The sequence below is a fragment of the Ammospiza caudacuta genome, chromosome 14 (assembly GCF_027887145.1).
Source record: "Ammospiza caudacuta isolate bAmmCau1 chromosome 14, bAmmCau1.pri, whole genome shotgun sequence".
Lineage (NCBI taxonomy): Eukaryota > Metazoa > Chordata > Aves > Passeriformes > Passerellidae > Ammospiza > Ammospiza caudacuta.
In genome coordinates, this window is record NC_080606.1 from 2,097,926 (window position 1) to 2,313,280 (window position 215,355).

Consider the following 215,355-nt stretch of genomic DNA (forward strand, 5'->3'; position numbering starts at 1 on the left):
AAGAGCCCAAACTGCTGAACACGGGGTGAAGGGGCCCAGAGAGCAGCTCCTGCAGGACACAGCCCGTCCTCAGGTGGTGTCTGTGGGACACAGCCCATCCTCAGGTGGTGTGTAAAGGAGAGAGCCCATCCCCAGGTGGTGTCTGAAGGACACAGCCCATCCCCAGGTGGTGTCTGAAGGACACAGCCCGTCCTCAGGTGGTGTCTGAAGGACACAGCCCATCCTCAGGTGGTGTGTAAAGGAGAGAGCCCAGCCCCAGGTGGTGTCTGCGGGACACAGCCCATGCTCAGGTGGTGTCTGTGGGACACAGCCCATCCTCGGGTTGTGTCTGTCGCCTCCCCGGTGTCCCACAGCCTGAGGGCTCTGTGGCCGGGCCATGCCACCTCTGTGCCCTGGGGGACGGCGGTGCCACCTGATCCCCCGAGCTCCGGCTTTGCAGGCACGGGCGGTGCCGGCAAGCAGCCGGAATTCCCTTCTCTGCCCCATCTCAGCAGGAAACCCAGGAGCTCTGTGAAATGACAGGGAGGGAGAGAGAGAGAGAGAGTGAAGTCCCCTCGCCTCGGCTGGTGACGTCTCTCCTTCCTCCTTTCTTTTTTTTTTTTTTTTTTTTTTTTTCCTGTCCCTATAAAGAATCTCGGGCTCGCATCAAACTTCCCTGCGAAAGGCTCGGCGAGGGGAGGGGGACAGCAGAGCCCGAGCCGGCCATGCCCCGGCCCCGCCGCCCCGGGCAGGTGCCCCCGGGCAGGTAGAGCCAGCCGGGCTCCTGTCCTGCCGGGCCGTCTGTCCTTCCATCGGCACCTGCACCTCCCTGCAGAGCCCAGCTCACAGCAGCCTCTGCCACCTTATTTATCCAAGCTCCGCCGCCGGCAGCAGCGAGTGCGGGAAAGTTTTTTGCCAAACTTTTTGTGGTGTTTTTGCTTCGCTTTTCTCACCCCTCTGCGCCAGCCGGGAGGCTCCTGAGGTTCCCCCCGGACACCGCCGGGATTGGAGAAACGGGGGAAAAGAAGGAATAAGGGGGTGAAGGTAAAAACCGAGAACCTCGGGAAGAAGAAGGGAAGGCGAACACAGCCCGCAGCCCCAGGATGAAGCGGTGAATGGCAAGAACGATTTAAGTGCGATCAACAAGTGGGAAACGCTGCGCGCCTCGTCCTGCCCGTGCCTTCCCCGAACTCCTCGCAGCGAAGGAAGGAAAACTCCTCCGAGGGGCTCGGCTGCCTCGGGACCGGCCCCGGGATGCTGCCCCGGGCCCTGCTGGCCGTGTGTGCCCTGCAGGGGCTGCTGCTGCTGCACGGTAAGAGCCGGGGCTGCGGGCAGCGGGGGCCCGAGCGGTGCCATCCCCGGGGGCAGCGCTCCGTGATGCTTTATTGCGCTTTTCCCTCTTTCTGTGCTCCTCCGGGAGGTGTCATCCCCCTGAGAGCCCCAGAGCGGGCAGGTGTCACCGCTCTGTCCCCAAAGCCTCAGGGTTCACATCTCTGTTAAATCTGGAAATAGAGGTAAAAAACTTAACTTTCTTGAAGGTGTCGCACACCAAGGTCATGTTTAATGGGTGTTCCCCCTGGTGCTATCCCCGGGGGCAGCGCTCCGTGATGCTTTATTGAGCTTTTCCCCGCTTTTTGTGCTCCTCCGCTTTGTGTCACCCGGCTGAGAGCCCCAGAGCGGGCAGGTGCCACCGCTCTGTACCCAATGCCGCGGGGTTCACACCTCCCTTAAATCTGATCTTTGGAAATAGAGGTAAAAAACCTAAACCTCCTTGAAAGTGTTGCACACCAAGGTCAGATTTAATGGGTGTTCCCCCTCGAGGTTTGGCCGCTTTGTTAGAAATAGCGACTTGTGAGTGTTCACCGATTTGTGGCTTTTTTCCCTCGGTGTGGGAGGGTTCCTGGTTGTGTTTGATCACTCGAGGCAGAGCTGAGGCTTTCAAAGGAGGAGCTGTCTGGGAGCACCTGGGCTATCCCGCTGTCCTGGGGCTCATGGGCACAGACATCATGGGCATTCCCTCTGACATTCCAGTTCTGATTCTTTGATATTTCAATTTTTGAACATTGGTTCTTTGATATTTCAGTTTTTGAATATTGGTTCTCTGATATTTCAATTTTTGTACACGTGGTGCTTCTTCACCGCCTTCCCTCCTCAGCCCAGGTGCCAGGTTAGATCCCCTGCTCTCCAAAACTCATTTTCCTTTGCAGCAAACTCCTGTCCCCCCGGATTTATTCCCAATTTTTGCTGCTATCAGAAAAGCCAAGAGGCAGGTTAATGAGATTTGGGAGAGCTTTTCCATCTGCCGTGTGACTTTTCATTATCTCATTAAGCATGAGGATTTTGCTGGATTACTGAGCTATTCATTCATGACGCTGCAAATTGTGTAAGGGAGATGGTCTCTTGTTTATTGGGGAATTCCCTTCTGACAGAAAGGACTTTTTCATTTTTTTGGGTAGTGGTTGTATTGCACAGCACGAGGCTGTTGTTCTTCAGCATATTATATTTTTATAGTTAAGTGGATAGCTTCTGGGAACACTGTGGAGCATCGCTGTCCTTGATTTTCTTGGATTCGTTCAAGGATTTAATGTATTCCTTCTGCAGAAAGAGACTGATTGGACTGATTCCCCACAGTTACCTGCAGAATAAATAACTGAGCCTGAGGTTGTGCTCCAAAGGGCTTGTCCAGGAAAAGCTGAAGCAGCAAACCTGGCAGGTGGCAAGGAGCAGGAATGCTCAGGATCTGTGATGTCCCCAGGGAATGTGTCCTGTGCCAGGTCAGGCAGCAGTGCCCACACCTTGGGCAGCACCTGGGGCAGCCCTGGGAGGGTTTCTGAGCTGTGTCCAGCTGGCTGGCACATGCAGCAGCAGCAGCTGTGTGCTTTGGGAGCCCCAACCTCTGCACAGGCTGGAAAAGCTGCCCATAATCCAGTGTGGATTTCAGAAGCATAAATCACCACAGGATTTGGGGGATCAGAGAGGGATAATAAAGAGGGATTGGGAGATGGGAGAAAATGTGGTGTGCCCAAGCATTCCTGAGGCTCAGGGTGAAGTGGAGCACAAGGAGTCCAGGGGGAAATCCTGGCTGGAGATGCTGCCCACATTTCAGGGCTGTTCAGGTCCTTCCTCACCCGGTTCCTTTCCTCATCATTTCTGCCCAATAACCTTGGAATTTGGTGCAGATTCTTTCTGCCATCAGTGCCAGGCACAGAGGAGGCCATGAGAAGGCAGAGTCTGTGTCCTGTGGCAGAGGGAGGGAGGCAGGAACACCCCTGTGCCCGGAGGTGCAGAGTGCTCAGGGATCTGGAGCAGCCCTGTGCATGTCAGGAGCTTGGCTCATCTTTAGGAAGAGCTAAAACACCAGCACAGCCTCTGGGTGCCCTCACTGGGCTGGAAGCCAGGGGGGACAGGGCCAGGAGGGCTGAGGATTTGGGATGGCACTGGTGTTACTGGGGAGCCAGCTCCTCACCACCTTGCCCTCAGGGTTCCTGAGCTCAGGGCAGCTCTGCTCCACCTCCCCAAGCCTGGATTTACCCCTCAGTGTAGTTAAACCTTCCCTGGGATCTCTGTGGCCAAAGTTAGGCAGGGCTGTGCTGAGGAGGCTGACTCTGATTCCAACCCAAACACTTCCACAGCAATGCAGAGAGAAGGAAAGCTCTACAAGTGTGAAAGCTGCTCTGCACCAAGGTATCGACTCCTCAGCCACTTTTCCCTCCATGTTCATCCCCAGCAATGAAACTGATGAAATTCTGGCCATTACATTTATCCAGGTCTCCTTTGGGGAATTCCTGACTGATTTGTTGCTTTCAGCAGGGGAAAGAGACCATACAAGCATCATCCCAGTGATTTCCCACTTTCCTCTAAATGCACCTTTAAATTGCCTCCTTTAGTTCCCTGAGTATCAATAAATTTCCACTTTCCTTTTGCTCATTGCTCAGCTTCTTCTCAGCTCCTCAGAGCTCTGGTTGGGGTCCTGCTGCTCAGAACTGACCACTGATTTAATGAAGGTGCAGATGCCAACAGCTGGCACAGGTCTGAGCTGTGGAGTGGGGTGGTGCATAACCAGCCCTGGCAAAAACAATCTGCAAAGAAATTCTTACACCTTAAATTGCGCATGAAGAATTCAGTGTCTTTTACCCACTGACATGATCCCCAGAAGGTTTTTAATACCTGAGCAATCCAAGGCACTTTTTGAGTACTGGAATAAACTCAGCCATTTCAGTGCTTTAACACTGGAAATTATTAAAGATTGAAGAATAAAAATCAGGTCCTGCCCGATGGCTTTGAAATGAAAGCACGTTTGAAATTGATTTTTTTTGTTGTTGTTTAATTTTGCCATGTCTTCTACAAATTGATTATACTGGATGGGCAATGAAGCTTGTTAACACAGAGATTTCAATTAAGCCATGGATCAGGAGATAAAAGCTCCAGGAGCTCAGATTCCTCCTGGTTTTCCAGCCAGGATGGTCACAGAGTGCAGCAGGATCAGTGTGGCTGTGCCAGGGCAGAGGCACTGAGGGTTGTTTTCCCAAAAAATGTGTGTCCTAACTGGTGTTATTCCCAAACATTTGCTTTACTGTGGGAAAATGTTATAAAAAGCAGGGGAGCCTTTTTTAGGCTGGTGATATATGAGCCTCCTGCTGAAGCTGCCACATTTGAAACCAACTGGAAATCTCTTTATACCAATTCAGCCATTTAAGGCAAGGAAAAAAAATGTCAAGTATTTCTGAATACTCCCTGAACTTCTAAAAAACTGTATTGTACCCAAAAGAACACCGAGAAAATGAACCAGATTGTTTGTTGAAGGTTTCTGCTGTAAGAACTTGCAGCATTTTCTTTAAAACTTGTACAAAATATTTATCTGTGGGCACTGGTCTGCTCTGTGTAAGAGCAACGGGGTCTGTTTGGGTCATTTCTGCCCTTTCACCCATTCCGTGGATTATTAATTTTATGATAAATTATTTATTTTATTTCTTTAAAGTATCATTTTATGATAAATTATTTGTACAAAATGAGAGCTCAATCTACTGCACTTTGAATTAATATCTCAGGTTGGGCTGAATACTTATTTTGTTAATAATATAATAGAATAGTAATATATATAATGTATAATATATAATATATAATATATAATATATAATATATAATATATAATATATATTACATGTTATTATATATAATTATATGTATATTATATTATTATATATTATATATATATTATGGTTATATATATTAGTATATATAATAGAATATATAACATAGAATATAGACTATATGATATATAATACAATATTATATATTATATATATATAATATATAATAGGTTATATATGTTATTATATTAATTAATGTAATAATAATAATAATAATAATAATAATAATAATAATAATAATAAGTTTATGCACACACGCAAAAGGTTTCCAAGCCCCACAGGAGATTCCTCAGGTACAGCAGGGGAAGGTGATCTGAGCTTTTTGGGGGTCTCTCCCAGATCAGCAGTGCAGTTTGGAGGAGGGTGCAAACCTGGTCTGTCCCTTATCTATTGAGGGATGATTCACATCTGGTCCTTCCAGAGACATCTGCAGGGTGTGATGCAGGAAGGGTCACTTGGGCACCAGAAAAGGGACAGGGGGCACATAGAAGATGCTCTCAGGAGAGTTTTGGGGGCAGCAGCAGCCACCTGGATTTTTTAAAGGTACCCAGGAATTTCCAGGAGGCAGTGTTGGATTTTCAGAGTGAGCACGAGGAGCACCCTGGAGCGCAGCCCCTCTGAGCTTCACCTGCTCACTCTGGAATTCCTCTGATCCACCTTTTCTTTTCCCTCCAAACCAGCCTGATGGCACTGGAATGGAAATTAGGAGTGGGAGTAATGAAGGGATATTGGAGTATCTAAACAACAGCTAGGATTGAAATAAATGTGTGCAGGAGCTTTCCTTCAGAAAGCAGCTCTGATGGCTGGCAGGACACGAGGGCTCTGAGTGCCCACCAGGACATTCCCATCCAACCATTCCCAGTCACAGCCCCCAGGACAACTGGCTGCCCAAAAAAACCTGGGTAAGATGTGAGTAACAGAGAACTGAGCTCCCCATTAGGCACCTTGTTAATTTTTCTTTTTAAGACCACAGAGAAAAGAGTAGAAGCTGCCAAAACCACCAGTCAAGGTTTTTATCTGGAAATGGCATTTGATAGAAGGCTTGCCCAGGGAGCAGAGCTGGCACTCATCTGGAGCAGGGCAGGATCAGCACAGATCACAGGAGCCAGGGTTTCTGCAGGAGCTGTGACCTCAGAGGCTCAGCCAGGAGCTGCTTCCTCCAGGGGAGGAGGAAGGACCAGGATCAGCCTGATCCCCTGAGGCTGTGAGGGGCAAACTGATGGGTGCCCATTTTGTGGAGATTGCTCCCTGGCACTGAGCTGCTGCCCTGTGCCACTGCTGACTTGTGTCCCCTTCCAACACTGGAGCACAGCTCTGCTCTCTGCTGGACAGGAGCACTCCAGGAACTGTTTTATGATGGAGAGTGAGTGAGTCTGTGGAAATCCTCATGAGTCACTCCAATACCCTGTCCCCAAGCCCCTGGATTAGTCTGACTTTGCAGCACATTCTTTTTGTCCCCACTACATCCTACACCCCTCTCCTGCTTGCCCCCCCCTTTCCTGGATGTCTCCTAAATTCCCCTCAGGGCTCAGGATTCCTTGAATTTTTACATTAGGAGAAGCCAAGAGGAATTTCCCAGCCCTTCCACACCAGGGCTCTGCACAGTCTCTCTCCTCTGTCCCAAAATGAATTTTGCCTTTACAATTCTTCCTGGAGCAGAGATTTCTGAACAAAACCAAGTGGGACTGCTTGAGTCCTGCAATTCAATCTCTTGTTTTCTGCCAGCTCTTTGTGTTCCTGCTGCACTGAATTTTTACAAGAAATCATTTTTGCAAGTCCCCCAAGTACCTGGAAAAGCAGGAGGGGTCACATCTCAAATATGAGGTGTGCGTGACCAGGGCTTTTGTTTTGGGTCTAAGCAGGAAAGATTTAGCACTGAGTTTGACTGAGTAACAAGGAAAGAACCTCATCTAACCCTGCAAATGCTGGAACTCTGAAAAAGTCACTTTTCCTTTGTGCCCTGCAGGGAATGGCACAAGCACGTGGCCCTCAAAGTTTCAAAATTCAGCCAAAACCCGAAGTGAGGCCCAGAATGTAAAGGAAATATATGGACCAGCCTTCTATTTTCAGATCACTTGCCTTTGTCTTCTTCATTTCCACATAGGTTTCCTTAGACCTTCCTGTGTTTTTCTGAACTGTGGGACCGTGATTGCCAAGGAAGTGGAGAGGGGAGGTTGCAGCCCTGCTGGGATTGTTCTTGATTTGAGGGTCAAGGAAGCCTGACCCTGTCATTACCTGTTCCATTTTTACAAAATCACCACGAACCCAAAGCACCTCAGCCAAAATGTTTGCTTCCTTAGAGCCCCCAGCTCAGGAATTGCTCACCTGGAATAATTCTTCCTCACGGATACAGCGGGGTCAGCTTGCAGGAAAAGCAGGAACCACCGCGGGGCTGCTTTGGCCATTCCCCCACAGCCCTGAGGAGAATGGGATTGCTCACAGGGGCACCCCACACACACACACACAAACAGCTGAGCTGGGAGCTGTTCATCCTGTTTGCTCCTCGTGCAGAGCTCATTAGCTGAAATCGGGGCTGAATAAACTCATTCAGGACTCTAAGCAATTTCCTCCCGCTGCCCAGAAGCTGCAGTGGGGATGGGAGTGTGGGGCTGCCCAGAATCTCCTCCTCAATCCCCTCACAGCTTCTGTAAAGGGTTCTGCAGCAATAGGGATCATCCTGAGCCTGCATTTCCCTGATTTTAGGACAGGGGTCGGCGTTTCAGACCTTTAATGTGCACATGCCTCCTACAGAGAGTCCCCAAAGAGCTGTAAATGTGATTTTCCCCTCTGTTCTCCTCTCCCTGATGCAGCTGGCAGGGGCAGCTCCCCCAGGAGCCACCACACGCATCCTACAGCAGCACTTGGAAGCCCTTGGTGCGGGCAATCCTGGTTCCAGGAGCAGGGAGAGCCTGGAGCAGTTTGCCCAGAGCCCTTTGGAGCAGGGAGGTGCTGGAAGGAGGGCAGTGAAGCTCTGGGCAGCTCCTGCTGCAGAGCTCCAGGTGTCTGTGCCTTTCCTTGCAGGATAATAAATGCCACAGGTGCCCACTGGGTCACTGGGACATCCCCTCCCCTGGGGAAGGGCACCCACTGCTCCTCACTGCTCAGTCAATAATCATTTACAGACAGAAGGGGAAGGATTTCTGAGCTTCCACTGCTTTGATTCCTCACCCTTCTGCATTATTCTTTCTCCTGATACTCCTGAGTATCAGGTGTGGGGAGAAATGCTTTTCCAAACTTCTTTCTGACCCAAGATCTCTTTCCCCAGCTCTGTTTCTGACCCAAGATCTCTTTCTCAGCTCTGTTCCTGACACAAGATCTCTTTTCCCACCTCTTTCTGACACGATCTCTTTCCTCAGCTCTTCCTGACCCAAGATCTCTTTCCTCAGCTGTTTTTGACCCAAAATCTCTTTTCCCAGCTCTTTTTGACCCAAGATCTCTTTCCCCAGCTCTTTCTGACCCAAGATCTCTATTCCCAGCTCTGTTTCTGACCCAAGATCCCCTTCCCCAGCTCTTTTTGACACAAAATCTCTTTTCCCAGCTCTGTCTGGATGTGGAGGAGGCAGGCAGTGGTGTCACCTCTCTCTCTCTGCATGACACAGCAGCGCTGAGCCTGCTTGGAAGGGGTTTGTTACAATTAAAGAATGATTCAAGTCAATGTAAACAATGATGTCAGCCCGAGGACCTTTAAAACACAATTTAAGCTGTTACACAGTGTAAAGCAGAGAGAATCAGGTAACCTTTTGGCCTGCAACATTTTTTTCTCTGGAAATGGATCATGTCTGAGTTATTTTCATGTTTACACACTCGGGACAAGCTTTGCCTCTCGCTCACACAGGTTTAAGGCTGTGCTTGGCTGAAGACAATAGCCTGTCTTTGAATTGTCCATTGTATGGCTCAGAACATTGATTTTCTTCTGGCTGTTTACACATTTTGTGGTGGAATCTGAGGGGAAAAAAAGGCAGACTGAAGGCTGCTCCCTCACTGCATGTTTTATAAAGGTAGAGATCTTACTGATCTTTCTGGAAAAGTCTTGATTTGCTTCACTGTGAGAAAGCAAAATAAGCTGCTTGTTTTCCAGTGGTGCAGGAAAAACAGAGTGTGCCTGAGCCTGCAGCAGCCCCCAGTTGCGTGAGGCAGCACAGGAACCCTTCCTGCTATTCCTCACATTTATTTTGGCTGCACAGATCATGGAGATTCCCATGCTTTAAACAACTTCCCTTTGGTCTGGGCAGATTTTCTGTGGAGTAAGGGCAGAGCAGGAGGGTTTGGCTCAATAGGAATTCCCAGAGAGAGGATGAATCCCTAAAATCCTGTGTCAGCATGAAGGGAGCAGAGTGTAGCAGGAGGGTTTGGCTCAATAGGAATCCCAGAGAGAGGATGAATCCCTAAAATCCTGTGTCAGCATGAAGGGAGCAGAGTGGGGCAGAGCCTGGCAGCTCCCTGCTCTTGGCCCATCTCATTTTAGGTTTGTCCCAGCTCATCCCACCCTTTTCCAAGGATCATGGCACCTCTGGGAAGGCAAGGCCAGGTGTTACCACGAAGGCACTGAGGATTCTGTGAGCAGTTTTAGTGCTTCATTCCCTGCTCCATCAGCAAGGAGATAAGCCAAGGCTGCAGAGTGATGGGTTTGCAGCTTTGGAATGGCTGTGGCGTTCTCACAATTGGAATGTTTTCCCCTGGCTCTCCCAAGCAGGCAAACAGCCATGAGCTCAGTTCTCTGGGTCAGCTTGGGCAACAACAGCCCTGCTCTGATGGGAGAAGTGCAGGGTGAAAGGAAAGACCTGGCTGGGACATTACTGGGATGGAGGCACTCCCTGGGAAGGGGAATTCAGGAAAACAGGAGCTGCTGAGCAGGGCTTGCCAAAGGTTCCCCCATCCAGCTCCAAACAGCTCCATCAGGAATTCTGCCATTGCTTACAAGGCTGATTTCTCTTAATATTCCTATGGGATTGTTCTGATCTATTTTATCTATTCTGATCTCTGGTATAAATCAGCCATTTTGCCTTTTTTACTGTTGTCTACTTTGTATTTGAAAAGTAATACTCAGACTCACTTGGTGAAATGCCATTATTAGTTTAATTTGATAAGTCATGAAGTCATGAAGCCTTCTTCTAGTGATGCCTCAGGTTTGAGCTTTTCTATTTTTCACATTCTGTGCTGCTTTGGTGTGAGGGTCTGGGCTTCATATGAGGGGATAGTGAGCTCTGTGCACAGAGTAGGGAGACAAAACAATTCCTGCTCCAGCTGGGCACCAAGGACAAATGATCCAAATCTCAGCCCAAGAGCACAAACACCGTGGGCTGAGAGAGAAAAACAAACAGGATGGGATTGCATGGGCTAAAGCTGGAATGGGACAATGAACTCCAATATGGAAATGGAGCAGAACTGATCACAGTGAGAGACCCCGTGACCAGTCAGGGATCTTTGTGACCATTTTGGTTCATCTTGGGTGCAGCCCTGGCTCTTGTGCTGCCCAAGGTCCATCCATTGAGCAGATTCTTTTAATAAATCCCTGCTTTATTCTTTAGCTCTGCCCAGCCTCTGTTCTAGGGCAGCCTCCACAAGGCATCACTGGTTACTGAGGTTGCTCTCTCTGGAACTTTGTGCACAACCATGGTGGTTAAATTGCTATTAAAAATAAACCACCAGCCTTATTTCCTAATGTTCTGTGTAGGTGTCAGAGCTGGAGCACAATATCAGCCAGGGCAGGCTCCCCAGACAGGCACCACAACATCCCACAGGTCTACAAGCACAGGCTGATGCTCCCTAGAGAAAGGTTTTCCTTCTCCCATCCCAGCAATATGTGCCCAATTTGCTTTAACTTCTCTTTGGTTTTCTGGTGGGTTTCTGGCAGAAGGACAAAAGAAGAGGACAGGAGTTTTGTCTGGGTATAAATCTCACTTTTCATTTGCCAAACCTGTCCAGCACTCAGGAGAAAATCAGGGCAGTAGAGATGAAAATTCTGTGCTCAGAGTGAGATTAGTGGAGAAGCTGAAGCTGAGCTGGTTTTGATTTCCATGGAGGATTCCTGGCACAGCTGCTGTTCAAGGCCATTTGCCCTTCCACTCTGCAATATCTTTGTACTTTAAAATTAATGTAGGCTTTGAAATACTACCTGGATTTGTGCTCTGGCACTGAGCAGTGCAACTTTGAGCTTCTCCCTCTCTGCCTACCTGTGCCAAGTGTAATCTGTAATCCAGGGTCCAGCACTGCATACTCTGCACGAGGCAAACACCAAAGCCTTTGTGCATGACTCTGGGATTGCTGTTGCAGGGTCTGGATGTTTGTGATAGGGGGTAAACTCTTTCATTTTGCATCCCTGGAATAGCAATGACAGATAATATTGATATATCATTTATGCCATCACTGTGTGGTTCAGGATAAACACCTGAATCACCTGAATCAATCATGAGGCCAAAGCCTTGCAGAGCCTTTTCTTTGGGCTGCTGATCCTTTAATTCCTGGCTGACCAATGCATCTGGTGTCACCAGAATTCTCCTTCAATTCACAGCTAAGCTAACCAGACTTAAAGAGAGAGAGGAGAGCCCAGAGCAGCCCAATTCAGTCATCTTTCCTGTTTTAAATTCTTTTGCTTATCTCAGTTGTGCCCTTGCCATCTGCTGGTAGTGAAAGCAGGGCAGTGACTCTTGGGCGTGGTGGGGTGTAGGGAGAGTATCTCAAACTCTGATCTTCTGCACTGGGGATGATAAAGGAATTCTCAGGATAAAGGAACTGAGAGGAATTCTCAGCATCCACAGGGCAAAGGTCCCCCTTGTGCTCTTCAGTTTAATGTTTGGTGTCCTATAGGGTGCATTGTGCTGCCAGCCTTTGAAAGGCTGCCTTGTTGTTTTGGTTCCATATTGTTCTGAGTTAAATGGTAGGAAAAGAGAAATTGCTGCCACCACAACATTCCCTTATAGGTCTATTCATTATTGATCCCCAGAGGAAGTGGAGAGTTCCCCTGGACAATGGGCAGATATACAAATGAGCATACATTAACTTTCTGTGCTTGCACAGCTCATTGGGGCTGCGCTTCCTCTGCATTCTCAGGAGCACAAATTCAGGCATCAATTGGGTTGATGTCTTCCTCTGCCTTGAGCTGCAGCCTCGTTAGACATTCTGGGTGACAGGCAGCCCCTCTGAACCACAGAACACACAGTCAGAGAATCACAGAATCACAGAACTGCAGAATCACAGAGCTGCAGAATCACAGAATCACAGAACTGCAGAATTACAGAGCTGCAGAATCACAGAACTGCAGAACTGCACAATCACAGTCACAGAATCACAGAATTGCAGAATTACAGAACTGCAGAATCACAGAGTCACAGAATCACAGAACTGTAGAATCAGAGTCACAGAACTGCAGAATGGCAGAATCACAGAACCAGTCACAGAACCACAGAATTACAGTCACAGAATTACAGTCACAGAATCACAGAACTGCAGAATCACAAAACCACAGTCACAGAATCACAGAACACATAATCACAGAATCAATAACAGAACCACAGAACTGCAGAATGAATGACAGAATTACAGAACTGCAGAATCACAGAACCACAGAGTCAATCACAGAATCTATGACAGAATCACAGAACTGCAGACCTGCAAAATCACAGAACCATAGAATCAACTACAGAATCACAGAACTGCAGAATCAGAGAATCACAGAGTCACAGAGTCACAGAATCACAGGATCAGTCACAGAGTCACAGAACCACAGAATATCCTGAGTTGGAAGGGACCCACAGGGATCACCCAGTGCAGCTCCTGTCCCTGCCCAGGACACCCCACCAATCCCAGCCTGTGCCTGAGGGCTTTGTCCAAGCACTTCTTGAGGAGAGAGGCAGAGGCCTGGTGCAGAAATGCTTTGGGCAGCTGTGATGGAGCACTGAGGATGCTCTGCACTGGGAGCAGAGGGAGCAGGCCAGGTCTGTGGTGTGGCTCTGTGCTGGGGTTGTGCTCCAGGGAGCTCAGGTGGGGCTGGAGTGCCTCAGCTCTGTCCCTGCCCCTTGGCAAACACCCAGGGCAGCAGTGACTGCAGCTCAGGGGCTGCAGCAGGGTGGGATGAGGAGCACCCAGAATCTCTGCAAGGAAAGGCTGGGGTGATTCCAGCCCTCCCTGCACTGTGGGTGCTTTGCTCAGGCCCTGCACTGGAGATGGCAGGTGCCCCCTCAGCCTCCAGCACATTTTGGCCTTGCATTCCTCCCTGCAGCACAGGTTTTTCCTGCCTTTGTGCCTCTGCCCTGCTGCAAATCATTAAATCAGGGAGGTTGGTCCTTCTCTTCCTCCCTGGAGGGATGGAGTGATCAATGTCTGGAACAGAAAAAGCAGCTCAGGAGCTGCAGGAGATTTGCTTCATGTGACGGTGTCCACAGGGGTTTTCAGGATGAGGGAAGAGATGAGGATCTGACTCCATGTTTCAGAAGGCTGATTTATTATTTTATGACATATATTACATTATAACTATACTAAGGAATAGAAGGAAAGGTTTCATCTCAGAAGGCTAGCTAAGAATAGAATAGAAAGGAAAAGAACAACAAAGGTCTGTATCTCAGACAGAGAGTCCAAGCTAACTGGGCTGTGGTTGGCCATTAATTGTAAACATCCAAGATGGGCCAATCCCAGATGCACCTGTTGCATTCTACAGCAGCAGATAACCATTGTTTACATTTTGTTCCTGAGGCCTCTCAGCTTCTCAGGAAGAAAAAAATGCTAAGGAAAGGATTTTCATAAAAAGATGTCTGCGACAGCTTCATCTTTCACTCCCACCACCAGAGAAAAGCCCACCAGAAGCTGCAGGGACAGGGAGGCTTTTCAGGCTGTGAGGATCAGGACTGGGGACTGGCTGGGCTTGGCCTGGACTGGCAGAAATCCCTGCCTTGCAAAGCTGCATTTTTTTTTCTGAAATTTCTTCTGCTGTGGAGCCTCCCTCAGCCTCCTGAATGGTGAAATATCCACAGCACCCACACCCACACCTGAATGGTGAAATATCCACAGCATTCCCACCCACACCTGCACTGCTGCAGAGCCACTCCAGCTGCAAACACATCCCAAGAAGCCTCTTGGTTCTCATTCTTCTGGCACGGAGGCGTTTGCAAAGCTAATTCCCAGCCCTGCTCTGATGGATTCCCCCATGGAGAGGCTCTCAGAGTGAGAGGGTTCCAGGCTGAGGGTTTGTTCTCATCCTCCCATGCTGGTGGTGCCTCCTGGAGAGCTCCTCAATGAGCCTGGAGAGCACCTGGGCTGGTCAGGAGCTCAGCAGGAACTTCCCCTTCTCCTTGGAGCCCTCAAACAGCCCCTTACTGCTTTCAGCAGCAGAAATAAGGTGATTACAGGCATCTGCTCAAGGGAATATTATATTGGGTTATTGGAGTTGAGAATCCAAAGGAGAAATCCCCCCTCTAGGAGCTCACTTGTTCTGGAATCTGAACTCTTTTGGGGAGAAGACAATTTCAGCTGAGCAGCATCCAGCCAGGGCTCAAAATCCAGCCTGAGGTCCCCTTTACCCCTTGCAGTCTGATTATTATTATTATTATTATTATTATTATTATTATTATTACTATTATTCCCATTTTGACACCCTCCTTTCAACCATGGATATCTCCCTACACAAGCTGCACCTGCCCAAACCCACAGCTAAGCCCTGAGTACCTTTAGCCTCAGCTCATTTTTGGGCCCAGCCCCTTGGATTTGAACCCTCAGAGGGTGGGCATTGCCATGCAGAAAACAAAAGATGAATAACAACACACAGATACAAACAAGACACCAATTTACAGATCCTCTCAAAGCTCAGTATCAAAGCTTTAGTGCTTATATCAATATTTGTTAATATTTTGTCGTGAGGAAGGGTGGGAAGAAAGAAAAAGAGACATTGTTCCTGCTTGGATGTGTTTTGTTTTTCCCAAGCAGCAGAACTTTAGGTATTTACTTTAAGAACACATTTCTGTGTCCAGTAGGTCTGGAATATCCTGGGAGGACAGGAGAAAGGGAGGCCAGGAGGGGTCAGTGCTGGAGCTGGGCTGAGGAGGGGCAGGGCTGGATGAGGGGCAGGCCAGGAGTAGATGGGTTTGGGTTTATCCACAGGGATGGGTGGATGGATGGATGGATGGATGGATGGATGGATGGATGGATGGATGGATGGATGGATGGATGGATGATGGATGGATGATGGATGGATGGATGATGGATGGATGGATGGATGGATGGATGGATGGATGGATGGATGATGGATGGATGGATGGATGGATGGATGGATGGATGGATGGATGATGGATGGATGGATGGATGGATGGATGGATGATGGATGGATGGATGGATGGATGGATGGATGATGGATGGATGATGGATGGATGGATGGATGGATGGATGGATGATGGATGGATGGATGGATGGATGGATGGATGATGGATGGATGGATGATGGATGGATGGATGGATGGATGGATGGATGGATGGATGATGGATGGATGGATGGATGGATGATGGATGGATGGATGATGGATGGATGGATGATGGATGATGGATGGATGGATGGATGGATGGATGGATGGATGGATGATGGATGGATGGATGATGGATGATGGATGGATGGATGGATGGATGGATGGATGGATGGATGGATGGATGATGGATGGGGTTATCCACAGGGGTGGATGGGGTTATCCGCAATGATTGTCAGAACTCCTCACCCACCCTGTAGCAACCAGCCCAGCAAAGCTCCTGAACCCTCAGCACCCCTTCAGCTTTGCTTATGCATGACCAACATTCTGTCTCTTTTCTCTTTCCATGTGAAAATAATCAAATTCATGCAGAATCCCAAAGGTTATCCTTTTTTTGTGCACCCGTTGATAGAATTGCAACTGTTTCATCTCCTACCAAGCAAATCCTCTCACTGAAAAGGGAACACCAAAAATGAGTGTTCACTGGAATATGCCACCCTGACCTTTTAATGAAGATGGAAATACACAGGAAAAGCAAAATTCCTGGGCATTATCAGCTTCCATGGCTGTTATTGTCTTTGCCACTGGGGCAATCCATGTGCTGGGTGGGCTGCAGTGCTGAGGGACAATATCTCTGTGCTCAGGAGCAGCATATTCCCAAGCATGTTGTCTTTGGCATGGCCAGTATTTTATCTGCCAGAGCCAATGTTAATGAAAAATTCCTGAAAAATTCCACATTTCAACACAGCCCCACTCTGCTGGGAATAACAATCTCTTGTGACCTGGTTCAAAAGCAGGTATCAGGCAGGATACAAAACAGGGAGGTGTTTCTGACCTCCCTGCCCCAAATTCGGGGATTTGGGGCTGAGTTTTGGATGCTTGCCTGCCTCAGGAGTGATCTCAGCACTGTCAGGTTGTGAGCTCCCTGTGGGATGCACACCCAAAATCGGGATTGTGCTGTCAGAGTGACACTGAGAGCTCCCTGTGTGGCACAGCAGTCTCAGCTCTCCAAAACACAGTGAATTTATGGCAATTTGCAGAGAAATGTCTGCACAGGAGGGGTGTCTCCTTCTGGGACAGCTCTGCCATTGTCCCTGCTGGGATCCCTTTGACACAGGGCAGGAAAATCTGTGACCCATCCCAGCAAACACCAGCCTGGATGGTTTGTCACACATGGCTTCATCTCCTTGTTCAGCAGACTGGAACACCAAGGTCAGGCAAATAAAAATGGGGGGAAAAGCTCCAGTTCTGAGTAAAGTGGCCTTAAATCACTGCCACCAACTGCAAAGTGACAGAGCAGGGAAATGGAAGGGACTAATCCACCTTGATTTGCATGAATTGGGTTCTCACAAGGTGGGTTGGGATTGCTGAGCCACCCCTGGCAGAAATCCTAATCCACCTGGCCCAGGTGGGCAGGACAGGGCTGTGGGACTGGGACACCCCTGCTCAGCACACAGAGCCCTGCTCAGCACACCCTGCAGCCCAGCCAGGGCCTGTGGGGTCTGTCCAGGGACTGTGGGTCACTCAGAAAGTGGAGAAAGAAACGAGTGAGCTTGTCCAGAAGCAAGGAGAACCCATGGATCCAGCCTTTCAATGCCCTGCCTGACCATGGGTCCTTTCTGCTCCACACACTCTTTGTGCCCCATAAATGCAGAGGGCAAAGGCAAATCAAGCCTTACAGCTGCCAGGCCTCCAAGTTCAGTGTATTCCACAGCATCCATCCTGCAGGAAGCCGAGGAGCAGTGGGATTGATGCCCTGCAGGCAGGGTGGGAGGTGTTTGCTGTGCCTGGCAGCACACAGGTAAGAGCAGCTGTAATTGCTGCTGTGCTCCAGCACACAGACACAGCCCTGGGTGAACACTCAGCTCCCAGCCCCTGCAAGGTCCCTCCTGCCAAAATCCCTCCTTGGGAGCTTCGTTTCAGTGGCAGCAGCTCAGTGAGAGCACAGGTTGTTCCTCCTGTGCAGAAAGCATCTGTGCCTGCCTGAGCTGCTGCCTGCACCTCTGCTGGGGAGGATGCTGAGGGAGGGACAGGTTCCTGCCAATCACAGCCTCACCCAAATATTTATCTCTGCTAAAAGCAGCCTGGATGCAGCCCAAGGCTGGTTCTGATGGGAGACATCAAACACAATGCACATGAGTCAGGGACAGCACATCTGGCACTGCCTGAGTGCTGCAGGAACGGCAATAAAGAGCCAGCAGACTCCAGCTGCTGAGTTATTTGTCCTGCAACAAGGCTGCAGCTTCCTGCCATCCCCACAGTGCCAGGAGGGTGCCAGGGATCACCTGGGGCTGCTCTGTGGTCCCTGATGGCACTTGCACTCCTTTCTGCATCAGGGGCTCCAGACTGAAGGATCACCTCTTTTTAGAGAAGGATTTTGGAGAGTGATGGGGCAAAGCAGGGCAGAGCTGCCAGCATTCAGAACATTTCTCTGATATTTTATTTCTGCAAGTATCTGATGCAAATGTCCTTTTCCTGGAAAGATTCCTCCCCTGCCTGCTCCCCCCTCCTCCCTCAGAACGCTGGTGCCAATATTTCTGCTGTGACTTCCTTGCTCCCAGGGCTTTCCTGCTGGAGATTCCCCTCCCCTCTGGCCTGGGCTGGGGGTCCCTGCACTGTTCTGTGCCAGGAGGAGGGAATGGCCCCAGCAGTGCCTGGGATGCCGGCAGGTATCCCTGAGGGATTCCAGCTGTCCTGCCAGCACAGAGGGGCTCTGGGAGCATGGCTCAGCCATTCCTGGGAGACTCTGATCCTCTTATCCCAAGTGTGAGCCTGGCAGGTGCAGGGAATGCCGGATCCATGCACAGGGAATGCCGGATCTATGCACAGGGAATGCTGGATCCATGTGCAGGGATTGCTGGATCCATGCACAGGGAATGCTGGATCCAGGTGCAGGGAAGGGCTGGATCCATGCACAGGGAATGCTGGATCCATGCACAGGGAATGCTGGATCCATGTGCACAGGGAATGGCTGGATCCATGTGCAGGGATTGCTGGATCCATGTGTAGGGAATGGCTGGATCCATGTGCAGGGAATGGCTGGATCCATGTGCAGGGAATGGCTGGATCCATGTGCACAGGGAATGCTGGATCCATGCACAGGGAATGCTGGATCCATGCACAGGGAATGCTGGATCCATGTGCAGGGAAGGGCTGGATCCATGTGCAGACAGACATTTCAGCACGTGCTGGATCCCACTCCTCCCCATCCTCTCAGGAAAGAGCCCTGCCCCAGGACTGTGTCCAGCAGCACCTCTCTCTCCATCCCTCTCACAAATGGCTTAGCACAACCTTCAGCCAGGCAGTTTGGAATGAAGCATGGACAGAACCTTGGAGCTGAGGGTACAGATCTGCAGTGCTCAAAGGGTCGTTTTGATAATTTCAGAAAACATCACCTTGCAGAGCAGCCCTGGAGAGAGGCTTATCACTTTAACTTCCCTGATAAGCCCAGGACACCAATTTTAGGCACTGTGAAAACAGTGGAGGTCAAATTTACTATGGAGGGCAAGGACCAGTGACTCAATTTTCCTTATTCTTTATAGTCACTTTTCACCTTGAAGAACAAAAGGTCCCAAAGTCAGAGAACGTTTGTTCTTGAGTCTTGCCAAAACCTTTTCTTTTTTAATAAACCATCATTAAAATCTGGGCCCTTTGCCTTGACAAAAGAAAAGAATATCTTTGTGTACACTTAAGTGACAGGAAAAAGCCTGTGAGGCAGGCCTGGTCACAGATAAAGGAATTCCGGACATTATTCCTTGTGCTCCGAGGGGTTGTGACATGGGATTTCCTCTCCAAGTGGTAAATAGCCCTGCAGTTGTGCAGCAGGGTGGGGCCAGCCCTGGCTTCTTTCAAACCAGGGGAGATGAAAGCAGTTCAGGAGAAGAAAGAGGGGCTGGACTGCATGTGCACAATGAATCCCTGGGAATGGCTCAGGGGGGATCCTCCTGCTCCAAGCTTTGCACCCAAAAACTTCCCGGGGGTTTGGGGTGCTGCCAGCTGGGCTCTGCTTTGGGATGAACAGCTCAGGGCACAGCAAAGCCAATTTAACTCCAAGGAGTGGCCCCAAATCTCTGGTGTGTTCTCCTGTCACAGACATCTTTTAATGAAAAACCCTTTCCTTAAGATTTTTCCTCCTGAGAAGCTGAGAGGCCTCAGGGACAAAATGTAATCAATGGTTATCTGCTGCTGTGGAATGCAGCAGGTGCATCTGGGATTGGTCTCATGTGGTTGTTTCTGATTAATGGCCAAGCACAGCCCAGCTAGCTTAGACACAGAGCCCAAGCCACAAACCTTTGTTATCATTCTTTTCTATTCTTAGCCAGCCTTCTGATGGAACCTTTTCTTCTATTCTTTTAGTATAGTTTTAATATAATATATATCATAAAATAATAAATCAGCCTTCTGAAACATGGAGTCAGATCCTCATCTCTTCCCTCATCCAAGAACCCCTGTGAACACCGTCACATTCTCCCTGGATTTGGGGGAGACAGGTGGAATCTGTGGGAAATGGGTTTGGTTTGGGATGACTCTGGATCCTTCCTGCCTTCTCTAAAAACTCCCCCTGCCTGTGTGGGACTCTGAGTGTCCATCCCGGGCTGGAATGGGATCAGAGAGGGCACTGAGGGTGGGATCCCACAGCTGGGAGCTCCTCCAGGAGCATCACTGGGATCTGGAACCTGAACGAGGGTTCTGTAACTGAGGGCTCCTTTCTGTCCTGTGCTGAGTCATGCCCAGGAGTGGGGTCAGCATTTTTGTCAGAAAACAGAAAAGCTGGAGCTGCAGATTTTATCCTCTTCTCATTTTAAATCAAAAAGCATTCAGCTTTGGATTAATCCTTTGCATGGAGGGCTCACCAAAGTGCCCTGAGTTGGGTGAGGACAGAGGGAGAGGAACATAACTCCTGTGCTGAGGGAGACAAGAACATTGAGCTGATTTTATATTTGGATTTCCTTTCCTCCCTATTCCTGTGGCTGGGGGGGTCAGCAGAGGCTGCAGATCCCAAACCTCCCAGCTACAGCCAGGCTTAGTGAGAAAGGGAAAGATTTGCACATTACAGTTCTCCAAATCCTCAGCATTCAGTTCTTCAACAACAAACATTCATTTAGGGATCAGCAGTGGAACAGAGAAATTAGCATTTTGCAGGAGTTTGTAAAGGGCAGGGTCCTACGTGAGCTTTGCATTGCCTTCTGCTTGAGTGTAGATATCTGAATTATTTTCCCTTTCATCTACAATGGGACCTCGTGTCAGCACAGGATCAGAGTGGGGAATCCCATCTGGAAAATGGGAATGTCAGTGAGATCACACTGCAGCTTCCAGCTCAAGATGCAGTTTGGATGAGCTGTGAGGATCTGGTTCCACTGGTGAATAAAACCCCAGGGAGGGCTGGAGAGGTTGAAATCCTGGCTGTGTTCTGCCCCCACTGCATCCCACTGGCTTGAGAGAGGGTGTCAAGGGGGTTGGAGTCCCTACAGAGCACAGGGAGAGCTCTATTCAAGCTCAGAACTGGAGAATTCCAAGGAAAAATGCCAAATTTTCCTTCTTTCTCTGTGCCTCCTTACCAACCACCCACACTCTCCTGGAAACCGGGGAAAAGAGAAAGTTGCCCTGTTGGCTGCAGGAATCAAATACCACAGCTAAAATTCCTCTATGGCTGCTCTGAGGAACAACAAAGACACAGAGAGAGATGAATCATGCAGAGAATTACTCATTTCCAAACAGTAAACAGGTCATGCTCAGCATTGTTAACTCAGGGCTGTCACTGCTGTGGGAGTTTGGGGAGGGCAGGGGAAAATCTGTCCTTGCTCAGGAGTGGAATGATGGGAACCAGGCTGGAATCTCACCCAAATATTGGCACTTCTGCCACTTCAGGATCACTACAAATTCCTGCTTTTCTGATATCCTGGTACAATCAATGAAATCTCACCAGATAAACTGTATTTTCATGGCCAAAGGATAAACAACACTGAAAAATGAACAAGCAGAACCGTTTTAATAAAGATTTGTAAGAAGCTAAATAGGTCTAATACTGAGGTTAGAGACTTGTAGTTTTAAAACAGCTCAACTGAATTAAGAATACAAAAAGTTATCTGCTGTCCTCCCTCCTGTGGTGATGAGAGCAGGGGAGAGTTTCTGTTTCATCACAGGGGAAATTGTTCTTGAACTTCAGTGCCATTATGGATGAAACATCCCCTAATTTCAGTGCCATTGTGGGGAAAACATCCCTTAATTTCAGTGCCATTGCAAGGGAAGCTTCCCTTAATTTTGGTGCCATTGTGGGGGAAACTTCCCTTAATTTCAGTGCCATTGCAAGGGAAACTTTCCTTAATTTTGGTGCCATTGTGGGGGAAACATCACGTAATTTCAGTGTCATTGTGGAGGAAACATCCTTTAATTTCAATGGCATTGCAAGGGAAACTTTCCTTAATTTTGGTGCCATTGTGGAGGAAACAACCCTTAATTTCAATGCCACTGTGAGGGAAACTTCCCTTAATTTCAGTGCCATTGCAAGCGAAACTTTCCTTAATTTTGGTGCCATTGTGGGGGAAACATCACTTAATTTCAGTGCCACCATGGAGCAAACTGTCCCTTAATTTCAGAGCCATTACAAGGGAAACATCCCTTAATTTCAGAGCCATTGCAAGGGAAACTTTTCTTAATTTCAATGCTATTGCAAGGGAAGCTTTTCTTAATTTCATTGCCACTGTGAGGGAAACTTCCCTTCATGTCAGTGCCACTGTGGGGGAAACTTTCCTTAATTTCAGTGCCATTGCAAGGGAAACTTTCCATAATTTGAGTACCACTGTGAGGGAAACTTCCCTTAATTTCAGTGCCATTGTGGTGGAAATTTCCCTTAATTTCAGAGCCATTTCCCCATGTCAGGATCTCTCCCTGCTGCCTCTGCCTGGCCTCAGAGGGCTCTCCCCCTGCTCAGATGTTCATGTCAGCACAGCAGCTCCTGTGAATAAGCTTTGTAGGACTGGGACTTAATCCACAGCTCTTTTTACTCTCCAGCAGTGTTTTTCTCCTCCCAAAGCTGCTTCCATGCTTTGACCTTGCTCTAGAGCCCAGAAGAAATGCCTCACAATTTTCCTGAAGGCTCTCTTTATTCTGATGGCTCCTGTTTGAGCCACTGCTATGCAGTTAATGCTGCACAGTCCTTTCTACCCTGAGACCTTCCAGCCAAGGGTTTTACAATTTGGCAGCTGAGGTTTCAGCCTGAAAATTCATCCCTGTTTTTTTACTCTCCCCCAAGAGCCTGTTTTCAATTGATATAAACATTTTGATAGCTTAAGAGTGCAACAAAATGCTGAGGCTCCCTTTCCAGCTGGAACCCAAGAGTTGTTCCTGCGGCTCCAAGTGTTGCTTGTTGTTGGCTGTGCCAGAGGCTGGGCTTGGCTTGGCCTGGCCATGCAGATCCAGGCACCTCTGGAACCTCCTGGCACACCCAGGGAAAATTCAAACCCATTTTTATGTGCTTTTCTAGCGATTCTGTCTGCCTGCAGGGTGATCTTCCCCCTCCTGCCCTGCCACACCTCACAAACACCCCTGTGATCAGCAAGGGGCACCAGGAACCTGCTGGTTCCTTCAGCACATGCAGAAACCCCTGAGAGGCACAGGTCACCTCTGCCAGGCCAAAATTCATGGGCAGCACCAAAAGTTTTAGTGATTAACCAAGACAAGAGGGAGCAGAACTCTGAAAGAGGAACCCCAGTCAAAGGCTGGCTCTAGCTTGATAAGCTGTTTGTTTATTCTGCAGGGTCTCAGATCTGGATTTAATTTCTGGGATTAGTTCTCTGAATTCTGAGTGCAGCAAATCAAGGCTGTATGCGTGGAATCAGGATGGAAGGAACCTTTTTAATTTAATTGCCTGCATGGATTTGCATTATTCTTTCATCTCTCACCTTGGTGCTTTTCTCCTCCTGAATTCAAATGGCGACATTTTTCTTTCTTGGTGACATCCAGTTTTCATTTTGCTTTCATTCAGTGCTCACTGAACTTTCATCATTCCCTTTTTTCTTAGTCATTTCCATATAGTTCTGTATTCCTTACCAGGCCTTTGGATCCTCTGCGAGAGACAGGCAGGACAGAGCTCCAAACCCTCCTCATTTAATTACTTTTAGAGTCATGTTTGTTGATTTTGTTAACTACCCAGCATCCAAATGAATTTTACTGTTCAAAGGGCAACTGTGAATTTTGTCTGTCTATAGGAACTGCAAGAAACTTTTGGGATGAAGAGGTAAGATTTTTAGGAAAAGCAAACAGTGGTGTGGTTGTTTCTGCTTTGAAATCAATATTAAAAACAGAACCAGTCTGAGGTTTCATAAGAACAAAAAGAAAAAAAAAGCTTTTAATTAGGAAATTACGCTGTGGCAAAATCCTGCATGGAAAGTGGCTGGATTAGAAGCAGTTTTCCAGGAAACCTTCTCCAGCCAGGAAGGTGTTTCTGGTCCCATCCCAGTGATGCCATGACCTTGTTGTTGGGATGGAAGTGTGGGATGCAGGGGACACCACGTTCCTTGGTGGAATCTGGGCTCTGCATCTGTCTCCCACTACCGGGGGCTGCCCTAAATACCCAGCTATTTTTAGACGAGTCTTTTTCTGTTGCTGCTTTCCATAATAAGAAAAACCTTTGAAGGATTTGTGTTTTTATCCCTATGCACAAGAGGAATTAAAATAAATAAATAGGCCTTAAATATTTAGACATGAAGAGAGAAGAATTTCCTGCCCAGCTCTGGCCGAGTGGCGTAGGTGGCTTTAATGTGACCCGGGGCTGCTCCCGGTACCTGGCAATGTTTGCTTTTCTTGGAAGCAGCTGCACTAAAGCACCTTTAAAATCAGGATCCCACAAAGCAAATCTGCTGTTTCCAGGTCACTGTGTAACCCCCCTCCCTGAGACACAGTTTTTCCAGATGAGGAACTCATGTGTTGCAACTCAACCAACCTGTTAGAGAGGGAATGGCTCCAGGCACGGCAGAGGAGTCCTGGAAGTGTCTGGGCACCCACAAATCCACCCAAAAGGCAGGATCTGGCACTAAAAACACAGCCTGGCTCTGGGCATCACACCTGGACTGTCACCCACCTGCTGCCCCTTCTCTGGGCTGCTCCCAGACACCAAAAATGCTTTAGCACCAAACCTTTGTGAGTGAAGTGAGCTCATGTGGGAACCTGCGGGGGACAGGAGAAGGGATTTTTGTCAACAGGCAGCCATACTATGCAGAGTTGATAAATATGAGCAGTGCTAATTCGAAGCAGATTCCTCCTTTGCCACGAGCAGAATTCCTCCAAAGGCTGCCATCAAAAACATTATGTCACAGCTGTGGAGAAGCCTCACAAACAGGGGAGAAGTTGGGGTCACGTCAGGGTAGGAGTGCGGCGGAGGCTGAGGAAGTGATTGAAGCCCTGCTCCACGGCCTGATGGAGTTTGTCATTAAGAAGGATTTCACCAAATGATTTGCAGCCAGTTCCCTGGGCCCAATTGGTACTTTCCAGCTTAATGCAAACCAGTGAGGAAACCAGACCTAGTTAGGCCCAGCTGGCCGGGGAGGCTGCAGGCACAGGGCAACAAAACCTCGCCTGGGGCTGTGGAAATGTAACTGAAACTGGGCTTGGTTTTAAGGAGATGGTTAGGTTCCCTCTCCCCATCTCAGCAAACAGCTTTTATCTTGTCTCCCAAAATAGCAACCTGCTATCCTTCAAAACAAACCAGAAAAAAAGGGAAAACCTCCTGGGACAGGCACACAAAGCCGACAGAAGTGGAACACGGAGCTGATCGAAAACAGATTCTGCATCAAGTCCAAAGTCAGCTTTAGCCCATTGCTTCTTAATGGGTAGAGCTCAGAAACTAAGAAAACAAAGTAATTACCCACCAAGCAGCTTTTACTGACACTGAGCACTCACATGTTCCTGACACGTCCAGCCCCTGTATTTGCTCAAATCCATCTCTGTTTAGTGTGGCACATCAACTGACTTGACCTCAGGAGGCTCTGCCTCATTTGCTTCTGGATTTATAGCTCAAGGAGAAATGGTCCAACAATGCTAACAGGGGTGGGCTTTTGTTCTGCTTCACCCTGCCCATCCACCTTCCCTGCTCTAATTTCAGCTCCATCCCTCTCGTGGCCTTCCCCTGGCCTGCTCCTTCTGCAGGTCAGTGATTCATCACACAGAAGGACACAGATGTTCTTTACAAAGAAGCCTTTCCATGCAGGCTCATTTTTTTTTTTCTTAGAAAAGAGGGCTGGGGATGAGGAAAGAGATGGAGAGCAGGAAAAAAGGCCTGAGAATGGGGATTGCCCAGGTTCCACCAGGGTTTGTGTGGTGCTGCCTATGGGACACAGCAGCATCTCCAGGGAGCAGAGATCACTGCTGGACTCACACCAGCAAGGCTCTAAGCAGGAAACCTTGGGGAATGTGGCCTGAGGAAAGCTGGTGTCTCTCTGAGCAGCTTTCCCATAATTATTTGGTGTTCCCTGGGCAGTCATGTTCCTTGAAGGCAAGTTGGATTTAGCCCTGGAGCACGGTCAGAGGTTGCTTTGCAATCCACCCTCTCGTCATCCAGCCAAACTTCACCCAAATTCCTCTGTCAGCTCTTGCCTTTCTTGGAAAACATCCCCAGTCCTCTCTGAGGTCTGCTCTGGGGACACTTCAGAGTCCAGAGTTGAGATTTCCACTCTGCCTTTGAGGGAGCACCAAAGAAGTTTGGAAAGGGAAGGGTCCTGTGCCTCGAGGCAGGCCCTGCTTGGCCGCTCAGCAGGACAGCAGAGAATCCCCAAATGTGGCAGCTGGGGCTCTCAGAGATTGTTCCATGTGGAGCACCAGTAAATGTTTCCTGAAGGACATCTCCCAGCACTTTATCTCCTCTAATTCTAAATATTCCTAAAGATAGAGCTGGCACCTCTGCTTCCTTTGGGAGGTGAGTTACACAAGCTGATGGAACAGCCTTGGGAAGGTTTCCTTTCCTCTCCCCAGACTCTTGCCAACAGAAGGAGCAGATAAATGATTGCCCTTGGTATCAGACCTGCCATGATTCCCCCCTCTCCTGATAACCACTCCCATTTCCAGCAGTTTTATTATTGTAGCACCTAAAGGCCCACTTATGAGCCATTCCTGATGATTCCCATCTGTTGGGCTTAAATTTTATTTTTCCAGGTCTTATAAAGCTCATTCAGTCCAGGGTTTGAGGATAAGGTACAGGGTTTCCAACACTCTCATGATGGAACAAGAAGAAAATTTGGGAATCACAGATTTAGTCTGTGATTTAGTCTGTTTAGTGCAGGAGGGATATGAGTGAGCATCCTTCTGATCTGATACATCCAGGCAGAGGCTGAGTGCTGGCAAAAAAGACCAAAAAATGCTTTCAAAGAAACACACACTTTGCTAAACCACGGTGTCAGGGATTTTGTAACTTCTCTCTCTTCTCCTCTGGCCATTTTAATGTCTCTCCAGGGGATCCATGTTACAGTTTCCCAAAGCCTTGGTCTTAGGATGAATTACCATCATATTTTATTATCAAAGGAGAAGTTGACACACAGGACAATGATTTAGTTGACTGGATATTTGGAAATACTGTTTCACTTGCTGCTATTGACTCATGTTACATGGAAAATTGCTCTGGAAATGAATGTCCTAAGAGCTAAAATAGCCAGGCCAGGTGAAGTTCAAAGTTAGCACCCCTCAAGTGGGACTTCATGTGGAGTTCATGCTGGGCAGGGCTTTAATTTGTGTGCTGTGGCCCAGTGAAACTTCATTTACCAACCTCTTTAACCTGAGAAAAGTTCATTTGCATCTGTTTGCTGTGAATTTATAGGAGTGTTACTTTTCAAGGTCCAAAGCTGTGTTCCTAAACCGAGTCTGAATGCCTTAAATTACTCTTGGAAGTTGTGTCCTGATTGAAGATGTCAGGGACTGGGTCAGCTCTCCACAACCAGGGCAGATTTTCCACACGTGGGAAACCAACTGTTGCATTGAACTCTGGCAAAAATTTCAGTTCCCCACTGACAGCAGCTTGCATGGAAACCTCAGGGAAATCCCTCCTTAACATTTTCTGGTGCCAGTTTCAATCCTGACCTCTGCTGGCAGCTGGGCTCAGTTAGGAGCTGATGCCTGCCTTGGTTATTGCATTGCCCCTGAACACTGAAATAAGGCAGTTTCTTATCCTCAGAGAGACAAAACCTGCCTCAAATCTCTCTGTGTCCCACCTGCAGTTCATCACTCCTGGTGCACCTTGTCCCCTTCTTTGGGAAGTGCCACCACAGTAAAGGAACCACCACAGAGATTTCCAGCCTGCCAATAACTGATTAATAAGGAAAAAATTAATATTAACTTATCACAGCCACACAGAAAAGGAAGGGTTGGTGTTTTTTTAAATCTGATTTCTTGTCACTTCAAAAAGAAATTATAAAGAAGGTATAAAAGTGTATAGAAAACCTGTTGAAAACTTCTCTACTACAGCTCTAACTTTTAAGAAGTCTACTCTCCTCAACAAAACATCCACCCTGGAGTGTAGGCATCTTACCAAAGTGTAGGCAAGCCCTTTATTCCAGGCTAAAAAGTCCAGTGTAAAGAGTGAAGCTGGGTAGGACCAGGAGGGAAATCACTGGTGAATCTATAGAGATTTACTGCTTGTTTTTGCATGGGAGGAGCTGGCTCATCTCAGGATGGATTTCAAGACTGACTGATCCTCTCTGTGTACATGAGTAGGTTGGGGAATAGTTCTTGGAACTGAGTCAGCCCAACAATTGCTTTCATTATTTGCAGCTGTACAAAACAAATAAGTTGGAGAGAAATTTCGAGAGGTGCCAAATCCAATCCCATTGATGTGAGTGAGCAGTGTTTAGTGCTGCACACATGAAGCCCATGAATTACAGCTGATGACTCCTCAGCTTCACCTGTCACCTTTGCTAAATGAGCAGATCTGATGATACTCCTCAAAATAACAAAGTAATTAAACTAGAAGTGTTTTAAAGTGCTCCTTCCTAAGCATCCACAGTAACTACTCACCACATACAAATTGCCTGCAGAGAGGGGTTCTGATTAGATTAAAGGCAGCTCAGTGCAGGGTTTGGACAAGCTGGAACCACAGCTTGTAATTGTGAGGAACAGTTGGGCTGACAAACCATAAAAGCCTCCAGCTCTCTCCATCCATACTCACGTAAACCACCAGGAGCTCACCTAGGGGGACAATGCTGAGATGGCACAGGGACACAGGGCAGCCTGGAAAGAGCCCAGAGGAGGCAGAGATAGATCACAGAATATCCTGAGATGGAAGGGACCCACAAGGATCATCCAGTTTGAGCTACAGACCCCCCAACAATCGCACCCTGATTGACCAAACTCTCCTGGAGCTCTGGCAGCCTCGGGGCTGTGCCCATTCCCTGGGCAGTGCCAGCACCCTCTGGGGGGAAGAATTTTCCTGATCTCAAACCTAAACCTGCCCTGGCACAGCTCCAGCCATTCCCTGGGTCCTGTCCCTGTCCCAGGGAGCAGAAATTGGTGCTGTCCTTCCACTCCCCCTTCTGAGCAATCCTTCCACCTTCCTGTTTTCCTACCCAGTGCTCTGGAGACAGGGAAGAAATCCTGGCTGTGTTCACTTCCAGAGAAATGCTGTAATGGCTCTGGAGTGCAGGAAGTGCTCCCTGAGCCCCATGGGAGGAGGGGAAGAGCTGGGGTGGGCAGGGGGAGCACAGAGAGCTGTGTCCAGCTCCGGCCAGGGCTGCTCCCCTTTCCTGAGGGCTCATCCCACAGCCCCTGGGTGCCCTCACTCCTCTGACCCCCAGCTTGGCCTGAGGAATGTGCCCTGTCCTGGAGATGGCCAGAGGAGGAAGGAAAGCTATGTCTGGAGCGCTGATGAAGTAATCCTGTCTGGGAATCATTGGAAACACTGATCTGCAGCCCTGCAGCTTTTCTCAGGAGACCACGCTGGGGGGAGAGGCAAAGACAGCTTCATACCTCACATTTTTGGATTTTTTTCGTTTCCCCCTAGAGTCTTTAGGGCTCCTTTTTTGTGCATCTTGTTCCCACTGGGTCTGCATATTTCCTAATCATGGAGATGTGCCAGGTCCTCTCTTTCCCAGAGGAATTGCCATAATTTGGATCAAGAAATAACATTCCCAGCCTTTTTTCCATCAACATGAGATTACCACATTTCCTAAATACTTCAAATTGTGCTTGAGTGCCTGGCAGATGATTGCAGATGTTGCCACCTCCTTTCCCAGATTTCATGTTTATTTTCCATGTAGGTCTGAGTTCCTGGCTTATCAGCCAGTCCCAAAGTGAGGACATGTCCCCTCAGTCCCCAGCTCAGCAGCAGCATGGGCTGGTGACATCCCTGGCACTCCTTGGGACTCTCTGTGGTGTCAGAGGGAAACAATGGCCCTGATTAATGAGCTGCCACTGCCCAAGACCAAACAATTTTGACCTGGAGCTGCTTTCTGTGACCCCTTCCCATAAATCTGCAGCTGATCCAGTGATCCAGGTCACAGCCAGCCAGGAAAGGCCATGGCATTGCAACTCCAGGGGCTGCCTTGCAGCAGGTGCAGGTGAGCCCCAAAGGTGATGTTTGGGTTGCAGAAAAGCCAAGGAGAGGTCACGGGGCTTGTGTGTCAGCACCCAGAGCAATCAGGTGGCCTTGCTGATTGCAGGAGGAAACCAGGGCGACCCTGTGCCACCTAAGCAGGAAATGCTGATGCATCTGTGGCTGAGGAAAAGCCTTGTAGGAACAAATCCCAAAAGCTGGGTCAAAGCCTTATCTTATCTGCAAACACTTTCTCCACTTAGCAGTTGTTTTTACTGCACTGTTGTTGACGTCTCCCCGCTCCAGAGTAATGATTTAATTTTTTGTTGTTGTCACTTTGGATCATTTACACCCCAACTGCTGCCTCTGGCTGAGCCACACTCAACTTCCAATTGCAGCAGGCACAGAGGAATGGCTGGGAACTGCTCCCCTCTCTCATGACTCAGCTGAGCAAATCCTGCCTTCCCTGGCTGGGAAAATCAATGGGAACAGGAATCCTGTTGCTTTGCCAGAGGTACTCTTGGGTTAACACTTGCATTTGAATATCCTGAAGGAACCTTTGCCATGTCTCCTGATGAGTTTGTGATTGCTAATTTAATTCTGGATGAACTTCTTCAGCTTCTGCAGGAAGGGAAGCTTTGGCTCTGGCCTGGAGCTTGTCAGCTCTGTGCCCACCCACAGCAGAGCCACCCTGGGGGACTCCTGGTTATTTTGACATGGAAAACCACAGGAAGAGAGGCTTCTAGTAACCATTCCCCTCAAACAAACAAAGGAAATAGAAAATCTTTAAAAGCTGATGAACCGTTTTCCTTATAAATAGTTCAGCTGGAATAGCAGGCAAGGGAGAGAGTCCTGGACAGAGGTGGTGAGAGGCTGAACCCCTCCTCACCTCCTCCTCCTCTAGGAAAAGTGGTTTAGCACAGTGGAGATGCACAGGAAAAGATGAAGGGTTTAAAACTTCACTGACAAATTATTATCCTCAAAAGACACATGGAGAATTGAGAGAGCAAATAACCTGACCCAAAGCAGCCCCCTGAGCACGGGAAATGGGAGAGGGGCACTCAAACCACAGTAGGTTTAGAGGGGAAGTTTTCCCCAAGCAGTCCTGACCCACACATTCCCCACCTGCAGCCCCTCATGGGGGCCTTTGCCCTCTGCATTGACTCAGTTCCCATCAGTGCCTCAGTACAGAACTCACCAGCCAGCAGAAAAGACAAAAATTGAGATTTTGTCTCTGACTTACAGCCAAGACCTTCCCCACAAGAGCCTCCCTTCCCTTCTGCTGGGAAAGTCAATGACAGCAATAACATTTCATTTAGAAGATCTTGCATTGTGCATAGAGAGCACAAAACATTTCATTAAAGTCGAGGAGAATCAAAAATCCTATGTTCAAATTCACAACAAAAAGAGGGGTGGAGATGAGTCTCTTTAGTTATTTGCTACTGTCTTTTTAAACCTTTAAAATAATAGAAAACCACTTGAGTGTAACAAATGAAAGCTGATTCCAGGAGCTGAAGACTTAATAAAAACACCAAATATTGCAAGGCTTGTGATCCAATAATGCTGGCAGTGCTGTGGTGCCTTCTCTTTTCATGGGGGTAACCTTGAAATAAATCCTAAGATGATTACAGGCCATTGGTTTAAACACACATGGCTTTTCAGTGAATCCCTGAGCTCTCCAATTCCAGCAAAAATAGATTTCCCTGGGGACAGAAGCATGAAAATGCCCTTTGGAAGGGACACCTGCTCATTTCCAGGTGTGCAGCTGGGAGGGGAGAGCATTGTCCTTTCCTGGGAGTCATTTCTGCAGCAGGGTTTGGAGGGTCTGCCCTGCCCAGGTTTTCCTGGGTGGAGGGCAGGGGACAGCTCTGCCTCTGCACCCCCCTGTCTCTGGTGGTCACCTCTCACTGGTCACAGGGCAGGGTGTGGTGTGTGGACAGCCCCAGTGTTCCTGAGGGTTCCTGGAGCTTCTGGTCCAGTCTCTGCCAGGCAAGCACAGCTCACAGGAGCATCCTCAGCAATGGCAAAACAGATTTTAAACGCTGAGGCAACGCAGAGGGCAAAGGCCCCCATGATGGGGAATGCAGCTGTGGGTCAGAAGTGCTTGGGGAAAACTTCCCCTCTAGACCTACTGTGGTTTGAGTGCCTCTCTCCCATTTCCCGTGCTCAGGGGGCTGCTTTGGGTCAGGTTGTTTGCTCTCTCAATTCCCCATGTGTCTTTTGAGGATAATAATTTGTCAGTGAAGTTTTAAACCCGTCATCTTTTTCTGTACTGTCACCCTCCTTCCCTGATTCAAATCAGCTCCAAACTCTGACTTCCAAGGGGCCCTGAGGTGCCCTGGGCCCAGCTCTCTGCACAGGAGTGCTTTCACATCATGAGGAGTCCATGGAGCTCACCCATGTGCACAAAGCTGTTTGTGTGCCCAAACCCTCATGCCATCCCTGCCCTAACCTGCCTCATTTTGCTGCCAGCACAGCCCTCTCTGTGATTTCCTTGCCATCTGAAGCAAAGGCTCTGTGGGCTCTGCTCCCCCAGCTCTCCCTGTGGCCAAAAGGGATCCCCAGATCCTTAATCAGGGACCACATTGAGCTGTCACTGAGCCCCACCCAGGCACAGCCAGGCTCACAACCATCTGTGAGGGCTGTGCCAGGCAGAGCTGCAGTGCCCAGAGGATGCCTGGAGGAAGGCTGTTACAATTAAGAACAGAGATTAAAAATACTTTTTATCCACTCTCACTGCTGGGCCCAGTATGGAGCATCAGGCTGTGCGTGGGAGGGATCTCCCTGTGCCAAGTGAGATAGAGTTGGAAACCATCTGACAGAGAGGTGAGGGAGGTCACCCATTACCCTCTGCCTGGGGAGCCTCCCATGTTTAATGTTGGCCGTGCTGCAAAATCAGATTATCCCAGGAAAAGCAGTTTTCAATATATTTTTCTCCCCTGGATAATGTATCAGTCAACCTTTCACATTTGGCTCCCGAGGATTTGTGGTTGTGCTGTGTTTGCGGTTTTCAGTGCCGAGAGCAGAATGTTAAAGCCTGAACTGGAGGTAGGAATGAACTCCCAGATCAGAAATGGTGCAGTGAGGCTCTGGGCAGAGGCTCTGTCCTCACCTGTGTTGGGATCTCTAGCTTGTCAGAGTGACCCCGAGAAGAGTTCCAAAGTCTCTTTTCCCAGCCTGGTGCTTGAAGAAGGAGTCAGGGCTCTTCATTTCTCGCTCTCAAGGTTGTTTATTGTTTCTTATCTGTAAAATTCTTTCTCCTGCCCTGCCGAGGTCCATCCAGCAGGACAGTTCCAGGCACTCTGCCTGCCCCCAGGGCAGTGTTATGTCTTTATACTAAAACCTACCTGTACAATGGTTACAGTTACTTTCCAATACCCATCACCTGTGTTAGACAGTGAGCTTCTACTCTAAACCAATCTGTGAGTGCCACCATCACAGCAGAAGATGGAGGCCAAGAAGAAGAAGGAGAAAGGCTGGACACACCCAGATCCCTCCATCTTGCCTCCTGAACCCCCATACCAAAAACCCCAAAATCTACTTTTTCACCTTGTGATAAATTTGCTATTATTCTACTTAAACTGTTGTGGCTTTGCTGATCTTCACCTAAGGTTGGTAACTTGCTCCATGGGTCATAATCAAACTCACAGGGGCATTTTGGGCTCTGTGCCTGGGTTTCTGAGCCCCCTGGCAGGGGTCTGGGCTGCTCAGGACAGCCAGAGGGATGTCCTGGGTCCTGACAACCTGGGCTCTTTCCAGGGGCATCTCCAGGCTGGAGTTGCTGCTCTTGTCTTGCTGGTGCCAATGTGTGCTGGCAGCAGCCAAGGCAGGTCAGGGAGTGAGGAGCCTGAGCAGAGGTGTCCCTCCCCTGAACAGCCTGTCCTTCCCCCTGGCTCACACAGGGGATGTGCTGCTGAGACCCCTTTTTGCTGCTGAGACCCCTTTGTGCTGCTGAGACCCCTTTGTGGCGCTGAAGGAGGCAGAGCCTCTGCCAGACCTGCAGGATTGTCACTCCAGCACCTCATCCCAAACCATGCCAGGGCATCTAGGAAAGGATGTGCACCAGGAGCACACCCAGAGCAGGGTCAGCTGCACAGGGGATGGCAGGGACAGCTGTGGCACCCAGGACTCTTGTGGCTCTCACAAGGAGTTTTGCCATGGTCATGACACAGTAATGATGGCTCGCTTTTAATTTTATGTCCCTTGTAGCCCTAGAGCAGGACCAAACTTATTTATCAGGGAGGAGAGGACAATGTTCTCTTAGCCTGGGCATTGGAATCTGAGCAGTGCAATCAGAGCACTTCAGCTGCAGCAGGACCCAGCCCAGCAGGTCTGCCTCCCCACCCTGGGCAGGCTGTGGGTCCTGGCTTTAGGGACAAAGGCTGGGGAGCAGGGCTGTGGAAAAGAGGGGTTGCACTGCCAGGAATGTGCTTGATTCTCCCTTGCAGCATCCTAACACCTGCATGAAGGCATGAATCTCCTCAGACAGAGAGAACAAATATGAAAGTGGAGCAGATCCATCCTCCTCATCCAACACACCCTGGGGCTTTGCCTCCTAAAAGTCAAGTCTAGCTCTAAAGGGGCCAGGGGATGTTAGGGATATTGTGAGGTCTCACTCTGTCAGTTTGGCATTAGGTGTTCTGCCCTAGCACAGCCTGACCTTGCCCTTACAACTCTCTCTGTTTTGCACTCAAAATGTTCTTTTCCCAGCCCACTCAGCAGTGGTGTGGCAGAAGGGGCACAGGCTGTGTTTATATAAACCCTCTGTCACCTGCCAGCAGAGACCAGATGTGTGTGGCACAGGAATTCTCCTCCTGTCCTCCGTGGAGTAGAAAAGCACTGAAATTCCACTTTGCTTATTCTGTTCTTCAGCTCCCGAAGCCAAAATAAACTTTGGGCAAGAAGTAACTCAGAAGCAAAACCAGAATAATTGAAAAATACTTTTCTTTCTCTTAGCAAGAATGGTGTCAAATGTTGTAAAAGCCTGAAGATTCTACAGTCAGAGCAGAGCTCAGGCTCTGACCCCAGACCCTCTGACAGTGCCACACTTGCTCATGAGAGCTCCAGAGGCACCAGCTGAGCCCCCCCTAAGCCCTAAGAAGGCACAAGAGGAGACAAACAATTTTGTTTGAAACCCCAGGATTTTCTAAGTCCTGGCTGAAGTCACAGCATCAACAGCCCAGAGCAGATCCTGGGAGGAGCAGTGTCCTGGGAGAGCTACAGGGACCCCAGCCCCCCTCAGCTGGCAAATTCATGGCATTTGACCGACAAATTGGAGGCTGTTGGCCATATCCTGGAGCATTTTTGCAAAGCTCAGCACAGTCAGTCTGAGGGAGCTGTGAAATGCCTCAGCACCATGAAAGAACCTGTGCCAAGCTCAGCCCATTCCCAGTGGGAATTGGCTCTGCCTGGAAACCAGAGGGGCCTTGGAGCCAAGAGCAAGGATGGGCTTGCCTGGCAGTGGCTCCTCCTGCAGAGTTTGGGGCTTTTTCTGTTGGTTCTCAGCTCAATGTGGTGCTGCTCCCTGTGTGTGCCATCCTGAGGGTGTTGAGGAATGGCAGTGCTTCCCAAATAAATGGGAACTGCAGGGCTGGAAGCCCCAGCTGCTCTGCTTGCCCAGCGTGCCATGCAATGGCAGCTTGGAGGTGCTAAATAATGTCCCACAGAGCCACTGGAGGGAGGTGGGGTTGGGCAGACTCCAAGGACCTTGGAGATGGAGCAGCAGTGGCAGAACAGGGGGAGTGGGCTGGATCTGTCTCTGGTGGCCAGCACTGGTTCTAAGTCTCAGCCAGGGTCTGTAGGGAGGGTCAGGGGCTCCAAGCGCAGTCCAGCACCGTGGTGTCCGGGCAGGATCCCCTCTGGAGGACTCTGTGGTGCCATGAGGTTATTTGGCACCTGCTGAGTTCCTGATAGGAGCTCCAAGAGCTCCTGGAAGAAGCCAGAGACTCCAAAGTGGGAGTGAGTCACTGCCCACGCTGATGCCAGGCAGAGAGCAATTTACTGAAATCAAGCAGCTCAGAGATGAGAGCAGAGAGGTGGGAGCAGGAAAATCACTGCTTTGTGCAGTTGAAAAGTTAAAGCCTAGTGTTTCTCTCTCTGCCAGATATGTTATCTCCCTGTCTGCTGCAAATAATGCCCGTGCTGGGAGCCCAGGGAGGATTTCAGGATTTCAAACTTGCCTTATCAAGTTTGAGGCACAGGAGAAGAGAGAAATCTGAAGAGCAGGAGGGGAAAGAAAACACAGCTTTAATGTCAGAGCTTTGGAAGTGGAGATCCTTATCAGAGCCTGGTTTCTCCACTCCTTGATTATGTTACTTTGAATTTGGACAAAGCAACCAGCCTGGCCAACCTGCACTTCTGGTTCTTCTCAGTATCACTTTTTGAACATTGTCTCATTGTAGATGAACACAGATTGTCCCTGGGGACAGTTCCACAGGCAGGAGACATTTCCTGGGCCAGGAGATGATGAGAGAGACCTTTGTCACTGCTGTCATTAATGCCCCTGGTCATCAGAGCCCTGACAAAATCACAGATTCCCCTGGGAGCATTATCCCAACCACAGTGCCCACAGAGCCTGGGGTTCAGCTCAGATCCAGGATTTGGGAATGGTCATTTGGGAAACATCAGGTCTTCAATTTGCCTTTAATATCACAGCTGCTGCACAGAGCTGTTCCCCAGAATTATTGTTTTCTCCCATTAATTAAAATGTAATGTATGAGCTCACCCATCAAATTACTTCCCAAGGACCTGACTCCTTCCATTTTTATATGTGTGCAAAATCCTTTTGACACAGATCTGTTCTCCTAAATCTGCAACAATTCAGTAATAAAGCTGGCTCAAAACACTACTGGCACAAATGCAGGTGCTTGGTGTCAGAAAAGAAAGAGAGGAATAAAGGAAACAAAAACAAACTGAGGGCATCTCCTGGCCAAGCATAAATGCAGCACTGTGTGGGCCCCCAAATTAGGAACTATTTACAAAACAAAGAGTTTGTCTCGAGTGCATTGTGCTGCTTTGACACCACAGAATAGCCCGTCTAAACTAATGATGGTTTCTTCCTTTTTTTGGGTCAGGTCTCGCTGAGGAAGAGCTTCTTCAAAAACCAAGGCTGAGCATTTCCAAGGACCAAATCGTCATCTCACCAGGAGACACCCTAAAAATAAAATGCTGGTAAGGATTGCTCCAATAAATGCTGGATTTTTGTCCTTGTATTGATTGGTTTGGCCCAGCAGAGCCCCAGGACAGAGCAGAGCCTGATGCTGGGCCAGCTGGGAGCTGGGGCTGTGTGGAGGGAGCTGGATGGGCTGTGACAGAGCAGGGAGCAGAGTCTGGGGTCAGCTTGGCCAAGTTCTTTGTGTTGTGTTGCTCAGGGGCCCAGGCAAAACCCTGAGTCAGCACAGGGGAGAGCTCGTGGGAGTGGGATGAGCTGTGCTTGAGGACATGGCTGGAAATCCTCTCTGAAATAGGGACAGATTCAGCTCCTCTGCAGGTAAAATCACTTCTTTGCTCCCTGTCCATTAGGAAACAACAGAGATCACCAGGAACTGCCACCTAGCCCATCACAGGCACTTAAATAAGCAGCAGTCACTGTGTGTACATTCAAAGCCCCAGCCAGTTTAAACATAACATGTTCTTTAAATCAAATTTAACCAGGATTTGTGAAAGACCAAAGTGTTGCTGCTGTAAATCACAGCAGTGCCTCAGTGATGGCCCAATGTGCGCCACCAGCCATGCAAGGACCAGCAGGATTTTGGTGCTGACAGGGAGAGGACGCTCTGGGAACAGGGACACAGCTGACACATGAGGAAGGAGCAAACCCAGAGCACTCTGCTGTGCCAGAACACGCAGCAGCTGCTGGGTCCCACAAAAGGCCTCAGACTGAGATGGATGGAGGTGTTACTTGTTCTGGGTGGGATTTTTACACTTCACTGCTGCCAGAGGACATTTCTCAGGTTTTTCTCTGAGAGTGTTGTAGGAAAAAAGCCCAAGGTAACACAAACTCTCACAATTTCATTCTCTCTCACACACACAAATGGATTTTACACCTTCTTGCAAGGTTCCCTTGGCTGGCGCCACTACCTGGATGGGAAGATGAATCTAAGCTTTAGGTTTCGCTGACACATCCCTTCTGATTTTTGTCCCAGACTATTTAATTCTTTGTTATAGTGAAAGGTGAATGGGCTCAGACTGTGTAAATTTGGGATGTTTTCTGGAGTGTGAGACAGCTTTTTTCCAAATCCCTCCAGCTTGCCATGTGGCTTACGAGGTCACAATAACCTTCCAGTGGTATTTTTAGCTTGGCAAACAGCAAACATGATGGCAATAAAGTCTGAGCAGTCTTTTAACATCTCAGTGGTGCTCTCCATAAAACCTGTATGGACTCAAAGTCCCTGGGGTGCCCCAGGCCAATTAAATCAACATTTCCCAGCAGTTCTCCATCCCCCACCTTTTTAATCTGGAGGACCACCCTACTTTTCTTGTATCACCAAATCAATAAATAATTGAAAGAGTTATGAGCACTTCAGTCTCACATTGCTTTATGGATGCAAAGCAAGAAATCCCCATGACAGGTCTGAGAAACACAAAAGGATGTGAGCATGGGGTGTAACATGGGACCAGGGCCTGGAGCACTTCAGCTCTTTGGTTCCCATGATTCAAAAGCTGGGAAGAGAAGGAAAGTGTGGTTTCTGAATGCAAGAGTCCCTGGATCAGCCCCTCTGGGGATGTCTGCCCTCCTGCCTCCTCTGCCGCGTTCATGGGTTAGCTCCTGGCCCAGGGAACTCTGGAATTCTTTGTGCTTCCACGGGCATTTGGGCTGTGTGGGGCACAGCACGGGGCACAGCCCCAGCAGGCCTGTGGCAATGTCCATCCTCCCTTCAACTCTAAGCTTTTGGGGTTCTTGGCCAAGATTTCCTGGTTTGTGATAGTGGAGCCAAAGCTGCTGCTGCCACTCCCTTCTGGCAGATGTGTGAAAATCCCAAAGCAACAGCCAAAGGCTTCACCTTCCACCAGGATAATGTATTTTGGGGGAGAAAGACTTAAGGAAGCCCAGGTGTGAACTCCCAGTGCTGCCCTGCAGAGCCACCAGAGCTTGGATGGACACCAGAGGGGTGTGGGTGACGAGGGGCAGGGACACGGTGACGTGCTGGGAGCTGTGTCCGTGTGAACTGGCTCTGTTCCCTACTCCAGACCAGCAATCCCAGTCCTGGAGTCACCAGTGACGTTGGTAGGGTGGGCCCGAGCTCTGGGTGCTCGGAAGGACAATGGGAAGCTGCTCTGACGTGGGGTGGGGCTGTCCAACCACCAGAACATCCAAGAACAAGGGCGAGGCTGCTCAGCAGAGAGGATATTCCCCCTTTTCCAGTGCTCCCGTCAGCCTGGTGCTGGGAATAACCTCAAGGGCTCCACGTCCGCCTCCTCTCCAGGAAGGCGACAGGGGGACGGGCAGGAACGAGGGCCAAGAGGATGTTTGTGGAAATGTCACTGGATGTCCTGGCAAACGGGCTCTGACTGTACCTATTGCACCCCTGCAGGCCACTGGAACTCTGAGTCCTTGGCTAACTGGGAATTTCACACTTTGGGCATTGCCATCTCAGTCGGGGTCAGCGTGTCTGGGCTGGATTTCTCCCTGGCAGCACCGAGCTGGAGAAGTCCGGGGGTCTCACTCCTTCCTCAGCCCAGCAAATGCCAGTGGGAATTCTCTGAGTGAGAAGGGAGAGCCAACCCCCTGTTCTCGGGAATAGTGCAAACACACACACAACTCCCAACTCTCTCTCTCCAGCACAACACACACAACTCCCTCTCTCCCACACCAACTTTTCCCCCAGGAAAATCCACAGGAGATTAACCCCCACCCCACCTGTTTCCACACTAAAAACCAGTTTGCTACAAAAAAGACCATCATCTTCATCTCCTAGGCCTGTGTGGTAGCTCTGGTCCATCCCCAGAGCCCTCAGAGGGAGCTCCAGGAGCTCCTGCTGCCATGCCCTGATGCTTCCAGCACATCCAGCTGTGACTCAGATCAGCTGGGAGCTCTGGGTCCCACAGCAGGTGACACCCAGGCCCTGCTTTTTGTCCTGAACTCCATGGAATTGCATTTTTCATGAGGTGTGCTCAGAGATCCAGCAACAGAAGGGTTCAGCTGGGGCGAATGTCTCATCCTCTGCCCTCCTGGCTTGATGGTCTGGCTGCTGCCACAAGGGGAATTGGAAAAAATGTGTCCTGAGCAGATATTCCCAGACTTGTAACCTGATTAGTTTCAGGCCCTTCACAAAAATCAAGACTGAGTCACTGCTGATTAAGCAAGAAAGGTGATGAAAAATTACATAAATATCCTCCTCTCTCCATGCAGCCTCAGTGCAAGAAAATATACATTAATTTAGCAGTTAAAATATGCAAAATCCTCCTTCTTGAACAAACATATAATTTTATCTGATGCTTTGTAATGTTTGAAGTGGCTAAAATACAGTGTTATAGAAACAAACTTGTGTTCAGGCGGTGTGTTAGAAGAGAAATTAAACTTTTCTCCAGGAGTTACTGCAGCTCCCATGGAGCATTTCAGGAATGTCTGGAGAACAGTGTGGGGTGATCCAGCTCAATTTCTGATGGGTGGAAGTGCAAATAGGAAGTATCATTCAGGTTTGGTGTGTGGAGGGGTGACTAGTGGGTTAGCTGGTGTAAAGTTTTCTGGGTCTCCTAGGAGGCTGGGGGAGAATTGGGCCAGGGAGATGAGTAGGGAAAGTATTAGTACAAATCCTAGAATGTCTTTCATAGTGTAGTATGGGTGGAAGGGGATTTTGTCGCAGATTTTACAATATTTTTGGGAATGACAGTGGTAGGAGCAGTGGGAAGGAGTGGCCAGGAAGGAGGCCCATTTTTGCCTGAATGCAGTGTGATTTGGATGTGCTGTGGTGGCAGGGGAGCCCCGTCGGTGAGCTGGCAGCTGAGGGAGGACAGCCCGCGGGTGCACGTGAGCGGCTGCCGCGACGCGCCCGGGCTGGGCTGCAGCCAGCTCGTCCTCAGGAGAGCCACGACCAACGACACCGGCTACCTCAGCTGTGCCCTCAGCAGCACCCCCGAGCACCAGCGGCTCGTGGCCAGCATCTATGTCTTTGTCCAAGGTAAGGATTCTGCTTCTCAAATGGTGGTGGGCTCTGGGAACTGCCTGAGGCAGAACCAGCAGTGCAGGGGCTTCCATCTCTCTGCTGGCCCAGGAGGGAGCAGCAGCTCTGACACTCTGAACAGACCAAATGCATCTGGGTGTTCATGGCAGCTGAATTCTCAGGGACATGGATGTGAGAACCAGATTACCCATCCTGTTCAGTTCCAGGACTTGAAAGCTGGATTGTCCCATCAGTTTAGTGTCCCAAATAACAGATACTTCTCAAACCTCCTTTCCTTTTAAGACTAAATTCTTCAATCCTAAAGGACTTTGCTGTCACATTGCTTTTCCAAAGATTCATCCTGAATGCCCAAACCCTCTCTCTTTCCCTTCCTCCCCAGGCATGGACCTTCCCAGCAGGATACTTTGTAATTCCTCCCCTCCTACACGTTTGTCCCTATATCTGTGAGACATTCCTAGCAGAGCTGGGTGACTGCATTGGACATATTTTACTGTAAAAAGTGTCCCATTGCTCATTTTTGTTCCCTTTGAGCTCCCTCTCCCCCATATTTCAGAATCATTGAGTTCAGATCCAGGAATTAATGGAAGCAGGAACTTCAGAGGAGCATGGTCCTCTGTGATTAAGTGAATGCAACCTATTGAACCACCATTCCAATAATAGGAATTTTTGTTAGAATATTCCCCCCAAATGCTGAGTTTTTTTCAAATCTACTTGACAAATGCATTACTAAACACTGAATCATCTTGGATCTTCCAAGCTGAGATTGTGACTCCTCAGATGAAGGAGATGACTTTTAGTGCCTTGAATAGGAGATGACATGAACTCCTCTGGTGCTGGATAGGCTCAGCCTTCGCTTTCCCACAAATAATCATGTGAATTAATTTCATTTTCCTGGTAAAAGCCAATTTGTGGTTCTTTGAATCCTCTTACACAAATGCTGCAGAGGCAGTGAGTTTGTCTGATGGTATTTGAAGAGAGCTGCAAACCTACACCTCCAGAAAACACAAATCTTTGCTCTCAGCTCTGACTCAGGGTCTCGGGGTGTTGCCAATGATGGTGAAGCAACACAAGAAGTGATTTCCATCTCCCATGGGTCTCTGATATGCCCACACAGCTAAATTCAGCTTTTGCACCTCCAGGTGAACACACCTGCTCCATTCATGTGGGTGACACTTTCCTGCCTGTTGAAAACAGCCCCATTTTACCCTTATCCTGCTTTCCCAGCAAGTTTTCCTCTAATTGGAAAGTGGTTTTTTGGCATTACTTCTTAGTTCCTGAAGTCATTTTTTTTCTCCCTTTCTATTTCCTCTCTCTGTTTTTTTCTTGGTGCTCTGGTTGCTTTATCCACCCTGGTTCTTGTGCTGAGCTGTTTCCTTTTCCCATTACACCCAGCTCAGATGCCCCAGGTCCAACATTGTTAACCCAGCTTGTCCCACGCTCCAGGAAACTCCATTCTCTGTCCAGATTCAGTGCCCTGGCTGCCTACCCAGCCCCTCATTACTCTGTGGCAGGAGCATGTGCAGGAAACGTTCTGGACCTTTTGGGACTGCCTGAGCACTTTCCTGAAGAAAATATCCCAAGTAATGAAATGCCTCGCCAGGGATGCTCTTGGAACAGAGCTGATCTAAAAAAAAAAAAGGCAGGATGTGCTCCTGCTTGCCAAGGTTCTCCTGACAAACAGCACAAAATCACCCTCTCAGGTGCACTTTAATTGTGTCCCACGTCCTCCCTGCTCTAAAAGCTCTTACTCAGACTCCTGTGCTTGAAAAGCCATGGAAGGAAAAGTGGGTGGAAAATCCTCTGGCTTGTCCTGTGCACCCCAAAGCACAGCTCTGCCCCAGGAGCTGCAGGTTCCTGCTGGGATCTGCCCTGCCAGGCTGAGGAAGCTGCTTGGCCCTGTGAAATGAAGCTATTTATACCTCAGCATGGATCTGTCCTCAGGGCATGCTCTTCCTGCAATTCAGTTCCTGTGGATATTTGTTAGAAGCCAGCAGGCTGTCCTGGGGACCAGGAAACTGCTCTGGACTTAAACAAGGAGTTCAGAGCACACCTATGGCTTTCTTCAATATCTAAACATGCCTTTTGAAGGAAATTGCTGTGGCAGTGTCTGGGCAGCACTGAGAATCCCATCAGCTGTCTCCAAGTGAGGGAACTCACAGATCCTGGCAGTGCCAGACAAGGGTGAGGCCCATAGCTCATCTCTGTGGATGTTTTGTGGAGAGAGAAAGTGCTCAGGGGGGTGTTTGTGAGGCTGAGCCAGGTGCAGGCAGAAAATGTGGAGCCAGCCCCTGAAGGCTGGAGATTCCTCTGAGGTTACAAGCCATTATTGCCAAAAAAGGAAGGGGAATGGTATTTTCCCTTCATTCCTGGCCGGCTGCTTGACACCGAGATGAGAACATGATTGTATCGGAAGCCCTGTTATTGGCCATTATTTCCTGTGCTGCTCCTGCTTTCTCAGCCTCCCTGGAGGGCTCTGGGAGCTCTGGCAGGACCTGGCACTCACAGAGATCCCTGTGGGGTGGTGGAGCTGTGACCCTGCTCGTCCCTGGGGTCAGGAGGGGCAGCTGCCACCCCTCAGCTGTGCTTGGGCGCTGAGGGAGGCACAGCTCAGGAGCTTCATCCTGAATTAATTGTTTCCGAAGCCTTTTCTTCCTCCTGCTGCAGCTGCAAGTCCCAAGGACCATCATTAAAAGGAAGACAACCCCTTCTCCCTGTTGGAAATACAGAGTAGCCCAGGGCTGGAACAGAAATAGTTGGGAGGTCTCAACTGAGTTAATTCCACCTCAGCTCTGAGGGATAATCTCTGCAGGGAAAGGCAGGGTCTGGTCCCACACTGCAGTGGCAGCTCCATGGGAAATGCTGCCACAGCCACCCAGACACAGCATCTGCTTCCCTCTGCCTTCTGCAGTTACCCCTTGAGACCAGGGAAACCTCCCTGTGAGGAATATCCCCACTTATTGCAGCCTTTGGGATCCCTGTGCCAAGGGACAGGGCAGGTGTGTGAAAATACAGACAGTCCTCTTGACAGTGTGTTATCCATTTTATTATTATATTGAATCAAAAACACAGGACTGCTCCAGCTAGGAAAAAAAATTATCCCAGACAAAACCAGGTCAGCATCCACCCCTTATTCCATATCTTTCCCACATCCCACATTTCCAACACCCCATTGCCTTTCCTGTCTCACATATACACACAGATATTCCCAGCACACAGAAAATGTAACATGGCTTAGAGAAGGAGGAAGAAAAGGGCACATCAAGCAAAAAAATTCATTCCACCTTCCCAAAGGGCTACCCCAGGCTCCAGTCTAGACAGGAGTCAGGACTTGCAGCTCTCAGCTATTTGAAATACTGTCAGTGTCAGCAAAGTCAGAGTCCTGGGGGGGTCAGCTGGAAGAGCTCCTGGCTCAAATCCTGCCTCAGCTCCATGTTCCCTCAGCAGCCCCTGGGTCACAGTCAAGGATCTGCTGCACATTTTGTACCCCTGAGTCAGTGATCAGAGCAAGGAATGAGCCCACCCAGTCCTGCTGCCTCCACCTTGTGTGAATTTAGTGCTGAGGTCACTGGAGCTGGGCACATCTTCACAAAGAGTGTCTGGAAAAGTTCCTCAGGTTTCCAGGTTGGGATTGCTGCCCACCCCCAATGGCATTTGCTGTGCCACAGCTGCAGGACAAAGAGAGGCACCTCCTCAGTGTATGGGGCCAGCAACATCCTTCATCTTTTATGCAAAGCAGGGCTGTTATTCTATTTCTTGAAATAATTATGGCCATGATAGAGCTGCTTCTCAAATAACTACTTCAGAAACACCAGTCCCACCTCCTCTGAGTGCAACAGGCCCAAAATGCTGTGTGTGAGCCCAGGGCTGGCTGCCCACTGGGGCTGAGCAGAACAGGGTGGATTCCCCAGTTCCTGCTCATTCCAGGGGGGTCACTTTGAACACACAAACATTTTAACAGTGGACAATTAAACACTGAACATTTGAGCAGTGTGTCCCCACCCAGAGCCGTCAGCTGCTGGTGTTTCACCACCTCAGTGGTAGTGAGAGAGGAACACAGGACTGAGGGTGATTTGCCTTCACCTCTTTGGTTCTCAGCACTGGTGTTCACAAGAGCACAGGAAATCCAGAGAATGCCCCCACAGAAAATTTGAGTTCTGGCTCCTTGTAAAGCTCATGTGGGAGCCATGAAGGCACCAGCCACAGTGCAGCCCTGCCAGGAGTCCAGAGCACAAGGACTGGAAATCAAATTTGAAGCAAGACAGACATTTTTATGGGAGCATGAATGGCTGAGGCCATTCCAGAGGGAATAGGGCAATGCATCCAAGCACAACTTGTCCTGCTGAAGCATCTCCCTGCTGGTCAGCCCCAGGGAAGGGCAGGAGTGAAGAGAGTGGTCCAAGAGAGTGAGGAGAGGTGGTCCAAGTGCTGCACCAGGGTGGAGTTCACATCAGCCTCAGCCCAGGGATGAGCAGCCCCTTGGCCTCATCCCTTTCCCACCATGAGATATCTAAAGAGGCTGGAAGTGCATAGAAGTGCCCCTCAGATGAGATCATATTTTGCTTCTGATGTTCTTTGAAGCTGATTCCTGCCTCCCTAATCCTCTTGACAGTTCACAGAGATAATCAGAAAGTGAGAAGCAGAACTGCAGGGCTGGGTATGACAGCTTTGGGCCTTGGCTCACTTTTCCCAAGATTTTACCAGTGGGAACAGAGCTGGAGCTGCATTTCTTCTTTCTTGAGGCTGCAGACTTGCTGCCAGACCTGGGCCAGCTGAGATAGGCAGCTGCTGAGCTGTGTGTCCTGCAGATAAAGTGGCTGTGCCTGCCCACAGCAGTGCTGGGAGGGTTGGCTGCACATCCCAGCTCGGTGTCAGAGCACACAGAACACAGGCTGTGCCCTGGGCAGGACCCTCCAGGATTGATGGCTGCATCCAAGGGAAAAGCAGGATGCTTTTAGCTCTGAATCAAGGCATTCAGTGTCTTCAAATCACATCCTGCAGGGTCTCACTTTAAAGCAGAGGAGACTTGAAGGATGCGACGAGTGAGCAGTGCCAGCTCCTGGCAGCTCAGCAGGGAGAGAGGATCCCTCCCCATGGATCAAGAATTTCTAAATGAAAGCCCAAAGGCCAGAATCACACACACTTCCTCCACTGCTTCCTTCCTGGTTTTTATCCACTCAGTAGCTGCTAATTGCTGAGCCTTCCCCCAGGTGGGAGACCTGTTCTTAATGGGACTTCAGGTAAAACTGGGGAGTATTTTCCAAAAAGTCAAACCTGCCTAAAATCCAATGGGGGTCAGAATTTATAAATTCTTCTGCTGCTTGAAACATAATTCCAGACAAAGCATGGAGGCTTCTTTTTCTGTGGTGTTTTGTTGGGATTTTTTAAATATAAATCTTTCCATTTTGCCTTTATTTGCTTGGCAGCAAGAAGCATTTTGCTTCTAGAATTTTTGAAGTTAACACTTTTTAGAGTAATATTTTTTTTCTCTACAAATATTCCTGTGTTCATAACAGTAATCTCCAGGGGAAGAATGCATTTATTTGACCAAAACAGAATGCTTCTTGTTGACTCAGAATGGCTTCTGGGGGTTTTGCAGTCACTTTTGTTTTGCCTAAAGAGAAAATATTCTGCTTTCTGTTTAATCTAAACATTCCACCACCAATTCTTTTCATTGGCCTGCCAAACTGAAAGGTCTTTTATTTTCAAAGATCCAGTTTCAAAACAAGTGCCTTTATAGGAGTTACTCCTGTACCTAGAGGCAGCTTTGATGGGTCACCAGGGGGAATTCAGCAGGCCAGGCTGTTTCCTTGTGAAGCTTTCCAAAATACTCTGCCCAAAGTGTCACCGCACTGCTAATGCTGCTATTACTGTGAAGAACAGGTTATAAACCTCCTCTCGATGCTTTTTGACCTTGATGAAGACAAACTTCATGGGGATTATGTCAAAACATGAACTTAAAGAACCTGTCAAACTCTGCGCAGGCTCCCCAGCTTAGGTATGGCTGAGTGAAGAAAATAAATGGCGAGGGCGAGGGAATTATCTTTATCTGGAACAAAGCGAGAGGCAAAATGAGAATGTTGAGGAATTTCACGGACATGAGCAGCAGTGAATAGCTGTCCTCAGAGGCCATTTCGTGCTCATCATCCTCGGAGCTGGCGGCACCTGAAGGGAGAGGCGATGTCAGCTCCGAGGCTCGGCTGTGAGACAAATACCACCAGACAAATCGCTGTCACGGTGCAGGAATGAAAAAAAAAAAAACAAACCAAATCTTGTATTAAATCCTCTGTGTGTGTGTGTGTCAGGAGGAGGTTTCAGAGGCACAGACACGGAAATAAAGAGCTGTAGGAGAGATTGAATGGACAACCTGCCGAGTGCAGCGCTGAGGGGTTTAAACCCCTCGGCTCCGGGCTAGGGAGGTGTGACAGCTGAGATTGCCCAGCTGAGCTGGAAACCCTCCCAAATCTCATCTCCAGCAGCAATTCATCTCCTCCTGGCCACTACGAGCATCTCAACATGAAGGGTTTCAGTGCCTGAAGGAAAACATTTGACCTTAGAGCTGCTTTTGTGCGCTCCGCGCTCGCCGTCTGTCTGTCCCCGGGGCCGGGCAGGCCCTTCCCGCCCCATCCCGCTGCCGCCGCTTCCTTGGCTGTGTTTGTGTTCCCTGCCGGGCCCTGCTGGGGAAACAGCAACACCCTGGCGTGCCTGGGCTTCCTGCAAACTTCCACTGACCTGAGCAGCCAGACATGCAGTCTGAGAGCCGTGCAAGGACCGTTCCCTCGGCTCCGAGCTGTGGCTGCTGCTGATAAGTCCCCACCGTGCTTCAGCTCTTGTCTTTCTTCATGAGTAACGAGCTCTGCAGCCCGCGGTAAATCATTCTTTTTAATTATCCTCTGGGAATTGCTGGGTGTTTCTTTCTGGGTGAGATTCATAGGGTATTTCACCTTCCCAGCTCGGGAGAAACAGATGTGCCAAGCTACAGGGAAATACTGTGTTTTCATAAAGGGTTTCTTTGCTGAGGAATTTCCCCTCAGAGTTCAGTGCCGGTGACTGTGGTGAGGACAACACCTGCATTTCCCATGCCACAGCTCTCCAGATTGCAACGCTTGAGTGCAATTGATTTACACCACCTGGACTGGAGATCTTCCTCCAGGCTGAGGTTATCATTTTTAAAGAAAAGTGACCCTGTCCCTTTTGTTTCAAGAAGTTCTGTCTCTGAGAGACTTTTTTACAAGGAGTTAACTGATTGCTGGTGGACTGGAGGTGGTGAGCGTGGTTGTAAAGCTGGCAGTGACACTCCTGATGTTCCAGCAGATCATTTTTCCACGCCACTGTCAGCCTGAACTACTGAGGGGTTTCGGTTTTTTGTCTGCACAAACCATAACAAAGGTATCAGCTGGCAGTTGATTAGCTCAGAATTTATCCTTTGCCATTCTGTTAAGCCCCAAAGCCGAGCCACTTCATATTTGCTTATCTGCTAAGTGAGCAGCCCAGCTGCCTGGAAAGTGCTGGAAAGCCTCTCCTTCCCAATGGCATTGCTTTGCTCCTGCTTAGGAGGGGGTTTGGAGCAGCTGGAGCAGGACACACAAGGTCTGAGCTCTTCTTTATGTCCTGGGGCTCTTTAGTGCTTGATGGCTGAGATAGTTGAGACTGTCCCATTCCTGGAAGTGTCCAAGGCCAGGCTGGATGGAGCTTGGAGCAAGCTGGGATGGTAGATGTCTCTGCCCATGGAACTGGATGGGCTTTAAGGTTCCAACTCAAACTATTCTGGGATTCTGTGACATTATTTTTTCCTTCTACACAGAGTCCCACAGTTAGGGAGGGAAACAAAGCCACCCTGGCCTCAGGGACAGACCCAGGTGCTTGACCTTCCCCTGCAGCTGCCTGGCCCTGTCACTGTCCCCTGATGGCCAAAGTGCAGCCCTCACCTCCTGCATGGGCTCTCATGTCAGAGCTGGAGCAGGGCAGCCCCACAAGCTGCTGCCACAGCAGAACCCCCACTCCAGGAGCTGAAATCACAGAATATTCCAGGTCAGAAGGGACCCCCAAGGATCATGGAGTCCTCTTAAGTGAATGGCCAAACAGGGCTCAAAACCACAACCTTGGCTTTATTAGCACCCTGCTCTGACCAACTGGGCCAATCCCAGTGGCTCCCACAGGTATCCATTCACAGGTATCCCCCCAACCTGTTCAGGAGCTCTGATATTGCAGATGGAAACAGAGAAGGGAAAGCTCTTTCATAGGCAGAGAACTCTCCAGGCTTGGGTATAAACTGGATAAAGCAATGAGATAACACAAGCCACTGAGATAACACAAATCACAGCCATCTGCTCTAGGACACCTCACTGGCTTAGCAAAGAGGAGAACCCATAAAATAAAAATCCTTTTCCTCTTTTTATTTTTTTAAAGACAGTGAGATTGATGCTCAGGGGACCTGACACCCACAGTGATTAACAATCACCACAGCTGAAGCCATCCTTTTCTTTTCCCAATCTTTATCACCCAGAAACTGCCTCTTGCTGCTGCTAAGTGCATGGTGATTTTAAGATACCATCAAGATTTCAAAAAGTGATGGTAGAAAGCCAGATTTATCTAGTTTGGCTTCCAATTCAGATTGTAGCTTATCTGGTATAGTTTATCTGCGGCCCCTGGTTGGACATGTGGCAAGTCAGGGGCAGGCTGCTATTAAAAATCAGTTAGGACTGAAATGCAGCTTCTGTCACATGCCCTGCAAATCCCTGCTTCCCTTCCCATCAGTAACACCATACCTGTCCTGTTGTCAGCTGGGAAAAGGTAGATTAATTTTAGATCCCTTGTGAATTGGAAAATTTGGTAGAGATGAGTCTTGGAGATTTGGAAAGATGGTGGAGAATGGGTTAAATAATTATATTTTTTCCTGAACAAAAAAGTATAATTATTTTTTGAAATATTTTTGAGACATTTTATTCTGTTTTAACTAAGATGCCTCAATCATTTCACAGTTCAATATTTTCCTGCCTTTTAGGATTATTTCATATTTGCTTCGCTGCCTTCTTTTGATTTATGTAACTTCTTAAACAAACAGTGCTATTCTGAAATTCTTTCTAAAAATACTGGCAGAAATAATTTTAAATTCAGTGCTACCATCTTTTCAGTCAAAATTTGATCCTGAATTGTGGATAGTTTGGTATCAGGAAGCTAATTTTTCCCCCAGCAAATTTCCTCTTGGCCCATATCTTTATCCTATTTCCATCCATTTTATACCCTTGTCCATCTCCTGTGACGTGGCACATTCCTTGACCTTCCTTTTCTCCACAGGACAAGAAATAATTGTGATTACATTTCCCCTGACACCTTTTTGCACTTTGTTGCCAGTAGACAAAAATCTACTTTCTCTGCTTTTTCCTATCACAAATAACCCAATGATCTCCTTTTAATTACCCAGTGTCTTCTTTTAAGTAGAATAAAAATATTGTCACATTTGATACCTCCCAGTGTGGCTCGACTGGAGAGCAAGACTGCAGAGGGATTAAACTGCAGGGATAAACACTAAACACATTTTCATAATGTGACTCAACAGGAGAATTTTGCATTTTTGGGAAAGTGCACGAGTCACTGGAATGAGAATAAATATTTCCTATTTATTTTGGGGCTTGGACCAAACTACAAAGTTATAGTTCAAAGATCAGGTTTCTCAGCTCCAGGCTTGATTAGAACCAGGGCCTGCCTGACCAGAAAGTTCAGATGTGTATCTGAAACTTCCTAAATGTGGGGAGATTAGAGATCTAATGTTTTAACTCCAATTAATCTCTCTCACATAACGTTTCCTGCAATGCCCTTACGCCAAAGTGCAGCCACAATAAACCAGTGGCGTGGAAGAAAAGCTGGCGTAAAAAAACAGCACTAGAAATTAGAGAAATCAGCCAGATTTTGGGTCTTTGTCTGCCTTGGGTCCAGTGCTCATGCTCAGCCCTTCGTCCCAGGTCCACACATGAATCCTACATCTCTTACACAGCGCCCCAAGTTTTGTAAAACACCATCACCACCTGAATGTGCCTGTCACACACACAGCTCCAGCCAACACTTGCTCTCCTCCTGATGCAGCCCATGGTTCCTTTTGTCTGCCAAGGACAAAATTCCCAGTTCTCAGAGCTAAAATGAACCTCCAAACCCCACAAAAGGCAGCATGGCCACTCTGCTGTGTCCATCCCTGCCTTGGTGTGGTTGGGAGTGAAACTGGGGTGAGTTGAGGGGCAAAGGAGCTTCAGCTTTGCACCCAGCTGATTCTCTGAGGGTTAATTCCAGCTGACAACCCTGGGGTATTTCCATGACTTTCCTTATTAAAGGTTGTCATCAGTCAAGAAATGCATGTTGATATCCCCAGGTGAAGGACAGGGGGGCTCCCAAAGCCCAGAAGTATCCTGAACTGGTAATCCATGCAGTTTTCATGTGTCTGCACAGAAATGTGCCACTCTGGGCAATTTCTGGATGAACATTGGGCTAAATGCAAGGAATTGGTCATTGGCTCCAACCCCTGCGTGACAGTGGCAGGGTGTCACTGCATGTCCTGACCCCAAGGGAGCCTTTCTGGGCAGCTCAGTGCTCACTGCTGTGCCCTTCCAGTGACTGAGCAGTTTTCCCAATCCATGTTCTCTTCCCTGCAGACTACAGGAATCCATTTGTGGAGATGCACCCAGAACACCCTGACATCATCTACATCACGGATGATAAGAGAATAGTGGTGATCCCCTGCCGGGTCACCTCGCCAGACATCAAACCCAAGCTCATACAGGTAAGAGGTGGCTTCAGAAAAGTTCAGTTCAAGCTCTGGCCTGCCAATAAAGTGGGGAAAAACAAAAATTTAAGGGTATAAAGCTGGGTAAATTCCATAAATAATAGCAAAGACCCTGAAAATCCACAAACGTGAACCTGTTCTTGCAGTGTGTTACTGCTGAACTGGATAAAAGGATTTTTTGGGGATTAGGCTGAGTTTAGCATTTTTCTTTTTGTTATGTTGTGGCTTGGTGTTCCTCCATAAATTGGCAGAGGTAGATGACAAAGCACTATTTTCCTTCAAAATTCTTTGCATAACACCTGGCTCTCTCTGAAAGGTTCTCTCTTTATACCTTGAACCTCCTTAGAACAATTGCCCATTTTTGCTTCATTTCATCAATTCAAACCAAGTTTCAGCCTTGGGAATAGATGGCTCCAGCATCCATCCCTTTGGCAGCAGTTACACCTGAATGTCAAGGTCACAGCATTGTCTGTGCAGGCCAAGGCTGTTTGGGATAATAAAAATGGAAATTTAAGGTCTGGGCCCTGATCAGTCGATGGAGTCACTCACTTAAAGGGCTTCAGAACTGCCCTCCAGAGCAGCCTGTCATGGAGTGAGGAACAGGACAGAGGTCTCCTGGCTCCAATCCTGCATTTTACGTCAGGAATTCTGTGCCCTTCCCTTCCCTTCCCCTGCCAGTCTGACAGCTCAGGAAATCCTGAAGGGAACAGGAGCTCATCCTGTGCCCCTTTTCCAGCCTGTTCTGGAGGGACTGTGAGGGATGAGGCTGTTCTGGACATGGCACAGAGGGGTCTAAGCACCTCTGCTCCCCGTGGCAATTCCATGCCTCAGATGTCCCCTTCTCCTGGGAGGCAGCACATGGAATCACAGGGGACTGGGACAGGGCTCCAGCTGCTGCTGGGACCCATGCCACGTTCCCAGTAGAGGTGCCGAGGGACAGCAGGAGCCTTATTGCTTTGGAGATCTCTTATTTTAAATTTCATCAGCAGGGATTAAAAAAGTGGGGAAAGAGGCTCCTCTCCAGTTATCATTTTAGGCTGGATAAGTGCTACCACCTTCCTCCTTGGCTATAAGAATGAAACGTCCCCCTCTGATTTGAGCCTGCTTCACCAAATTCATGGCTGGAGCAGAGCTGCAGACCCTGGCAGCATCAGGCTGACCTTGGAATTCCCATTCCCACATTTATTATTGATGGACAGCCCTGCTCTTCCTGCTTCCCAGCTAAATTCCCAGTCATTTCTCCAAACACAAACTGCAGCCTGGCTGCTGGAATGAAATCTCCACCGAAATCTCTCCCACAAAAAGCTGTCCCCAGAAGATTTCCCCCTCCAAGGCTGAGCAGCTGGGGCTCAGGGCAGGGAGGCAGAGGTTGGGCACAGCTCCCAAAGGAGCTGGGACTGCTGGGATGTGGCACCTTGGGAAGCTCTGGGATCCAGCTGTGGATGGCACTGCTGGCTTGGCCCTGGCTGGGAATCCCACTGATGGCTTTAGTGCATACCTAGAACAGAGGCTAGACAAGGTTAAGAGAATAAAGTGGGTATTTATTAAAGGTCTTCAGTATGTTCACCTTGGGCAGTGCAGAAACCACCAAGGACACACCCAAGATGGACAATGGTCATGAGTTTTTCAGACAATTATAAGTTTGGTCCATTTACATACCAGAGGTTAATCCTCCAATTCCAGCTTCAGGCAGTGAAGTCATATTCCCCCAGTTTGCTGCCCCCAATTCACTTTTATTGATACTTTTCAGGGCCTGAGGCAGTAGAGTGTCAATCTCAGTCAGAATTGTTTTGTCTGACCAAAATGTGAAGGCAGTACACTCTGGATGGAGTTTAGAGTGAGACACTGATGCAGGGCAGGGTTTGAAGAACACAAAAGCTGAAATCCTTCGGCAGCCCCACAGCGCCGGGGTGGCGGCTCCGCGGGGCAGGACAGGGCCGGAGGTGAGCAAGGGGGAGGAGAGGTGAGCCAGCCCATCCGACAAATTTAGAACATCCTCTCCTTCCAAATTTAATCTCCAGGAGACAACTGGTCAGGGAAGACAACACTTCAAAGGGAGGAAAGCCACTGTGATTTCCTTCGAGCAGCAATGACGCTCTTTTGTTTGATTGTTTAAATAGGTATTTGTGAATATTTTATGAAGATGTTTAATCTGTGTGTGGTGTTGAAAAGGGCCTCCTGAGTAGGGTTATTTTTCCTTCTCCCTTCCTCCAGGCATTGGGGAGTAGAGCTGCCAAACCCTGAAGTTCAGCTTTATCACGTTTTATTATTCTTGTGGAAAATGGACTCTTTGCCACTGTAAATTAAGTTCCTTATGTTACCATTATACTTTAAAATCACTGTACTCTCTTTAAACATGCTCAGAGAAAGGTACCTCCTGCTTATACTAAGCAGATCCCTGCTATCTCAATATATCATCTTTGTTATTAACAAATTCATGCTTAAGACATACAGTTCAAGCTTTTAATTTTGCTTAATGTGATTTTAATTCAGGGTAAAAAGAGCTTTTTCAGTCATGTCAGTTCTGTTTAGTCACTGATCTGGTTCACTGTGCATTTGCCACTTCCAGCTTTGACCTTCACGAGTGCTAAAGCATGATTATGCCTCAGGTTTCAGATCTCTTTCTGTAATTTCTCCTATTTTTCCTCATGGTTCTAAACAGATGCCACAGCTTGATTATTTCAAAAGCATTTACAAGAGATCCTTGTTTCCTACTGCTGTCAGAACAAATGCTGCTCCAAAAGACAGGGACTGTCTGGCTGTCCCCCCTTCCCCATGCAGCATCACCAGTTCCTCAGCCAGAATTTCTCTGGGTTTGGTCCATGCTGGAATTGTAACAATTGACCCAAACCAAGGCCAGCCTGGTCACTTGTGTGTCAGAGCCCCAAGCTGGAAGCTGTGTGGAACCAGAGGATTGTTTAAACTGAATCCAATTTAAGCTGCTCTGCCAAACCAGAGTCCTGACTGCTGGGAGACCAACAGGAGCTGCCCACAACAGGAAGAGGAGCAAAACTGTTCCATCAGGGGTGAAATTCCTGCTTTCAGTCCCTTGGTTAGCTCCCAGAGCTGAAGCAGGGTCTCTCTAAAAAGGAAAACCTCCCCTTGCCTCACCTTTGAGCAGCCAGGATATGAGGAGGAGCGGGGAGAAGCAAATAAAGTTAATTACCATGAGGTAACTGCAGGCACACTGAGGTTTGCCCAAACTTTTCAATTTTGGGGCAGAAGTGATCTCAACTCTCCAAAGAGCATCCTCAGTCCTAAAGAGCCTCCCTGTGTCCTGCTGGGAAAGCCAGAGCTGCCTGTGCTTCCATTCCCCCACCTGCAAACCCCTGAACCCCCCCTCAGGCATTTCAGGGAGCTATTTTAATTTCATGAAGTTCTTTTGTACAATATAATCCAGGATTTTCTAAATTTTTGGAAAGTAAATTACATTCCCTCTAGCAAATAGAGGATTTCCCTGTGTGTTAATAATAGCAATAAACTGATTATTCCCCCCAACAAAAACCAAGCTGCTCAACACTGGTATTGTCCAAGGTAGACAGAGGAGGGTTCATTCTCATTAAATGAATTTTTGCTCCAGTTTGTTTTCCACCTTTGCCTTTTCTATTCTCACTTCTTCCTCATAAGCAGAATTGAGAGGATTTTTTCAAGAATCTCACAACATTACAAGTATTTATGAATTTAGATCCCAAAGTGCTTTAGTCCCTTTATTTCTGTGATTTACACTCCTAAGTCACCCAGGCTGCTTCCATGGCAATCCTTGGGGTGCTCTGAGAGTGTCTCCCCACTTCTGTGGGTTAGAGAGAATCTGGGGAGTGCCCACAGACCAGAGCTCATAGATAACCACAGTCAGGTGAGTTAGTGAACAATTCTGATTTTGGGAGAGTGAGTGAATTAGTTAGTGAACACTAATTCTGGTGAGTTAGTGAACAGTTCTGATTTAGGGAGAATCTAACTTCACACATGTTTTAAAGTACAATGAGGAAAATGTGTGGTAGCTCCATGTGGCACTGGGAGGAAACACCTGCAAAAAGATCACCCCACAAAATTCTTATAAGATGGGCATAGTGATTTCCAAAGAAGGGATGAGGGAAATGAGTCCCACACATGAGATCTGAGACACTGGTATTGTCCAAGGATAGACAGAGGAGGGTTCATTCTCATTAAATGAATTTTTGCTCCAGTTTGTTTTCCACATTTGCCTTTTCTATTCTCACTTCTTCCTCATAAGCAGAATTGAGAGGATTTTTTCAATAATCTCACAATATTACAAGTATTTATGAATTTAGACCCAAAAGTGCTTTAGTCCCTTTATTTCTGTGATTTACACTCCTAAGTCACCCAGGCTGCTTCCATGGCAATCCCTGGGGTGCTCTGAGAGTGTCTCCCCCCATTCTGTGGGATAGAGAGAATCTGGGGAGTGCCCACAGACCAGAGCTCATAGATAACCACAGTCAGGTGAGTTAGTGAACAATTCTGATTTTGGGAGAGTGAGTGAATAGTGAGTTAGTGAACACTAATTCTGGTGAGTTAGTGAACAGTTCTGATTTAGGGAGAGTCTAACTTCACACATGTTTTTAAAGTACAATGAGGAAAATGTGTGGTAGTTCCATGTGGCACTGGGAGGAAACACCTGAGAAAAGATCACCCCACAAAATTCACATAAGATGGGCATAAGGATTTCCAAAGAAGGGATGGAGGAAATGACTCCCACACATGAGATCGGAGAGCGCTGGGGCTCCTGAAGTGGCTGCCCAAGTGTTGAGTTTCAGAGACACTCCTGCCTTAGGGAGGGCTTTCCTCTTTGCTGCTGCAGATCCGTGTGGACACAGACCCCAAAGCCCTGGGCAAGGTCAAAGCCCTGCCCTGCCCCCAAGCCAGAGCAATCCGAGGGGAGCAGGATTCTCACTCCTTGTCTGTTCCCTTGCAGTACCCTTCTTCTGCAGAGATCAACTTCAAGAAGATGGTGTGGGACCCCAAGAGAGGCTTTGTCATCCCCTCCCACTCCTTTGTGCCCTCTGGGATCCTCACGTGCTCAGCCCACGTCAACGGCAGCGTCTTCAACTCCTACTACATGGCCCAGAGACTGGGTGAGTGCCTCAGTGTCCCTGGCACCTCCCAGGTGTCACTCCTTGCTCTGCCTCAGCTCTGTCTGATACATCTCCCTGGGCTGCATCTGTGGCAAGTCCAAGCTGGAATGCTAAAAGTAAACTCCTTCTTCCTTTTTTTCTCCCTATTCAATAGAACTTGGATTGGAGCCACTCCTGGTTTTGAAAAATGACCAAGTGCTGAGGTGGTACAAAACAGGAGTGTTTTATTCAAACCCCACCAAGGCTTTGTTTGCTTGGATTGAGCTGTATTTACATTAAAACAACTGCTGGTTCAGGACAAAGCAAACAGCAGCTTTCTTTTTGCTTCTGGTCATTAACCACGTGTGATCATCATATAAAAACCTCACTACACTGCTAATTCACATCTTTGCTTTTTAAAGATTTTTCTCTTGGTGATTTACTACACCATTTCCCTTGGATTTACAGCTGAGCTTCGTCTCATAATTAAAATCTGAATTTGAAGCAACTAAACATTAAATTTTTGAGTGCTGGGCATTTATATGAAACCAATTAGAATTTATTTTCCTTTTGTTTTCCATGTATTTTCTTTATCTCCTCATATATTTTCTGTTTACTTGGACTTCATTCCCACTAGCTTATGGCATCTTTCTACGCAATCAGCACTCAGCTTTGAACAACAGCCTTGTAAATTTGTGTGGCAGCCAAATAAAAGTCCTGTAAATCTCTCTCTTTCTCTTTTTTATTCCTTGTTGGAGTAATTTTTTATTAAAATCATGAATGCAAACCTACAAAATCTCTTAGGCCATCCCTCTGCACCTCAGAAGGACCCAGGAAATCCCTTTCTGTCGTGTGTTACTGTCAGTGCCCAGGTGTGGTTTTGGAATTAGCACCAAAAACTGATGGAAGTACAGAGCTGGTGTATTTAAGGCATTGACAAAGGTGTAAGAGCAAGACTTGGGGATCCTATTGGGGAATTTGGGGATCCCGTTCAAGGATTTGGGTTTTCCCATTCAGGAAGGAAAGGGAGCTGGGCAGGAGAGGGCAGGAGTAACAGGTCTCATGTCCAGCAAAAGAGGATCCTGTCATTTTGAGTCCTTTGTCACCTTTGTAACTCTTTTCTGTGGAGCTGATGAGAGGGTTGGAGCCACGGCACATGGCAGGGCAGCCATTCCTGACTGTGTCCATGGGAGCAGGGATCCACTGGTGGATCCCAGACTGATGCAGGGAGTGCTGCTGCTCACAGCTTTGCCTCTCCCATTGCAGAGGGCAGAATACAGAACCTGGCTCTGAAGGCAAGTGCCAGAAAGCTGCTGGTTGGAGAAACTCTCAAGCTGGAGTGCAAAGCAGAGACCTTCATCAACGGGCGCATCGAGTTCATCTGGACGTGTCCCCGTGGCACAGTGAGTGCATGGAGTCCCTGCATTCCCCCTCTTCCCAAAATTCACAGGGATGAGAAAACCTCATTATTGCTTATTCTGAAATTACCCAACCATTTATAAGCCTATCATTGATTGAACTTTGTGTTTGGATGAATCTAAAACTTCTCAGCCTGACTTGAACCTGCAGATTAAACTGCAAACCTCACTAAATAAACCCTGGCAAGAAAAGCCAGGCATGTTTCCTTCTTTTTGGGAAGAAAAACTCCTTCATTCCTTCTGTCCTGGCTGTCTCACAGTGACAAGTCTCAAATGCAGGTTGTAAGCTGTCAATCTCCTCATCTATTTTGGTATTTATGAAGTAGGAAAAAGCAAAGGAAAACACAGCTGAACCTGTGGAAATCATCCCCAAAGAATGAAATGTAAATTCTGAGTCATGAGCTTTCTGTGGATACAATACAAAAGTGCCAAATTTGAAGTAGAAATAAGTAAGAGAATTAACATTTGAGGTACCAAACCCTCTCACTTCTCCTAAAAAAACAAAACAGAGGGGGATCATTTCCCAAATCAGTTCATTTGTCTGAGATTCTATTATTGGATTTGCTTGGTGCTGAGAATTAAAATAATTGGGTTTTTTTTTCTTTTTAGTTCAGCAAAATATGCATTGTAAAGAAACATCTAAGCCTTTTGGGAAGGTGTAAAATGTGATTCCTAAAGACTGATTAACTTTTATTTGTTTCCTTAAAAAAAAAAAGAATGTCTGAGTTTGTTTCAGTGAGGAAACTACAGAAAATATAACATAGAATTTATTGAGGTCCAGGCACTACAGTGTTACTGAATGAATTTGGTTTCTTGAACCCCATATGGTGGAAAAGATTAGTTTTCCTATGAACTCTCCTTATATTTCTAACATTATAAATGTAAAACTTCTTGGCCAAATCTCTGGGATCAAAAATCCTATCGAAAGCGATAATGCTTTCTAAAATTCCCCAGGAATTTGCATTGGCACTTGGCTGTCATAATATATTGTATTTCTGTCATAATATATTTCTTTTAGAAAGCAGGAGGTTTTTAATACAGAAAAAATACTGACTGTGACCAACATAAATTTTAAAACCCTCAAAACCAAACCCTCAGAGCACAGCTCTGACCCTGCAGCAGTTTTACCCTGAGATCCTTGGGATTCAGTCCTGGAGAAGGGCTGGGATGCATCCCCTTGTTTACCTGCCCAGAATTCAGTACAAAGTGCCACATTTCCACTCTGCTTCTCTCTCTTATTAGACTTGATAATGAAACTTCACACAAGAGCTCTTCCTGCTGATCTGCCTTTTATATTATTTATTTCAGTGATGGGGAGATGTGATGGTTTTGGTACGAATCACTGCTTTCCTTTACTGGCAGCCTTGGAAAGGGTGAGCACAATCATCCAGTTTACTCTGCTTTCTGACCCTGTTTTTTGTGACTCCCAGCACCCCCACCCCAGGAGAACAATGGACCAGAGTGATGTGGTGTACAAAGCTGGCAGCAGCCTGGTAATTGAAAATGTCACCATGGAAGATGGGGGCCTGTACATCTGCAGGACATTCAATGCCACCAGGCTGGAGGCCAATGTCACTGTCACTGTGTATGGTGAGTGCTGCAGCCAAACCAGGATGGACCAGGAACCAGCTCAGCTTAGAGGATAATGCCAAAATCTGTTGATTGAAATGGCACTAGGGAGAAAGTCAACCTTAATCATCTAAAACCTCTAATTAGTCAATGAGAGTCAGCTCCCGTGTCTTCAAACAAATTCAAGGGGTACATTTAGATGGGATATTGGGAAGGAATCGCTCCCTGGGAGGGTGGAGAGGGCCTGGCACAGGGTGCCCAGAGCAGCTGTGGCTGCCCCTGGATCCCTGAAAGTTTCCCAGGCCAGGTTGGACAGAGTTTGGAGCAGCTTTGGGATAGTGGGAGGTGTCCCTGTCATGGCAGGGGTGGCACTGGATGGGCTTTAAGGTCCCTCCCAACCCAAACCATTCTGGGATTCTGTGATGTCTGAGAGGGCTGAACTGTTTGAAAAAGCTGGCACCAAGTGTGGTTGCTGAGACCTTGAAAATCCCTCCTGTGGGCTCCACATGGACAAGAGATGCCCCAGGGGCAATGCAATGCATATCCTCTGCTTTCCATGTGAATTCCTCCATGTGGGAACAGCCCTTCCTGGCTGAGGCTGGGCTGCACAGGGAGCTGAGGGAACAGCCTGATCCATTTGGCTGTGCAGGTCTGTATTGGAAAAAATCCCATGTGGGAACAGAGCAATCCCAGGTGTGAGCTCTGTGCTGTGCCAGAGCTGCCATTCCAAGTCTCCCTGCTCATTTCTCTCCCCAGAAAAACCCTACATCACGGTCTCACACAAGAAAGGGCCTTACTACGAGATCACCTCAGGACACAAGTCCCTCAAGCTGGCTGCCAAGGTGGACGCCTTTCCTCGGCCCACTGTCACCTGGTGAGTGTCCCAGCAACAGCAGGAACACCTGGGCTCCTTTAGGAATCCTGTCTGGAACAGATCACCACCATTCCTCACTCACCACACGGGTCAGGGATGGGCTCAGAGCTGTGGGCTGAGCTCAGCTGAGGAGCTGTGGCTCCACTCTGGGCTCCTGAGCTCTGGGAGGCTGGGCCAGCCACCCCTCATTCCCAGGTATTATTGTCACTGCTTTAATTGAAGGGATGGGACCACAGTTGGGCTAAAAATAGATAAATCTATTGCTCAGATAAACATCAGTCTCAAAGGCCGGGAGATTTAAAAGAGCACACAGTCAGCCATAGCTCAAAGTAGTCACAAGTTCTTCATTACAAGACAATATAGAACTTTCTGATCCAATGGACAGCCATCAAAAAGTTTATTTTGCTTTTCTAACCTATCACCTTTACTCACTTCTGCTGCACTGCAGCCATTTTATCCAATGGGCTCCTATCACACATGCACACATATGCTTCTATTGTAACATCTAAACTCTCAGCTTAGTCTATACATTTACATTACTACACTATAAACCATTCACCATTTTATCAATACATTTTCTTACTTACTTAAGGCATATTCTTACTTACAACTATAAAAACATAAGTTTCTTATTTTACTGCTTAATGTCGTGTACATTATTTTTACATCAATCCAACTTTCTTCTAAGGCTGCAGAACAAACCCTTCAGTGTCTCTGGAAGTTTCTGTCTTTCCATTTCCCACACCCAGGCTGTGTTCTTCTCCTTGCCCTCCAAGGAAAAAATTGTTTCACTTTCTCTGGGCACAGAATGATTTGGGAGATCCAAGGAGAAAGGTCTCAGGGAAGGGTTTCCTGCTTACCCCCAGCAGTGGTGGTCAGTCTGAAGGGGGAAGGGGATAACAGCAAAAGGACATATTTTAACATAAGAAATTGTTTCTCTCCAGAACTTTTAAATAATGTCCTCTAATCCTGTGCCAACAGATCCTTGTAGTGAATCTCCTGAGCAAACTAAAGGCTGCACCAGGAGTGCAATGGATCTGCTAAACAGGAGGGGCAACCAACAGCAACTCCAGGAGATATTCAAGTCTCTCTTTACCCTTTCAACACTTGTCCTCTCTCCTGTTGTCTTTAACGACCCCATCCAGTGCCTTTTCCATCTTTAACTGCATGAAATCCCATGGGACAGCTGGCAGGGGCGTGCCTGTCCTGGCAGAGAAGATGGCTTTTCCCTGGAGCACCTGCCCTCAGCCAGCTGAGAGCCTGGCAGGCAGCAAAAGGATGCTCAGGGCTGGCCTTGCTGCATTTTATTAGCAGTGAAATAACATGAAATCCTCTAATTTTAGTGGAAGCAGTGCCAGGAGGTGTTTTTAATTGCTGCTGTTATTTAGGGATGGGGATGTTTTGGGAGCTGAAGTGGGGAGCGACGCCCTCTCCCTGCCAAGCCTTTGTTCCTGGGCTCACTGTGGGGCTCTTTGGTGGCTGCCTGGGACCACCAGAGCTGCCTTCCCCTGGAGCCCCAGCTGTTGATGTTGGAGGTCTCTCAGGATGGTTGTTTTTATGACTGCAGAGGAAGTTTTCAGCATCCTCAGGCAGTGGGAGATGCCCCAGCATCCTTCCACCAGGCCCAAAGCTCCGTGTGTGGCAAAGCCTGGCCTGTTTCTTAACCATAACCCCACATGTGGGGTAAGCAGTGGAGAGGAGCCTCTCCTGCAGATGCTGCTCTCCTGCCCTGAGGGAATATTCCAGGCTGGGAATTCCTCACTGACCTCCCTATGGACCAACTTTCTCCAGGTCACAGAGTTAAACTTTTTCAGAAGCAGTAAAGGCTCACAGAGACATCCTGAGAGACAATTCTGCTGAATTCATCTCTTCCTTTAAAGGTGGTGACACACATTTTGCTATTCCATGATTTCCCACACGTGCTGTTGCCCATCCAGCTTCATTTGGGGGCATTTAGATCATAGTTGAGCATGTGAGAGGCACTGTTCATTCAGATAAAATCAAACACCTTTTTCCTGTGTGGAATGAATCCATCCCACAGCGCTGGAGATGAGAATCAGTTCTGGTGTGGAAGGGTAACAGGAATAAATATCCAATCCAAGCAGTGATTCTAGACCTGCATTTCCCTTGCTGGGATTACCCTTTAGCCCCTAATGTGGGTGACAGGGTTTCTGAGGGTTCACAGGGACATGACAAGCCTTGATGGAACTTCCCACACAGGTACAAGGATGGCAAACTGATCAAGGACAACCACACCTGCTATGAGCCAGATCCACTGAAATACAGACTGGGAATACGAGATGTGAGACCAAAACATGCTGGGAACTACACCATGGTCCTGAGCAACCCCAAATACGGCCTCTACAAGAACCTCACCATGCAGCTGGTGGTGACAGGTAAGGACTCGTTGTGTATAATTCCTTCTGCTGGGTTAGTTATCCTATTTTGTGTGATCCTACTGTGCCAGTCAGCAGGAATGGGTGGCACTTCCCAGGGTTTAGCACTGCCCAGAGATCACCACCCCCCTCAGGAAGCACTGAACCCCTCATTTCAGCTGCTCTGAGGAGTTGGTGTGACCCTGGCTCATGCAAGTCCCTTCCCCTGGAACACTGCACCTCCCACGGCACTGAGTGCTGGGACAGTGGCTCCACACAGGGAGGTGGGAATGCCTGAAAGGCCACAAACATCACATTTTTACAGGAGCTTGGGAGGATATTGAGTAGAGAGGTCTTAGAACTGGGGGCAGAGTTTCCCAAGAGAAGGGCTGGAAGTTTTATCCCTTGAGATTTCAAAGCAGCTTGGGCAAAGCACTGGAGAACATCTGCTGGGACAGGAAGGGTCCCAGTGGGGCTGACGGAAGGAACTGGAGGAGCTGCCCTGGCTTTCATGTCTGTCCATCATCCTGCTCCAGATCCATTTTCTAAATCTGCATTTTCTGTTCTGTCACTTCTCTGCTGGCAGCATTTGAGGGACAGGTTCTTTTTCAGGGGAATTTGGAGAAAACTGTGCACTGAAGCAGGTTCACTTGCCATAGAGGGAAAATAGATACTGGAACACTATTTATTAGCCTCCCTGGGTGGATAATGCAGGGCAGAGCCACATTGTCTCTTTGCACATCCCCTGCCTCTTTTAATCCATTGAATTTGGCAACAGAGATTGAATTCTGAGGCCAAGTAGGAGTTCAGCAAAAGTTAGCTCTGCTTTCCCTTTGTATTTTCCACTTGGGCAGTGAGTAGTTACTGAGACAGGTTTGCTCTCTTTTCTGGAGTGAATTCTTCTCTCCTTGCCCTCTTTACACCTAAAACTATTCTCCAATTTTTATATACTTATGTATTGTTGCTTCCAGCAGTTGTGTTTTTCTCATTTCACCTTTCAGAAAGGAACAATGCCTAAAAAATAGAGAACTTGTCACTTAGGTACATCTGACCTATTAAAAATGTTAAATAAGATATGATAGCTTAAAAACCTGAAGTAAGACATAAGTTAATGTGTGATTTAGGAGAGGAGGGAGCCAAGAACATGCTCATGGTCAGGTCCTGCAGCTCAGCTGAGCAGGAGGAACGTGTTAAGCTGCATAATTTGTCCACTTGAGATTGTTTTTGCACACAATGGTTTTGCCTCTTCAGAGAACGGAAATGTTGAAAGGAAGAGAAATGAAGAATGATAATAAACTATCTTGTCAAGGTAAATATTGGTGTTTGCGTGCACAAGGGAGCGTTTCCTCGAGGAGCTGCTGTTCCCCAAACAGGCAACCAAAAACAAACAGAGCCTTTTTCTGTCAGCAAGAGGCTATTTCAGGATCAAACCACTCCTGCACAAGCTTTTCATGTCCGTGGTTTGTCCAAGCTTGGGGCATCCCACCCCTCACACAGTGCTGCTCATCCTCAGCCTTTCCAGGGATCAGCCCAGCAAGGGCTTCATCAGCAATAATTATTTAATTGCAACCCCCCCCATTTCTCAAAGTCCAGCAGCTTCAGGGGTGTCCCCAACTGTCCCGTGGTGATGCACAGGAAAACCACAGAGCAAATGTCCCTTTTCTGGTGACAGGAAGTCAGGGAATGAGAGCAGAACAAGGAAAAACCTGCCCAGGGTGCCGTGGGTGAAAACTGAGGCTGCAGACAGGAGGGTTTGCTTGGCTGCAGCAGGATTGGCACCCAGCACCCAGGGAATCCTGCCATTCCTGCAGCACCCAGGGAATCCTGCCATCCCTGCCAGGCTCTTCCCTGCAGCACCAGGAAATTCTCTCATCCCTGCCAGACTCTTCCCTGCAGCACCAGCCTGATGTGCTCTGTGTGAAGCACTCAGCCCAGGAGAGACTGGTTTTACTGAGATTCATGTGGGTAGAGCCCAAAAAGGGCAAAATGGGCTCTTGAAGCTGCTCCAAACTGCCCTTTCTCTTGTGTTTCCCATCAGAGGGCAGGGACATTTTTCAGGAGCTGCTTTTTCATATCTGGGATTTCCTTTCAAGTACACTCAGAAGCTTCAAACTGAAAGCAGATTGGAATTTTTCCCTTAACTCTCCACAAATAACCTGGCACTTTATCTCCAGCCATCATGACTGATACCTGGGTATCACACCTGAATAGATTAAATTGCATGGAGTTTCAGCAGGCTCTGAGGCAAGAGAAGGAGACCAAAACACACTTTGTAGCCCCTTTCTGCAGGGATTATCTGAAAGAAACCACCTCTGAGCTGGAGGTGTGATTAATGTCTCTGCTCAGAACCAGAGGCAGCCTGCAATTACTGAAGCTGGGATTTGAACACAGGGATTAGTGGAGGTGATGGAAAAATCCTCTTGGGCTTCAAGTCGACACAGTGGGTGGAGTATCAGTTTTGCATGGTGTCTAAAAGGTGGAGCCTGCACCTGATAAACCTCCTGCTGAGTAATAACCACCTACCCTGAGAGTGAAGAGCAATTTCTGTTTGAATAACAGCATTGCTCCCCAAATCCAGGGCCAGCCTTTCACTTCAGAGGTGAATCTAAGAAAGGGAGTGAGTTCTGGTCCACACTGTTGAAGAGAAGAGGGGAAATTATGTAAGCAGACTTTGGAATGAGGAGAGAAATGCCATTTGCATGGTTTCTGTTGCTGCATGGGGACAGTGCAGTGCAGAAATGATCAGTAATCACACAGCCCCCTCTCCTGAGAGTCTCTTCACAACAACCCATCGTTGGTGTGCCCCAGGTACTCAGCTGGCACTCAGCGTGCTGTGACAAAGCCATCAGCTGCATTTTTGGGCTGGGTGCAGAGGAAGCTTGAAGTTAAAATTGTTGCAAATTGTTTTGCACAAACAAAGTATAAACAGCAGCAGGGCTCGACCCTCAGATTGCTCTGTATGAATTTTGGCAGTGTGTTTTATTCAGTAATAATGGCAGCAGAGGAGAACTCTTTAGGCAGGATGAGAACAGGATCAGAAGTGCCCTGTCTGGGCCCTGTGGGCAGTGTCTCTCCTGACCTGCACTGCTGCAGCTTTCCTTGGAGTCACCTCCTGGGGTTTAATTGTGAGAAATCCCAGAGTTCTGCCCCACTGTAGGCACAGGGTGTTTCACTCCATAGGAATGAGTCAAACATTAGGAGATATTTCCCAAAGCTTGATTTGGTGACAAAACTGAGGAGTACCTGCAGAGGGATCAAGTGGAGAGGGAGCAAAATGGCCAAGTAACTCCAGAGCTGCAGGGTGGGAACTGAGAGCAAAAGGTCCAGCAAGGAACTGCCTGGCCTGGAGGAGAATCGTGCAGCTATTCCAAAAATGCCTCTGTGAGAAGTGGCTTAGCTGTGCCTCTGGTCACCCCTGCTCCCACTGCAGCTGGAATTTATGCTTGCAGGAGCACATATCTCCATGTAGAGTCACCTTGGCTCCTTGTAGGACTCAGGTCCCCAGGAGGTAGCTGATTGCATTTTCTAAACACTCCTTCTTTACATATTTACACATCAAACACTGTCCAAGAGTGGCGGGTTGCTGTGGTTTTGTTTTGTTTGATTAAATTCTTACTGAGAAAAGCTTCGAGAAAATAATGTCCTGAAGAATTTGGAAGGGAGGGAGCAAGGAGAAGGAACAATCCTAGCAAACAGCTGGTGGCTGAAAATCTGAGCCAGCCAAGGAGGAGAGATGTGGGAGAAAAGAGTTATTTCAGGCTGGAGTGCAAAGCAGTCTCAGAACAAAACATAAACAACGCCCTCAAATCTATTTCTGGGCAAGCAGACTGTGTTTCATCCTCAGCCTTGTCCAACTCCTCTGTGTCCTTCAGGGCTCCTGCTGAGCCCTTTTGGAGCAGCCAGTGGGCTCTGGCCACCACCTGGGGAGTGAGGAGAGTACTGAAGCACGAGTTCATTCAAAAGTGGGATGAATAAGCTCCTTCACCACTTTGCCTTTCTTCTTTATCCCAGAGTTTCTCTCTTGTGCTCCCTCAAGGCTCTTCCAGCAAATATTGCTTTGTGTTCCAGCTGCTCCAGCCAACTGAAGTTGCATTCCCTTGTAGAGTCCTTGATCCCCCAAGCTTGTGCTGTATCTGTAAGAAAAGCAGGATTAAGGGCTGAAAATAACCTCCACAGCAGGCACAGAAACTCAGGCTGCTGTGAATTCCCCCTCTCCAGGGAAGGACTGGAACAAAAGGGGTGCAGGGTACTGGTCACACCTCAATTTGTTACCAGGCAGGAGCAGCTCCACAGTCCTGAATGATGCACATTGCCCTGCTCTGTAGTCAGGCCAGCTCTTCAGATTTTGGTTTAAAATTCAAAGGAAATTCTGTGTCTGACCTTCCTTGGCTTGCAAGGGATGAGTGGACATCAAAGGAGTCCCCAGTGATCTCCACAAAAGCCAAGAAATGTGTGGTGGAGAACAAAACCCCATCACCTCCCCTAGAGCCAGAGCAGGGAGAGGGGAACGAGCCCTGGGTATGAGGTGAATGCATCTCAGCTATGCCAGGGCACAGGAAAATTGCTTTTAGGGTGGGGGAATCTCAGCTACAGCCAGTGCAGGACACAGAGGACATCCCACAGTCCCTTGTGTGTGGAAGGGTCACTGAAATCCCTGAAAGAATTTTGTTTGGATTCTTGGTGAAATGCAGCTGAAGTTCAGCTGAAGGACTGAGCCACAGCAATGCTGTCCCTTCCCCAGAGTCCTGCCAGGGCTGGGGTTCCTTTGTGGAGCACATCCAGCTCCTGCCCAGCTCCTCAGAGGATGAACCACTCAGGACAAATCAAAACAGAAAATCGAATTTTCCGTCTCCTGGGCCAACTGAGCTAAACTAGAAATCCTCAGATAAAACCTATCCAGCCACTGTTCCAAGGTGTTTCCAAGTCCAAGGCTTTGCTTTCCTCCTGGGTTCTGGGAGCAATGTCTGTATGGATATAGGACACTGCTCCAGTCCATGCTGCCAGCTTCAGCCATCAGGCACAGGCAGGAGAGAAACAACTTTATCTGGGGGATTTATGAAGGAAAAATGCAGCAGCACAAGGAGGCTGCAGCAGCCCTTTCCTGCACATTTATGAAAAATCCTGAAGAATTTTCTCCCTGATATCATCCAAACCCTGCACACTTGCAGCTCCCAGGAGAGCCCCTGATGAAAAAGTCAGATGAGCTATTTTCATTTTGCTGGAAGTGGCCAAAGCAATTTTAGGAAGAGGAAGGTGGGGGCCTGCTGGAGCTTGCCAGAAGGATCTGAAGCATTCAAGTCACGTCTTTGCAGCAGCAATCTTGGTCTGACAGCCCCTAAAACCCAGAGTGAGGGGGAAATGGCAGCTGGGGCTCCCCATGCTATCCCTCAGCCAACCTGCAGGTACATTAACTGATTTCTGGAAAGCAGGCAAAGGGGACAGAGAGAAAAATCCTGAAAAACTGCCTGCTCTGCTTCAAATGAGCAGCTCTTCATTACCCATTTCCTTCTGAACTCTGTAAGAAACAAGATGGGGACAGACAGAGGAGAGAAATCCCTTTTTTGCCCCAAAGCTGCATTGGGAGTGAATGACAGCTCTGGGAGAGCATTGGGAAAGAGATTTCTTCCTGCTCTGGGAAGAGAGAGAGCTCCAGAAGTGACACAGGTCAGAAAAACCCACTCTAAGTACAAGTCACCAGCTCCCCAATTCCCACTAACACTGAATTTCTGTAATTTTGTGTGATTCAGTTGCCCAGACTCAGATGCCCCCTTATTCCAGTAAGACCATGAACTTCCCTGAGCTACTCCCTACCTTAGCTCTAGGCCAGACATTAAACTGAGACCTGGCTGATCCTCCTCAGTCAATCCTAATTTGTTTTTTTGTTTAAGTGGAATTTTTGAAATGTCTGTAACTAAATTCAGAATATGGATGCCCTTTTTTCCCATACCTCTAGGTGCTATTTTATTTCAATTAATATGGCACTGCAAACCAAGCTGCACTGCCATTTTAACACCAAAATTCCCTGTGGGGAAAGTCAAATTCCAGTGATTTTTCTTAATATCTGTTCCTTCAGGATCCAAGTGCCTGCTTCTGTCCCAGCCCTGACATTGCCAGCCCATTCCAGAGGGTCACAGGGGAGCAGCTGGAGATGAGGCAGGGGGACAATCCTGTCCCTAATTCTGTTCCTGGCTGTGCTGTCTCACAGAGAGATTTTGGGCACAGTTTTCAGCTGTTTCCTTGCAGGTACCGTGGGGACAGGGCTGTGCACCCACCTGAGAGCAGCTCTGGGTGCAGGGCATGGGGAAAACAACAAACCAGCAACAATCAACCCCAGCCAAAATCAGCCAGGCTCAAACACAGTGCAGTGGTCAGTCTGAGACCAAAGTTGTGTTTTCAGGTCATTTCATCCTTTTCCTTTAATAAAAAGGAAAGGAAAGAAATGTGAAATGAACCCAGACAACTTTATCATTTTGGGTTTTACTTCAGGGGAAATTTCACCCTTTCCCAGTCCAAGCCTGCACTAGCAAGTTCCCTCTGTGCCTTACAGAATATTCACTTGTATTTCCATTAAGTACTGTGCAAACATCAGATAGAAGGCTCCCAAGTGCAAATATTTTTTTGGGAAACAGAAAAGATAAATGGAAAACAAGTTGCAGCTCCATCAAGGGTTTTAATGAAGCCCCCTGTCCAGAAAAGTACCTAAAGTAAAGATTAATGCTTCACTGGCCTCTCTATGTTATTTTAATGATGTGCTTAATGTGAAAAGATTCTCTGAAGCAGTTTAAATGGTAGTGGGGAAGGTGCATAAACAGCAGTTCAGTCAGAGGGCACTGAAAGGAATGCAAAGTTTCTCTAGAAAATGCAAAGAAACTTTCTCTGTGCTGTCCTCTATATTTGGATGCTCCTTTGGGTGACAGGTGTAGAATCCCTCATGGCACCTGCAAGGAATTTAGGGAGAGAAGAGTCTTGCAGAGGGGTTCATGTCCTAATCCTTGTACATATTATCTGCTCCTAATGCCACAAAGCAGCGAGGAAGGTGAGATTTGCATAATGCTGATCAGTTGGAAACCTGCAGTAAGCAGAAGTGCTTTTTGATTGCATTTCCCAGTGCAGCAGCAGCCAAATCTTTAGTTATTCAGGTCAGCTCTCACAGCAGCAATTGCACCTCTGCATGGCCAGCTGGGGATACAATCACACTTGGAGCCAGAGAGGACGAAAAGCCATTTCTTTGGATACATTTAAAGGCATCTGCACAGCCCTCCTTCCCCAGAAAGCTTTTAAGGTTTGTTTGGCTTCTGCTTGAGAGAGCTCAGCCTGGGGAGAGCCATGGAGGGGCTGGAGGGGCTGGGGCAGCAGGTCCAGGGAGCCACAGTGGGACAGAGAGGGAAGGAAGGGATGGAAAGAGCTGCTCTGGCAGTGCTGGCAGAGGGATTTGTACCCCCAGCCTGGCCCACACTGGGCATGAGCAGGGTAAGGGTTTGTGCACAGCCCCTGTGCTGCCCAGGGAGCAAATGTGAGAGAGCGAGAGAAGCTCTGCCAGGTGCACCTCAGTGATGCCAGGCTTTGGGCTCAAAGCCCCTCTGCAGGGTGAGGTGACAGCCTGTCCACAGGGGACACTGAGCAGGTGCCAGCCCTGAGGAACCAGCCAGTCTGAGCCAGTCCAAAAGGTCAGGCCCAGCACAGAAACCAGTTCTGTTCACAGCTGTTGGCACAGATTAGATCATGACTGTAGAGTTCTGAAAATATGGTATGGGATTGGCAAGAGTGCAGGTACACCACAGCAGGGATTTTAACATTCCTTTTATACATTCTGCATTACTACAAACCTCCAGAAACAACGAAAATTTTAATTTAAAAATTTTTAAACTATTAAAATCAGGTTTCCATCACCCATGGGAGCAACTGCTGTAAAAAGGATTTGGCCCAGCAAAGGGAAGGACAAAGCTCAGCTGCCAGCAGGGGCACAGTCAGAGGTGAAATGGCCATGGCAGTGGGCAGGGGGTTGGAAAGGTTTCACCCCAGGAAATGTCCCCCACAGGAGGACCCCACTGTCACCCCCCAAACCCTCAATGCCCCAGGGCCAGCACCCTGCAGGGACAGGGGAGCACTGGGGCATGGGGAAGGGCCCTGTCCCTGTCCTGTACAGGTGAGCAGGGTCACCTGAAGGGCCTGTCCCCATCCTGTACAGGTGAGCAGGGTCACCTGAAGGGCCTGTCCCTGTCCTGTACAGGTGAGCAGGGTCACCTGGAGAGTGACACCACCTCCACCACCCCCTCTGCAGGGGAAGGGCACAGACACTTGGAAAAGTTCTTCAGTCTCTGAATTTGTGTCCCCAGTCAGCCACCACCGCACCTGTGTCATGTGAAAGAACAAATGGGGAGGCGTTTCCCCTCACACTTAAAAAAATAATTGCTTGATCATAAATAATGATTATTTCGATTGATGAATCATTTGGACTCATTTTAAGTCTTAAATCATTTAATAGTGCTATAATTGGGGCATGAAGAATTCACTCCTCAGTCATGTATGTTCTTGTTAGAGCTGGAGCAAGTTCAGTTATTATTTCTTTTTTAGAAGGACAATTTAAATGACAGTCAACCAAGAATATAGAAAAATATGCTGATATTAAATGACTGTGATCAGTCCTTGTCTCCCCATGCTCTTTCACACACACAAACACCAGTCCCCTTGCCCAAGTGTGTGAAGCTTTGTTGTTACAGCCCAAACAACAACACTTGAATAACCTTTCACACACCACGTGTGTAACCTCTCACACTGAACTTGGAGTCTTTCTTCAAGTGCAATCACGCTTGGGAGGTCAGGCCAGACGTGTCGAGCACGGGATTTCAGATGAAAAGAGAAATGTCTGAGATAATAAAAATTGTGCTTCCCCTCCAGGGAGAATTTACAGAATTACTTTTATGATCAGAAATAATTTATTGATGGGAAATGAGATGCTAGGTAAGGAAATTCACTGTTGGTCCCAACAGTTTGTCCTGTGAGTTGCTCAGGAATCTCCAAGCATGTGGAATCCTATGGTTCAGCTCAAGGAGAGCCACACCAAGCAGGGGCCAGCATTTGGGTTCCTCAGGGGAAATGTTAATCAGGACCTCCTGAAGGTCCTTTGAACAGCCAGTGTTTTATGACAGGATGGGATATGACTGAACCTACTCCAGTCAATGCTTCCATGGGGTGGAGAAGGAAATACTGATGTGTTTTCAGGCACTGCTGAGGTCAGAAGATCTTCCAGAGCCTGACCATGAGAAATGCCAAGTGAGAGTCCCAACAAGACACGGGATCAGCCTGGTCAGTCCTCTCCTAAGAGGGCTGGAAGGAAAAAAAAAAAAACTTTAAAAAAAAAGAGGGAAAGGGCTCAAGATTGATGAGGTGGGCAATAGCTCATATTTACATATCTGGGGCCCTTCTGACAGCAGAAAAAATAAGTTAGCCCAAAAAATAGAAATCTAATCTCCATTCACTTCCCAGCTTGTCAGAAGGCCTTGGTGCAGAGCAGCCCCTCTTGGCTGCACAGGGGTGTCCCACAGAGGGACCCCACCAATAAATCTGTTTGATTTCCTGTTATGAGAAGCAGCCAAAGAGCTATGGCCAGGGATGGGCAGAGCTGTCTGCACAAGGGAAGAGCCTGTGCTTTCACCCCAGCCCCAAAGCCACCCTGTGTGAGGTTAGTGAAAGTTCAGTTCACTTTGGGGCTTTTTTCCCGTTCTCTCTCCTTTCGTGCCTTCCCGTGGGAGCTGCAAGGAGACAGGACAAAGCATTTCTTTCCTGCTGGCAACGAGCAGCCCTGAAAGTGTCACAAAAAGTTTGCTCTTGAGAGATTTCCAGTCTGAGGGTGTGATCTTGTGGCCCCTCCAGATGTGAGTAATGCTGTGACATTTTTAATGGCATTCACCGTGCTTGGTGAGAATTTCTTGGCATTTCTGTCCAAGTGTTTTCCCCACACCACTCTTTCCTCACTCTCTTCTCCCCTCCATCCAGTGCACATTACACACACACAGAAAAGGAAAGATTCCAGGTGAAAAAGATGTTTTTGTTTTTCCCTAAGCCTGAGGACCCGGTGGCTTTCAAGCAGCTGCTTGAAAATGTTCCTCTCAGGAAGGGACATCACCCCTTCAATTCCATTTTGCCACAGTCCAGGGCTGATCCTGATCCTGCAGCCAAGATGTGACCAAGAGATGTTCCATGGCATGAATTTTCCAGAATTTCAGCAGGTCCCCAACACCACTTGAAAGGGATTAGGATGAATGTGGTAGCATTGCAATGTGTTTTGTGAAATACCACGACAACCAACACCCTTGTTTCCTTGTGAAGGAATATTTTCAGAACTGCTGGGAATTCCCCAGAACATCAGGTTCTCACTGGATCATCACTTCTCCCAGCAAAATGTTTTAAAACCTTTTATGGATGTAAATTTGCTCATTTGAATTTTGTGGGGTTTTTTTTGTCTTTAGAGAGACCCAAGATCTATGAAAAGGAAACAGATTTTCATAAGGTTGTGAAGGTGGAATTGAGAAGCAAACACAAAATCCAGTGCACAGCAAGTGGGAATCCTGAGCCAAGGATTGAGTGGAAGTGGCAGCCCTGCAGCCTCACAGACACCCTGTAAGTGACTTCCCTGTGGATGAACATGCTCCTGAATTGTTGGATATTTCCAGCCAAGTTTTCTTTCCACTCCATCCAAATTATCTGAGCTAAAATCACAAGCAGAGTGAAGATCTCCAGGGTTCTGAGCCCAGCTGGTGTCTGGTTGTTTGTGCACCTTGTGTATTACCTGAATTGTGTTAATAAGGTTTAAAGTGACTAAAGATCATTGAATTTTCCTTTACCTTGGCCAGCAATGCCCCTCTGACTTTCCTTAGCCCTGCTGAATGCTGTGAATATTTGACAAAGGAAATCCAGCAGGATGTGTGGGCAGAGCTAACACACCTTTTTCCAGACAAACCTGCTGAAGGCTTCGCTTCCTTAAATCCATATGGGATTCATGGCACTTCCCAAGGGCTGTCTTCACTCTGCAATCTGGGCTCAGCCTCCTGTGCTGTTCCTGAAGCTGGGAGAGGGAATTGTGTCTTACTGGGGACCCTTCTGTGCTGCAGGCTGAGGTGTGAACACGCAGCAAAGTCACTGGGGCAAAGCTGCCAGAGAGGAAGGAGGCCAGGGAACACCAGGATGCCTTTGGGGGTTTGCCTGAGGAGACTTTCCCTTTGCTCCTGCAGCTCCCTGAGCAGAGGGGTCTGCAGAGAGAGGCCTGGGCTGGTGCCCATCGCTTCCCTGGTAGCCCCTGGGCACGTGCAGGAGCCAGGTCCTGCACAATTCTGACACTTCAGCTCCTCCCTGCAGTGAGAGAGATGAAATCAGGTTTTCCACCCATTATAAAAATGAAGATATATCTAGAAATCAAGGGAGAAAATTACTGGATGGTGGATTGCTCATTTTCTCACTCATTTGTTGCTGTGAATGGCAAGCTGTGAGACAGGAAAATCAGGGAGAATCCTTCCCCAGGATTTCTGTACAGCACAGGGACGTTGGGTGATGCAGCCTGAGTTTGGGAGTGCCCAGGGAGGCATCCCCAGTTACTCTGCTCCTAAAGGAATCACCTCAGGGATCTGATGGCTTTGGGCACTGCAGGGCAGCAGGAGGCACAGGGCTCTGCCTGGGAGGAGTTCAATGAAACCAGGGTGGAAAGACCACATGGAAACCTCTGCATCCTCTAGGAAAACCACAGAGGTGACCCGAAATCTTTTCCAGACCTCTCTGTCTAGGAGGAGAGAATTGGCCATGAGTGCTGAATTCAGCCAGATCCAAACCAGTGACCTGGTGGCAAAGGACCTCACATAACCCTTGCTGCAGCTTTCTGGCTCTCTGATCTTATCAATTTAAATACAATTGCAGAGTGGCTCTACCTCTGCTGGCCCCAGGGGCAGCCTTATCTTGCTGCAGCAGAAGCTGGAGGAGGATTCCTGTGGGAAATGACACAGCCCCCATTTCCTTCTGTTGTCTGACTTCCTCTCTCTCTCTCTTTCTCTCCCCCCACTCTGCCTCAGCAGTGCCCTTTGAATCCCTGAGCTCCAGCATTGTTCCTTAGAGCTGGGATGTGATTTTACTTCCTCTGAGCTTTTCCCCTTCATCCTCAGGACAGGATTGTGCCTTGCAGGAAGTCCCTCAAGATCTAATAAGGCCCTTCTGAGAGCACCAAACCCTCCCCTGGCCCAGGGTGTTGCCCCTGTGCTTTGTGTGGCTTTGGCAAAGGCATGGCTGATTTGTGGAGGGATTTTCTGCAGCATCAGCCCTGTCAAAGTCCATTTTACCTCCTGAGACCCCGTGGTGGGCTCAAAGCCTTTGCATTTCTAGCAATGAGAAGAGCTGTGTCTCTGCTTAGTGCAGCTGGACCTTCCCACATGACATGTTCCACACTCTGCTCCTTGCCCATGTTCCAAAATGAAGATTGAAAAGTGTCTTCTGTGGAATGTGCAACATTAAAGGGGCATTCTTATTTATTTATAAAGTATTTATCCATTCTACTCCCTCAGCCCACACTTCCTGTTGGAAGCTGAGCACAGCAGACACTCAGCGACATCCACCTCCCCACAGTTTGGAGTGACTGGCATTTTGAATTTGGAAATATAACTTATATTAGCCAGATAAAACTCACATGATTTAATTAATTGCCCAGTATTTTCCATTTCTAATCTTTGCAAAGACTGGGGGGTTCATTGCTGGTCATGCACTGATTTTGTTTGCCTCTGTCTTACAAGGTGCCCTGTAAATAATTTGGAAATGTTGCAAAGAAGGAATGGAGGAATTCCACAAGGATGTAACAGACTCCAGCAGCAACAGTTCTTAGGAGTATTTAAGACCTAAGATTCTTGTCTAAGATTGACATTTTCTCACTTCAATACACCTCCCTGCTTACCTTGAATACCATCTCTGCTTTTCCACCTCCAGGTGCAATCCTGAGGGGCCAAAAATTGTGGTTTCAGAGAACACAGTCATAGGAAACAAGATCAGGAGCATTGAGAACATCCCCATGAGGCAGGGGGATAAAACAAAGGTATGTGTGGGATGGGATGGGATGGGATGGGATGGGATGGGATGGGATGGGATGGGATGGGATGGGATGCTCACCCCCAGCTGTGGTTCCCAAGCTGCTGAGGGTTCTTTGCATGCTTGGAATTCCCCAGTGCTGGGATCATCCCAGATCTCTGCTGTTTAAGTTTACAAGTGCTGGGGTTTGGGAATGATGTCACCCACCCTATTTAAACTCTCCCAGGACTTCTGGGTCAAAACCTTCTGTGTCTCCCTCAGTCTTGAGAAAGTGTGAGAGTGGTTCAGTTCGAGGGGTGTCACGATGTCATGATGTGAACACTGACAAGGACTCTGAGTTCATGAAACACTTGGAGAGTTGTTGGTCCTGTCCCACTTTGTCCTGCCCCCTTTTGTCCTGCCCCCCTCTGTCCTGCCCTGTTTCCTCACTCCCAGCAGCAGGAGCTGACCAGGGGTGGTCACAGTGCCACAGGTGCCTGCTCTGATTTCCAGTGTGCAGCTCTCAGCTTGAGGCCACTTCCCTGGAAGTATTAAGGAGGGAGAACCTTCCTTGGACACTTCCCTGCCTGCTCCCCCTTCCAACAGCCCTGGGATCACCCTGCCTGTGTGAATGCAGAGATCCCAGCAGGATTCCCTGTTCAGTGTCCCCAGGTGCCTGTGGTGACACTGGCTGGTGTTCCACACATCCAGGCTGGGAATGGGCAGCGGATTTGGGGCCTCCTGGCTCTGGCTGGGATCACCTGCTGGACTTGCAGTGGGTTTGCAGCTCCAGGTTTGGAGGTGGATGTCCCAGATGGTTCAGTGTCTGATCCTGCAGGGTGCTGGATCCAATCCTGGCTCCCCTTCGAGCACGGGAGAACCTTGAGTTAGTCCCGTGCTTAAAGTTAAGCACAAAGCTAAAGTGCTCTCCTGGACTGACTCCAGACTAAATCAGCATCTGGCAGGATCAGTGCCTCAGCCATCTGCTCTTTCTCAGGAGACTTTCCAGTTCTAAACATAATCCAAACCAGAGCTCTGAAAACATGGAGCTTGGGCTGGGAAGGAGAAGATTGGTGTTCACCTCCCATTCCTGAGTTTTTCCATTGCTGGGAGATATTTATAAATTGGATTTATTTAGATGGCATAGTGCCCCTTAAGCTCTGGCTTTAATGTATTCTTTAAGAATTTTACATCTTAGGTAAAAGCAACCCCCTAAAAGTGCTAATTATTTATAAAAATGGAGGTTGGTGACATTCACCTTCAAAGTTTCTTCTTTTTCTAAGACTTTTTCGTTGCTGCATAGGCTGACAAGAGCTTTGAGACTCTCAGAGCTACTGTTTCTCTCCATATATATTATATATATATAATCAGCTTTTACATATTTCATTACTAAAGTTAGGAGCTACATAATTTTACAATTTATAGTATACTCATTCTTTTTCTGCCTGGCTGAAAACACAGTCTGAGGTGCTTCCTATTAACTTTTATGTCCTGATTAAGATTTATTCAAATTAATATAACTAAATTATCGGAATCTCAGGTTTCACTCCCTGCTTACATTGCAGACAGTTCCTCTCCTTCCCCCTTTCTGAAGTTCCAGACTGTGTTAATTTGAGTCTTTATATTATAGAATATAATTTTTTTAAAGTCTCTAAGGAAAAAGTCTTCAGACTTTTCCTAGAGTTTTATCAGTTGTTATTTCTATCAGGAATGGAACAGACCAATCCATTCCTACCATGTCCCAGCAAGTAATTCACCTACACTGACCAAGGAGATGAAAAAATAAAGATGCTGGAGGCTGAGCTTTCAGGAGCTTTGTTAGGAACTGGGATTAGCTGAGGTTGGGGATTTTCCTGTGGGATTTGAGCTGTCCCATGAGCACTGGAGTTCCAGAAGGTGGAATTCATCTGGGCTCTAGGATTTGTCAGCACCCAAGAGTTCATCCTTGGGAGCTGAGGCAATAACAGCTGGTCCAGCCACATGTGGAAACTTGAATTAACTGTTTAGAGCTGCTAAAAATATGGAATAACTCCCCTGGAGTCACCAGATCCAGAAATTTGCCCAAAGCAAGCTGGCAGGGCAGCAAGCATTGGTTTTTCCAGCAAGCCCCTGGTGCTCTTTGATCACATGAAGCTCTTCAGACATCTCCTGACAGAAGTGCCATGTAAAATTGAGCTCTCCTGTCATCATACTCATCATGATTATTCCATGAGTATTCCACAGACAGAGAAGTGAATTTCAGCTCCCCCTGCCTTCCTAAGCCTGAGTCTCACTCCTGAGGAGAAGCACGAGGTTATGGTTCAGGTATTGATGCACTTCAGGGAAGTTTTGGTCCAACAGTGACCAATGAAATGGTCACACAGCTGAGGCAGTTGCACTGTGATAGTTTCATTTTCCCTGGGGTTTGGGGTCCACCCTGAGCTCCTCACTTTGGGAGTTAAAGCACTGCAGGGCTCCTCTGGATCTGCTTTTTCACACCAGGTGTAACACCCGTGACTGCAGGAATTGCCTGACTTTTCAAGTCACAAGGAGCTAGGTTGCAATTTTATTTTCTTTCCTGTTAGCAAAATAACAAACTGGCCTGAGCTTGGGACCAGCAGAAGGGAATAGCAAGACTCATGCATAATTCAGCTCTCTCTGGGGGGTTCTTTTCATCTCTTTTCTCCCTTTCATGTCTATATGAGAGTGGCCAGGCCACGTGGGTGTTTCTGCTGGTGAAATTCACAACCACTCAAGAAAACTGACCCAAAAATGCCAAGTTTAGACCTCCTGAAGGAACAAAAAGTCTCCATTAGAGCAGTGGGATGTGTGTGGTGAGAAGTGTGTGAGCAGCTCAGGCAGGCTGTTCAAATCTGTCACTTCCAGGAGCTTCTGCAGCCCTGTCACCCCAGGCTGTGCCAGGAAGGGGACAGCACAGGGACAGGGTTGGGACACTGCAGCCACTCCCATGGGTCAGCCCAGGTGTGTCAGGCACTGCCCAGGCACAGGAGCTGTCCCTGGTGGGTCTGGTGAGAGCCTGGCCAGCAGCAGGGACACCAGAACTGCCCTTTGTCTTCCCTGACCTCCTAAATTCACAACCACGCAGGAAAACCGACTCAAAAATGCCAAGTTTTGACCTCCTGAAGGAACAAAAAGAACAAAAACTCTGCAGTCACTGGAGGAAGGAGCAGGGGGTGGTGATTGCTCAGGACCAGCCAGGATTTACCCACCTTCTCCAGGGGCTCAGGGTGATCAGTCCCTCCAGGCCACAGTTAACCCCAGTCCCCAGCCCAGCCCCAGCAGCTTCCCTGACCTCCCAGCTCTGCTCACCCTGAGGAAGGCACTGGCTGCTCCCCTTTCCCCTTTCCCACCCCCTGCCAGAGACGGGAGCAAGGCTGGCAGTTCTCAGGCAGCCCCAGCCTCTCTCCTCACTCATGCTCAGCCCATCCTTTAGCATGTTTTGAGTGAATGAACTCCAGCCCTGGCTCAGCACTGTCGGGCTGTGCAAACAAGTGCTGTGTGTGCCACTCCAGTGGATGGATTAGCAGTGAGCTGAGTGCTTTCTGTGCAGGCTCCCTGCTCAAGTTCTGTAATTCCATCTCCCTGCAGCCACCTCCAGCCCAGCCCTGCCACAGTCAGACAGCTGAGAAGTTTTCCACCCACGTTTTGCTCTCCTCATCCTGCCCACGGGGAGCTAACGAAGTGAAAGAAGAAGGATTGTTAACTGCAGCTCTGGGGTGGGGAGGGGCAGACAAAGGAAAGAGAAAGCAAGCAATAACAAGAGATATTAATTCATGCTGCCTCCAGCTTAAGAAAGGTCTCGTTGCTCTGTCCTTACTACAAGATGTCTTAAAACACTCACAGTGCATGGCTGGGGAATGTTATTTGGCTGCTTCTAAAATAACTTATTTTTATCAGTTTGAGAACATTATATATGGACTTTATTGAACTACTCCATCAGGAGTTTTCCCAGCAGCAAGCTCTATTTACTTGTCAGAGCTGTTCTTCAGAAATCATTCATTTTATCCCTTTGCTTATTGAGCTTTCAACTTCGTTTATTCTTTCCTAGTAATTATTTATTAGCTAATAATCCCTTCCTTGGGCTTGCAGTATTGGGTGGCCTTTGGGTTAAGTCATAGGAAATGGAGTCCTTAATTCCAAATCCAGCCCAGGCAATGCAGGGATGTGTTTGGTTTGCAGTGAACTCCCAGATCCCATCTAGGAAGATGTCTAGACACGACATGCCAATAATTTGTTATTAATTAGCCTCGTGCCAGCACTGCCTGCACAGGAGCTGAGGGTGGGACAGCCCCTTGGCACTGCTGCTCACAGGGCCAGGGAAGCTGGAACCTGCACATTTCCAGGCTGTAAATAGTGCATTGATGGCATTTTCAGTGCAGAGGCACAAAATTTCAAGGCAGTTGCAGGTTTCACATCAATCATTATCCAGCTCAGCAGAGAGTGCTGTGCTCTGGGGTGAGCCCTGCCTTGATCATGGAACCAATCCCAGAGGGGTTTGTGGTGTGAGGGACTCAGAGACCCTCCAGTGCCACCCCTGCCATGGAGGGACACCTCCCACTGTCCCAGGCTGCTCCAGCCTGGCCTTGGGCACTGCCAGGGATCCAGGGGCAGCCACAGCTGCTCTGGGCACCTGTGCCAGGGCCTGCCCACCCTGCCAGGGAACAATTCCCAATTCCCGGAGCCATTCCCTGTGTCCTGTCCCTCCATCCCCTGTCCCCAGCCCCTCTGCAGCTCTCCTGGAGCCCCTTCAGGCCCTGGCAGGGCTCTGAGCTTTCCCTAGAGCTGCTGCTCTCCAGGTGAGCAGCCCCAGCTCTCCCAGCCTGGCTCCAGCCCTGCAGCAGCTCCGTGCTCTCCTCTGGACTCATTCCAACATGTCTCCAGCTTTTCTACCCTGGCTATGATTCCAGGAGTGGAAAATACTTCTCCAGGTGCAGAGACTGAGCACACACAGGGATTATCCCCTCAGAATTTTTCCACTGTCTGCTAAAGGTCCCCAGATTCTGGGATTGTGCCCCAACAGTTTGCACTGTTAATAAAGGGAAAAGATCCCTAAGTTTGGGTGCTCAAGTTAAAACCATTTTTTCATTCGGGATGGCATTTAGAATAACAAAATCCTTATCCCAACCTGCCACTGTGACCGAACACACACAGATTTCAAATTTCAGCTACCAAACCAACCAGGATTAGGTTAGTTTGACCACTGAGAACTTTATTTCAGATGTTGGAAAGATAACTGGGCTCCCAGGCTCAGGGATTTACCCAGGAGCACACAGCTGAAGTGAAAGGTTGATACAGAATGATTGCAAGGGATTCATCTTACAGGAAAATCACTCAAAATCCTGAATTGCCAGCTCTGGGATCACATGTGGGTCTCTGCTGTGTGTTTAAAAGTCACAGTCTGGAGGGCTCTGGGAGGTGCCAGCTGTGGGCCCAGGTAGGGAAGTGCCTGATCTCTGGTGCCAGGTGTGTAAGGGTTTGGGATCCAAGTGCACAACAATGACCAGAGCATCCAAACAAGACAATTACTTCCTCTCTATTCCTCAGTGGTTTGGTTTGGTTTTTTCCCTTTATTCCTCAGTAGTTTTGTTCTCCCGAGAATTTGTCCCCAGATTGTTTCCCACTGTCATTTACCATCTTTTTCACCTTCATATCTAGACACAACTGAGATTAGCTCCAATGAGGTCTCAGGATAGCTATTTGCTCTTTTTTTTTCTTTTTCTATTTTCCCACTGCCCTGCCAGACTTTTCCTGAGTTATGGAGCTGGAGATATCAGCATCTGTCTGTGTGTGTGCTCATGAGCATTTACCTCTGGGCCACCAAGCAGCTTGAGGCATTGCATCAGTGTTTAGAAGAGCCACAGTGTCACCCCTAACACTTTGGACATGTCCCAAAATGGATATTTTATGATTTTGCCTGGCTCTGCAGTGTTATCCTGCACTTCCCAGCTAGAGCTGTCACTTAGGAAGACTAATTGCTGTTAAAAGCTGTCCAAATGTATCCCCTCCTGTCCTCAGCACGTACATTTATATTGGCTTTTGCTCTTCCCAAACATGAAATGCTCAGCTCCAGCAGCCATGAGGAGGGAGATGTTGGTCCTGGTTCAGCAGGAATTCCAGAGTGCTGCTCAGGGCTCTGGACATGAGCTCCTTCCCAGCCCATGGCTCTGGGCCACTGCTCCAGACCAGCAGCAGCAGGAGGAGGAGGCTGCTCTCATGGCCAGGCTGGTTTTATAGCCAAGGCAGAGCTCTTTTCACATCATAAATCACTCAGGACTGCACAGCTCTTTCTGTGCTGGACACCAGAGGGAGTTGGGTTTGCTGCTCTCCTTTTTCACCCCTAAATTTGGGGGTTCCCCATTCTTACCATGAAAAGTGAACACTTTTCCACTCAGCCCTTATTCTGCTGCAAATGCTCACCATCAGAATGGCAAATGCACATGGGATCAAAACCTTTGGAACTCATTTCCCTGCAGGATTTGAAGTGCCAGATCTCAGCAAATCTTAAATAACTCAGAAAATTTATCGCACACAGCTCTAGACACTCTCATAGGGCAGCTTTAGGAGGGGTAAAGGAATGTCTTGTGTGAGTTTAGTTTAGGATATTAAAAAGAAAGTCCAGAGATGCTTCTGTGCACTTCAAAGAGCTCTCTGGAGATAAGGACAAAGGGCCAGAGGGTGTTATAAGTTTTGATTCTCAAAGGCCTTAGAGAGGATGGCAAAGAAAGTGATATTTGTTCCAAATGTGAGGGCTCAGAGTTCCTCAGGTGAATGGCAGGGGAAGCAGAGGAATCCTGCAGGAACATCTCTGTCCTGGTGGCTCAGGGCCTGTTTTCCTGCTCCCACTCCAAAGGAATACAAGGAATAATTAAAGGCTTGGTCTGTGGGTGTTCCTGTGTGAGCCTGAGGGGCTGCACTGTGACAGGGACAGGGTACATGGCTGGGCCTTGGGAGGTTTAAGGAGCACAAGTTCTTAAGGACATGTTTGAGCTCATCCCAGGAGTGACAGAACGCCCTCCTTTTCTGGTGTGGTGAAGCTCAGGACAAGTGTTCCTTCCTTCCCCATGATCCTCCCTTTCTGTATTTACCAAGTGTTCCAGCACTGGCAGCTTCTCCAGAGCTTCCTCCTCACTGAACCAGTCCTGTGCAGCTCCAAGGAAGGATTTGGACTCATGGGGCTCCCAGCACAAAGGGGCCACATCATTCCCTCCCTTCTCTGAGGGAAAAAAAAAATGCTGCAATGCTCTTTGTACCACATCTATAGGAATTACCTATGGATATGTGGATATTCCCCACACAACCCAGAGCTGAAAAGCAGCAAAGGGAAGAGATGGCTGTGGGACTGTTTGAATGGATCCTCCAGGTCCTTCCCTTCAGCTTTTTGCTTGATGTTGATGTTGATGTTGATGACCTTGGCAGGTCCCTGTTTTTCATGGGTAAGACAGGGGAAAAAAGGAATGGTAAAGTTATAGGAATGAGATGGGAAGAGAATTAGCTGGGCTGAGATGCTGAGAGACAAAAACCAAGTAGCAGCACTTGTCTGGGACTTTGACCCATTATTAACTAGAAACAGCCTTCCTAACAGCTTTTCTCCCCTCACGCACCCTCAGAGCCATTCCTTGTGTTCTCTCTGTGGGCAGGTTGTGAGCACCCTCAGCACGGAGGACAGCAGTGCCTCAGGGATCTATTACTGCGTGGCTGCCAACAAGGTGGGCGAGGAGGAGCGGAGCATCGCCTTCTACGTGTCAGGTGAGCACCAACACCTCCCCACGGGCACTGCTGCTGCTCTCAGCTCCCTGGGGGCCTGCTGAGTGCTGCTTCAGGCTCCTGGCCATCCCTGTGTGTTGTTGTTTTGGAGTAGTCCCAGGCTGCTCACCCCACCCAAGGCAGGTTGGACATGTCCAGCCCCGATGGCTCTTTGCCCTTTGCAGCTGCAGCCCCAAGTCCCTCTCTGTGCCTTAAAGCAGCACTGGTGACATTTGAGAGCTGTCCTTGGGAAACCTCTGGCAAAGCTGAAGCCTTTGTGGTGTTCAGAGGCCCGGAGCCTGTCCCTGAGCCAGGAGAAGGGTTGTTCCCCAAGGAAATCAGCAGGCACACAAAGGTGAGCAAGGCCAGGATGCAGCCTGCTCCAGGCTGGTGGCACTGTGACATTGGAGCCCTGCCTGGCCCTTTGCAGTGCCCTTGGTGCAGGGAGAAGGTTCTCCAAAGAACACAAATCCAAACAAATATCCACTTAACCTTTCAGCACAGGGATTCTTTAGCAGTGAGATCAACATCTACATCATGCTTTCAGGAGAGATGGCAGTTCAAAAAGAGAGGAGAGTCCAGGGACAGCCTCGTTCAAGAGCTCACCCAGAACAAACTGAAACGTTGCTGTGCTCACTTTCTGGATGAGTGGATGCTGGCTGCCAGGATTTGCATCAAAATATCGATTTTTAGAACAAAGAGTGCAGAAGTGTCCTGGAAAGTAAATGTGTGATTTTCACTGCTTGGTTCCTTGCCCATGAGCAAGATGGGAGGGCAGAGTTCGCTCGTGGCAGGGATCTGTACTCCTGTGCCTCTCCTCCCTCCTGGCTTGTTTGACTCCATTGCTCCAAAGGAATCCAGCACCTTTCAAATCCCTCCAGCCAAAAAAGGGCTCACCAAACACTGTTCCCATTGGTGTTACACAGTGTGCCAACAGAAAAATGCCATCCAACAATAATGAGCCATGGAGGGCAAAGATTTCACCTCCATTAGAGGTGACAGGAGACAGGAGAGGCTTTCAGCCTCCAAAAGATATTTCCCAACATTGTAACTCTCATTTACTCAGGGAAATGCCCTTCAAGGTGCATTTTTGGGAGACACAGCTCAGGTATAAGAGGTCTCCATGGTGTCCAAGGCAGGCTGAAGACTGGCCATTAATTTTCCACCTCACCCCTTCCAAGTGTTGTGTCCTGCTGGGAATTCTGCCAGCTGCTGTGTCTGGGTGGGTTATCCAACTGAACACAGAACTGCACACTGGTGACTAAACCCAAAGAAATAAGCCAGGAGCATAAGGTCAGATCCAAAGGGTTAGATCATCCATGCACCTTGCACAACTCTGGTTTATTTTAATTATAAAGTTATGTAGGGGGGTTTTTTTCCACCCACGGTGAGGTAATATTTCAAATTTTTTATTTGAAGATCCATCTAACGATGTTTTGGGACACAAGTGGTTTAATCATGCAGTTTGAATGATGAAGGAAATGAATCACTGGGTGAAATTACTGACAGTGGTTCTGGTGGGGATGTCTCCATTCACCCAAGCAGAGCAGGAGGTGAACAGGCCTTGGCCAGGCAGATGTGTTCCAGCCTGGGCAGGGAAACTGGGAGTCTGCACCACTCTGGGGAAGAGGCAAATGCTGACCAAGCATGACTGGCTTTTGGAAGTGCTGTGTTTAAAAATAGTGGTGTTTATGGATTAGAAAGGAATGAAAACTTTCTAAATGTGGCTGTCCTGATGCTAAACTAGGTCATGCTGCAGCAGTGCCTGCTGTGGGCTTTCCTCTCTGAGAGCTCCAGCAGGGCCAGGCTATGGGCACAGCTCTGCAGGTCACCCTCACACCTGGAACAGCTGGAGCAGCTCCAGGTGACTCTGCCCAGGAGTTTTCTCCTGTCTCAGTGTTGAGGGACATCCAGGGAAGGGCTGAGAGGTTCCAGGCAGAGGAGGCCCCACAGCACAAGGCTCTGAGCTGGTCACTTTATGGGTTTGAGGAGGTTCATTGTGTGCAGGTCAAAGCTCAGGGCTGAGCTGAATGCTGGGGTAGAGCTTGAGGGCACAGGAGCAGCATGTGGGACTTTGGGGCATCTCGGAAATGTTTGTAGCATTTCACAGCTCTCTGCAAAGCAGCTCCAAGTGTGGCACCCCTCCATTCATTCAGCAATTTGCTGGTTTTAAAGACCTGCTCTCCCATTGTCTCCTATCAACAAATGAGCTGCTTTCAGACCTTCTGGCTGAACTGGGCTTAACTCACTTCTCCCTGGTGAGAAATCTGAGGATGGCACAGAGGCTGAACTCCCTCAAATCCCTGTTCCACTGGGGCAGGGCTGAGATGTTTTCCCAGGACAAGGCAGAGTGTTCCAGGGACACTTCCTCAGGTGTTGTCCAGGCTGCTCTCTGGGGATGTGCTCACTTCAGTCTGATGTTGCCACCACCACCACCTTCATTTCAGAAAAATTAATTTATCCCTGTGGAATAATTGTCAGCAACCATTTTGTTCTTCCACTGCAGAACCCCCACAAAAACTCCCACGGACACCAGAATTAGCACTGGGCTCTATTTTTAAATCATTTCTCTGCCAGCAGAGTTCATTTCATGAGGGGTCAGCAGGGTTTGGAGATCACTCAGAATCCAAACCTTATAAGGGGTCCAGAGTGATGAGAAATCTCATGATGCAGTGGCAGCCCCTGCTGCAGATGTCCTGGCTGTCACTGTCCCTCTGCAGCCCTCTGCAGTCTCTCCTGAAGGCATTTATCCATCGTGTCCTGGCCCAACTCCTACTCCAGGATTTTTGTTTTGTGTCAATCCAATCAAGATCTGCCCCCTGCCTGCCTTTCCCCCTCCTGCTCTGATTCCAGAGTTCCCATTTAAGCCTTGGGTGAGCCACCAGATACTCAGGGATGTCATTGTCCAGCTCCAAAGGACATTCCCAGCAGGCTGCAAATTCCCCAGTGCAGGGAAAAGCTGCCCTGGTGTCTCCTGTAGGGATTCTCTGCCATGGACAAGTGTCATTTAATGTCATTTAATGTCATTTAATGTCTAATCTCTGCTCTGCACCTTGGAAAGGGCAGCTCCACAGAGCTGCAGGTCCAGAGTAAATCAAATTCCAGCCTTTGTCTGACTGCACTGCATTCAGCTAAGTGGGATCCCACCCATCTGAAAACTCAGAATGTTCTGGGAATATAAATGAATTATGATAAGAATAACAAATAATAACCATAGTCCTTTTTTCAAGGGTTTATCTGATTGCCAAAACAACTGAGAAAAATGGAGTTAAAGATTTCTGCCCGAAAGAAAATATTGCATTTCCAGCAGGAGATAAAAATCTGCTCTCAGATAGCAGAACAATGGATGAGCTGGGCTGTTATAGGAGTTTGTGCCACTCCAAACTGCTCATTCCCAGGTGTTGACAGGATTTCTGACAAGCACCACTGCTCCAGATAGAGGGGCTCCCCTTCCCTCCATCCCTGTTCCTGGTGGAACCCCCCTGCCAGGCCCAGGCTGGAATTTGGGAAAGAGCAGAAGTTTTGAATTACACAGATTATTGTGCAAAGCACAGGAAATTAAAAACAATTAGTTCCTTGTAAATACAAATGGAGCCAGCCTTGCCTTTGATTTATGCTGCCTTTTTACCTCCCCCCAATGGCTCCTTTCCCTCTTTTGCCACGGAATCCCACACGGTGGAGAGGGAAATTCGCAGCTACTATGCTGTAACCCAACACCAGAGACAAATGTTTGGTGACTGCTGATAAAAGGGAAAAGGCCCCGTGGTGCATTCTTTCAGCCAACTTATTAGGAGCCTTCTAAAACACAGTATCTGTTCAGAGAAAGGAAGTTAATCACCGCTCAGGTTCAGGATTATGTAAGCAAAGCTGTCTGAGAGATGAACTGACTTGAAATGTGCTCTCCAAGCTGCACTCACTCCCCTGATAATCCAGGTAGGAGGAGAAAAGAGAGAGGAGAGCATGAAAAGATAGAGCAGAGCAACTTCTTTTTTCCTCTCTTTTTCCTTCCACTGCAATGAAAATTAATGAATATTCTATTGGAGCTGAAAGAGCTGCTTGAAAGGCAAACAAGATGGGAGAGAATAGCACAGGTTCCAGCTAAAAATATTCAAAATGCTAAATAAAAAATGTCAGGAGAAGGAATGATAAGAAAAACAAGCCAGGCCTCTGCTCCCAGAATGTTAAGTTGGTAGAGAAAAAAAAAAAAAAAACCCTGGCAACTTTAAAGTCCAGCAGCAAAGCAAAACTATGGAGCATCCTTCAAAACTCAGGGCCTGGGAATCTCATTCAGTGGGAATTTGCAGCCCAAGCTGTGCCATGCCCCAGGCAGGCTTATCCCAAGGGATGCTGCACTTGTTCCATGATTTGGCTGGAGGGATTCAGGAGATGTGAATGCTGCTCCTGCCACAGCCCAGTGTCCCACTGGCTCTCAGTTTGCCCTTTTGGGGAGGTCTGGGTGGCCTCAGACATTCCCCCATGTGGATAAGCAGGATTTGGACATATTGGAAGCACAGGACATCAGGAGTGAGCAGTGTCACACAAGGCAGCTGGCACCAAGAGAGAGCAACTGAGCCTAACAACACCCTGCAGAGAGCAAACTGCACCTCCAGCACAAGGAAATGAGAGAAAAAGAACAATTTCCACAGCTGTGGCCTGAGGGGGTCTCTTATCTTTTTGGATCTTTTGTGAAATATTTCTGGTGCCAGTCTTTAAAAACCATGAAGCAAAAGCTCATGGGTTCTACTCCAGATGACTTGGGAAGAAGAGAGACTTTTTAATCATATCTGAAAGCTCCTCCAGGGCTCTGTATTTTATAGAATGTGTGCTTTATTGTAAGGCAGATTGGTTATTTCAGCAGCCTCACTGTTTCTGCTCAGCTGCAGCTTCTGCAGAACTTTTGCACTGGGAGCCCCTGGGCAGGTTCCAGGTGGAATTTGCAGATGGCAAATGCAGTGCACACTTGTTCTGCCTTAACTCCTGGCCCTCTCTGAGTCCCACCAGCTCATCCTGGCTTGAGGAAGCATCTCACCAACAGCTTGGCACTGAATCATCTCTCAGATTTAGGGCAAACCTGGTCCTGTTCAGAAGGGGGCCCAGAGTGAGCCTGCCAAGGATCCCATCCCTGCTAACACTGATAAGAGATTCCTCACAACTCTCAGTTGCTTGAAAATCCTGACCTAACAGACAGCAGAATAATCCCAGATCACTGTGGGAATCCATGAGCTTTCATTCAGGGGGATAGAGCCCTAAAATTAACAAAATGCCAAGCCAATGAAGTGTCTTCCAGCCCCAATTTACTTGCAGGTCTCTGGCAGCTACTGCAGGGCAAATTCTGGCCTTCCACTCAGTTTTTCTTGTTTTCAAATGGATTCAGTTTGCCACTTCAGGAAAATTGATTTTTTTTTTTAATATTTTAATTTTTTTTTCTGGAGTGAAAAGTTACTAAAAATATATCAAGAAACAGCTCACTCTTTCATGGTCAGAGTCATGACTCAGAGTACTTCTCTGCTAAATATAAGACTTCAAGGATTTAGACATCATTAGATCATTTAATCCATCAGTGATCAAGTAAATATCCAGCATTCACATGTGATAGAAATAAATATGGGCACAGTTGGAATAAGAGAGAGCTGAGGAGTCTGTTCAGTGGGGAAGAAGGTGTTGCTCCTGAGGGATGGGAATGGGTTTCTTTATTCCTCTGCAATTAATACTTTCCAGCCCTGATTGTGGAGAGGGAAGAGCTCACAAACACATTCATCTACTTGGATAAAAGCAGCTCCTGATTAAACTCTCCCAGTCCATTAACTCCCTTCTATTTCTAAGCTTTCAATTCATTACCTTAGTACGCTGAGGGCTGGACTAGCACAGGTTAGCACTGGGCAGTGAGAGGAACTTTCACTTCCCTAATTCCCAGCTCCAGTGCCTGTTTCCACATTTCCATGACTGAGGGAGCTGGGGTTTTTTATCCTGGAGAAAAGGAGACTCAGGGATGACCTTATCACTCTCTGCAGCTTCCTGAAAGGTGGCTGTGGCCAGGTGGGGTTGGGCTCTTTCTCCAGGAACTGACAGTTTCAAGGACTGCACCAAGGAAATACAGGGTGGGTATCCGGAAAAGGTTTTTTAGAGAAAGGTGATAAAGTTCTGGAATGGCTGCCCAGGGAGGTGGTGGAGTCCCCATCCCTGGGTGTGTTTAACAAGGTCTGGATGCGGCACTGGGTGCCAGGGTTTGGGTGAGGTGTTGGGGCTGGGATGGACTCGATGATCTTGAAGGTCTCTCCCAACCTGGTGGTTCTGTGGTTCTGTGATTCTGTGAATTCTGTCCTCATTAAACCTTGCTTCTTCCATTGCTGCTAAGAATTTGACCCCCAAGTAACAGCCAGGCAGCCAAAGATCATCTCAGCTGGGATTTCATTCCAAACATGTTTTCCCTTCCTCCTAGATGTGCCCTCTGGGTTGCAAACACCCTCCCAAGTCACAGCCATCGTGGGCAATGATGTCCAGCTGACCTGCCGGGCCTCCAAGTACATCTACACCCACCTGGCCTGGTACTACCCCTCCTCAGAGGCAGCTCCCAGCCGCTCTGTGGTCAGGAAAATGGACAAATATTCCATCTCCTTGACCCTGCTGATTCCCAATGTCACGAGGGAGCAGAGTGGCCTCTACAAGTGCCGAGCCCAGAACGAGCAGAACAGCACGGACACGCTGGAGCAGCACAGCCAGCTCCTGGTCAGAGGTATGTGCCAGGGCACAGTGACACTGGGATGTGTCCTAACACACACCCTGTGTCCCGCTCTGCTTTGCTTCTGTCATTTACTCTGTGTGGATTGACAGCCTGGCATGGAGAACACTCACCCAGCCACTGCTGGCTTTGGATAAAATATTTGAGATCACATCAAGGTGATTTCAGCAGCATTTCTCTTCCCAGCTCCATGCTGGGTGCAGATTTAGAGCTGGCTGAGGACTAAAAGCATCACCCACCATTTACTGACAGCACAACTGTAAACTGGGATGCTCACCCCAGGTCTGTATGACCTTGGTAGCCACTCTCAGCTGTCAGGATGAGATACCTGAATAGATTTGCGCCCAGCAGATCCCAAATATCCCTGGGCAAGTGTAAAATCAAGTGACATGTGCCATTTATTCGGGTGAGAGGGATGCACTTTGTTATAACAATTATTTTCTTACTTACACCCAAGCCCCCAGCTCTTTCATTTCACTGAGATCTTGTGGGAATACAAAGGGCAGGACACCTCTGCCCGTAGGAAGTCACTGAAATTAGTGAAGTTTCTTCTGCTTCACAGTGAAGAAGTTGGGTGATCATCTCTAAGCCTCCTCAGAGGACAAAGGGCTGCCGGCATGGGGAATGGATAGATTTATTAACTACCTTCCAATGGTGAAGAAAACAAAAGCACAGGACTGGAGCAGAACTGAGACATGCAGCAGCAATGTCAGGGAGCAGGAGTCAGAGTGCTGAACTGGCCAGGGATTTTCAGACTGGCTCCTCTGGCTCAGGAGGCACTGCAGGGTCCCTCAGCACAGCCCAGTGCTGCCCTCAGCCTTGGAGGGAATGGCACATCCCCTGTGCAGCCTCCCAGCCCCTTCCCTCCACACACAGATGCTCTGGTTCCAGACTGGCAGGTGATTTATTTCACACACAGACATAAATCTCTCTGAGGCAGAGAGGAAGGGAAGGAGTCTCACTCAGGTATTGGGCAGTGACCATGGTCTGGCTGGTCCCCACAGCACCAGGGCCACCTGTGAGCATCACCTGCTCTGAGGCACTGGCCTTGCTCTGCTCTCTGCATTCAGGCACTTCCCTTTCCTCTCCCCTGGCAGATATTTTTATTCAGTCAGTCAGATTTCCACCTACACACACACCTACACAGCACAGCTATGGGAAAAACACAGCTAGACTGTGAATACATCCATGCAGAGCTGGAATGAGGATCACATTCCTGTGAGGATGACTGAGGTCTGTCATCTGTCTGGCACGTGTCAGACAACTCTTGTGGAGAGCACACATGGAAATGTCCCTCCAAACAGCTTTCCTTCTCTTATTCAAACATTTCATATGTTCTAATGCCCCTCATCTTCTGTCCTCACTGCAGGTTTGGGGTATATTTTATGCTGTGTTTGTGATTTTATTCATTGCTGTCCTGCACCTTTTATAAATGAACATAAAGTGGGTGTTACCGTGGTTTGTAGTAAGAAGAAAACTGCACTCCTGACGGAGGATAAAAAACCTTTAGAAATGTTTCCTCTTTTCCCCTTTTTCTCCTTTTTGCCTTCACTCTGCATGTGCACCACCCACTCCCTGTCCTTTGTTTTCTTCAGAGGATGAGGAGTTGGAGCTGCAGCCAAACCTAAGTGTAGGCAGTGTGAAAATAAACCAAATAAAGTCACCCACTCCTCCCAGACCCTTTGGGGGGATTTTTGATTAATTGATCAATCAAACCTTCCAGCCCAGAGAGGCTGTGCAAGGAGGGAGGTGAGGGAAGGGCCCCCAGACCTGACTGGGGCTCTTTCCCTCTGTGGCTGCAGCGAAGGCGGCGCCGGTCGTGATCCAGAACCTCACGGACCTGGAGGTCAACATCAGCGGCAAGATCCTGCTGGAGTGCAAGGTCAGTGGGACCCCAGAGCCTCAGGTCACCTGGAGGAAGAATGGCTACCCCATCTCAGCAGCATCAGGTGAGGTCCTGCTGCCCAGAGCTGTTTGGGCTGCAAGATAATGGGCTGGCAGGGTCACCACGACACAGCACCTATGACTGAGCCCATGACTCAGGGACACTCACACAGATCCAAGGGTGCCAGGGCACTGCAGGGCTCTCCAGCTTGGACTCTGAGCTGGGGGGAAGCTCCAGCCCAGCACACATTGGGATAGCACTGGGAAATCAGGAGTGCTGCTCAGGCTGCTTGTGTGGGACCAGAGTTTGGGCACAAAACTGAGCCCCAGGTGCACCTGGGTCTGGCAACACAGGCTGAGCTCTCAGCTGTCCTGGCCATGACAAACTGCAGCAAAGTCACCTGGCAGAGGGGTTCAGGGCATCCCATGGCATATGAAATGTCCTTTATGTCCCTCAGCACAGTGATGGGAATGTGCTCCCAGCTCTGTGGGACAGAGCCACCATGGGCAGGGAGTCTCACCTGAGCCTGCAGCCCCTCCCCTGAGCCCAGGTGCCTTCCCAGCTCTGTGCCATAGAGTCATGGGGTGTGCTGAGCTGGAAGGGACCCACAGGATCATCCAGTCCAATCCTGGCCCTGCCCAGACCCCCAACAACCCCACCCTGGGCATCCCTGGCAGTGCTGTCCAAACCCTCCTGTAGCTCTGGCAGCCTCGGGGCTGTGCCCATTCCCTGGGCAGTGCCAGCACCCTCTGGGGACAGAACCTTTCCTGACCTCCAGCCTAACCCTGCCCTGGCCCAGCTCTGGCCATGCCCTGGGTGCTGTCCCTGTCACAGGGAGCAGAGATTGGAGCTGTCCCTCAGGAGGGTTGAAGAGTGCACTGAGGTCTCCCCTCAGCCTCCTCCAGCTGAACAAACCAAGGGCCCTCAGCCCCTCCTCATGAGACCCCTCCAGAGCCTTCCCCATCCTCATGGCCTCCTGTGGATGCTCTCCAATTCTTCAAGGCTGTTTTATATTCTGGTGCTCAAAGATGCACTGGAGATGAGGCTGCCCCAGTGCAGAGCTGAGTATGGCCTGAGCCCTCCCATAAATCATGGAGAATCCCATGTCAGCAGCTGGTCCTGTGACTTTAATTTTGCAACTTGGACTAGGAAGGAAATCTAGGATCATCCATAATTCAGATCAGAATGTTCTGAGAGAAACTCTTTATAGCTACTGAAATTTTATAAATAATTCTAGAGGGACAAGCATGTAACTCATCCAACCAATGGAAACATAAATAAAATATTTGGAAAAAAACACCTCAGGGTAAATATTTCAGCACAGTGCATGGCAAGTTGTGTGCAGCACTCTTGTTAACAACAACGGGATGCACAGGCAGAACACCCAGAAATTCAAAATGTCCTTCCCTTTTGGATTGCAAGCATGACTTGTTTCCCTATTTCTCCCCCAGTCATCCCTCAGTGAAACAGGAGAACTCTCAGTGCAGTACCACCAACCAGGAAAAATGAAATTGGGAAAATTAAACATAGAGAAGTCTCTCATAGGTCATATCTAGGCAACCTTTCTATTCCCACTGCACCTGGCTGCCTGTGAATCCAGAATTGCTTCACACCATTATTTTTCCAAGAAGTCCTAACTTGAGTTCCATCCTCCCCATGTTAGAAGTCCCATCCCTTCCCACAGCCTTCAGGAATTCCACTGAGTTCCCATTTTTCCAAGTGTATCTTCCTGCTATCAGCCACCAATCCTGCATCCCTCTGCTAACTTCTGGATTAGTTTCCAGGCTCTACCCACTCTAAATCAACAGCCACATTTGCTGTTGTTTAAATAATGCCAAATAATTTATCCAAGTGTTGAAAAGGAAAAAAAAGTCAGAGAAAGGTTGCCAGGATTAAAATGTGTCCTCACACCAGAGCCTGCATGGATGGGAGCTCACCTTCAGCTCTGTCCCCTAAAAGCATTTTTGGCAGGCAGGTTATTGTGCCAGCACTAACCAGAATGCCTTGAAACAGGAATTTCCATGGAAAACAACACGCTGGTGATTGAGAGAGTGAAGAAGGACGACGAGGGGCTCTACGAGTGCCGGGCCTCCAACGAGCTGGGCCAGGACAGCACATCAGCCTTCATCAAAATCCAGGGTGAGCCTGGCCTGGGGCATGCAGAGTCCCACAGGGCTCCCTCAGGGAATCTGGACACTTTTCTGAGCTGGCTGTGCATTCACCTGCAGGTTCTGAGGAGAAATCCAACATTGAGGTGATCATCCTGGTGTGCACAGGGCTGGCTGCCACGCTCTTCTGGCTGCTGCTGACCCTCTTCATCCGCAAACTGAGAAAGGTGAGAGAGCTCCCACCCTGCACAAAGGCTGGCACCTGTCCTAGCTCATGGGAACTGCAGAGTTAGGGACAAACCTTTGGGGCAGATGGTTTGTGTTGACTTCTCCAAAGAGCCCTTGCACTTGTGAGGTTTCCAGCCACTTCTGTGGAATCATAAATTCAGGCTCCTCCCTCTTTATGAGTCAAACTGGCTTGTGAGAATAACAAAAAAATACCCTAAATCCTCTAAAATGAGGGCTTGATTTCAGCACTTGACTCTAATAAAAGATATTAAAGATCCCAGGCTGTCTGCTCTAGAAATGAGCTCAAACCACACAGCTGATTTGATCTCCTTGCTTTTTTTTCACCTTCCTTTTGTGACTCAAAAAGTAAACTTGCAGTAAAGTTTCAAGGAATTGAGGTCTGCTTTCCTGAAACAAACAGGAAAAAGAAAGGCAAGCACAGCTCCCTGCTCTGCTCTCACCAAATTGCAGTCCCAGTGCTGATCTCCAATATTTGAGTAAAATTTCCCCTCTTCTTGGAAACACAGGGATTAAATTTACGTTTTCATCCTTGACCTCAGCTTAGCAGAGCAGTGGATAACAGTGAATTTCCTTTTACATTTCACTCCTGTGCAAGTCTGCGCACAGAACCCACCCAACCACAATTTCTCACTTTAGCAGCATCAGAAATAGCAATTTCCAGCAATTTTAAATTGCAATAAATTGCAGCCATGAAGTGGACAACTGTGGAGAATCAGCACTGCAGAACAAACAGTGACAATGCCAAAATATGCAGGAGGAAGTGCAGCTCCTGCAGTTCCCATGGAAAATCAGTGATTTCCTTTGGCTGATCCAGGTAGATTTTGTGTTTCCCAGCCATCAATCAGTGCCTCCCCCCAAGAGCCACAGTGGCAGCCCCACACAAACATTTGTGTCTCAGCTGTGGAACAGAAGCAGGAAGCTGCAGTGATGCATTCCTGGCTCAGAATTAAAGTGCCTGCAAGGCAGGGAAGTCCCCGGGCTGCCAGACAGCTCCCTCCCTTCGGAACTGCAGTTAATCCCCTGAATGATCTCTCCCCGCCCTGTTTTTAGCCCGATGCCACAGACATTAAAACAGGATACCTGTCAATTATCATGGACCCCGAGGAGATGCCCCTGGACGAGCAGTGTGAGCGCCTGCCCTACGACAGCAGCAAATGGGAGTTCCCCAGGGACAGGCTGCGCCTGGGTGAGTGCTGGGGGCACACAGGGGGAAGGATGGTCCCAAATGATCCCAGATCCTTCCCAGGGACACTGGAGCTGTGGAAGGATGATCCCAGATCCTTCCCAAGGCACTGGAGCTGTTAAGGATGATCCCAGATCCTTCCCAAGGCACTGGAGCTGTTAAGGATGATCCCAAATGATTCTCAGGGACACTGGAGCACTGTTAAGGATGATCCCAGATCCATCCCAGGGGCACTGGAGCTGTTGAAGGATGATCCCAAATGATTCTCAGGGACACTGGAGCTGTTAAGGATGATCCCAGATCCATCCCAGGGGCACTGGAACTGTTAAGGATGATCTCAAACACTTCCCAGGGCACTGGAGCTGTTAAGGATGATCCCAGATCCTTCCCAGGGGCACTGGAGCTGTTAAGGATGATCCCAAATGATTCTCAGGGACACTGGAGCACTGTTAAGGATGATCCCAGATCCATCCCAGGGGCACTGGAACTGTTAAGGATGATCCCAAATGATTCTCAGGGACACTGGAGCTGTTAAGGATGATCCCAGATCCATCCCAGGGGCACTGGAACCGTTAAGGATGATCTCAAACACTTCCCAGGGCACTGGAGCTGTTAAAGGATGATCCCAGATCCTTCCCAGGGGCACTGGAGCTGTTGGATAACCCAGCAGGAACCTGTCACAGTGCCACCCTTGGATCTGGGATCACAGAGTGCAGGGTCAGCCTGATGGAGGGTGAAATGAGGGATTTGGAGCCTCTGTCCAAATAGCTGCCACTTCTTTTCCTTGGAAAAGGGAAGCCAAACTCTTGACAGTACCTCCAGGTACTGTCCCTGCCAAAAGTGTGATTTCATTCCCATAGAGGAGAAAGGAAAGTGAGTTTTCTTTAGAAGAAAGCTATCAATTCATCAAATAATCACTTCCTTATCAACCATCAGAGCTCAGCTTTGAGCTGTAAAAAGCTCTCATGGAAAAATGAGCCACATTTCACTGAACAGCTCAGTTCACTGGCTGATGGAGTGAGAAATGCAAAAAGCTGGCTGTGTTTGTACAGTGAAACTGTAACATCTGTGTGCACTGAGGAGTGCAGGGAAAATATCTGTATTTGTGTGCTCCTGGTGCTGCAGCTGGAAAACATGGAAGGAAGAGAGGACAGAAAAAAATCCCAAAATCTGAGATGATGGTGGGACACAGAAAGTGGCAGAAACAAACAGCCAGACCCTGGGTCAGAGCCCTCAGAGCACACCAGGTAACACAGGCAGGAAGATCCAAATGAAAGGGAAAATAAACAAAAAGAAGAAAGAAAATAATCCTAAATCCCATTTAGTGCAGCTTTTCCCTCAAATCAATGTCAATAACTGATGGGTTCAGGGGCTGTGGCTCCCTGAGTGCCTTGCTGGCTCTCTCCATGATAGATCAGGGTGCCACATTAACCCAAACTCTGCCTTCCCTGGACTCCAGGCCATCCCCAGGTGATGTCTGTCCCCTCAATCCGTGCAGGTGTCAGCCCTGCCCTCAGTGAGTGCAGTGATTCCCTCCTCTGCTGTCTCCCGTGCTGGATTGCATCCAGGCCATATGGATAACCCCCTTGTGTATCCATATGCTGCAGGATGTGATGGAGGCTGCTGTGCCTGTGTCTGTGCCCTGTGCCTGGTTCTCTGCACAGCTGAGGTTGCATGTCCCCTCCTGCCTGGTGCAGCTGGGCTCACTCTCAACTCTTGCTTCTCTAGGTAAAACTCTGGGTCATGGTGCTTTTGGGAAGGTGGTGGAGGCGTCTGCTTTTGGCATTGATAAATCTTCAACCTGCAAAACAGTTGCCGTAAAAATGCTGAAAGGTACAAAAATCCCTCTGAGATCGTCCTCAGGGAGCTGGGGGCAGCCAGGGGCACAGTGCCCAGCTGGCTGTGCCCTGCAGGGATGGGTTTCCATGTGGGACCAGCCGTCCTGGGGGGATGGATGAAGGGGAGGATGACAGCAGCTCCGTGCTGACTGAGGCTTGCATTCCTCAAGGGAGAAGAGAGCGGCTTCCAGCTCTGTGGGGTGAGGAGGGAAACAGATTACAGAGTGTAATTACACCAGATAGCCCGAAGTTGGAGCTGAGCCTTCCATCCCAGCCCAGCCAGATGTAGAACAGTTCAAGGGGCTGGGAAAAAAACCAGTGCCAGGGGAGTGAATTAGAGACATCTTGCTTGCAATTACTGAAATGAAGGGCAGCTTTGCTGTTGGGTGAGGGGAAGGAGGGAACCTGGAGCCTGTTCTTGCACCCAGGGAGGATCAGCCATAGGGCTTGGGGCTGCTCCTCAGGGTGATCCCAAAGGCTCAGCCCATGCTGCCATGGCCCTCAGGCTCTGCATGCCACCATTAACCCCTGCCATGCCACCAGCCAGTCACTGCTGCCACGGGACTTGGCTTCTGCTGCCAGCTGCCTCACCTGGTGCTCTGCTACTCCCATCTCTCTGAAATCACAAAAACACCCATTTGTCACCTCTCTGGACCTCCTTCAGGTCTGGTCTCCCCTCTCTATTTTCCTCCTTCCAATCATCTTCTCTCCTGCTGTTTTATCTTCTGTTCCATGCCCATTTCCAGATCCCTGACATCCCTTAGAAGTCCCTGATCCAGACATTTTCCCATCTCCATCAAAACATACTGCCCTGGACAGCTCTGGGGTTTCATTGCCTTCCATGCTGTGCTTCCCAGCTGATCCTCATGTCAGCTCTGCCCTGCCAGCACATATTCAGCAATATTTGGCAGATTCTCCATCGTTTTACACCTCCCTCCCGTGTGGAGGCAGCTCCCTCCTGCTCTGGTGTGCCCCTCCCCAGCTAACATGCCCATAATTCATCACTTTCATGAATAAAGCAGATTCTCTAGTGTCAGTTCATCCCTCCAGGGAATTTAAAAGGCTCTGGGGATGCCTGCATTTCTGCCATCTCCATGGAGGATGCTCAGCTCTCTTCTGGATTGAAGCTAAAATTCAATGTGCAGAATTATCTGAAACACTTCTGGGCTGGCTGTGAGTTCCAGCACATGCCAGGGGAAATCAGAAGTGATACCACCCATGGACCCAGCAAACACTGCTGGCTGAAGGAATCTTGGAATAGCTCCATTTTTATGGCACAGTTTGGAGGAAGATTCTGGGGAATTCTACAAACAGATAAAGAGGTTACACCTGTCACACCAAATGATTTGTTATGTAACTGCTTCTTCATATTTAAATCTTACATGATGCAAAGGCAAAGAAAACAGGCCAAAGCCTCTCCTGTTAAAATACATCATGGAGGTTTTAGAGACAAGGCTGGGAAGATAAAGCAGCACCTGAACAAACTTCTGGTCTGAGGGTGCCTGCTTTAAAACAATGTCAGTGGCCAGCCAGGGCCCTGTCAGGTTCATGGCTCACACACAGATCTTACAAAATTAGTTTCTTTGGTCAATAAGATCTTACAGGCCTGAGCTTCAGTCATGCTGTGTGTCCCCTGGACATTCTGGGACACAGCTCCCAGATCTGTGGATTCCTCCTGCCCTGCAGTGGAGCATTCTGAGGTGTTGTAGCTGAGTCCTGCTGAAGTGCACAGCCCAGCAGAGAGGAAGGGACACCCTCTGTGTGCTGGGGGGGCTTGCAGGGCTGGCTTTGCTAAGCTTGCAGATCTGAGCCTGGCAAAGGCTCTGTGGGATCAGCTTTGGGGGAAGGGACCATAACCCTCCATAACCCACAGTGAAGAAAGGAAGAGTCACCGAAAGATAAAGTGTTATCCCACTTCATAAAGGTCAGCAGACAATGAAACGGATGAATTATTATCTCTGTGAGTCTGAAAGGCCAAGATACTGCAAGGAACCTGGGTGGGTTTTGTTTCAAAGGATAAACAGGATCTTGCTGTGTCCTGTTGAAAATATCCTGTTGTGTAAAGATGATTTTTTTTCCTGTTTATCTTAAGCAGAATGTGCAACTACTAATGAATGCAAGGCTCTAATGTCTGAGCTGAAGATCCTCATCCATATAGGACATCACCTGAATGTGGTCAACCTGCTGGGAGCCTGCACCAAAGCTGGAGGTGAGGAGTCCTCAGGAAATCAGGAGCAAAAAAGAAAACATTTTCAGACACTTTGGGGTGTTTGAAATGCCTGTGGTGCAGTCAGTGCCAGTACAGCCATTCCCAGCTCTCTGCTCCTGCAGGATGGGGCCTCATCCCCCCAGGGCTCCTGAGCCTCTCCCACTGTGGTGTCACCTCTGTTCTCTCTGGAGGCACTGAGGGGAGAACACTGGATTGCAATGAGGTGCCCAAGTCCTCCCTGTGGGCATTTCCAGGCTGCTTCTCCCTCTCCTTCCCTGCCTTGTCAGGAGGATGCACCAGGCTGAGCCCTTGGCTCCCTGAGCCTCGTCTCCAGGCAAACACAGCCAAAGCCTGGGACAGCCCTGGGTGCTCTCTTTCCCAGCATTTCACCCTCTCCAGGCAAACACAGCAGTTTCTGCTGTGTACAGAGCCTGGGACAGCCCTGGGTGCAGCAGGAGCAGGGACTTGCGTGGGGCTGAGCGGGGCTGAGCTACATCATAAAGTCCCATAAATGTCAGACCTTTGTCACTAAAACTTCCCTTCCCACAGTGCCACACAAAGCAGCCCTGCCTCTTCCTGGACTTCAGCTTCAGGGGAGCAGCTCCTGGGGATGGCTCCTGACTGCTGACCCCCAAAATCTGTAAAACCTCCCCCAAACAAACAGGTTTAAGAGACCCGAGGGCAAGGGAAACCCCAGAGTGAAAGAAATGAAGGGGGAAATCAGGAGAGATGGTGCACAGATCTCTCATCATCTGAGACCCCAAATTCACCAGTTTCCAACAGCTGTTGTCCAGTCACCAGGGAAAAGGAAAATTTCAGTGAGGGAGATTTGGGAGGGTGCCAGGGAAGAAATCTTTCCTCCAGCAAGGTGGTTCCAGTTCCTCAGGAAAGAGCAGCCAGCAGCCATGGACAGTGCTGGGGTCTGCTGCTCCCAGGAATTCACTGCAGAGCCCCAAAGCTTGTGTGGGACCAAGGGGCTCCAGCTGAGGGATTTAGGGTCAGAGGCAGCAGCCAGGAGCCTTTGCTGGGGCCTGAGAGCAGAGGGGCTGGGACATGGCAATGCTGGGGACCCTCCTGGGCTCACAACTCCCTGAGGGGGCTCAGGACCCCCAGGAGGACCCCAAGCAGAGCCTCAAACCAGCAGCAGGACCAGGGCTCAGTTTTTCTTACCCAAAGCATCCCCAGAGTTCTGCTTGTTCAAGACACAGCTCAGGACTGATCAGAGGCTCTGCCTGTCCCATTTCTGAGAAACTTTTTCTCCCAGGAGTTCCTCCATTTCCTATTCTCCATCCTGCCCCATCCTGGGTGGGAGGTGACCCTCCCTCCTCCCTGCCAGGTGCCTGGGCAAACCTTTGTGGGGCAGAGTGTGGGGCAGAGGGTGCAGCAGGACCCACAGGGCACGGAGCAGCCTCAGGTAGGCTCTGCTTTGTTCTCCTCTGAGCACTGCAAGTGCAGACTGAAGAAAAACAGCCTGCAGCTCCAGAGGCAGACACAGATCCCAGCTCCTGTGAAATTCCAGTGCTCTCCCTCCCCTGTTAGGCTTTATGTAACCCTGTATTCCTGATGGAGGCTGCTATTAAGTATGCACATACATTATTTTAACAAGGTATCAAATAACAGAATTTAACACTTTGCCGGGGTGTCTGATGTTCAGCAGTCAGAACTAATGCAGTGTGTGCTTTACAATGAGGGAACAAAATATGGGGAGGCCATGTCTAGGAAGCATTTCAAAGCCATGAATAAATCACTAAGCAGAGCTTTAAAGCTGTTCTGGAATCTGCATTTCCTCAGGGCATCCATGAGGGACATTGGATTTTGGGTTCTTCAGAGCCAAATCTCTTGAGCACGGCCAGATGCCAGCACTGAGCAGAGCTCTGGGGTCAGCACTGCAACCACTGGGATTTGGATTTGGTGTTTTTGCAGCCAGTGAAGGTTTTCAGGCTTGTTTCAGCTGCAGCAGAGGGAGTGGGGGGGCTGGAGAGCCCCAAGGTGTGCACTCAAGGTGCCCCAGGGCTGGGTGAGTGCAGAACCTGCAGGAATCCACAGGGAACACCAGGGGCTCAGTTCTGCCTGCAGTGATACCTCAGGGTTTAGCTTTTCTATTTTTCACATTCTGTGCTGCTTTGGTGTGAGGGTCTGGGCTTCATGTTAGGGGATGGTGAGCTCTGTGCACAGAGCAGGGAGACAAAACAATTCCTGCTCCAGCTGGGACCAAGGACAAATGATCCAAATCTCAGCCCAAGAGCACAAACACCCTGGGCTGAGAGAGAAAAACAAGGATGGGACTTCATGGGCTAAAGCTGGAATGGGACAGTGAACTGCAAGGTGCAAATGGAGCAGAACTGATCAAAGGGAGAGACCCCATGAGCAGTCAAGGATTTTGGGACCATTTTGGTTCATCTTGGCTGCAGCCCTGGCTGGGCTCTTGTGCTGCCCAAGGTGCATCCATTGAGGAGATCCTTTCAATAAATCCCCACTTTATTCTCTAGCTCTGTCCAGCCTCTGCTCTAGGGCAGCCTTCACAAGGCATCAGAAGGAATTCAGCATCTCCCAAAGGCTCCTCTGCCTGTCCCTCACTGTCCCAGGGTCACTGCTCCCTCCTGGTGCCCTCCCAGGCAATGTTGGACCTGGAGTGACTGCAGCCCTGCCCCTGCCCTGCCCCTGCCCCTGTCCTGAGGATGCAGGAATTCCAGCAGGAACCCTGCTGAGCTCCTTCCCCAAGGCCAAGTGCAGCTCTCAGCACTTCCCCTTTGAAGTGCAAACCCCTCAGTCTGAACCAGGGACCTTCTCCAGAGAAAAAGGTTCTGGAGATGAAAGTCTCAGTGTTTGGGGTTGATAATATTCCATGTTTATCCACATCCCAGTCCCATGGATTCACCCTGTCTTACATTTGAGGATATAAAGGTCCAGAATGCAGCTTTTCCCTTCCCTAACATCTCACACTGCAATATAAAAGCATTTCAAGCAGCTCTTTAAAACCTGCATAATTGTGTAAAAGCAGCACTGACTCTACAGTGGTTTGTAGAGGAATAAGAAGAAAGTGAGAGCACTTTCCAGGTTTTCAGAAAAAGGCTTTCAGGCTTTCAGAAACTTCACTTTTCTCAGAAACTTTTTCTGTTTTTCCAGGCTTTGTCTATGGCCCTGCATACTTTGATTTCCTCTGGTGGCATCAGCTCCACCCAAAACAAACAATTGTGAAGCCAGCAGAGAAAATGAAAACTGCTCCATGTGCAGAGCAAACCAACCTTAACAGCCTCTGGGATTGTGTTGATCATCCTGAATCTTCCTTGTTTATAAATTAGGAATAAATACCAACTGTTACCATCCAGTGGGGAAAACTAACAATGCGTTCCCTTCTCTCCACATCCCTACTGGTTGTGTCACTCCTGTGTTTCCTCATTTCCTCATCTGTATAATAGAAATGCCATTTATTTTGAAGAGGATTTGGTAGGATAAATTAGAATTATGTGCTTTGCAGTGCTTCAAAACTAATTTGACTTTCACTGTCTTTTTTAGGTCCTTTAATGGTCATAGTGGAATATTGCAAATATGGAAATCTGTCCAACTATCTCAGAGGGAAAAGAGGAGATTTCATTGCATACAAGGTAAGAAAATGAGACTTTTTCTGTCATGAGGCAGGGAATCAACAACCACCGACAAAGCTGGATTTGCTCTGCACTGGCACAAGGCAATTGGGTATTTCTGTGGGCACTTTATTTCTCTCCACATTTCAATTTGTACAAGCAAGAAGAAGGATGTATTTTCCCTGCAGGATCTCACTGCTGTCCTCTCCTAGCATCTCCTAAAGAATGAGCTGCAAGTACCCAAACACTCCCGAGCACTTGAAAGAGAGAGGATTACTTGGGAGATACTTCCCAGCAAAAGGGGGGCAACAAAATAGCAGAGAAAAACTGGCATTAAGTGAACTAGGATAAAGGGAACCTTCCCAAAACACAAATCTGTTTTGGGGATTTTTGTTTCTAGGCCCCAGGTGAAAGCAGTTCATCCTTCCCCCATCTGCTCATTCCATCCTCTGTCCCTTCCCTGTGCCAGCCCTGAAGTCTGTGCTGTAACACAGCCTGGATCATGGATATTCTACATCAAAACTAGCCAAGGGTTTGGTTCCCAGGCAGCTCTGCATGCATACAACATCTGTGCCAGCACAGACTGGGCTGGGATGGGCACAGGGCAGAAATCAGGGCTGGGAGGGATGGGACTGACTCCTCCTTGTGAATATCCAGTGTGGAACAGGCTCTGTGACCCCAGCCCTGCCAGAACTGCAGCCTCACCAGGACTGCTTTCCCAGATGACTGCAGTACTATTATTATAATTATAATTGTTGTTAAAGCTATTGTGTGCAGGCAGCAAAGTACGTGAGGGACTTTGTGTGAGTGAAGGAGCTTTTCCTGGTGCACTCCCTCAGAATTTCTTTCTCACCATTGTTGCCATGAGTTGAGGGCTGGCTTTGCCTCACTCCCCAGCACAGAGCCCATCATGCACCCACCTTGAGGGGATTTTTAGCATCCTAAGACAGCAAGAGAATTTACAGCCTCTTTCTGCTCACCTCTCAGTCTCACCCAGCCAGCTTTCAGCTAACTCTGATGTGGAAAATACTATCAGTGAAAGGGCAATAATAAATAGTAAACCAGGCTTTATCATTTATAGTTAGAACTAATAAAGCCTGGTTTCCCATTTATTCCCACTTCAGGAAATATAATGTCCAAACATGCTCATCTTCAGAGGACCCTTTCTCCTTAGAACATTGTCACATATTTTGAATGCTCAAGCATTGCATCATACAAAGCTAAAAATTTGGTTTATGCCATTTCTAGTCCCAGGAAAACTCTGATCAAGCAGAGAAGAGTCTGGATGAGTCCAACAGTGACTTGACTGAACTGATCAAGAGGCGCCTCGAGAGTGTGGCCAGCACAGGCAGCTCTGCCAGCTCAGGATTCATTGAAGATAAGAGTTACAGTGACTCAGAAGATGATGAAGAAGGTAAAAGAACCCTATCTCATCCCAAATCTTTTATTGAGAAGACTTCTGTCACTTGGCTAGTGCCACACACACTGTCACACACTTTACAAGCCCTTACATGGCTTGGCTTGTTCCTGAAATCCCAAATTCTCCCTCTTGCCTGTTCCCCACTCCAACTTCCTCACAAATAGAGAGATCTGCATTGTGTACAAAAGCTGCTCCTGTGGTGTGAGAGGAGAAATAGCAATGTTTTACCAGACTTGGGAGGTCACTCTGTCCCAGGGCTCTTGTCTATAAAGCTTCCCTCACTCCAGCCTGAGGTGTTGTTTCCCCATAGCTAAATGAGTGACTAATGGATGAGGGAACTTTGTTAATCTCTGATCTCCTGTCTCTGGCTCAGTGGTTGCTCCCCCAGAGCTGTAACCCTGCAGAGATCTCACACCCAGCACTGTGTGTGGGGCTGGGGCCATCAGCCCTCAAGTGGCAGCAGGGGCACCCAGCTCTGGAGCTGTGCCACGTCTCTGCCACATTTGTGCCACGTTTTTGCCACGTTTCTGATCTCTCCTAGATGCTGAGGATCTGTACAAGAGGCCCTTGACTCTGGAGGATCTGATCTGCTACAGCTTCCAGGTGGCAAAAGGCATGGAGTTCCTCGCCTCCCGAAAAGTGAGCTCATTAAAGTCTTCTTGCAGAGTATCTGATGTGAAGGAACCCAAACACACTCTTGACTCTGAGAAATCTGCTTTTTGCTCTTCTGTTAGAGTGCTGGAGATCACGTTAGCTCTGGTGATTAAGCAGTAATTAGCACTGAAGGGGTTGTGGAAGAACATTCATCATGTTCTTGGCTGCAGGGATTGGCATCTGCAGCAGGAGGGTTTAGATAGAAGGAGTGAAGTTCTCAGAAACTGTGAGACAATTTGTGGAACTGCCTCATAAATAAACACAGAAAAGCTTGTAGAGAAAGCTCCTTTTAGTGTGGTGAACAACACCACTACTGAAAAATGAGGAGGGAGTATCCAGTTATTCCTTTGGCCTGTCAGAGGTGTTGGGGACTGTCAGCAAAGTCAGCACTGCTTGGATAAACAGGAAACAGTTTGTCCCTGTGGAAAAGCTTTTCAGGTAAATTCAGTGTAATCCACAGGCCAAAGTGTGCACACAAGTGAGCCTCACTCACACACAGCCACCAGGGTGTTGGTTTTCCCAGCTTTTACAGAGATGGGACAACTGAGAGGCACTTTAAAAGGTTTTATTCCATTATCAGTCTCAATGAATAGTGAGACACAAGAGATGTAAAACTCAATGCCATTCTATCAGAAGCCACCCTATTTCCTGGTTACAATACCTTGGAAATGTTTTTCCCAAGCCTATTAGCTTTTGCCACACAATGCTGCTATTACTCCTAACACCAATCACCTATATTTTACCCCATGTGGTCCTGCTACAATGCATCTTTCACAGTTCTAATTCTCTAAATATCTGATCTTTTTGCAAGACCATATTCTGAAACTTGTTGAAACTTGTTTCTAGTTCAATCTCTGTCTCAGTGTTATCTCTATTCTATGGCTTTCCTAAGTTAGCACACCTTATCTCAGAGTTTGCATACAGATGTACAAGACTGTGTTGTGACCGTGTTCACAGGGGTCTCAGGCTGAGGGAAGAGATGAGGATCTGACTCCATCTTTCAGAAGGCTGATTTATTATTTTATGATATATATTACATTAAAACTATACTAAAAGAATAGAGGAAAGGATTTCACCAGAAGGTTAGCTAAGAATAGAATAGCAAAGAATGATAACAAAGGCTCTGTCTCAGATTCTCCGTCCGAGCAAGTTGGGCTGTGATTGGCCATTAATTAGAAACAACCACATGAGACCAATCCCAGATGCACCTGTTGCATTCCACAGCAGCAGATAACCATTGTTTGCATTTTGTTCCTGAGGCCTCCCAGCTTCTCAGGAGGAAAAATCTTAAGGAAAGGATTTTTCATAAAAGATGTCTGTGACACTGTGTGAGCTTTCTGCCAGGTTTTGAGAATTCTTTACAAATCCATTTCCCACACAGGGCAGCCCCCAGAAACCCTGAGTGGGGTTATCCCACCTCACACCCTCCTGGACCTGCACTGGCAAATGTAGCTGCAGCTGTTTTTTGGCCTGTCCAGAATTTCCCAAATAATGAGAAAATAGTGCTCCCTTCCTTGTTGTAACTGCAAAAGTTATTTCAGACAGAACAATCAGAAAACTGACTCCAGTGTTGGTTTGTTCCCTGAGTTATTCCCCCTTTTGCACACCCCAGTGTATTTGGAGCAGATTCCCACTCATTCTCTGAGCTGCTCCCAGTGCAGTTCATTTCTTTCCCCACTCCCAAAGAATCTCTCCTGCCTCCAGCTGGAGCAGGGGCTCCTTGCCCAGCTCCCTGTGACCCTGTGTCCCTCCCTGGCAGTGCATCCATCGGGATCTGGCAGCCAGGAACATCCTCCTGTCCGAGAACAACGTGGTCAAGATCTGTGACTTCGGCCTCGCCAGGGACATCTACAAAGACCCCGACTACGTACGGAAAGGAGATGTGAGTGCAAGAAGCTTCAGTGGTTACCCTCAAGCTGGGCTTGGGCAGACCAATAACAGGGATCTGATAACTTGTTGTGTCTCTGGCTTTTAGGCACGGCTTCCCCTCAAGTGGATGGCTCCAGAAGCTATTTTTGACAAAATTTACACCACGCAGAGCGACGTGTGGTCTTTCGGAGTGCTGCTGTGGGAAATATTTTCTCTAGGTAAGAATGGTTTCAAACCCTTTTTGCTCCCACCTAATTTATGGCTGCTTAGCTAAGAAAAGTTTTTAGCAAAAGGTGATCATATGGGGCAGTGCTTCTGTCTCATTGGGATGAGTGCACAGTGCAAACCAGGTGTAAAATAAAGCCAATTTCCATGAGAACTCCACCTGACCAAGGACATGAAAACAGTGGGGAGGGGATCAAAAATCCAAAATCCTGGACCTAACGTTTGTACCCACTGAAAGCAACAGAGCCCAGAGATAAAATGCAAGCCTCTGCTGCTGAGAGGAGTGGGAGATTTCTTGGAGAACAATGAAGAAGTTTCCCATCAAACCCCACCTGCTTCAGGGAACCCCACAGCTGCAGGGTCACCCTGCTGTGGGCACAGTGGCTCAGCCCATGCAGCATGAACCCACATGATATTTTATCCCAGCTTGATCATCCACCCCACAAAACCTAAGATTTTCTAGGTAAGAAAAATCTCCTGGCAGCAGCAGCTGTTGGGTTGTGCAGGAGCAGTGCTGGGCTCAGCCTAAACCCTTTTGGCAGCAGACCAAGGGTGGAACGTGGGCTCTTGTGGCTGCATCATTTGCAAGCCACAACATTTCTAAAAGAATAATAATGATGTTCTTTATGTAGTTGAGATGTCATCCCAGGATGCTGTGAGAAATCTCAGCCTCTCTGAGCTCTGGTTTCTGTCCAGCAGATAAAGCTGTAAGACCAACACAAGCAGCCCTACAGACACTTGGACTGTGCTGCTCCTTGCAGAGGGGCAACATTTGTTTTCCTGAGGGAATTTAGGAATGTCAGCTCTGGCTTTTTAATCAGCATTTGCAGACAAAAGAAAACAAGAAGCATTGTCAACTTAAGATGCTGGATTTTAAAGCAAACTCTAATCTGCTTCTATCTTTGGTTCATGGATCAGTTGAAATTAATGATTGGGCTCAAGATGCCAAGTGAAAATGCAAAGTCTGGAGCTGTTTCTATCCTAATCTTTACTTAGGGCTGGCTGCAAAATCATAACCTGCTCTCAGTCCAAGTCTTTGATTTGGACTTTCCCTGCTCCACATCTGCACACCAAGCAGAAAGTTCACACTTGAGGGGTTGAAACAAGTGGCAGCTGCTGCTTTCCCTGGGGCTCAGCCGTGGTTTTGGGTATTGTTATTTTGGGGTGAGCCCTCCATGGCTCTGTAACAGCATCACCTACTGCAGGTGTAGCAGCAATAGAGAAAGGCAAAGCACCAGGAGTGCCCTGGTTTTATCAGATTATTCAGGGAGATGCTTTAGCATCAGCATCCAGAGGCACACTCAGGGACAGGCTCCACTGGGAACCAAAGGGATGGAATGCTGATGAATCCAAGGGGCACTGCAGGAACAAACTGTATCAGTCCCAAAGGTCCTGACATAATTTAACAGATGGCCTTTAATACTGAACACTAATACAAATTAAAATCCAGTCAGTGAAATTCACCTCTATTTTAATCTATTTTTTAAAAAAACTTGTTATCTGGGTTCTTTTAGCCCCTTTCTTGGCACTGTCCCCTTCTGAATTTGGCACCTCCCAGATGGCTCCAGGGGCTGCCACCCGTGCAGCAGCCCCTGCCCTGCCTGTGACGTAGATCACAAACTGCTTTTGCACTTGGTGGCACAGGCTCAAAACCACTCATTTTCTCTGAGAGGGTTTTTCATCCAGCTCATCCAGGCATGCCTGTGGTTTGGCACTGCTCACATCTGCAGCTCAAATGATAAATATTTAATTAAGGATTTGTGTCACTGATTGAATTCTGTCATATAAAAGTTTTACAGATCATTGAGAGCCATGAGATGGAAGTTATTTGTCGTTGCCACAGGGTGTGTTTTGGCTCCCATTTACAGCTGCTGCTCTCACTGGGTCCCACAGGCTGAGCAGCCTCTAAAAAAGGGAAAAATACTGATTGGGAAAATGCAGAGTGTAGTTTGTGTTGTGAAGGACAATAGGCTGCCTGCAGAAAGGCTGCATCTGCTTTGGTGATACACAAGGAAATCAGGACTTGAGGGAATATTAATTTCCATCTGGGGCTGAGTTTGCAATGAGCTTTAAATTATTCCATTGGGGTCAGCACACCTCGTGTCAGGTGGTGCCAGCAGTGTTTAACACATCCTGAAATCACTAATGGTACAGAATGTCAGTGTCTCCTGGAATTTCAATGTGCACTGTTCCAAAAGCAATCAGAGATAATTATGTAAACAAGCAGTGCCTGGTAGTAACATCAGCATCTCATTATCCCACTAAAATAAAACCAAGATCAAAAGAGGGCTCCCATATCCAATGCATGCCACATCTTTGAGCATTTTGAAGGAGATTTCCCCTAAGGAAAACATCATGTGTAGGCCTTACACCATATGTTCCAGCCTACATTTCTCCCAAGCTGTCTCAGCATTCCAAATCCAAGTTATCAGACTGATCCCATAGTCCAGATAAAAACAGTGCTGAGTGGAAGTGGGAAAGGGAGAGTTCCTTGCTTTTATGATCTGAGCTGCCTCCAGCTGGTAGGAGGCCAGCGCTGGCCAAAATATAAATTGCTAAAAGATCCTGCAGTTAAAAATTAATCATAGAATGTTCAGGGGTTGGAAAGGATCTTTAAGATGATCTATTCCCAACCCCTCCTGCCATGGGCAGGACACCTCCTGCCAGGTAACCAGGCTGCTCAAGGCTTTATCCAACCTGGTTTGGAACACTGCCAGGGTTGGGGCATCCACAACCTCCCTGGGCACCCTGTGTCAGGGCCTCACCAGTCCCCAGTAAAATATTTCATCCTAACATTTAACCTAACTGTCCCCCCTTTCAGTCTGTCCCAGTACTCCTTGTCCTATCACTGTTATCCTTTGCCTTCCCTGTATTTGCTCTCACCAACATGTTGCAGTTGATCTGATCTGTGATGAAACCAAAGAGAGAGAGCTCAGACTGTGAGAGCAAGTGGGATTCTCCATCCATGAGATAAGCAGTTAATTCCTGGAATTCTCCATCCATGAGATGAGCAGATAATTCCCAGGTTATTCTGAGCATGACAGGCCAAAGGCAAGACTGGGAAGGAAAATCCGGGTATAAAGCAGAAATGGTGGTGCTGCCTCTCTCCAGCTTACATAACTCCAGGAAACACTGTCAGTCCTTTCCCTGGTACTTGCACATCCATGGAATTCAGAAGTGCTGTGGATAAGCATCCCTGGATGTCCTGGGAGCCCATTTGAGCTGAGATTCCTCCTCAGGCAGTGCTGGGCTCTCAGCTCCCCAGAGCAGGCTCTGCACACTGAGCAGTCAGGCTCACAGAGTAGAGCAATTCTGGAGCAGCCACATTTGGCCCCTTCTTCAGTGCTTTATCCCAAAGATTTCTGCTGTTCTCGTTGTGCCCCCAAGTGCACAGCACATGATGGTGTTTGCAGGAAATATGCAGGAATGTTATAGCCAGTAAATCATACACAGATTCCTCCAGGGCTGGATACAGATTCCATTCAATCTCCCATGTTAAGACTTGATGAAATTGTTTCCAAATTCATCATCCAGCCTCTGGGATGCAAAAATGTCCAAGACAAGGGGTGTGCTGCACAGGAAGCATTGGCTTGGGGGGGAGGAAGGAAGGGAAGTTACAAATCTTTGTTTTATCCATTGTAGGTTCAGTAGCATTTTAAATCTCAGCTTAGACTTCTTCTGAATTTTACCTGTGAGCTCTGGATTACTCAGATGCCAGAGCACTCTCCCAAACTTTTGTGGGAGTTAACACAAAGGTCCTTCACTGCTTTCAACCTCCACAAAACAATTCCAGTTGCCATGAGCTGTCCTGCCAGGGTTCAGCCAACACTTGAGTGTAAGTGTTGGTAAACAGCAGTGAACAGAGTCAGGAAAGCAAACAAGGCTGGAAGGGTGGAAGGTCACTGTCAAGGGAGCCTTCCCTGGAGGATAATGCATCTCCAGTAGCTGGTGAACCAGGAGAGGAGCAACTCCACTCATGGGATTGAACCAAGGTTCTCGAGGTCCTTGGCAGGGGCCAGGTGCCCACAGCCCCTCTGCACCTGCTCACAGGGGCTCTGAGGCCATGAAGGATGAGCAGGAATTGCTCACTGTGTGTATCCTCTTAGGGCAGGATACTGCCAGGGTAACAGCTTGGAAAGCACCAAGGAATCCATTGAATGAGCTGGAACTTTTCTACCACTGACCAAGAGATACTTTAGTCTCAAACTAATCAAGTTTATTTCTCTTCTGCCCTATTTTACCTTGGAGTGGTATCACAAAAGCAGAGGAGACAGTGTGATTGAAATCTCTGAAGTGACAGAGCCTGTGACAGGTTTCCAAACAAAAAATGCAGATTGTGAGTGACTGCAACTCCTTCTTCACTCGAGCTCGTGTTACTGCCAGGCTCTGGGTGACATCAGTGCTCAGCAGAGATCCCCAGGTCTGGGACACAGACTGTGCCACCCTGAAGCCCTCTAATTTCTCCCCCCAGGTGCCTCTCCTTACCCTGGGGTGCAGATAGATGAGGATTTCTGCCGGCGCCTCAAGGAGGGGACCCGGATGAGATCTCCAGAGTATTCCACCCCTGAAGTGTAAGAGCTGCTGGGAGCTGCTGGGAGCTGTACACCTCACAAAAGGGATTGTGGGGAGGGGGAGGAGAGCACAGCTGGGTATTTTATGTTCAGTAAAGCTGTGATTGAGTATATTTTGGGTGTCTGACAGCACAGATTAATGCTAAGGACAGCCCAAGTCAGCCTGACCTTTGCCAACAAGAAGATGATCAGATACCCCATGTCAGCTGTAGTTCATGGAACTACTCATGTGGTACTACTTGGAGCTACTCATGTGTACATGCAGCTACTCATGTGTACTACACTACTCATGTAGTTCATGGAGCTCAGACTCCAGATTGTGTGACAGAAACCCAGTACCCATAACCAGGAGTTAGTTCAGCAGTATCAGCAGGGCCCAGCAGCCAGACTCTAAGTTAGGTGAAAACCAAAATCCTGCAGGCTCAGGAATATGGAAGCAAAAAGCATCCCACATAGAAACTAAACCCAAATTTCAGCATGGGGAGATCTGAACCCCTCTCAATCCAAAGACCCACCCAACCAAGCAGGAGTGGAATGGAAGAGTTTGGAAGCAAAGCTCTCATCCTTTGCCATTCCTAACCCCTGTGTTTTCCTCAGCTACCAGACCATGCTGGACTGCTGGCACGGGGTGCCCACGGAGAGGCCGACGTTCACCGAGCTGGTGGAGCGCCTGGGGGATCTCCTGCAGGCCAACGTGCAGCAGGTACTGCAGGGCCACCCCTCTGCAAGGAATGTGCATTTGGGGTGTGCATGGGCAGGGTTATTAAACACCACTATGAGATTTCACCTCCTAGCACAGCTCACTAGGAAAATCCCTGCTGGGATGAGTACAGACAATGTTAACTACTCAGATGTTAACTTTATTTCTGATTTTCTTCACTTCCTGAACTTTGTCTCTCATTTCCAAGTTTATGTTCACCAGTGCTCTTGGGAGCTTTGCAATTATGCAGCTTAAAGCACAGAAAATCAGGTATATAATGATTAATTTCATAATAGTTAAACCGGTTGTTTTCTTCTTCAGTAAAAACAACCAGATCAGTTATGCAATTGTCAATTTAATTGAAGAAGAAATCAAATACTCTCCTCCAGCTCCTTCCTGTTTGTAAACAAATTTAGTGGAGCTGAGTTGAAGAGGGCCCAGTCTGCAATATGAAGAGCTTGAGAGTTTGATTCTATAACCAAAGTAAATTGAGGAGACATAAAAATCATGATAAGGGAATAGGGCACTTAACTGCTTCTCAAAATTAAAAACAAAAAGAAGCACAGGGAAATTTGGACAAATAGTTTCAGGAGCTGAAGGCAGAGTCATTCCTGAGGATTGCTGCAGGGGGTAATGACAATGCAGAGCTCATGTGCAGCAGCAATTCCTGGGAAGGACAAGAAATTCAATCCTTTCAGGCTCCCATTTCAAGGCCTGGCTCTTCCCAAGCTCCTGAAGTTGAACAAAACCAAGCAGTTCATGGGCCATTGCTTCTGACCTGGGCTGGAATCTCCCAGCCCATGTTCAGCCACCCCATATCACAGGGTTCCCAGAGTGCCCCAGTTCCCTCACAAAGCCTCCTGCACAGGAATTCTTGGATGAAGTGTGCATTCTACTTCCATAACTTCCACAGGATGTGAGGAACATTATACTCACCTTCAACAAACATCAGAGTTAAGTTAAAACCCAATTTAGTCCTTTCTCATCACAAAGCTCTATAGGATACAACAACCTCTCACATCTGAGATGCAGCACAAAATGAACTTTACCAGCTTTGTGCTCTTTTCTGTTTTTAATTTCATAGGATGGCAAAGACTACATTCCACTGAACATCACCCTGTGTCCTGATGGAGAATCCAACTCCAAAACCTGCCCTGTGGAAGAAAACCTGAACAATGGAGTGAATCGCTGGAGTGCAGTAGAAGCTGGGTGAGAAAAGCAGATACAGGGTGGGAGGAAAGAAACATTTCCCTGTCTGGTGTCCTCCCTTGGTATGGCTGGTGAAAGAGCCAGAGAGGTTTGTCAGGGTGTTGGATATTAGACGCAAGAGGTGACAAAAGAGAAGTGGTGCAGGACACTGGGCTGTGTGAGGAGGAAACTGAGCTGCAATGGGTGCAGAATCTGCCTGGGCTTTGTGCTGACCCCTTGACTTTCCTGCTTTCAGAAACAACAGCAAGAAGAGACCCCTGAGCGTGAAGACATTTGATGAGGTGCCAGTGGAGAAGGAGAAAGTGATGCATGAGGTAAGAGAGGTGACTGCATCCTTCCCCAGCAGGTTCACAGATCACCAGAAACACTCACTAGAGCTTTTGGAATAATTTGGTAGGAGAGAACTTTAAATCAGGGAGAAGATTTGGCTCTGGCACCTCACACCCAGGGCTGTGTGACAACAAAGAGGGATCTGCATTTCTCTTAACAAATAATTTAAGGGGCAGCTCACATGTGATTGCCCTGGCTTTGATCAGGCTTTATATTCAAGACATACTTCACGATGGTTTTCCACCATAAGAAAGTGGCAGCTCATTGAAATGAAGCTCTTGGAGGGAAATGTGTCCAGAACACATCCTGGCTGGCCAAGACAGCCAATCACTTGGTGAGGGTGAAGGTGTTCAATTCTGGGTAGACAAGAACAGGATTCAAGATCCTGATCTTGATTCACACAAAGGGCTTTAACCCTGGGTTTTCCTCACTGCAAGTGAATGTATTTATTGCCAGTTTAATGCCACTGCAGGGTGGGAGAATGTTAAAGGCTTTAATTTTGCTCCAGGGGAAAGCAAAGGCTTGTTTTGTTCCAGAATGAGGGTTCTGCTTGTTGGCTTCCTCTGAAGTTATGGGTGGGATTTTCTTATTTAAAAAATCCCCAAGAACAACTCCTGAATTCCCTCTGTGGTGCAGGCAGCCCCTGGCTGCAGCTCCATGTGCTGCCTCACTGGCACCTTCTGTGTCCCTAAGGAGGACAGGGACATTTCTGCAAGGCACAGATGCTCCAGGGGGATCAAAGTTTAGGGAGAAAGCCTGAATCCCTCAGGAATCCTCTTGGCACAAGAAAGCTCCAGCTGAGGGTCCCTCTTGGGCAGAGCCATTCCTCAGAGCAGCTCCCTTGGGAAGGCTCCAGTCTGCAGCTCCAGCTTGTCCTGGCAATATCTCATGTCCTTGCCCAGCACAGCCTATTTGTCATTTGTTCTCTGCTGAGCACAGACTGAGGCCCATTATTGCCTTGTACTTTCCCAGATGGAATTTCTGCCTCTTTATCAATGCATCTCAGGGATTAGCAGGCTTAGAAATTTCCCTGGCTCCTGCATCTTCCCTCTTGCAGGATAAAATCTGTCCCTGTGAATCACACAAAGACATTTGCTAGATCAATGCAGTCTCAAGAGATTATTGCTGCCAGCAGGAGCATTACCTGCCTAAGAGCTCCCTGTTCATTTTCTAATAAACCTTTACATGAGGGGGAAAAGCTTCCAAAAAGGGTGATAATACATCAAGAGATCAGAAATAAATGTGATGTTTCAACAAGGGTCTTTTAAATCCAAATCAGGGTGTGATCTGCTTTTGGACAAAGTAAGTGTACTTTGGTTATTGAAGTTTTCTTTATTATCAACCCTGAATAGTCATTAGGTCATTATTTCAAAGAGCTGCCTGAGCTCCCCAAGTGCTCCACCACACCTTCCTGCCATTGTGAATTATCTGCAATCTCTTGGAGATTCTTTTAGCAGAATGGTGTAAGGAAAATGCAGAACCCCCCAGATAAACTGTTCTAGACCACGTGTTTGAAGGGGAAACAGTCAAGATAAAATCTAGAGACAAGCTGGGTTTTACTGAGGGTTTGACAAACCTCATTAATTCAGGATTTCACTTTATACTTCATAAACTCACTTATAAACTGATCTTATTAACAACTGGTAGATGACCAGAGCATGTAGAAAGAGGCTTTTTCTTGTTATTTATTGTTTGATGAGATTATTTTTTATATCTTGATCAGTTTGATTGGCAAAATCAGACTAAGAGTTTCTCTTCTATGTTGAGGGCTTTTGCTGTCTTGGTTCTGACAAATGCACAGATGTGCAACTTCCCAGCATCACAAAATATTTCAAATGCAAAGAAACACCCAGAGCATTTAATGTTATTAAATAACTTAAAATGAGGACTGTGATGTCTGTGTACTAACTGCAGCCTTAAGACTCAGCTTTAGGTGCAGCAGAAGCACAATCCCAACTTTAATCAAGACAGTTTTGTTGGACAGCTCATTAAAAAATCCATAAAGGCCAGGGCCATCCATCTTTACAAAACACTTGCATTTACAAAATGCTGCTGAACTTCCACTTCCTTCAAATCCCAGTGTTTCTAATTGTGTATTTCCAGTGGGTATTTAAGGAGTTTTTCCTTGGAGGAGCCCAGCCAGAATTATTGGATATATTCTTTATGAATCTCAGTCTATTCATATCTCAGCTATCCTACGTACACAGTGCCCATATGTCATGCTTAATATCAGTTTAAAATTTGAAAATGTCAAATTATTTTTGATATGTTCATTTTAAGGGTGCTCTTTTGGAAATGCAGATCAAAACCTTTAATGTCATAAAAATAAGGGAAACATTCCCAGGCTTCAGAGCAGCATGATCAGGAATTTTTATCTTGGATGAAAACTGATAACACAGGCCTTGATAAAAGAATATCCTGAAGGATTGGTGGCTCCTGCAGCAGTCCCAGGTTCAGATGTCCCTGATGTTCCCTCCTTTTGCTCCCCAGGAGTCTGACAGTGGCATGGTGCTGACCTCAGAGGAGATAAAAAGCCCCAAGAGGTTGGAGATCCGTTCCTGGCCCTATGGGATCATGGCTCTGGCGTGAGTACTCTGGGGGATTTCTTTTTCAGACAGTTCTTCCTTTCAGAGAAATGCTCTTGAAATGTGCAGTTTGGTTTCTGCTGCCAAGAGGGAACCTCTGGATATCCAGGCAAGCTGAGAGGAGATGTCTCTGAATTTCAGCCCCATAAGCAGAAAACCTTGGTGATGTGTTTTAACATCAAGGGGCAGCAGATTCTGCAAATGGGAGATGATAGGTGGAAAAAATGAGAATACAGAGGTCAAATTTAGCTGTTTGTTCACTGCCTCCCCAGTGTTCTCTCTTAGTGATGGAGCAGAGTTTGAAGAACTTGATTCCTTAATGCAAAAGCTGACATTTGTAATTATACCAGTGTGTGTACTGAAGTCAGACAGAAGGAGTGGCATCTTTGCAGCTCATGGGATGTGAGTAAACTTAAAATACTTGTTCACAGCAAAGAGCAGTCCTTTACCAAAGCCCTGATTGCTTCATCATCACTCTGAGACAGAGCTGCAGAGAATTCCCTAAATCCCACAACCCCTGTAACACCTGGGTGCTGTTGTTCACACCTGCTTTACAAACAGAGGCTGGGACTTTGCTGTTTGTTTATCCACTCATAGTACAATACAGAAGATTAAAAGCAGATTTTTTGCTCACAGTTCTTTGTATCTCAGTAACAACCACACAGGCAGAGGGGTCCCAGTAGTGAAAATCTTCTCCACCTTCCTAACAACATTCACCCATTTTACTGATTCAAATGTCAACATGTGGAATTTCAAAGAATAGCTGCTCAAAATACTAAAAAAATATATTATTATGTGGCAATGAATTCCTTGTCTACTCAGTTAATTAAGCGAATTACAGCTTGCCTAGAGCTTTCTCTGAAATCTGCTGAGCTTTGTATGAATTTTCTGTGTACTGAGGAACTCCATGACCTTTCCCAGCAGAGCAGTTGCTTGTTGTACACCAAGTCACCCCTTTTCTGCACTAAAGAGAAGGGAGGGATGAGAAGAAGAAGCCTGGTGCACTTGTGGATATTCTGGGAGAGTTGCCAGGAGAGGGCATGGTCAGAGTGGGGCAGTTCTGGAGGGGTTGACTCTCACTCAGAGGGAAAAGCAGATGGAAAGGGCTTGCCTTGTCTTTTGATGCTTTAGAAGCATCAATTCCCTGGTGTTTGAGGGCAGGAAAGGAGGAAAAGGGAGAAGAGAGGAGGAAAAAGGAGAAAGGAGGAAAAGGGAGAAGAAGGGAAGGAAAAGGGAGAAGATTTCCTAAGGAAAGGTAGACAACATTAACAGGAGCATTAGGATGCTGTGGATTGTCCTGGAAGGCAGTGTGGCCTCAGGAATGTTGTTGCCCAGCAGTATTTTCCCTGTCCCAGGGCTGAAGCTGGTGGGATTAGCAGAGATCCTGATTCATTTCCATGTTTTTATCCCCTGCACACACCCAGAGCATTCCTGCCAGCACAATCCATTGCTATGGAGACCAAATGGCAGCAGCTCAAAAACAGGAGCTGAAATGTCAGGAGCTGCATTACTGTGATGCCTCACCTGGGCTCATTCACCTCTTTGCTGCATGATGTCACACTAACACAAATCCAGCAGCCTCCCTGGTGGCATTTATCCCTCTGAGGATTTCTGTCACCCACCCCTGACAGCTTTTCCCTGTTGCATTTCTCCTGTTTGGATAAAGAGCTAGCACAGGAACGTTGCCCCTCTGCCCCTTTGAGGCTTTCTCCTGAAAATCTGAGAAGTCAGCACCCAGCCAGATGTGGAAACACAGAAACCCCATAGCAGCCTGTTCTTTAGAGACTTCCAGGAAAACCTTCTGAACTGCCAGCAGGGGAGGCTCTGTGGGGGCAGTGAATCCCTGCCTGGCCCCACCACTGGGCTCTCCCCACTTCCACTCAACCCTGCCATGGGGATTCCATCCAGCTCGAGGTTCCTGAGCCCTTCTGTGCCAGCAGAGCCTGCAGACCATCCCAGCAGAGCCTGCAAGGAGCTGTGCTGTTCTCCTGCTGCCACAGCACCCACAGAGCTGTGGCTCTCCCTGCCACGTCCTTCCCTGAGAGTCTGGGCTCCAGCTGAGAAAGATTTTTTGTCAGCTGCCTTTTTTTATTTTTATTTTGAATCTTGCAGACCCTCCTTGGCAGCTCCAATAGTGCAGAGCACCCCAAAGCTCTCTGGTTTGAGGACAGGACACCCCTGGGTGCTCCTGCACTGACAAGAGGCCAAACAAGGCTCAAAGCCTGTGGAACATTCTAGAGAGGTCAGAAGAGAGTGTGGGTTTAACAGGGGAGATAAAGTCACCCTTGTTAATGGTGTATCTCTCTCTATCAAAAACATTTACCCTGGATCCTTTTCAAAGTCTTTCTTTGCTAAAACAAAACTGTTCAAAGGCTTAGCATGTTTTCTAAACCAGGGTGGCTGCATTTATTATTTTTTGCCACAATCTCACTGTTTATTTATGCTGCATTCATTCCTCTGTTGAGTTTAAAATTTGCCAACAGCACACACCATGGAGTGTCAGTGTCAAGAGTTTTGTGAGGATGAATCTGATACTCTGGGCCTGGGCTCACTGTTAGGCTGGACTAAGCAAGTCTGAGCTTTTCCTTTTAGAGCAGGAAAGTTCTGGGTGTTTTATGCTGCTGAAGTAGAAAGTCACAGCAGTAGCTGCAGTGGGAGATGGAAAGATTGGCTGGGATAACAACCCTGGAATCAGCATTCAGGGAAGCACAGGGAGCACAGGGGATTTAATGAAGGGCTGAGTCTGGTGTCAGCTCCCAGCTCATAATATTATCAGGCTACTGCCAAGCACTGCTTTAAACCCTCCAGAGACTCTATAATCAAGTTATTGTTTAAGATGACAAAAGGTTTGCTATCTGCTCAGTTGTCCTCCCCCAGCTCTTCCCTTTTCCCCCAAACCCAACACCCTGTGCTGCTCAGAAATCCCTGCTTGGTTCTGGCCCAGGCCCACAGCTCAGCTGAGGCCCAGCTGATCCTCCCTGGGCTCTGGATGCTGCACCCACATCCCAGCTCTGGGCTCTGCCTTTGCCAAAACAAGCTGGGCCCAAGGCAAGGCAGCAACACTGAAATGTGGATTTTGCTCAGCAACAGCAGACAGTCATGTCCAAACACACAGAACACAACAAAAATACAGCCAGGATTGGTCTGGAATCCTTTCTCAGCTTCTCACAGAAACAAGGCATGGAAACATGTTTGCTCCAGGGCAGAATGGAGCTCAGAAATAATAAATACATTTATTGTTGAGCCATGCAGCACCTTGCACTGTTACCTGACCTCAGGTCTCCAAACTAGAACTTGGAATGAGTAGCTACTCGGGAGTTATGTAAAGCACTTTTTTCCAAGGATTATTCCCTGTGCTGGCAGTAGCAAGGACTGGAAGGGGAATTGTGAGAGGCTGTGGGTTTGACTGCAGTGTTTTCCATCCCACTGCTTCTGGACAGGGACAGCTGAGCAGCCTGGCCACACATGTGAGGGGACACCAGGGTGGATTTGGCCTGGAAAAACTTTATTATCTGCACTTTGTGTTTGAAAGTGCTTCCAAACAATGAATTCCTGAGCCCAACTCCTTGAGTTCTGCTGCCAGCAGAATGCTGATGCACTGGTGTGCCAGGGGGAACCCAGGATGAAATTCCTCCTGCACAGCACTCAGCTGAAAATGTATTAAAGCAAACTGTGAATCAGTCATAGCTACCAGAAGGAAAAAATAATCCTTTTATTTCTTTAATTGCTGAAAAATTAAAATTTAAAAAAAGAAACAACACTCTTACTCTGAGCCTTATTAAACACCTTTGAAGGCTCCTATAAAGCCCTGAAGCTCCTACATGTTATTAGGAGAGGTAGTCATGAGACAAACTGCTCTACTTGGCAGCAACCAGCCCAATTTCTCATCTTTCTCCAAACACAGCCTCTGAGCATGGCCAGGTTTCCTACATGGACAGAAAAGTCCACTAGTTTTTCCTACTGAGAGCAAAATACCTGGGTTTTTTATGGCAGAGCAGGAGGAGCTGCTGCACTTGGGGCAGGAATCCCTCCCTGCCCAGGGGGATTTTCCTTCTTTCTCCACAGTCCCCTTCAAGTCATTGACCCCAAAGTGTAGATTAACAGAAATTGCCTCCCTCACATAAAGTAAACAGATCCACTAATGGTTTCCCAGCTCTTTGATGGTCTCAGTATTTTTCTATCTCCAAAATCTCTGGTTTTGTACAGTAGGAAGAAAAAGCCTCAGCAGGGCACTCAGTCCTTCAAGCTACTGCAGGATTATCCTCTGTGCTATCTTCTAAACAACTTTGGTGCCTTCAGAAAACTAAAATTTTGTGGAAGATTATTTAATATTCAGGCTGTGTCCCCAGACAGGACACCTTGTGCAAGGACAAATGAGTTCTCAGGGTGATCACTGAAATTTGTGAGAGAGTCCCTGGGACCTGTTGAGAAGGATGCAAGTTTGACAAGAAAGTCTCACAGATATGTGTGCTTAGCAGAAAGATTTTTAAATGTAGAGTCTGATGAAGGAATAGAGTTGGAAGCAAGTTTTGATATAGAAGAAAAGAATTGCTGAGCCAGTCTTACCGGATAACCAAGAAGGCAAAGGATGTGTTAGTTAGAAGGGGTTTTTATGGCTTAGAGCAAAGGATAAACCCACCCCAAACAAGAAGAGGTTTTTACCAAGCAGGAAGAGAGCACAGGCAAACAAGCCTGCTGATGTTGCAAGTCAGAAAAAGATCTCAGAATTTTCTACTGCAAGAAAACTGAAAAACAACTTCTAGCTTAAACTGTAATGTACTATTAGTGATTGGAGAATAGTAACATGAATATGGTAATTGTAGTAATAACTATAGTATTTATTTATATATATATATATATATATATAAATAAAATAAATACTATATATATAGTATTTATTATGTGTATTACTATAATTATATATATTTATAACTATAAAATATATATATTTCTGTAATTATAGTAATTATGATAGGCTATAGATAATAATTAAGGTATAGATTGGTTCTACTGTATTAAGATACTCAGCAAAGAAAAGCATATAATGCAGTGTAACCAAAACCAAAGGGTCTCCAGGCCTGCCTGCAGCTGGAGCTGACAGCTGTGGGCACAGCTCTGTCACCCACCACCCTGGGCTGCTGTAACCCCTTGGATACAATAAACTGCATTTTGGAGAGTGCCTGGAGTCCCACATCCCTCATTTAGGCTCTTACCTGCCAAGGGGCCAGGCCAGGAAGGGATTTTGGGGACCCTGGAGCCCCAAGCACTGAGCACAGCCAAGGCAGGGGCACATTCTGAGGTGCCAAGGACAGATGGAAAGGGAGGAGCAGCCTCATCCCCAGCAGCACAGCTGTGCATGCACAGCAGGCTCTGTCTGTGACAGCAGCATGAAAGGGGAAAATGCAAAGCCCCACAGAGAGCTGTAATTAGGAAATGCATTGAGATGAAAGGAATAGTATTGGAAGTTAATTGCATTTTGGTCTGCCATTAGATAGCAAGTGACACAACTTCCTTCTGACCCAGCTCAGCAGCTCTGTCTCTGGAGCAGAGGGGACATTCAGGAGCCCTCCAAAGCCCAGCCTGATCTCAGCTCCAGGCAGAGTTATTTATTCCCAGATATCCAAACTCCTGACCCACAGGGGCAGGAACCCAACAGGAAAACTTGCTGGGAGTCTACAGGGGGCTGGAAATTCCCCTAATAACCCATAGATATGCAGGTTGGGGGCCAAATTAAAATGATACTTGTGGGAAATGAATTTGTAAAGAATTTTTAAAGTTTACAGAAGGTTTATGTAGCATGTATTTATATGTAAACTTTGAGATAAGAAATGTTGACTTAGAAATGTTATGGAATAGGATAAACATTGTTGAGAGAGAAATAGAAATAAGTTTTAAAGGATGGTTTTGTAAGTAAGACTAGATACTTTAGAGAAAGAGAACTATGAAAGATGTTTTGTAGTAAGACTTATGAGGGGTAGTTTTAAATTATTAGCTTTAAGGCACTTACAGTATCCCCATACTTACAGTGCCTTAAAGCTAATAATTTAAAACTACCCCTCATAAGCTAATAATTTAAAACTGCCCCTCTCAAGCTTCCAAATTAAACTGATGCTCTCAAGCTTCTCCCATGACAACTTTAATACCTGTCAAATTGGAAGCCAGAGCATCCATGGAATTGTCTGACACGAGCCAATGGAGCTGAGCAACAAATGAGAATTCCATAAATAAACAAAGTTGTGGTTGCATGGCTCATGGCAGGGAAGTTTATCTGCAGTTTATCTGTGTGTGGAGAATGGACAGCTGCCAAACCTGTAGGATACAAAAGGAGTTTCCACTCCTGTTTCTCTCTGGACAATGAGGTAAAAGTTGTGAAAGCAAAGGGTGCTACATTTTTTGTTCAAGTTCTCAGGGTTACTGTTTATTTTAGAATTTCTGCTCTGCCACTCCACAGGTTTGGTTTCAATGCCTTGTGCAGGTCTCAAAGCACAGAAACAGCAGCTTTGCTCTATAAACTGCAGCAATACGGAAGCCAGGCTCATTCTAGGCAGGCAAGACGTGGTGGGCTGGCTCCTACAGCTCAGGCTCACTTCCCAAAGCTGGAGGTGCAAACCTGCCATAGAAAGCCAGCCCAGAACACTGAAATCAGAGCCTGAATTAACCAGCCCATGTCCCACTGCAGCTGGTCAGAGCTCAGCTGTGTGCTGTGACTGAATCTGGCTGCACAAGAGTTTAATGGGTACAGAACATGAGCACCCATTCTGTGGGTAATTCACAGATGGAGCCTGCAGGCTGCTCCTGTGCAGGAACCACTGCTCTGCTCCAGCCAGTGCTCTAACACCTGGGATCTTTCCAGAACCAGCAAAAAAATTATTTTATTTTTTTTTAATATAGTGACAGTGGTTCTGTCAACCAGTGGAAATATCTGCAGCTTGTGGGGAACCTGAAACTTTTGACAGGTTCCAGATTCAGAGAGAACACAACTTGTAAAGTCCCAGCAGCAGAACCCAGCAGGGCAGATTTACCCTTTCCAGCTGAAAGGAGCTCTGTGTGGCCATTCAATCTGCTCTCTCTGCTGTACCACCCAAAAAACACCACACACACACAGTTCCCATCCTGGATCTGCCACTTTCCTATTCATGGCTTTGATGCCCTCCCTCCAGGTGCTGTGTGTGGCTCCTGGCTTTGGTTTGTTCCCTGGAGCAGGAACTGGCTCTGCTTTCTTCCTAAAGCACCCCAGTGAGAGAATGAGCAGCTGCTGGGGGCTGGAAGCACTGCACAAGTGCCAATAAAATGAGTGTAATGAATTATACAATTATTTGATGAACTGTTGACTATTCAGATTTGGTTTAGGGTCATTAAAATGTAACTCGATACTACTTTAAACACATATGAAGCACACACACAAAGTACTTGGGCACTGCCTGGTTTTTAATTCTCCCAGGCACATTCAAGTCATTCTGAGCTGAGGCTTGAGCAGTGCTGTGATGAGTCTGTGGCTGAGGTTCCTTCCCAAGATTAAAGGGTCCTGAGCAAAGTGCAGCAGCTCAGAGGCCACTCTCACACTGGAATCCTTTGGAGCACCCCTCAGTTATCCAGGCCTCTTCCAAGGAGGCCTGCTCAGTGTCCTGGTTTTGCACCATGGAAGTGCAAACCAAGGTTGACAGAATATAATTTTTAAGGCAGCCTGTGACAGAAAGAACCTTTTGAGTTCTCCACAGCCCTTGCTGTTCCTCAAGGTCACTTTGTCTCAAGGTTCTCCTGCTTTGAACCCTGAGGCTGCCCCATCTGATGGAATTGCTCTGTCCCATTTTCCATCACCTGGAACAGGGGAAGACAGGAAATAAAAACAGCTGGGATGCTACAAAACACTGCCCTCCAGCAGGTCAGGAATGTTAAAGGGCTGGGGAATATAAAAGGGATTTTGCCCTGCACTGCCTGGGTATGTTCAACACACGCTCCTGCTTTCAGTATTGGTTTAAATTAGAGTCTGCCTGAGATTATTCAGTATTTCATCCCTTATCATGCTTCAAGAAAAGTCATAGCCTTCAGTTCTGCTTTCAGAAAAGTCAAATTTCTACTGACCTGTGTCAGAACAATGAGAGAGGATGTTACTGTGTGTACAGGACAGGTGCCTTTACAAGTAAGGGATCTGTGGTATACTGAAACGTGGTGAGCTGAAAGGACAGGGCAGCAGAGCTGGAATTACTCCTAAATCTACTTTTAAAACACAGAGTTATTTAAAATACCTCAGTTCCCTTATCCAGTCAGCAAAACTGTCTTACAGAATGCCATAGAAGTAAATAGATATTTTTATATATTTATTTCTTGAAGAAATCATTTTGACCACTGGTTATGGAGACAGGCTGGCTACATCCCCATGTTTGTTCCAACAGGAGGAGAGCTGTCAGCAGGAGCAAGGAATCCATCCTGGCTGACCACGAGACTGTCAAGTACCAGCCAGCAGTGCAGGTGGAAGAGGACACCATGGAGTTCCCCCTGGAGGACTCTGTCCTGCTCCCCATGGACCCCAGCCTGGAGTGCCACAGCCCTCCCCCAGACTACAACTCTGTCATGCACTACTCAGCCCCCCCAGTGTAGGCAGTGCCCCAGGGGCTGAGCTCAGCCCTGCCAGGCTCTGCTGTGCCCCAGGGAGCCTGGGTCACACAGGAGGGAGCTCTGCTGGGGTAATGCTTCACATGTTTCTGCTGGCACATCTCAGATGGGATTAGAAATAATTTCAGAGCATCTTCTCTCTTCTCTTTAAAGGCCTATTGCAAGATCTGCAGTGAATTAATGACATTGTCTGTCAGAATCATAGCAGGAGCTGTAACCCTGAACTGCTGCCACTCCTCCCCCTGGCTGGGGCTGTTCCTTGGCACTGCCAGACCCACAGGTTCCTGCATCCCCACTTCACCCCATGAGGGTCATGCCAAGCTGGGTGGGAACATAAGATTCAAGCTGCTGGCCCTGACACATCTGCAGGGATTGGTTAGGCCAGTGCTGGAAGGGATCTGTTGAAAACAGCAGCAGCCACATGAAAGGTTTGGGCTTGGAGAAAAGCTGAAACACCCTTCCTAACTTGGGATTTCACCTCCTGTAAATATTGCTGAAATATTCTGCAATCCAAGCTATTCTGGTTGCAATTTGGATTTAGTAATTTCCACTGCCCAGAGGACAGCATGGCCCAGAGCAGGCTGGTAGTGCCCGTGTGCCTGCTCTTTGGGCAGCAGGGCACACAGTGTGGTTAAACCTGAGCCCCTGGGCTCTCCCCTTGTTCCAACAGCAGTTTATTCTGCAGACATGCAATAGGGAACCTTGCTGGAGATACTCTGCAATGGTTGCAAGGCAAAATCACTGCCTTAAGCAAGAACCTTCTCAACTCAAACAGAACTTCCCAGCTCACACACACTTTTGTGTGAATGTGCAGAAAACTCTCATTACCAGCACAAGAGTTACACAAAAACTCACACACACCCTTGAGGCACCAGCAGGGCAGCAGCATTTTTATGTTTCCTTTCTGCACACAGGCTATTTACTAAAACAACACACAAAACAGAAAATAGCATTTCCTCTGGATTCTGTGGGGGTGCCCAAGGGTTTGACCCTGGGGATACTCTCCCTGTTAAGCTGCAAGCCCATGACACAATTTTTTCTGTCTTGCCAAGGTAAATACTGGTATCAAATGCAAAGCCCTTCCTGGTTCAGGGTAATTCAAAGCTGTTGTTGCAGCAGGACTGAAAGGATCACAAATTCTCCCATGTGAGACACTGACAGTGGGTTTGCCCCTGCCCCAGAGCTGGGGGTGGCAGGGACAGTTACAAGTGTGCCCAGGTGCCCTGTGTGCCCTGTGCATCATCACAGCAGCCTCACAAATCAGCAAACAATCCTTAGCCTTTCATGTGCTCTGTAACAATCAGAGTTGGCTTTAAAATTTAGGAAGGGAAAGGTCTCCAGGCTACAAGGAGAAAAAATCAGGATGAGCAAGATGTTCTCTGACAGTGAGGGCTGTAACCTCCTGAGTTACAAACTGATCTGTAAATGGCTCCCTGTGCAGCTTCCTCCAAGCTCTGCACAACCCTTTCCTTTTCTCCCTTGATTTGACTTCTTCAGTGGAAAAAGAATTTTTTCTCATGATTCAGACTAGAGGAGGATGAAATCCAAGCCTTGCAAAATGATGCTGTTACCTTGGCAAAGACAGCTGCACGCCCTCGCAGCAGCCAAGGAAGTTTTCTGGATGAGTGCTTGCAGTGGGCTGTGCTGAAGGAATCACAAACAAGCCTCAGGTATTATCAAAGGGGAAAACACATCTCCAAACCCACCCCATGTTAACTGTGAACTCTCAAGCATCTGAAGGATGGGCTCTGGGGAACTGCACTGCTTCTTCTCCTTCACTTCAGAGTCCCTTATAAATCACCTGCAGTCCCTCCAGAGCCCCTGCTCATAGTGCACCTGCTAGATAGGTGTGGGCTGTAGTTGCTTTATGGTCATTTTGCACTGCTTTGTATTTTAGTACCTATGTACTAAGTAGAGCTGGTCAGAGAAGAGAAGAAACTACTGGGAAAGAATTCTGATGAGCCCCAGGAAGCTCACTGGATTGGTTTTCCATCAAACACTGTTAGCTATCTATAGCTCTGATCAATCAACTGATTGATCAATCAATCAGTTCTTGTGGAAATAAATGACTGATGAGGCAAAGGAAGAGAAGGTGCAGCCTGTGTGTGGCTCTGCTGTTGATGCCTCAGCTGGAGATGTTTGTCACTGCACCTTGGGCTGGAGGGTGAGAAAACGGCGCTGAAAAACCTTCACTGAGGAACTCTGAAATGCAGGAACCAAACCTGCAGGTGTGCTCTGTGTTTTGAGGAGCATGGGAAGCTCTGCTCTGCTGGGGGAGCTGAGCACGGGGCCTCCCCTTTCCCCTCTCTGCAGGATGAGCTGCAGGGTAGAGGCACAGGAGCACATCTGGGGAGCGGGGCCCATTGGAGTGTGGGGCGCCAGGGCCCTTCTGGCTCTCGGTGACAACCACCAGCCCTTCTGTGCCACCTGAGGTGGTGGCACAGGCACAGCTCCATGCTCCAGCTGGTTACAGCCCTGGCAGCACTGACAGCCCCACTGAGGGCTCCTCTGCAGGGGCAGAACTGAGAACATCCTGAGCACATCAGCGATGGACAGGACTGACTGATGTTTGGGCAGCTGTTTCCAATGTCATTTCATGGAAGATTTTTTCCTCCTTATAGTAAATGTAACAATGCCTGAAAAGTATTATTGAACATATTCTATTTTATTTACTAATATTTTGTTTGTCCTTCTCTTGCCTCCCTTAATTTAATTATTGTTATCTTCTTCCAATGATGTATATAGTGTACCCTGTAGCAACAAATATAGTATTTCATTTATATGGTAAAATTTGTAACATTTTAGTCCAAAAAGAAAGAACTACCCAGATGTAACAGAGTTAAGTATTGTACTAAACATTTCACTAATGCTTGCAGGCCAGGCTCCAGTTTACAGTGCCCCATAGTGCCATGGCACAGCAGCTCTCTTGGCTGGGAGTGCCTCTGCCTCTCACTTCTTCTCCATTCATTTAGTTTCAGTTAGGAAACAGGAATCTGGAGGAATTTGGCAGGTTTATCTCATTCCTGGAAGTGTCACCATGTGCAGCATGTGTTAAAGGTGAGGGATTCCCACTGCCTGGGTTTTTATTGGAGGCTGGTGGATTGGCTAGAGGATCAGAAGGGGTAAATTGTTTAAATGATGTGATGTTTATTATTTTTTCAGACTTCTCAGGGATTCTTACTCGACTCCTGTCTGCCAGCTGCTTTCTCTAACCTGAGCTCAGTGGGATCTGTATTAATATGTACCTTTGTTCCTTTGATGGTGCTCACTCCTCCTGCTTTTGTGCTCCTGGAGGCCCAGAGAATCAGGGCAAAGGAACTTGGAGCTCTCCATGGAATTTTGTTTTCTCTTCTCCAACAATCACCTCCCACCAGTTGTCCAAGTGCCTTCACCTGCATGTTCTTGTTCAGGCTGGTGTTGTAACCATCTCCTGTCTCCCCTTTTCTCTATTTTTCATTTGTTTCTTGTTATTTGCTCTCCCAGTCCCCTTGGATTGCTTTGCTCTGCCTTTTCCCTAAGATCAGGTGTAGGATCATTTCACTGCTGTTTATCCTGTGCTTGCAGAGGCTGAACTAGATAATCTAAAGTGAGATTTTCACATTAAACCCTCTATATATAGCCAAGGAAAATTAGTTTGTACTATATATTTGTATTATGGAAGTTCTTTGTGTCCTTCCCTGAATAGGAGAAGCTTTTTAATCTACTGATTTTTCAATATTGGTGTCTGGAGCAAAATGAAGGCTGGTGACTGTGTGAATGTGATCTTTCCCAGAGTCCTTTCCTCAAACAATGAGGTTTCTGTAAGGTTCTCCCCACAAGAAGGGGATCCCCAGCAGAGTGTATCCCAAGTATCTGCTTGGGATGTCAAGGAAATCAGATAAAACTCAAAGTCTGAGTAAAGGTGTCAAACAAACCCCTGAGTGCTGCAGGGGAACACACCAGGGCTCTGCTGACACCCCAGTGACACAAAGCCTCCCTCCCTCCCTCACCTGCCTGGCCAATGCCAGGACACCCCATTGCACCCAGGTGTTCCTGTCACTGGATTTGCTCTGTGCTCACTGCAGGAATCTCAGCTGCCATCCAAGCCTGCAGCTGGCCAGGCTGGCTCCTGATGTTTCCCCTCATTTATCCTTCATGTCCTGCCTCACTCTGCAGATTCCATCTGTATGGGGATGTGGGCTGGGCTCCAGGATCCCTAAATCCCACCAGCACCAAGGGGACACACCAGGAACTGCTGCAAACGGTTCCTGTAGCAAAACAGCTACAGAGCAAGATAAGCATTATCAGGTTTCCCTGAACACAGGAATTGCTCAGGGTCAGAATCACACTCACAGATCAGCCTAGAGGTTTTTCCTTATCATACAGTGAATTAAAAACACAAAAGGCAGCAATAATTCTTTTTCTCCTTCCTGAAAATGTAATGGCCAAATGCTGGGTTCCATTTTCCTGGGTTTTTACTACACCACAAAAGAACAGAAAGAATTTTGCCAATGTCACAGCACCAGCACCAACTTGCACAAGTGAAATTCAGGGAGGAGTTTGGGATTTGGGCCTCTCAGGAGTCAGGCAGTACAGGGGACTGTGGAGGTGCTGAACCCAAGCACTGGGTGGTTTGTTTGACATTGTTATTTCCATTTCTGTGAATACAGAATGGAAAACCTGCTGGCCTGGGTCAGTTGGGACCACAAGGGTGACAGGGAGAACAATGTGGGATGCACTGAGCACTGTCCTGTTCTCCTGGTAGCACTAAATTCATTTTTCCTTAGACCTTGAGTTGTCAAAGCAGCCACTGACAACTGGGAAAAAACAGAAACTTGGGACCTACAGAAATAAACGAAGGAAAACTGGGGAAAGCCAGGAACTTGGGACTGACAGAAATAAACTATAAAAAGTCCCAAGTCCCAGGAACTTGGGACTTACAGAAATAAACCAAGTGCCATGTTCAAACCACCAAGGAATGTTTGTCTGCCATGTTCCTGTCTGCCTGAAGAATGTATGCACTGAAAACAACGCTTTCTTATGTAGTCAAAAATTGTACTGTATCTATTAACCAAAAAAATAAAAAAGATTCTATATTTATACAGCCCAGGGCTCCTCTGTGTCATCTCTTGGTTTGAAAAGTGTTGTCCTTGAAGCAGAATAAAAATAAATAATGCAACAGTTTTGAGAGACTTTTGCAAGGCATAGATCTCATCCAGATTTCTACAGGGGGTTCCAAAGTTAGGACAGAGGCTGCCACACTGCTCAGAGGGAGCTGCCCACTGCATTTGCTTTAAAGATTCACAGACCTCTGAAAAAAATGGGCAATTTGCTGCAGAAATGCACCAAACCAGCCTCTGCCAAGAACAGCCTGTGGAACACAGACATTGTGTCTGGTTACTGCTAAGATATCTCAATAAATGGGGCTGAGAGAGAAGAGAGAATCACAATTCTGCCTGCTAAGGACAGCCCTTGGTCACCAAAGCGTGTCAGTACAGAATCTGTGCAGATAATCTGCACAACATGAGGGCATCTGGGGCTTGTTCTGCCTCAAAATTCCAGAGGCTGTGTTGGATTTGGCTTGCCATAATATTCTAAAAAGAACACCATTAAATAAATACTTCCCAATACATTACTGAATTCTCTTTTGAATAAACTCTGCACTGTTGAAATACAGATTATTCCATGCTCTCCATTTGTTGTGAAGGTTTAACATTCAGAATGTCAAGGGAAAAAAATCTCCCAGCTCCATCCAAGTGCAGCAGACCTGCTGCCACTTTCCTCACCAGCTGGCTGCTTTTTCTGGAATACCAATCCCATTCCTGGTGGCACAGCGGGTAACTACCAGCAGAAAAAAAAAGAGATTTTTTTTTTACATAGCGACAAATACCAGTTTCCACTCATGCCTTAAAATAAATACTGGTATTAGGAAACAAAAAAAAAAAAAAGAAGTGTGTTAGAGTTTCAGAGCCATTCTTCCATTAGCAGCCTTAAAAGTTATCTGGCTGTGTATTTTGCCAGTCACATTAAAAACTATGAAGCACTCAAGTCACTTCAAACATTTTAGTTTCTCTTCATTCCCTGTTCCAAACACTCCTAGAAATAAGTGTCTAAATTATACATGTCATTTGAAATGCAGCAATCTCCTTTCATCCCCATAATGAGCAGGAACATTCTTCTCTGGGAACTGAGGGATGGTTCAGTTCCTTACGTAAGGCGTGAGTCACCTCCCGCGGAAACCCACGGATTAAAGAGGGGAAGCAAAATATACAAAATTAACTCTGATTGGCTTTTAGCACCAAATGTGAATTATTAATCACACCCAGCTTGAGTTACACTTGTGGAAGGGACCTTGCTACAGCCAGGCTCCTTTTCCCCCCTTGGAATTTGGGGGAAAAGGACATTGGGCATGCAGAAATGGAAGCTTTGCTCTGGGTCTCGGCCAGGGGATGTAACTTCTTTATCCCCTATTTTTGCTGGATGGGATGGAAAAGATTTTTGTTTTTACAGCAGCAGCACGTAGAGAGGCCAGGTCAGAAAATCTCAGCCTGAACTATCGAAGCTTGGTGGCTTTGGGTGATAAGAACCCCAGGAGAAAATAGGGAGTAGAAAGAGAAAGATTTAGGATTAAGATACACAGATTTGGTAGTGGTGACATTAGAAAGCTGAGAAGAGAATCCAGCTGATTTCCAGTCAAGTCCTTTTTCCTTCCTCCCATAATCAGACTTAACTTGAGAGGGTTTATAAAGTGCAAAGGCTTAGAAAGAGTAGAAAAATGCTGTTCATTTTCAGTGCTTTGGACACACTGAGGCCATGAGCAGCAGATGATGATGTTGTGTCAGAGCCTTCCAGTGTCCCACAGCTTCCAGAGGCTCCCAGCACACATTCCATGGCCAGTTCATGCTGGCACACAGAATGTGCACTGCTGGGATGAGCTGGCTCTGTGTGGAGGGTGGAAGAAGCCCAGCAAGGACCATAAAGTGATTGTTCTTCTGTCAGCACTGTCAGTGATGAGTGGCAGTGCTCCTACAGCCTGAAGAAAGTCATTAAAACTCTGAGAGGAGAAACTGCTCTGTCTAAACACCTCTAGGGGCTCAGGAACCAGAACTGAATCCCAGGAAATCCCAGCTATGGCAGTTCACTCCATCTCCCTCCATGAGGCACAGAGTGAGAGCTGCCTGTTCCTCTCTGCAGGCAGTGAGGACTTCACTCCACGTCTGCACCAACCTCAAGGGCAGAGTAACGTGGCTTCTAAATACTCCTGGTGTAGATTTCCTCAGGGAGCCTTTCAGAGAGGGCTGTGGCTCCCAGGAGTAACAGGATTGAAGCTGTTATATTACCAAATGTCAGGATAATGAAATAAATCAAGAGAGCCTCCCATATTCTTGCTGTGAGTTTGTTCCTCCTGATGGTTACCCTGAGTATGTGATCCACACAGAGCCCCTGGGGCTGATTCCAGCTTCTTCCTCACTGAGCAGAAATAGCACCCAGTAAAGAAGAAATATTTCCTCTGAGCTTTAAGCTGTTCACCTTCTGGGGCCAGAGATTTTTCTTCAGAGTGCGAGCTGAGCACAGAGGAGATTAAGAGATGGAGTTATTCTGTCAGACATCCCCAGGCCTGTGAGCACATGGAAGGAGCTTTGGCTGAAATGAGAAGTTACAGCTCTCTGAAAAGTGAGTGATCCTTATAACCAGCATAGGAAAAGGTGGGAACAGATGTCCACAGGGTGCTCTTGGCTAAATCCATGGTATGGGTGCTGCAGGATTAAGCCCATCTCTTGATATTTTAGGGCAAATTGCAACTCCACAGGTGGTTTAGTCAGTTTGGTGATGTCACTCAGAGTCATCTGACCCATCAAAGCAAAGCCAAAAAATACTCTTTAAAATATTAAGAGTGACATCAGGAATCTTATGACATTCACTGAGGACAAATCCTGCACTTGAGAAGGACTAAACCCCCTCTGTGACACATTTTGGGGCTGACTGACCCTGCTCTGTGCAGGAGGGTCAAGTTTGGACCTCTTGAAGTCCCTTCCACCCTGAATACTCCAACAGCCAAGTCTGAGTCATTGTTTCATCCTAGCAGGCACTAAACCACCAGGATAACCCCAAGCCACTCAGGCCTGGCCTTTCCAAACAGTGGAGATGGGGCTGCTGACTCACCTGGAGCCTCAGCAGAGCTCTGGGAATCCTGGAAAGTGGAATCTGCTAATAATTAATGACTTTTTTATCTGTATCCAAACAAAAGGTGTGGCAACACTGATCTCACATAGCAAAGTGAAACAAAACAAATTACATTCTTGTGCAAAGACAAGCCTAAGTTGGCTTCTCTAGGAAAACTCTGAGGTATTTTTACCTCACAGCTTCATAGATACTCTTGTGCCTTTTGCTTTCTCCTCTGCTTCACCTGTCAGTTAACAAACAGCACTCAGGGCTCTCTCATGACAGAACTGATGCATTTATCACACCCAAACAGTGACATTAGACAGTAGCTACTCATGTCCACTCCATTAATTGTGAACTGTCCACTTCCCCAAGTCTCTTTCAGGGAAAAGATTCATCATGCTATGGATCCTCTGGAAAGTCAAGTCTCCAAAATAAAATCAAATTCCTGAGATCATTATCAAAAGTTTTTTAAAACCTGAGTCTTCTCCTTTGCAAATAAAGCAGGAATTTTTCTCTCTGATGTCATGTGGGGGAAAGAGGCCCAAGCACTTGTCAATAATACCCTGATCCTTGTCTGAGTCAGACATGACGACTGTTTCTCCATTTACCACGATTTTTTCTGCTCATGGTTGTTACAGTGAGAACTTTGTAATTTCTGGCTTTTCCCTCGTCTTTCTTTCTTCCCCTGTAACATTGTTAAAGAAAATTTCAAGCCTGACAGCAGGCAGGATCAAAGAGAGCAGGAGCATAATGAAGTCCTTGTTTTCCCACTAAAGAAAACTCATCCCTGGAACTCCCATATGTAGGGCTGTGCCTTCTGCCCTTCCAGGAGGAGCAATATTAGCAGGACTTTTTAAAGCTGGGACTACATACTCAGTGATCCTCAGGGCCAACAGAGCAAACCTGGCATCTCTGGACACTCATCTTGGAGCAGCAGTTGTTATTTTTAAACTGGACCATTGTCACAGTGAATTCCTCAAAATCCCAAAGGTTAAGTTGTTTTTCATAACTATGCATTAAAAAAAACCCAAAACAAAACAACAGAAAAAAAACCCAACAGCCAACCAAGAACTTTATTATTTTCTGGGAGAGTTTTGACCTTTTATTCATGTATATTTTTCAAAGCCAGCCCTGCACTGTTTATGCCCCAAGCTAGAATGTCACAAGCCATCTTAGCAGGGAGCAGAAGCACAAAGGCAGGGGCTAGGCAAGGAGAGCAGGTGGAGGGGTGTGAGGAGCAGCAGTGAGGGGGATTGAGGTAATGGGTTCCTTAATCTTGATGCTGAAGCACCTGGGATGGACAGGATTCATTCCTCCCTTCTCCAAAGCCTCTGGAAGAAGCCCCAAACACCTCGTGCCACAAGGTCAAGATGGAAGAGCAGCAGGAATTTACAGCTCCCTGAGGAAGGACAGGAGGGTGGAGAGGAGCCAAACCCTCCTCTCCCCAAGCACTGGGAGAGCTGGATCCAAACCTGGCTGTCACAAAGGACTCCTGGCCTGGGTGATGGATTGTTTGTGAATCCAAACTGCTCTGGAGGTGACAGCAGCAATTGCTCCTGCTGTCAGGATGAGTCACAGCCAGCTCAGACACTGAGACCTATTGACTCAGCATCCCTCCTCTGCTGAATGAGATTTTCCTCTGTGCTGATGAAACACTCTTTGGCCTTGATGTTAATCTTTGGATCTGTGAGATCCCAGATGCCTTCAGGATGTTGTAATAAGTGGGAAGTGCCAACAGATTGCAAAGGAAAGTGAGGTTGTCTTCTTCCTGGCATTTGGACCATTATTTCCTTCCAGGAAGGAAAAGGCAGGAACTGAGGAGAACAAAGGTGCTGCTCTTCAAGTGATCTTCTGGAGATGCCTTTATCACCAGCTGGGGGCTGTGTACAAATCACAAACAGGACAGCACTGCTGTGGAACGTGCCTTGAGCTGGGTTATTTCCCAGCATCAATCTCATTCCATGGTTATGACAATGGGAAGATGCCAGCAGCTCACATCCCAGGCAGCAGACAAAGAACTTCATGTTAAAACTTACTTTAAAAGTTTTTTGACCAATCACACAAAGCTAAAGCACATTAGTTCTAACCAACCACTGTCTACCACAGACAGTAGTTCTATCCAACCACTATAAGCACAGGTACCTTTGGTTAAACAATGCTTGCTTATTTTGGATACAATACCTGCTTGTGAGCCTTAAAACACAATGCACAGAGCTCCATTATTAAGCTTAGAACTTCCTAACATCTGGCTAGATATACTTTTCTACAGCTTAGGGAATTATTCTAGACAAGCATTAATACACAATCCATTGTTCTATTTGTCCTTACCTTCTACTTTTTACATAAAAAGTATGTACTTTTTTTTCTGCTGACCAATCTCATGGCTGCTGCTTAGCTCTAATCACAGTTCTGCTGTCTCTGAGGCCTGCCTTTTGCAGCTTTGCCAAAACCCTCTGATTTCATGGATTCCCACAATTCCCCCTCTTGGTTCACCTAAAAAGAAACCTTCATAAATGTGTTGTTTATTACTACCTTGCATTTCATAGCTTTACCACAATATATCTGCTTATTACCTACTTAAAGCATCTTTTTGCTCCCACTAAACATTGCTACATCACAACACAGCAATTTTAATGCTGTTAAAGTCCAGTCAGTTCAAAGGGCATAAGTCATGTCTGATAACAATTACAAGTCATTGTTTGAAAAAGTGAAAACCAAACCAGCTCTAATCACAGTTCTGCTGTCTCTGATGCCTGCCTTTTGCAGCTTTCCCCAAACCCTCTGATTATATGGATTCCCACAGCCATGGTGCATTGCTTGTCTCTGCTTCTTCCTGGGGCCAGGTCCTGCATCAAACCTCCTCAAAGAGCCACAGAGGAGCACTGACGCCACAGCTCTGTCCCTGGGAGCCAACATTCATCCCAGCCATGGGAAGAAAGAAAATTCCCAGCTGACAAAGAGAAAAGCAGACTCCAGATGTACTCAAGAACAAAATTTACCTATTCAAAATACAGGCAGAAATTCACTTCAGACTTCAGCAGATCACAGCTCTCTAAAGAAAAAATGTAATGTAATGTTGCCCTAAATCATGGTCAGTAATTCCCTCCCCCTAGCATTGTCCCAAGGGTGGCATAATTAACAATAATCTATTTATTAGGAGTTCATTTAGTACACAGGTGCCAGGGACTTTTTTATTTCAGTAAGACTGACACCTTTCTGTTTTTCTGGTTTAACCCCTTTCAGTAAAGAAGAATATTTTAATGGGCTTAAACACCAACTACTCACTGAGTAATTTGTGAGTAAATACCAGTTCATGCTGCCCTACTCCAGCCTGATCCAACAGGAAAAGACCTGAAAAGGGAAAGTAAGAACTTTGGGAGGTGGAAAATCCATGCAGGGGCAGCAGGATCTCAGTGCTGTGACATTAATCAATTTTAGCACATCCAGGATTTGGTTCAGCCCCCCTGAGCAGCACCACACAGAGCTGCACTGAATCTGGATTAATGCACAGTCACAGCACTCGATTCCCTCGGATTCAGGGCACAACTTGTCCTGCAGAAAATTCCCTCCTCTCCTGCTTCCATGCCAAGCTCCCCAAAAGGTGCTGCAGAAGAGGGGTCATCACCTGGAGGGAAACCCAGAAACAGCTCCACAAAAGCAGCAAACCAAAGCAGACCATCAGAACCCAGACTGGCTTCCTAGTTTTTCTTTATTTTAGTTCTCCACTGCATTTGGGAGTTAGGAATTTTAGGAAATGCAAACCAAACAACAATGTACAAGGAAGCACATTCAATTTTCTCCAAAGGCTGACAAAGGCTGCCTGTGAGCACAGCACGAGTTACCTCATTAAATATGAAAAATGCCAATAAAGGAGAGCATAAATTCCAAAATGGATTAATGACCCTCCTTTTGTTTTTAAAGACTCTTCAACATAAGCTTGAAATCTGGGAAGAAGCACAGCACAGGCTGCATTTGCTGGGGTTTAAATTCCCACATTTCAGAGTCCCCCTCCCCATTCCCAGTTCCTCCATTTGGGCTGGGTCAGTCTTTGCTGCTGCTCTGGAGGGAGCAGGAACATTTCTGGTAATTATTGATAGCAGAAGAATCTCTCCTAAAAAAACAGACACAGAAAACTTCAGGGCAGGCCTAGAGCAAGGCCAGGCACAGGAGGACTTTGGAACAAATCCAGCTTCCAGAACTTTTGCAGATGGTTAATTCCTGTCCCCATCACCAAATGTGACTATGAAGGAGAAAATTAGGAACATGATCCTGCAAGGAGATAACTGGAATCAGGTTGGCAAAACCAGCTCTTATTGATAGAAAGTAAAAGCTCCAAACTTGAATTTTTGCCATAAAGGAAAATTTCTTTTTTCCAGAATGATTCTATACTTCAGAGTAATAAAAGGAAGAACTAGTATTGTGCTTTTATTTTAAAATCTACGTCCTCAAAAGTGACAGGAAGCATCATATGAAACATTTCTAGGTGAAGCTGAAAGAAAAGCACTTCCCAGAAGTTTGTCACATATGCCTGCAAAGAATGCTTGTTAGAACTTCATTTTAATGAGGGATGAAAGGGATTGCAAAGAGAGTCAATGAAACTTTAACACAGCTCCAATATTTACATTTGCTGGTGAACATAATTTGCTCACAGAACGATTGGAAATGTTATAATGACACTTCATATTTCAATATTTTTGTGTGCCACACAGATAGGAATGTGTATACATTTGCAAAATCATTTCAATGCATCACCACTGTGTCTTACAGGGCTGAGAAAATGAGTAGAAACTTAAAAAAACAGTAAAATACCAACTTTGATCAATTGAGAGCAGGCACTGCTTGTAAAGTGAGGCACTCATCTTCACAGGACAGAGAAATTACCATAGCTCTTTCCTGGAAAAGTTGTGGATTATGGGCATAGATTTATGAAATTGCTCCAACTTTGGTAGTTTTTTAGATGAAAGAGCCTGTGGAGGGAAGGTTTGGCCTGCATTAGATGATGTCCGCAGAGGAAAACTCCTTTCAGGAAGATTTGCAGAAGGCAAGTAAGAATATGCTGGATTTTTCCAGATGAAGACATTAAAATCTTCAAGTTTTCAGGCTTGAAAATCCATCTGGAGAATTGGTAAGTGAATTTTTTAGGGGAAGTGTAAGATTTCACCCCAGCTCCTTCAATGCACGTCTAAAGGGAGAGAATCCCTTTGTCAGCCTGCAGTAGAACTCTGACAAACCCTGCCCCACAAAAGCTGGGCCCTCAAAACAGCTGAGAAATTTCAGTGAAAGGGCTGGGAGCCTTGAGAACTGAGGGGGGTGTACAAGAAACAGAAATTAGGACTGTATGAGAGTAAAAGACTGAACAAAACCCTAATTATATTACTCTAAAGGTGCCAAGTATCTTAAAAATATTAATTTTGGAAATGGGAGAAACTGGAGGTTTGCATTATTTTGTTAATTTTGTTAATTATGTGATCATTTCTGCTGAAATTTACATTCCTCTGCCAGGTGTGTTAGAATGTCACAGCACCAAAATATCAAAATATCAATACCAAAATATTGGGCTGTCCCATCCTCCCTCTGAGGACAGCCAGCAATAGAAAACCCCCAAGAATGGCTGGCAGGGAGCAGGCAACAATCCTGGCCTTCCTCAGGATTCCCAAAATCCAGCAGTGCTGAGATGAGTCAGGAATTCTGGTTTTTACACCAGTTTTTGTGCACAGATAAAACACCTTTAATTCATAAGCTGAGATCCTGGTGTCCACTCAGCAAGAAAGGAATGGGTGCAAGGGAATTCCAGTCTTTCCCTTCACTCCCACAATGTCCTTGCTTGCAGTCTGCTTGCTGGCAATGCTTTTGTGAGGGTGCCTGGAGGCTTTTGTGCAGGCAACAGCAGTTTGTCATTCCAGTATCCAGTCCTGCCCTTGGAAATTATTAAAATCCAGGACATCTCTGGAATGGGAAATTAAATGTGTTCTCCACCAAACCCTAAAACTGCTCATGTTGCTGGCAGCTATGTTAAAACAAGGGTGTTCAAATAAAATTCCTATTAAAAAAATTGAATTGAACTTTTCAATGGAATTAGATTTTCCTGAAATTTTATTAGCTGGCAGGTTCATAAACTACAACAGAAACAAAGCAGGAAAATCAAATCATTCTTTATGAGCTATAAAAAGGTAGCAAAGGGGACCAAAAAAAAGGGAATATTTTGAAATATTAAGTCTACAAATGGGAGTTTTGTCTTCCTGACAGTAAATGGCTCCTACAGATTTGTTAAGGTTATAAGCTCATAAAATGTAGAGTAAAATGAGGTGTCAGCTAAATTCCAACAGCACTCCCAGCTCCACTCCCATCCCAGTGCAGGAGGGGATTAAGAAGCCCCCCAAGCCATCCACACCCTGGTGGCACTGGCTTTTCCCAGGATTCCCAGGGAATGGCAAAGTGATCCCAAAAACTGCTCAGGGGACAGCAGCAAAGCTGGGATCCAGCTGTGCACAGCAAATGTTCCACTGGGGAATGGCAGCCACAGCCCTGCCCCAGGCATGGCTTTGTGGCCTGGGCTGTAAGATATGGTTTGGGGCTGAGAGTTCTGTCCCACCTGTCAGAGCTGGGGCAGTTCTCTGCTGTCCATGGGCAGTTTTTCCTTTCTCTCTCCCACACCAACCCTCCCTGCAGGAGATCTCTGCTGTCCATGGCCACTGAGTGTCCCTGCAGGGCTGATCCAATCTCAGCATCCCATGGGGAGCTGCTCCGCCCAGGGGAGGAGCCAAGCATTCCTACCTGGGCACAATCTGAGCCTGGCACAGCACAGCAGCCTCTGCCCCCTGCATTGCCAGAGGAGCAGCTTTCTGCTGCCCTGCGTGGCCAGAGGGAGCCCAGGCCCATCTGCAGCAGCCCTGGAGCTGCAGAGGAAAACTCCCCCCTTGTGCAGGATCCCTGCTGCAGCAGAGCCACAGCTGGCACTGCAGGAGGGCTGAGCCCCCATGGCATGGGGCTGGGACACCGCCCTGGCACACAGGGGGCAGGGACTGCTCTCACTCTGGCAGTGGTTTGTTTTTTGGGTTTTTTGTTTGTACTATTGCGTTTGTATTTTTAAATTTTCTTAATAAAGAACTGTTATTCCTACTCCCATATCTTTGCCTGAGAGCCCCTTAATTTCAATAATATAATAATTCAGAGGAAGAGGTTTTACATTTTCCATTTCAAGGGAAGCTCCTGCCTTCCTTAGCAGACATCTGGCCTTTCAAACCAGGACACCCACCCACACATCCCAACTGATTTGGGCCTGGATGTTCCTTGGCTGCAGCCAGGCTTGGCCAAGGAACTCCACCTGGCACATCCCTGCACATCCCAAGCTCTGTCACACACCAAGACACTCCCCATGATCTAAAGGTCCCTCCTGGCCTTGAAGGTCACAAACAAGCAAATAAGTCTTGGCTGACTGCAAAGAATTTTCTTCTGCTCCTTGCAAGATTAAATCTTAAGGGATGATTTTGCCTTCCCTCCTCCTGCATTTTGAGTTAAAACCATTCTGTTCACCTGCTTTCCTGGAAGTGCCACTCAGTAATTGAAACCTCACTGCTCTCCAGTAAGGGCTGCATTCCAGAGCAGGGAAAAATACCCAATTTTCTGTAAGAAATTCTGTAGAGAAGAATGCTCCAGTCTGAAAAGCACTGGAAAAATAGATTGTTTTCAAAGATTTAATTGCAACTGCTCTTGAAGGGCAATACCCAATTTACTGTCACCCTCAGGGCACACACTGCTCATCCCTCCAGGAGCACAGCCTGGAAACTCTCAGCTGCTGCTCAGCAGGTGAATCCATTGCACTGGGAGCTTATAGGAATATACTAAATATATACAGCTGCCTCTATTTATCAGCTTGGTTCTGTGGCTCTGGACTTACTCAGCAAAATACTCCAAACAATGGCTTTGCCTTTGGGAATTGGTTGCCATAAACAAACCAAAGAGAAATGAAACAGTCTGAGGTCAGGCAGTCCTTTGACCAGGGCACACCATTCAAACGTGTCTAAAATAACTCCATGTCCCTAAATAACCAAAAGCATTCTGAAACAGTGTTTCAAGTGTTTGGAAATGAAGCAAGAGGCTTCTAGTGGAATCTATGAATTATGGAAGAGGATAAGTGGTCATTCAGCAAGGTTTACTCCTCTTATCTATAGGACTTTATGGTAGAGATAGTGTTATAAGCTTCTTGCTGTCCCCTCATTAATAATATCATTAATGCTAATGCAGATTAATACTTTAACCAGAACAATCTTCCAGAACAGTTTGATTGTGTTTGAAGAGTAATTTCAAACCAACCCCTCCTTTTCCCAGATCCTGTGAGAGGTTCTGACTCTGCATCAGCTCCACCCACAGCTTTCCACGAGCAAATCTGGGCAGAGGAAAACTGGCAGGGCACAAGAGGTCCAGACACTCCAGACACAGTGCTGGCTGCTGTTCCTGCCCAGTAAATGCATTTATAATCCCAGATAATGACCCCATTGCATGGGGGCTGTGGTGGGAAGGGCTGCTGTGAAATGACCTCTCCAAAGAGTGCATCATTGTGCTGGAGCTGAGGGTCAGGCTGCCCTAACTCCCAACATTTGTGCATGTTCAGCAGTGACTCATGAAATTATGAGCCAGGGCTGGTGACCTGCAGGAATTCAGAAAGAGACAAAAGAGAGCTGAGCATTTGTGTGGGTAATTAGAATGTCCACATTTAGAAGGGGTCAAAGAAATACAGTATTAGAGGAGAAATACAAATCCATTTGGATTCAAAGTAAGAAAACATGAGAAAAAATTCCCAGAAGTTCCTTAATATATTTTTATCCTATTGGCAACTTTTTGCACCTTTTCCTGAAACCTGTGGTCCTGGAAAATGCTGGGTAATAAACATAGCAGCAGCTGGGACAAGGAGTTCTTTTGGACAGGTTTGAATCCTGTGTTCACATATAACAAACAACTTCAAAATCCTCATTGTGAACTGAGAACTAAAAGTTCTCACCTACATGTCCTGACAGTGAAGAAATGACTTTCTCAGGAGCATCAGTGCTCACTGTGTACAGTGGGAGTGTCTGTACAACCTGGAATAACCCAGACCCGTGCCAGGGCCCTGTCTGGAACACTCAGGGAGCATTTGCAGAACTCCAGCACCACGCACTCCCTTTTCCCTGCATTCCCACATGGATACACACAAGCTTTCCAGAACCTGACTCCTTCAAACTGGAGCCACCATTTGCTCATGGAAGAACATTTGGAATAGCAAAGGCAGGAGTGCTGGAAATGCATCTTTCCTGACAGGAATCCCACACCTCAGGCTCCTTCTCTAGTTCAATTCTTTCTTCCCTTGTGTTGAAATCAAGCAGACAAATGGAAGAGCTGCACTGAGGAGAAAATCTCATCTGCACGGGGAATCACTCACAAAGCTATTTAAATATCATCTGCTCTGGCATTCCTAGAGCTTGCTGCCAGCTCAGGACTGTTTCTCTGGGGCACAGCTCAGATTTGCTCTCAAAATACAGGTAAGCAATCAGGTTTGGATCTGAGGGGCCCCTAAAAATCATCTGGTTCCAAGGGCAGAGATGAGACCCAAATCCAGACACAGCCCTACTGTTCCAAGATTTCCCTGCCCCTCCTGTGTCCTGCTTTGAAAAGCCAGGTGTCTGCTCAGGAAGGCAGGAACTTCCCTTGAAATGGAAAATGTAAATACTCTACCTCTGAATTAAATTATTATCATTTTGGAATTAAGGGGCTCTCAGACAAAGATATGGGAATAGGAATAACAGTTCTTTATTAGGAAAATTAAAAATACAAATGCAATAGTACAAAAAAGGAAAACAAACCACTGCCAGAGTGAGAGCAGTCCCTGCCCCCTGTGTGCCAGGGCGGTGTCCCAGCCCCATGCCATGGGGGCTCAGCCCTCCTGCAGTGCCAGCTGTGGCTCTGCTGCAGCAGGGATCCTGCACAAGGGGGGAGTTTTCCTCTGCAGCTCCAGGGCTGCTGCAGATGGGCCTGGGCTCCCTCTGGCCATGCAGGGCAGCAGAAAGCTGCTCCTCTGGCAGTGCAGGGGGCAGAGGCTGCTGTGCTGTGCCAGGCTCAGATTGTGCCCAGGCAGGAATGCTTGGCTCCTCCCCTGGGCGGAGCAGCTCCCCATGGGATGCTGGCATTGGATCCGCCCTGCAGGGACACTCAGTGGCCATGGACAGCAGAGATCTCCTGCAGGGAGGGTTGGTGTGGGAGAGAGAAAGGAAAAACTGCCCATGGACAGCAGGGAACTGCCCAAGGAACGGAATGTGGTATTTTCTGGGGTCCCCTGCTGAAGGGAGGAGTGATGAATCTGACTCCATGTTCTCAGAAGGCTAATTTATTATTTTATGTTACTATATTAAAGAATACTAGAATAAACTATATTAAAGAATAGATAAAGGATACAGACAGAAGGCTAAAAGACAATAATTAAAAATTCATGACTCCTTCAGAGTACCAACACAGCCTGACTGTAATTTGTCATTAAGTAAAAACAATTCACATGAAACCAATCAAACACCCACCTGTTGGTAAACAATGTCCAAACCACATTCCAAAGCAGCAAAACACAGGAGAAGCAAATCAGATAATTATTGTTTTCATTTTTCTCCGAGGCTTCTCAGCTTCCCAGGAGCAAAATCCTGGGCAAAGAGATTTTTCAGAAAATATGACAGTGACAACAGCAGAGAACTGGCCCAGCTCTGACAGATGGGGATGAACACACACCCCTGGCCACATCTTGCATTTCCAACCTAAGACACCTACGACCCTGGGCTTCCTCCTGAGGGATTTGCTGGTTTCCACACCCAAAAGCTGGTAGAGAAGGCAGTTCTGAAGACATTCACAGCCATTTTGTTAATTCTCCCAAGAAGCTGACTATTAATTTGGCAGCTTCCCAGGAATATTGATGCAGGAACTACCACAACTGCAAGGTACTGTGCTCGGGAACTGCTCTACAAATCAGCTTCTTGATGGGTTTTGAGTTTTCATCTTTGCCATGGGGACAAGAAGCCAAGGAAATTGCTGTGATTAATGTTTTATACTCAGGATTTTGAGGAAGGTGTCAATACATGTCATCAACAAATCTCTGTCCCATAGAATCACAGAATATTCTGGGTTATAAGGGATATAAGGGATCAAACAGGATCATCCAGTCCAATCCTGGCCCTGCCCAGACCCCCAACAGCCCCACCCTGGGCATCCCTGGCAGTGCTGCACAAACCCTCCTGCAGCTCTGGCAGCCTCGGGGCTGTGCCCATTCCCTGGGGAGCCTGGGCAGTGCCAGCACCCTCTGGGGCAGAACCTTTCCCTAAAATCCAACCCAAACCTGCCCTGGCCCAGCCTGGGTGAGGGAATGGTGTGAACAGCACCCATGGGGGGTTCAGTGTTCTTTTAGGCAGCACACACACTGGTAATTCAGTCTCCAAAACTGCTCATATTGCCTTCATTAAAAATGGTTCCTGAGGATTTTTGTCTGACTTAAAATACCTTTGAAAAGAACAAATTCGGTGAGCCAAAATAGACTTCATGGCCTCTGTCAAGTCTGTAAGAAATGGAGACCTGATTTGCTCTTACATCACTGTAAATCAGTATGAGCCACCAGAGAGTTTGCTCACACAAGAAAAGGGAACCAGACCCCCATTTTAGGTTCTCCTGACCATTTGTGACCCCTGTTTTTCAAGACCAACAATACATAGCCTGGTTTCAGGCATCCTAATAGACCAAGGCTTTTATTTTTTATGTTAATTTATTCAGCACTCATAAAGTCTTCCTGTGGTTAATTAGAGAACTCACTGGAGCCTGTCTAAAGATTTTATAAATATGAACACATTATCTCTTATTGTATCTCTTTTCCCTGCCTATTAATCTCACAACAATTAAAGTAAATGTTTCTTCAAGAAAAAAGCTTCTAGGAAACTCCATGCTAAAAGGCAACAATTATTCCCAAGTTCATTCTTAAGGGAGAGAAGAACCCAAAATGCTACAAAACCAACGAAAAAGTGGTAGAGAGAGAACATGTTGGAGAACAAGCTGCTCATTTTATACCAGGATGTGATGTTACACCAGTATGAGCATTAACTGGAAAGAGATTAAATCCCCCCTTGGATAAATGCCTTGACCACCCATGACACTGAGGAGTACCTTTAACTTTGTTCCTTGAATACCCAAGGTCTAAGTAAGCAGAACAGATCTCAGAAAAACTGGAACCAAAATAATTCATGGCTTTTCCTGGAGATAAATTTGATTCTCCAGTAACTCAGCTCTAGTGAGAAAAAGTTCAAGTTCAAAGAGCTTCCACACCTTGAAACAGAATAAAAAAATCAAGGAAATTTTTGGATAGGTAAATATCTCTGCATATAAATATCTCTGCATATCCTGCACTGGCCCTGAGACCTTCAAAGGCTCGTGGCTGAGGAAATGCTCTGCAAAACAAATCAATCCCTCCTGGACCAAATCAATCCTGGCTGAGGCTGCAGGAAGGATCCCATGCTATGGAGCAGCAAGAATGCTGATGATAGGAACTGAAATATTTCTCAGACACTCCAAAAATTATTGGAGACCACACTCCAAGAATTGGCACGGGCATTCTGAGGGATGGTTCTTTACCAGCACATTCTGCTGCATGCTTGAAGGTGGTGTTTGAGACAGGAACAGGGGAGGGAATATGCAAAAGAGCCATTTTCAACATTTACTTGCTCTTCCACAATTCAGTGGAGCAGCACAATGTAAATTTAGCTCTGAGAAAAGGCTTCATGCAGAATCCTGCAGAACTCAGTTCCTCTCAACAATATTGAAGGTCAAATTCAGGAATCAAGAACTCTTGTCTAAGTGAGGATAAAGATCAAATATAACTAATATTTATTCTCTGGAACATAATCACAGACAGTGGTTGACTTCATTAAACAACTTCTCTGGTCAATTCTGATTTTGTGCATTTAAATCATTCCACAGATGAGTCAAATGGATTCAAGAGAAATGGCCCTGAAAATTGAAATTGCTCCTTGTGTAACTGAACATTGCTTTTGCAAATTCCCCTGTGGTTTCACATGGAGACAGAATCTTTCAGCACTTCCTCATCTCAGCTGCTCAATATTGGGATTTGTTCAAACACTGCTGTGCTCCTCTTTATCAACAACATTGAAAGGCAGAATTATTTCATAACCCTGTGTGTCCATTGAAGACTTCACCTCACTGGGGAAGGAGTTTATTCATCTAAAATCACCACATTTACAACAAGGCTGGATGAAAACACATTCAAAAAGAGAACTCCCACTTCTCTCCTTGATTTTTTGCAGTGTATTTCATTTACCTGATCAGTACAAAGCATGCAGTTGGCTGGCAACCTGCTCAAGCTCATTTTTCCCCAGTGCAGAATGAAGATCTCTACAACACAAACAGTCCTGTTAATTCTGGGAGCTGGGCTAGATTAGATTAGATTTAAAGTCTTGGAAAAGAAAATGAGCTTTAGCCACAATCTTGACAGCAAAATAACAATGTCTAAGTTTATGTTGGCTGTTCAGAGCCCACAAAATAAACACTGGCCTAATAATCTCATTAGGAACTAATTCCATGAGCTGGCCATTTCAGGGATGACCTCACTGATAAACAATCCCAAGTATTTCTTGCCTGCTTGGACTGTACACTGCAGATATCAGATGAGAAAGGAAAAGTATAGGTTTGAATTACAGTGCATAAGCGAGTTCTACTGCTGTAATCCTACTTCTCTGCTATTTTTATAATCACAGGAGTGTTCTATTTCATTTTCCCCAAGGTGAATGGCACAAAGGCATATGGAATAAAATGAATTTGCCTTCTTTAGGACTATTTTATCATCTTACTTTACCAGACGAGTAATGCAAATTTCTTATCTCCTGCACAGCAAATCTTTCTAGCCTTTATTCTACATTATTGTGCATGTAGCCATATACACAGTCTCATACATACAAATTTAAACAGTGAGAACAGTATTTGAAGACCCAAAGAGAAAAAAAAATGAGGTGAGTTATGTAAAAATAGTCCTGATTACAAAGGCAAACAGCAACATTACCATAAGGGCAACATTCACTCGGAATGTGCATTTATATTAACTCTTTTTAATAGATATTTCCTCCCATTTACTTTCATTTCAGAAGCTGCATTTAAATTTGCTCTCTGTATTTGCTCACAGAATAAAAGTTTGTCAGAATTGTCACTCACTCTGTTACCCCTCAAGAGAAAAACTGGAGTCATTACTGAACCAAGTGCTGACCTGGAACCGAAAATTCTTTTTTTTTTTATTATTTATTTATCCCTACCTAGCTAATAAATCACTACAGAAACAAACCCAGATTCAGAATATCCATCTAAACAATTAAAGAGATTTGTTTCAGTGAGAAGACAGTGAATGCAGTTCTGGGATGGGAAACTGTATCCCCAAACCTGTCACTGCATCAGGAGCTCTGGCAGGCCTGGGGAGGGACTGAGTACTTTTGACAAGGCACAGTCCCAACAGTGAGGGGTGAAAGTTCCTGGGGTTCCATGGCCAAGGGGAAGCTCTCTGCTCCCAAAACCCCTGGCATGTGCTCATGCAGTCAGTGGCAAACAGCAGGAATGAGCAGAGGCAGGGATGAGCTGAGGTGGGAATGGGCTGAGGTGGGAATGGGCTGAGGTGGGAATGGGCTGAGGTAGGAATGACCAGAGGAAGGAGTGAGCAGAGGCAGGAATGAAAAGGAGAAGGATTGACCAGGCAGGAATGCCCAGGAATGAGCAGGTAGGAATGACCAGAGGCAGGAATGCCCAGGCAGGAATGACCAGAGGTAGGAATGAGCAGGTAGGAATTATCAGGCAGGAATGAGCAGGGGCAGGAATGAGCAGGCAGGAATGAGCAGGCAGGAATGAGCAGAGATAGAAATGAGCAGAGATAGAAATGAGCAGGTAGGAATGAGCAGGCAGGAATGAGCAGAGATAGAAATGAGCAGGCAGGAATGAGCAGGCAGGAATGAGCAGGAAGGCTGCATGATGGATGCAGGAACGCTGGGGGCAGGAAGGCTGCATGCAGGAAGGCTGCATGAAATAACGCCGGATGCAAGAACGCTGGATGGTCTCCCAGGGACATCCAGCGGTGGCACTGGGGAAGTCAGAGCGATCCGGGATCCCTGGTCCTGCAGGGCTCTCGCTGCCACACAGAGCCCGCAAAGCGGGATCCGGGACTCCCTTCGGTATTGCGATGTGACAGGCAGAGCTCTGCAAACCGCAGCGTGGATCGATTAAAAATAAAAATAAAAAATAAAAATAAATTTTAAAATAAAATTTAAAAATTAGAAATAAAGTAAAATAAAAATAAATTTTAAAATAAAATTAAAATTAAAATTAAAATTAAAATTAAAATTAAATTGAAAATAAAAATAAAATTAAATGTAAATGTAAATGTAAATGTAAATATAATTATAATTATAATTATAAATCCAAGTCAAAAGCCCAGGAGCAGCTTTGACAAGAGGCTTCCAGGGGCTCTGACACCCGGGAATGTCCAGCACACAGCACAGTGAAAGCTGCCCAAATTCCAGGCTAGATTTGCACATCTGATTTAATTCATGCTGTTTGCATCAGCCCATGGAGGTTCCTCAGGAGTGTCAGGGCATTCTTTGAAGCTGTGTCCCTCCTCCTGGGTCCCTGCTCAGCAGAGATTCAGAGGTGACAATGTGGCCTCTCCCTGGGTCAGTGAGATCCAGACTCCAGATTTGTGTCTGGCAGGTCCAGGGCAGGGGCTGACAGCCCCTCCTGACACACAGGGAGGTTTGAAACAAGCACAGAGAAAACGATGGCAAACCAGGGAAAGACAAGAAACCTACAGGTTATCCACCCTCCTTCCCTGACAGTTCAAGATACTATTTCTCAATGGAAATGATCTGTTCAAGATACTATATCTAAGTGGAAAAGGTCAAAGTTAATTATTAATAATCATTTTTAAAGGTAGAATTAAGAATTTTAGCCTGATATGAAGAAGCCCAAGCTTGAGCCCTGTCCTTCCTGCTCCTCAGTGCTCATTCCCACAAATTCTCCCCCCTGGTACTGCAGCTGCGCAGCCTCAGCTCCCACAGCCTGGCACACTGGGGCTGGACATTGCATTCCCAAAGGAGCCTTGGGCCTCTTTCTTTTAGAACTTTTGTGCAAATAAGTGGGAATGAATTCAAAGGCTTATCAATACCTGATTTGCCATTTTTTGGCTGAATCATTTAGGAAATCCAGCTCCCTTCCTTCAGGAAAACCCAGTTTTCCCAGGCTTTGCTTTGCCTTTCTCCTACAGAGCCAGGGTGGGTGGAATGTTCTCAATGTTCTATTACCCAGGTCAGCAGCTTTAAAAGTCCCTTTGTATCTATGATTAAATGTCCTCTTCAAGATTGCAGGTGGTTATGTCACTGTGTACAGGATATTTTAAAAGTTTCTTCCTTACCCCTCAACTTTTGTTAAACTCTAGGAGATGTTATGGAGGGAGAGAGAGGCAGGAAAGGTTTGAGTTTGTGGGAATTAATTTTTTCATTCAGATCTTCATGCTTAAGAGACTGGGCATTTTTTCATCATGAAGTGTTCTAAAATGCCAAACTCTCAAAACAGTAATTATATTTAATAAAAAGCAGGCTACTGTGATCTGGGACCTACCTCAATATCTAATAATTGAGTTAATTTTAAAACATTGACTCAAGATAAACTTGTCACTTCAAAGAGAAATGAGAAGTCAATGAGAAAGCTCTTGGAGCATCATCACCACTGTAAACAGTGAGGTCAATGCAAAAATTCACATGGAATGGCAAAAAAACATTTCTGAGGCCCTGAATTCACAGGGGACTTTAATTTGTTGGGTTTGGGTTGGTGATTTTTTTCAAAATTGTCTTCTAAATTGCAGAAAACTGATGAGTAATATTTAATCTTCGTGTTTGGGGATGGGATTTAAAAGTGCCCTCTGGACTGTAACTAATTCAGTGTAACACAAGCACAGTAAAGCAATGAAATTTCTGTTCTGACACTGCCAAACTGGCTGGGGAAGAGTTCAGGTGGAAACTGCACCTTCTGTGCATTACAATGGGCTTTTTATTTCAGGTTCCAAACTCTTCTGACCAGGGCTTTGAAGACAAAGGCTGTTAATTGAGTTCTAGGGGTATTGAAAAAAAAAAAAAAACGTAAGATTCCAAATTTACTTTATCAAAATGTTATGGAGTAAAATGAAATGTAATTAAAGTAAAATGGCCTGAAGAATATTGCTAATAGTCAATGCCTTTCTTTATATAACAGCTGGGGCTTTCTTCTAGCAATTATTCTAGTATTTTCTGTACTCATAATCATCTAGCTCAGATAAGTCCTCCACTGGTGGCGTGTGTGATACCTCTTTGGATTTTGGGTCCTTATAATAAGTTAAAAGGTTTTAAAACCCAAAGGAATTCACTCATGCCACAGGTAGAGTTGTTCTAATGGAAGCTTTTTGTGTTTAAAGTCTGTGAAACTGCAAATTTCTCCTCAAAGGTGAACTGACTTCAAACACACCTTGAGCAAAGCAGACAAACTGAAGCTCCCTCAGATAAATATGGCTCATCTGGAATTTGAGCTGTAATGGGCCTCAGAGGCTGGAGATGAAATTCCTCCCTGTGGAGGGGACAGTGTGTGCTGGAGCCTCATCCCCTCCCAGCTGGAATGTCAAAGGGATCTGCTGGGGGCTCCTGCCTGACCCCAGGGACAAACCCAGCCCAGGCTGAGCTGTGCTGAGCTCCCTGTGCCAACAGCAGCTGCCCCATTCCCTCCTGGAGCAGCCATTTCATGCAGATCCCTGGATCCCTGCCAGCTGATGGGATCTGGATCCCCATGGTTTGATCCTGTTCTTTGGGCACAGCTGCTGAGCACTGAGCCAGGCTTTATTCTGGACTGAGCTCTGCAGCTCCCACCCAAACCTTGCTCTGCCAACAGCTGCAGCACCCAGGAGCTGCTCCAGAGCTGAGTGAACCCTTGTGACCCCAGATCTGAGGCTCCTCAAACACAAGATTTCTATAAAGCACCACAAGCCATTAGAAAAGGAGCCTTTAAAGCTTTAGGAGAAGCTGGAATTGTTAAAGGCACCTGTCTGAGCTCCTGGGGAGTGCACAGGGCCAGCTCAGCCTTTGCCTCCACCCCTCTGCAGTCAAAGAACCTCAATCTGGCCAGGTGGAAATATTCCTGACTCTGCCATTTAGCTGTGCTGGTGACAAACCAGAGAGTGCTTGTCAAGTTTAGCCCTAATCTACTGAGAAAAGCTGCCATGGTCACCTCAGAGGAACTTTGATCAGTGTGATGTGGAGCTACATCTGAGCAGAGGTAACAAAAGCCAGTTGGTTCATTGTGCTGTTAAATAAATCCCTGATCAGCTTTCATCTCTAAATATACAATTACATTGCACATCATCTGTCCCTGAGGAGCAGCCAAAGGGTCTGGGTGTGGCAAAGGCACTGCTGTCCCAGCCCTGCTGTCCTGTGGGGCTGGCACTCCTCTGACAGCTTTGGGTGAAGTGATCCCCCTGTGGTGAAGGCACATGAACACACCTGCCAGACCAAACTCACAAATATTCTGTTCTGCACAGTATAAGTGGGCACTGATTACTTTGCCACCTCTCAATACTTGTCTCTTTATTATTTTTTAAAATCTGTTTTGTAATATATATCATTAATATAATTAATAATTAATATATTAATACAATATACAATGCATCTTTTCAAATAATCTTGGTTTTAATTTGCCTTACAAGGGAAATTTTGCTTTCCAGCCTTATTGCAACCCATTGCCTAATTGAGATGTCAGGGTTGTCATTGGTCCCTGCTGCACCCTCACAGGCCTTGATACACTCTCATTCCAAACAGTTCAGGTAATCAGTGTTTTCAGATTCTATAAATTCACAAAAATTCTTGTTTCTGAACTCTTCTGGTGAACTGCAAAGTGCATTTACAATTAAACACAAACCAGTCCACAAAAAATTTTTTTTTTGCTACCTGGTGGTTCATGACAAGTTCTAATTTGACTGTGACAATTCCAATTGTATCATTAGCTATCAAAAAATGAAAAATAAGATTATCCACTGCATCTTTCAGTATTGAATAACTTTAAAAGTGTTTGGAAGGTGTTTTGTCTACAGTTTGTTCTGATATTATAGTAATTACATTTTCCAGCAAAGCAGGCATGAGAACAAGAAATGCCTCCTCTCATCACAGTCCCTCAGACTTTATCAATGCCTTTTGATGAAAGCAGAAAATGATTGCCTGTGCTTAAACCCTCGGTGGCTCTGAACAAATTTCATAAAAACTTGGAGCTGTTGAAGATTTTCTGTCTGAAATTGGCCTCCTGTCATTTAAAAAGTAACAAAACTAAGGCTAGCTTCAAACCATGTTGAGGAGAAGGACAAGGTTTCCTGTGCAGGAACTGAAGGTATTTGGAGGATCTACGGATTAGAGTTGAAGATGCCTTGTCTCCTCCAGGTGAATATTCCAGATGTGGCAGCACAATTGCATAGGCAGAGCAGTTTCCAGTGATTAATGCTTGGTCCTTGGGCACCACGGCTGCATTTCAGCTCTCCGAGTTCCCCATTTAAATGCAAATGCCCTCAGAGAAAAGGCAGCTCCATGGCAGTGCCATAAGTTTAGCAGGAGTTCCCATTGTGATGCCTCTTAATCAGGGCAACTCCTGCACAAAGGTGACTGACAAGGCAGCTCCTTCATCCCTGGTGAAATCAAAATAGCTCACTCCATAATTCCAGAATGGTTCTGGGCACCAGGTTCAACAAGGTCTTTGTGAATGAGATAATTCAGCCACTTCTGCAGCTTCCCTAGTTCAAGATAAATGAGTTCCTTTATCTGCAGGTTTTTTACTATTCTTAATGATCTGAATTACTTCTCCAGTTTTAAAGATGTACATTTTAAGTGACCTGGCAGATTTGACATCCTCCCTCTTCATCCTTTGGATCATTTTTGCCTCAGCAGTGATTCTGTGCTGGGTACACGCTCTGCCCTTGGTTCTGAACACAGAGAAAGAATGGGGAGATAGAAGGGAGTTGTTTCTGGATAACACATTTAAATTCCTTTTACATTAGCTATTTGTGTGTTCATCAAACATTTATTCAAAGTAATCAGGAGAAACAATTTCCTTATCCCTGGAAGCACCACAAGCAGAGTTAAATCTTTGAGGAACAAGCTGTTGCTGCCACTGAATCACTCCCTAGCTGCTGGTATTCAAGCCCTCCCAGAAGCAAACTAAACCAATTCCCAGATGCTCCCAGATTTCAGCTTCTGAATGAACTTCATTCCGAGATGCAGTTTATTTCCCATGGTTAGGATGAAGCTCTGATGTAATAGATATTTTAGCAATGTACTGAGTCATGCTGGGCTCCAAAATCTCTCTGGGCTGCTCTGCTGGTCACTAAACTGATAAACCAGGGTGACTTTATCATCTCTGAATCCCACTGCAGGAGTTTGGGATCCAAACTCCTGGGACCTCTCACAGAGACAGAGGCAAGGAGAAAACCAATCTTCCCAAGTGCTGGCACAGGAAGGTTGAAGGAGATCCTAAAGCAGAGGACACAGGGGTAATTTCATCCAAACCAGGGATTTCAATCATTTCAATTTGGCCCCACTAATTACTCCAGTACAAGGTTTGTTTTGAAATACAGGATGAAGGGATACCCCATGAAAATAAGAGACTTTGTAGATAACACTGACTAAAGAGATGAGACAGAGCTGCTTGAACATTAACATTATTCACAAATTACTTTTGAGGCTTGGAAATAATATTTGTTTTCTGTTGGGATGTAAGAAACTCTGTGACTGTAACTGTGTTAACCTTCCTACTGCTCCAAATGCAGTCTCCTAAAAGGGACAGGTCTCCCTCAAGTGAGGGAAAATGTGGGTTCAAATATTTATCCATGGAATGAACAGTATCAGTCTAAACTTAGAGGAGGTGGGACAGGATGGACACTGCATCCCTGGATATGGGACAGGATGGACACTGCAGAACTGGAGATGGGACAGGATGGACACTGCATCCCTGGACAGGGGACAGGATGGACACTGCATCCCTGGAGGTGGGACAGGATGGACACTGCATCCCTGGACAGGGGACAGGATGGACACTGCATCCCTGGACAGGGGACAGGATGGACACTGCATCCCTGGAGGTGGGACAGGATGGACACTGCAGAACTGGAGATGGGACAGGATGGACACTGCAGTCCTGGAGGTGGGACAGGATGGACACTGCAGCCCTGGAGGTGGGACAGGATGGACACTGCAGTCCTGGAGGTGGGACAGGATGGACACAGGCTCCTCTGGCTGATCATCCAAGAAGGGAATGGCTCCACCCACTACAGCACTGCTGCCTTTTGCTAACAACAACCTCCAGAGACCCAGAAGGCCAAAATGAGGCAGAGCAGCTCAGCTGACCCTGGGAGATATCATCAGTGTGCAGCAGGCAGCTCTATATTTAGCTCCAGCTAACGTCACTTGTCACACATGGGGATGCACTTTACCTCCCTGGTGTGTTTGAGAGGCAGATAAGCTCTGCCTCACACCCCTCCTTTTGTATTTGTGAATAGTTCTCTGGGCTCAGCTGCATTCTTCATTCAGCAGCAGAGGAATGGATGAGGATTTCATGTTGGAGATTGAAACAGGACTTTACAAAAAGCCAGCAGCCCCTTATTTCTTCCTCCCTCATCCAGGAGCCCTAAGTCCCCTTGGCAGCTGTTTGGCCTCATTTTCCTGGAGCAGGGCAGTTGCAGGCCAGTGGGACTAAGTCAAAAGCACAGACTGTGTTTAGCCTGTGTAAAATAAGCCAGTGGTATTGAAGTTAGGCCTTCACACCTCAGAACACCTCTGGCAGGTCCTCTGGCCCAGGAGAGCCTGGCTGTGATCCTTTAACCCCAGTGCTGCATTTCTTACTTCAACAGAAATGATAAACAAGTGATGCTCATTCCCAATAACCTCCTCTCCTTAGCTGGCTTGTCAGGTTTGTGCTTGCTGCTGGGCTCACTGTGGGGAATCACTTGGTTCAAACCCTTTGATTTAGAGTTTTCCTGGAGCTCCTTCAATCAGAGCAGTCCTGCCTGACCAGTCCTGTTCCCCCCTGAAACCAGCATCAAACCACCCAGGGCTGAGCACTGTGGCACAGTAAAATGGATGGGTTTGCACCCAAGCAGCATCCAGGCACCAGGCTGCCAATGCTCAAAAGGAAAATCCTGTTTTTAATATGGAAAAAGATGTTGGCATTCCCCAGCAATGAAAGGGTAGTGGGGCACACGAGGGAGGGAGGGAGTCAGATCAGCAGGCAGAAATTTGACCCAGGCAAGGTTGTTAAATGAAATGTGAGAACTGAGCATGGAAAAGAGGGAGAAATATCAGAATTTAACAGAATTTACTCAGACACAGTCAGGAAGCAGATAAAGAAGTAATGCAAATGCTCAATCCTCTCACCTATAAAGTGATCCAATGCACTGCCTGGTGTTTATGTTTACTCTTCCACTGAGAGGACTAAGCACTGTTCCAAAGCTCTGGAATCTCTGTTCTTTTAAGGGGATTTACTGGCTGGGCCAATGGCTTAGGATTTAGTGCTTTGGGAATTCTGCTCTTTGTTGTATCCCAGTTCTTGCTCTGCAGTTTCTAAATGAAGGTCACCAATGCAGCTCCTACTCTGGAGAAGTACTAAACTTATTTTCTCTAGAAAGGATGGCAAACACTGCAAATAACTCCACCTACAACACAGCTGGCAGTTGCTATTGTCAGCCTTAACAAATGTTTCTCCAAAAGACATTATGTAGATATCATTACGTATAGAGATGCATAAATTAGTGACCAAAATTAGCTCAAGTAGCTGATTGAGAAAAATATTTCTTGCAGGCAGGGTCAGCATTTGAGTGGGCCAAGTTCCAACTAAGCTTAAGCAACTCATTTGATAGGGATAAGCAAACACTGGCAAACAAAGCAGCTGAAAGCTTTTGTTGTGTAGCACAGACACATCCAGCAGTATTTCTGTCCTGCATTCCCCACTGTGGATCTGCTGTCTCTCCCACTGTGATTGTGTCCCTCTGCCAGGTGCCTTCAGCTCAGGACAACAGCAGAGACAGACCTGAGCTGACTGAACTGCTAGGCCCTGTAAGAAAAACTTCTCCAGATCTCAGCTGTCTCAGAGGTACCCAGTGTTCCAGGCATAAGTGCTGCTGGTTTTCAGCTAAAAACAAAGATGAAATTTGGGGCTTGCTTTAAAAATGGATTGAAAGTACTGAAATAAAACACTTTGTTGTCTCAAAGTTGTGACTTTGAGAGTTGTGGCTCTCTGGGACCTCTTCAGAATTCAGTGTTTAAGTGTGGTTCAGGCTGTGGGTGAGTTCTGAACTCTGTAATGCCCAAACAATTTAGTGACTGGAATTTCTAGAGCCAGACTGTGACAGTGCTCACAGGGGTTTTCAGGTGAAGGAAGAGACGAGAATGTTGACTCCATGTTCAGAAGGCCTGATTTATTATTTTATGATATATATTACATTAAAACTATACTAAAAAGAATAGAAGAAAAAGTTTCATCTCAGAAGGCTAGCTAAGCTAAGAATAAAAAGGAATGAATAATAAAGGTTTGTGTCTCGGACAGAGAGTTCAAGCTAACTGGGCTGGGATTGGCCATTAATTATAAACATCCAAGATGGGCCAATCCCAGATGCACCTGTTGCATTCCACAGCAGCAGATAATCATTGTTTACATTTTGTTTCTGAGGCCTCTCAGCTTCTCAGAAGGAAAAATCCTAAAGAAGGATTTTTGATGAAAAGATGTCTGCAACACCAGACTTTGAAGAGGAGACAGAAAATCAGATGTTTTGAATGCAGGGACTTGTCACCATCAGTCACTGAGGTCCCTCATGTGCCAAAACCAAACACTGAGCACAGGTGGGTGGCTGTTTTCTGTGCTGTGCATGAAGAGCAGCTCTGTCTGTTTGGATGGTCAAGAAAAACTGTGAAATGAGGACTATGAAAAAGGAGGAACACAGTGTCTGAAATCTAGGATGCTGCTCACCCTGCAGCAGCACAGCTACAGATTGCAAAAAGCACAAGATGTTGGCCAAGATAGCTTAGAGCAGGCAAATTCCATGGAAGCAGAAGTTCAGAGGGAATATGACTCAGGTTCTGCAGAGAACAGCATGAAAGGAAGATTATGAGGAACAAAATGATGCTGGGAATGTGGAGTGGGTGATCAGGATGAAGGGGAACACAAGAGTCATCTGAACAAGCACTCATTCAGGACAAACAATGAACCAAAAAATGGTACAAATATCAGAAGTCTCTCTCCACTACAATCTAATTTCTTCAGTTTGGTGGGGTTAAACCCAAAACATGAGTGAGTGAATGCTGCTCACTGTGTGCTTGTGTCAGGCTGTCCATGAGCTGCACACACAAGGTCTAAAATCTGTGATTTGAATGTGCTGTCTCCCTCCACCAGCAGGTGCTAACAGAATGAAGCAAACCAGAAGCTGAAAAATGAAAAGCAATGTAATTTTCAAAATCTGTAACTTATTTTCTCCCTTTTACTTAATATTGAGCTAAAATAGAGCCAATTTTCTCTAAATGTACTCTGATGTACTGTCATGTTCCCATGTTAGTTTGCTCTGTGGTTTTGCTTTTTTTGGATGTTTTTTATTTGAGTAATTTGTGGGGTGGTATTTTGTTTTGTTTGAGGGTGTTTGTTTTTTTTTTATTCTGGATTTTTTTGTTGCTGTTTGTTGGGGCTTTTCTTACCAAGGAACTATAAAGAAGTTTTTTCCACAGAGATATTGGAATTTTTTCTAAACTCCAGTTCTCCTGTCACAAAATTGGACATTCACAACCCACAGTAACATCACACAGATCCACTGTGAACATGGCTCCAAGTAAAAGCTTTATGAGGGTACCTCTATGTACCCCTGCTGAAAACAGATTTTGCTGGTGAGACTTCTCCACTCAGCTGAGTTACTCAGCCATGTGTAAGTAACCAGCACAGGTTTACCTGACTTGAATGCAATTATTCTGATTTGTTTCTCCTAACCTTGATCTTGAGAAGCTGTGAGTCAAGTGGGTCTGCACCTCTTGTAGCATTTGCCTGGAAAGTGTGAGGAAATGCTGCCATTTCTGGAGAGTTTGTGCACTCAAGAAGACTCAATCCCTGTTGGAGACTTTAGTTTTGTTTCCTAAAACCCTTCATTTCCTTTCAGAGGAATCAAAATTAACTAAATATCGCTGTCTGAACCAAGTTTTCCCACCGAGCAGTCTTCTAGCCAGAGGAGCACTGAGTTTGTGGCTCATCCATCTGCATCCTGGAGGAAGAACCCCAGGAAAATGACACCTCCCCAAGTCCCAGCTGCACCAGAGGCTCTCCTGGGTCCCTGGCTGCAGTGATCCAGGCACTCTGCAGGACTGGGACCAACCCAGGTACGAATTCCTGCTCTGTTCTCCATGGATGCCCTGCCCATGTCCCAGCAGCCTGAGGTATCAGGGTGACACACACACCCTGCCATGTCCCTGCAGGCACAGAATTCCTCCTGGGAGCCCCTCAGGTCAGCTCCAGTGGCAGAAAAGAGCTGCAGCACAGCCAGAACCTCTCCACTGGCTCCTCTCAGAACCTTCCAGGGCTGTAATTAATGGAGAACTTTGTGAGTGTGGTGGTGGTGAGTGGTTGGGGGTGTCAGGTCCTCACTTCCTGTTGTCATCTTATTGAAAAAGTTCCAGACCTTCTCAGTGATTTCTCATATGCAGCTCCTCACAGCACAACCAACAAACTCCAACTCTCTCCTCAACCAGCTAACCCACTCTTTTGTAGCACTCTTCTTCTTACTGGACACAGCTGTGGCCTATTAGGAGCAGGGCTGTTCCTATTCTTTGGTGATCAGTACAGCTGCAACTCCTCAGGTGTGAGGCTACCTGCTGCACTATCTTTATTTTCTTACATTCTATCCCTCCACAACTTCCAGAGCTACCCAGGGGAGAAGAAAGGCAACTCCCCTGGGAAACCCCCCAAAAAATGAGTGTGAGCCCTGCCAGACAGTGTAAAGTACAAAAGCTGAGCTCCTCAGGCACAAGGCTCCTGGCAATTCCCACTGCCTGTCTCCCAGACTTCCCTAAGTGCTGCTCTGTGCTGTGACATCTGACTTTGAAGCAGCAGAGGCATGAGTGACACAGGTCCTTACAGCCCCTGACATGGACATTGCCATTATGTAATCTGTGTGCCAGCCCAGGTTTATTTTTACAAGCATTTCTGTGCCCTCCATAAGCACTTGGCAATTACTGTGACACATGCTCCATGGTCTGGGGACATGGGATGGAACAGACATCAGTGGTTCACAGAGTGCAGCCTCCTGCATATAATCCTGTTAATGAGTTAATCAAGCTTTAATTTGGGACTAGGTACAGTCTGCCTGTGCTGCTCCTGCTGGATTCCATTCTGGAGCCATTCCTGAGTCAACAGGAGAGGACTCCTGGAGCTGAGGGGATGCACACTGAGGATGTTCTGCACAGGAAACAGCCAGGGAAATGCTGCTGTGTCACTGACATATTTTCCGAAAAATCCCTTTGCCAGGATTTTTTCTCCTGAGAAGCTGAGAAACCTCAGAAAAGAAATGTCAACAATAATTATCTGCTGCTGTGGAATGTGGCAGGTGCATCTTTGATTGGTTCCATGTGAATTGTTTTTACTTAATGACCAATCCCAGACCAGCTGTGTCAGACTCTCTGGTCAGTCACAAGATTTTATTATTCATTCCTTTCTAGCCTTCTGATGTCTCCTTTCTTTTTCTTTAGTATAGTTCTAATATATCGTTTTCTTTTAATATAATATATATTGTAAAATAATAAATCAGCCTTCTGAAACATGGAGTCAAGATTCTCATCTCTTCCCTCAAACACCACCACACTACTGCCTCCAAGAAAATTGCCTAAATGGGGGAAACCCTGCAGGTGCTGTTCCCTGATCCTCTGTGTCTGAGCAGATCTCCAGCCTGAGGAACCAGAGTGTGTCTGAGCTGAGGAGGAAGCAGGGTCCACAGAGAAAAGCAGGTTCCACAGAAAAGCAGGTTCCACATAGAAAGCAGGTTCCACAGAAAAGCAGGTTCCACAGATAAAAGCAGGTTCCACAGAAAAGCAGGTTCCACAGATAAAAGCAGGTTCCACAGAAAAGCAGGTTCCACATAGAAAGCAGGTTCCACAGATAAAAGCAGGTTCCACATAGAAAGCAGGTTCCACAGAAAAGCAGGTTCCACAGATAAAAGCAGGTTCCACAGAAAAGCAGGTTCCACAGATAAAAGCAGGTTCCACAGAAAAGCAGGTTCCACATAGAAAGCAGGTTCCACAGATAAAAGCAGGTTCCACATAGAAAGCAGGTTCCACAGAAAAGCAGGTTCCACAGATAAAAGCAGGTTCCACAGAGAAATCAGGTTCCACAGAAAAGCAGGTTCCACAGACACAGCAGGTTCCACATAGAAAGCAGGTTCCACAGATAAAAGCAGGTTCCACAGATAAAAGCAGGTTCCACAGAAAAGCAGGTTCCACAGAAAAGCAGGTTCCACAGATAAAAGCAGGTTCCACAGAGAAATCAGGTTCCACAGAAAAGCAGGTTCCACAGACACAGCAGGTTCCACATAGAAAGCAGGTTCCACAGATAAAAGCAGGTTCCACAGATAAAAGCAGGTTCCACAGAAAAGCAGGTTCCACATAGAAAGCAGGTTCCACAGATAAAAGCAGGTTCCACAGATAAAAGCAGGTTCCACAGAAAAGCAGGTTCCACATAGAAAGCAGGTTCCACAGACACAGCAGGTTCCACAGACACAGCAGGTTCCACCGAGCTCCCTGCCCAGCTCCCTGCTGCTCTCCCTGCAGAGCTCTGCAGGCTGCCCAGGAGATGTGGGAGAGGAGAGGATTTTAGGGAATGCTTTGTGTTTGTTACAAAAGGTAACAACACAAAGCATCCACTTCATAACTGTTCTTTGTTCTCTTCAGACTTAAAATTGATCAGAACAATTTTGCATCAAAATTTGATTTTCATGGATTATATTTCACTTTATATCAATTTAATTAAATACTAAATACTTAAAAATTTTAAACCACTAGTTTTGAATCATTTCAAGTCTGAAAATTGAAGGGCTTTTTTACTCTTATGTTTATTTTTATGTTATTTTTTCTATCAACAGGACTGGTGCTAAGAATAACAGATGCAAAGTGGGAAGGTGTTTCAGTATGCAAGAAGCAGGCATCTTGCTCTAGAAAAAAAGAAAATATTCATGAAAATAAGCAGCAGGCTTTGCCTAATCATTGTTTCTTTGTTAGTGATCAGCTCAATTTTAGTGTTATTCAAAAAGTAGAATTAAAAAATACCCAGCCAGGCCTTCAGCTTATACATCTCCAGGTAACCTTATTTTGTAGTTGCAGTCAGTGTTCAGGGACATTCCTTAGTGCTGTTTGATTCCTCCTCACCCCACCCCAGCACAGCCTGGTGTAGGCAAGCATCAGTCCCAGGACAGTCTGCAGACAGTGACTCCTCCTGGTGACAGAATTTTGGGGTCAGTGTTTGCTCATGTGCACCCAGCCCAGACCCCAGGAAGAACCAGGCTGTGCAGAACACCAGGAATCCTGGTGTGCACTGAGACCAGAATGGGATTTTCTAGAAACCAAAAGTATTTCATGACCACACATAGAAAGAAGATGATGCAGCTGCTCCCTGGCTATAATAAACTTACTCTTTCTCATGTAGATGAACTCTCATCTCATCCCATGCAAATTTAGAAATTATACTCTCTGCAAACACAACCTTTAATCCAAAGAAAGGTTAGGAATAAACATTTCTAGGAGTGGTCCCAGTATTTCCCAAGGGTTGTACACAGTGTAAGGAGCTCACAGCACTCAGTGACCATGTGGGAATCACTTTCCCTCTGGAGATGGAATATAGGTGAATAAAAGCCTGGCCCAGGACTTTCCATGGCACTGAGATAACAAACTGCACTCACAGAACAAAATTCCTCTCTGACCTCAGGAGTTCAGAGACCAGCAGTGCATCCCACTCCTAAGGGAGGCTGCTGCTATTGGATTTTCTGTGGAAAAGGCTGAGTATCCTTAACCTTAAACAAATAATTGCTTTCTGTTTGATTTTCTTTGGTGGTATAAGAGGATTTCATTTGAAAGCTTTGAAGGCCTGAGCTCTGCACTTTCTCTGGACCCCCTCAAGCTGGTGATGTCCTTCCCATCCAGCTCTTAGGTGATGCTTCTGTTCTGTGAGAAGTGATACTCAATCAATGATGTTCTCTCCCTTTTTTCACTCCCACTTTTTGGCTGCACTATCTATTAGACTGTGAGCTCTTTGGCAGGAGGAATGAGAGTTACCATCTGCCTGTGCAGTGAGGAGCAGTCTTAGATGCAAAAAAAGAGAAATGCTTCTGATAACTCATCAAAAGATCAATTAATGTTAAGGCAGAAAACATTGAAGTCAGGAATTCCCAACTTGTCCCAGCTTTGAATTCCCCTTTTATCAAATAAATACTATCAAACACTCCTCTGAATTACTGGGGACCCTCCTTGAAGCTGCCAAATGTTTGAGCTGCAACTGCAAATCTGGTAAAGCTCTCTGTGGAAAGGCTGAGGGAGACACCACGGTACAACTGAGAAATCCCTTAAATCTTTGTAGTCAATTAGCTCAGGAATTACCTGGTAAATGTTTAGCAGAACCTCTGCTCCCTACAACAAAAGCAACAAACGCTTCTCAGCACTCCACAGAAAGCTTAAGCCATAAAATTTGCAACTCCAAAGCCACAAATCACAGTTGTAAAAGCTGCAGTTACACAAGAGCACTGGATAAAATATTAAAGGCTATAATCTATAATACAAGCTGTGTCTCCTGCTGTCTGTCAGTGAGAGGGTGTCACTGAGCACTTCTGCACACCCCTGGTACAGAATGGGCCATCTGACTCCCTGCAAGTGCTGCACACAATCAGTTTTCTTCATTTTTGCATGTCCCAAACTGCCAAGTCCTTGGAACAAAAGATGATGATAATAACAGATTAACTCTTCTTTCCTGAGCTCAAGCCAGGGAGCCATCACAACCTGGTTTGAGCAATATTCCTGAACAATCTGCAGTTAGACAGAAAAGATGTTTTTGAAATAACAATGGCAGTTGCTCAAAGGTAAATCTCTAGGTTTTGATAAAATAGCAATCCCCTTCAGCTCAGTCCATAGAGGTGAGAGGAGAAAGAGAAGGAAGAGCAGCCTCTCATTCCTTCCTTTCACAGCAGCCTCAGGCAGCTTAGCACTGATCCCATGTCTCTGTGTACCAGGCAATGAGATCCTGGAGACTCAAAAGTGGAGCCCTGACATTCTGAAAGAGGCAATTAGCCTTTCTGTGCTTTCCACATTTCTGCTCCTTGAAGAAGGGGAATGAAACCAAATTGATGAGGGACATGTGGAGATGGGAAAAGCTGACTTGCTGTAAAGAGTGGAAAACAACTCCTCAGTACATAAAAAATTGGCTGGATTTACAGACTTGCTCTCTAGGCAAGTGTCTGAAAACTGCTCCTGCAAGTCAAAGATCACAGCACAGGTTCTCCATTAAAAGTGAACACACTTCCTGTGCACATGGCAATGGAGACACAGCTGGTAAATAAAGACCAAGCAGTCCCAGACCTGAGAACCCGCTGCATCCATTAACTCATCAGGACAGCTCCAGGCATCCCTATTTCCTAGCAGAGGGGGATCTGATAGGAGGAGGATTACAGTGACATGGTATTATCCAGATATGAGGGAAGTATTGGTGCCACTTCTGTCTCTGATGATCAGCAGGATCCCTGCTGGCTTCTTTTGACCCTTAAGGACAAGACTGGGAGACCATGGGGGAAGGAGGCCCAAAAATTTGCCCATTTCTGGCAATTCCCTCTGGCAAGCTCAGAGGTGACATTGCAGAGGGACCTGATCTGATTCAGCAATGCCTGGGGCTCTGGAGTGATTTTATTTTCCATTAAATTGGCACTGCTGTGGGATTCTGCTGTGAAATGTTCCACTCTGGGGCTAAAGGCAGCCTCTGTTTTCCAGGGCATTCCTCAGCAGGGGAATCACCCCAGGGTGGGGAATCCACCCCTCAGGGACAGAGAAGCCTCCAGGCCACCCTGCCCTGTGCAGACAGGAGCACTCAGCCCCTGCAGCAGGGGGAACAGGGCCTGCCTGATCCCAGCAGCCCAGGAACACGAGGGGGTGGATGTGGAGGTGACTCAGCTCACAGGAGCATGTAGCTCAGCTGGAGATGAAATCCTGCTGAGCCTGGAGCACTCTCATGATGGTTTTTAAAGGGCTTTTTCCATGATGTGAAGATACAGCCTAAGGAACTGCTTTGGCCAGTGTTTTTTACAGGTCACAGCAGCCCTCAGCCCCATTTCTTGGGCTTTGCTGGTTCCTCTTTTCACTCAAGCTCTCCTGAGCACTGCTGTGATCTCCAGCCCTCATTATTCACCTGGAAGATGTCATGGCTCAAAGCTCCCATCAAACATGACTTCCTCTGCCCTGGACAGGTACCAGTGTCCTTGTCACCCCCAGCAACAAGGAATGAGCCTGTTCCCTCCCCTCACATGGATCTGGAGCTGCTCCCAACAGCACCTCATCAGAGCTGCAACAACCTGAGGCTCACACTGACACTTCAAACTTCTCAGAACTACCTAATTGTGAGGAGAGTGACCCAAAAAACCCATCCCCCACACAAACACAGCATGACAGGAAATGTAATAGCTAATGGGGTTTTGCCGGTGCAGCAGAACTATTTTGAGCACTTGGTGTGGACTCCAGCAATCTTGACAAACCTTTTAAGGATTACCAAGCTCTGAAGTAGAAGTTTATTTTCTAAATACTGTGATGCAAGAACAGACCTGCAAGAGCAACTCTGCTCTTGCTACTTTCCTAACAGTATCAGCAGAAGGGAGCAAAAATATCTCCTACCTCTTCTATGATACAGCAAATGTGCAAGGAAGGCAGTTCTGTTCTCACTTCATCCTCATGTTGGACTCCTCTAATCAAACAGAATGGAATGGAAAAGGTTTTTCCTAAAGGCCATTAGAGTTTGCTAATTATTGTGAAATGAGTATCAGTTCAAAATAATGTGCCTTTTTTAATTTGCTAATATTTACACCATCCCTGAGAGGGGAAAAAAGGACAGCATGGAAGAATAAGTGGAAGAATAAGAAAAAAGCAGTCTGCAAATATTTAATTTTCTCTCTCCTATTCCCTGAAGCAGCATTAGTATCAGCTGAAATTAGAAAGGAATACATTGAAATAGTTCTTGCCCTGCCAATGTGTTTCTGAGGAGTGGCACAGTGCAGGTGAGTTTGGGTGCAGTTACCAAGAAGGACAACACTTTCACCTTTTGCAGCACCTCTGTTGTCTGAGGCCTGGCAATCTTTCCTGTTGTTGAATTCCAATCTGCCTCTAAACAGAGACACTCAGGGAAGCCATTTCCAGAGTTGTGCACCCCAGCTGTGTTTCAAAGCTATGCAATGCCTTGATTTGACAAAGAAACCAGCCAGTACCTGGCTGTGCAGAATACCTTTCTCCTCACACTTAGACACAACATTACTTAGGATTTCAGCAGCCAAAATCACAGCCAAAGAAGTGCATGAAGCAGTTCAGGCTGATTATTCTCAGACAAAGACGTAACAGTTCTAAAATTCACTTTAAAACTTCAAAGACCTTATTGCAAAACAGTGTTTGCTTAAACCTTCAATGGATGGAGCTGGAAAAAGCAGGAAGAAATACTCTGTTCTATTGACACTAACAAACCCACAGCTCATTCTTGACTTCCTCATTCAAACACACCACGGCTTCACTGCTGGTTTTATAATTACCTTCAAAGCATGTAGTGTTAACCAGAGAATCACAGATTCATGGGGTTCAAAGACCCTACACCTCTTACAGAATCCTCTGGTCTAGCACTTCTGGTCTAACACCCTCCTCTCCTTTACAGTCTCCCAGTCACATTTTACAGAATTATTTACAAAAAATCCTCTCCCTTTGCTGTTTCACCACATCTCCAAGCAGACCTGCAGCTCTTTGAGCCTCAGTCTCTAATCCCTGAGGCCTCAGGAGATGCAAAGCTTCAGGGATCCTCTCCCCTCTGGAATCTCATTTTAAAGCCAAACCTTCATTTGCCATTTTCCTTTGGAAATCTACCTCACAAATGTGTTTCTTTCTATTTCTGGTGACATCCAAATAGAAGAAATATTTTATTAACAAGACTCCAGCAGGTCCTGTAAATACTGAAATCATTGAGGCTGCATCATCTGGCAAGAACAACCTTCTGGATGGGGTTTGGACCAAGCCAGCCAGTGCAGCCAGCCCAGAGTCCCTGTTGTCTCATAGCAACAGAATCATTTGCTGAGGAAGCAGCACTGATCACCAGCTGGAGCACTTTTTGTTGTGGCTTATTCATGAGGCAAAGTCAGATGCATCCGTGGCTCTGAAATATCACTGGGACATGCCTTGAAACCCAATTTCATCCCCTGTGGCTGATGCTCACAACCCAGCAGCCACAAACAGGAGAAGGGTGCAGCTCTCTTCTTGTTTCCAGCAGCAATAACAGAAATATATTCAGGAATATTAAGACACTGAGCCACAAGGAGAAGCTGCAGCTCCTCGTTCTTTCTCAGGGCTCCCTGAACCTCTCAGAGCTTCTTTACTGCTCCCTTCATGACAATTTCTGGAGCAAGGAAGATTTCACCATACTGGATTTGTGATTTGTGTTGTGCTCTGTCCAGCAAGCAAAACCAAGTTTTTCCTTTAACAACTACTTACATCTAAAAGTAACAAAAACCCCCAAGGGAACCCAAAAGGGTAATCACAAGCACAGTCAGCCTTACAGAGGTATTTCTATGCCAGACTGTTTGTTTGGTTTTGTGGGGAATTTTTTGTAACATTTAAGCCCAGATTTTACAAAGGGAAACTTTTTGGATGAGACAATCCAAAAAGGAGAAAATCCCTGTTGCAGCAACCTTTTGAAAAATTTCTACATGTGAGATTTGTTCATGAGATGAGGTTTGCAATTACAAACCATAACCCAGTGAGATGCAAATGGTAATATTCTTCATCATAAACTGAGAAACAAGACAAGAAACCCCCCCAAAACATGTGATTTAGTGAGATCCATGGAGCTGTGCTGAGATGCATTTGTATGCAGCCTGCAAGAGAAGGATGTTTTCATCTCAGGCTGCAGGTATGACACGAGCAGAACATAACTAAGCATAGCATAACATAACTGTGCCAATGGAAAAACAGCTCATATATCAAATGTGATGTTTTGTCTCTGATTTGATGGGCCTGGAAATATTTGACAATGAAGGAATTTCTGTGGTTTAATGAAAACCTGGACAATCTGTCCTTGTAACACCACATCCAGTATCCTGTGACTCCAAACAACCAAACCAGAGCTAAGCCTCCGCTGAGATTTCCAATTGCTTTAAATGTTAAAATTGTTGCTGTATTATGAAAAGTGATAGCACTTTGACAAAAAAGATCCCGCTTTGAACATATTTAAAGAATAGCTCTGCTAAGGAAGAGGCTGCTATTTCCCCCTGTTGATTTACAGAGTAAAACTCTGTTTCAGCAGATGGCTCATTAAATTTTTGCACTGTGACTGTAGTAGGAGAAGGAAAAAAGGAACAAAAAAGAACAAAACCAAACCTCCTCACCATGATCACAGGAATAAGATGCACTGGCTGCTTACTGTGCAATAAAAACTTATTTTAGCTTTTATTCATGCACTGAGCAGCAGACAAAATCTAAACCCACTTTACAATTCTCCTCATGTTTACAAGCCAGTCCCTATTTCAAGTGCCTTTGTTTGTGGATAAGACATCTCTTTAGAGGAAAGACTGAAAATTCCATCTAGCATTTCCTGCTGTAATTTCTTTTCCTTAGAAGCCTTTAAAAGGGAAGATTCCTGTTCATGATCTGTACACCTTCTGCTAAAATATAAGTTCCAAGTTTGGACCTCAGCAACAATCTTTATTGCCATCTATTCCATGGTCTGCCCTTCCTGTTTTCCAAAAACAAAATGCTCTATTTATTTTAAAACTGGGATATCCTGTTGGAAGGCTTTGAGAAAAAAAAGAACATACTGAGCCTGGGACCTCAAGGATTCCTTCCGGTGCCTTAAGAGAAATAAAGAAATAGTTCTAGTCAAGAAAAGGAAATATGGCAGGAAAAAACACTTGGGAGTTACAATCAGAGCAATCCTAGAGAAATAAATAGTACAGAAATAATTAGAATTACATAAATGGTTCTTTTTCCATGTACACCCACAGTCCCATTCAGGAACTGCAAGGAAAGGGGACATGACAGGACAATGGGAAGGGATGTCCACACAGCAAAGATCCACACAGAGAATCACTGCCATTGAAACAACCAACATTATTAGAGAATTCTATGAACTGGAGCTTCTAATAATATATTTAATCAAATGTAGGATCCTACGCTCAACAAACGTTCAAATAAACGTTTTTAACCATGACTCTCTATTCTCAGAATGTCCAAACTCCATATAATTATGCCAAGTGAGTTCTAATTACTTCCTAGAAGTATCTATGCAGATAATCATCTACCCCCAGACTATCTCATGCTCAGTTGAGCACCACAGAAGTCCCAGTGTAACAGATTAGATTTGAGCAGAAATATTTATTCCACTGCTAGAAGTACACAGATAGAAAATATCTGCTAAATACTTTGATCTCCTTGGATATCAGGCACTGTAAAAAGTATGAAATGCCATTATACAGCTGTAAAAGTGGAAACAATGAGTGTGGTGCAAAACGAATGCAATGATGTGTTTATTCAAGCATGCTGTCTTCCAAATAATCAGAATTTAAACTCAGATACTTTAGAGAAAACTTCAGTAAATCACACTCTGCACAATCCTGGAAAACTACACTGACAACGTAGCTTGAAGCCCAAGGATTGAGACTCTTTAAACATTGTATTGCCTGTGACTCATGCAATTATCACATCTTTACCCAGCTCCTCCTGAGCTCTTTGTTCAGAACCACATTTTGCAGCAGTAAATTGCACATGCTGTTTGCTCTGGGCTAAAAACACCTGCCCCTCCCTCAGCACCTTGGCAAGGAGAGCAAGCAGAGGAGCATCTCTGCCTTCTCCCTTTTGGAAAGCTGCCCCTGGATCTGGTTTGCTTTGAGTACCTTTGTGTCACCTATCGTTGTGGTGTTATGAGGGTCTAAGGATGAGGTGAGAGATGAGAATTGACTCCAAGTTCTCAGAAGGCTGATTTATTATTCTATCTATTCTATTCTATTCTATTCTATTCTATTCTATTCTATTCTATTCTATTCATATACTAAAACTATACTAAAGAAAGAGAAAGGATCCATCAGAAGGCTAAAACAAGAATGAATAATAAAAGCTCGTGACTGACCAGAGAGTCCAGCACAGCTGGGCTGGGATTGGTCATTAATTAAAAACAATTCACATGGAACCAATCAAAGATGCACCTGTTGGTAGCAACCTCCAAAGCACATTCCAAGCAATCAGAAAATTATTGTTTACATTTATTTTCTGAGGCTTCTCAGCTTCTCAGGAGAAAAATCCTGGCAAAGGGATTTTTCATAAAATGTGACAGTGACATTGCCATACCTTCACTCAGGTTCTGAGGACAGACCAGCACAGTGAGCTCCCATGAAGGGGACTCACAGGTATTGTCACTTCCCAAATAAACAGATTAAATGCCCACACATTGCTATTTTGAGTCCCTCTCTTGCTGCAGCATTGCAGGAGCTGTGCACTTAAAGCTGTACAGAGCTTCTTTCAGGGTGATGTTGGAAGTTTTGCTTTTAACACCAAACTTCAATGTTTCCAGCTTATGAGTTTTTATACCAGGATTTGCAGAAATACATTCAGCTAACCAGTACAAGTGAACCCAAAGTATTTGATTTATTTTTAATAATCTCATGTGGTTCATAATGAATTTTTAACAATGGCAATTGCAAGCCTACTACTTAGAGTAGCTTCCCTCAAAAGGGCACAGCCAACAGAAACAGCTGAAAGGCTCTTTTTGAGCTTTCTGAGTAATTTCTGAACCCTAGAAATCACTCAGAGAGCCATATGCAAGCTTACTGCTCACAAACTCACATTTCAGCTGCTGAGCATGAACTTGTGTCCTTAACAGGATGTTGGAAGAGACTCAGTCCAGTTCTCCAACTGACTTGAGCTCCTCTGTTCCAAAACCATGGTGAGGAATAGGATTCTGCCATTGTACCCTTGAACAGTTTGAGATCCATTGCCATAAATTAAAGATTAAATAACGTGGCAACAGCAAAACACAACTTGAGCTGTGCTAAACCCTGGCTCTAGGTTTCCTCAGCTGCTGTCCTGTATCTTTTATTTCTGCTCTCAAACACTCAAAGGTTTGAGCTGAGAAGCATCAGCAGTAGCAGTGAGCAGGGAATTGGTTATGAGGTGCTGTGTGATGCCCCCTGAGCCCATGTCAGACAATACAGAACCAAATACTCCCAATGCACTTCTTCCTTTGCAACTCCCACTTTTCTCCAAAAAAATTTATTTCTTTGCCTGTTACTCCAGCAGTCACTTCAGTCCTTGTTTATGGCCTACTTTATTCATGCAAACTCCAAATTCCTGCAGCACTCTGAGGAGAGCCTTGAATATCAATGAGAAGAGAGCTTGGGGAGTTGACACTTATCTGGACACTTCAAATAAAACCATAAAATTTGGGTTTCTAAACAACAGCATGAAGTTTAATTTCCAGGGACATAAACGATTACTTGGCTGGGGGGGGTTGGTTTTGTTTCAGGGTTTTTGAGGTTTTTTGTTTGTTTATTTTGGGTTTAGTCTTTTGGGGGTTTCTGGAGGGTTTGGGGGGGGAGGGTTTGGAGGTGGGAAATTGGTGGGCCAGTGGAGAGAGCTGGATGCAGGGCTTGAGAGGATAATTTCTGTGCTAATGCTCTTTCACACGGAGCTGGGGGTGGGGATTTAATCAATGTCGGTATTAAACGGAGCTGTGAAACTTGCTGCAGGCAGCACTACATTGATCCTTTTTTAGCTTGGTCAATCACTAAGTACAAATGCGAGTGGCAGCTCCCAGGTACTCCATCAGCCGGGGCTCTGCCCGTGCCGTGGATTCAAAGTGCCACCTAGTGGGAATTGTCATTGCAGAGAGGCCACTGCGGTGACTTTCCTTCAGCAGCGACTACACAGCTGTAGGAAATGTTCCTGTGGACCCCTCACCTATGCTGAGACACTCTTGTGTCCAGGGATATTTTCCATACTAAAGGAGGGGGGGAAAACACACTCTTGAAAAGACAAAATAAAAATTCTTGATGTTAGTTAAGAATTCAATGAAGACAATCCACATACAGTCTGTGCTCAGCAGCCAAGTGCCCAAATCCAGAATGAGCTCCTAGAGCCAGGTGTTCACAGAGCTCTCAAAACCATCACCTAAGGTAAGGAATTTCCCCAGACAGGATTTAGCAGCCCTAATATTAAAATATAACACAACTTCCTTCTAAATGTTAAGGAGGGGTTTCCAGCAGCAGAGAAGGGATAACCACAAACACAAAACCCCGTGGATGGGAATGCTGGATCCTATTTTGCTGGCCTCGGCTGCTCAGTGAGCTGAGCAGGAATTCCCCTCAGCCTGGGGCTGGAACCTTGTGCTGTGCACCAGGTGTGAGGTGAGCAAACCCATCTCTGTGGGTGGGTTTTTGTCCTGTTCCTGTGGGCTGCAGGTGAGACAGCAGCAGGACACAGGCTGTGATCTGTCTGCACTTCTGGGAAGGTTATGGAGCAGTGAATTATGGGGTTAAGGCTGCCACAATGTCACCATTTCCAATCCCACCGCAGCAGGGCCTGACTCACACAGCCCAAGGAGATCCAGAGCATTGCAAGGTGTTAAAATTCAAAGCACAGAGAACAACAGTGAGCAAAGGAGATTCTTTTTTTCAGAACTAGGAGTGTTCTCAGAGTTCTGGTGAGACAGCTGGTTACTGTAGCCATCCTAAAGGCTACACTTATGTTAGCTGGAAGTTGGGGGCATTATTTTAAGAGCAAATACACTGATTAACAAACACAATACATTTGAAGCACAGCTACTCTTGAGAGAATACAAGATTAAAGCCTCACAGTCCTGCTCATGGCTCCTCACTGCCATGACCTCCTGAGACCATTCCCTGGTGTGCAGTAGATGTGCCATTCCAGCCCTGTGGCTCAGTGCCACGTTGGATGGCAGGAGCGTCCCAGCCCTGCCTTCACACCCCAGCTCTGTCACTGCTCAGCAATCCCACTCTGTATTGCAGCACCTTTCAGACCTGTTTAGCCCTGAAAATTCCTTATAAAAGTTAATTTTTAAAAGCCTGGCACGTTCATAACAGTCCACTCCAGGCTTCAAAGGAGAGATGTTACCATTAATCAAACACAGAGCAAAAATCCCTGCAGCATCTCCAGAATTCCAAGCCAGGATTCTTCAGGAGCTTTGCTGCTTCCTGCAGCTGGACATGTGACAGACACGAGTCCTGCTCCAAACAGACATGAGCAGGCTGAGAACTCTGAAATCTGAATAAGGTCACGATCCCTGCAAGCCCGGAAAGGTCTCCTTGCCATGCAGGCAGCTGACCAGCAGCTGTCCCCATTGCTTCACTGGAGTCAGAGATCAGCCTTGGAACGGCAACACGCCTCCAAAAATGCGTGCTGCTATTCTCGGGAGACCAAAAAGAAAAATAAATACTCAGAAAAATAAAACAGAGCTACTGGAGGTTCTTAGATAAGAATTTGGGATGTGTAGGAGAAAGTCTGCATGCCAGGACAGGGACGTGGTTAAAATGTGAGACAGATCAGTTTGGAAACACAAGGATGGGGCCTTAGCAGATCCATGGCTTTGTGACATGACAAAGGAAAGCTCTGGGGCCTCATTCATGCAGCAGAAGAGGAATAATCAAAGTGGACTGGAGGATCCCAGTGCTGCTGCTGGGTCTCTGCCCACATCACCATCACCTGATAAAGCCTCTACCCAAGATCTCTGGTGGACACCAACTCCCAGCTTCAGAGGATGGAAACTATTCAAATTTAGAACTAGAAAAATGCATCTCAGAGAGGCCAGAGGGTGAAGGTGCCCTCTGGCACCTCTGCTTTTAGGAACATCTCCATAAAGTTCTTTTCCCTCTTGAGAACTCAGGGCAATTTCTCATTTTCATTCACTTTGCATTTGAGAACTTTTGAAAATATTTAGTTTTAAATTAACTATATTAGCATGTGATTATTCACGAAGCTCCAGCAATTACAGTCAAATTACTGTGGTTTAACTAATAGGTAAGACTGAAATTATATAAATTATAAAAGCTTGGACTAACCAAAGCTGAAGTACAGCTGGCTGGAGCCAGACCAACTTAGGGTACTCAGGAATCCAAAGGAAACAGCTTTGTGGGCACAGCATGAGGCCACAGGAGCAAAAGCATTGTCACTTCAACCATCCCAAATTGTAAAGCCCTTTCTTTAGGCAGTATGGAAGAGGAAAAATCTCCTTCCCTGTCATTATATCCATGTATTATTGGAAGCACCAAAAGGCATTTTATGTGATTTTTCTAATACAAGGACTAATCACCATTGTGCTGCTTTCAGTAGCTCCATGAGACAAATTGAACCATTGTGAAATACAGAGCAAAATGTTCCTCATGGAACAATGCTGCAGTGGGAGAGAATGAATCCATGGCTGGAGCCTGGTGGATCCAACATTCCTGAACACTGAACAAGGGCAGATCCAACTCAGCCCTTCTGCAGAGCTCTGTGCTGGGCTCTACCAGGTACACAAAGCCTGCAGGAAAAGTTTCCTTGAATGAACATAATTAGAACATTTTGCAGACAGCTGGAGGGCTCCAGTAAAGCAGCAAATGCTGCTTCCTCCTCTGGCTGATTTATTGCTACACCTGCACTCAGGAGAGGCACTGAAATTCCTACAAAGATGAGGCTTCAACAGTTTTGAAGAGGAAGAAAGGGAATGAAATCAACTTACAACAAAAAGATGTAAAAAATCTTTCTTTGTAACTATTTCAACACTCAAGAGCTACTGAGCAACCACAGCGCTCTAAATTTGAGAAGGGAGAAAAACACTGGAGTTAAAAAATAGGAAGATCCTACTACATTAAAATCACACTTTAAATGCAGACAGGCTGTTCAGAGACACCTAATTCTAAACTGGATAACTTTATTTTCTGTGATTTATTTTGCTGCTGCAGCAGAATTAAGCAGTTCAGATCCATGACCCACTGATCACTGACTTCCCTGGATTTGAGTCCTTCCCAGCAGCTCTGCTGGGTAATTTTGAGTGGCCAGCTGTCACAGATGTGCAAATTGCAAGTAAGTAAGCTCACATATGCAAGCAGCAGAAACAGCTTCTGGCAACTTCCCACAACCTAATGATTTTTAAAATACCTTTCAGCAATTACACCAGCAAAACATCAGCCCCCAAAAACAAGCAAACAAGCAAAAGACACAAATTTTACCCAAGTGCACAGCAGGAAAATCTAAAATACTCTGAGCAGGTAGCTGTGCTTCTGAGATTATCAATCAAAAAAGCTTTTTCCACAAGTCCAGCCCCAAGGCACACTGTGGATGCAGCCTGAGGACACCACTCTCTCACTAAAGGAAACAACAGTGCTGTCAGGTGTGCAAACTGATTCCTTCCTCCTGAGAACCTGGAAGCTTAAATGGTGTTAAAGTGCAAAAGACTCAGAGAAAAAATACACCTCTGAACAAAGAAAAAACTCATTATACTTTGCACCTGTTTAAGGAAAAACTCATTTTAACAAGTTGAATCATTAATAAAGGTGCAATTAAGTATCACATCATTAAAGGAACAGGAAGGAAAACAGGGTGAACTCCCATTAAGGGACAATGCTAAGGTATCCATCTCGTTTAAAAAGAGAAATCCACACTTTCTCTCCTTGCTCCTGGTTACAGATGATCTCAGAGGGATTTGTTACTCACAAACATAAGCTTGCTCCTGAAAGTTAGGAAACTGCTTTCCTTAGCTTAAAAGCTATAATTTGTTCCCATATTTCCAAGAAAAGGTGTTACAAGCAATAAGAACAAAAAAAACCTTCAGGGAAAACTATCACTCATTTCAATATCACAACCAAGACATAAGCACAGGGAAAGTGACAAATTCTGCATTCTCTCAATAACAGATTCCCTTTCTGTGAACGTTGGAGGTTAGAATAGAGGAACTTCAATCACTGTGGCAAGCAGCCAGCTCATGAATAGCTTGCTAACATCAACAAGACTATTCGTATGAACAAATGCTCAAAATGACTATGAGACTTCTTGTATATCCTTTGTAATGGTAAAATCACCAGGATTACTGTGGTTTCTAAGTGCTCTCCCACACAGATGAAGAGCTGAAGTCAAGAAGAGTGCTCATGTGAGGAGCTCTGTAAGAGCTGCTGTTAAACACTGAACTGCTCCTTTGGTTTTAGCTTTTAAAAAAAAAAAACACATTGGAGCAGAACTGCTACTGGACCAGCAGACACCAGGCTTTGACTAACTCTGAGTGCCTGAAGTGAGATCCTGACATGCACTGCTCAAGAAAAATACAACTTCTACTGCCTGAATAGTTATGGTTAACTACCTACTCAGCTCTGCTGGAAGACCACGAGATTTCAAACCACATTCTCAAAGTAAAGAACGGGGCTGGCAATACATAAAGATCTGTGAGAAAGGAAGCACTGGAACTAGCAGCAAGGTGGGGTTGCCTGCATGGGCAGCCCTTCATTTGAATGCAAATGTAATTTTGGGGCAGGCAGTTATCTGTGACATCAGGCAGGACCTTAGTAAACTGTTACCACCAGCACCTGGTAAAACCATTGTTAATCATGTGTAGTAAAGGGACATCAGGGCTAGCAGGAGTCATTTATAGAGCCAGGCTGGGCTAGAAAAGAGAGAAAGAAAGAGGAGGGGAAGGGAGATCAAACAAACCCTGCGAGGAGCAGGATGTCCCAGCAAGACAAAGGCAGGCTGTGAGCATCATGTACGTGAGCTATCTGTTGGATAAGGACACCAGCATGTATCCAGGATCTGCAAGGTGCACCAGCAACAGCCTGCCCGTGCAGAACTTCGTGTCTGCCCCAGCCTACTCCGACTACATGGGATACCACCCCGTGGCAGCCCTGGACAGCCACGGGCAGCCGGCGCCCGCCTGGGGCTCCCACTACGGCCCCCAGCGCGAGGACTGGGGCGCCTACGGCCCAGGCCCTTCCAGCGCCGCGCCCGCTGCCCACATCAATGGCTCGTCCCCTGGCCAGGGCTCCTACAGCTCTGCTGACTACAGCTCCCTGCACCCCGCTGCTGCTGCTGCGCCCTTACCTCCTGTAGATACAATCCATGCCCAGCAAATCTCTCCCAACAGCCAAAGGCACAGCTCTTATGAGTGGATGAGGAAAACCGTGCAGTCCACGTCCACAGGTAGGAGGGCACGGAGGTTTTGTGCTGAGAACAGATTTTAACTTGTTGTTGTGTCATTGGGGGGGTTTTGCCCGTTCAGAGGGAAGGATTCAGACTGATAAAGCAAGATCCTGATTGCTCTGAAGGATTCTCTTGCTAGTGGTTAAATATTGGTTCAGTTACTGGATGGTGAGTTGGTCAGTTGGTTATTTCTTGTGTTTCTTGTTAGACCTTTAATCCTGTGGGAGATGAAAAGTGTTGCAGAATGATTTGTTTGTCGGGGATGAGCTATTTGTCGGGTGCAGGGAAAACTCGGGGCTCAATCTGAGTCATCAGCAAGTTCCGTTTATTGAAGAGAGCATCAGACACTCATACAGCAAGGAATAATCTCATGAATATTCTGTAATTTACACCGTCCATTAGCCACACCACAACATCAACTTTTCCCCATTCCTTAAAAATTACATCTGTCCTTTCTCATGTCTCTTTCACTATTTATTATCATACTACAGCTAACCCCAAAAACACACTATCTTGCAAGTGCAAGACTTAGAATTAGCCACAGCCTTATAATTTTCCAATCTCTAGTCAGCTAAAATCTCAACAGAAAAGCAGTGTTCTTTCATTTCCCACTTCAGATATGTTTTTAAAGTTGTGACATCCAATAGTTGCTTTTCATAGGAGTTCTGTAGATTTGGATGGAATAGGAAGTATTGTATTCACCACCACCTATTTTTTGCTTACTTTCCTCAAGTTTTGGAGTACCTAGGAAAAGTTCAAGTAAAATATGCATAGCAGGGGGTTGGCAGTAAGGGTTTCTACCAGAACCAACCCCTCCAAACCTCAGAACACTGAAATGAGATCTGCAAGATCAAACAATGAGTCAATGCTTTAAAAACAGGGATGATAAGGAAAGGCTTGCTTCACTTTGTAGTAGCAGCTCTCAGAATATGCAGGAATACAAAGATCCATGGTAACACAGCCTGGTAATACAGCCACAGATTAGGTTCTGCTGCATGACAGTCAAGGAGTACAAAACAATTCTTCAATTGTATTTAAGCAGCAAAAATTAGCCATGAAGCTTGAGGGAAAGGTTCTGTTTGACTGGGAGGAGGAACAAGAGAAAATATAAACATTGAGCATCCCTAAAACAAAAATCAGCACCTTGTATATGAAAAAAATATTAAACAAGAAAGGGGAGTAGAAAAAGAGGGAAAACTGCCTGAAAATAACAGAGGCATAATCTGCTGTATGAAAGTATTTGATCCTCTCAGGTGCTGAGCAGCTTTGACATGCACTGAGATCAGGAGAAATTAGGGATGCTCAATTCCTCCCCTAAAGAGATGCTCCCAGTATTTCAGTGCTGCATCCCAGGAAGGTTCCTTCCCTTTCCCTCCCTCCCTCCACACCTGCCTGTAAATAAAAGTCTTCAAAGCAGGGACTGAATCAATCTCTGGTGGAAAAGCAATTCCTTAAAACAGACATTAGAGAATTGAAAGCAACTGCATAGAAAAGTTGTCTGTATTAAAATAATGCATCTAATTTGTATGGGCAGAGTCCTCCTCACTCCTGCTGAACACAACTTTAGCTCATGGAGAGTCCACAGAATTCAATAGAGCAATCAGAACAGGCTGTTGCTCTGTGTGAACAAGAATTTTTTGGGGGGATGAAAAAGTTTGTATTTTTAAAATCTTATTTGTTCTTCACTGAATATTATCCAAGAAAAAAACAACATAGGGCCTGTTTTGAAAAAACTTGCAGCTTGCTTTTGAGGAGTCCTTACAAGGGCCACAAAATTGCTCACTAATTGTGAGATTTACAGATGGCAGAACCCTTGCTCAGAAAAACCACTGCTCCTCATCCCTTCCTTACCTGCTCTGTGCTCCTGTGGATTCCAGTCACACCAAAGGAGCAAAACCTGATTTGTTCTGTGCTGTCCCTTTGCTAGTGGGACACTGGGACAGATTGATACAGCACACACACATATAGAGATAAAGTTACATAATATAAAAATCACATTCTAACTGCTGCTCAAGAACAACTTAGACATTTCTAACTTTCCAGATTTCAAGCCTGCAAAGGTCAAAGCATTCCCAGGAGAGCTGGGAGTGTCTCCTTTCTGGAGTGGTCTAACAAGATATTGAGCATATCTGTGTCCAGAACTGGAGAATTCAGCAGGCCACAGGAACAGACCCTCCCAAATGCCCATGGGTCAGTGGAAGGCCACATTTAAAAGCTACTGAGTGCTGCTTTAGGGAAAAATCCAGAGAAGAAATTCTCCTGCTGCTTCTTTCCCTCTTATATATATTAGTATTTCTGCTAGGCCAGGCAGGCTCAGTGCCAGCAGATCTGTTTCACTGGAGTTGGTTCCTTTCTCTCCCTTCACTCCTTATCCTCTGTCTTTTTGTGTTTAAAAGCAAGGGCACTGGTATCCTTCATGGTTTCCCAAAAAATGAAATGACTTTAAAATGTTTTCCTTTGGGAAAGCACCTGAGTGAGTTTGGTTCTGTGCATGCAGGTGTTGCAGTGATTACAGGGGTGTGAGCAGGCTCACTGCAAATGTTGTTTGCTGGATCATGATCAAACCCCTCTGAATTTTCTTAGACGGAATACAATTCTTCTTACATCCTTCAAGCTGTCTCTGTTCACTAAGCATTATCCTTCTGTCTCTTTACAAAACCTTTGGGAATTTCAGTAAAGGTCTGGTGTTGCAAGAATGAAGGAATCACACTTATTATTTATTATCTTTCCTTATTCTCTGTGAAGAGATACAGACCACTGCTCTTAGTGATGAAAAAAAATGAGGCTCTGACTTACCTGAGGCAATCACAACAGTAATAATTTAGACAAATTAATTTTGCTATTTATTCATTATATTCGGCAAAGCACTAATTATCAATACTAACACTACCAATAATATTTTTCTGTGAAAACAGTAACTATTAAAACAAGTAATTTTTGCAAGATATCTCAGAAGTACGCATGAAATGTTCCTGTAATCTTATCCCTTTAAGGCTGGGAGAGATTCTTGCCAAAGGTTCACTCACTTTGAGTAGTCTGGCTTGGAGCAGCTCCAGAAACAAGGCCCTGAATCCGTGGCATTCCCATCTCCAGAGATTTCATGGTTATCTTCTCTTACTGGTGCTTTGCAGCCTCATGTCCTGACAGATGACAAAGAAAAACACTTTATTGCAATTTCTACCACTGCCTCGTGCCCTCCAGGTCTTTTGATACTGTTATCAACACAACTAACCTGAAACAAAGGAACAAATTATTGCAAGTTTTACTTTGTAACTTTAAAAACAACATCAGTGTAGAACCATGTGTTCAACTGATGTAAAGTGAAATTTGTGAGGGTACCTGAAACCTCTGGAAAAACTAATTATTTAAAGTGAGATTATCACCCTGATTTGATACTACTAGAACACATTTCCTGCAAGAAAGTCCTGCTGAGGTTTTCATGCATCCTTCTTTCTCTGACTGAAGGATGGCTGAGTGTCTGCAGGGATTGGATCCTCAGTGCAGAGCACGTAGAATCCAGGGCCCTGTCTCTGCACTCCTCAGGAAAAAGCCAATGTGTTCTGACTCACAACACTTGAAGGGGAAGCTCTGAGTACTCAGGATTTTCAGCCACAAATACTAAAAGACTCTACTCCAACCCTTACACTGCTCCTGTCTCCTCAACCTCTCCTTGGAGAGGGTGAGCACAGCAATTGTAACACAGAACAGAACAAAGCCACAGGTAGAAATGTGAAGTGGAAATTCCACACACACACAAGACATAATTACAGGCAAATTCTTTGATGGAAAGTAGAATAAAACCACCTTAGAAGAAGCTACAAATCTCGTCCTGTTGATTTCAGGATTTTTATGGAGCTGTGTCATCACTCACACAGGAGTAGACTTGACTTTATGACTGTGTGAGAAAACAACACACACCTGTGGTAAAAGTGTGCCCAAAACACTGAGTTTGAGCAGGGAACTCCCAGGAGAATTTGCTCACAAAGCTGAAAGTGCACCTTAAGATCTGCACTTATGTTACCATAAAACAGGGTGGGGACACGTTTTGAAACAGGTGAACTGATCCAGAGGAGAGATTTCTTCCTGTAGATGACAACTCTCCTATCATTCTTATTCAATAAAAATTTACTCTGCAGACACAGAAGACAGTTTTCTGCTGCTGATGACAGGAGGACTGAGAGCATCATGACTAAAGTCACTGTAAATGTATCACAGTCTTTGAAGGAAGGAGTTATATTCCCTCAAATGGAAGGAACAGGGGCAAGCCTCTTTAGAGACCATTTCTGTAAAATACTGAATGCTAAAGAACACACAACACTTGGGAAAAATCTCAGTTAATCACTTTCCTTTTAGTCTACAGTCATTGGCAATGGGATTTCCCTTGGTTTGCCACTCAGAAATCCACTGACATTTTCTGCAGGTTGAGTGCTTCTGCCTGTCCAGTCATTGCTTAAAGAGAATCAAAATTACTCTGCTTTGGATGCAACTCCTTCTATAAATGAAGAAGAATAGAAAAGTTTACACTAGCAAAGGGAAAACCAGAATTTGGCCAATGAGCTTTATTCCAGAATAGCAGAACATATTCAAAATTGAAAAAAGAAGGGAAAATTCAAGTCTGTTGAAAGGTTTCAGTTCTATGATTCTATTCTGTTTTTTCAGCATGAACAATCTGAGCATGTATAAAAGAACAGATGAGAGAGATGCAGCAGAAAATACAAACACAGAATTACACTGAGTTTCACAAACCTTTAGCACCTAACTTTGCAGTAATGCACAGGGCCAGGACACCTATTTATCACACCAAGGCTTCTGGCAGGAATATTATGTAAGATTTGATCTATGCCACATTTTCTAATACAGTGGCTGGTGGAGTTTTTTTTTAAATTTAGCTTTACAGAACATCATGTGCAGCACAATGTTTGTCTTCAAACATTATTTAAAATTACTTTTGTTTTGCAATTTCAATTAAGTCAGTGAAATTACTGACTTAAGTCAGGGAGAATTTGCCCTTTACTTTTCCTAGACTTTTGAAATACATAAGTAGTTAGAGTCCTAAACAAAATTGAGGCCTGATCTCTGTCAGTCTACATCTTTATAAACTCAAAAATTAGCATCAGTTTTTTAATACTAAAGGAACAGAGAGATGCAGGTGGGAGCAGGCCAGAAGCTGTTTGACATTTCTGGGATGATTTAAGGTAACATCCAGTCACCAAGGACAGCCATAACTTCCTCTGAAACACTGTTAAACCCTGGAATCCAGGCTGCAATGCTTTGTCAGCAATCCCATAGAAATCTCACACTATCCTATCCTAGGACATCTTCAGGCAGCTTCTGATTTTATGAAAGATGCTGGATCATGATGCTGGTTTATGATGCTGGTTTCAGTGACTGCAGAATATTCCTGAAAAGTGAAGAGAGGAGGCTCTGAAAGAGGGCCCAGGGCTGGTTCTAATGCTAATTTATTTTGCTTTGTAAACAAGTTGTGAGGTCCGATGGTGGGGTTTTTTTTTCCTTTCCTGGCCTACATTGTCTGAGGTTTTGAGGCCTATCTGTCATATTGAGGCAACAGACCCTTTTAACACTTCTCTTTGCTTTGATATGCAGTCTTGTCTCTTCCTTCTCCCTCCTTTCTTCAGGAGTTATATTGCCGGAAAGGGTGATGATTTTCACAGCAAATAAAGAGGCCTTCTCCCAGCTTTATTGTCTTCAGAAGAAATACTCTGTGAATTTTATGACCAATGGGAAAGCTGTTCCCTTCCCCCAACTCAAAACTTGGCCAGTCAAAAATTGCCAGAGTGGGTGTGATGGAGCAGCATTGTTAAAGTATATCCCACAAAAAGATTTCCAGCTCTGAAATCTCTGATTTCTTGCTGCTCCAAAGGCACTCCTCAGTAATCACTAGTGCAAAAAGGGTTTTGACAAAACTCCCTCTTCTTATATAGCTCATTAAACCCAGGAAATCCACTCCCCCAGCACAAAGGCAGGCAGGCTGCAAAGGTAGCTGCTTCAAAGCCCTTTTGTTTCATTTCTCTTCCACCCAAGCACCAATAACCTCTCCAACCACAATTCCATGGTGGAACTGTTCATGCCAGAATATATTCCCTATAGAACTGACACAGCACTGCTGATTGTAATCTTAACCTGTCACTAATAAAAGATAGATTAATCTAAGATGGTACAAAGTCAAATGTTGGCTATTTCACTGACCTAAGTGAGGAAAATTTGCAGGATTCCCTTAAAGAATTGGATTGTTACAAGGACTTCTATCATTGCATCATTGAATTCTGCCATTATGTCCTGAGAAGTGAAGAACATCCTCCCACTCTCTCTGGGGTGAATCCACTAGTCCCACCTCAAATTTTACTCAGGTAATATTTGTCCTGGAAATAAAATGCAATTTAAATTAAAACCAGTAGGTCTGCAGAACACACTGGAGTGGATCTGCTCTAACAGATGGAATTCAGAAACTGAAGTCCCAAACTGTTTAGGGATGGGTTCTGTGGCTGCTGTTTGTTAACTCTGGCAAATAAAAGTGTGCTTTGCCTTTGAAAGGAAATGCCATGTGCAGACTAATTCCAGCCCAGCATCCAACAAAGGCAGTAGGAAGACTCTCAGTGTACTCAGTGAATCAAGGAGAGTAAAAGCCTAACAAACTAAAACATGGCTCTGCCAGAGCTAAATGTCTCTTGGAAGACTCTGGCAGATCTTAGCTCCCACTGTCTCTTGTCTCTCACAGACAGTATTACTCCACACACACAAAAAAAAAATCAAATTATTAAAGATAAGGTTTATTTGACACATCAGAGAATTGTTCTCAGAGCATTTCTCAGAATTCCTTACTTTTGCTTTTTCACTTTCTAAATTATTTTCTTAAGTTTGAGAAAGAAATTAGATGTCAAAGCTCCCAATCTTCCTTCAAAAAGAATCCAAATATTATCAATTCCACTAAAAGAACCTGAGAGCTACTCATACAGAAATAAAAGATCTTATGGGAAAAAGTTCTGTTTTCCATGTACATTTAATTTCTTCTTCTAAAAAGAAAAAAAAAAAAACAAAAACAAAAAACCCTACCCCAAAAAAAAAAAAAACCACCAAAAAAAAACCCTCACAACCCTCTCCTATCCAGGTAGTAAGGATTTAAGCACTCAAAACCAGAAACAGGAAGGTTTTTCTTGAAGTTTACCACCTTGTTTTGGCAATAGAAGAACATTTGATATTTGTCTGTGCCTTCTGAATGAGAATAGAGGTCAAGATAAGATCACCTTGTTGCTCTTTTGTGTACTCCATCTTAACAACACAAAGGACACTAAGGAAACATGTTAAACATTTTGTCCTGTAGAATGACCCCAAAGTCTCATTTGAAGAGGAAAAAAACCCTTAACCAAACTACCAGTTAAAGAGATCAAAAGTTAAAAAATATCAAGTGAGGCATTAAAGCACCACAGGTTACCATATGTTAAACAAACAATTTACACTTCCAGTGAAGGAAAACAAATGTCCTGGTATTTATGTGGACTGAACTGAATCACTGCTGTTCCTTAGAGACTCTACAATTCTTACCTTCGTGCTCTAAAATTAGCAGCACTTTTAACTGGATTATCGGTGTAAACGTCACTGGGCTAATTCTGCTTCTGCTGCAGTTCCACAGCGGTGGAAATGCCAGGGAATGAGAATGTCCTGCTCATCTTCCCCAGCAGGCAGCACCTTCACACACAGGTAACACATTTGAGACAAAGGATTGAGAAGAAGCCACAGCCTAAGGAGCAATCCCACACCTATTTTCCCTATTGAAATATTCCAAATAATCAGGCTGATGATGCCCAGAGCATTGTAAAGGCACTACTGATGCGCCCCCAGGGTTGGAACATGGGAGCTGAAGGATCAAATTCTGATGAAGATTTAGTTCTACAAACCTGGAGAGAGTCCTAGAGAACCCCTGTGTTGTAGGGTGAGCCAGAACCATCCCCATCCAGGCTAGAAAAGGATTTATTTACAGCATTGCATTGCCCAGGACTTTCAGTGCTCACCAACTCTGGCTCTGGGATCTATACAAATAGTACAAAGAGGAGCAGAACCTGAAGAATTTCCTAATGCAAGCAATAGGGTGGTGAGTGAAAAATTCTTAGAAATAGCCAAGTCCTGACTGTCAAATACTGGAAGAGGTAAAATTGACCATATATGGTGTGCATGGCAAGTGGAAAGCAATGCTAACTTTAAATATGTTCCACAAAAAACAAAGAGACACCACATCTCCCTCCACAGATGGAGGAAAAACATTAACTCAAGATTCTGCTGTAGTCCTGTACCCTGAATTCTGCTCTGGGAGCTATGAAGGGGAGTGGGAAGAGGGGTTGGTAGGAATAGGCCTTTGGCAGCACTGGGAGATGGCCCCTGCAGCTCCTCTCCCCAGCCAGGGAAAGCTGGTGCCTCTGGGGCTCTGTGCCAGGGGGATCTACTCAGACACTAAAATGTCACCAACTCCATGCCTGGGAATCTATTTCACCCCATTCCAAATGAACTGCTCTTATTAGAGTGTAATTATTAGGAGCTTGTGGCACCTGGTTTTTGAGGAGTTAGGCATTTCTGTAACCTTGTCAGAAAATGCTCTGTAAGCAAACAGGAGTAGCTGTGCAAAGCCACTCAACACCTGCAGCAACAGCAGATGGGTACAGGTACAAACACCTGAGTTCTGTGCATCAGCTGGGAGAACCTGAACCTGAGGGGGTTCTTCTGCTGCAGTGACCACTGAGGACACAGTTTCACAACCTCCAGCACCACAATGGAATACGGAGCAAAAAAAACAATGAAAATATATTCCTGTCCCAGACAATTCACTGGCTAAATATCCACATCTGAAGGAATGTCCATATAAATACAGGTAAACAAGGGAGCATCAAAAAATGTTAAGATTGTGGTCAGCAGAGATGAGAACACTGGTTTTAACACAACAATGATCCAATTTGTTAAAAATGTGGGAAGACCTCAGGCTTTGGCTTTAAGCAGGTGCTGATCTCCAATATATTGATTCCCTAAATCATAAACCACAGAGAAGGGAGCCAGCAGCAGCCTTTTCCATTCTCAGCTTTCTTTCAGAGCAGCCACACATTCTGTCCTCAGAAATGACCCCGTATGGAATCCATAAAATTTCAGCTCCTTGCATCTGTGCTCCCTGGCTCCTGTCTTCTGCCATTGCCTTTTAATGCCCTGGATGCTGCTGAGCCGTGTCTGCTCCACTCAGCTGCACCCACAGCTGAAGGGAGGCAGCAATGCTGCTCCCAAAACAGCAGATGCTGCAGCTCCCTGCCCATTGTGAAGCATTATTGCTTGCCTTTTCTCTTTTTTATGAACTGTCATCTGAAAATCTATGTTACTGTTCCCTGTGCTGTTATCAGGTCGTGGGCAGACTGTGCCAGACTTGATGGGAAAACACAATCTCCAAACTGCAGTAACAATCACAATGATGTGGGAATTTTTCTAGCAACAAGAAGTGAGGAATTTTGGAAGCTTTCAGTATTTCTGTGCACTAAAATGTCCTTGACAGTTTTCTCTGAGGCAGGTAAGAGTGTCAGCTCTAGGGACAGAGACAAGAGCAATGCAACAGCAGGCAGAATGTTTGCAGCAGAGCTGGGAACAGAACCCAGGTTTCCTGGCTCCTTAGTCTTACCAGGAATGCCTTCCCTTTCCCAAATGATAACACAGGGGTGATAAAGAACATGAGAAGCAGTTTATTATCTATTTACTAAGGAGCCAACCTAGTATCTGATGGTATGAACCTCTTGTGTTGTAAATCAAGACCAAGTCAAGGGAGTTACTCTGGGTAAGTGCATAGAGAATCAGGCCTAAAATCCCCACAGATATTTTCAAATGTAAGGTCAGATATTTTGTGGTGCTAAAGTGAAAAAATTCTAGCTTGAAGCAATGTGTTCTTCTTTCAAAACAGGTAAAACAAGAACGAGAGAGAAGTACCGAGTGGTTTACACAGATCATCAGAGATTAGAATTAGAGAAGGAGTTTCATTACAACAGATACATTACAATCAGGAGGAAGTCTGAACTGGCTGCAAACCTAAGACTTTCCGAGAGACAGGTAGAGTATGGATCAGCCATCCAGGCTTTCCTTTGAATTTCTGACTGCTGCTGAGGAGATGAGGTAACTGTGTGGTAAATACAGAAATGTTAATGCCTCCAGTAACCAACACTGGGTTCCCTCTGCAGTAGAACCCAAACTAGGGCTCTGCAATAACCCAGGAAATGCACACACCATCTTTTTCCTATTCTGAAAAACACAAGCTAAACCAGATCACCAAACTCCTGCCTGGATTTCCCTCTGGGCTGTGGCAGCAGGGAGAATTTCATGCTGAACTTTCTAAAGCAGAAGTCCTGGTTCTGCTGGGAATTCAGTGGGAATTCCAGAACCAAATGCAACAAGGTCAGTCTCAGTGGAGATGGAAGTGATGAGCTCAAGTATGGGCAGGACACTTGAAGTGTTTTGTTTCCTTGGCTGCCTTGTACCTTTTGTTAAAGTTTCCTACATACATGCTACTCCTTTCTCCTGCCCCATTTCCTCCCCTCCAAATTACACTTCTGTTCCCAGCAGATAAATCAAAACACAATCCCATGATTAGTTCTGATTAACTATTGTTTTATGGGCTGTGCTGAGCAGGAATTGTCCAGAGCCCACCCACTGGAGCACTGTCCATCCAACCTGAACCTGGCTCACACAGCACGTGCTGAGCTTACAGAAAGGGGGAAGCAAACACCCATTTTGCAAATGTTCCTCAATCTGCTGCTGAATGCCAGGATTTAATTGTTGAAAATTAAATTGGTTTCAACTAGATATAAAAAATACACCATGTGTCTTTTTGCTGGCTGTTAAAACATTCATAATTTGACTTAATAATGCTGAATTTGAATATTATGGCCCTGCTTGTGTAAACAACCAGTGATATTTACTTGAAACTTCCTAGCTCAGTGATAATTCCTGATGAATGTTTTGTAAGTGTATTTGAAGAGGTAAAACAAAAATATGTGATCTATTTTTTTGTATATAATGGGGAAACTTGGCAACAGCTTTTACAATATTTTTTCTTCTTCACCATCATCAATATATCAAGAACAAAATGAATTACAGTTCATACAACCACATCTCTGAAGTGTTTTTTTAAAAATGGAAGATTAAGTAAGAAATACCTGATAGACTCCCACCACCACCCTTTTGTACAAATTAAAAAACTCCATCATATGAGCACAACTGAACACACACTGTTCCATCCCAAGTTTCTCTGCACACTACCTAAAACCTCAATTGATTTTCTGGAAAAACTTTTTCCTGCCTCTGCTAAAATCCAAAATGCCCTGGAAGGAATATCTCAAAAGGACAAAGAAAAATTGTTTAAACAAGGAAGGAAAGATGCAATATCTAAGAAAAAAAAGGCAAAGTGAAGCACTGTTAACATAGGAAGGATACAGAAATAAAGGACATGATGACGATGAGAAAGAAGAGAGAAAATCAGACTTCAAGGGAAGAGAAATTTGCATGAAAAAAAGAATTAAAAGGAAGGAGGGCAACAGGTGAAGAACAAGTCATACAGATGCAGCTGGCCCTGTCAGCTTTCAGTCTGACATTACAGAGCTGTTCTTACTTGGACTTATTTGATAATTGGCACACGACCCTGCAGGGCCTGCTAATTCCTCCCTGCAGATCTGCTTCTCTAATTTAACAACAAACCAGAATAAAAACCTCAATCCACAGGCAGGTAAGAACACTGAAGCCAGAGGGTAATTCTGGAAAGTTGGTTTAGTTTTTCAGACTGTTCTATATTTTCATACATTTTGACAAATGTATGAGAGAAATTATGAGAATGGATTATCTCTGCACAGTCAGAAAGCAAGAGATCTGAGAGGGCTTGAGACTGGTTTAATAGAACATAATTTGGTACTGAAATGATATTCCAGAACTAAGACAACAAAAGGAACTGCCAAACATCTCAGATGGCAGCCTGGGACTTAAGAGACCTGGATTAAATTTACATGGGCTTTGCATGTATCTGAGTCCTTCAACTGTAAAATGGAATAATATGCCTCAAGGAGAAGCACCCTGAGACTGTCACAGAGTCCTTAAGATGTTTTGTTGGACTTCACCAGTGATTTTCTTTTAAAATTCAGCCCAGGAGCCACAGGTGTTATCACCTGTCACTGTTTTACCTCCTTTCCAATCATTATTCTCTTTCCCCTTCTAGTTTCTAACAAAAAATAACTGAACAGACCAATATTTCTCAGCAAAATATTGATTTTTTTTTTCTCTTTGGGCTATAGAAAACAGTGACAGAAGTGTTTCCTTTCTGTCTGCACAAGAAAACACAACAAACCTGAATGAGGTAGCTTGACTTATTACACTGACTAGACATGATGCAGAGCCACTTCCAAGGATAAAGTGCTGGAGTGCACAGCTTCACACCAACCCTGGGGATTCACATCCAAAGCCAGTCCAGTGACCACAGAACATTTCACACCTCAACAAGTTATGAAGTATTTTCAGCTGACCATTACTCACCTTCAGCCCACATCCTCACTTATCCCACCCTGATGAAGATCCTCCTTCAGCAGGTCCTTCATGCCTTCCCCAAGGCGGCTGTGTGCCTGTGACAGGGCAGGGACACTGGTGCCACTGGATTGTGTGGAAAGCAGCAGCAGATTCTGGTTCCACCTGCAAATGAAGTAGAAAGCACTCAGCTATTCAGGCACTGCTAAGATAATATTTTGAATTTATGTTGTGTATTGCAGGTGAAATTCTGCCCAGAAGTAAATTTCCACTGGCTTCCACACTGGAACTCACTAATTAACGTGCACCATCCAATCAGGAAAGCTTTTGTGCCTCAGTTTATGGACTAGTAGCAGATCTTGGCTTGCCCTGTCTAGGGCACACAGTTTTCAGTGTAACAATATTCTTGCATAATTCTGGCAATCACTAGGACACATGAGATTCTGTTCTGTTAGATTTTGTTTCAAAAAATTAAATAAATCAAAGCTCATTCCATAAAGAAATAACTGAACTAACAACAAAACTCACTTTTTATCAAGCTGTTAATAAATATTTTATTACTAAATACGAAGGATTACCTGTATGAAAAACAAGCAAACAGCTCTGTTGTCTCAGTTTGTCATTGCCTTTCCCAGTGGTCCTCATGCCACTGATTTTCCCTATGACTCTGTGACTAAATACACAAAGGACCACATTCAGTCCTGTAGCAACTGAAAACAATTCTCCTCTGCTCCTGTGCAGGTGAAAATCTGGTTCCAGAATCGCCGAGCCAAAGAGAGGAAATTAATGAAGAAGAAACTGACTCACTTTGACGGCAGCAGCAGCCTGGGCTCTCTGCAGAGTGACTCCGGCTCGGTGAGCCCCATGGCGGGCCCTGAGGCACAGCCTCACCCCGACATGGCCGCTTCGCTCTTCCCAGCGCCGCCGCCGCCCGCCCTGCCCATGGGCGGCTTGCAGCACGGAGGGACCCTGCAGCAGGTGGTGGCCTCGCAGTGAGCCTGCCACGGTGGCACCGAGCCCACGGAGCGACACCGGAGCACTACAGGGCCCGGGGGGGTCCCCAGCGTGCCCCAGCCCGGGGCACACAGGATTCAAGGACACTAAACCAGAGGCACCGCCAGGTGTGCAGCGCAGCACGAGCTCCGAGGGCCACGAACTGCAGGGGTCCCTCGGGATGGGGATGCCTGTGCCACAAGGCCGGGGGTCCCTCAGAAGGGGATGCCTGTGCCACAAGGCCGGGGGTCCCTCAGAAAGGGATGCCTGTGCCACAAGGCTGGGAGATCCTTGGAAGGGGATGTCTGTGCCACAAGGCCGGGGGTCCCTCAGAAAGGGATGCCTGTGCCACAAGGCTGGGAGATCCTTGGAAGGGGATGTCTGTGCCACAAGGCCGGGGGTCCCTCAGAAAGGGATGCCTGTGCCACAAGGCTGGGAGATCCTTGGAAGGGGATGTCTGTGCCACAAGGCTGGGAGATCCTCGGGAAGAGGATGCCTGTGCCACAAGGCCAGGGGTCCCTCAGAAGGGGATGACTGTGCCACAAAGCTGCAAAGCTGGGGGTCCCTCAGAAGGGGATGCCTGTGCCACAGGAGCCCTCCAGTCTGGGAGCAGCCAGGGCAGCACAGGAAAGGAGAGCCCAGGAGCAACCACAGCCACTGGTTCCACTGCAGACACAAAAAAAGCACCAAACTTGGCCCAGGCAATCAGTCCCACACTGCTGAGGCCACTGGTTCCATGACAGACACAAAAAAGCACCAAACTTGGCCCAGGCAATCAGTCCCACACTGCTGAGGCAGCTGTGCCCACGTGGCTGTGCCTGAGAAGGTTCCTGCTCCTCTGATCTCCACAGTACTGATCCCACTCATGGACTTTCCACATGCATCTTGAGAAATGCAAACCTGGCTGGTGGGTTTGACCCACTCGATGGAAAGCCTGGAGCTGGGTGGTTGGACTCACCACATGTTAAGGGCAAAGGTCAGGGATGAGATTTTTGGAATTTTTGGGCTTTAACAGATATGATTTCCAATGCTCCATACACTGGTATAAATAGGCACTCTTCCATCTTACTGTAAACGTTTTGAAAGCATTCTGGAATTGTGAATCTTGGCCCAAGTTCATTTTTGGACAAAGAAAATTCATGTCAGATTAATTTTGGATCCTAAAAGAAAGAGCAAAGTCGGGCAGAAGTCCTTTTAAAAAGGGTATTTCAAAAAGTGACTGCATTTCCTGAGACAGCAGAGCCCAGGGATAAAGATGCAATAATTGCATTCAACCAATTTTAAATCTGGTCCTGTTTTATGAGTTACTATGACACTAATAAAATTTCAGAAGCCAAATTAATAGAAGAAAAGCAAACAAAATACTTCACTTAAAAGAAAGCTCTCAGAATTTTTCATGTGGGTCTCAATTCCTGAAGGGCTGATCCCTTCCATAAAAAGCAGAATTTGGTAGGAAATCAGTACTTAACAATAATCTGGATACTTATTTCCCCAATATGGCTCCCAATTGCATTCACAAAACTTCTGTCTGCAAAGGGAAAATTTTTAGACACATGAGTGATTTGGGAAGTTATACCCTCATTTTCTAAAGCAGTTTATGAATTTAGGATTCCTATCCTCAGTAATTTCCATCAAGGTATCCCCTGAAATCTCTCTGTCACTGTTGCAAAAAAGACTTAGGAGCATTAAGTCATTAGGCACTACATTCTTGGGTTTGTTCTTTAATTATAACAAATAGTACTATTAGAGTATCAAAATGTTGGTGATGTGAAATTACTTTGTATATAAAGAGCATTAAAATAAATGACTTTTTTCATAACCATTTTGCAATGTGTATCAACTACTGTAGCAAGTGAACCTGCAGATTTCCATGATCAGTCTGTTCTTGAATGGCAATATCAAATTTAATAAAAGAGTGATGGTAAAACAGTTTAGAGAAATTAGAGGAGCATGGGAAGAGCAGGATGGTTCAGGGAGCCAGCAGCTTTCACTACTTAGTAACTGGATTCATCATTTTGTTTGCAAGAAGAACAGTGCTAAACAAAGGTAGAGTTCAATGAAATGGAGAAGGTGCACTGTAAAATTGTGAAATTCCCACTCATGCCTGTCACAGTGGTGCTCCATTTGCTGCCAACAGCACAGGTAACACAGGGGAGAGGAAGAAGCTGCAACTCAAAGTTCAGCAACAGAAAGTCTCCAACTGATTTCCACATGGTAGGAAAAGAGGAACATGGCAAAGTGCACACGGGAACAAAAGGGATTTCCCATCCTCATCGATGAGTATTGCATCAAACTGCTCTCCCAAAAAAGAGCCATTGGATCTACCCAAAAGAGGAGCCACTGGAAATACACAGCACAGCCATTGTGCCGGCAGAGGGAAATGTCAGAGATCTTACATTTACACAGATAGTTAACCTAACAGAAACTGGAAAAGCTTCAGTAGGAAAAGCATTCTCACATTGGCCAATTAAATAAAATTGTGCTTGAAAACTAGAGAAAAAACAATTTTAAAAAATAGATGTAGACTTTCAAAAGGTAAGAATAGAGAGGGAAACTTTGTCTTTTGCACTGATACACAATAAATTAAGACCTAGTTCTAGCTAAGTGATCAGGAGCCTGGCCCCAGGGCTCTGCAGAATCAAGTCCACAGCTACCTATTTTAATCCCATTTTCATGACACAGCTTAATTTCACATCAACATTTCTAAAAGGAAAAAAGTACTTCAAGGAAGAACTTGAAGAAATGTTTCTGAACACAACATCTTTCTCTTTAAAATTATTTAAACATCATTCACAGAGAGTGGGATCTGGCAGAACGACCTGGTTTATCTTGTTTACATGTAGAAGAGTTATTGAGGAAGATAAGTGACCACTTTGAAGATCTGCTTCATTTCTGCTCCAGTTTGCTGAAAGCATGCTTGCTATAGGTTGCTATGTGTTTCCAATCAGAAGTTGTTAAGTACACAAAATAAGGCTGGATTTTATTTGCAGAAGCACATGTTCAAAGGTTAAAATTTATTGCTCCAAAAGCAGTATCTATAAACCAGGGCAATACCTTAGAGATTATTAACCTTCTAGTTATGCCAGTGGCTGTTTTAAGCAGTTAGGTTTTTTTGTAAGAATTCTCAGCAAGAATTCTCTCCAGTTAAGTATTTCCAATGGGCTCTAATCCTTTAAACAGTTGCCCACCAAATCCCAAAGGAAATGATTTTTCTCTAAGAAGCTTGTGCAGTGCTGTTAACTTGCTGTACTCTGTCCAAATAAAAATAAGAGAGACAGAAAATTGCAGACAAATCAGCTGAAATTATTTGGGTGGGTTATGAAATACTGGTGCCATCCTCAGGCTAATACTCACTTTCTTCCTAACTTTGGGTATATCAAATAACTCATCACTTTTATCACATCTGAAAACTCAGGACACTAAAGCAGAGTACTGTGAAGATTGATTGGTTGTTAGGGAAGTGCCTTGAAGAAGAAAAGCATACCTTAGGCTACATCACAGGAATATCTAAGCCCTTAATCCTAATTGTGATTAAAAGAACTATCAAGGAATATCCAATTTCCAGAAGAATTCACTAAACTTTAAACCCTGTTTCCCAGCTACAACTGTGATCTAGATGGTACAAAAAAATCAAGCAAACAGCACCTTCTACCAAATCTTCTTGCAATTAAGCAAAATATACAATTCAAAATTATATTTCTAAAACAAAATCTTCAATTCCCACTTAGGGGTTATGGGACAATGAGAGAGCATCAAGTATGTGTCACCTTCTACCCAAGGAGGAGATTCAAAAATACATTAATTGTGGATGTTACCATAAAAATTAAAAAGCAGATTTCTGCTTTAGCTCCCATGTTTGGTTTGCTGGGGTGGTCCAGCGGCACTGAAATGACACATCCCTGAAAATGACTCACAGTCACATTTCAGATGGCACTGGATGTTAGTTGGACACAATATCGTGCAAAACTCACCAGCTAAAGAAATAGGCACAGGTTTTATGATGAAAATGTTTGCCAGCTGTTTTCATACCCAAAGCACACAAATTGTTCCAATTCTCTAAAAAAAAAACCCTGTTAGTAAATGTCTGCCAATAAATGGAGAGGATTAATTAAGATGCACCTCTTGGCCATCCAAGGCTCAACAAACAGAGTCCCTGTGAGGCAGCAGAGACCCTACATGGGCAGTAACCCCTGAGTTAAATGTGTGGGGCAGAAATGCCAGGCTGGCAGCACCGGAAAGCTGCAGCTGGCAGGCAAACAGGGAAGGAATCGATTCCTTTGTTACCTCCTGCAGGAAAGCCAACACCAAATAATGCCTGCAGGATTCACAGGCAGCACCAGCAGTGCCACCCAGCCACACCTGGGCAGGAGGGATCAGCTCAGTGCCTGCACTGCTGGGGAAGGAACCAAATCAATGGCAATCGAGGAGCTGCTGTTCATTTTCATGGTTCTGCTAAAGAATTGATTTACCCTGGGGTTCACACACAGGCTCTGTAACTCCTGCTGAATTCAAGCTGCTTGTGGAGCAGTAAGGAATGCTCTTATTTCTGTCACTATTGATTTGGAAGCAGAAATTAAATCATTTCAATTTCAGAATAGTAAGACCCTCTCCTTTATCTTCAGACCATTTCTTCCTGACAAAACTGATGCAGAGTATTCATAAATAGATTAATAAAACATATTTTAACATTTAGAAATTAAAGATAAGTCATTAGCAGCAGTTAGAAAAACAGAAGTGGGGTAGAGAGAAGGGTAAACACAATCAGCTCTCTACCAGCCACTTTTCATCATTTTTTCAAAAGGATTTGTTAACAACCAAAACTTCAGAGCATGAAATTAAACTCAATACCACTGAGGAAGGCTTCACAGACAGCTGGCATCTTTATTTCTTCTGTTGCTCTCTTATGGAAAACAGATCCCCAGTAGGGATCAGAGACACAGGGCAGAACTGAAATTGTGCTATATCCCTTCTTCCTTTTCCCCAGAAAATTCAGCTCAGCAAGTGAGAACAGCTCAGTCAGCACTGCTCATTGAGCTCTCTGAGCTGTGCCACATCTGCCATGTGCACATGCTTGCATTTCAAGCCCTGAAAATGAGACCTAAGTAGGGTTCTGTATATTAAAAAAGCCCAATTTAAAAGGGCAAATAAAAATTTCAGAAGCTTTGTGTTTGTTAAAGCTTCAGTAAAAGCAAAAGCCACCTCTTTAGCTGTATTTTAAGATTTTAAACCCATCTGCTTTCCTTCATCACTAGTTGGGTTTTTTCCCCAACAGAACTGCCCTCAGCTGACAGCAAACCATGTCCTGACTGACCTTTCCTCAAGATTGCTACTGCTGCCTAAGAATTTTAGGAGGAATGAATGTGCATGCAAACTCAGCTTGAATACAGGGTCAGTAACACCTCCAAAAAACTGCATTAGAACAATCAGCAATACAGAGCTCCCTAACAAAGTCCTGAGCGTGAAATTCCAAGCATTCAGCTCTAAAACATGGGCTAGGAGCATTCCTGAGCCTGCAGTGGTACTGGAGTGGTCATCTGGAGGCAAGAAAACAACCTGAGCCACAAAGGGGCACATTCAGCTCACCTGCTTTTTGATTCTCCAAAACAAAAGAGATTTCACATCATTTTCATGCTTCAAAGACAGACAGATTATTGTCTTCTTATCTCCATATAAAAGGAAGAGTAATTTTATGAGTAAGGGTTCCTAATAAAAACTATCAGAGTTGTAAACACCTTTCATGTAAGTTATCATTCTACAGGCAAGTTTTAAAGTAACAGTAGTCCTGAAATTGCACTTTTAATAGCTGTCATTACAACACTTAATTGCACGTTTGTGATTATGTTGTTATTACAGGGGTGGAATTGCTCTCTAGAGCAGCTCTTATACAATAGTGCACCATCTCCACTGCCTGTACAAACAAACCCTTCAGAGTTCCAGTGGTGAGCACCTCACTTGTTATTATTGATAGTTTTCATCAACCACTTGTTAGAAAACTAGAAAATGTTCTTCCCCAAAGATCTCAAAGTACATTTGATTTAACACACATAAAACTTCACTTTAACAACCACTGAGACAACTTCCCATGGCCGCTGGCTTAGTAGATAAATTACACCTGGAATTTGAACAGGTGAATTAAAAAAACAACCTTGGAGTTCAGTTTTCCTGGCAATCCATCTCTCTGAATTCTGCCAAGGAGCACAGCACTGCTGCTGCTGGTGCCACACAGATCTGTCCTGTTTCTGCAGAAAATGCTGCAAATACAAGACTCCACGTGGCTGAGCTTTCTGGATGTCCAGCCCACTGCCTGAGGACTGTTTCTTACCAAAATTTTGGTAGCCTCAAACTACAAGACAACATGCAAAGGTACAGCTCCTTTTTAATATCTCCACCCTGTTCTGTTACACAGAATAGGAGATATCAGACCCAGGGAGCAGATCATTTGAACATTGCTATTTTAGTTATCTTATTCTCACTTTGGTGTTAAAAATCTGCAGTCCTGCTCAGCAATCTTATCCTGCTATGTAAATCTTTTTAAACAAAATGCCTTATTCAAAGCTTACTATTGTTAGCTGATATCAAATCAGTGTAGCAAATTGCCATCAGAGTATCTTGATCTAATTATCTTCTGGAAAGAATCGAAATAGAACTGAAGAAAATTCAGATAATGGAACAGGCAAAACAAGAAAGGGAAAGGAGGAGCATAAACAAAAGATAAAAGAAGAAAAGAGAATAAAGGATAACGCTCTGAGATACAAAAAATATGATTAAGTGATACTGAAATTGTGGGGGTATGTGCAGAGACATCCCATAACACCTCAGGGATTTAAAATGTTCCCATCACCTACTGCAGAATATGAGATTACATCATTCACAGGGATGTGAAAATGGTGGGTTTGGGGGAAATCAAACAATGGGGCTGAGCTGAATCTCTGAGCAGCCAATGCTCATGGATACCCTTGCTGCAGATGGAGCCAATGGAGCCAAAAGCTTCCCCTCCTATGGGTCTGCCTGTGACTGACAGCCCTGCACAGCACTCAGCAATCCAGGGGAATTTAACTGGGGGATAATGCCACAAACGGGATAAATATTCCAAGGATATAGGTAACACATCTTCTTTAATTTGGATAACATTCAGTACTGGGGGCTCTTAACAATTGTGTTACAATTCCATGTCTTTCAAGATAAAGGGAATAAGAGCCTCCTTCCATTTATTTATAATGTCTATTTTTATAAAGGTACACCAACTACAGAAGTTTTTATTTTTTCCATGCAATATCCCATGCAACTTGCCTCAGCATTCTGAGGATCCCAACGTTTAATGTAGAATTCTGTAAATATACCAAAATTAATTACAAAGATTTTGCTACACTTCTCAGTACAAATTCTTTCCCCAAAAAGCCCAGTCCTAAGGAGAAGAGGAATATCTTTCCTGTCTGTAAGTACACACTTAGAATCCTGTAGTGCTGGAATTAGAAGGGATGTGTGAATACAAGCAGTGTCAAAATACAAAGGATACTGAATGAAAACCCACACCTCTGTAAAGGGAAACAACTCATTGTAATTTGCACCTCTTTTGCAAGCATAGCCCTTACAAATAGCTCACTGCAAAGAAACCCATCCAAAATAAAAATACAGCGAGTTCACTCCACAAACTGCAGCTACACAACCCAGAGAGGCAATTCTAAAGTCCTAGGGTGTGGCTTAGTTCTCCTGTTAAGAACAAGCTGTTAGTAACAGGATATAAAGCCGCTTTCAGAATCATTTTTCTCAGAGGGACACGAACATTGACCCGGGGAGCATCCGTGTGTCACAGAGCAGCATCGGGGCACTTCTGATTCACAAACTTAACAACCCAGATGTCTCTCCCTGCTGATTTCCCTGGCCCAAGCTGCCAAGGGAAGCAGACTATAGCCAGCAGCTTCAGAGGAAGGAACCAGCCTCCTTTCAGGCAGATAAAGGTTGGCTTGAAACAGAAGCCAACAATATTCCTGGGCCTAATCAAAGACTTTTTTCACTACTTTTTACAGTCATTTTCTTTGTACTTCTGGCACCATCTTTGTTAGGAAGATTTATTGTCTGCTTTTTAAAATTTATCAGTTTGCAACGGCCACCAGATGAAGGGATCTCTTAAATCACTCTGTATGGGGAGAGTGTGAACATGTGTCTTACAGCCAGAGCTTTAAAGTCTCCCATTCTGGAAAACCTCTTACAAATCAACAATGTGAGGAACATTTTTGAGACGTTTATACTCCAGACATGCTGTTTACAAGGTGCTCTATATTTTGAAGTTATTGAATTGCAATTATTCAAATTGACTGTATCTGTGAAAGACTAAAAAGGAGATTTTTTTAAAATATTTGAGAAATTAAGAGAGTAACAGATTTATTTGTTGATTGATAATACCTGATGAAATAAAGGTTTCAGACAAGAAGAATGCTAAACATTGCTATTATAGTTACCACTCTAATTTCTTTTAAAAAGGTCGATTTACTTAACTATTTAAGTTACAAATCCAAGCAACTGTTGCATCATCTTACAGGACTGGGATCACTGTTGAATATCAGGGCAGGATAATAGGAGAGATAAAAGTTCTCTGAAAGAGAAAGCACCAGAACCAGCAGCAAGGTGGGGTTGGTCAGCCCTTCATTTGAATGTAAATGTAATTATGAGGCAGGCAGTTGGGCTGACGTCAGACAAGATCTTGGTAAACCATTACCACCAGCACCTGGTAACACAGTTGATAATAAAAGAGGATGAAGTAGAAGATTCCAAGCAGAGTGGCATTATTAGAGAAAACCAAACACAAATATTTTTGAGCAGTAAAAGAAGACGCTGAGGACCAAGATGTTGTGACGCCGTGTTTACAGTTGGGACAGCCATGTACGTGAGCTCGCTCTTGGAGAAGGAGCCCAGCATGTACCCAGGACCTGCCAGGGCCAACAACAGCCTGCCCGTGCAGAACTTCGTGTCTGCCCCAGCCTACTCCGACTACATGGGATACCACCCCGTGGCAGCCCTGGACAGCCACGGGCAGCCGGCGCCCGCCTGGGGCTCCCACTACGGCCCCCAGCGCGAGGACTGGGGCGCCTACGGCCCAGGCCCTTCCAGCGCCGCGCCCGCTGCCCACATCAATGGCTCGTCCCCTGGCCAGGGCTCCTACAGCTCTGCTGACTACAGCTCCCTGCACCCCGCTGCTGCTGCTGCACCCTTACCTCCTGTAGATACAATCCATGCCCAGCAAATCTCTCCCAACAGCCAAAGGCACAGCTCTTATGAGTGGATGAGGAAAACCGTGCAAACCAACACTGCTGGTGAGTGCAAATTCAACTTTCAACCTCAGAAAGCATCTTCTGCTATCACTGAGCTTAGAAATAATTAACTTTACTTGAAGCACATAGGTTGGTGGGTCATTTATGACATTTATTTAGCCCACTGCTGTTTAATGCAGTTTTAACTAAATTTATGCTAGTTTCACTTTCTCCCATAAAGGCTTTCTGTGGTTGCTGTAGTGGAATGGTTGATGTGGTCTCAGCTCCAGGGATCCCTGTTGGAACACTCTGTAAAGCATTTTGTGTGATAACATGATAATCATGTAAAAGTGATGATAATCATGGAAGTGTTATGGAGCAATGCAGCAACATTTAACACTTACAGACAGAAATACTACATAGTTATTTTGTGCTGCAGGGGAGATATCAATATAGAATCAGGTTGATCTTTTTAAACTTTATAGACTTCTCAATAATTATAAAGAAAACCATGTGCTCTGATCTAACTGCAGTGATTATGTAATTTTCTGCAATTTTCCTGTGTCTCATATTTTTCTGCCTAGATTTATTAGGTGAGCACAAATATTCCTAGAGAAGCAATCTGACTCAAACAATCAGCATAGACTATTTTGTTTGCAGATCACATAACTCCTTGGTTAAGCTCCCTTTTAATTTAATTTCACATCAGTTTTCCTTACGTGCCATAATTTTTCAGCTTCCACATTTACACAATTAAAAATCTCTTTTCTGCAAGTGGCACTCACTGATGTGCCTGTTCTTGCCTGCCAGATGAACGTTTCCATGTATATTCCCAAGGTGGAAACTGGGTGTAGCAAGGTTTGCTAAATCTGTGGTTCAGGTTAAAAGTAATAAAGTGTGTTAGAGAGCATCAAAGAAATGCTCGGAAAAAAGCAGAGCAATTACAATTGGAGCAGTCTTAGAAAACACAGAAAATCTGCACTGCTGCTGCAGACAGAATCCTCCTTCAAATGGTTATTACTCAGGAGCAAAATTAGCCTGGTAATTGTTTCCTAATTATAAAGCAGACACACATTGATTTGCCTCTGTTACTAAATATAAAATGCCTGGTGAACATTAGGATATCACAGTGCTCTCCTGCCACTTGGAGCCTCTACAAAGGCCTTCAAAGCCAGGCAGAGTCAGTCTGCTGTCCTCCTTCTGTATACTCATGTAAATCCCAGTAACTTCATTAACATCTTTGGAGATTGCCAGGTGTAGAAGTGATGCAAGACTTGAGTGTAGATCAAATTCAGCTGAGACTACTGAATGTCAATGAGGCAGCCCTGGCTGTGTCATGCTGGCACAGAATTTTCAATGTGTGGCATTTTTGAAGAATAACATTCTTAAAGTTTAACACACTTAAAAATCTAAATCCTTGCTTTACACTTATTGAACAGTCTTGGAAGACCCTGAAAAGTTTCTCATTCACTTGTCCAAAGTTACAAAATATATTTGCAATTCAGAGGCACTGTTTTGGGTCTAAATTCATCTCTAGTCTCAAAAGTGCTTACACAGGATTTACTCACATTCTGAAATACTTTATGAACCACTCAGGACAGGTGGAACAGAGCCCATCAATATCTGCATGTCCTGAGGCTGTGCATTCCTAGAACCCAATCCTTTGAAGTGTTAAAAACAGCCAGGACTTCACAGAAGTGAGCTCAAGGCATCAACCCACCTTAAAAAAGGAGATCGTGAGAGTGAAGCACAAATATGGTAACTGTGCAAAATAAGAAAAGTACCAAAGACATTTAGCTTTTCATTGGTATTAAAAAAAAATAAAAAAAAAAAAAAAAAAAAAAAAAAAACCCCAGGAAATTTTAATTGGGTCACAGAAAAAATTGTGATAAATGGAAGAGAATTCAAATAAATTACAAAGCTAAAATTATGCGTGTAACTGCTCTGTACCACCTTATCAGTGTTTTCTCTAGAAGAAAACTGACTTGATGCCATTATAACCCCTCTTTGAAACACACTTGCTGTTTTTCCTTATTGCCATAATGTTATATGGGTTATCAAAGCAGCTACTGGTTCCTCTCCTTCAATGTTATCACTGCTTAATAAAGTTCATTGCTTTAAAATCCCAGAATGACAGCCCTAAACTCTACCAACACATTTCTGTGCATAAACATGTGGATGTCCTTAACTCCACCAGGGTGTACACACATCAGTGTGTGTGAGCAGAATGGAGTAACAGAAACCACAACACATCCCATTAGATGAGAGAGCCTCTTGAAATACTGTGCTAAACACAGTAGGAATTATTTTGAGTGAGGAGATGTCAGTGGGAATTTTTCCTCTCTGTTTAGACTCTATTAAATACATTACATTCTGTTTCAATATTCTTATTTAGCATTTGATACAAAACAAAATTAAATTGCAGGTAAAGTGAAACAAAAATTTACCTGATCAAGTCAATCTTCAGGATGAAACAAGATCAAAGCCAGAAGTGCTCTGTCCTTTCAACAGATAAAATGTGATTTGAAATGAAACATCCTCTGACTAAAGGACCGTAACTGTATGTTCAGAACCAACCCTTGTTTTTCTTCAAACACAAAAGCATTGCAAATATACAAGGCAATAAGACATTTTTAAAAAATCAAACATGGAAAGTGGGCTTGGTAAAGAGACCTTCCCAGTCAGGCCCTCCAAGTGAGGAAAAGAACATCTAAGGAATTCCTGATAATCAGATCCTGCTTTTACTGAAAATCTACGATAAAATCTGCCATCCACTTCAGTTATGCTGGAGCAGAACTTCCAATTATCTTCTAAACTCTGTGTAATCAACAGCGTAAGATGTGTATTTTCTGAGAGCAAGAGAACCTTCAAAGTGTAAAACTCACTGAAAAGGTATCTAAAAGGCCTAGAAAAAGGTTTTAAAGCTTCATATGACACTTCCATCAGGGAGTGACCCGTCTCAGAGAGAGAAGGGTCTTTAACAGGACTAAACAAAAGATCAACATGATTTTCATATGTTACAAGCTCAGCCACAGGATTTTTTTCAAAATATAGCCAAGACATCTTATGTCTTTGTTTAAACAAGCTGTGATGTACAAGTAATTCAGATTACAGAACAGCAGAAACATGGCCAGAAAGCAAAACAGAATAGCAGGAAAAAAGGCCAGGCCCCTGCTTTAATGCTAATTTATTTTTCTTTGTAAATTAGTTGTGACATCTATTTTCCACTGGCCTACATTGTCTGAGGTTTTGAGGCCTATCTGTCATATTGAGGCAACAGACCCTTTTAACACTTCTCTTTGCTTTGATATGCAGTCTTGTCTCTTCCTTCTCCCTCCTTTCTTCAGGAGTTATATTGCCGGAAAGGGTGATGATTTTCACAGCAAATAAAGAGGCCTTCTCCCAGCTTTATTGTCTTCAGAAGAAATACTCTGTGAATTTTATGACCAAGGGGAATGGGGAAAACTACTCCTTTTCTCCACCCCCTCAAATCATGGTTATATTTGCTGATTATAGAGAGGCCGGAATAACCTTGTTGAATTTTAACTTGTTTTCAAAGATTCCCTCTGACCCCTCAGTTTACAAGGAACCTGAATATCTATACTATTGTTAGCATTAGAACTATCACTGAGGGCAAATATTTCAAAGCCAATGATTTGTACCATGAAAAAAAGTAAACTCAGTTGAATTATTTAGTCCTGCAAATTTAGGCAGGAAAATCTTCTATGCTGGAAGTTGAAGTGGCAGAGGATTTAGGAAAATATCTCTAATTATGCTTATTTCAGCTATGTCTACCTTCAGATAAAAATATCCCAGTCTGTCCTCGGTGTCGGTCCAAAAGTAAAGAGAACTGAGGAAAAAGTATTCCTTCATCTATTTCTGTCCCTTTTTCTTCTGCTAAGATGAAAGCGTCTGACATTTGTTTAGGGCTTGTAAATTCCAAACCAATTGGCTTGTGTTTCTGAATGTGAAAGGGGTTCTTGATAAGATCTCCTTGTCGCTCCTTTGTGTGGCGTGTGCTTCATCTTAACACCTCAATGGATTTTAGGGAACCACTTTAAAGGAGTCTTTGTCCTACAGTTTGTCCCAGAAAACTCACATCAAAAAAAACTGGGAAGATCAGAAGAAAAAAGGAAAACTATCTAGTTGGTTGTTGAAAGTGCAAAGGAGAACAAATAAGTTGAAAACTGATCTCTCTGGATTATTATTACATGAAGAATTGCTTAAAAATTATATTAAATGAGAGATACATTCTAAACATTTAATAATGCTTCTCTTAATAGTATTTATCCAATATATCTAAGAATATTTATTTTATACATTAGAGAGAGGATGATCCTGTAATCCCTTTACAAGATTTTATTGCCTCATCTTACAAATTGTTAATTACCTCCAACTGTAAAGGGAAGCCCAGCACAGAGTACCCTCAGGGATATCCTGCAGGCACTCAGCACCTTGCAAGACTGGACCTTTTTGAAAAAGTACATTAAATTATTATTGAACTTCTGAATTTATCCTAGGGCCACAAGAAAGGAAAAGCATTTCAACATTTCTATTAGGACACACCTTTGTGCTACAGAAGCAATCTTTAGAAACTCAGATAAAGAAATAGGCCACAGTACAACTGCACAAATTGTGACTGAAGCTCAGTCTTGAAATGCTGGGTATTTATGTTCTCAGAGACACAGAAGTCACTTCACTGAGCACTGCAATGAAACCCCTCTGAGATTAATATAGCCAGCACCAATTATGTACTGCTGTGAATTATTTAACATGCTTCAGGGTGTTTAGCACTTAAGAGCTTCACATTTAAATCTATGTTTACAGGGAGGGGAAATAAAGAGGGAAAGACAGTTATGGTAACCAACAGTCTGTTACTTCACCCTGCACCTCTGTACCATAGAAAGCAGTCCTATCCAAGTGTCCTGTAGTTTAATTAATGTCTGGGAAATGCCTGAGATGTTTGCAAGCTGCTATGGAAAATCCAACTCAATCTATGAATAATCTTTCTTTTCTAACCAGGTAAAACAAGAACAAAAGAAAAGTACCGGGTTGTTTACACAGATCACCAGAGACTGGAACTAGAGAAGGAATTTCACTGCAACAGATACATTACAATCAGGAGGAAGTCAGAACTCGCAGCAAACTTGGGACTCTCTGAAAGACAGGTACAGAGGTGTGCCCTCAGATGTGCCCACAGTGCCCAGGCACTGCCAGGGACAGGCACAGAGAGCACCCCTCAGGTGTGCCCCCAGCGCCCAGGCACTGCCAGGGTACACAGCAGCAGCCATCTCCTGCCTCTCTGCATTTGACACAGACAATCCACTACACAGCCCCACAGTTAATTTGACAGAACCCTCCAGTTATATGGAACTCAACATTAGGAATCAGCTCATACTTTAAAAAGTAGTTATTCTTACTTTCTAGCTTGATGCCATCTGGAATTTAAACAGTTCAGCTTAACAGGTCTTAGCTATGGTCCCAAGAGTTACAACATTCATAATTTTATTTCTTCTTAAAATCACACCAAGTAATGGCCAGCAAAAAATCCAAAGCATTTGATATATTTCAGCTGTAAGACAGGAAAGTTAAAACTCAATCCAATGAGATATCTAGGGTTTTTTTTTGTTACAATATATTGCCACAATTTCCACAGGCCACATTCTTCCTCTGTCAGATTTCAGCATATTCAGGGGGGTTTTACAACCTTGGATTTTCAAGTAAGGATCTCTTTTTGCCACTCATGCGTGTAGCCCAGACTATCCATCCAGGGAATGTTCAAGTGCATATTTGCATCATTGCTCCCTTGGAGAGCAGCTCTGCCTTCACTCCTGTCTAGTACATATTTAATGTCTGTCCTGGATAAAGCCAGGCTGCTGAGCAGGGCACAGGAGCCGTGTTAGCCGTGTTCATACAGACACCAGAGCAACTCAGGATGAGAATTCCCTAAAATCCCTGTGTGGGAGAGCATTTCTCTCAAGCACAGCTCTGCAGTGTGTGGAAATTGTAACTGTTGGATCCAAGCCTCCAGAATTGCAATGGCTCTGCTACAGCTGGAGGAGAAGGGCACATTTGGTGATACTGAATAAGTCATCTCATTTAAAAACCAGATCATTGCCCTGAGGTAAATATTAACTAGACATCTTTCTTCTTAGAATTTTACAAGCTTTTGTTCTTTCTAAATATACACATTCAGGTCTCTGAAAATGTTCCTCTTTCAGTGCTTTCTCTGATTCTCCACTCAGTCTGTGGAAGAGCAGGGAGCAGAGAGGGACCAATGGAGGCTGGAAATGTAGGAATGCAGAGACAATCAGTGGTGTTTTAGGATCAAGCACTGGGATTTTATAAATATATTTTAGTGCCCAGACCCAAATAGTGCAGAGTGCACTGCACAGACAGTGAGTGCTCCCAGGCAGGAACAACAAAACCCAAGTTTATCATGGATGGACTAAGTTTGTCACACAGTGGGATAGAGCTGCACTGGGAAATTTTCAGAGAACTGCAATTATGAGAGATTTGCAAGCTCCACTTTAATGTTCTGCTGATTTAGAACACAGACATGCCTGGAGTCCCCAGTGAGCCTGCAGAAAACCAGCAGTTTCCTTTTACAGAGCTGCTGCTCCTAATGCCACCCCATTTTTACCTGGAAAGTTCCTTCAAGTATAATAGAGACAAAATACATAACTGATCAGCATTTCCACAGGACAGACAAAGCTAAATGCTTCTTCATGCCAATACCAGCAGGGTAGTAAAAAATAAATATAAATCACTGAGATTTTTAATACAAAGCAAGAGTACAACTTTCTATATTGTACAGTATTCAACACGCCTCAAAGGCTGTAACAAATACTGTGAATTAAGAATACAGTTAGCAAGCAGGAAAACAAACAGAAGTTCCTCCTCATTCACACTTTCACATAAGGAAAGAAAATAGAGATCCTTAAAGTAGATTTTAAACAGATAAGTCTTTCACCTGCACAATGAGCCTGGGAAATTGACTGGCTTTAAGTAATGCTGATATATCTATTTACACACATAACAGTACATATGTATCTGCAAAATACATGTTTAAATATATATTCCAGTAATAAAAACAGTCAAAACTTCTAAATACATAAGAATATATATACACACAAAAATCACTCACAACATAAATGAAGAAAAAGAACCCTCACTACTTGGCTTTGAATTAATCTGTAACATAGATAATAAAGAAATCTTCACAATTAATCCATAATTGCATCTTCATAAATTATGACACTGGCAAAGCTGAAATGATGAACTCTGTGGCCTGAGTCTCAATGAGTTCATTGATTTCTGTGTTCCTAAATATAACACTGTGTGTTCGCTTTACACCAAGGGCCCAAGAAAAATAAGAAATCAAGAAAGAAAAAAATCAATTTTCTATTGGTTATTATGCCAAAAATTAATACAGAATAATGTAAAAACTTTCACTGCACAAATTAGGTATTTTGGTTAGTGGAGGGTTTTTTGGTTTGGTTTTAGCTTTGGGGGTTTTTTTCCTCATGGCTTTTTGTTTGTTTGCTTTGGGTTTTGGGTTTTTTAAATTGTGGTTTTGGACCTACCTACATTTCCATTGCAATGATTACTGTAAAAAGTTGAGCAGCACTTTGAATTAATCAGATATCATTTATAATGCCCCAGGTGAAAATCTGGTTCCAGAATCGCCGAGCAAAAGAGAGAAAAATGATCAAGAAGAAAATCTCGCAGTTCGATGGCAGCGGGGGCTCAGCTCAGAGTGACTCTGGATCACTCAGTCCAAATGAACTGTCAAATTCTCTGTTCCCACCACCACATGCAATAAATGGATTACAGCCTAATGACATTCATCAAGTCATAGTTTCAGAATGAACAGAGGGAAAAAACCAAAACAGGAAAAAAAGGAAAAGCAAGAATGGATTTCTCCACCACTGCCACTGCTCACCTTGGAAACTCAACTTCCCAAGGGACCATTTTCATTTATCTGCCTTCAGAGTGCTGATTTCTAAGCAGGAAATCTGAGCCTATAAGCAAAATATTTTAATTATTGCAAAAATTTCAGGGACTTTGTGCTGCTAAGATTCTTTTTTTGGTATCTTTGCTAGCAGGTAATTTGCTTTAGACACTGACACAAAGAATGATCCAGCTGAAGATTCAGTACAGGTAGTTCTAGTCTGATCATCTATATACACAAAAAACTAAGAGAACTGATTATAAAATAGAGTCCTATTGCAGAAGATATAACCATCTGGGTGTGATTGGTTTGTTCCATTTATATAATTAGAGGAAACTGTAGATGTTAATAAATATTTACACTTAAATGGACTGAGAAGGATGCTACTTTTTGAAAACATCAAAACCATTTAAAACACTTTTAAATGCTCAAGGACCATAATAATGTTGCTATACCAACATACTATGCATTTAATTAAATAACACAGATCATCTCTGTCCTATGGAATTGTATTCAAGCAATAGTGAAATACAGAATATACCAAACCTGCCAAGATTTGTTCCACTGTAAAAAATGCAATTTCTCATGTGCATTAGGAAATGCCAGAAAATTTGGAAGACAAGTATTACCTCAATCTTCTAGGACTGCACATATTGCTCAAAAATCCAAGCACAAATGGAATGGAAACAGAACTGTTACTACAAGCAAACCACCAAAAAGCAAATAAAGAATTTGCTTGATGTCTTTAAAGATTGGAAGTGAAACAAGAACAGTCTCAGGCCACTGATTTTATCCCTGACACTTATTTGGGGCTGAAGACAACAACTCTCCCAAAGTAGCTGAGAGAGTATTTTGAAGCTGTCACCTGCAGATGAAATGTTTAATGAAAAGAAATGTTCACTTGATGGGCACTCCTGAAAGAGCACAAATTAAGGAATGATCACAGTGGGGTTTGCTTTAATTACTGCTCCATGTTGGCAGGTGAGAAGGTAGCAATGGTATCTGAGAGACAAGTGATGAGTCTGGCAAAAGCAAAGAAAACCAAAAGCACTAAAAAAATCCCTAAGCCCTTCAGCTGTACTGTTCTTTGGAATTTCTTAAGATGACCTTTTTGCTAGTATAGAAGTAAACAGCTCTATTGGGAAGATTTAATATTCCTGAAAATGTCAAGGGGAGCAAAGGTAATAAAAAGGGAGAAAAGCAGAACACAAACAGAAAACAGCATTATGAAAATCATGCCCCACATATTTCAGCAACATCAAACTCTTGCTCTCAGAAACAGCAGAATAAATTCTGCTTTTCTTTGTGTCAGTGAGCATCAATAATGCACTGAACGCCATGGACAGGACTTGTCAAAGCTCTCAGCATCTGGATTCAAAACATTAGATAGCAAAGTTGAGGACATGCCTCACCATTCCCTGTTTATTTTAAAACAACTCTGTTAGAGTAACTCCAGGAAAGCAGTTCTGTTGGCAGTTACAAATATAACACTCATCAGAACTAAATTCTGAATTTTATCTTTGTAGACATAAATGTCTCAAACTAAACTAGGAAGAAATGCTGTAACATAGATTAAGACCTTACTGTAAACATTTTGTGGGTGGTTCCCCAATATATTTTCTAGTCATCTCCTATCATATGGCTCAAAGAAATGGGTGTATTCTAATGCAAACAAACTGTAAACAGAAAATCTTGTGTACATAAATAATTATAAAACTCAGCCTGATGAGAAATTGAGCCTACATCTGCTTGGCTTTAGCTCAGGATCTCCTAAATCTGCTCACTGATGTTCCAGTGGGATCACAGGGACATTATAGGAGCAAGAGCACACTGTGGAACATGCACACACACAGCTGGTTCTGTTCACATCCACAGAAATGCACATGTGACACACACAAGCCTTTTTTCTATGTTCTTCAGTGAAATAAATCTGGATTTTTTTTCCTTGGGAGAGGAAGTTTCCCCTGTTCCATCAGCCCCTCTACCTGGGTTGCCCTTCTATACATGAAGGATGTAGAGAATAAAATAATCTCTCAGGAAACTCAGACATACAAGAAAAAAGGGAAGTGAACCTTTACCTCAAATCGGCAGGCAGGCCATTTCTATGGAAACCAGGAGAGGGCTTTTGTGAGGCTTAGCAGTGGCACAGAAATGGAGAGAAAGAAAACTTACAGTTTTCAGATTTTTTTCTCTGATCAGATTTTATATCAACAAGGAGGAATGGCAAGTACAGCTATAACACACAACACATCATTCATTATATTTGTGTATTAGAAATGCATTGCTTCAGATTTCCCTCCTCATTTATGATGAAAATGAAATGAAACACAGATATTTACCAGGTTCACATTCAATGTATTCAAATCATCACTTTGCAGACTCTAACCAAGCTCCAGGCAGTCAGGAAACACCACCCTTCCCTGGCAAACTGCTCAGAGCAGCCACTGAAGCACTGACTGCACTCAGAACAAGCACAGCTAATAAAGAATCACTGTAAATGAGCCCATTTTAGGTGTTTTTAGAGTTGGAATGGGATACAAAGCACCTCCTCTGGCATGTTTAATATCAGTCTTGTCAATAAAAACTGTTTCTCTTTTTCATGATCTTAATCCCAAATTTTATCCATCAGTTGTGTTTTAAATGTATCCCAAGTAAATCTTAATAAATATTTAGGGGAAAATCTCTTTCATCTACTAGAAAATTATCTCTAAGCCTACAGAGTGGAGTAGATTATCTTCTCTGACTACAGTAAAGTCAAGAAGTTATTCCCTTTATCTGTTGCTGTGCATAACTACCCCCAATATGGATCATAATGTCCCTTTCAACCTAAGTGCAGGGGCACAGCTGGTTCTCAAAATAATCTAAGGAAAAAATTCTTAAACTCTTTAAGACTAATCAGGATATTTTTTTGTAAACTCCATCAGAGAGTGATTAACTGCAGTCAGAGTATCAGCTCAGGAGAAGCCAGTGTCCTGGTTTAGGGCAAATTTTGGAGAAAACTTTTGAATTGGGATGTTTTTAAAGAAAGCAAATCTAAGTGGTTCTTCTTTTAATTGGCTTGGGAAAAGATTTCTTTGGAGAAAAAGGGGAAAATCCTGTTCATTTAATAGGTAAAGTATTTACTAGCATAAAAAATGAACAATACAAAACAACCAAACTTCTTGCTGTTTTGAAGACATGACAAACATGGAAAGTCTTTTTTGTGAGGTGCAGCTCAGCTCACTCAGTCTGTTATCAGTCCCTGTGCTGCTGGAATGCAGCATCTCAGGCACAGTGGGCTACAGGTGAGAGTTTTTGGTGTTGTTCTGGGTTTTTAGTCTAAAGCAGGTTTGAACAGTTCTAAGAAAAAGAAAAGCCACAGTTTGGGGAACTTCTCTGCCTTAGCTAGCAAAAAAACTCACTAAAAAGCAAAGGAGAGCTCTCTCCTGCTGTCTGCTGCAGCCAACACAGTCTAGGAGAAGTATGCTGGGGAGCAAGTACAGCTTCTGATAACAAACTGAGCTTCTTCTTTCTCCCTTTGCTCTCTGAACCAGTTTTAGAGGTGCAGAACTTCATATCTAGCATGAACAGACAGCTGGGGATACAAGCATCATAAAGTCACCTCAGGACAGCCAGAGAGAGGGGGAAATGGCAAATAGCTCAAAGGAAATCCTTACCCTGCCTCTTGCAGGCTTTAGACACTTTATCAGAGTGCAGCTATGCCATGAGCCAGAAAACATCATCCCAAACCAAAATATAAATGGAGCGCTTCATGGTGGCACACTTGAAAGGGCCATTAAGGACTCCAGGCCAGCCTGGCACGAGCCCATCCCTGGTCATGCTCTGCCAGCATGGGAACACGAGATCAGGATGTGCCCTTGGATGGAGGCACCACAGACAAAGTCCCTGCATTCCCCCATTTTCTGGGCAGCTGTGTTTGACTCTTCAGCATTGCTCCTGTGAAGGAGAAACCTCAGCAGATGTGATCAGACCCTGTATTTAAATGGATGAAACACTAAAGGATGTAAATAACATTTTTCAATATTTGTCTTTCTTCCTTTGAAGACTGCTCCAAGGACTTTAGTTATACTCTCCCTTAGCACTGTTAGGCAATTAAAATAATAATAAATCAAATGCCATCCTTTGCACCCAGTGGGTCTCTTCTCCAAGCTCTCCAAGTTTCCTATTTTTCAGTGTAGGTAAATAGAAAACCATCAGTGTTTGAATTCAGCTCTGCAAGGTAGTGAGCCCCTTTAACACCATGCTGATATCAAAAGAAAACCCTGCCATCACACAACCGTCTCATTCCAGCAGGCAGCAAATCCCTTCTGACATTTATCTGAATCATCTGGATTCTTATGAGAATCCTGAGAGGTGCCAAAGCCTTGGCAGAACTGCCCTCCTCATCCCACTGTCCAGAAATGCTTCATCACAAACTGCTCCTGCTGACACTCAGTGTAGCACCACAGGAAATTTGCTTTAGTAATTAGCTTCTAAATATTGATCAGTGGGAGAAAATAAAGAAAAATACAGATGTGCCCTTAGTTACAGATAGCTTAGACTAGAAATGGGAAAGTAGCTCATTATAAGATATTTACAATATCAGTTTACAAAGACAGAATAATTAAAACCCCTAATTGGCTGTTTGGAGGGGTCATCCTGGCCCAAAAAAAAAAACAAAAAAAAAAAAACCAACCAAAAACCAGGGTTCAGAAACTTGACAACCTCTTGAAACTGAGATGATTTTTGAAAATTTATCTACATCAGGCATTTTCAGTATAGGCAGCACAGAGCTGCAGACCCCTGCACAAAGCCAAAACCTTTCCAGACATTAGAACATATTTGTAGCTCAAAATCAGTTTTACTGAATCTCACACACAACTCTTGGCTTGCCTTTCTTCAACAGAAGAATATGTCCACATTTGCCTAAATTCCACATTTCTACTTCTGAACAAAATAATGGGAACTTGCAGTGAGACACAAATCACCTTGGGATAGAGTTTGCATTAGTTAATCAGGGTTAGTTTGCATTTGTTAATGAGGGTTTGTCCACCAGACTTACAATACATGCTCCAAGAGTAATTCCCATTATCCAAAAACCTCTTCCTGTCTGAAATGAGGGGATTCTGAGAGCCAACCTGACATCACTTGTTGTATGTTCCTCCTCCTGAAGAATGCCTGGGTGGGGCTGATTTGTGTGGAACAAACAGGGGAAAGGACACTGGAAGAAGACTCAGAATCTCTCAGGCCCACATTAATATTCCCTTTCCATGTGCTCCCAACAGTGCCTTTATTTAATACTGTGCTTTGGTTTAACTCCTGGATTTCTGCTCTTTGTGCTTCATGCTCTATGTAAGAACACTTCTGATACCAAGAAAAGAAGTGATTTGTGTGGATAAACATTGCCAGAGACCATCATCCTTCACAAATCTTTCTGGTTTTATGGCATAGTAGTTGCATCAAATAAACAGCATCCTAAGGAAGCACTGAAAATGAAGCTTCCATTTCTTCCTTTGAAGCCATAAAGTTTGTAAGTCATGGTGAAAAAATTCCCTGTAGTATTTACTTCTCAAACCCAATACTAAACAGACATTCTTTAAATACAGACATGGGACACAGAAGGTGGTTTTTCTAAAATAGTCTATGGTCATTGTTCCTAGGGGAGAGAAGACACATAAAAAAAAAATCTACTGCAACTTCAGCTGAACTTTGACTTCAATCTATTATTTAAAAGCACAAGTTGTTATATATGAAGCTGCTATAGCAAAGTACCTTTTCCAATTAAAAACACTTATTTTCTTGGTTTGTTAACACCTCAGAGCCTCGTTATAAAGAGGTCACACGGGAAGTGATGCTTCATTTTACACTCAATTCAGCAAGTTATTGTACCACCTGCTTTGGAGCTTAATGCCACATCACATGCGTCCTTCTGGCACAAGGTCCATTGAAATGTCTGTAACTTTGGTTTGTTTATTAAATCAAAACCCAGCTTGCAGTAAATGGAGGTTTTTCAATTAAACACAAGACTGTGCTGAATGTGTTCCTGTTTGCTACACCTTGCCCTAACAGCTGAGTGTCACCACTGTCACGTTGAATGTGACAGCTGACTATCCTTGCAGACAAGTCAATGGGATTTATTTCACTTTCCAGCACACATTCTGCTTGTCCTTTGCTCTTTCATCCTTGAGAAAATTTCAAGACATTTTTATTGGAAAAACACTGAACACATGCAAGCGCTGAAGTGTCCAAAGCCAGGCTGGACAGGGCTTGGAGCAGCCTGGAGAGTGGGAGGTGTCCCTGCCCATGGCTTTAAGTCAGTCCCCTTTCAATCCGGCCCATTGTGTGGTTGGATGGCCTTTCCCACAGACAGCTCACCAGAGCAGCCATCTACCAAAACAATCTCAAGTGGAAATTAAAGCCCCCAATGTAAATGCACAGCATCAGAACTATCATTTCCTCCAGTGCTCTCAGTTACAACACTCACCTTTTTGGTTTTCACACCACTTAAGGCAAACATCCAGAATTTAGCTGACAGTAAAATAATAAAGACCAGTATCTTATTAATACCCCTATATATAACTTTATTTCAGTTGTTTCAACACTTTCTTTTCATTGGTATGAATCTATATAAAGACAAAGATCAGCAGAAAAAAAATCAGATCCTTAAGTACAGAACAATTTTCTCTTTTTCTATCATGTTTCTAAACAGATGCATTTTCAGTATTTAATCAATTACTTACCTTCCCTGCAATTTACTGCAATGTTCAACACTAAATAAGAAAAAAGTATTTTGACAAAAATAGGAGAACAAAATTTTGTTTTATAACAATTTGTCTCTTATTTTTTTTCTCTAGCTTAGAATATGATTTACCTGCAGCTCCACATAAGATGGATAATGTGCTGAAGTAAGAGCACGCAGCAGTGGTAAAACTGTAGCTCATAAAATGTTACTTTTGGAGGC

The 215,355-nt window shown here is 45.7% G+C and overlaps 3 protein-coding genes across 3 annotated transcripts; all 3 read left to right on the top strand.

Annotated features, from left to right (window-relative positions):
• Window positions 1-665: 665 nt before the first annotated feature.
• On the top strand, window positions 666-131,116 carry LOC131563863 (vascular endothelial growth factor receptor kdr-like). Its single transcript, XM_058814047.1, has 30 exons — window positions 666-1,291; window positions 37,156-37,252; window positions 41,000-41,202; window positions 51,846-51,973; window positions 56,907-57,066; window positions 58,312-58,448; window positions 59,894-60,053; window positions 60,789-60,906; window positions 63,127-63,302; window positions 73,751-73,901; window positions 76,242-76,347; window positions 83,957-84,065; window positions 90,502-90,795; window positions 92,604-92,750; window positions 94,700-94,825; window positions 94,915-95,021; window positions 96,094-96,229; window positions 97,955-98,059; window positions 100,160-100,273; window positions 103,790-103,878; window positions 105,106-105,271; window positions 105,819-105,916; window positions 107,691-107,813; window positions 107,907-108,018; window positions 112,497-112,596; window positions 113,194-113,299; window positions 114,381-114,505; window positions 114,741-114,819; window positions 117,326-117,420; window positions 125,814-131,116. Exons 1-30 carry the CDS (start codon window positions 1,234-1,236, stop codon window positions 126,016-126,018), a joined length of 3,930 nt encoding a protein of 1,309 aa, XP_058670030.1. The 5' UTR covers window positions 666-1,233; the 3' UTR covers window positions 126,019-131,116.
• A 46,128-nt stretch (window positions 131,117-177,244) lies between these two features.
• Window positions 177,245-191,216, top strand: LOC131564013 (homeobox protein CDX-1-like). The gene is made up of 3 exons (XM_058814271.1): window positions 177,245-177,680; window positions 187,621-187,766; window positions 190,962-191,216. The coding sequence occupies exons 1-3, from the start codon at window positions 177,245-177,247 to the stop codon at window positions 191,214-191,216; spliced, it is 837 nt and encodes a 278-aa protein (XP_058670254.1).
• An 8,875-nt stretch (window positions 191,217-200,091) lies between these two features.
• Window positions 200,092-208,333, top strand: CDX4 (caudal type homeobox 4). The gene is made up of 3 exons (XM_058814267.1): window positions 200,092-200,524; window positions 205,484-205,629; window positions 208,127-208,333. Exons 1-3 carry the CDS (start codon window positions 200,092-200,094, stop codon window positions 208,331-208,333), a joined length of 786 nt encoding a protein of 261 aa, XP_058670250.1.
• Window positions 208,334-215,355: the final 7,022 nt, after the last annotated feature.

Excerpts from the sequence above, each read along its gene's own strand:
- CDX4 (XM_058814267.1), top strand. The coding sequence starts at position 200,092 with ATGTACGTGAGCTCGCTCTTGGAGAAGGAGCCCAGCATGTACCCAGGA. Across the intron at positions 200,525-205,483 it reads CGTGCAAACCAACACTGCTG|GTAAAACAAGAACAAAAGAA; the intron begins GTGAGTGCAAAT and ends TTTTCTAACCAG. Across the intron at positions 205,630-208,126 it reads TGGGACTCTCTGAAAGACAG|GTGAAAATCTGGTTCCAGAA; the intron begins GTACAGAGGTGT and ends ATAATGCCCCAG.
- LOC131564013 (XM_058814271.1), top strand. The coding sequence starts at position 177,245 with ATGTACGTGAGCTATCTGTTGGATAAGGACACCAGCATGTATCCAGGA. Across the intron at positions 177,681-187,620 it reads CGTGCAGTCCACGTCCACAG|GTAAAACAAGAACGAGAGAG; the intron begins GTAGGAGGGCAC and ends CTTTCAAAACAG. Across the intron at positions 187,767-190,961 it reads TAAGACTTTCCGAGAGACAG|GTGAAAATCTGGTTCCAGAA; the intron begins GTAGAGTATGGA and ends GCTCCTGTGCAG.
- LOC131563863 (XM_058814047.1), top strand. The coding sequence starts at position 1,234 with ATGCTGCCCCGGGCCCTGCTGGCCGTGTGTGCCCTGCAGGGGCTGCTG. Across the intron at positions 94,826-94,914 it reads AGCCTTCATCAAAATCCAGG|GTTCTGAGGAGAAATCCAAC; the intron begins GTGAGCCTGGCC and ends ATTCACCTGCAG. Across the intron at positions 103,879-105,105 it reads GAGATTTCATTGCATACAAG|TCCCAGGAAAACTCTGATCA; the intron begins GTAAGAAAATGA and ends TGCCATTTCTAG.